This window comes from Canis lupus, chromosome 16 (assembly GCF_003254725.2).
Source record: "Canis lupus dingo isolate Sandy chromosome 16, ASM325472v2, whole genome shotgun sequence".
Taxonomy (NCBI): Eukaryota; Metazoa; Chordata; class Mammalia; order Carnivora; family Canidae; genus Canis; species Canis lupus.
In genome coordinates, this window is record NC_064258.1 from 45,163,342 (window position 1) to 45,451,699 (window position 288,358).

The following is a 288,358-nucleotide window of genomic DNA, read 5'->3' on the forward strand; positions in this document are numbered from 1 at the left end:
ACATCTGTAGTTTTTAATGTTTTCAGACTTCCTTCATATCTAGTTTTTTTCATTCCATAATTTTTTTTTATTTTTTAGAATTTAATTTCAGTATAGTTAAGACACTGTGTTTCAGGTGTATATTTTTTAGATCAGTTTAATGTTGAAGTTAAATTCTGTATATGGTGATTCACCACTTGCACACAGCACCCAGTGCTCATCACAAATCCCTTCCTTAATCCCAACCACCTAATTCCCCCATACCCCCATGGGATAACAATCAGTTTGTTTTCCATAGTTGAGAGTCTGATTTTTGGTTTCTCTCTCTCTCTCTCTCTCTCATTTTTGTTCATTTGTTTTGTCTCTTAATTCCCATATATGAATGAAATCACATAATATTTGTCTTTCTCTGACTTACTCTCTTAGCATTACATTCTCTAGCTCTATCCATGTTGTTGCAAATGGCAAGATTTTGTTTTTTTATGGCTGAATAATATTCCATTGTGTATATAATGTATACCAATGCCTTTTTATTCATTCATCTATCAATGGACACTTGGGCTGCTTCCATAATTTGACTATTGTAAATAACGCTGCTATAAATGCTGGGGTGCATATGTCCCTTCTAATTAGTGTTTTTATATCCTTTGGGTAAATACCCAGGAGTGCAATTCCTGTATTATAGGGCAGCTCTATTTTAAATTTTTTTTTTTTAATTTTTTGAGGAACCTCCATATTGTCTTCCACAGTGGCTGCCCCAGTTTCATTCCCACTGATAGGGCACAAGGGTACCTTCTCCTCCACATCTTCATCAGCAATTATTATTTCACCCCATAAAAGTTTAATATCAATGCGTTGGGCAAGGAAACTTATCTTCTTATAAATATGTAAAACCCAAACCTTAGTTATTTGTCACTTCCTTCAAAACAGAAAATAAAAATAAATGGTCACATCTAAAACACCTCTCTAGCGCAGAAGCCTAGAGAATCGGAGGTGAAGCAGAGAGAAATGACTGCGTTTCTGATCCCGTGCCACAGAAGAGAAGATGTGAAACCAAAGTCCTGGTAAAGCCTGAGGACAGTGCATAGGGCCTTTGAAAGACGAAGTGCGAACCTTTGGTGAACAAATAAAATCTCCATTTGGAAGAAGTACTAGTCAATGAGCACTAGTACCTTAAATTCAAATTTTCAAGCTCAACAAGATCTGGCAGGTAGTTATTATTTCCCCAGTTTTACATGTGAATAAACCAGAGGTCAGGGGACAGAGCGGTGTATGTAAAGTCACATGGCTGGTAGGTGCCACATACAAGATCTGAGCAGGGGCCAGACTGGTGGAAAAGTGAGACTTTTCCCACCAAACCATGTTGCTGAAGCTAACATTCGGCTTCCTTGGTGATTACACTGAGCTTCCTTTAGGTTGCAGACATTCCATTTCTATATTCATCATCCCATATTTTAAGATATTCAACAAGCTTAGTCAACTTGCACATGGATTGCATGGAAATGTTTCTTACAAAAGGCTGTTGTGAGTAAAAGGGCCTGCAGTGCTTATCTTGTTGTCTGTTGACAGACTATAAATAGATCCTCATTGAGTTGCAAATGTAATGCCATGTTCTAGAAACAATATGAAAATATGATAATTTGTTGGTTTTCCACATCGTTGCCTTTGTCCCCATTCCTAAAGTGTTCCTCCAGAAGAGCACCAGGTGAGGGCTCGGCTCATGAGAATGAGCCAAACACAGGAATATCTTCCATGACACACTAATTGGGTTGGATATGGCTTCTTAACATTCTTCTCCCAGTGGCTCCAAGTAGGAAGCAGGGCTGGGACAGGAAGGGCACCAGAGAGCCAATAGGTTCTTCAAATGAGGAAGCAGCAGCCTTCTTTTTCATGCAGTGAGCTCACAGAGCCTTAGTGACTGGATTAGAGAATTTAAACCTGAGCAATGCAGCCTTTTATTTCTTTAGAAACACTATGCCCATCTGTTGGCCTCATGCACAGGCAGCTGTACTAGGACCCGAGTATCAACATTCTTAATGTCAAGGGGTTGTAAAATTTTGCTTTTGTGACAAGAAGTCTTCAGGGCCATAATTAACAGAGTAGGGAATTTCAACCCAAATATTATAACTTCTTTAAAACTATGCCATCTGCTAGCCTTATGTCCTCAATTGAGCTTGAGTCCTTGAAAACAGCAGGAAAAAAATCACAAAACTTAATTTTTATTTCAGTAAGGTTTATTTAGGGTGGAAGGGAGCACGTGCAGGATGGTACGGAAGGAGAGGTGGGTATTGTTCACAACTTACAAAGGAAGTAAGCAGCACTCTTATAGTTGGATATGTATTCTCTTCTTAAATTTTTCTCAATAGGAGTAGGGTTAGAGGTTTTTTGAGAACACAGATTTACTGTGATACGATTACCAAAGTTTATGCTTTTGTTATTGCTGCTATTTCCTTCTTCCCTCTCTCCCCCTTCACCTCATTTCTTTCCAGCCTTCCCCAGGTTTGCAAAGCAACTGTGTTTCCTGTGTGTCATGTGGTAATGTGGGTAAGTCACACACCCATACTTCTTTTGGCCAAGGTAGGAGAAAGTTCCAAAAAAAGTCAAAAGTTTAGAATCTAGCTATGTTACATGGATATCCTTCCAGTCCTTTTTCCTGTATATCCAGCTTTTTTCTTTCTTCCAGAATTGAGATCATACCAGAAGCATTTATTAAGCACCTATGGCAGTAACTGAGGCTATAAAGATGCCTAAGACATAGTCTCAGCCCAAGTGATGAGCCATGTAATAGTTAAACAGATGATTCCAATCCAGGATGACAATGCTACCATTAAGGAGGGCTCGGAGTACCAAAAATGAAAGAACCACTGAGCCCAGGATAAGCAATTCGAGAAAGACTGCCCAGAAGAGGTGTCACCTGAACTAAAGGATTTGGAGTTGGTTTGGTGACAAAGGGTCAAGAGGGTATTTTCAGATCAAAGGAACAAGTAGAGCCTAGAAGTAACAGGGAATTGACAGCTGTTCAGAATTGCTAGAGCAGGAAATCTAAGACTGAGCAGAGGCCAGGTCTAGGAAACTCTGCTAAAGAGCTTAGATTTTTATCCTTTAGAAAACAGAAGCGTTTTAATATGGCATTAAGTTGCCATTTAGATAGATGACACCGGAAGCAGTGTGAAGTTTGAATTTGAGAGAGAACACACCAGAGTCTGGAAGACAAGAATTAATCCAAATGGACGGAAAACAACAAGAAGAGGATAAAATCCACACTGTTTGGTGGGTTTAGTGGATTTAGCGATTATTGTTTGCTACTAGGACTTGCAAGAGAAAGCATTGTCTTTCGATGATCACCATGAGTGAAGAGATAATGATCTAATTAATGTTGACAAAGCAGGACATGGAGTTTGTCTTGATACAGGGAGGTGAGGCAAAAGCTGAGTTCAGTTCTCAAGATTTTGTATTTAAGGTGTACTATGCACAAAGCCAGAAGAAATGCAGCGTAAGTTCTGAAAGAGCTTGAGGGATAGATGTGCTGGTGTAGACTCCATCTGTGTGTAAGGGAAAACCATGACAGTGGGGGAAACAATCCAGAGTGTGCAGAGTGAGAATAATTGCAGACAATCCTTGGCCTCATGCTCTAGAAGCCTCCACAGTGTCAAATATGTGGTCAACATGTTGAAGGAGCTCACTAAACACCTGTTTGGTCGTAAATCAAGATGTACCCGCACTCAAAGTACAAAAGACAACTTATGAGTCAACCTTTCCTCAAAGGTTATTCCCACCGTGTTGACTACTTGAATGAGTCACCGGTTTATTCATCCAATCTCTCTTAAGCACTCGCTACAAGGCAGGCAACAGTTCAAGACATTGTGGGTGATGGTGTGAATGTAACGGTTGTTAAAAATATTGAAATATCTCTGTACCAGATGGTATATAACAGTGGTTTCCAGCCAGGGTGCTTTTGCCTCCCCGGAGACATTTGACAATATCTGCAGATATTTCTGTTTGTCACAGCTGAGGGCCGAGTGACAATGGAACCTAGTGGCTAGAAACCAGAGATGCAATCAGACCTTCTGCATTGGATAGCACAGCTCCCAACAAAAGAATTATTCGTCCCAAAATGTCAAGAGTTCAGAACCCCTGGCGTGGAGTCACTGTTATGAGCCCTCGAGTGTTTTCCATTCCTCCTCTGCCTCTCACTAGCCTCACCCCTCCTCCTCCCTTCTCAGGATCCAGCGACTAAATGGTTCACACCTGTCCCTAAAGGGGCCTATGGGACTTTGTTCAGCTTTATGGCTTGGGTCTATTCTGATTGGCCAATGCCCCCACCTTATCAGTTGTTAAATATTTGGAATATTTTATAAATATTTATAAAATATGGTCTTTCTTGTCAATAAGTTTACCTAAATCATCTTAGTGATGATATTGACTGAAGTTACTTCCTTTAAGAAAGATCGAACTTTCCATTAAATAATATGTATCGCCAGAAAAATGAAGATTTGATGCACCCAGCAATTTGTGAGGATTTGGGAACACATTAATTAGCCATATGTGATGGTACAAGGCAAAAATAATAACACGATTATTGCTAACATAAAGGAAAATCTGGGATCCCTGGGTGGCGCAGCGGTTTAGCGCCTGCCTTTGGCCCAGGGCACGATCCTGGAGACCCGGGATCGAGTCCCGCGTTGGGCTCCCGGTGCATGGAGCCTGCTTCTCCCTCTGCCTGTGTCTCTGCCTCTCTCTCTCTCTCATGAATAAATAAATAAAATCTTAAAAAAAAAAAAAAAAAGGAAAATCTGGGAAAACTTTGAGAAGTTTTAGAGGACCTGGGCCTATGTGGTTTATTCCAAAGCATATTAAAGTATAAAGCTTTAAACAATGTTCAAAAATATATTTTTAACATAGCAGATGATAACAGGAAATAAATTTCCTTAAACAGTTGCTGAGGTGATAATTTTCTACCCTTAAACATTTATATAAATGGCATTAAATGTGAGGTACAAATACCATTTGGATAGGCAGTACATTTTTAAAGCTTTAATATAAACACTTTAAAAAATGAAATATCCCAAAGAAATTACATAGCAAAGGAAGTCTGTTTTGAATATGTTGTTTCTTTCAGAACATCTTCACATATTGACATGGTTAGTTACTAAAGATAAACATAAATTATTAATCAGCCACCTACAGTGTTGCTTTCTGTTCTGGGCTACTGGGAATTAAATAACTGAATTATGCTTATTAAAATGCACTGTAAATTAGAAAAACAGTTTTGTAAAGACTTATGATTTTCATGGTCATACAACTTAAAACAGAGTAGCATGCCTGTCAATTTAACAGCCCTCAAAGTTCCCCTCCATTTCACCAGAGCTTCCAGAGCTAAATAGGTGGCATTAGCATGAAAGAAGTTTCCCCCAAGGATATCAAGGATTTTTTTTTAGCCAACAATGTCAGTGTTGAAACCACACATCGCTCACATAATGTGTAAGCAAGTGCAGCCTTCACAGTATACTTCTATTCCTTTTGTTGCATTATTTTCAGCAGGAAGACGCTATCACACACACAAAAATGAGGTCTGACCATCTTCCACATAAGATTTTAGTTCATGCTTGCATGCAAGTGTCATTCAAGAATTGACACTCAAAATCAAATGAGATAACACAACCAAAGTGTTTTAACAAGCATAAAATAAGAAGATTTAAAAAGCATCTTCTCGTTGTGGCTCATCCACGTGGCATTTGATGCCAGCGAGGTGGTGTCTTCCTCAAGGCTAGAGACTCTATGTTTCTTTTTTATTCCATGCACACTTGGTGCTAGTTATATATGGTGGCAGTGGTGGTTGCTTGAAAGTCATCATCCCTGGTAATCAGGTCCTGCAAGCTGGTCACTTATAATTTTTTAAAAAAACAGGCACAGTTGATGCTCACCCATCATTGTTAACAGAAATAAAAAAAAAAAAAGCATAAAGTGAAAACCAAATATCTCTATTCTCATTGTCACTGAGGAAATCAGATCTTTAGAACAACACAGGTTTGGTTTGGCATAAGAAAAGCCACAAGCACCCAGATATGTATTGCCCTTATGATAATATCATGGTTTACTGCCATCTGAAATCCCACCCGCTAGAGTGGCCTTTGATTTGGCAGCTTTTTCCCTCAAGAGGCAAATCTTCCTGTTAGCATTAATTCGGTGTTTATTCACCAAGCACCTGTATTATGTGCAAGGTTCTGTTCTGGACCACAAGTGGTCTGGCCTTTCAAACTTTCTCACGGATGCCAGGGTGTTGGTCACTGGGACAAAAGGCATCGTGTGTGGTCTGAAGGACAATGGGCCTGGAAGTCAGGCAGGTACCACCAGACTCCATCCCAGGGCACTTAGATGAGAGCTGACCCCACTCCCATCCAGGCAGTCCTTGAACCACACTAAAGGTTCGGATTCACTTGGAACAAAGAGGTCCGGAGTAAATGCTTACTAAATACTTGTTAAGTGAATGAATTTCATCTTTTTAAATTTAGGAACTTTCCCTTATAAGATACCTTAGACCTGATGCATACTATGGATTCACTTAATTCCCTTGAAGTTTTATGAAATTTACTTTTATATACATTCACACACATACACACACAAATCTGGACGGAAATGAATCTATTTTATAGAAATGCTTTTATTGTATCTTACAAATGGTGGTTTGTATTGAGATGCAAAATTTTTAGAATGGTTAGAGAAATCTAAATTTTCTAATGTTTCAGAGCTTCAAAAGACTTTAAATGTCTAAATGCTTTGAGTCTCAACTACTAAAAATGAACAGTACCACAGACAAAAAGTCAATGAGTGGATATTGCTATGAGAATGAAAATTAAGAGCACCTCTAAATTTTCATTGCTCAGCATCTTTTGAGAATCTACTTCATCAGATTTTTATTCTCTTTAATTCTATTTCTACATCTATCAAGTGCAAAAAATATACCTATGGCATAAGTTTGTTGTTAGGAGTAAATGAAACAGTGCATGTGAAGGAATGGGTATATTTCTTTCATTTCTTTTCAGCTAGATTTCATTAGATTTTTTTTTTTTTTTTTTTTTTTTTTGCTTTTAGAGGAAGAAAATCTTTTAAAATGAAATGGTAAACTTTGATAACGATTTAGTGAAATTTCCTCTGTATAGATTAGTAGTGAGAAACTATTGTAAATATTCACATACTTTGACCCAACAATTCCAGGATAAAATTATTTCTTAAGGAAATATCTAGAAGTCTACATAAGAATGTTGAAATTAGTATTAGTTATGAAAACAAGCTGAACTAAACTAACTCTGAAATAATTAATAGCAAATCTCGTGTCATAAAACCCACCATAAAGTTCTACCCTCAAGCTAAGCCACTCAACAACAACAACAAAATGTATCTTATTCTGGATTGTAATGCAAGCCTCAACAGTGACTAATTTGATTTATTTTCCAGATTAGTTACCATAGATGCTTTTCCACAGGCTTTCTCATGGAAATAGAAGCTAAATATGAATAGAAGCTCATTAATCTTTTTCTTTTATCTGAGAAGGAGCTTTAATAGGACCACTAGCTATCACATCAAGCAGCCTGAGTTCTGATTGTCTTCCCATCACTCAAGATTGTATGTCCTTGAGAACAACCTCCTGACCAATTGTAGGAGAGCTGTCACAGGTAGTGGGTAAGCACCTGTGAACAGTGTGGGTGGGAGGGAGGCGGGGCCTTTTCAGCTTCTCTACACTTGCCTTCCAAGGTCCTCTCTACCTAAATGATTCCCAGAGCTGGCTGGTTCACCAGAACCAACTCGGGAGCTTGTATGTTTGTTTAAAGAGAATGTGTTCATGTATTTTAATTTTTTAGCCTTTTATTATAGACATTTTCAAACATGCACAAAAGGAGAGATAACAGCAGAATGAATGCCACATATCCTCATCTTGCATCAATAAGCCAGCCACATTTGTCCTTATTTTGTCATCTGTTTTTCCCCATTTTTTTGCTTTCTTCTGGATTTTTAAAAGCAAATTTCAGTCACCATATAATTTCACCCACAGAGACAGTTATGTATGTCTAACAGATAAGGACTTAAAAAAAAACATAATCACAGTGTCTGGCCACACTTGACAAATTAGCAGCAAATTCTTAATATCATCTAACACCCAGCTTGTATTTGATTTTCCCAGATTTTTAAAGATGTATTTTAAAGTTGCTTTGTTTGAAACAAAATCCAAATAAGATCCTAAAAATGTATTTGGCTGACATGTTTTCTAAGCCTCTTTAAATATGTACTGTCTCCCTGTGCCCACTCTCAGTTTTACTATGCCATTTGTTTGTTGAAAAAATGGGTTATTTTGTCTTTGAAGAGTTCCCTTATTCTGAATTTAGCAGATTGCATCCTCAAGGTATCAATTTATATGTTCCTCTTTCCCTCATGTTTCTTATAAACTGGTAAATCGAGATGCTTAATTAGATTCGGGCTCAATTTTTTGAGACACAAATACTGTAGAGGAGGTAGTTAACTTCGTGTCTGGTTGTCTGTTCCATTTTTAGTAATAAGATTGATCCATGGGTTCAGGTATTGTCAGGCTGCTCCATCCCTTATAAAGTTTTCCCCTTAAGTTTTTGCCTAATGGTTTTAAGGGCCTTTGTTTATTATTGTCTAGATCCATTAGTTTATTAAAGTCTGCAAAATGAACACTCTCAAATTCTATTATTCATTCTGCACTTTATTTATTTGTCTATTAGTCAATTACTCCACTCATTTATTTTCAGTTCTATTGAGATATAAGTGATACGCCACACTGAATAAATTTGAAGTGTACAGCATGATGACTTGACAGGCATATATTGCGAAACAACATGCATATATTGCAGTAAGTTTCATCCAAACTCATTACTTCATACATTTACAAATTTTTTTTCTTATGATGAGAACTTTTAGGATCCACCCTCTCAGCAGCTTTCAAACATACCATATTAGAAGCTTTGACTATAGTCATGCTGTACCTTATGTCCCCAGTACTTATTTTTCTTAAATATTTTATTTATTTATTCATAGAGACACAGAATGAGAGAGAGGCAGAGACACAGGCAGAGGGAGAAGCAGGCTCCATGCCGGGAGCCCAACGTGGGACTCGATCCTGGGTCTCCAGGATCACACCTCAGGCTGCAGGCGGCGCTAGACCGCTGCGCCACAGGGGCTGCCCATTTCTTTTTCTTTTAACTGAAGTTTTGCCTTTTGACCACCCCCACCCAGTTTTGCCCACCCCACCCCACCCCACCCCCCGCTGCCCCCAGATAACCACAGTTAGTTTTTTGGAGTATCACTGTTAACTTGTGAACTTTTATTTTATATATTTGATGTGTTGCAATCCATTGCACTTCTTTTTGCTGCGGAGATTATCATGTTTTTGGCCAACAGGCACTCTCAAATTGGCACTTGTGTCCTTTTGACAAGACCCAAGTTTGGCAGCTTCATTACTGCCTGACACAAGATGCCCCAGAATCATGTTCTCTACTGCCTGCACAGCAGACTTGGGTGAGCAGACTCAGCTTATGCGCCTCCCTGGATTTGCTTGGCTGTGGTTTTTGGCTGGGTGCTACTGAAGCCCCATCAAGAAGGCCAAGCTGGCACCAAAACACAGGGAGGCTCTGGTTAGGACAGCTCAGTAAGCTGCATCACCAGCTGCACGATGGTGGCCAGTCGCTACAGCGCACTCCCTAGTTGGGTTCATGGCAGCAGCTGCTCTCAGTCCTCTAAGTCACTCATGGCATGACCCCATAGCTCCTCATCTTATGCCTCAGCCCACATGCCTCTACCCTCCCACCTGGACTCTTTAGGTCATCGCTAAGATGCACCTGCTGGCCTCGAGGCTGCAGGCTACAGACAGTGGTGCCATAACCTGCACCTGCTCCTGAGTTGGCCCTGCGTCCTGTGGCTCTCTTCCCCAGACTGCTTCAAGGGCCTTGGTAAGAGAAACAGGAACTCAGGCGAACTCTGACCAATGCAAGAAGGGAGAAGGAAGGAGTTGGCAAATTCTTGGCCCTTCCTTCTCATTGACATTGTTCCAAGATGGAATAGTTCCATATGGCCTCTCAGAAGATATCTCTCATGACAAGGCAACCAGCTGTGTTTTCTAGTAGAACTGCAGCTAATTGGTGATACACTACCTTATATCTACTTTCTTCCTTTTTCTGCTGCTTTTCTGTTTTATTTTTATTCTTGCTTTCCTGGTTGCAACACTTACACACACACACACACACACACACACACACACATCAAGTAAGAGTTAGCATACCGGTTTGAATGATAAAAATATATTAACACTTTAAGAAATGCCAGCAAAACATTGCTAACGAAGAACACAGGTATCTCTAAAAGGAAGCCTGTAAAAGGTTATCATTACAACAATTTCAGTTTAAAAGATCCCAGTTGCCAAAATAACGTTCTCCCAGGCTTTGCATCTCTATATCTTACACCTTGAGTAAGAGTTATGGTGCATACTTTGGGTAGAAGGCATGTGTACACACCTAGGGAACACAAATACCATCAGGGCAGCTCTGAGGAAATCTTTTACATATGCACCAACTCGTAAATCCAGAGCTCAGTAGGGTAACTCTGTAACTGGGTTGCTCTCCTTCTAATAGACCCACATAAGTTTATAACACTTGTGCAAATCAATTTTTATATAATGTTATTACTTTTCTTAATACTTTGGTATTTCTTGGTTTGCTTAGTGTTTAGCACCTGCTTACAGCTTCATAGAAGAGATAAAATGGGCAATATCCAGCCATGAGGAGCAAATCCAGAAGAGAAGCTCTCAGTTAGTAGAGAACGAGGGGGTTGTGGTCTTTTGAAGGTAACAGTCATTGTAGGAAACTTAAAAAAAAAAAAAAAAAAAAAAAGGAAAGAAAGAAAAATAAAGATTCTCAGCCTTGTATTTGGGAAATTCAGATTTGATAGGATTCAAAATAGGGCCTGGAAAATTCTGCCTCCCAAAATCTCTCCAGATTATGCTGATGTGCTATAGGATTTGGAAGGCAATGCTCTATACCCTTGCCTTCCTCCTGAAGGGAATGGAAGGAGTGGGTGAAGAAATAATCATACCCACCTCAGTTGCTCTCTTGTCTTTATTTAAAACAAAACGAGAGGAAATTGGGCTTCAAGTGTAATCTCTCAAAGCCTATCCAAGCATTTTTTAATGAAGAAGCATTTCTAACCTGACTACAAATCAAATCAAATTTTCCAACCAAGTAAGTGAAACAGCATTCAAGAAAAAGGAAATAACTGGTCCTGCATGCTTATTGACACTACATGGCCTGATATCTGCCCATGTTTAACATAAAAGGCTAATCTGCAAAGAATTTGAGCTGCTTATTTCTATTGTTTTTCGGTTTTTTAATCTGAGAATCTCAAAACCGCAGCCTCACTCAGCTGTCACATGCAAAGAGCTTCTTGACCTAGGGAACTGTCAACAAAACAGCGCTAACGGAAGCTCTTTTCATTAAAAGATACTTTTTGTTGTGCTATGAACAACACTGACCGTAAAGGAAAGCAGGAAGAAGAGCACATCCACTAGCTTTGACATCTATTCCTCTTTTTTTAAAGAAACAAAACTCTATAGATACAGAAGAAGGTCTCTACTCTCCACCCTTCAATCTCATTCTTTTCACTCTTCTCTGAGAAGTAACCACTTTTCTGAATTTAGAATTTATTAGTCTAGCCACATTTTAATAGTTTCACTACATATATATATCCATAAGGAATACAGAATAATATTTGATATTTTTCTAAAATTTCTATAAATTGTGTGATGCTGTATGCAGCTTTTTGCAGTGAGGTATTTTTTTAACCTTGTTTTGAAGATTTATATATTCATATAAAAGGCAATGGTTCACTCGATTTAACTTCTATTCCACTCTCTGAACATTTTACAATTTCTTTATTCTTTTTAAAGAATATTCAGATCACTTCCAAATGTCACTATTAAAACAATGCCACAATGAAATGTTATGCATTGGTCAGCTTTTGCTAGGATAATAAACAACCCCCAAATGTCAGAGGCTTACAACACAAGCCACTTATTTTCCTATGGATGGGACAGCGGTTTGGCTACACCCCATTCTGACTGGGGCAGGAGAGTGCAGAGAAAAGGAAGAGAAAAAACATGGGTGGGGCTCACTCCTCTTTCTGAGCATGTGCACTCGTTCCTTGCGCTCCCAGCCATAGCAAGAGCATCCTCAGCACCCCCGGAAGCTTGTTGGAAATGCAGATTCTCAGGCCCCAACGTAGACCTACTGAATCAGAAGCTCTGAGGGTGCAGACCAGCAATTTGTGTTTCAACAGGCTCCTAGTGGCTCTGATGCCTGATAAAGTTTGAGAACCACCAGCACAGAAGAATGGATTCACAATAATTAACACCCTAGGCGAGTATCTTGAAGGTAGGTGAATGGATGGATATTTATTAAACAATGGGATTCTTTTTTTTTTTTACCTTATGGATTACAGTATAAAGTATTCACGTTGTATAAACTATGAAACATGAAGAGAAACCAAGAGATGCTCCACTATTTATCGACATATTTATAAATAATCTTGATTGATGTGGTAACTGAGGGTATTGCCGTTGATTTATAGGAAGATTCTACTTTGATTTATGCTTTTGTTTTATTACAACTGACCTTTGTGTGATCCCATTTTGTGAGGAAGTTCTTTGGATCAGAGTACTACAATATTGGTCTCTAAATGAATACTTCTACCAGAGTTCATTTTCTGGCTAATTTGCATCCAAATGGCCCTATCTAAAACACTGATAACAGGACTAAAGATAGTTTAAAGACCCAAATCTTTGGAAGAAAGCGTATTAGAGTTCAGCATGAAGAGTTGTATTATGCTAGGAGATAAAATTTCCTATATAACAATTTTCTAATCTATGCCTTTTAAAGATATAAAACAGACTTTTAGGTTATTGCTCAAATAAATAGAATTTGAATACATTTTACAGCAGTTAATAGATAACAAATATATTTTAAAAGGGAGAAAGTAAAAACCTGTATTTGAGGACATGCTACGTTTCAGACTTTTTCAGGTACTTACAAATGTTATTTCAATAATGTATTGGCTAAATATTATCATGTAAGTGTTCAGATAAGAAAACTAAGGCTCCAAGCCGTGAAGTAACTCATCCCATGTCACAAATGGCAGCCTAACCAAGGTCTGAACTGACTGCAAACCCAATGTTCTTTCCTCTGTATCACTTGTATACTTCAGCAAAACAATTTTTCTATGAAGTTTCAGTGAATAATTACTGGGTAGATGCATTGAAAAAGGAGTCTTTGCACATGGAAAGCGCAGCACAAATTTAGCCAACCAAAGGGTCAAATCGGATCCTAAAATAAAGTTAATTGGTAGGTAATTTCATAGAATGTGTAAAAACATTCAACACTTTTTAAAGTTGAATGAAAAACATTCAAATTAGGTCCCTACATTTGGATATGTAATCTTGTCCAAAAAGAATTAGTGCAGCATGCCAAGATAATGATCACAGAGGCACAATTTGTTATGAAAAAGCTGCTTAATGAAAAAAGCCAGGGATTTGTGGGCATTCCTCTGGATGCTATGTCTGCTTTGTTCTTTTCCAAGAAGTATCAGGATCGGAGTCACTGTGCCCTACATACTCAGCCTGTTCTGGGACAGCACAAGTAAAGGTGATGCTCAGCCATCTAAATGCTGCAATGTTAATAATAAGACTCTTAGTTGTGAAATGGAAGTTTGACAGAATAAAAGGTTAAAATAAAATGCAATACCAAATAGAAGTTGCCTCTATTGTGGAATTCAAAAACTAACTTTTTATTCATTTCAGAAGAACATTAAACTTAACAAAGAAAGAATTTAGGGAGTCCTGAAGATTTTCAGAAATGGGTTTACTTGAATTGGTGGACTACCAAGACTACAAAATCTGCCAAAAAGTTAGTGCTTTTAACAGAAGCACTTACTATATTTAAAACATGCCCTAAAATAAAAACTCTATTAAAAAAATTACTATTCAACAAGAAGTATCTGGACCTAAAGGTAGCCCAGAATACATTCCCATCGCTTAAACTGTCTACGATACATTCACATAGTCTAAAGGCAAATTACATATATTTTTACTTAAACAGGACAACTCAGAAGTAGAACATTTCTGGAGAAACGGGTATCTCTCTCTCCAGGCAAAATTTAGAAACCTATCTCTTCATCATCTCTTCATAGTGAAAATAAACAGATCACAGATGACAAATGTACAAGTTCAAAAAAGAAAAATAAAAAAACCAAACAGATGTAAGCCAGTTACTTTGGCTTCTGTAGTCAGAGTATTCAGTTCATTTCCAGAAACCTTCATTTCATATCCAAGCAATATGATATCAGGGAGTCAGTGCCAAATGAAGCACAATGTAAACGTATTTTATGGCTGGCTATTTAATCAAAATGCACTTTACCTAACAGAGTCATTAAGAGACATGATTAAGGATGTTTTAAAAATATATATATCAAGAAATGTTAAAAATGAAGAACTTTTATCAAACTAAAGATTGAACAATGAGGTTTTTGATAGGTTTTCTGCATAGGGGCTATGCCCTGTGCAGTAGACATTAAATATTAAACCCCTAAAAGATCTTACTTCCTACGAGCTGACCAGGTGGTAGTGGTCACAGTCTTGGAATATTATGCTACAAATGATTTATGAGGTCACAAAAAAACTGTAGTTTTTCATGGGATCATTTTTAGTTATTATCTAAGACATATAGGACATTGGAGAACCATTCCTTGAGCTCTTATAATATTCTCCCAAATACAATGATGTCATCCACTTACACTGTTGCCTTGTCACTTCTCAACAGTCTACTGAGATGAAGAAGGGGTAGCTGAGATCCCTTAAAGCACCTTCTCCAATGGTAGATCCTGCTGGAAGATAAAAAGTATTTTTCCCTTCACTCTCACAGTTTTAAGTTTGGTAATAACCAATCCACAAAATTAACATAGTGAACATCCAATAAGCTAGCAAGTTCTGCCTTGAGCTGGAGCTACTAGACCTTGGCCTGCCTCTGCCCTGTTATTGCAAGGAGAGTAATTATCACACACTGAAACTGTTTTGTTTTTTCCACTCACTATGAAATTTGGGGAGGGTATGAGCCTAGAATTAGATAATGATCGCATTAACAAACAAATCTCTTCAACAGGACCCTTCAGTTCATTAATCTCCAATAAAGTAATCTATTTAGGACATTGTCGAAATAGCCTTAAGTTACTTAATATGATGGCATAGTGATCCCCTGAGACTCACCCCACATTAAATTCATCAAAAGGGAATGTTTTTCTCCTGGTCTCTAAGCTTCCCTCCTAACCTCTTCTACCTCTGCAGTGTTGGAAAATTCCGTAAATGTCAGCCAGACTCAGACTGTGCTATTTCCTAACACCACAGCAGCAAATGGGACAAGAACTCAGAATACACGTTGCCTCTCTGGTCCCATCATCTCCCTGTCAACTTTTATTTGCAGTTAGGGCTGCTGAATAAAAGACGTGAGTTAGCAGGAACCCAGTATCTTTCACTTGCCCCACTACCTGCAGCCCTGTGCTCGGCTCTGTGCCCCGCAAGATTGGGCCTAGTGGATTATTTCAATAGCTTTCCTGGCTCTCTGGCTTCCCTGAGGTATTCAGATGGAAACTGAGGGAGGGAGGGAGGAAGGAGGGAGGGAGGCCAGTGAAATCAGGGTACTTACTCCCCTGATTCCCTCCTGTGTGGTTACCTTGGTCCTTCATTGGCAAGTCACTTCTTTTTCAAGGTAGCCACATCTGACTCTTCCTGGTTTCTAGGAACACCACCCCCTTCCCTCTTCCCTTCAGGCTGTATTATATTACAAAGTAATAGTAATCAAAACACTATGGTATTTGCATAAAAACAGACCAGTGGAACAGAATAGAAAGCCCAGAAATAAACCCAAGCATACAATAGCAACTCTTTTTTAAAAGATTTTATTTTTAAGTAATCTTCACAGCCAACATGAGGCTTGAACCCACAACCCTGAGACCAAGAATCACATGCTTCATCGACTGAGCCAGACAGGTGCCCCACTGTTAACTAATTTTTAACATGGACACCTGGAATATACAATGGGTCAAAAGAGAGTCTCTTCAGCATATGGCGCTGGGAAAACTAAATATTTACATGCAGAAGAATGAAATTGGATCGTATCTTATATTATACACAAAAACCTACTAAAAATGGGTCGAACACTTAAACATAAGATGTGGAACATGTAAAAGTCCTTGAAGAAAACATGGGAGAAAGCTTCTTGACGTTGGTCTTGGATATGACATAAAAAATACAAGCCACAAAAGCAAAAACAAACAAGGGTGACATCAAACTAAAAAGCTTTTGCACATCAAAGAAAACAAAATGAAAAGGCAACTTATGAAATGGGAGAAGATATCTGCCAGCCATCTATCTGATAAGGGGTTAGTATCCAAAATATATAAGGAACTCATACAACTGAATAGCAAGAATAATAATGATAATAAGATGGTTAAAAGATGGAGAGAAGACTTGAATAGACATTTTTTTTCCGAAGAAGACATCCAGATGGCCAACAGACACATGGAAAGATGCTCAACATCACTATCACCAGGGAAATGCAAATCAAAACCACAATGAGAGATGACTTCACACTTGTTAGGGTGGTTGTTATCAAAAAGACAAAAGATAAATGTGAGGATGTGGAGAAAAAGAGGAGCCCTTGGGCAACTGTTGATGGGAATGTAAATTGGTACAGCCACTATGGAAGACAGTATGGAGGTTTTCCTCCATAAAAATTAAAAATAGAACCACTATATGATTCAACAATCCCTCTTCTAGGCACATAGCCAAAGGAAATTAAATCAATATCCAAAGGGTTATTTGCAAGCCCATGTTTGCTGCAGCATTTGCAACAGCCAAGATATGGAACAACTTTAGTCTCCATTGATAGATACGTGGATTTTTTAAAAGGGTAGTTTATATATAAGGAATACTATTCAGTCTTTAAAAAGAAGGAGATCCTGCCCCATTTGCAACAACATGGATGAACCTGGAGGGTATTATTCTAAGTGAAAGAAAAATACGTAGGATCTCACTTATGTGTGGAATCTACAAAAAGTCAAAAATCACAGAAACAGAGTAGAATGATAGTTACCCAGGTGGGGAGATGAGGAAAATGGGGACATATTCTTCAAACGGTACAAAGTTTCAGCTCTGTGGGATGAATACATTCTAGAGATCTAATGTACACTATGATGACTACAGTTCATAGTAATGGATCATATAGCAGAGATTTGCTCAGAGGGTAGATCTCAAGAGGTGCTTTTAGTGCACACACACACAAAAGGTATTATGAGAGATGGGAATTTTTTTTTTAAGATTTTATTTACTTGAGAGAGATGGAAAATGAGAGAGGGAGATCAAGCACGAGGGTAGAGGAGGAGTGGTAGAAGCAGACTCTCCGCTGAGCTGGAGCTGGAGCGGGGTTCTGGGCTCTATCCCAGGACCCTGGGATCATGACCTGAGCTGAACCTGACTGAGCCACCCAGGTGCCCTGAGGAGATGGGTACGTTGATTAGTCTGACATTAGTAATCATTTAACTATGTGTACGTATATCAAAGCATCATGTTGTACACAATATACGGTTTTTATTTTAAGAATATAAGTTAAGCTACTATTAGCTCAGGATGCTGTACTATCCATTGTGATTCGAGTAGAGTAAGGGTTCTCATGCTTTAACACATATTGGAATCACCTGAAAGGTTTATTAAAGCAGATTGCTTGGCCCACTACCAGAATTTTGGATTCAGTAGGTCTTGGGTGCAGCCAAACTTTGCATTTCTAACAAGTTCCCAGGTAATGCTAGTGCTGCTGGTCAGAGACCACATTTTGAGAATCACTGCTCTATACTGACACCTTTGTTTACAAAGAATATAGGCAAATGGTGTATGGTAATAGCTGCCAGAAAACCACTCCCAGGATTGCCAACAGCTGGTTTGAGAGAGATAATTAATAGGCCTGCTTGTATTAGTTAGGGTCCCAACTGGAAACAGATGGTACACTTCAAATAGAATAATTCCCTATAGCCAATAAGTGAACGTGCGAAGCTTGTTAGGCCCTGGGGATTTTGTACCAAAGACCTAAGCACACAGGTAAAAAAACAAAAAACAAAAAACAAAACAAAAAAAAACAACTGAACTCTGCCCGTCTTCACACATACACTCATTTAAAACAGCTGACACAAGGTCAAGTTACGAGGTTACATCCATCTGTGCTGGAGCTAAAAGGCCCAGGTGGGTATCCTAGTTGTATACTCTGCAACTTTGGTTTTTTTCCTAAGAGTACCTGGTAGCTCTGGCCTCTTGATCCCACTAATTCATCTTTACTCAAAGCATGACTCTTAGGATTTTAAGTGTAGGAAAGCTTTTTGTGATGGGTCAGACTTTTATCTAGGCAGTCCTGTCTCCCTTCGTCTGAGCTATGGCCCATTTCCCTACTACCTACGATCATAGCCTATTCTCACTTCAACACATGTGCACAGGGTCATTTTATTTCTCTCCATTCTGAATTTGAGGTTACATCCATTCTTGCTACCCTTCATTTCTCCAAATACCTGTCGAAAGGTCTTCAACAGACACATGGATAGCTTTAGGTTACAGATGATCTCTATGTGATCCCAGTGATTACAGCATTTTCCTTTGCTTATTTCATTTGGGTATTACATATTTTTAATAGTAATGTATTTTTAAGAAGAGCTTACATAAAATATGTTTAAGTTAATAAGCACAGAACAAATATAATCATCTCGGATCCCGTTTCCCATCTCGGGACTAGAACATTCCTGTAGCAGAGTGTATCTCCTCAACACATCCACCAGCCTACTCTCAAGTAGCCATGATCCTTTTTTAAAAATGAATATGCTCTATCTTACGCATATTTTCCTAAGCAACATAATGTTTAGCTTTGCTGGATTTTGAACAAATGTTCTACAATTTCTATTTCTCACTCCAGACTCTACTTCTAAAAATCATTCATATTGTTATATGTAACAATAGCACATTCGTTTTCCCTGTGAAAATTTCGCAATGTGAAGATGCTGCAATTTATTTTTTCATTCTCTTGTTGTGTGTGCATTTCCAGTTTTTCGTCATTATGAACAAAACTGCCATAAACTTAGGGGGCTTCCAGCTGGCTCAGTTGGTGGAGTGTGTGACTCTTGATCTCAGGGTCGTGAGTTTGAACCCCATGAGAGAGGGGTAGAGATTACTTAAAAATGAAATCTTTTTTTTTTAATTATTTATTTATTTATGATAGTCACAGAGAGAGAGAGAGAGGCAGAGACACAGGCAGAGGGAGAAGCAGGCTCCATGCACCGGGAGCCCGACGTGGGATTCGATTCCGGGTCTCCCGGATCACGCCCTGGGCCAAAGGCAGGCGCCAAACCGCTGCGCCACCCAGGGATCCCAAAAAATGAAATCTTTAAAACAAAAAACTGCTGTAAATTTTCTTATAGATGTCTCTTGAGTATGTTTTAAAGTACCTCTTGGGTGTACTAAATCTGATGATAGAATGGCTGAGTTGTCAGGAAATGTGCCGATTCATCTTCACAAGGCAATACCCAATTGTTCTCCAACATACTTGCGCCAATTTACAATCCTACCAGTAATGTATGAGAGTTCCTGTTGAGCCATTATCTTTGTCACCTCTAATATGATCAGACATCTTAATTTTTGCCAATATGGTTTGTGTATAAGGGTATTACACTGAGAACTTTATCCTTCATTTCTCTAATAGCGAATGAAAGTTTCTCTTATGCACTGTATTAGTTTTATAGGGCTTCCTTTAACAAATTACCATTACTGGGTGACTTGACACAACAGAAGTGTATTCTCCTATGGTTCTGGAGGCCAGAAGTCCAAAATCAAGTTTGGGGTAGAGTTGTGCTTCTTCTGATGGCGGCCCCCAGGAAGAATCCTTCTTTGCATCTTCCAGTTTCTGGTGACAGCAGGCATTCCTTGGCTTGTGGCTGCATGGACTCAATCTCTGCCTTTGCCTTCCTGTGGTCTTTTAGTTGTGTCTCTCACCTGAATGTCTTATAAATCCATTTACCATCGGATATAGGCTTACCCAAATAATCAAGGATGATTGAAATGATCAAGATTCTTAAGTTAATTACCTCAAAGACCCTTTTTCCAAAAAGGTCACATTCACAGGTTTTTGGGATTAGGACATGGACAGATATTTTGAGAGCCACAATTTAATCCCCTACATGTACAATCACTATTCATTTTTTATTCCGAATTATAGGTTTGTGATTTTCCCCATTATTCTATTGAATCTTTCCTGTTTCTCATCGAATCTTTTTGTTTTCGATTTGTAGGACTTCTTTATATTAAAGATATTAGTTTTTTGGTCAATTATATTTATCAAATGAGCATCCCAACCCATGGATTGCATTTTCAGTTTTTAAAGTGATGCCTTTTGGGGGTGCCTGGGTGGGTGTAAGTATCTGACTTCAGCTCAGGTCATGATCTCTGGGTCCTGGGATGGAGCCCCATGTGGGGTTCCCCACTCAGTGGGGAGTCTGCTTGTCTCTCTGCCTTCCCTCTGCTCATGCCTGATTTCTTTCAAATAAATAAATAAAATATTTAAAAATAAGTAAAAAATATAATGATGTCTTTTGGGTACCTGGGTGGTACAGTCAGTTAAGCATCAGACACTTGGTTTTGGTTCAGGTGGTGATCTCAGGGTTGTGAGATCAAGCCCTGAGTTGGGCTCTGCATTCTGTGTGGAATCTGCTTGAGATTCTTTCTCCCTCTCCCCTTCCTGCTCGTGCTTTCTCTCTCTCAAATAAATAAATAAATCTAAATTAATTAGTTAATTCATATATAAAATGATGTCTTTTGATAAGAGGTCTTAAGTTTTATGAAATGAATTTCTCCATCTTTTCTTTCTTGGTCAGAACATAGTTGTGTCTTATCTAGGAAATTCTTCCATAGTCCCAAATAAATTATTTTTGTATACTTTCTTCTAAATATCTTAACAATTGGCCTTAAAGCCTTACATCTTTAATGCATCAAGGGAGAGCTTCTGTGCATAGTTTGAGATAAGAATCTAACTTTACTTTTCTCCATGGATGGGGATAACCATTCCCCTTTATTCTCTTTCAGTGTCAGGAGCAGCAGCAGGTAACTTACAATCATGTGACGGCAAGCCTGAGGATATAAGGCATGATCTGACATGACAAAGGGATTTTATGTTAAGGATACAGTCAACATTTAAGTGACATCAGCTTTATTACAGAGCACAATTCAACATGTCATTTAGAAAGAATAAGAAAATCCAGATGAACATCTCTGCTCTACTAACAGCGTGACATGCATGGCGTCCTACAAGCCTTAAATAACACAATCTTGTATACACTTAAGTCTATCTCTAGTTAGGTTTATTTTTTTTTTTTTTTTTTTTTTTTTTTAAATATTTTTTTAATTTTATTTATTTATGATAGTCACATAGAGAGAGAGAGAGAGAGAGAGGCAGAGACACAGGCAGAGGGAGAGGCAGGCTCCATGCACCAAGAGCCCGACGTGGGATTCGATCCCGGGTCTCCAGGATCGCGCCCTGGGCCAAAGGCAGGCGCCAAACCGCTGCGCCACCCAGGGATCCCTCTAGTTAGGTTTAACTATCATGGCAAATGGCTTATGATAGTTGTTTTGGCATTTGGAGTCTCCTATTTACCAAATAACATCACCAAGTAAGTTGGTGCCAAGAAACACTCAGGTCATTAACTCTTTCTCATCCACCTGATGGATGAATCAGCAGCACCTTGTGTAGTTAAGGTAATTGTGGGCACATTTGGTTCATTGCATGCCTGTTCAATCATGCGAATTAGCTGTGTGAGATGGTCCATTGAATCAATAATTTCATCTTTAACAAATTGCATACGTACACACAAAACCCACTTAGTCTTCGAGTTTCAAGTTGGTTGGTTCCAAGTTGTTTGGGATCATGGTTGTTGGAAAAAGACTCCAGTTCTTTACCATGGGGGTTTGGGGCTTGCCCCAGAGCAAATAATGAAAAAGAGAGAGAAAGGGAGCTCATTGTCTTTCATGATCTAATCTCAGAAGTGACATACCATCAATTAGGCTTATTCTAGTGTCACAGACCCTGGTAGGTGAGATATAGGAGGAGATTACACAAAGGTGTCAATGTCAGAAGTAGGGATCACTGGAACCCTTCTTAGAGTCCAGCAAATCACATTGCTATTCATGAAGCTCAGTAACCTGCCAGTAAGTGTCAGAGGCAAAATTCTCAGTTAAATCCTCTGACTCCTGACTCCTTTCTTCTACAGTTCTCTGCCTTCACCCATTTAGGCACTACTTCAGCCTCTTTAAACAGTTTGGCTTTTTTATAAACCAGTGACACAGACTAATAATGTTAACCTGCAAACATTACAGCTGAGATTCAAAAGGTCTTAGAGGCCTGATTAATAACAGTTGTTCCTCTCCTTTGCTTTTTCAGGAAAAACGATTACAGGAGAGTCAAAACAACAGAAGGGCCCACTACTGACAAAGACGCTCTCCTGGACCAAGCTCTAGACAGGCCTCTCTAAGACCTCCAGGCCTCGACCTTGGTGTCTGTTGTTGTCAGGCCTGCATCGCCCAGTTGTAGCAAGAATCCTGTTAAGTTGGCTTAGTTGGAATCCCCCACTTTCATTATCTGATCAAATGTAGGCATCCCCACCATCTTCTGGGTAATATGGGATCACATTGGCTGCCCACAGCAAGAATCCTGTCCGATCCAATTGGCCAGAATCCCCTCTCACTCTCCTTACCTTACAAAGATTGCTTTGTTCTTTGTCTACTCACATAGGAGAAGAGGCTTTTTTTTTTTTTTTTTTTACACATTGTTGCTTAGAAAAGGGGTAAAGGCAGACTATCTTCTTTCCTAAACATATAAAATAATCAAGCTGACTTAAAGATCACCGTATCTTCAACCATAGCATGTCTTAATTTAAAAACATTTTTTTTAAATGATTCTATTTCAGTAAAGGGCAAAGTGCGAAAGTGTGGACAGGGGATCCCTGGGTGGCTCAGTGGTTTAGCGCCTGCCTTTGGCCCAGGGCGCGATCCTGGAGTCCCAGGATCTAGTCCCCCGTCGGGCTCCCTGCATGGAGCTTGCTTATCCCTCCTCCTGTGTCTCTGCCCCCACTCCCGCCCCCCGTTGTCTATCATGAATAAATAAATAAATCTTAAAAAAAAAAGAAAAAGTGTGGACAAAGTGGGCCATGGCGAATACACACTGATTTCCCTTTTTGGCTTGGCGTGAGATATTGGCAATCGGAGGAACAAATAGATACAAATTCCAAATGTCATGGATTTACTGCCAGTGGACACTCCAGCTGACTGCTTTATCCTCTGATAATTATTTGAAATCCTAGTTTGGTTAACATTCACTGTAGATTCTAAGAAATTACCTCTAGGAGTTCATTACAAAGATACTGGGAAATGTGCTAAAAAGATTTTGGCACTTGAGAGGAAAGAATGGTAGGAATGAAGGAAAATCTTTTAGTTGAATAAACAAAATTTCATATCCTTATATTCATCTTCCTTATGGTAGAAAAACGGACCATGTGCAAGACTGAACCATTTTGTATCTAAAAACTTTTTTCTTACCATTAAGGAAAAAGCTCCAAGTGTTCTTCCATCTTATCATTGGAGTCAGGCTCAATTCTTACAGACTCGTGAGTTGAGGAGGTACATCCACTTATTTTGTCTTTCAAACAATCCCTCTTATATTTTAAAAAGGATTATCTAGCTGTGGGAGATGATGTCAGCTACAAGCACCCCAAAGCCTGACACAGTCCAGATTAAATAAGATGGAAACATGATCTCCCATTAAAGAAGTCTTGAGTTAAGATGGCCTTCAAAGAGGGTTAATTCAATGTCATTGAGAACCTTTATCTGTCTTCCCTGGTTTAGGTCTCATCCTCAGCAAGTAGGATAACTACAATAGTCCCAGGCATGACATCCTAATCCGACAATGTCCAAAGAGAGACATAAAGTCTCTTGTGGATGGATCTCTTTTAGGAGGGAGAACATTTTTTTTTTTTTCCCCAGAAGCCTCCCGTAAACTTTCTCTAATATCTCATTAGCTGCAATTGGTCCCTGATAAAGGCTACAGAAATACCTCTTGGGCTTAGATAGATCATCTTTTAAAGGAAGGGTTTTGGGGTACTATTACAATTCTCATTTCCCAAATGGGATCCTTTTAGTCTCATACTAGCTTTTATGACCAAAAAAATTCCAGCAGGAAAAGGGATGGGATCCTAATAGTCAGAAAGGATAGGCAGAGGGACTTTCTCATGTTATGGGAAAATAAAAAAGAAAGAAAGGAGAGAATTGGAGAGAGATGGAAATGCTAGTGGTTGCAGAGTAGGAAAAGTGAAGCATAAACTGGAATGCTGATCATGAAATCCTGTGAGAGAGTCCTTGTCAGAATTCATTGAGAACCATTGGTGTGTATTTTTCTGCTGTTCAGACTAAACAAGTTAAAAGCCAGACAATGATTTTGAATCAAAATGTGTTGAAGAGTAAGTATATCTACCTAGAAAAATAGGAGAGTCAAACCAATAATGGATGTATTACATATATATCACTCCTAAACACAATCAGTGATGCTCTCATTCTGTGATTAAAGGACCCACTTTTGGGATCCCTGGGTGGCGCAGCGGTTTGGCGCCTGCCTTTGGCCCAGGGCGCGATCCTGGAGACCCGGGATCGAATCCCACGTCAGGCTCCCGGTGCATGGAGCCTGCTTTTCCCTCTGCCTGTGTCTCTGCCTCTCTCTCTCTCTGACTGTCATAAATAAATAAAAATTTAAAAAAAAAAGGACCCACTTTTAAACAATTTTTTTCTCGATACTCAAGTGTAGCTGCTACAAAGGAGTATCTTCTCCAGCCATCATTTGATGGATTTTTGTTCTCTTCTTGGGTTGGTTCTTGAACCACAATAACCACCTTGATTCATAAAGCACTCACATGGGGTGCAGGGTATAGGAATTATTGTATTAAATTGATAGAGTGTTACCTAATCTACTTAAACATTATTTTCTCATCTGGAACAAGGTGGTAGGGTATTAATTGCTAATACTTTATAGAATTTTGTAAGAATTACATGAGATGATACATACAAAGAAGTTGGAGCAGAGTCTGGAGCATAATTGCCTTCAAATCGAGGTTACTTTTTACTATTGGTTCTACAAAGCCTCATAGCTGGGATGTTGCGGTAGGGTAAGAAATAGTGGGTAAATTTGAGGAGAATAATGGTATTGTAGTCATTATCAACATTGTTTATTGGTTATCTCCCACAACGGTCAAGGCAGACATTTTGGGGGGAGGGAGTTTCTTTGAGATGCACCTTTATAAAGGAAAGCGAGACTCCCAAATTCAGAAATAATCAAATACATTAGATTTTATGTGGCGAAGACTAGACTCAAACCAGATCCACTGTCCTTGAGTGCAATGTTCTTTCTACTACCTCTGTGGAGAAAGTGTTTTAACAGTTTCTGAATGATTCATTGCTTACTGTTCAAAAAGGTAGACTTGGGATCCTTCGGTCATTGAGCTGAGAAAACATCATAAGAATTATATTTATCCAGTGAGATCCCTTCCCAAACCACTTGAAGATGTTGATCTTATCTTTGTAGGGACAGAATGACCACAACCAGCCTATTCTATGTATTTATCCCTAAAATGAAGGTATACTTTTTTTTTTTTTAAATAGCCATCCACTAGGTGATTTATAATGCCTCCAAATATTTGCACAACTGGCCATGGCATATGGAATTTCGCCATTAGAATAAAATTTTACCATTACGTTTTAGCTTCAAGAAAGCCCTTGTTACAATACACATGGAAGGGACTAGGAATATTAACATATTCATACCCATAGTTAACTTCCACTGATTCTTATCAGATTTGAGTAGTTGTCTCTTCTAATGGCCCCCTAGGAGAGTACAGGGATCCCAGAGGAGACCTGTATTTGAATGCAAAGAGTAAAATGATTCCAAAGCAGGGGAAGGCAAAGAGGGCGGAAGAGGGTGTTACCTCCAGGAAGTGTAGGCAGAAAGGGAGTAAAGGCGGATGAGAAAGCAGTGACAAGGCCGGAGAGGGTGGGATGCCAGAAATCAGCCAGACTACTTAGAATCATTTAATCCTAGGACTAGGCCTAAAAGTGTCATAGAATTCTTTTCTGCTTCAAGTTTAGTGATTTTCCCTGGTTTTAGTATTCGGCAATGAAAGCAAACAACTAAAAGCAGCCCATGTTAGGCCATGTTAAAATTTCTTAGTCACCAACCACATCTGAACTCATTAAAATTTGAGTCTTTTACAATTTCTCATAGCGTTTTGTTGGTATTTGAGAAATACTTGCAGAATGAGTGAATGCTTCTGTGATTCTGGTTGGTTTTTGGTTTTCTGGTTTTACTTTGGGAGTAACTCAATATTGGGTGCATGAAAAACTATCTTTGAATGTAGCATTCCAAAAACAATAGCAAAGTCTACGATAATGCTGTCCAATAGAATTCTCTGTCATGACGAAAATATTCTTTCATTAGATCTAACTAATAGGTAGCGACTAGCCATACGTTGATACCATATTTTTGAAATGTAGCCAGTGAGAGCAAAATAACTGAATTTTAAATTAATTTAAACAGACACTGTGGCCAGTATCTACCTATGGTATTGGACCATGCAGGTCTGAGGTTGTTAAAAGTTTTCTGCCCCTCTCACTTTGTTTTTTTTTTTTTTTTAATTTTTATTTATTTATGATAGTCACAGAGAGAGAGAGAGAGAGAGAGAGAGAGAGAGGCAGAGACATAGGCAGAGGGAGAAGCAGGCTCCATGCACTGGGAGCCTGATGTGGGATTCGATCCCGGGTCTCCAGGATTGCGCCCTGGGCCAAAGGCAGGCGCCAAACCGCTGCGCCACCCAGGGATCCCTCTCACTTTGTTTTTAAAAATAGCTGTTTTGATTGATACCATCAATTCCAGACATGTTCGTGTGTGTGTGTTAATGGAAATACTTTGATTTCTCTATGATAACTCTGAAGACTCAGAGAGCAAAGCAAATTGACTTGCACTGCAGCATCTGGAAAAAATTTATGTGCCTCATTTACAAGAACTTGTAATATGTGGTCAATTTCTAATTTCAACTATTGACATAAGAGGAGTGAGCCTGTGTACTTGAAATAGTGAAGCAGGAGAAGTCTGTCCTCTGCACTGACAGGCTGGCCTCCCAAACCAGTCTTTCTTTTGATTGCTTCCTCCCTCCTCAGGAATCTGGCACCTTCCGGCTGCCCTCTGGTCTGCGAGGCCTCTAAGGTCCTTCCCCCAAATTCTGGTCTCCTAGCTTCTCACTGCCCTCTCTTCCCTTCTAAATCAAAACGTATCTCGAATTAGTAGTGATAACTCTTCCTAATTTTAGAGATGAGAAAGTTGACATACTGGAAAGAATGAAGAGGGTAAGAAAAAGGCTACTGATTTACTACTGTGTGCTTGCTAGCTGTGTAATACTGTTAAAGTGAACCAATGTGAGAGTCATCAGTATTTTTTTTTAAAGATTTATTTATTTATTTATTTATTTATTTATTTATTTATTTATTTATTCATGAGAGACACAGAGAGAGAGGCAGAGATGCTGCTTTAGATGCTGCTCCAAGTGCTGCCTGCATGAATGAATGTTACTTCCCTGGCAAATACAGGACATTCAATATATTTTTTTTGAATGAATAAATACAGGAATACATTTTTACCATGTGAAACACATACTCTTCCTTATCACAGAGGAGGAAACTGAGATTTGGAGAAGTTACACGACTTCCTCATACACAGTTCTCCAACACTTAATCTTCCTCCACTGGTAACTGTTTAACTCCTTGCCTTGTTTCCCGTGTCCTCAGGGTTTTGCTCTTTACCTTTCAAAGAGACGGATCAGCTAAACAGACCAGCAGATTTACATCCGTGGCTGCAAACGTATTGATAGACCCGGCTCCCCGCGTCCTCACCCTTTCCAGGGTTCTATGAATTTTAACGCCAACCTCTGTGGCCAGTGTCAATTCACAGCAATGGCTCCCTGGACATTTCACGCCGTTCAGGAGAGATTTTATTTTGCTACTTTAGCGGCATTAAGGAAAAAAAAAAAAAGAACAAGCAAAAAAACAAACCCAAACCCATTCCACCGTAGATCTTTTCCATGCGCCTGGACGCTTACAGAAAAGCGATGCGATCATTTATAAATGGAATTTCAGCAGTGCTTGCATTTATCCTAGTCTACATTACGACTGATTTGTGTATGGCCCCATCACTGTGGATGATTTGTAAGACACATTAAAAACTGGCTCCTCCTCCGTCTCCCGCCCACACCCCTCGGAACCTTACACGCTTCGTGTAAAAAAAAAAAAAAAAAAAAAACCCGTAGGCGCTCTTGGAAAGGACTTGAAAATTAAAACATGGCTCTGTGATTTTCAACACAAAGACCACAAACAGCGCCAGAGCCCAAGAACTATTTAAAAATACATCACATCCAGAAGTTGGAGGGCCCCAAAGTCGAAGTCGTCCAGGCCAAGTCTGCAGAGACCCTTCTAGCTTCCGCCCTGCACACACCCGGCCGGCGACACGTCGCGACGGAATTTCAGCTGCAGGAGGGGGAGAGCATCACCTGCAGTTGCACGCGCGGGGAGCGCCGCGGGGGGGCGGGGGGCTCGCCAAGCCGGACCCCGGGGCCGCTCCGGAGCCGCGGCGCCGGTGCAGGGGGACGCGCGCCTCGGGGCGGACGGCGGGCGCTGCGGCAGCGGAGGCCGCCCCAGCCTCCCGCTCGCTCGCCGCGCCGGTCGGGGAGGCGGACCCCGCAGGAGAATCCCGGCCGCGTCGCGGGGCGGGGGGCGAGGCGGGGCGCTGACGTCACCTCCCCTCCCCCAGCGCCTCCAAGAGGGAGGGAGCGGGGAAAGAGGCGGCGATCCGCCGCAGTTCCCGGCCGCAACTCCTAAACTCGGCGGCTCGCTGCCTGGGCAAGTCCCGACAAACTTGGCTTCTCCCCGGCCCTGGTCCGTGGCCCTCGCGCACTCCCCTGTCGCCCTCCTGCCTTGGGTGCCCAACTTTCCACCCGGGACGGGAGCCTCCGGAGATGTGGCCACCTGGGTCCGGGCCGCGCGGGCGCATCGCACGCCCGCTGGGGACGTGCTGAAGATCGGAGGGAGGCAAAGTTGGGACTTCAGGGACGGCTTTTAACGAATAACCCGAATTTGCGTGCGCATTACGGAGCTGCCGGGGGACTTTGGAGCCGGCGCCCACGGACCCGAGGGGCTGGACTGGTGAGTTCTTTTGTGTAGTGCAAGCCTTTTTGTATTGAAGTTTAAACGCAAATGAGATTACGTGGGGGGTCGTTGGTCCCGAGCTAGCTAGTGCAGGGAAGCGTGTGCATCCTACAGGCTCGCTCTTCTTGGCGAGCCGCACAGCGCTCCGGATGCACGCGGCTCGGGAATGGGAAGATCAGTGTGCGCAGGTTTTCGGAATTCATGAAATACATACATAGCACCGCTCAAAAGAACTTGAGAAGCTATGCTGTCTGTGCATTATTTCGAATGTAACTTATTATAGAAATGGTGCCCAGGGAGGGCGCACCTCGCGGCCGCGCGATCTGCAGGGGCGCAGCGCCCTCTAGTCCGGGCCCCCGGCGAGGCGCGCGGTCCCTGCCGGGCTCCGCGCGGACCGAGAACTTGGACCTGCCGGGCGCTCCCGGGACGTGGGCGTGAGCTCCCAGCCTCCGCTTAACCACCCGCTCCAGCCCATTCGCTGCCTTAATTTTCAAATACCGGCCTTCGGCGGCCTGGTTGGAGAAGCGGTGCTGGCAGAAAGCGTTTTTTTGTTTGCAGGCACCGTCCCCTAATCCCCCTAATTTGCAAAAACCTTTGGGGACAGGGCTAGGGAGGACCAACTGTGGCAAGGACAAACGTGGAGCCTGAGCTACGTTTCCCTTTCCTGTGAAGGTGACTCGATGGTAGCACCAGAGGCATCTCTATCTCGTTTCGTTAGGGCTCAGAAGAGCCGAAAAAACGTGGCAGCGCCGGAGTCGGAAACCTCCATCTCTGGCTCTCGGCTGTTCCTGTGGCGAAAAAGTGCAACTTCTTCCAGGCGATTAGGTTTCGCGGCGAGGCTGGAAAACCGGGATTCCCAGACAGCTGTTCTAGCTCGAGTAAGGGTTTTGGTTTATCAGTGAATGGGAATTGTCTTCGGGAATTCTTTTGCGCCCTTGAAGGCATCTTGTGATTTTTATGTTCCAGGATGATGATGTCTTTTTACTTTCTGCTCTCTTCTTTCCCCTCCCACCCTTCCCCCCCTCCCCCAGCAAACTGTCGGTGTTCTTGTGTGACTGTGATTTGCCGAGAGTTGGGATTCGGCAAGAGGCGCAAGCCGGGAGAGCTTGGAGATCAGGGCACCTATTTTGAGGTGCTGCATGTATAAAATTGACCTGTAACTCCGGGCGCACTTGGCGCATTCATGGCCACGGCCGAGTGTCTGGATGATGGTGTTTGCGGGGCGTGTGAGTTTATGCGTTTTCCAAATAATGCGCAGCGTAGCAATAGTGCTGCGAATCCGCACCATTCATTCTGCAGGCATTATTTTTCCTTCCCAGCCATGACCTGCTAGACACTTTTTTTTCCCCCCCAAGCACCTTCTTTAGGATGGTTTAAGAGGAGGCTGCGTTAACTTTGAACCAAGGAATTTCTCCCTCTAACCCTAGACTCCCCCTCGCCCGCATCTGCCTCGCAGTTCCCCCTGCAGCCCCCTCCCCCGGTGCCGGGGCAAATCAGACCCCTTTGTCCTCGCAGTGTTAAATGTTCGAGTCCCACAAACTTTCCGAGGTCGTGTCCGCCCTCCTCCCTGGGCTGTTTTCCAACCCCCGGAGCTCTCCGGGCTCCAGCCGAGCGTCAGCTGTGCGGGGCGGGCGCCTGGAGATTTGCGGGCGCGGAGGACCGGCTCCCACCCCCCGGGACCTGCGCGCTCGGGCCTGGGGTGCGGCGGGTGGGGGCGCGCTCCGCCGAGTGGGGCGCCCAGGCGCCCGGGGCTTCCCCTTCTCCCTTGGGGACCTCGTAGTTTCACGTGAGGTTGGGTTCACAGTTTGTGGGGTGGACTCGCCGGCTTGGGGCAGCGCACGAGGCGGCACAGCAGCCTTTTGTCCCGCAGACGTGGGAGTCTGGGCTGCTGGGGGGGGGCTCCCCGCCGGAAGAGGCTGGCGTTGGGGTGCGGTTACCGGGGTCGCGAGGTTACGGGGTTTCAGCAGCTCGGCACAAAGAGGTGGCGGAGGAGGCGCTTTCATTCTCCCTGGATCTGCGGGTGGAGGGAAGGAGGAAGTGGACCCGATCTGACCGCATTCCTTTGGAGACCTCTGGGAAGATTTTTATTCCACGGGGCAACCGCAGACCCAGAACGGAGGCTTTCAAATGCAGATTTAGGAATTCCCTGAAGGTTCTAGAGACTGTAAAGGGAACCCAGAAAAGCTCTATTAGCCAGAGCTGGCTTCTTCTTCTTTTTTTCCCTTAAGCTAAACTGTTTTCCCCTTTCCCAGCAGGAAGCCTCCCATGCGCATTCCCGTGCACTGTCGGGGTGCCGGCCGTAACCGAGGGCCGCGCTAGGGCCGACCCCTCGCGGCTCCCCGGAGCGGCGCAGGGTCACGCGCCGGGCCCCGGCGGGTGTCCTCGGGGCAGTCGGCGAGGGGCTCCGGGACCCGCGGGCGCGCGGTCCGGCCGCCGGGGAGAGTCGGCCCCGAGTTTCCGCGCCGCAGAAACGAGCGCCGGCGCTGGCGGGCGTGGCCGCGGGCGGAGGGATACCTGCCGGCGCCGAGTCGGGGGACGCGGGGGCGGCGAGCCGCGGGCCGAGCCGGGGCGCGCGGACAGCGACGAGGGCCGCCCGCGCCATGCGGCCCCGCCGGCCCGCCGAGGCCCCCGGGGGCCCCCGTCCCCGCCCGCGGGCGCGCTGAGGCGACGGGGCGCGCGTCCCCGGGAGCGCCGCGGCCACTTGGGGCCAACTTTGCCGTAAGTTTGATAGAATCGAAGTTGGGCTGGAGGGCGGGTGACCCGGGCGGGGGCGCGCAGCGAGGCTGTGCAACTCGCAGCTCCGGGGGCGGCCGGCCTGGGGCTCCCGCGCCGCGCTGCCGCGGGGGCCGGGGAAGGCGCTGCTGCACGCCGGCTCCGCTGCCCCCCGGGACGGAGCCGCGGCGCCTGCCCGCTCGGGAAGTTCGGGACGAGCTCGGCGCTCGGGCGGGAGGGGATGGTTTGCAGCGGGAGCCGAATGGGGATTACCGGGCCGAGGGCCGGGCTGCACCGGGCGCCCCGGGCTGGCCCCGGGCCGCTGCAGGGAGGCGAGCGGCGGCCGCAGGGCGCGGACTTCCGCGGCGCCCGGGAGCTCGGAAACTCCGCCGCCCTCCCCGGCGACGCCCGTGCGCGCCGAGGGCTTAACTGATCTCGCCCGGAGGCTCGTTCTTGCGGTTTACGGGAGATCCCGGCGTGGGTGACCCGAAAGCAGAGGCCGGTAGCGGGAGCTGCGGGAGCCTCGCGTGCAGCCCCGGGCCCTCCTCTCCTCCTAGATGTTCGCGCCCCGAGGGAGCGCGGCTCGGAGGCTGCGGTGCCCCCGGGTGAGCGCGGGCCGGGTCGGTGCGATTGATCAACGGCGGGGCCCGACCTCTGCGAAAGGCGCTGCTTACTACCACTTTTTTTTTTTTTTTTCCCCTAGAAGAGAAACTTGGAAGGTCTTTTTTTTTTTCCCCTAGAAGAGAAACTTGGAAGGTCTTTTTTTTTTTTTTAAGAGAGGGATTCTCATTCTTCATTGCTTTTTTTTTTTTTTTTTTTTGACTCAGAGTGCCTTCTTCCAGCAAGCTTTCTGTGGTCTCCGTGAGATTTTTTTTTTGTTGTTGTTGTTCCCACTGATATGAATTGCAGAGCTTTGAAAAACAAGGACGCAATTGTATGCATTAGGAAAGTAAACTCAAACATTTTTTATGAACTCAAGTTTTTTTTTTTTTTTTTTTTTCTTCTTTGCATGTGTTTGAACTACGGATTCATTAAGTGGCTTTTGTTGAACTGGTGCTTGGTAGATTTGATTTTACTTTTTTTTTTTCTCTTTATATTGGATATTTACAGTGACTGTTAAAATTGGAAAAAATTTGAAAGGCAAATGATCTTATCTTTTATAAAGGCAGCCTCTTAAGGCTCTGCGTTTTGGGACATAGATTTTAGGTATCCACACGAGTGAAAAGTAGGTTCTGGTACTATTTTTCCATATTATTCTGAAGCGTTGTGGTTGTTACCCAACATGTCCAGTTGTTACAGTTACTCATGAAAATGTTTCTGCAGTTGTGTACCTTAGTATTATCATATATATATTTGGCTTTATTTTTGAATTTTAAAGGGATATCTAGAACTATTCCTCTGTACTTAGTGCAGTAGTAGACTTTAAAATGGATTTTAAAATACTTGAAGCGTTACATAATTTAAAAAGAAAGCACTTGGTATAACTCTAGGTTAAGGCAAACATGGTATGTAACAAGTTCAGCATAAGATTTGATTTGAATAGAGTGTGCATTAGGGAACCCAGTTCTTGAAAAAGGAACATCTTAAGTGAGCCAAATTCTTTGTCACTCTGAAAGGAAGTGAGATTGTTAGGGGACTCAATAAAAGTGCTCAGGCCACCTGTATATTCCTTGTATCTTTTAATTAGTCACTAGAAGTTCCCCCAGTGGGTTATCATCATGCTAATACATCATTTAATCCATGTTGTGGACAAGTGCCAAAAGGCGGATCTGAAAATTATGTGTAAACTAATATGGTTTTTGGTCCCCAGCTCCCCTGCCTCTTTAGTGCATTTCTGTAGACTTAGCTCTTGAGCCACCTCTGAAGCAGTTATTTCTTTGAATGTTAGAGGTGAAAGGGATCTTACGGGTTATTTAATAACTTCCCTATCAAGTCTGCCACCACCTGTTTTCCACCGAAGTTTGGCTGATTTTACATAGACTCAGTAAACTGAATCAAATTAGTGCATTATTGTTGCATTAAATGTCTCAGTGGCCTAATTTGTGGCCTAAAGGACCTGAGTTAATAGCAGGAAGCCATAAGGCTAGGTGTCTGTTTAATCTTTATGAGTGGGAAATTGCAGTAGGTAAGCTTGCTTTTGACCAAATTATATAGATGATGAAGCCAAACTGTATTTTTTTGTCTCACTTAATTGGTCAATTTGCAAGTGTTAGTTTATCCTAAGGCACTGGAAAGGAGTTTTTGAAATGTTATTCTAGATGATTCACTCCTTCTAAGATGAGTGAGTTGCCATTTTGTCTTCTGATTCAAGTTGTATTCCATCCGATGAAGAATCTGTATATTTCACATTGTAAAGTTTTTTTTTTAAACTTTCTTTGAGTCCCAGATTTAAATAAAATTGCCAAAGTTCTTGCTCAATTGCCAAAGTTTATTATATGTGTGGAGATAAATCTATAGTTAAATGCCTTTCTACAAACTAGGAAAATCAGGCAGTATTTAATTCTTATCCTTCATAGACTGAGCATAGCGCTTCAAAATAAGCTCTGCATCACAGAAACTGATCTGGCATCTCTTATAGCCAATTTGGAAGCATTTTGAGGTGGGTGGTGACCTCTTTCTCAGCTGCTAAAAATCGGAGCCATCTCCAGGGCAGCCATCTGCACTGTCGTTACTGGCCTGGTGATTGCACCTGGATTTTCTGCTAATTTCAGGATGGACGTGTATTTCCCCATGTTATCCCTCCTTCCCTTCCCTCCCCTACTTGAGTCCTGCCTTCCAGTCTCCATGCACTCAGCAACCGTGGATCTCTTCTATGCCCAACGTTGGGCCAGACACAGGATAACAAGGTGAACAAATCACACTGCCTGCCGTCAAGGAGTTTACAGTCCAGTGGGGGAGGACAAGTAAGCAGTCGGTTGTATCCAGCATGGTAAGGGCAGGTTGGCTCACCCCAGCACCTTGGTGAGCTGGGCATGGGTGCCGAGATGGATATTAGGATAGGGTGATTTCTGAGGGAAGAGTGAATCAGAAGGGAATAATTCAAGGACAGGAAATGACGTGTGGAAAGCAGATCGGAGAAACTTTAGTTGTGACATGATTTGTGGCATGCCAAAGCATACCATGTCATCTTTAGGAAAAGCATTGATTGGTTTATTATAAATGCCTCCTTAAACCCGTTTTAACATGCCTTACAACTTTTGTGCAAGTAGAACATAGAAAATCTATGACTTGGGCTTACATTGTTTTATAGACAGGATAGTTTTTTTTTTTCCTTTTTTTATGGGGGTAGGCGCTAAGAAGGGAAGGAAAGAAGAGAGAGGTGAAAATAACTAAATGTGGGACACCTGGGTGTCTCAGGGTTGGTCAGAGTGTGATCCTGGGGTCCTGGGATCGAGTCCTGCATCGGACTCCCCACAGAGCCTGCTTCTCCCTTTGCCTATGTCTCTGCCTCTCTCTCTGTGTGTCTTATGAATAAATAAATAAGATCTTTAAAAAAAAATAAATGTGAGGAATGAAGGGCAGAAAAAAACATCATGTTCAGCTTTCCTTTTCTAAGAAGGCAGGGGATGGAAATCTTACGAGTTTGGAGCCGTTACCACTAGGCGGTGTCATCTGCTCTGGACAGCTTGGTTGTTCCCAGCCTGTGGGGAGGATGCCTTTTTGGTTTGAAAGAGAAAGTAAGTAAATTAGAGATTCAGTTAGTAAAGCAGGTAGAGGTAAAATTATAAGAGATCTTTACTATAAGGCCAAGAAGAATATACTTCATAAAATAAGCAGGCTAAGGGGAAACACTGAATATTTGCAAACTAGGGGCTGATATTGCAAAGAAGTTTTCATGAGATAGATTTGGTTGTGGCCCATAGGTTGAGTAGTAAAGGGGCCACAAAGCAGAAATACTGGAAAGCTAGGAAATCCTTTGAGCAAATATAAATAAGGACTAGATGGCAACAGCAGGAAGAGAAAGGGAACAATTTTTGAGAAGTCTCAATAACTTTAGATAACGGAGGTTTGGTAGTTAGAAATAAAAGATCATGTGTGTGAAAGAAGGAAGTGGTGGGGGCAGGGTGGGGAGCAGAGAAGTCTCTGGTGGGAGGAGGCTGTAAAGATTTTTTTAAAGATTTATTTGTTAGAAAGCACGAGCAGGGGGAGAGGGAGAGAGAGAGAAGTAGACTCTCCACTGAGCAGGGTGCCCACTTGGGACTCGATCCCAGAACTCTGGGATCATGACCTGAGCCAAAGCAGACGCTTAACCCATGGAGCCACCCAGGCACCCCTAAAGATTTTAGTACAGTCTCTAGTTTTCCAAATAAAGAAATGGATTCCAAAGGTTAGCTAACTTCCTTGAATCCGCACTGTCGGTTAGGGACAAAGCCAGGGCTAGATCACATTTTTATGTTTGCCAGCCCCGTCTTTCTTACTTGATTTCTTGGATTGCAAGCCTGAGTGATTTGTGATTTGGGAAGTGTCGAAACTCTTCTGGCATAGAAATGTACAATGGAAAAATAGGGTGGAATGGCTGGTGTTTTGCAACTGGGAGTGGGTGAGAGGCAGTGTCACATAGGTCCGATGGTATCTCAGGAAGAGTGTGCCCGCTCTTGAGGGGGAGGTTAAGGCTGGAATGTGGGATTCCAGAACGATCCTTTACAATCAGGGCATGAGGTCTGATTGAATGAGGTCTTTAAGGACAATACCTTAGACATGTGTTAAAAGAGATGGAAGAGGTTTGTAATGGCAAACGGTGAAGGTGAGAGTATAAAAGAGTGTTGGAAGAGAATCAGGGAAACTGAGCCCTTCATCTTCTACATGTGGTGGATTGCCACGTGTTAGGCAGTCTGTGACATGTAAAGGACACAGCGGTGTTGGGGCTGGTGGTGGCGTGAGCAGTGTGACATTGAGTCAGGGAGTGCTGAGGAAAGGGCATCTGATCTGACATTGGCTTGCGACACCGGGAGAAGCGGTTTGTGTTGCCAGGATGGGTGTGAGGCCCTGCAGAGCAGTCAAGGGTAGAGATGGCCTCTTTACAGGAGGCAGAAGTCAGGTAGCCCTGAGCAAGAATGTTTTCAGAATTTTCCCTGAACGAGAAAGAGAAACCTAAGGTGTGAGTTTGAAGGAAGTGAAGGTTGGAATGAAGTTTGTTCTTAAGTAGGGATGGGTGTGTGTAGACGCTGCAACAGGGGCCTGTTGTGATGGAGTCGTTGAGTGTGGTGTTCGGGAGGGAGTGATGATTTAGGGGAGAGCTTCAGAAGAGGCAGCGTCCTACGGCCCTGGAGGGCGTCTTTATTTGTAGCTGGTCGGGTCCCATCCCTTCTGCGAGGTGGGAAGAAGGGGGAACAGGGGAAGAGAGCATTTCAGGGAGAGGGAGAGGAGGGACTTTCTACGTGGTGCCTTTCCATTTTCTAACCTTACACGGAACATCCACATTCCTGATCCATCATGTAGTGAAATACCTGTACGTGTACCCAGAAATGACTGTAATCGTAATTTGGCCAGGAGTAACCCTTCCCTGATTTGGGAGTGGGGGGAAGTGGCCAGTGTTAATTACCGGCTGCCCCGTGAAGGTGACACTTAAAGGATTCCTCTTTGCAGAGAAAAATACATTAGGTGAGAGGATCTTAGAGGCGTAAACTGTGTTTATGGAGCTTCTCTGTGAGCAGTGTTTGCCCTGGAGCCTGGGTGAGGAGAAAGTGGTTGGAGGGTGAGTAACACATAGGGGTCATGTCTTGTCTGTAGAAGCAGGAGAGGAAAGGGAGTAGCTGGGCCTCCCTAGCGCAGCCAGAAGGGCCTACGCCGCCGCTTCCGTCCGTCTCGTCTTTGATGTCAAGTAGCACAGAACAGCCGGAGACCGTCCTCTTCACATATCTCGAGAGGTTTCGTGGGCTCAAAGCAGGTAAATTACACAGCAGATTTTCTATGGAGGCCACTTAAAAAGGAGGAGGTCTCTTTAACTTCCTTAAGGTCTTAAGTTCTGGAAAAAAAGTTATCCTGTGCTGAGGGGAGAGGCTTGGAGTTCTCGCTGTCAGTAGGTCGAAGACGGCTCTGAGTTAAATTGGAATCAGTTGTTGATCATTCGAAGGCAGTATTTAAATCAAGTCATTGCTTAGGGTAATCAGACTTATTGCAGCTCCAATCAGAACTAACAACATGCAGAATTACCAGAAGCAGTTAAATGATACATACGAAGCCTACGGCTGCTGTTCAGTTCTGGCTTCATAGCTGGGCCCCCCCCCACCCCTATTCTGACTGACAAACATCTTAACACGGCTTACAAAGATCTAATGTGCACCCAGAAAATAAAGATCCACCCATTAATTTCACGGGGTAACAATGAATGCTTCTAAAAGTACTCTTCATGGCTATTATAATTTATCAGGAAAATGATTTATTTTTCCTCTTGTAAATGTTAGGAAGCTGTGAATTGGTTATAGTTGAGAAACAGCCTTCCTTAGTACGATACAATCTCTTTTTTTGACTCTTATTAAATGATTTTAGAGACCATTAAATGTTTATTTAATATACAGTGTTTTTAAAAAAGATTTTATTTATTTATTCATGAGAGACAGAGGCAGAGACACAGGCAGAGGGAGAAGCAGGCTGCATGCAGGGAGCCCCATGTGGGACTTGATCGCAGGTGCCCAGGATCAGTCCCTGGGCCAAAGGCAGGCACCAAACCGCTGAGCCACCCAGGGAGGGATCCCCTAATATACAATATTTTTTAAAAAGTCACATTTCATATCGTTGTCTTTGACAACTCTGTGACGTTTTTCTTTGAAAACGTAATCTTCTGGGCAGTTTAGACATCTTCAAAATCAAAAGTACTTTTAAAATGTGACGCTGTTCAAACTGAACATTAAGCTCTGAGTTTCAGTAATAAGTGATGCTCTTACTGCTGCTGATACAGAATGGGAGTATGTGGGAGAGCACGCTGAGGGAGCACAGAGTTCTTCATGTGAATATTTTTGTGTATTTTTGTCATCACAGGTGGAATTGATACTGTTTCCCTATAGTCTGGAGGGCTAATGGTGTGTTAAGAATTGGGACCTCTAAATAATGAATGTACAACATTTAATAGATTTTATGCATGTGTAATGCTGCGTCCCACATAATCCTGTCTCAGAAGCCTATGAAACATTTCTCAATCTTCAGCTTTAGATCTAAGTATTTGAATTTTTCGCAGCACTGGGGCTGCGTCCTGTTTTGCAAAGAATTTGCAGTCACAGTAATTGACTTGGAATACTTGACGTGAAGGTCTCCCTAATGAAGAAATATGAGCATGTTAATATCCGATTTCTAGTGGAAAAATTATTTTTCTCTCATTTATGGATTTTCAGAAATCTGTGCTAAAGATATTTCAGCTTTGGACCTGAGGCCCTTTTCCATAAGGGCTGAACTAAGTAAACACTCCTGATTTTCACTTCGCAAAACGCGTCGAAGAAATCCTAACTTACTGTGAGTTCAAGTAGTATGATCACCTTCTAAATATCAAAGTGTAGCCTTCAGCTAAAATCATTTTAATTTTCATAAGCATGAACTCTAGGTAATGTACTTCTCAGATGAAATGGTATTAGTATCTTTTTTGAGTCTTTTTCTTCCCCCTTCAGCCTTAACTGTTTGTTCTGCATAGAGGAATAGCCACTGTTTCTTTGATGGTGGCATTTTATAGCAGAACCTGAGTTCACAGTTCCGGGTTATGTTACCAAAATGTTAACAATATCTCCTACTTAAAAGCGGACTTTTTTCCCCCCCTGATCAAAAGGATTTCCTTTAACAGTTGATTCTAATCACAGTGGCATTCCATCAGCCAGGTTTGCAGAGTCCATTCCAGGGTTCGAAGTGTTTCTGTGATGAGTGTGGTCCCACAGGGGGTAGTCCAGAGAGAATAGTGGGTTCTGCTGTGGCCCTGCCCAGTGGCTGAGATGCTGTGGGGAGAGAACAGTTACGGTGCTGCGGAGTGCTGGGCCTTTCCCTTGGGCAGGGCTTAGGGGTGTGTGTGTGGGGGGAGGTTGGGGCAGGGTGAAGGCCTCCGGGGCCAGCCAGCAGTGTGCGTAGCAGTGGTACCAGCCAGTATTTCAGGGTCATTTCCGTGTAATGATGTTAGGCTTCAGCTATTCAAAGATTGATGGACCGATTGTCTTTCCCACGCCACTGTTCAGAGCTTCTGTGTCAGTGACTGTGTCCTGTCTCTTGGGCTGGTTCTTAATCAACTCCTCTGTCCTCCAGTTCTTGGAGACCATCAGGGATCTGTGCTTAGTTTTCTTTTTGATCTGTGTTCTCTCCCTCGGTCTTACTCAGTTTTATGGCTTCAAATAAAATCTGTATTTATTATGGGCAAATCTCAAATTTGGGTCTGCACGCCGGACCTCACCCACACATCTCACTGCCCACTCGAAGTCATTGCTTGGGTAACAGTGGGCATTTCCACCTGACCTTTCCAAAACTGAACTCCTGCTCTTAATATCTAGATCCTGTTCCTCTCTGAGAGCCTGGCAGCTCCTTTCCCTTGCTCAGCACAGGGTCCTTGGAATCTTGATACCTGTTTTCCTTCTCTCTCTCTCTCTTTCTCTCTGTCTCTCTCTTCTCCCCTCACTCCCTCCCCTGCCCCCTCTGCCCCTTCAAGTCATCCACAAATCTTGGAATAGATCTAGAAATCAACTGCTGCTCTGTACCTCCAGCACTAGCCTTTCTGGGCTGAGCCACCGAGGCCTGTCACCTCAATTATTGCAATAATCTTCTAACTGGTTTATCACAGTGCATCAGTGCTCGTTCACTTCGTTCACTAGTAAGGCGTGTACCATAATCGAGCTATGAACAACAGGGGAAACTATCTCCATAACTTTTCTATAAATTGGAAATACTTCTAAAATTAAAAATTTATGGAAAAAATCCTCCCTGTATAGCTCTCCCCTTGCCCTCACTGTACCCCAGCCACAGTGGTCCCTGCTGTTTCTCTGTCTCTTGCTTCTCAGGGGGTTTTAATGGATAGAGAGCAGGATAATACTGAACATTCTAAAATCTAAAATGTGCCCTGGGCCTTTTGAATTTAGGGTTCTCTCTTTCCCTTCAGATTCCTGACCACAGTCCCTTGTCCTGCGTTATTTTTCTCCTCTCTGTCTCATCCTCAGCATGCGACATGCTTGTTTCTCACCAGGAAACGTGTGTTCCATGAGGATTTGTTGCCAGTTTGGCTCACTGTTGTATCCCCAGCATCTAGAACTATTTCTAGCACATAGCAGGTATTCATTAAATGCTCCTTGAATGAGTCAAATAATTGGTGAGGGGAGTGAATGATTGATACAGATAACATGCACCTTTGCTGAAAAAATTCAGATAGAACAGTGAAGATGTAGCATGAACATTCCCTCAGCTGCCTATTCTGCAGTAACCACTGTTGATCGTTTACTTTTTTATCCGTCTAGAGTTTTTGTGTTCATTTTTCAGCCCTTTCATGTACGTACCGTGCACACAATTCCATCTCCCCTCCCTTTTTACAAACATAAATGGGATCAGTTTCATTTTGCCAGTTAACCTATCTGGACATGTCTACATAGCAATGTACAGAGTGCTGTCTTGTTCTTTTTAGTGGCTGCATAATATTTTATATGTAGAATTAAGCCACAATATTTAAACTGCTTGCTGTAGAACCCTGCATAATACTCTGTTCTAAAGGTAGCACTAATAAGTCTAGTAAAACAAAAGACAATGCGTGTTTAACGTCAGCTTAAGTGTTCTTAAAAGCATTTTCTGTCCATATATACGTGTATTTTGTTCCTAGTTTATAAATGCCTCGGGATCAGGAAATAGTCATTAGTTCTTTGTACCTTACATGGTCTGTCTTGTCGCACATTCCCTATACCTGTAGGTTGAATTGAAGTTTTCCCTTGCTTTGACAAAATTATTTGATCATTACATAGTTAAAATTGCCCTATTAGAACTGTTGAACAACTGAAGAGATTGTTTGGGGAGAAAACTGGTTTCTTATTTTGTTTAAATGATAATTGTTCTCCTGGAGGTCAAAAGTCTTTGTAATTTCCTGACTTTATCTGTTGAGGACACGGCAAGATAGCTAACGAACAAGTTAAGGTGCCCAACTGGGGTATGATTTAGTATCTATTAGGCTTCTTATTGCTTCGTGTGTATCAGGGCTCCACCCCCCCCTTCATGAAATGACTAATGGGGCAAAGTTGGCAGTGGCGCAGTTAGGATACAGTAAATTAATGCTGGGGTGCTAATTTCAGCTGGCCTTGAAACCAGCCCTCCAGTGTCCTGGCTGCTTTCACCGTTGGGTGGGACTTATATTCTATGAATACTCATTTGGGAGTTACTTTGCCGAGGTGCAATGCTGTCCTCTACTGAGTGTACTGGGGATGTTTTGTGAGGCTCTGTTGATTTGTAGGGTGAATTTGTAGGTATTTAGAGGAACAGTTGATCTGAAAATAATTGTCCTGCTCACCCGGCAGGCCAGCCCAGTGGACCGCCTGCTTCCCACTTGAAAGGCAACCCTTTCTTAAATGCTCCCTTACCTTCTCTTGTACCCTCTGACCTTCCCACAGGGCCTACTGCCTTGTTGCGTTGATTGGCCCTCTCCATGTGTTAGCTTAGACACCTTAGCTGTGTATGTATGTGTGTGTCTTGTATTCAGTTGTGAACACTGGTTGTTGACAGCAGTGGGGGATAAAACATTGATGTGGTTGCTGAGATTTGCTTTGCTGACTTAGGAAAAGTTCTGCTTGACATTAAGCTGCTGTTTTTCCATTTGTAAATGGGCTCTTTTTGGACTCCTGTTGGTTTAGAAGTGACCTCAGGATCAAAGTGTTGTTAATTATTTTATAATTATTTTAATATCTTTAAGTAGTTACGTGGTGCTAAATGAGACCGTAAACCCTTACATTTTGTAGGGAGTGAACTTAATTACTCTTACAAAGAAATAATTTCAGGGCAGCCCGGGTAGCTCAGCAGTTTAGCGCTGCCTTCAGCCCACGGTGTGATCCTGGAGACCCAAGATCAAGTCCCGCATTGGGCTCCCTGCGTGGAGCCTGCTTTGCTTCTCCCTCTGCTTGTGTCTCTGCGCCTCTCTCTCTCTCTTTCTCTCATGAATAAATAAATAAAATCTTAAAAAAAAATATTTCAGGATGAATTTTGAAATGGGATTGCAGAATGTCATTGTGGGAGGTCAGATGAAATCACCTTTCAGAGTTTTTGTTATTCCAAATTAATTGTTCAAAGCTTCTTGGGCTTAGGATACTTTAGTGGCATTAAATTTGTGGGCTCTCCGGTATTTATTACATATAGGTAAACCTAAAACATGTTTGTTATCTCCCTTTGTTAACAATTGGTTATGTTTGCCTTGAAGATTTAAGTCTAAGAATACAACTTAGTTGTTAGAGTTGGCAGGCTTTGATCTGATGCTCCTTAAGATTCTTTGAGTCATCAAAGTATGAGAAAAGATTTTACCTAAACTTAGTAAATACAGAGGTGTTCGAGATATTGATACTTGGGAAACAGGAAAAAAAATCCTAAAAACTACTGCATTTATTTATATTCCATACAGACATACAATACTTTATTAAAACGTGAGGTCCCAAGCAAACTAACAAAACAGATTTTCAGTTTTGTTTTATTTCTTTGAGGTCATGATTCTTCTTTCTTTCTTTTGCTTTAGGCTCCTGAGAGTTAAGCAATGGGGAGATCCCTGGACTTGCTTTATCTTCTGCTCCTCCTCCTGCAGCATTTTGGAGATGGTGACGGAAGCCCATCACTTGCCCAGATCCCTCTCCAGTTTACACACTTCCAGTACAATGTCACCGTGCATGAAAACTCCGCAGCCAAAACCTATGTTGGGCATCCTGTGAAGATGGGTATTTACCTTACAGATCCATCGTGGGAGTTAAGGTACAAAATTGTTTCTGGAGACAATGAAAACCTTTTCAAAGCTGAAGAGTATGTTCTTGGAGACTTTTGCTTCTTAAGAATAAGGACCAAAGGAGGAAATACAGCTATTCTTAATAGAGAAGTGAAAGACCATTACACCTTGATAGTCAAAGCAGTTGAAAAAAATACTAATGCTGAAGCACGAGCCAAGGTCAGGGTGCAAGTGCTGGATACAAATGACTTGAGACCTCTCTTCTCACCCACCTCGTACAGTGTTTCCTTACCCGAAAACACAGCCATAAGGACCAGTATTGCAAGAGTCAGTGCCACAGATGCAGACATAGGAACCAATGGAGAGTTTTACTATAGTTTCAAAGACCGAACAGACATGTTTGCCATTCACCCAACCAGTGGCACAGTAGTTTTAACTGGTAGACTTGATTACGCAGAGACCAAGCTCTATGAAATGGAAATTCTGGCTGTGGACCGTGGGATGAAATTGTATGGTAGCAGTGGTATCAGCAGCATGGCCAAGCTGACCGTTCATGTGGAACAGGCCAATGGATGTGCTCCCGTGATAACAGCCGTGACGTTGTCACCATCAGAACTGGACAAGGACCCAACGTATGCAATCGTAACAGTGGATGACTGCGATCAGGGTCCCAATGGGGAAATAGCTTCCTTAACCATCGTGGCCGGTGACCTCCTTCAGCAGTTTAAAACGGTGAGGTCCTCTCCGGGGAGTAAAGAATATAAAGTCAAAGCAGTTGGCGGCGTTGATTGGGACAGTCATCCTTTCGGCTACAATCTGACACTGCAGGCTAAAGACAAAGGAACTCCTCCCCAGTTCTCTTCTGTCAAAGTAATTCATGTGGCTTCTCCACAGTTCAAAGCCGGCCCTGTCAAGTTTGAAAAGGATGTTTATAGAGTGGAAATCAGTGAATTTGCTCCTTCTCATACACCCGTGGTCATGGTGAAGGCCACACCCAGTTATTCTCATCTGAGGTATGTTTTTAAAAGTACACCTGGAAAAGCTAAATTCGGTTTAAATCACAACACCGGTCTCATTTCCATTTTAGAACCAGTTAAAAGACAGCAGGCGTCCCATTTTGAGTTGGAAGTGACAACCAGTGACAGAAGAGCCTCCACCAGAGTCTTGGTTAAAGTCTTAAGTGCAAATAGCAATCCCCCTGAATTTACCCAGACCGCTTACAAAGCCTCTTTTGATGAGAATGTGCCCATTGGTACGGCTGTCATGAGTGTGAGTGCCGTAGACCCCGATGAGGGGGAGAACGGGTATGTGACTTACAGTATTGCCAATTTAAATCACGTGCCATTCGTCATTGACCATTTCACCGGTGCTGTGAGTACTTCAGAAAACTTGGACTATGAGCTCATGCCTCGAGTTTATACTCTGAGGATCCGGGCATCCGACTGGGGCTTGCCGTACCGCCGGGAAGTCGAAGTCCTTGCCACAGTGACCCTCAATAACTTGAATGACAACACGCCCTTGTTTGAGAAAATCAACTGTGAGGGAACGATCCCCAGGGATCTAGGTGTGGGGGAGCAAATAACTACCGTTTCTGCCATCGATGCCGATGAACTTCAGTTGGTCCGATACCAGATTGAAGCTGGAAATGAACTGGATCTGTTTAGCTTAAACCCCAACTCTGGGGTGCTGTCCCTGAAGCAGTCACTCCTGGAAGGCTTGGGGACCAGGGTGTCCTTTCACAGCCTGAGGATCACAGCTACAGATGGAGAGAATTTTGCCACGCCGTTATACATCAACCTCACGGTGGCCGCCAGCCGCAAGCCAGTCCACTTGCAGTGTGAAGAGACTGGCGTTGCCAAAATGCTGGCGGAGAAGCTCCTGCAGGCCAATAAGTTACACAGTCAGGGAGAGGTCGAGGATGTTTTCTTTGATTCCCACTCTGTCAATGCGCACACCCCACAGTTCAGAAGTTCCCTTCCAACTGGCATCGAGGTAAAGGAAAACCATCCAGTGGGTTCCAACATAATTGTCCTGAATGCCACTGACCTTGACACTGGCTTCAATGGAAAACTGGTCTATGCTATTTCTGGAGGAAATGAGGATAGTTGCTTCATTATTGACATGGAAACCGGAATGCTAAAAATCTTATCGCCACTTGACCGTGAAACGACGGACAAGTACACCCTGAACATTACAGTGTCTGACCTTGGTATACCACAGAAGGCCGCTTGGCGTCTCATAGACATCAGAGTTCTGGATGCCAATGATAATCCCCCGGAGTTTTTACAGGAGAGCTATTTTGTGGAAGTGAGCGAAGACAAAGAGATTAATAGTGAAATCATCCAGGTTGAAGCCACAGATAAAGATTTAGGGCCAAATGGACATGTGACCTACTCTATTCTGACAGACACAGATAAATTTTCCATTGACAGCATGACCGGCGTTGTTAAAATCGTGTACCCTTTGGATCGAGAAGTACAGCAGGTGCATTACTTGAAGATTGAGGCCAGGGATCAAGCCAGAGAAGAGCCCCAGTTGCTTTCCACTGTGCTTTTGAAAGTATCATTGGAGGATGTTAATGACAACCCACCTAAATTCATTCCACCTAATTACCGTGTGAAAGTTCGGGAGGACCTTCCAGAAGGAACCATAATCATGTGGTTGGAGGCCTATGATCCTGACTTAGGTCAGTCCAGCCAAGTGAGATACAGTCTTCTGGACCACGGAGAAGGACACTTTGATGTGGATAAACTCAGTGGAGCCGTCAGAATTGTGCAGCATTTGGACTTTGAGAAGAAGCAAGTATATAATCTCACCGTGAGGGCCAAAGACAAAGGGAAGCCGGTTTCTCTGTCTTCCACTTGCTATGTGGAAGTTGAGGTCATTGACGTGAATGAGAACTTACACCCACCAGTGTTTTCCAGCTTCGTGGAAAAGGGTGTAGTGAAAGAAGATGTCCCAGTTGGTTCCTCGGTAATGACAGTATCTGCTCGTGATGAGGACACAGGAAGAGACGGGGAGATCCGCTATTCCATTAGAGATGGTTCCGGGGTTGGTGTTTTCAAAATAGATGAAGAAACCGGTAAATATATTCTTATTACTCTGGTTTTCCTAAAGTGAATGTCTGCCTGGCGCTAGCTGCTTTACTTACTGTTCCCTTTCGGCCTGTGTCCGGGCTCAACGTGGAAGTGCACAGGCATGCTTTTTCTGCTTTTCCAGGTGGCTCTGTGTGTTGTAAGCAGTGAGTTTGGAATCAGAGGAACTTGAATGACTTGAGATAAAATGGGTTAAAAAAAAAAAACAAAAACACACTGGAGGAAGTTGAAATCGTCACCAGTGATACTGATCTTTTAAGTTTGTGCTCTGTATTATCAGCAGCATCACTGTGGTTTTGCTGTAACTTTGAGAAAGCATTCCAGAGCTTTGCAAGCTAGTGTGTTTGCAAGACTTACAACAGCCCCTGCCACTACCTGGCGTGCCTTGCAGAGATTATTGAACACCTGCGAGATGATGCAGTGCACAGAGAGGACCCTCTGCTAAACCTTCCCGGGTGTGGGCTGCTTTCCGTGGGAGCCCCTCCAGGTTTTGTTGAGAGGCAGATGTAGGGTAGGGCAGTGTTGAAGGGACTTGGCCCTTTCGGTTGCTCGTGGGGTGATCTTGACAGGTTAATTCTCATATGGAAACCGACTTCCTGGGTCAGATGGGGACGCTCAGAATGGCTGCAGGATAAATGCGAGATAAAGTGAAATAACCTGACAGAGCTGCCCAACATGCGGTAGGGTCTGTTCACGTCTTGGAAGTGGTAGGAATGCTTTGTTAGGATTCTCTTCCACCTGGAATACGAGCCTCAAGCCAGAACACCCAAGACAGCCGGTTTATGCCAGAGTGTGTATTGTTTCGCACCTCCTGCACATCTCTAATTTAGCTGCTTTTCATGGATATTACAGTTCTGTGTCAGTCTCCTCCCCACAGACCGGGTGGCTTCAACCACAGACATTGCTCTTCTCACAGTTCTGGAGGCTGGAAGTGTTGGCATGGTTTTCTCTGAGCCTTTTCTCCTTGGTTTGTCTTCTCCCTGTGTCTTCACACCATCGTCCCTGTGTATGTGTGTGTCCTCATCTCTTCTCAAAAGGACAACAGTCCTGTTGGATTAGGGACCACCCTAATGAGCTCATTTTATTTCTCTCTTTTAAGTCCTTATCTCCAAGTCATGTTCTGAGATAGAGATGATTGGGACCTGAATGCATGAATTTTGGGGGATGCAGTTCAGCCCCAAACCACCTTTCAGGACAGGCTTTTAGCTCATGGGTTTACTGTCCTCAGTCCTAGCAAGAAGGTACCAGGCATGTAGAAGCTGCTCATTAAATGTTGGAGGATTGAGTAAATTAATGATTAATTTGGGTTTGAAAGTGCTGCCCTCTGAGAATGGTAGTGGAAAAGAAGGAAACTGTGGGTGGTAATCACAGTGCTAGATTAACTGCCATAGAGTTCAGTTTTTTAATCTCATTGGTATTTCCTTTATGACTATATCCATTCTAAAAAAGATGCTTTTCTTAATACGTTGAAACTTTTTAAGTTTATGTTCAGTAATCCCACAAATAAATTCTTTAGTTAATACCCACCCCACCAACCATGTGTATATCTAACATGCATAAAGTACAAGAAACATTATTATCCTAGAAATGAGTCATTTTAGAGGCTATAATATTTTTAATGTACTTTTGTTTATCCATGGGATTTTTTTTTCTAATGAGTTATATACTAGTAGCATGGTATATAGATGTATCAATGGATTATATACCTTTCACCTAAAATACCAGATTTTATTTTTCAATTCTTTTTTTTAAGTTTCTAGATACTTATTTGTCTTTATTTTTTAATTTCAGTATAATTAATGTATAAAATACCAGATTTCTTTTTTAAAAAAATTTATTTATTCATGAGAGACACAGAGAAGCAGAGACACAGGAAGGGGGAAGAAGCAGGCTCCGCACAGGGAGCCCCATGTGGGACTTGATCCCCAGACCTGGGATCATGCCCTGAGCCGGAGGCAGATGCTCAACTGCTGAGCCACCCAGGTATCCCAATACCAGATTTCTGTTTATTTTTTATTTTTTTACATTTTACTGCTATTTAAAATCTTTAATCAGATTTCATCAGATTATCAGCCATATGACATGTCACTATTAGCTTTCTATAAAATAACTTTGCTTTCTGCGTACATTGTCCGTGCCATAAAAAATAAAACCATATACTAGGTAGAGAACTTTATTAACCTTGTTCCAAACTTTATTCCCAGTCTTCTTCAGCTTAATTAGCTGCAAAGAATGAATTGTATCTGAGCAAAAACTGAAAACCATGTCCAAGGAGCTTGGGCTTAAAAATCTTAAGAGCTGTAAATTTTATCGGATCCCTGAACAACATTTTAAAAAGGAAGTGCTAGTATAATATAACAGTTGCCAGTAACTTCTTCAGGTTCTGTCTTCTTTAGAAGTTGACCCATTTTACTTCGCTTGTTCTGAATTCTTCAAGAGATCCAGAGCATCACCATCATCCTGGTCTCCGGTAGCAGGTAGTATTTGCTGTCCACAGGTTGTGTGGGCAGAGCTTCCGCCAGTTGTCCTGAACTGGTCGGACTGTGGGCATGCCAGTTGCTGGGCGGTGTCAGTATGGTCTGGAACGGTGGAAGTGTTCACAGCCAGGTATGCCTGTGCTTCAGCATTGCCAAAGCAGATCCCCCCCCGTTCCTTGGTTTGTGAACATAGTTCTTTAGTAGCAGAGATACTGTTTACCCCTCCAACTTCTTCAAGCAGAGCGGGAAGTTTTTTTTATCATCTGCTGTAGCTGTTTTATGAACCACCTCTGGGCGAGCATTTCCTTTCCCACCAGCATGCACCTGTGCTTGCAGTTTGGCGAATTTCTCCTGGCTCCACCATACCTTTCTTGCATCTCATTGGAGCAGGAATGGGACTGCATGGTGGGGACATGACTAGGGTTGGTGCTCAGGGTGGGTCTCTGGTGGACCACCTGTGATTAGGTGCACACCCCTGGGGATGCAGGTGGGTTTTATAGCCAGATATTTAAGTTATAGTTTACTGGCTCCTGTTGGTCACACTATTTTCTTATAGTCGCTCATCTGAAGAGTAGAATATATAAATATTTTGTCCTCCTCTCCAATATTAATTTGAATTTTCAGGTATAACATCAACGTAGAAGAATGCCCCAAATTTAAGAACTGCAGCTGAAATAATGCATATGTTTATGAATTTCCTAAGAATAATTATTCCTACTCCCCCCCTCCTTTTCTGAAGTAGCTCTTGAAAGCCTAGAAAGAATTGGTATAAGTTAAAGTTGAGACAAAAATAGGACCACAATCTTATTTTACATTACCTGATGACTTAATTATATGAGCAGTGCCTTTTGGGTTTTTCTTTCAAGTGGGAAAAGTATTTTTATTGTTGCTTTTTTTTTTTTTAAGATTTTATTTATTCATGAGACACACAGAGAAAGAGGCAGATAAATAGGCAGAGGGAGAAACAGGTGCCCTGCAGGGAACCTGTTGTGAGATTCTATCCCAGGACCCTGGGATCTCTCCCTGAGTCAAAGGCAGATGCTCAACCACTGAGCCACCCAGGTGTCCCTTTATTGTTGCTTTTTATGTACGTATGTATTATTTTTTAGAGTGTGTGTGCATGCACGTGAGCAGGGGAAGGGTAGAGGGTGAGGGAGAGAGAACGTCAAGCAGGCTCCATGCTCAACGTGGAGACTGATGCGGGGCTTGATCTCATCACCTCAGCTGAAGCCAAGAGTCAGCGCTTAACTGACCAAGCCACCCAGGCGTCCCGATTGTTGCTTTTCAAAGACTCACTTAGAAATAAGTATTTTTTTGTCTATAAATTTAAGAGACTGGGATATTCTTACTAGCAGAATAAAAGGGGAGGCAACTGACCAAACAAGGCCATGTTCTGAAATCTGTAGTAGTTTTCAGAGCTCAGTGGCAAGGCCAGAGTTTTCTCGTAGTAACTTAATGGGGAGTGTGGGGTGAAGTGAGACTGGGCTGCAGGGTTGTTAAGTGTGTAAGAAACTGGTGTGTGTCTTCCTAAATACTGACATTTGAAGGTGAAAAGTCGGAAATTTTCTTGATCATCTGTTGTAGTCTTTGGCTTGACAGAAAAAAATACTTAATATACCGTAGATTAATGGTTATGCGTTTTTTGGAATTGATACAATAGTGATACAATAGTATTTACACATTGTCCTATATACGGTATAAGATGTTTTTGGCAGTAGAATTATCATCTCTACTTATTTTAGAATTATCAGCCCTGGTTATTTTAGAGATTCTTGGCAAGACAGTTGGCATCACAGTGTAGAATTCCTTCAGGAAAAGTCAATATGTTTTGTGCAGTAGAAATACTAAAATTAGGTATGTTCTTTTTTGGGGCTTGTCTAACTAATTCCTAGTGGAGGTTGAAAATGTGGAGAGGTGCCTGTCAGATGAAGAAAAGTAGGGGGCTTCCAGGAACACAGGTGGGGACCTCCTAGGACCAGACACTAAAAGTCAGCGTGGGCTGGAGATGGCCTGGCTCGGGTCTGGTTTAACATCATCTTCCTGGAACTTCATATGCTGTTCATTGCCCATTTCTTTTGTGCTGTTACTTTGTCTTCTAGTGACAAGGGCTGGTGTAGGATCAAGAACCTGTCTGCCTAACTGTTCGTGTCTTGCTTTTGACTTAACTTTAAACTGTAGTGTTGGTTGAATAACAAGTTTTGGGGGTCTTTTATCTATTTCAGCATTGTCAAATATGTGTATCATTTGTGTTCTTTTGATAGAACAATATAATCAGGAATCTGAATTTAGTTCTTACTATTTTTATGGTCTATTTCTTTAAAAAAAGTCTACTTGTGAAACATCCCCTGAAAAGTAGTTTTTTAGTTTTTTTTTTTTTAAATAGAAATTCTATGAACTACCTAAAATATGCAGCCAAATGTACAGTCCTGTTAGCTCTGCATTTTGTACATATTTTGCTAATTGGCTTTGCAGGGAGGTAACATGGGATTGCAGCGTGGGGGTGATTGTCATTTGACTCCTCTGATAATCTCTTACTGTATCACATGCTTTTCCTGGAGAGGCCTCTGGGTGTTGGTGAACTGTTCTGACAAATCCATGCCCACGTGATTGCTTGTCCACTTCAGGTTTGGAGGTTCCGTGAAACAATTTGGGAAATAGGTCTTGTTAGGGAGCTGATCTCTAGGGCTCTGATTAAAATTACTACCCCCCTCCTTTTGTCTCCTGAAAAATCTACCAAGAACGTCATAAAGCAGATTTAACAGATATGTTAGTAGAGGATCTCTGAAGCGTGTGTAATGTCACATTTAGATTTTTCATTTGTCTGACTTTATACTTCTCAGCGTTTACCCTCATTCTCACTGCAAATAAGTGCCCAACCAGCTTTGTTATAATCTTCAATGTTGAGTAGAATAGAATCTGGAGTATCTCTCTCCCAGATTTATGGAATAAAGTCAGCTTCGTGTTCTTGGCTGATAGGTACACATGCAAGTTAATTATTACTTGGGCATCAGTAAAAAGGTGCAGCTTCTTGTTAGTTTTTAAACTAAGGAACTGCCTAGAAAAATGCTTAGCCGAAAGATCTTTTTTTTTTTTTTTTTTTTTTTAAACTGCTGATAGTTGAGGCCTTATTCCCCTGATGTATATGTGCTGGAGTGGGATGCCATTAAGTATGTTTTCCCTTCAGACTAGAGTACTTTGGTTCAGTTTTTGGCTGTTAGTATAATGCAACCCAGTAAGTGTTTCCCTCTTCCACATCTACTTATTTGGGGAGACCATGTTTTTCATTAAGATAAGAGCAAATTTCTAAACTTACTAATTCTATGTTGCCCTTAGAATCCCAGCTGTGGTTTCAGATTTAAAATTTACATTTCGGTGAAAAGACTTGCAAAGAATTAATATGGAAGTACAGCTGTTGCAACAAGATAAATCATCATTCGTGAAATATGGGACCTTTCTCTTAAGAGATCATGGTTGCATTCACATCATGAGGGAGTGGTATTGCACGGTTTCTGGATTACCCATTTGGAGACTAGCTCCCGGCTCACCTTCATTAGGGGGCACAGAATGAATGGATTTGTGTAGTGGGACTAGAAGGGAATTCCAGGCCAGGTTAGCCTTATTGTTGACCTCAGCAAAAGGGAAAATGTTTCTGGGGCCCCTTTCAGATTTGGTGGAAGTCTGAATATTTTGATTTTTATCTTAATTACTTAAGTTTAAAAAAAATCAAAAAACCAACTTTCTCCCAACTTAAAGTAGGATCTTATGCATACAACCAGGGACCTATGTTTTCTTCCTGGGGCCTGTTGTCCTGACAGGAAGTAGAATGCCAGGGACCGTAATGCCAGGGATCGTATATTCATGGCCTCTGTGTTAGAACCAAAAAGTCTGAGAGTGGCTGAAAGCTGGGCCATCCTGAGGAGTGTGGTCTGCTGTGCGGGGACCCATTACCTCTTCTGGAGCTTCTGGACCTGGGCCGAGGACTCCTGGCAGCAGGGGCTTGAACAGAGACTCAGGGAGTTCACAGATTTGTTGGTGAGAGGGCTTCTGTGTTGGCATCTCCTGCCTTGTGTGGCCGCAGCTGCTGTGGTGTTCTTACTCTCTGTTCTCTTCCTAGGAACATTGAGCAGAAAAGAAACCAATTTCTTAGCCACAGTGAGATAGAAAATCGGGGCTTGGCAGAAATTGTGTTCTGATAATGTGCCATTGCTGGGTTTAGGAGTAAAAATTTGCTCTTTTGTGCATGTGAGGATCCGAATCCAGGCAGGGAGGGCCTGGTAATTTCTGCTGGGGACAGGATCCTCCTCTGAAGCTGGAGGATGTCAAGGTGCAAATAGAGTCTAATGAGGAATCCTAAGGAAGTTCATTTTGTTTTAAGAGAAAACAGGATCTGCTTGTCTTTAGTTATTTGTATGGTATTTAACAAGTTAATGCTCTGAGTCCTGATTGAATACTTGTGGGGAGGAGTTGGGTTGTAAATCTCTAAAGGCTGACATACAGGTGGTATGATGCTGTGAAGCAGAATGCGGTGAAGCTTTGCAGTGCCTTTATGTCATCCTAAATGTTGGTGAGGGCCAGAATCTGGATGGGATGGAGTAGAAAAAACAACTTCGAATATGCTCCCTTTGACCGTGTGCTTTCAGTGATTATGATAATAATGGTGAAAGATGTCAGTAAAGTAAACGACAGACACTGTTACTACCAGGTGTTGTTTAAGCACCCTGTATATGTTAATTTATTCAATTGTCATGACTACAAGATAGATACAATTCCATGTTGCTGATGAGGGCAGTTCACAGAGAAGCTAAGTCACTTGCCTAAGACCTCTTGGATACCAGTTGGCAGAACCAGCAGGACTGTGCATGCCAAGGCTACATTTCACTGCCTCTCACTCTTTATAGAGTGTTCTAGAGATGCTCTAAGGGAGCCTATTTGAAAACAACTAGTTGAAGATTTATTGATTTATTTCTTTAAGAGAGTACAACACAAGTGGGAGAGGAAGGTAGAAGGACGGGGAGCTGGATGCAGGGCTTGATCCCTGGACCCCACGATCATGACCTGAGCTGAGGGCAGACACTTAACTGACTAAGCCATGCAGGCGCCCCTGAAAACTACGAGTGGGATCCTGAACTGGGTTGAGGTGAGCTGGGCTGGAGACCTGAATCCCAGATAGTATTGGATCTAACAGTCTTCTTCCATCATTTCCTCTCAAGGTGGCATGTTGGTCCTTAGCATGTTGACGTGAACAGAATTTTAGAAATACATAGGGTGACGTTTAAGCAATTTAAGATTATTCCAATGAAGTGATCGGTAGTGAGGGACTCATGCTGAGTACAGAGGGTCTCACTGTCTAGTGGAGATGGACGAGTGTCTTCCCTGTTTGCAGTTGTGAAGGTCTAATCTTCTTATAAATAGTGCTGCCGCTGTGAACAGTACAGGATGTTAATTGGAACCTTTTCTCATCAAAACCATGTTTTAGGTGGTTGTTTGGGTCCTGGCTAACCTTTAAAACCAATTTTAACCTGCTGAATAGCTGAAGTTAATGTACAGCTCCCCCCCCCCCCCCTTCCCACTGTATCACGTTCCCTGTAGTCCTTGTTCTCTGGCAGTGTCCTCCTACTGAGGTCTTGGCTTCAGCATCTGTCCTCACTGGCCATCTGGTTTGTGCCAGTGAACTTGTTCTTCTCAGCCCTCTTGGCAAGGAACCATTTTTATGTTCCAAGACTCCTTTAAGACTTGAGTGTCCATTACTTGATGAATAGCCTCTGTGGATAGAGATTTAATGCTCAGTTAATATCTGGCTTGGTATGCCCCTCCCCCCCAGCATATTGTCTGCATTGCCCAATAATGAAAATTGAGTAGATTCTAAACCTTTGGGTGTTTGTCTATTGTTGGAATTTTTTTTTTTTTTTGGCCATTTTTCCCCTTTAGTTTTGACTCTGGATTATTTTAATTCATAAGGCTGTATTTGTCAAGGTTTCATTATCTATTAGCTTGTATTTTGTACACTTTGCAGTTACCTTAATGGCACTTTAAAAAAAAAAAAAATCAAGCCATGTTGGTTAAAAATAGTGCATGCTGCCCAAGACATAATGCTTCGAAGCACAGTCTTTTATGTCTTTGTTACTAGGAATAAATGGGCTTGGAGAGCTTCCTTTTCGAGGGCACATGCTTGTACTTGTCGAATTGGCAGTTACCCGGTGTAACAGCAGTGACAGTCTAGGAAACTATTCACATATGCGCTTCCAGGGTCAGACTTAGCAGTGAAGTTGCCTTGCTAGTTAAACAGTGACATCTCCAGAATATCTGATAATGGTCTGGAACCTGTTGCATTGTTAGGCCTCCACGTGGCTGAGGGAGCTGACCTGTTGGAAGAGAGTCTTTTTTTTTAAGATTTTATTTATTTATTCATGAAAGACACAGAGAGGCAGAGACTTAGGCAGAGGGAGAAGCAGGCTCCCTGTAGGGAGCCCGAAGTGGGACTCAATCCCAAGACCCCAGGATCACACCCTAAGCCAGAGGCACTCAACCACTGAGGCATCCAGGTGGCCCAGAAGAGAGTTCAAGATTGACATGCCAAGAGAGGTACTAAATAATCTTTTTAGTTTCAGCCTAATTAATTTTTTCCTTTTTTGATAAAAGTTACCCAGCAATTTCTGTAGTTTCAAAAGATTTCTTTCTAGTTTGTGGTTATTTAACCATATTTTTACCACCAGTGAGCTTTTTTTTTTTTTTTTTCCCTTTATCACCATCCCTGTGTAACTACAGGTCATATTAATTGAATGCTTACTATGTACCAGCCCTATTTTAAGCTCTTTTCCTAAGTTGTCTCCCCAGATTGTCCCAATAATTCATGAGTAAAATTGGATGGTAATATGCTGTGTTCATGTAGGGCCTGTATTAAATTCTAAAGATATGACCAGTGATGGGGATTATGGTACATATTGACCTTGTGCCATTGAATTTTGAAATCGTGTGTGTGGGTGTTTAAGTGGTGTAATGGAGATTGATGTGGTTTGAAGTGTGGTGCTTTGAGGGTATTGTGGTCATACAGACATGATGCTTGAAGCAGAGGTGTTCCATCTCTCATCGCATCTTTATCAAAACCCTTTGGCGTCTCCCTTACATAAAGCCCTAGCTTTTTAGCACAGGGTGTTGTGGCCTTGGAGACTTTCCTCCCCCTCCCCCTTGTGTGTGTTCTCTCCTTCCTTCGCTCCCATTCATCCCCTGTGCTTTAGCCAAATGGAGCCAGGCCCTCCACCCTGCTCTGCCCCATTGTGTCCTATCTCCCAGCCTTTGGGTGACACATTGACCCCTTGATAGGCTCTTATTAACCCTAACTCTGCAGAGTAAATCTCTCCTGACGAGCCTTGTCCTCCTTATGGAGCTCATTCTTCTTTTCTCGTGTGTGCTTTCTTCTAGTATTAGTGTATCACTCTAATGAATGAATGTTTATTTGTCCTTTTTCCTCTAATTCATCTGCTTCTTGTGTGGGTAGATGCTAAGTCTTTAACCACCAGACTCCTATAAAAGGCCCTCGATGAATACTGGTTAGGTTGGCCTAACAAGCCATTATTGCCTCTCTTGAAACAGGTAGTCTTTGCTCTCGTGGCACTTTGCAAATGCTCTTCTGTCACAAGTCAGGTATTCTCTCTTTCTTGTCTGTCTTCTAGAACTAAAGGACAGAGTGCAGAGTAACTCCTCTAGCCTCTCCCTAGCACCGAGGCAGGCAGGGCAGTGCAGAGCACTTGTTTACTCAACAAACAAACTGATGGTACCGTATCAATAATGGTAGTCATAAGATGGAGAGAAACCTTTCCTCCACCACCTGTCTCTTTCTAGACTTCCAGACGATGGTTCTTAATAGTTCTAGTATTACAGAAACTTTGGAGAATCTGTTAAAAGCTGTATATTTTGTCTTCAGAGACTTGCAATTTGGTTGTAATAGCAGGTGGCTTGTGAAAAGCTAAACCTCCATGTCCTTGGATCTCTATTTTAGAGCTTCCAGGGCTGCCAGTCCTCAGGAGTTCTCATAAAGGAGGACCAGATAGCAAGGGGAAAGATGATACTGATGATGATGACGACGGTGACAGTGGTAGTGACATGCATTTGAAATATGCTCAATAGCCTGAGCCTATTTTTATATACACTTCATGCCACTTAGTCTAAAATGTGCTTATTACACGGTAGGTGTCATTTCTATTTTATAGGTGAGGTAGATCAACCTTTACAGTAGACACATGGCAACCACTTTTCTGTGTACTTGTGTGTGTGCTTAAAATGATTCAAGACAGTCTGTCATTCAAGGCTCTTTACAAGTGATACCGTAGCCTTTAGAATAGTTTTTTACAAGCCTGTATCATCAGATAGCCCTGTCTCATGTCAGTGTACAAGACAATTAAAATAATTACACTACACATAATACTCAGTATATCTTTTTTTTTTTAAAGATTTTATTTATTTATTCATGACAGATACAGAGAGAGAGGCAGAGACACAGGCAGAGGGAGAAGCAGGCTCCCTGCAAGGAGCCTGACATGGGACTCGATCCTGGGTCTCCAGGATCACATCCTGGGCTGAAGGTGGTGCTAAACCGCTGAGCCACCCAGACTGCCCAGTATATCTATTTTTAAGGTAAGCCGCCCTCTAGGCCAGGATCTGATCTCCTGTGTGGCCAGTTTACCATGGAGACCCTCTGTTGCTCAGCCAGTATGCCTTTATTTATTAAGATAAAATGACCTGTTAGACTTCTAATAATAAAGTTAACTTTCTTAACAGAGTGTCTTTTTACTTAAATGGACTTAAAAATCAGAGCATTTGGGATTTAATTGGCCTATTTTAGTTTTGTAAATAGTCCCTTATTCCATACAAAAGGAAAAATTTGAAAAATAATGGCTGTTGTTCATGGTGGCTCTTATAATAAAGAGTTTTCTCCTGCCATCGTAAAAGGAGCATTAAACAGCTTTACAAAAAACAAACAAAACAAAACAAAAAAACAGCTTTACAGTGACAGAACAAATATGTGTGTGACAAAATGTTCTCATCTGTGATTTATGGACATTGATACTCCTATCACTTCAAGTCAGTCTGTTTTTTGACCCCTGGAGATGACTTTTTGTAAACAGTAATTTTGGAATCTTTCATGAAGTAATGTTTTCTTTAACATAAGTTGAGGACATTCTGTTAGTTGAAAGCAGAAACACTTTTTTGGAAAATGACTGTAACGTTGGGTTAACTTGGGACGCCTGGGTGGCTCAGTGGTTGAGTGTCTGCCCTGCCCTCAGCCCAGGTCATGGTCCTGGGATCCTGGGATCCTGCTTCTCCCTCTGCTTATGTCTCTGCCTCTCTGTGTCTCTCATGAATAAAGAAATAAAATCTTAAAGTTGGGTTAGCTTTAAATTATTTTTAAAGCAATCCCACCATAAATTCTTAGGTAAAAGATTCTCTAAAATTCCTTTGCTTTTAGTTCATAATATTTTTATTTGCATCTTTACTTAAAGCTGCTTGACATCAGGCAGTCTCAGACATCTTTGTCTTCTGACAGTGCTTGGCACACAGCTGGTATTTAGTAAACACTTACTCCGTGATGTTCTTCTTTTGATAAACCCAGTAAATGTTTGTCACATAATGTTGTTCTTTTGATCTGTTGCTCAGCTGAAGGTGTTTACATTTTTAATGGAAGAAAGATGAATTTGCTATGTAAATTCTGAGTTAGTTTGTTGGCTGAAGCATCAGAATGGAAGTCAGTTACTTTTAAAGGGTTGATCTAAACCTTTTTTTTTTAACAGAAGTATTTTTTTCTTAATAGTGTGTTAGCCTCCTGTAGAAGATGAAAGCTGATTAGGAAAGCATGAATATGAATAATACCCATGTTTGGCTTTAATTAGCTCAGCGCTGTTGATTTTAGAAAGAAGTCAAACTAAGGATCATCACGTCTAGAGAATATAAAGTTTTATAATTTAAGGTTCATGATTTTTTAAATGGCATTTTACATATAGTATATGCCAAGAGTGATTTTTTAACATATTAAAAATCTGCTTTTGTCATTTTTCTTCTGCAATGTAAGCCTTATGTGCAGAGGTGGGGACTTTGCCTTGTTCAGTCCTGCATTGCTACTGCCTGGAACTGTACCTCGCACATGGAAGGCACCCATCAGGCACTTGATTTGAATATGAGTATGATTTGGAAGTGAGTTAGATTATTACAGAATATTAAAAGGAAACCCAGTTCCTTAGAAACTATTACTGGGAAAGACCTTTAAAATTTGTTCTCTATTCCCAATTAGAATTCCTTTCTGTATCCAGTGGAAGTGTCATACATGCAATAGGTCTGCTTGTCCTTTTAATGCAGATAAAACTGCCCCCTTTTTTTTTTTTTAAACTGCTCTTTCATTTAAAAGCCCTCTTTCCCCTTACCTCTGAAACAGCTAAAAACAGGAAAATTAGAACAACATCCTTAACAAAACTTCAATAGCAATGCAGTTTCCTTTGTTTATATTTTGTCCAACTTAACATGTCAGATTGAGTACCAAAGCCTAGAATTAGAAATCTTAGAAATCTTAAAATCTGTGACTTTGCAGGTGCATAATACAAGATGATGTGTTGCTGTTGTCTTGACCTGTAAAATGGCACTGTTGCCTCTAGCATTCTCTGGGTTGAAAAACACTTCTGTTTTAAGTATAAAAGATGAATATCCATTTACGTTGTACACTATGTGGCAAATTTGAACTTTTGAAAGACTTTCAGATTAGTAGCATCTATTTTTGTTAGTTATCATTATTGATGAATTTCCTAAAGTTTCAAAGAAGTAATTACTTCTAGAGATTCAGAGTCTTTGAAACTGTCCTTTTCCTGGATTAAATTGAACACATAGAGATGTAACCTTTTAAAAAGCTATTTGTGTGTATTGTAAATCTTTGGTTGTTTCTGTTGATGGGGTGCTATTTACTGATAAGCAAACCCTTCTTTTAAAGCCTTGTTGAATTAAGGGAAATCCAATGATGAGACTATTTGAAGGAGAATAAAATATATAAGAACTAAAAATATTTTTCTCACTTAAATGAGTGCATCTAAATAACATTTTTTAAAAAAAATCTCTCGCTTGTTCATGGTCTACTTTTGTTACCCTGGCGACTAATTCTGTGAACCTTTCATCCATGTCAATAGACAGCAATTGCTTATTCGGTTAATTCTGTTTTTCTAATTTATAAAGAACCCCTTAGGATGATTAAAGGAAGGTCTGAAAGCCTTTGTGAGAGTTTTCTCTGCATATTTTGGTAGAGTTCTGTTCGAGGAGGCCCATTTGGCACTTGAGAACAGGTGAAGAGTTACAGAAATGGGGAGACAAGAGCCAGGTTCAGTTAGATTTGACAAGGGAGATTAGAAGATGTGGATTAAGTGTAGACCGGTCCAAAGCTCAGTTGGAACTTTATTATTGTATGTGGGCTGATAATAAATATTGTAAAAAAAAAAAAAAGTAATAGAGAATTGTGTTATTTAGCCTTTTGTTGGGAAATAAACTGCCCTAAAATGTATTGGCTTCAAACAGCCACCATTTATTTAGGTTACAGTTCAGTAGTTGGCAATTTGGGCTGGACCTCTCTGGGTCTGTCCTTTGATCCCGCTACATCGGTTGCTGTTCAGCTTGGTGGCTTGGCTTCTGGGAGTTGACTGGATGTTGGCTGGGGCCAGGGCTCCTAGGGCCTGTGTCTGTCGTCAGTCCGCTGCTTAGCCTGGATTTCAAGAGCTGGAGGAGAGTAGCAGCTAGATCTCATGGCCTAGGCTCAGAATTCTTTTTTATTTTTATTTTTATTTTTTTATTTATGATAGTCACACACAGAGAGAGGCAGAGACACAGGCAGAGAGGGAGAAGCAGGCTCCATGCACTGGGAGCCCGATGTGGGATTCGATCCCGGGTCTCCAGGATCGCGCCCTGGGCCAAAGGCAGGCGCTAAACCGCTGCGCCACCCAGGGATCCCTAGGCTCAGAATTTATGCATACTCACTTCTCCCATTCTATCACCTGAGTCCAGTGATCCAGCAGGTAGGAAAATAGGCTGCACCTCTTGATGGGAGGAGTTGCAAAGTATTGGGCTCATTTTTTAGTCTGCTGCAGAGACACTGGTTTTTTTTTTTTCCCCTTTAATGAGGATATTCCTTTTGGATATTAAATGTGCAGAATTTAAAGCCTTTTGAAAATTGTGAAAATATCCATGGTGTTTTAAGAAATTTCTACCTTAGTTAGCTATATGCTTCAGATGTTTAATACTGTTAAAACATTTTGTGGTATTAAAGAGCTTCTTCAAGTTATTTTTAATAGGTTTCCACTTAAGCTGAACTTTAAGAGAAACCAGGAGTATTCCAAGAGGTTTAACGATACCAAAGCAGTAGTAGTCCTCTGTTCTTTCACTGTTTCAGTTTCTATAATAAAAACTTAAGTTTCTTGCCCCTGAGGGGATTTGAGAATCTCAGTTTTTGAACAGCATTTTAATGCAAGAGGAAGAGATGGGTTGAGGAGTAAAAGCAGCAGGGAGTTGTTCATAGAGGCCCTTTGCTTGCAGATGCTATTTTTGCTCATTAGCACCACCTTTCTTGCTAATTAATTTGTCACAAATTATTTTGTTCATTTATTGCTTTTTCTTAGAGGAAGAAAGACATGGGGGACATTGGATGAGAAGGAGGTGGAAGATTTAGGGGATGTGAAGGAAGAAACCGGAGTAGAGAGGGAAACACCGGAGTGTTGCTTTGGTATCTTTTAGCTTCTGACACATCCCTGATGTTTTTGCTGAGTTTCAGCTTAAATGGCAGTGTATTAAAAATAACTTAAAGATGTATCTTAGTGCTGCTTACTATTATTTAAATTTGGCTTGTATTAGAATTGTTAGGGAACTTTGCAACAGAATGAATAGGAAGAAAGGCTGCATGAGTTAAAACAGATCACAGAATTTGAAACAGAAACTCCTAATTGTACTAATTCACTAAGTATTCTGATGTTTCTTTTTGGGGGAATTAATGTCATTGAGCACATTGACCTGTATATGGAAAAGGAAACTTGTCACTGTCTTTTATAGGGTTCTGTTAGAGCCAATTAGGTTTTTTTTTTCCCCCTCAAAGACATTAGAAACACAAGCAAGTAAATATAATCTTTGGAGGTGAAAAAAAAAGGGGCCTCAGTAAAACATAAGTGTGTGCTCATTGTTCACTGCCTAAGAGAGTTCAGTGATCGTTAAATATCAAAATGATCAAGTTTCTGATAAAGCTCCTTTCGTGGGGTATGCCCAGGTGGCTCAATTGGTTAAGCATCCAACTCTTGGTTTCAGCTCAGGACATCATCTCAGGGTCATTAAGATAGAGCCCTGCATTGGGCTCCATGCTCAGTGTGGAGTCTGCTTGAAGATACCCTCTCTCCCTCTGCCACTCTCCCCCTGCACTCAGGCATATATAAGTGTGCTGGCATGCACGTGCTCTGAAGTAAGTAAATCTTTAAAAAAAAATTAAAATAAAACTCTCACATGAGGTGAAATTGAGGTTGTAGAACAGATATGTAGATTTCATGAGAAAGAAACCTAAGGTTAGAGGTGCTGACCTAAAATTTAATATTTTAAAAAATAGTGTATAAATTTTTCTTAATCCAGCAGACGAAAGGGTCATTTCAGCATGAAATCAGCATAGAAGAATATTAATAAGATCTTTTACATTCTGATATCCACATGACATCTTTAAATACATGTGTATTTTGTATTTAGGAACAAATCTCAATTTGCGTTAGGCCCATTTCCACCGTCCATTACCACTGCATCAGTTTAGAGATCTGTGTAGAGTTTAGCCACTTTAAAGCATATTTGTGGATCAAAGCAAGGCTGTTACCCAGGTGAGGTGGTGGCTCCAGGGCCTATCCCCCTGTGACTGGCTGGTGTGTCCTGGTGTGTCCTTGCCGACCGGGAGGTGGAAAGGGTTAAGTCATTCTGCATTCTGAGTTCCGTGCTGTGTGGGAGTCAGATACCCTCTTCTAATGGCATTCAGTGAGGATGTTAAAAACCCATTATGCTGGTGTTGCAGAAAATTTCTTTGTCAAAGATGCTGATGGCCTAGATCCTGGCATGGCTTTTAAAATATTACAGTAAAGCAATTCTTGTGATGTTAAACTAGTGTCAAAGCTAGATGGAAACTCATTTTGCAACCATTTGACTCGGGCTCTCTCTTGTTTTGTGTTAATGGATGTAGGAAAACAGCTTAACAGTTTCAAATTAGGATTTTGTTTTCAATTAAAAATTGTCCAGTGATAGCTTTTATAAAATTCTGAGTGACTCAAGTGCCTTTTTTTTTTTTTCAGGATAAACATCTGTTATTTAGTTTGCCCCACTCAAAATTGCTTTTTTGCAGGCATATTTGGGGTTGGGAGAAATTCTAATTTGATTTGACCTATGAGATGCAAATCTTTCTCTGCAAGTATGATGTCTTAAGACAAATTTACAGAATTAGTTTGGAAAATATTTGATTAGATGAGGTCTACCATTTCCAAGTGAAAGCCACCTTTAGTCACTAACAAACGAGTGCCTGTGGGTTTACAAAATTGTTAACTTGCATAAGTAATTCAAAACCCTTATTTTTTATTCTTTTCGGAATTATGGGCTCTATTAAGTCCCTCTTATGTAAACTTGTGTTGTTTCAGTGTTGTTTTAGGAATTAAAAAGTCACATTTTTAGATACTGGAATTTTCTGGGTAAATTTTGGGATGTGCACACCGAGATGACTTTTTTGGCCCTACTTAGACTAGTCCTGAGACTTTGTACGGGATTTAAGTGGACAAAGGCTGCTAGTTTACTCTGTGTTCCCATTACTGCTGCCCTGGGATATCCCAGATCTACCTGTTTCCATTTGGGCTTCAACAGTTTCACATCACAAATTGTGAATGAAGCTTAAGTAAATATGTTTATTTTGTGCTGGCTGCTGGCCAGGAATCTGCTGAAGTACTACCTACAGGTTTCTTTTTCTTTTCTTTTTTCTTTTCTTTTTTTTTCTTTTTTTTTTTTTAACCCCTGTTGGGTGAACCATCACTGTGACAGGTAAATAGCATTCCTCAGTAAAGCCTGAACTCTTCCCCCACTCCCTGTCCCTTTCTTCAGGACTATTGAATGTAGGGATTGTCCTGCTGGGGACCCATTGATTAGGTCACAGCCTGGCCTGCGGAAGACAGGGCTGCCCTGGGGCTGGCCCCCGGCAGGGGATTTGCTAAAGCCCGTGTGAAAGGGCCATGGGGTGGGGGGAGGTCTCAGCTCTTACCTTGTGAACAGGAATCAGTTCAGGCCGCAGAGCACGTATTAAGGACCTATTAACTTCCTCAGGCTTCTCCTTGAATTGAAAAGGACTTGGAAGCGAAGGAATAATAGAAGGAAATTGTTGCCAAAGCCGCTCACGGTGCATCCTGCCATATCTCGGTGGGTGCATCCCTTCAGCAGCAGATTTATTTCCTGCTGGGGAGTCTGTTAGCTTTAGAAGTCCTTTTAAAGGTCATGGAAGGGGAGTTTGAAAATGATTATATAATGTTGATTTTTCCTTTTTCTCCTCTGAAGAGTTGATTCTCTATTTGGGCAAAATTGGCAGAGACCTAACCCACATTTTAAAATGAGCTTTAATTTCAAATAAAACAATATATCACCATTGTAGAAGTCTGGGAAAATGGAGGCTTTTTAGAAAGAAGGAAAAAACATAAAATTCTACTGACTAGAACACTATTGAAGTTGTGTGTATGTACACACACACACACACATACATACCCTCTATAGTTCCAGGTATTGTATAAAAAAAAAAAAGATATATAGTGCATATATATTGTTGACTTCTTTGTAACCTATGCACAGCTTTCTATGAGTCTTAAGTATTCTTACAGAATGTGAATCTTGATTGTACGGAAATGCCATCAGGGGGATAAACTGTAATATGTATAATAACACCCAATTTTAGAACATTTAACATTTTTAATTGTTGATGTATTTCTATTTTGCCCTCACCTAAATTTCAGGAAGTAGAATTACTGGGTCAAAGAAACTAGACATTTAAAAAGCTTTCTGATACCAGACAAATTGCCACATGTTCATCCAGAAAGAAAAGTCTCATTAGCAGTTCGAGAGAATTCATCTCAGCATTCTTGCTGACACTGTTTGGATTTAAAAACTAACTGAAAAAGTGCCAGTATTATTGGTGGAAAAATCTTCATTTAGGGGACTATCATAATTTGAAATAGTGATTGTTAGTTTTGTGTCTGGCTTATATGTTTGAAAACTCTTACTCTTTTATAAACCAACTTTTTGAGACCATATTCTGATTTACTTAGCTTTTTTGGATTTCTGTCTCCAATGACCTCTTAAGGCTTATTTCTGTAACTTTTAAAAGAATGGGTGCTTCCTGTCTGCCAGATAAAGGTCCTGTGGGGGGACCTCTAAAAGTGGAAGCTTTTTATTTCCCTTAGTTAGCTACTGTTTATAAAAGCCTCTGTTTAGTATGAATTTCTAATTTTAGCTGCTGTGGGAGATTCCAAATAATAAATGGGGTTAAGAGGTACAAATGTCCAGTTAAAAAGTCATGGAGATGAAAAGCACAGAACAGGGAATATAGTCAGTAATATTGTTATCATGTTGGATGATGACAGTGACTGCACTTACTGTGGTGAGCACTGAGTAATATTTAGAATTGTCAAATACTGTTATAGATCTGAAACTAATATATAACATTGCATGTCAACTATACTTCAGTAATTAAAAAAAAAAAAGTGATTTTACTGTTACAACCGCGAATATAGTTTCTTCTCTCTATATTCCCTAAGTGGTCCTTATAAATTGATTCACTAACCTGAGTCCATAGCTAATATATACACAGCAGCATAGTGATTGAATTGAGACAAATTATCTTATTCATGGGATGATTTCAGAACAAATTATCAAAGATCTTTTATCAGGCAACAAGCAATTCTTGACAGCTATTAACTCAAGTGAAGTACCCAGGAAAGGGTATGACACAGATAAAACACAGGTTTTTATTCAAAACATAATTGGGTAAAGAGAACAGTTTTTTTAAAAAAAAAGTGATAAAGTTTTAGTTGATGATTTAGGCCCTGGATCTAAGAATTAAATATTAAAATTATATGCCCAGATATTATGAAGTTAATACATTGATTTAAATATACTGAGGTGATTTTATTGAGCCCTTGGGGGGGAAAAAAAAGAGTACTCATTCAGAAATTCAGTAATATTTTTTGTTTGCTTCATACTGCATACTTATAATTGCAGTGACTTATAAAACCTACTTTAAAGTCTAATTTACTAGTAAAGATGGGAGAAAGTAAGGAGGAAAAAAAAATCTCTACATGGTTTCTCCAGAATCTGGATGGAGAAGAAAATTCACAAATAATTATGGTACACAAACTTTCTGCCTTACTTGCCTTGGGGGACTCCTTCTAAAGGCTGCCGTACTGAATGTGGATGCATCTTTAATCATCTGGAAGTAAGAAATCCATTATTTTTCTAAACCAGACAGTGGTTGTCTGTTTTAATGGAACAGTTGGTTGATTACAGCTCTTCAGGGCTTTATTTTCCAATGCTTCCAATGCTTACTTCCTGTACATATTTGAATTCAAGCTTTAGGGATTGTTAAAAGTGAGTCAGAGAGTCAAAGAATTTAGAGTAGGGATTTGATTAATTTTAGTTTTTTGTAACATTACAATTAGACTGTTTATCTAGGGGAAGCAGATTTCCTTACAGCAGATTCCCCCAACCTGGTTGCCTAGAAATGAACCCGTCTACAAATCCATAAGGTGAACTTAGATGTGTTTATGGTGTGAGAACAGGGTCTGCCCTTGTGTTCTTTTTTTACTGGGGAGTGTGTGCTTCTTACCTAGGCTGGAGGGAATAAAGTAGTCTCTTGTAAAAGTTAACAAAAAAATCTTCACTGTTTTTTAAAGTAACCAAATGTAGGTTGGCTTTATGGAAATCAGAGATCTGTGTTAATTACAGAACTCCATATATAGAAAGCATTATTCAGGTTGAAAATTACTGGCTAAATGCTTCAAAAGTTGAAGAAAAGAACCTCTGAGATGTATTCAAAGGAAAAGGTAACTTTCGTTTTAAAAAAAAGTTGTTTTTGTTTTGTTTTGTTTTTGAACCCATAATCCTTACCTGAAGAGTCAGGAGAAGCCTAAAGCAACCTCAGGCAGGCCTAGGCCTCTGTTGGCTGGTTGTAAGCCTGTGATTTTAAGAACATCCTCATGAAGATTTTTCATTTAAAGTGAAATCTTTGGCCTGCATATATTTTATGTTTGTACTTTGAAAAATAGGGAAGTTTGGCTTTCCTATTAATTTTCTCATTATCGTGGTCATTTAATGCTCTCTGCAGTGCAACACACTATAAGCTATTTGAAATTTTATTTAGGGACACAGAAATGCTTCATTACAGCTTATTCATTCATGAAATATAAGGCTTGTTCTTGCTGTCCCTGTGAAAAGAGCTCCATGTGAATGCCTTTGCCTTTTTGGAATGCTTTGTTTCATCTAAGGGTAATGCCCTTGGAGTGCCCTTCTATAGTGAAAGAAAGGTGAGGTGAATCACAGGCCAGATAAGATGGGTCTGTGCTGCTTGGTTACTTCTCTGTCATTTTGGTTTTGAGACTTTGGCTTATGTACTTTATATTTTTTTCCCAAGGGATTAGGACACTGGTTCATTTTCTTCCTTTGAGATACAGTGTTTCATGCACAGAAGGGGCTTGCTTGCTGAATTCCTGAAATTCATGGCTTGATTTTGGACATAAAAGAAGTTGCCAAAAACAATAAGAGATTGACATATTCAATTAGTCCAAACCGAACACAGAATGGTAAATGAAAACAGCACCTCTTAGGTTTAATATGTTACAGTGTCCAGAGGTTACCCCTTTAATTTAGATTGGTTACATTTTAGTTCTGTTACCCTATTTAAATTATTTATCTGAAGATGTTTCAGTGTGCTGGGATTCAAACTGGTGGGATAAAGAGACAAGGGATTTTTTTTTCCCATCCCCTGTTAAACCCCAAATTAATGATTAACATATGGTCATCGACTTCTGAAAAGAATATTGATTGCTTTGGAAGGTATATGGTAATTATTTTACAGTTTCCTATAAAGAAGTTTCATAGTTATTTCATCCTGTTGAAAAGAGGCCAAGTGCCAGTTCTACTTCCTGTGCATTGGAATGTTCAGGTGTGGAAGGCAGGCACATTTCTCAGGAGGAAGCACAGTTAACAGTAGCTAGTGAGTCTTGTATGAGAGCCAACAGGAAATTTGCAAAAGCACTTTCTCCTTCCCCTCTCACAGCCCTGCCTGGCCTTTTTACAGACTCATTTCAGTGTCAAGCACAAAGCACCAATATGTACCATGTGGTGGAATCTGCATCCGGGGTGGGTATAGTATAATTGGGGAGGGGATTCGGTCCACATCATGGACTTAGAAAAAAATGGAATTAAAAACTTTTTTTTTTAAAAAAAAGGTTTTTTAAGAGAAGATGATATAGTTTATTATTGTCTAATATCTGTAGTTCATAATGACCAAATTGAGTGGGTAGATAGGGTTTCTATGGAATGAAGAATTTCTTACAGATTTAATATATTCTTTTTTTTTTTAGATTTTATTTATTAGAGTGCGTGCGAGAGAGCACAAGCAGGGTGGTGGGCAGAGGGAGAGGGAGAAGCAGGCTTGCCCACTGAGCAAGGAGCCCTATATGGGGCTCGTCTCAGGACCCTGAGATCATGACCTGAACCCCAGGCAGATGCTTAGCTGACTGAGCCACCCAAGCACCCCTAGAATAAATGCATTCTTAAATACAGATAAATATGATAAATTATAGCTTCTTTTCTTAAGTAGGTAAGCATATATCTATAGTTTACTAAACTATTAATTTGCTTATTCAATTATTTGTTTACGTGAATTACAGGATGCCTGTGTGTTAGCTCAGTGGAATTAATTAACTAGTCATCTTACTGTGCTATAACTCTTGAAAACAACAGGAAAGTACAGTTTTATTAAATTTTATATGTAATATTTTGTTAAAATTGCATTAAAATTTTTTCAGTGAAGATTTGGGGTGCTACTGTGGGAATTTAACCATTTTCAGAAGTACTGTCTGATTGCTATAAAAGGGTTAGTAATTCTAGAAGGTCAGCAGAGAGAATGAAACAGCAAGCCCTCATGATCTTGATGGATCTGTGATCTTAGGGAGAAGAACCAGTTTATTGGACTCTGCTAGAAGCCTGGCGGGAGGTTGTGGGGAAATGAGAATGTGGGGATGGAGAAGAGGATGGGAAGTCTTAGTGGCCCTGGAATCCATGTGTCAGGCAGACTCAAATCCTGCTTGGCTCTCCAAAGGATGGGGACTTTGGAGAAATCACCAGCAGCCTCTGAAATGGAAGCTTTGGGAGTATGTCATAGAAGTAAGATTTCAGACACTGGAAAAGGCCTGATAAAGCGTTCCTTCATTCATTCACTTGCTGATAGCTATTTATTTATTGGTGTTTATTTTATATTTTATTTTTGCTGATGACCATTTAGCGACCGCCTCCCACTTGCCAGCTCATGGGTGCTGGGGTTTCTGCAGTGTACATACACACACAGCCCTCTGGAGCCCATGGAGCTTTCTTCCTAGAGAGAGGAAACCAGTAATAAACCCAGGCTGAAGAAGACAGACACAAACACACACGCAGCTTAGAAGCACTGTGGAGAGAATTAAACAGGGCATTGTGATGATCCAGGGTTTTTTGTAGGCTCTCAATGAGACCTTCTTTAAAACTGAGTTGTCAGGGAAGCTCCTGGGGGGGCAGTGTGAGCTGAGACTCGAATGACCAGAGTTGGAGAGCCAGCCTGTTGAGGGCAATTTTTGCTCCTCGGGAAGAACAGCCCCTGAAATACAAACAGGCTTGTGTGGCCTGAAGTGGAGGTGAGGGAGGTGAGAACTGCAGGGACCAGGTGGTGTCAGGTGGTGGGGAGGCAGGTGCATGGTCTGTGCCCCCAGGTGAATGGCCGGTACCGGGCAGTTGTCCCAGGGAAGGGAGTGGCCCTGCCTTACCCGGGAGGGGACCAGCAGCTCGTCTTCCTCCAGTTTTGTGGTAGAGGCTCCTTCTTTCCCCCTACTGCTGACCGTCTTACTGAGCCACAACTCTATTGCTCATTTTGTTTCCCCATCCAGGCTTTATGCTTGGTTCTTGGGGACCCCAGTGAGAGCAGGTAATCGCTGGTACCAAGGAGAAAGGAAGGAAAATGCTCTTCTATTTTTCTTACCACTCCTGTCAACTCTGATGGTTTGCCAAACCAATTTTCCCCTTTGGTAATAGACTTTCTTATTCTCTGGGATAAAAACCCTTGGATGAGATTGCTGTTTTTAACTACTTATAAAGGAAATCATTAAAAGCCAGTTCTTTTCTGTCAGAAGCATTCTTTTTGTTTAAAAAAAAAAAGTCTTTATGTGTCTAGGTCATAAAACACCTTGAGTTAGAAACATTGACAGTCTTTAGCAGTTCAGAAGGTAAGTTACTGATAATTTGAGAAAAGTCTTGGGAGGCATATGATTCATACTCCTGTTACCTGGGTGGGGATCTTGGGTTTTCTTCCCAGGTCTTAGTTAAGGAGGTATCTGACATGCCTCACCTCCATGTGATCCTAATTGTTTTGTACATAGGGTGGCTAAGGGATAACTGACACGTAGGTATAAGGTTTATGCTTCAAATAAATTTTTTTAGAGATCATGGTACATTCTAGCAGCGTTTTTTGTTGAACTTAGTTCATTTTAACTCATGATCTGTAGCGACTACTGGAACCTTGCTGAAATTTGATCAAAATTTGATGAAAATAAGTGGGGATGGTATCTGGGGCAAAGATGGACATAATGTTCTTTCTTTGCTCCAGGAATTTCTAATTTGATTCTTCCTACTTTGGACTATCATGCCATATTTGAAATTGGGACTTCATAGTGTCTCACAAAAGTCACTGTACTTTATTGGGGTTTAGGGGAGAGTTAATAACATATTTCTTTTTTTTTTAAATAACAGATTTCAAAGGCCATTTGAGCAGCATTGATGCATGCTGTGCACACATAACATATTTTTTATACCATCAATGGAAATTATTTATGTGTCTATTGAAAATGTTGCCACGGTGGTCTGAATTACTTTTCCTCTGCAGTATTCAGTTCAGAACACTTTGGAGTGTTTTAGTCTCCTGGTGGCTAAGTGATTCTAATAGTTCTGTTTTAAACACTACTTCATAATGTAGTTTCTGTTAGTGAGTTAACTCCCTGGAGTAATAGCAGCATCCTTGTGAGAACAGAGGTTAGGAATTAAGGTGTTACACTTCTGGTAAGAGTCTTCCTAAATCTTGACTTCACTTTAGATTCTTGAGCATCACAATAGATTATTAGTAGTAATTATTTATTTTTTATACTGATCACTTAGTCCTTATGCTACATCTATTTTCCTCATTTTCTACATGAGGAAATTGAGGCATAACGGGTTTCTGAGTTCTTACACGTAATGGGTTTGGCAGCAGAGTGGATATTTAAAGTAGCTGAATATTGCTTCTAAATTACCCTTTTAAATTTGCAAAATAATTTGAGTTTTTAAAATTTAAATACTGCTTTGTAGTTAAAATAGCATTTAATACAGAACTTTTTTTTTTTTTTTGTATCAAAAGTGAGGAAAGATGTCTTTGGAATGGGTAGGAAAGGGAGGGGCGATTTGTATTTGCTTCAGCTGGTGTTCAGTTCATGTAAAACATACCTTCCTTTTGGCATGACTGAACTGCCTGTGGGTCTTAGGTTTTATTTTAAGAAAAATAAATAGGTGCCGTTTTCTGTGTTTAGGATCTGTTTTATAGAAGCCTAAACAAACCGTAGAAAAAAGGCAAACTTGCTCTTCTACGAGCCTTGTGCATTCTAGGACTCTGGAGACAACGGTCTCTTCTGGAAAGAGCTGTGTTTATACAGTGGCCAGTGCAGTACTTGAACGTAGCAGAGGGATCTCATTCCTTTCCTTCTTTAGCAAGGGACTGCTGGAAGGAGTTTGGCATGAGGCTGAGTCATTTCAGCTGACATTTTAATCACTGAATAGTGCCTTGTCTTCTTCATGCAAAGACATACTTTGCAATACAAATGTTTCGGGCAGTTGTTACTAGGCTTATGGAAACCTGTCAGTCACTCTTTACTTATAAAGGTTGCTTTTACATTGCTGAAATTTCTTCAGTTCTGTTGAATACGCTTTGGATTAATCCTTTATCCATGCAGGTTTAAAAACAATAGTTTTATGCAGTGCATGTGTATTTCTTGTAGAAAAATTAGAAAATACACAAAGAAAAAAATTTACTCATCCCTCTAGTGCACCATTTTGGTGTATATTCACCTCCTCTCCCTATCTTTGCTTACCAAATGGAATTGTTGCAGTCAGTTTTTTTCTCAATTACTTAATTACATGTTGCACCATCCAATTCAGGCAGGGACTCATAACCTGAGAAAAGATTTATTTTCCTTTTGTGTAAAAAATATTTATAAAATAAATAGAAAGTATTTAAAATACCTAGTTGTTAAATGATTGTGTTGCGCTTCTCAAATACTTGTGCTTTCTTCAGAGGAGAAGAAATTCACTGTTCTAGGGAATAAATTATTCTTTTACTTCACTATCTTTCCCACAAGACCTTATTATACTACTCTTGGTTTCTTTAGCACCTTTATGCCATGCTTAGCGAACAGTAGGAACTCTGTTTGTTGAATGAATTAAAGAAAGTGTAAATCAGTAATGCCAGTTTTGAGATTAATTTCTAGCAAGATCCAGGCCACTATAAGCAACATAAAATCCTTTTTAATGAAGAGGATATTATAGGATACAGTTAAAGAAAAAAACCCGTTACTTAAATATTGGGACTAGATTAAAAAGTCACTGAAGATTTATTTTTCCAAAGAGGGGTATTCCTTAAAATACCAGTTTTTATCTGATAGAAAACTTACATAGCTGGCTTAACATTTAGAGTTCTGGATCTACCACCCACCACTCAGTATTTTAAAGTTACTAACTGCATTCACAGCTCAATTTTGATATTTTCACAGTGATCTTCAGTATTACATCGTGCCTCATATACCACCTATTATGTTGTATGTAATATAAATTCAGTCTAAATTTTTACATAGCAAGATGATAGGAAAAATACAGTCGACCCCTGAACAATGTGGGGATTAGGAGTGCTTCTAGCTCCCTGGCAGTTGAAAATCTGCATATAACTTGACTCCCCTCAAACTTCACTACTAATGGCCTACTGTTGACCAGAAGCTTTGCTGATAAAATAGTCAATTTAACACATAACATACTTTGTGTGCTAACAGTATTATATATGGTTTTCTTATAGTATCTTAGAGAAAAGAAAATGTTAAGAAAATCATAAGGAAGGGAAAATAACGTTTATAGTGCTGTACTGCGTTTGTCGAAAAAGATCCATGTTTAAGTGGGGATCTATGCATGTCAAACCCATGTTGTTCAAAGGTCCAACTGTAAACTAACTCTAGAATACTGAATACACTGAATCTAGAACAGTGTTGGATTCTATTTCATGTCCTTTTTCCTTTTTTATCCTAAACTTAGATGGGATTCTTGAACTTTGTGTAGGGATCTGTTTGGGCCTCAGTTAGTGGGGTTTATACTTTAAGTCCTGTTCTTCCTTCTTCCATGGGCAAATGCTTCTGTTATGTGTTATTTTTTCTTTTCATTGATAGTGATGGATTAATGAACATCACCTACACAAGCTAAGAAGGAAAGAGCCAAGGTTTGAGAGCCACATCTCTCTGGTGAATCACAGCCCTGCTACCCCATAGGAGTAAGAAAAGCAGAGGGAAACACCCTGGTGCTTAGGAGTTTGGGCTCTGGTTTTGGATTCTTTCTTCTTTGCAACCAGTTGGGTAATTTAAGGCAATTTACTAATAAACTTTTGAGGCTGAAACAAGTTATACAATAAGTTCTATGATGGCTAACTGGTTAGGGAATTCACTAAATAATTCATTGATGAATGTATTCCTTTTATGATGGTGAATAAATGACTTTGGACAAGTGACTTTTCAGCTTGAAACCTCTGAAACCACAGAGCTTACAGAGCAATTGTGAGGATTAAATAATATGGCAAGGGCGCCCTGGGTGGCTCAGTTGGTTAAGTTTCCAGGTCATGATTTCAGGGTCCTGGGATCGAGCCCCAGATCAGGCTCCATGCCCAGTGTGGAGTCTGCTTGGCATTCTGCCTCTGCCCTCCCCCCCCCCCCACCCCCGGCTGTTGCACACACTCATTCTCTCTCTCTCTCAAAATCTTAAAGAAAATAACATGGCATATATAAGGCATTTGCTGAGCGTGCATCTAATAAACGTGGAAAAAATAACCAACATTGAACGTGTATAGCTTCTAACATATACAACAAACTCCTAGAAACCTTGGCATAGGTATGTGAAATCTATCCTTTGAACTTTAATGCCTCTAAAGACTGTCTTGTGTATGTAGTTTTATCCAATTAATATGTATTCAGATATTACTTTTGATATCCAAGGATGATCCTCTTTAAGAGAGCTTATCCATGAAAGCCCTCATTAACAATATTAATGATTCTGACATAGAAATCAGAACTTGGAATCATTTCTCAACAAAGCATGAAAACATGGTTTAGTAGAGCTTGCCATGGGAATGACTCTGCAAAGCTAAAGAAATCCCTGGACTTGAAACATGATGCTTAAAATCTGATTATGAACTTAATTAATATGTTTTAGTAAGTTTGCAAGTCAGAAAGCTTCCTCAGCTAATTTTAAAGTTATTGCAACAATTTTAATTGAAAGAGTTGATAGATCTACATTTTAATTAAGATGATTGAAATAGGCAGTTTAAATAATGAAAAAACAGATTGGTAGTTAGTGCATAAAAAGCTTTCCCTTTAATCATTAATTTATGACCTAACTCCGGGCGATATAATTACAGAATTTCCTAGACCTGAAACTTTGTAAGTCGTTTCCTATATAAATACTTGTGAATTTTAGTTCTTGAAGCTGTCTGACTGTCCATCGTTACACATTTATTTACATTAAATGAAACCGATAAATACTTGGAAAGAAAGTATATCTAAAAATATAAAGGGAAAATAAAATGCGGAGGTTATACTGGCAAAACTTTTAAAGGACTGCTGGTACTTAATGGTTTTTCTATCATGTGCATTTTAAATATGGCTTAAAATTCATTGTTATAGAAATTTAAACATTAAAAAAATTGGCTGGCCCCTGGGTTGACTCTTGCCTCTCCATCTTCTTGTTTATTTATAAGCCCCACCCCCTACCCCGCACATATAATAGTGTGTTGTGTGTTTATGTGGTTTTTTATTTTTAACAGAACTAAGCAGAACCAGGGTCATATTTGATATACTTTTTAAAAGGTTTGTTTCTCATCTGTTTTCTTAATTTATATATCAGTGGCATTTTTCTGTGTAATACGCATCTTTATTAAAAAGCTGTATCATATATACTGTTAGATGTTAAAATACTTTCCTTTTTCTCCTGAAATTTTGAATTGTCCTTCATGTCTTAATAGCACAGAACAACAAGGCTTCTAGCATCAGATCCTTCACCTAGATCCCTGAATGTTGTGAAGACAGCAAAACCAATTTTTTTTCCCCATCTGGTCATTACATTTTTTACATTCCATTGAAACCAGGACTTTTTCTCTGGAAACTGCAGGCTGTGTTCGGTTATTTTCATGCTTCTTTCTAATTAGAGGGCACAGCCAGAGACTGGGAGGTGCTGTGGCATGATAATCTGAAGCCAGTGTCTTTGGGATGGAATCCCAGGTCCACATGAACAAACTGTGACTTTGGGCAAGTTGTTGGTATTGTTTCCTCCTCTGTGAAATAGGGTTGAGCATATTATCTACTTCATAGAGTTGCTGTAAAGATTAAATGAATTAATATATGAGAAGTGTTTAAAATAGTTTCTAGCACATTATGAGTTCTGTATATGTGTTTGTGGTTATAATATTAGCAGCGTCATCATCATTAATGTTTCCCTTGCTGTGTTTCCAGTCATGAATGGCTTCTCATCAAATAATACAGCAAGCAAGTCATTGGTTTTGAAAGATCAAGTCACGGTAATAATCAGTACCATGTCTTTAGTTAAATTAGAGAGATGATTTTACAAAATGACTTAACTCAGTTTTTAGCTGTAAGAGGGCAGAGAGGTATCTTGAACTATGCAGTGTGTTAGTATAACTGTCTAGCATAGCAGCTTGCTTGGCCCATGAGGGGTGCTGTTTAGTTGGTTCATTTTACTTATTTTGACCTTTCTTTTTATCAGAAGCATGGGATATTTACTCTATTTGTATGATCTCAAGCACTTAAAAATTTCACTTATAGGGACGGGCGCCTGGCTAGTTGGGTTGGTGGAGCTTGCAACTCCTTCTTTTTTTTTTTTTTTTTTTTTTTTAGATTTTATTTATTTATTCATGAGAGACAGAGAGAGGCAGAGACACAGGCAGAGGGAGAAGCAGTCTCCATGCAGGGAGCCCCATATGGGACTTGATCCTGGGACTCCAGGATCATGTCCTGAACTGAAGGCAGGCGCTAAGCCCCTGAGCCACCCAGGGATCCCTGGAGCTTGCAACTCTTGATCTCTGGGTCGTGAGTTCAAGCCCCATGTTGGGTGTAGAGCTTACTTTAAAATAAGTGGATTTGCATATATGTGTATACACACACACATAAGTGTGTGTGTATATATATATAACATTTAGTACTTAATGAAAATGAGATAAAAAATTGGACATTTTATCCCTTAAAGAAGGAAACACATTAAATAGAGTCAGAAAAAGTGAGCCCCATCCCACACACAATTTCCCCTGTTAATGTCGTACATTAGTATGTCTTTTCATTGTAATTAATAAACCAATATTGATACATTCTTACTAACTACAGCCCAGAGTTCTTTCAAATTTCCTCAGCTTTTTCCCAGTGTCCTTTTCTGGTCCAGGATCCTGCCCAGGCTCCCCCATTACATTTAGTCCTCTTGTCCCCTCCTGCTCCTGTTGGCTATGGATGTTTCTTAGACTTAACTGGTTGGTTGGTGATGACCTCCTTTTTTCAACAACACATTCTTAACAAGCACCCACTATTTACCAGGCCCAAACAAAACAGGCAAAACATCCCTGCCCTCAAATGGTTTGCATTTTAAGAGGGAGCCTATAGTCTGCTTTTAAAATTTAATTTCAAAGCAGAATGTCTTATAGCAGATGAATATTTAATATGACATCTGTGGGATTTCTGGGTTTTCCATATTTAGGAAAAAATTATAACCATTTGTGGATTAATTGCAGACACATAGATATTGCATCTCCAGTGTGTAGAAAGTATCTGTTCTTTTAAAGTGAGTATTGTTGAGAAAAAAAATCTTAAAAAAAAATCGAGTATTGTTTTTATACTTGGGAAAACATTTATCTCCAGAAGAGTTATTCTGTGTATGATGGAGACTACAGAATTAAAGGAAGGAGTAGTCAGTTGCTTGTTGCCACAGGGAAAATATTATCCAAAATTGTACTTCATGTTTAAAACAAACATGATTTGTTTTTCTTGTGATTGACCAAAGAGGCTTTCATACAGTTGCTGCCTTCAGCTTGGTTCCAGAAAAATTAAAAACAAAATGCATGTGGCATGATCCAACAGAAAGGAGAGAAAGATTTGCAAATTTCTGTTGCCCGGCCGTTGCTGCTGATGCTAAGTATTTTTGAGCCGGAGTAGCTGAAGAATCTGAAATAGCAAGGTTTTGTTGAAACTTTTGGCATTGGGGCTTGATAAGGGGGCCAAGACCTGTTAAACAAAGAAAATTCCAGGAAGAAAGATGTTCTGTGGCCATGGAAATTTGAGTTAAAAACATTTTTGGCAGTATAGTGGCTACATATAATTTTACTTTTTGCCTTAAAAATCACTGTGTTGAAAGCATCCTGTTCCACCTGTGTCAGCTGGAGGACGTGCCGGCCTTTCCTATTCAAGGACAAATATTCGAGTTAACGCCATTAGCCATCAGTGGTGGGTAGCAGGAATGGGTTATTCTTGGAAACCTCTCTGTGCTTTTGAATCATTTACTTGAGGAACTAATACTATAGCCTGTAACCTTGGGATTATCAGGCTATGAAAAAGACAGCGTCGGTACCTAATTATTACATATGGACAGGCATGAATCTTCTAGAAAGACATTTTGCTGTGAGCTCTTTTCAACGACATGGGTCAAACTCTTTTAACAAAATTACATTGTATTTATTTCCCCTTTCAGTCTAGCTGTTCCACTGTATGCACTTCTAAAGTCAGTTTCCATAGTGACATCTGGTGGTGGCTCTGAAATCCTAGAGGGTATGTTTGGAATGATAAATATTTTTACTTTAAGAGCTCCAGATTTCCGGCTTCTTTCAAATTTCTCAGCTTATTAACAACTTTTCTTGAAAATGTCTTCATTGTATTCTTGAGATTGGAAAGCTAGTCATTTATTGCCTCTGTCATGTTTCATTAAAGCAAAGGAATGATTCCTTGTAACATTGCTGGGTGGTGCATATAACAGGCTTGTCTAAACTTGTCTCCATACTCACAGTATACATCCCAGAATCACGAAGCAGCACCCTGACCTCCCCTACTGTACCAGAACCTCGTGATTCGGAAGGTGCCCCCCTCCCGTCACCTTTCTCACTAGAACCTTGCTCTTGATCTTCTGGTTGGAGAGACCTGTGGAGGGTCTGGGCTCCCACTTCTCTTGCTCTTACAGCCCAGGCTTACAGATCGTCGAGTTGCATACTATCCCTGGTCTCTCAGAAAGTAAAAGCGAGGGGGTGGGGTGGGGGCTGGGTGGCTCAGTGGTTGAGCATTGGCCTTCAGCTCAGGGAGTGATCCTGGGGTCCTGGGATCGAGTCCTGTATCAGGCTCCCTGCAGGGAGCCTGCTTCTCCCTCTGCCTGTGTCTCTGCCTCTCTGTGTGTCTCTCATGAATAAATAAATAAAACCTTAAAAAAATAAGGAAACAAAAATAAGCAGAGATGGCAGAGAAAGAAGGGAAGACGTTGGAAGATGCAGGGCAGAGTTTGTGTGTAGATGGACACATGTGCCAAATATGGTATTAATGTGGCATGTGTTAATGAGAAGTATCTTCAAGACCGGAGTTTGAAAATTTATAGCTGTCGTTGGTGGTTCTGTAGTTGTTAGAGAATTGTTTCAGGAAAAGGGAATTTATAACGTCGTGCGGAAAAGGTGGTTGTTATTGGAAGCTGGGGTCAGGGGTAGAGACTGATAGGAGGGAGTTGAAGTTTTGAGAATAAAGTAGATTCACTTCCAGTGCTGGCTGGGAGCTTTGGTTGTCACTTTCTGGCATCAAAGATACTGACGAGGAGTCCTGGGCGTAGAATTTTGAAGATTTCTCTTATATTTTTAAAGATTTTATTTATTTATTCCTGAGAGACACAGGGAGAGAGGCAGAGACATAGGCAGAGGGAGAAGCAGAGAAGCAGATGGGACTTGATCCCATGACCCTGGGATCACACCCTGAGCCAGAGGCAGACGCTCAACCACTGAGCCACCCAGGTGCCCCAAGATTTGTCTCTTATGAATGATTGAAGGTACTGCTGAAGTTACAGAAGGAATCCGTCTGTCCATGTTGGTTGTGGCTACAGGGAGGGTTGGGGATACGGGTAGGAGTGTGGACACTGCTTGTCTTCCAGATGCTCAGTTCTGATGAGCCCCTGACTGAGGAGGTGCCTCATTCTAGATTCTAAACTCTGTACCTGCTTAGCTTCCTAAACTTGGCAGATCCTCCAGTTTTCTATAAAAACAAGGGAGTTGCACCGTTGGATTGCTGGTCTACCGTTGTTGAGGTTGCCAAGGCTAGATCTGCTACTCTTTCTTTGTCCCTGTATAGCCCAGACCGCTTCTGGCTCTTTCCTGGGTCAAGGTGGAGCTCAGTGTGGTGCTTCGTGCCTGGGAGTCTTCAGTAGATGCACCTCGTGACTGAGCAGGGAGATGAAAAAGCAGAACATAAAATAACTTTGCATACATGTGGTCTTTTCCCACTTTCTGCTCTTAAAAATAGTGCTTAGAAGTAGAATCAGCAGTTAGAATAAGACTTAGGCACTGTCCCCGAACCTCTGTGGCCAGAGTCCTTGAATCTTCCTTTCTTTTATTGTCCTTCAGGTGTTGGGGGGAGGGGGGGAACACCTTTACGTAAGCAATTGAAAACTTGTAGCTTCTCTTCATGGCATCAGCCCCTGGTGGTCCCCAGTATCTTTGGTGCCGTGGAACCTGTGACTGTGATGCTGGGCCTGGTCATGACAGTCTAACCTGTGGTGAAGACCCTGAGTCCTGGAATCAGACCGTCTGATTCAGATCCCACAACTGTTGATTGGAGCATGTTTCTTACGCCCTCTGGGGCTTGAGCCTCTTTCCTCATTTGTAAAGCTGGGGTGAACATCTTATAGTATGTGTGTGTCCTGTAAGTGATTTAATGCATGTAAAGTACCTAGGCAAGCCTTTTGTGTACTTTAAAAAATATTTATAAATAAAGTAGGCTGACTTGAATTATTGTGAATTTGAGCATTCTTGTTAGAAGACATAACTCAGTATGACCTCCTTTCCCTTTGGCATCAAAAATTCACTTTATTTTACAGTTATCTCTAAGCTATATTAAATAATTTTTTACAAGGATATAATTAAAATACATGTAAACATAAACATCTTAACAATTACTATGATATAAATATATATACTCCATGAATTCATGAAAGATGAACATCTGAGCATCTCACTTATGCATATTTAATATTTTAATTGCTAATTAATACCATCCTGGTTTTCTCCCATATTTGAGGAGAGCCACTTTGCTCTCTCTCTTTTTTTAAGATTTTATTTGAGAGAGAGAGTTTGTGGTTGAGCATGAATAGGAGGAGGGCAAAGGGAGAAGCAGACTCCCCGCTGACCAGGGAGCCCGATGAGGGACTTGATCCTAGGACCCCGGGTTCATGACCTCAGCCAAAGGCAGATACTTAACCGACTGTGCCACCTAGCCATCCCTGTCCTCTAACTTTTAATGTTAAGAAATATCTGGGAGTAACCTTGGATTTGGAAACAACTTCTCCTGATGGTGGCTACAAGGTCATGCAAAGAAGGATACGGTTGATCCTCTATTTGCCAGGTGATAGCGGGGAGAAGGGTGGCCCCCAGCAGAAGGCATCCCGTAATTGTATGCTACAGTCCGCGTACTTACAGAGTAGACTCGAAGTGAAACTTGATGGAAAAGAAATAGCTGCTTTTGCCTGTGATTTAAACCTTGTGTTTGTATTTTACATTATATACTTATATATACTTATATGCTGTATACTTACGTAATTTAGATACTTATATATAAACTGCAAATATTATAATTTTCTTTTTTTTTCCTTCCACCATGAAACTGGAGAAAGCTATTATATGTGAATGAAGATTTAATACAATCCTTCTGAATACTGACATGTAAAAAAAAAATAGGTTTGACTTGTCCTTTTAGAATTTTCACATTATATTTTGTTTACTACACTTATGTCGTACTACCTTGGACCAGTGGCATTTTGTTGGCACTGACGTCAAAGGTTCATGGTATTTGAACTCCAGCTCTGCCATTTATTATGACCCCAGGAAAGTTCCTCATCGCTCTTAATCTGAGGTCTTCATCTGCAATTTGAGGATGATAGATCCACATATGTAGTCAGGTTGGCTGTGACAACACAGTAGTGCGTGTGAGACGGTTATCATAGTGCCTGGCATACAGTAAACACTGAACAAATTTGTTTCTGTAATTATCATTGTTACTGAATGCCTACAGATCACACTTAGAGGGACACAATTTTTTTTTTTTAAAAAAGCAGATAGCAACATGAAGGGAGTATTAGAGCCAGAAAGAGGTAAATACAAACACCGACCATGTAGCTTTCTTCTTGAAATTTGCTAATTCTTCACCTGTCAGAGGAATCATGTTACATTTTAATGGCAGAGCACAAAGGAACATATGTACACTCATTTATTAATATGCAATCTGAGTAGAGAGAACATTCTGTTATTCCCTGACTTCCTTTGCAACCCTTGATGGGGGTGATGAAAAGGGAAACTGGAAAACATTACTTTTCCCTTGGTCACTAAGGACACTCTTCTTTCAGGCCAAAAACAGGTAGAGTTTTACTAATTTAGTGAACAGACTGGATACACGTAGACTATGTTTGGATTAGACAAAAAGGAAAACATGCTGGATTTTTCTGACAGTTACCTCTGCTGCATAGGGAGACCAGTTAGTTCCTTTTTATTTAAGAGTTGTGAGGCTTTGTTCATTATTCCTGGGAATATTATGGATCCATTTTGAGGGTTTGCTAAGAATTAATGAAACCGTTGTATGTAATTATGCTTTCTGAATAGTGGTCCTCATTTCATGATCATCTATTTCACATTTTAATATTTGGTTAAGTTTGGTATTTATACCTTGTAAACCTTTGGGGGGATGTTAGATACGATGATCTGACACTCGAAATAAGTGAGTTTTTGTGATACTGCTTCAATAAGCAAAGATGTACATTTATGCAGTGATCAAAACGTAAGAAAGCAGATTTATGTTTGGTTGAGATAAATAGAGTTTCATTTTCGGTGCAGATTAAATTGACATTTGTTTGGGCACTTGGGTGGCTCAGTTGGTTAATCATGTGCCTTTGGTTCAGGTCATGATCCCCGGGTTCTGGGATCCAGCCCTGCATCGGGCTCCCTGCTCAGTGAGGAGCCTGCTTCTCCCTCTCCTTCTGCCTGCTGTTCCCCCTGCTTGTGCTCTCTCTCTCTGACAAATAAATAAAATCTTAAAAAAAAATTATTCTTTTTCCTGTAGTAGTTTGCTGAATGGGAAACCAGTAATGCTTAGAGTTGTAGGATTTCCAAAGTCCAACCTGAACCCTATAGTGTTGAATCCTCAAAAGTAGCGTTCATTCAGAATGATTAATGCACAAGAAAAAAAAATGAAGTGCAGTATTTCAGGAACACCAAAGGACAGGATCACACCATTGAATAAACAGGTGGGATTTCCCTAAGAGTAATGGATATTTCCACTTTATCATTATCGTGAGAAGTGGTTAATCCTGGGATTGAGTAAGGTTTTGACTGGTTTCAGTGGCTGGGCCAGAACATTACAGACACTTTAACCCTCTTTGTAATCCTGTAACTCATCTTTTACTGGTTGACTTAGTAGGAAATGTGTTCTAGTTTGGGTCCCAATTGAGGAACTTTCTGTACCATCTTCAGCGTAAGGCATCTATTTACAAAAAATAAATAGATAAGTAAATATATAAACCTATTTAATTGAATAAGTAATTGAATAAGTAATTATTGGGCTCTGGGGAAGGTGCAGGCTCTGCCAGTTGGAATTCAAGAACGATGTGGCCTCTGCCCTTGTGGAGCTTATTCATGATTGTAGCAGAATTTATATTTTTAGCACACTGGTTGTCTTGCCATTTGCCTAAGGGGGCATTAAAAGAAACTAAAGGGTTTCATTCTATGGGCAAGAGACTTGAGCAGACCCTTATTCTGGATTTTGACACGCTGTACTCTGTGTATACCAAACTGTGATGCACCGAGGAGTGTCGCCTCTGTATCTAGACTCCAGCAGCAGTCACATGAATGCAGTGTGGGAAGCAGGGGCTGCTAGACTGGGGGCTCTGACCTGGACCATGGCTTGTTGATTTTGTCTCTTGGTCCCTGATTAACCTTTAGGAAAAATAGAGAATCTCACAGATTTCATCCTTGGAAACACAGAGCACTGGGCCATTAGCTGATCTCTTAGTGCCCATCTTCTTGGGTTATTTTGAGACTTAACTGGGATACTATTTGTAAAGGGTTCTGCACGGTGCCCGACACCTAACGCTAATAATAATAAACACTTGGACAGACCATACTACCCACCGGGTGCTAGTCTGATTGTTCATGTGTGTATTTGCTCATTTAATCAACCTGTGAACATACTGTTGTTTCCATCTTACAGAAAGAAACAGAGGCACAGAGAGGGTTAGCTAATGTGCCCGAGAGCGTGCAACTCTAAGTGACACACAAGCCTTTGAGAAAAAGAGTTGTTATTTAGGTTGACACTTGGTCAACGAGGCAGGTTGTTGTTGTTGTTGTTGTTGACAACACGCTGTCTTCTTTCTTTCCAGGTGTCATAGAGACTTCAGATCGGCTGGACCGGGAGTCCACCTCGCATTACTGGCTAACAGTCTATGCAGCAGATCGGGGTGTGGTGCCTCTCTCGTCATTTATAGAGATCTACATAGAGGTTGAGGATGTCAATGACAATGCACCGCAGACGTCAGAGCCTGTTTATTACCCAGAAATAATAGAAAATTCTCCCAAGGATGTATCAGTGGTCCAAATAGAGGCATTTGATCCAGATTCTAGCTCTAATGACAAACTGATGTACAAAATTACAAGTGGAAATCCACAAGGATTTTTTTCAATACATCCTAAAACAGGTATGTATCGATAGTATTGTGTGAAACCTTTATGCTTAACACTTCTTGATGCGGGGAAATTAAGAATTTTCTTAATTTTACCACTTCTCTTTATTTTGATAAATCATTTCCCCTTTGAGTTATTCCAAACAAGGCTTTATTTCCTGATGAGAACTTAATCCAAATGTTTTTCTTTACCCCCTTTGAACTTGTTTTTATAGAGCTTATTTTATGACTTTGCTCATTAGTGGAATTTCACTTTCAGGTGAAAAAACAAATACAGTGTTTCAGTAAAAGCTCCTAAATTAGTGATATATCTTAAACTCACTGCAGATTCTACTGCTGCTAAGTGTTCAGTCTTCTGAACTCTGCTTTTTATGAAGAATTATCAAAGGAATTTCACAATTCGCAGTATCTTTCTGTGTGGTTTTAGAATTTTTTCATAGAGTATTTCTGTGTCTCTGCAGGCAAGAGAGGATCAAGATTAAACAGTTTTCAGATTGGGAGCAGTTACGTTCTTGACCTGATATATCAAGTTTTCCCTCTGTTTTCCCAGGGTCTGACCCCCTGCTTGTAAGTGGGTAGCTCCTTGACGCCAAAATACTCTTCCAAAATCAGTATCAACTCTTAATCTTTGTTCTTTTACATTTGACAGCATCTCTGTTTTTATTAGTTCTTCTCTTTTGCCTTATTTCACACACACAAAAAAGAGCTTCCACTTGTGATTTCTTAATCACACTTAAGACAGAATCACCATATGACATTGTGAGGATTGTTTATTTGTCAGAAAGAAAACTTCTTATCGAATAGATCACTGGCCTTTGAAAGTAGGGATGGTTCAGTGATGTGGTACTTTTCAATAGAATCTGGTTAACGGAATGTTCTGAAGAGGGAGATGGACTAATGTATGTATATACCTCCATCATGTCTTTGCTAATTCTGTCTTTCCTTATTCTAGGGGAGTTGGCCTGTTAAGTTACTGGGTTGTCTATTCGATATATTATAATAATATGCAAAAATCAAAATTAAAGAGGCATTCTCCACTTCCTTACCAGTCTTCGCTGTCCACCTTTTTGTACTATTCTTATTTTGTGTTCTTTGTTGAATTTTAGTTTTGAGGTAGAAAGAAGATTGAGGTCAGTATCTGTACCAAAACCACTGTACAGAGATACCAGGTAGAGATCAGTGTATATGTTTTGTCTCTAAAAAGCATATTAAAATGTTGGTTGTTTTTAAACCTCTTGTCACTCATAGAGTCTGTCTTGATTGTTGAAAGTAAACTTAAGTACAAGATTAATCTTGAATGTATGAGATTATTTTTTTGTGAGTTAATTATGCCTTAGCTCTTTGGCTGAATTTTGATGTGTCTCTTTGATAAGCAAATAAGAGTGAGGTTTGATGATCATCAAGAATGATTGAGTTGGGGGTGCCTAGGTGACTTAGTCATTTAAGCATCAGACTCTTGATTTCAGCTCAGGTCATGATCTCAGGGTCCTGCGATTGAGCCCAATCAGGCTCTGCCCTGACAATGGAGCTTACTTAAGATTCTCTCTCTTATCTCTGCTCCGCACCACCCTCCCCCACCCGCATGCATGTGCACACTCTGTAAAAAAATTTTTAAAAATGATTTAAGAATGATTGAGCTGACAAAGTACAACATCCATTCATCATAAAAACCTTCTGCAAAGTAGCTCTAGAAGGAACATTCCCTCAACATAATGAAGGCCTTATATGAGGAACCCGTAGCTAATATCATCCTTAATGGTAAAAAACTGAGAGCTTTTCCCCTAAGGTTAGGAAGAAGACAAGGATGTCCATTCTCACCACTTTTATTCAACATAGTGCTGGAAGTCCCAGCCATAGCAATCAGACAACAAAAAGGAATAAAAGGTGTCCAGATTGGTAAGGAAAAAGTAAATCTCCCACTATTTGCTGACAACATGATAACTGTATATAGAAAACTAAAAACTCCACAAAAAGTGCTAGAACTGATAAATGAATTCAGTAAAGTCGCAGGATACAAAATCAGTGTGCAGAAATCCATTGCATTTCTATACACCAATAATGAAGCAGCAGAAAGAAAAATTGAGAAAACAATCCCATTTACAGTGACACTCAAAATAGTAAGATCCCTAGGATAAACCTAACCAAAGAGGTCAAAGACCTATACTCTGAAAACAGTAAGAAACTAATTAAAGAAATTGAAGAGGATACAAAGAAATGGAAAGATATTCTATGATCATGGATTGGGAGAACAAATATTGTTAAAATGTCTTTACTACCCAAAGCAGTCTGCACATTTAACACAATCCCTATCAGAATACCAACAGCATTTTTCACAGAGCTAAAATAAACAATCCTAAAATTTGTATAGAACCACAAAGGACCTCAAATAGCCAAAGCAATCTTGAAAAAGAAGGGCAAAGCTGCAGTCTTCAAAACAGTATGGTTCTGGCATAAAAATAGACACACAGATCAGTGGAACAGAATAGAAAACCTAGAAATAAACCCACAGCTGCATGATCAACTAATCTTTGACACTGCAAGCAGGAAAGAATATCTAATGGGAAAAGGACAGTTGCTTCAACAAATGAGATTGGGAAAACTGGACCAGCAGCATGCAAATGAACAGACCGCTTTCTCACACCATACACAAAACATAAACTCAAAATGTAATAACTTGAAACCATACAAATCCTAGAAGAGAACACAGGCAGTAACCTCTTTGACATTGGCCATAGCAACGTTTTTCTAGATATGTCGCCTGAGGCAAGGGAAACAAAAGTGAAACTAATCTGTTGGGACTACATGAAAATAAAAAGCTTCTGCACAGCAAAGGAAACAAAACTAAAAGGTAACCTACAGAATGGGGGGGAGATATTTGCAAATGACATACCTAATTATTGGCTAGTATCCAAAATATATAAAGAAGTGCTACAACTCAATACCTGCAAAACAGATAATCCAATTTAAAAATGAGCAGAAGACTTGAATGGGTATTTCTCCAAAGGAGACATCCAGATGGCCAACAGACACATGAAGAGATAGATGCTCAGTGTCACTCATCATGAGGGAAATGCAAATGAAAGGTAGAATGAGACCTCCCCTCATACCTGTCTGAGTGGCTAAAATAAACAACTTAAGACACAACAGGTGTTGGTGAGGATGTGGAGAAAAAGGAACCGTCCTGCACTGTTGATGGGAATGCAAGCTGGTGCAGCCACTGTGGAAAACTGTATGGAGGTCCTCAAAAAGTTAAAAATACAGCTACTCTATGATCCAGCAATGGCACTACTGAGTATTTATCCAAAAGATAGAAAAACACTAATTCAAAGGGATACGTACACCCTGATGTTTATAGCAGCATTATTTACAATAGTCAAACAGTGGAAGCCACCCAGTTGTTCATCGGTGGATAAATGAAGAAATGGTGTGTGTGTGTGTGTGTGTGTGTATGTATATGTATATATATGTGTGTGTGTGTATACATATGCACGTGTATACATATGCATACACACAATGGAGTATTAGCTATAAGAGAACAAAATCTTGGCATTTGCAACAACATAGATGGAGCTATAAAGTGTAATGATTAAGTCTGTCAGATAAAGACAAATACCATATGATCTCACTCATGTGAAGAATTTAAGGAGAAAAACAAATGAGCAAAGAAGAAAAAAGAGTGAGAGATAAAGCAAGAAACAGTTTCTCAACTCTAAAGAACAAACTGATGGTTACTAGAGGGGAGGAGGTGGGGGGATGAGGGAAAGAGGTGATGGGAATTAAAGAGTGCACTTATGAGGAAATGAAATGAAGACCAAAAAATAAAGTAAAAAAGAATAATTGAGCCATATATGAATTTAATTACAGAAGAGAGAGACAGGATCTGAGAGTTGTTTTGGAAGCATTGGGGTAGGCTGCAGGAGCCTGAGCCCATGAGAAAGGCCTGGAATGAAGAGATTATACTGAGTCATGAAGACTGGAATCAGCATCTGTAAATGATTCACAAGAGGCTTGTTGAAGCAGCACACTTGCATAGTGTTTTTACTGCACAAGCAGTAGCCAAGTTCAGCTTCATTTTTGTGAAATAAAATGAAAGAGAACTAAGCCAAAAAATTAGAAGGCACTATGAAACATAAAAGAAGAAAGATAAGAAGTCTATAAAAATTTCACAGGGTTTCGGAGTCAAATTGGGAGGCAATAGGAATCTAGAAGTTAGTCTTGAGGACGATAATTCAGAATATAGCTATCTCCAATTTTAAAATTGACGAATTAGACTTTAAAGTGTTTTCATTTTCCCTGTGTCTTCTCTCTTCTAGATTAGAGGGAGTCTTCTGTGAAGAGACAGGCAAACAAGCAAGCAGTAATTGTGCTTTTGAATATCTGAGGCAGTGCTCTAGGTCTGGGTATAATGTGTAATTAAAGACGCTTAAAGAACTGATGTCTGTTGTGAGCAGCCTTGAAACCTTGGTGATCTCTGGGGCCTCTGAAAGGACCAGAGCCCTGCTCTGCTGATGTGTGTCGAGGAAATGTGATTAATGTGGCATCGCATCTTCTGTTATAGCTTTCTATTCTGACAGTTCTTGGGAGGGGATGTCTGCTGAGACAACTTCTTGATCTTCAGGGATAATAAATCCCCTCCAGGGGGTCCACAGCCAGCTCCAGAAACCCCTGGGTGGGAAGCACATGCATCCTGCTGCTAAGGCCGCAGGAGCAAATTCATAAGGATTACAGGAAGCTTTTATTTTTTTTTTATGAGTTGAAGACAGGTAATAGTGGGGAATAACTATAGTTAGAACGCAAGAATGTTTTTGTTGTGAAGTATATTACAAACTATATGGGTAGTAAAGAAGTCTAATGATTTCACAAGTCGTGTAAAGTCTCTAAAGATCAAGAAATAACCGTATTTTAGCTTCTTCGTTATTAAAGATTAAACATAGCTATACAAGGCCTGTCTCCAGATGATTCTGTTCCCCCAACTCAGCAGAAACTTTGAGCATGATCCTCAGGGCCCCAACTGCAATGCTTCAAAGTATACATCTTGCTCAAAACGTTTAAAGCAGACCTATTTTTAATGGGTAGGTCGGTATTATGGGAGGGCAGATCGTGGAGGCCGATGAAAGAGTCTTGTAGAAGAAAGTTCCCGTGATTTACTGACCATAACACCACCTGGAGACCCTAAATCATGTTCCTTAATAATTAATGGCTGAGTGAGAAAATCAGTGGTCTGGAAATCAGGGGATTTGGGCAGGAGTGAGGCTTTCACCTCTGGGATCGTGGGGAAACCTGGCTTCCTGGTCCTTCCATCTTGTGATTAGTGACCAGCATTTTTGCACGCCTGTTGAGGGACGTCTACAGAGTGCAGACACTCAGAATCATTTATGGGAAAGATGCCACCTCCTCTTCCATTCACATCTGCTACATTTGCTCTATTAACTGCATTAATCAAGACTTTAGTAAATTGATCCAGGATAAACACATTTGATGGAATAAAATGCATCCACTTGCTTCTTGGTGGTAAAGATAAGTTCAGGACCCTGGTGATTTTTCACGATGTCCAGCAGACTAGAGAAAGCTTAAATTCATTGCCATTCAGTCATGTGTTTTTGCATCAAGCATTTACTGAGCCTCTCCTCTGTATATAGCATGTTAAGAGATGCTTTGAAAGTTCATAGTCTATGGACGTGAAATGGCAAACGGAAACTTCTGTGGGTACCGGGTAGTGTGGCCCTGGACTGGGATAAACAACTCTGGAGGAGGTGAGAAACAGATTGATGGGGTGGGTGTAGTTAGGAAGGTGAAGCCCCTTGCACAAGTTACTGGGCTGATTTTGAAGGTCGGGAAAGTGGACGGTTGGAGAAGAGGTAGGGGATGTTCGTCATGTTGGGGGACAGTTTGATGTGGTGATGAGCATTAGCAGCCAGGCAGGCGATCAAGTTAGAGGAGTATGGGGGAGAATGTGCTGGAAAAATCTTCAATACCGGAATAATGGTTGAAAGACAATATTTATGTTATTTTTATAAATAAGGACCTATTTTTAAGAATGTGCCTGTAATTCCTCAGAATGTTTTGTAGAAATCTAAAACAGGTGACCTCACTGAGTCATTCTGGAGAGGAGGGAAGAATGTCCACAGTCCACTTTTTTCTCCTTTTGTCTTATTAGGACAAAATAGTTTTTTGAAAAATAAAACCTAAAAATAAAACCAAAAAACCTTCCTAGGACTGCATTTGATAATCTGAATTTTGGGTTCTAAGCGGCAGGTTTGAACATTTTTGTGCTTGACCATGGTGCGGGGAACTGTTTTTCTTCATTTTGGATGTTCTTATGTTGTTTAATTGAGGGGGTGGGTTGGGGGCAGGGCTTTCCTTTTTCAGGGTATACAAGCAGAAGAGACTTGTTCTCTTTTCCTTTCCTGACACACTTCTGTTGACACCATGAATTTTTAACATGTTTTGTTGAATTACGTCCAATGTCAGGGTAAATTTCCTTTTTACACCCCCCCCAGAATACCCCCAAACCCCCTCTGCTCCCACCTGCCCCCACCTCCTCTTTGGCAGCATCGGTTCTCTGTATTTAAAAGTCCTTTTTTGTTTGTTAAATTTACTTCTTTTAACATAAATCCCGCTGTTGCTCAAGTGGGAGAGAGACAGGAGCACAGAATGTTAGATTGTCTGAGCCTTGACAGGCCCGGCTCCTGCAGACAAACGCTTTATAGCTTCGTTCTGTGGCATGTCAAGGACAGAGAAGGGGAGTCCTGAACAATAGGGACCAGTGTGCACCTCCCAGCTTTCATGATTCTACAAGTAGCCTCAGGAAACTGAAACCACCGTAGCAAAATGTCTTTTTATTCTGTATTAACAATTTAACTTTTGAGGCGTGATATGCTACATTCACAATCTGCAGATAATTTTGAAGTGTTGTTACTTTTATGTGCGGGTGTGCTTTAGAAAAGACCATAGTTTTATTCTCTTATCTATGTACTTGGCATTTTCGAGTTTTGTATGCAAAGCAAATATTGCTCTTTATTTTTAAAAAGTCATACTGAAGTATAACTGACACACATTTAAAGCCAACAGTTTGATAAGTTTTGACCTAGCAATACAGCTGGGAAACCATTCCCACACTCAAGCAGTGAACAGGTCGGTCTCTTGCAAAAGATTCCCATGCCTCTTGTTTCCCCGTCCCCCCCAGCTCTTGTCCACCTGCATCCTCATACAACCACTCATCTGCTTTAGGTCACTATGTGCATTTCCTAAAGTTTTATGGAAATAGACTCATGGAGTATATACTCTCTTTTCCTGGAAAAACTTCTTGTACTTAATGTATTTGCTTTGAGATTCCTGCATGTTTTAGTACCAAAAGGATCTTCCTTTTTATTGCGGAGTATCCTTTGCCTAGGTACACTGTAATTTATCCGGTCACCTGTTGTTGGGCATTTGTGTTCTGTGCTTTTTGGCTGTTACAAATTAAGCTCCTGTGAATATTGGGGAAGAAGTCTCTGTGTGGACATATACTCGCATTTCTCTTCACTTTTCACCTGGGAGGGGACAGTTGTCTGGAAACTGTCTTGAGGCTATAAGCTGGGACATTGTAGGTTCCCATCTCAGGGAGGACTGGCTGTCTTTGTTATCTCATGTCCCATAAACCCTTACTCACTTATTTTGTCTGTTTTGTTTTGTTTTGTTTTCTGGTGGAGGGTAAATCTGACCCCCTGGCTGGAAGTGGTGGAAATTTAGCTACTGCTTTTTAATTGCAAAAAAAAAAAAAAAAAAAAAAGCTTATTCAATTTAGAACTGCCATAAATATGTATATACTGTTAAAACTTCATGTAATTAGTAGGAGTCGTCTTAGCCATTTTTTGTTATGTTTTTAAGGAGTGAAAATTGAGTGTCTAGGTTTATCTTAAGCAGAAGCTCAGCAACATTCTGGGTTTGTTTGTGCTACACTTTCATCCCTAGATTTGTATCACAGTATTGTGCCTAATGCCCAGAATGGGGATTCTCAAGTTCTGGCTGGAACCATCCATCATCACTGTGTTCTAGTTAGGAAGACTGGAAAGCAGAGGTGTGTTTGTGCACAGATGCATGTGTGCCTGGGTCTGTAGAACATAAATTACATAAATTACATTACTTGTTATAAATGTTGCATTCAGAGTACAAAATTCAAAAGGTCCAAAAAGGTATCCAGTGGAAATTTTTGTTCCTTTTCAGTTCCATAGACACACTGTTTTCTTCCTTAATATATTAATTAGGTTTTATTTTCTCTCTCCTTGATGCTCTCGTGTCTAGGGCTCCCCTGACCTGGGCAGAGCCTGAAATCGCATAGAGATTGCATAGGATCCACATTTCATAGGCATACAAGCAAGTCCAGAACCCATAATTGGAATCACTTCCTTTATCCAGCTGTGTTCTCTATTTCAGTCCCTATCTGACCACCTGCCTTAATCTCCCAGATTCAGGTATCAGACGACCAGCACAGCCCTCTCTGCTCCAGAGCCCACTGAGATCATTCAAACCGGCCAGTCCTAAACCTGCTTCTTCTGCTTTGCTTGTGTATTTTGTGGAACCCACAACAAAGTCTCTTTCCCATGCTCTCTCCTCCTTCCTTCTACCCGCTGGCCGACCTGGCGTGTCCCTGAGTGCCCCTGTGTGGTATGGTGTGTCCCCTCTGGGGATTGTAAACAACTCTCTCTTGAGTGACAGTGGTCTCCTGACTTGTGGGCCTCACCATACTTGAATAATAAAACCTACATTTTGAAACACTTTGAGGCAGCTAGTGTTTGCAGTTTCTTTCCCTTCTATACAAACAAGAAGACATAACTGGTTTTTTTCCTCTTCTTTCTAGACAGGTACAGTCATAGGACATGAAGTGATACCCATCTTGGGTTTTTCTCTTAACGGTATAACGGTATTGGATGCTGCGCTTTAGGAAAATGACTTTATTTATCGATGGACTTTGCCACGTTATCATAGAAATATCTGTGCATATGCACGTCCATCTCACCACCCATTTTGCTGATCCACTGGTTTTATGCTGTCTAGTAAATATATTTTTATATCTTCTTATTTGTGGATGTATATCTTCCTGTCTGGGAACAAATACACTGAAAACAATTTTTATGGTTAAAAGTAAATGCATCAGAAACGTTTGGTAAGTCAAAGGAGAGGCATTCTTCTTGAATATATGTGAGCGTGTGATTTCTGTGTGTCTCTGCGTGTGCATGGTAAAAGGGCTTAGGCTCTTTGACAGCTGTTGGGTCCATTTCCATCCCCCTTGGAATCTTAAATGGTTTAAAAACGAGTTGGAGGCTTTCAGCTATTTTCTTAGCTTTTCCTTTATCAATTCTGTAGAGTTAAAATTTCACCTCTTTTGGAGGCTGATCTCTTCTCATTATTGGATCTGGAGCACATGGCACAGTTTGAATTGTGTAAGTCCTGCTGCTTCTCTCTCTTCAGGCTGATTTCCATCAGGCTCTCTCATGCCTGTTACCTTTGAGATTTGAGCTTGAAAAAGACCGCCAAAGAGAAGCCAGCAAACCGTGGCTTTCCTTCCTTTGCCGCCCTTCTGTGTTGTTCTCTGATCTTTCCTGGACCAGTCTTGCACCCTGCCGCTGTTCCTTGACCTCGCTCTTGGATCAGGCCGGAACAAAACTTTCATTAGGAGTCAGAGGGCTGCTGACAAGTGTAGCTTATTATGTATTAGGTGCATTGAGCTTTATCTCTGACAAGCAACCTCACATACTTCTTCTTTACAAGAAACCCTGGGAGACGGCTGGAGCTGCAAACAGTACCAAGAGTCTGCTGTCTTCCCCATTGGTGTTTTTCCCATTTTACAAATAATTACATGACTTCAGAGAGGTAAAGGTCACCTGGGGGTTGGCGCCAGAAAGACATAAATTCCCTAACTGCCACTTCTGGGAGCACAGCCCCTCCCACATTCGCCCGGTGTGCTTGTGGGTTTGGGATGTAAGTGTGGTTTGGGAACCAGTTTTTCTGTACCTTCTCTGTTCTTTGTGTCGAGGAATTCCTCTATGACATAATGGTTGCTTTTTAGGCTAATCTTATTTCTATAATATTTTTAGACCAAAGAGCATGAAGTTTCTAAATAACGCTAGATCTTTAAACTTAGTTTTATTAACCATGTACTGCAAGGAACATTAAGCTTTTTCTGTAAAGGGCGAGGTAGTAAATATTTTAGGCTTTGTGGGCCATCCTGTCTCTGTCACAGCCACTCAGCTTTGTCACTGAGTGGAAGTAGCCATAGACAAAATGAAAATGAATGGGCCCGGCTGTCTTCCAATAAAACTTTATTTATGGACATTGCAATTTGAGTTTCGTGTATTTTTCATGTGTCACAATATAGTCTTCTTTTGATTTATTTTTTTTTCCCCGGCCCTTTAAGGATGTAAAAGCCATTCTTAGTTCGCAAGCCATACAAAAACGGGTTGATGGTAGTTTTTTGGCTCCTGATATATTGGTCTATTTGTTAGTTGGACTAGTTAAATTGTTGATTTATTTCTCAGGGGTAGACTATTTGATAGTCATCAAGTAAAAACTGAACTGTTCCCATGGCTAAGCAGTATATACTAACAAAACAATCTGTGTTTGCTTCTCCAGATTATTAAAGTTATTCTTCAAAGAATAGTAGTTAGGATATTAGTTATCACGGTTAAAGTCTCAGATAAGATTTAGCACGTTGATGACAGACTATTAGCTCTCTTCTCCTTTGAGAAAAAACTATTTCTCATTAGAAAATAGAGTATTTCCAAGTTTTGAGATTTTCACACTTTTTTGTGTGTGCTGGGGTATCCTGTTAAAAAACTATTTCAGAGGTTGAAATCCCCACTCTCACAGTCGGCCGTAAGTATGCTTATCAGATCTTGACCACTTTCTCCAGTTTTGTTCCTATTCCCTTATTCTGAGTTAAGATAGTCATGGTTCCAAATACCTAATGACAGCTTCACATGCTTTGTAGAGGACAACTTTATACAGGGCCCCGATTTTCATTCATTTATGTACATGTAGGATAACGTATTTAATGTAGAATTATTTTAAGTTCAGTATGAGACATGTTTATTTGATTTCAGAAAGATGTGGTGATGTTTATAGAAGTTATATACATATATATGCGTGTGCGTGTGTGTGTGTGTAGTTTATGTGTAGTGATCCCTAAAGCATGGTAAAGACTTACAATTGTGTGACTTAGAGGTTTGCAGGGATGCTGGTACTCATCCGTGTTCTAGTCCAGTATCATACTGCCATATATATTTTTTTTTTCTCAAAGTAAATGGTGTTTTATTGTGGCTGGAACGGAGGCTGAACAAAGTGCAATAGGAAGTAGCTACAGCTGCAAACAACTTCCAAGGGTTTCCGGTAACATTTGATAGCCACAAAGGAAGGAAATAAAGGGCCAGTCACTTTACAATGGCAGGAATTCATTTAAGGAGAAAAAAAAGTTTTTACCTATTTGTAATCTTTTTCCATGCAGATACTTTAAGGAAAAGTCTAAAGATTTTTCTTACCTGTTCCTCCTGCTTATTTTTTATTTTATAGTGAAATAAAAAAAGAAAGAGTCTGAAAGAAGTGAAGTTTTTTTATTCAGTGCTTTTTTGCACATGTTGAAGAAGATACGCTTTTCCTCTTAAAATCTGTTAATCTTGAATCCTTCTGATAAGTTTTATAAAGGAGTATTCTGGGTTTGTTTTTTTCATACATTGCTGAATATTATTTCTTAAAATTATTTTTAGGACCAGCATTTTCAGGTTTTCCATTTACGTGCCTTTCTCAAAATTATTTTAAGGACCAGTATTTTCAGATTTTCCATTTAGGTGCCCTTTTTGTCAACATGATGTGGCCCTTATAAAATGGATTGGGTTTCTTTCCCTCCCCACCTCTGCTGTATCTGACATTTATAAGAATGTTGAAGGCAATTCCTGATAAAATGCATGTGGCTTTTGATCTTGTGTTTATCTTTGGTTTTAATACCATGAAGTTTCAACAAGAAACAGCTAGTAAAATGGAATTAAAGCCAGAAGAGAGAGGTCTTGGAGACTTCAGGGTATAAATTCCTACCCAGGCACTTACCCGTGTGACTTTAGATTTGGTCGTTGGATTCATTTTGTAAGTAAGGATTTTCTATGGGACTCTGAAACCTCGAACCGAGTGAGTCCCCAGCGCCTGTGCAGCCTTGACAGTCTATGAATAGAATCCCATTTTTGGCTCTAAGCCTAATCCTGCCGGCACCAGGACTGCAGTGACAAACAGTAGCCGCTCAGATGCCGCAGCTGCCGGCGGAGCTCCAGGCGGGCCGCAGTTACGTGCGGGCTTCGGCCCTGCACCACCTAAATAAAGACCGCGCGGTTCTGCGGAGCATCTCTGAGCTCATGGTCTGAAGCTCCGGGGGGTGGATGTTGAGTGATAACTACAGGAAAAATGCAAAGTCCTCTCTCGGCCTCTAAGGCAATCTGTATTTTTAGAATGGGGCTGAGCTAGCGATGCCCAGCCTCCCCGCCTGCCTGTCTCTCCAGGTCCGCCCTGCCTTGTCCGAGTGGGTGCTTGGGTGCCTGCCCGTGTGGGTGGGCATTCGGGCTCAGCTTAGGGCTTCCAGGGCCAGGCCCAACCCGTACCCATTTATTAAATCCAGCACAGACCCAGACGTGCTAGTGTGTGCTTGCTGCTCAAGACTCACTTTACATTTGACAAAGATTTTTAAAAAATGGTGGAATTCATAGGACTTTTCAATTGCACCTGTTGGAAGAGGAATCTTTTAAAGTTTGAACAGAGAAATGCTATTTTTATTTTATTTTATTTTATTTTATTTTATTTTATTTTATTTTATTTTATTTATTTTATTTATTTTATTTTATTTTATTATTTATTTATTTATTTTTTTTTTTTTTAAGCTTTTATTTATTCATGAGACAGAGAGAGAGGCAGAGACACAGGCAGAGGGAGAAGCAGGCCCCGTGCAGGGAGCCCGACGTGGGACTCGATCCCAGGTCTCCAGGATCAGGCCCTGGGCTGAAGGCAGCGCTAAACCGCTGAGCCACCCGGGCTGCCCGAGAAATGCTATCTTTGGTCCAGTTTCCCGTCCTACCGCCTGGGTACCTCTGTCTACCCACTGTGTGGTCCCCCGGGACTCGAGCTGGGATCTTTGTCACTTGGAGTTGTCGTCATCAGCCTTGTTCTGAGAACGTTTTCATTTTATTAAAGCTGGTTGGGAACCGATGTGTAAGGCCTTCTGTCCCATGGAAAACCATTTACTGAGCAGCAGTCACGTGCTGCATGGAACTCTCCAGTTTCTGTCTCCTGCTTTCCTGTCTCACTGTGCTTTCCTGGCTTTAATACTTCATTTAACAAAGTAGAATAAGTACTGATTATGTTTCCTCCCCTGTGTTCCATGCATTTGATTAGTCCTTGTGGTTCTTTGGTAGCTTAACAAACTTAAGCAGGCTGTATTTCAGTAGTGTACAGTGGAAGTTTAAAAAACAAAAATCATCATGAGCCCAGAATTTAAAATACATCCCCCATAAAGTTCTAAAATGCTTTTGTTTACCTTCTGACCTCTCCTATCTTCTCTATTTATTTTGTAGCATCTGTGTTAATTTTTCCTGGTAGAGGCATTTTACTGTTTTTTTTTTTTTATAGCCTATAATATATGTAAGAGGAATGAGAGGTCATTATGGCTAAACCAGAAAGGATCGTTGTGGCAAATGTAGGGCAAGCACAGGTAAATTCTTTCTGACAAAGAATATTTTACAGGGTAAATGGTTTTTGAAACATTTTTTCTTTATTATTCTCATGGTACCCCGAGGCCCATGGTGCTTGTTAAATGAACTCTTAAAAGAGCAGTGAGGAAGGAAGAAAATAGATGGGGGAAAAAGGCAGCAAGAAATTGTTTCAGTTTCTTCAGAATAAAAGGGTTTTTTTCTCTCTTGGTTTTTAGTTGAAATAACTTTCTAATTAGGGCTTTATATTTTATAGGCATTAAGCTAGTATTTATAATTATTGTTAATAGGGTTACTGAAAAATATTTAGGCTTTTCTTTTTTTTTAAGATTTTATTTATTTATTCATGAGAGACACAGAGAGAAAGACACAGGCAGAGGGAGAAGCAGGCTCCCCTATGGGGAACCTGAGGTGGGACTCCATCCTGGGACTCCGGGATCACGCCCTGAGCCAAGGGAGATACTCAACCACTGAGTCACCCAGGCATCCCCAGGGTGATTTTTTTTTTTTTTTTAATTTCACTCTTCCCATGGGGGAGGAAAGAATATGAAAAATACTAAAAAGATTCAACTGTGTACAATTTGTTGCATATTTTATATATTAATTTTTAAAAAGGAAGACTTAATTTACGTCTGGCTCTCAGACACAGTAGTTTAGGAGGCTCCCTCCAGAACTGAGAGTCAGCTTGCTCTTCCTTTTAAAATGTCCTTTGGCTCTAGCAAGCTTAGTTTTTACAGTAAGAGTACATTTTAGAACATATGATACACTCTTATAAAGTTTTTGTTAAAAAACGTAGTAGAGGGGTGCCTGGGTGATGCAGTCGCCTGAGCCTCCTACTCCTGATTTTAGCTCAGGTCATGATCTCAGGGCTGTGAGATTGAGACCCACATTGGCTCTGTGCTGGGTGTGGAGCCTGCTTAAGATTCTCTCTCCCTCTCTCTGCCCAGCCCCTTCCTCTATAAAAAGAAGTATTGGAAAAAAAAAATTGTAAAAGATATACTACTGTCATATTTCTAAGTTTTAATTTTTACATTTGGGGTTTGGACTTTTATGAAGGCGTATACACATATCACGTATCATATATAAATATATTACCTTTTTAGTTTTTGTAAAACTTGCTTGAGCCATGTGTTTAACAGCCTATTTACTGGGGTATTACAGTTTTATCGCAATTGTTCTTAGTGTTGCTGATTCTTGAAGCACTGACTGTCCTGGGAGCAGTCCTTGCTAAGATCTGGGAGCAGTCCTTGCTAAGATAGGGGTTGAGGGCAGCCCTAGTGGCTCAGTGGTTTAGCGCCACCTTCAACCCAGGGTGTGATCCTGGAGACCCGGGATCGAGTCCCACGTCGGGCTCCTGCATGGAGCCTGCTTCTCCCTCTGCCTGTGTCTCTGCCTCTCTCTCTCTGTGTCTCTCATGAATAAATAAATATTTAAAAAGAGATGGGAATTGAATGAAAGTAGAAAGGTAGAAATCAGACTTCCAGATCATGGTAGTAACAACTCCTAAGGAAATCACAGTGTCTTAAACTAAATACTTATTTTACCACCATATATACCACAGTTGAAGTTCCTGAACTTAGTAAAGAGCAGGCTATATTAAAGTGTTCCAGCAAAATCAGGGAAAACAGTTAAAAATAATACACCTAAATTGCATACCTACAGTCAAAAGGGCTAATCACAATAGTGCTGTGATTAATAAAGCTCTGTAAAAAGGGTACAGAGTCTTGAGGACGTTCACAAAGGAAGCCAGACTGGATGGCTAGAGGTAGTCTTAGAATAATGTAAGAAGCTCCTATGTGTTCACTGAATAATTTTGTGATGTGATCATTATACACACTAAATATGTAATTATGGTGTATGCAATTTAAGGTTATTTGTGTGAGCTAAGAGTTTGGGTTCTGGGGTCAGATGGACTTAGGGTCACATCTCTGCCCTGCCATTTACTAGCTTTGTGACTGTATACCTCAAAAGCCTCCAGTATCTTTTTTTTTTTTTAAAGATTTTATTTATTTATTCATGAGAATACACAGAGAGGAGAGAGAGAGAGGGAGAGAGGCAAAGACCCAGGCAGAGGGAGAAGCAGGCTCCATGCAGGGAGCCTGATGTGGGATTCGATCCCGGGTCTCCAGGATCATGCCCTGGGCTGTAGGTGGCGCTAAACTGCTGAGCCCAGGGCTGCCCAGCCTCCAGTATCTTAAGATCATCTATTATTGGCTCCCTTGTGGGGTTGCTGTGATTATTCATTGAGAATGACCGATATAGTGCCTAGCCCAGAGCCAGATGCTTGGAAGCACACCATTAGTGTTGCCTAAAAAGTGAGCTATGAGACCATAGTTTAATACTTGTCTGTACCTTTTAGGTCTAAGAGCTAGTTTCCTTAAATGAATTGCATGCCTTTGAGGACATGGGCCTTGTCCTAAGCTTTTCTTTGTGTGTCATGGAGTGTTCAGAGAAGTCCTGAAAAAATGGATTGAATAACTAAATACAGACTGAACAAGTGGGTGACTTTTGAGTTAGTAAACTTTATGACAGCATCAACAGTGCTTATGAACATACATGCCATTGGTTAATTTTTAGTTCTTAGAAATCAGAAGCTAAAAATAAAAGTTGGTATTGACCCCCCCCCCCCCCAAGTCTTTCAACACAGAGATTCTTGATTTTTAGGTGCTTAGGTGAAGCTGTCAACTACCACCAACCAACCAGGTTTCTTTGCCCCCAGCTGAGCCCAAGTGAGAAAGACTAGGAGAAGGGAAGGGATGTGCAGAGGGAAGCATTGTGCGGCAGCATCAGCATGTCAGAATCTTGGACATTGTTGCTTCTTCACTCTTTAAGACCGATATTTACAGAATTTAGAATTTGATACCAAATATATTTGCCGTGGAATCACTGCTTCAAATTCTAACTACAGAAAAAGATTGGGCGTATTGTCATTACCAGGTTTTGGTTTTGACAGGGATAATTTGAAAATTGGATCCTCCCTGAAAGAGTGGAAATGACTGGAGACTACTTAAATTATTTAAATTAACTTAAAAATTCAGTTTTGCGGTCCCATGAGCCATGCCTCCAGTGCTCAGCAGCCACATCTGCTGGGCGCTACCTCAGAGGACAGTGCAGATTGAAGAAGTTGCCCATCACAGAAAGTTCTGTTGGATGCTGCTTTTCTACAATATCTGTTACTGTAGCTCATGCATTATTCTAAAATGAGCAAAAGGGTACAAACGCCAAAGTAGTTGTAGTGACTAGAGGAGAATAATCAGAGAAATGGGAAATGTGAATTAGGTGAGTAGACTCCCCCCAACCTCCACCCCTTCCTCGATCTTTCCCCTTCCTCTCCTTCTTCTCAAGTAGAGTCATTGGAAAATGGTTGAGAGTAAATTTCCTGCCAAGCAAGGCGAATACATGGCCATATTGTTTTCTCTCCAAAACCAAGACTTTTTTTAAAAAATTATTTTATTTTATTTTTTTTAAGGTTTTATTTATTTATTTAGCAGGGGGAGAGAGAGAGAGAGAGAGGCAGAGACACAGGCAGAGGGAGAAGCAGGCTCCATGCAGGGAGCCCGACGTGGGACTCGATCCTGGGTCTCCAGAATCACACCCTGGGCTAAAGGTGGCAATAAACCACTCAGCCACCTGGGCTGCCCTTTTTTTAAAATTTAAATACAGTTTTGGTTCTTTGGAAACTCCTACTACTTATCATTAGTATTTGCTCTCTTGTTGTGTTGGACCTTAATCCCATTTGGAAATTTTTCCCACTCCTCCTTCCCTGGCTGTCATGTAGTTACGTCTGCAGCACTGATGTTTCAAACCATCTTTTATAGAACCAGATCTTTCACTTCCCCCTCTCGTTTCCCTCATCCTTACTGTGGACTTCAGGCTCTGGTGCTCTAGGTGTATTGAACTCCCAGCTCCGCACCTTGCCGAGTGATGTGGAGTAAGCAGTCTAATTTCTCTGAACCTGTAAAAATGTATATTTATTTATTATGATACCGATATCGCCACTTATATCCATCTGGATTAAATGGGATAATTTACTCAAAGCTCATAGCACAATACCTTGCCATGTAGGAAGTCAGATAACAATTAGAGATGAGATCATCTGATGCATTATTTAGCTCCTGCTGTGTAGTAAACTGTCCCAGAATTGAGTGGCTTAAAACAACCACCACCTATAGTTTAGTATAGGATTCTGCTGGGCAGTTCTGGTCTTGTCCAGGCCTGACCAATCTTTTCATGCAGTGTTCATTTGACTGGTTGGCTCTGAGGCTGGCTGGGCCTGGATGGCCTCGCTTGCATTTTGGTGCTGGGCTGGTTGTCTGCTGGGACTACTGTCTAGTAGTCTAGACGGCTAGACTACCTGTGTAGACTATGTGTGTCTCATCATCCAGCCAAGTTAAAGCTCTCCTCGATTAGAGAGCCCTCAGCAAGAGCTCTTGCCTCTCCCTGTGTTCTATATGAACTCTACACTCAAGTCTCACTTTCATATTATTTCCTGAATGTGGTCTTTGCCTTCACCTTTGTTCCTTGGCAACAAGACCTTCTTAGTGCATGCCACAGAGCAGTTGAACGAATACCTAAATATAGCTCCACCTTTGTGGATGGTCTCATGTTATCTTCACCTACTAATCCTTTCATGTTGACTTTGATGTGCTACCTGCTTTGTGACGTCCATTTGATCTCTTAAACTTTGGGAAGTTCGGAGGTGGTTTTTGGTATTGATTTATAAGAAACGTCAAAGAGTAAAATTTTGTATTGAAACAGTTAATTTAACTGTTCTTAAATGGTTCTCGTCTCTAAATGCTAATGTGTATTGAAAAGCTATGAAGAGGTTTTTTTTTTTTTAATGATCCTCAACCATAGGAAAGGTTGGTTTCTTAGTTTTACATATATTTATGGGGTAAATTGGTAGCTGCTAGTGGGTGAGAATATAGTATTTTTGCTAACTCAGTTCTTCTATATAATATTGGTCTACACAATGAGATGTTTTTCTAGGCCAAGGAAAGAAATTTTCTCTTTTCATTTCTATTTTTAATTTAATAGTGCTCCGCAGAAAAGATAAAGCACAGTTGCAAAAGGCAGCATTTGCATATATATTTTCTTGCTTTGTCCACTCATTTTACTTTCTAACTTGCTTTTTTTGACCTACTAAATGAATAATGATTATTGCTGGTGTGTGTGTGTGTGTGTGTGTGTGTGTGTGTGTGTTCTCCTAAACTTTATGTAAGTCGCAGTTCAGAGTTTATGGAGACTTGAAATACCAAAGTGCAGTAAGTTATGCAGTGCGGGGTGAAGGGGAGGAAAAGAAACCCCAAACAGTCTCATTAGGGCGTCGGGAAAACTGAACTCTAATCCTGACTCTGATAATGACTTACTGGTGGCCTTGAGACAATTTAACTTCCCTTTGGCTTAGGCAGCTGAGCTCAATAATCTTGAAGGTTTCTCTCTAGCTTTGAAATATCATGCTGTTTCTAAAATCGTGCTATTTCTATTAAGTATTTGTCTTCCTGGGATTTCATAATAATTAAAGATGAGCACAAATGTTTAAAATGAAAGAAAGGGATATACTTATTAGGGTATTTAATAGCAACAGGGTTAATAACATGTCCTGGGTATGTAGGAAAAGGATTCTTGGGATTCATCTTTTGATACAGGTGTTTGTCAAGTAGGATTGAGATGTACAGAATCACAGTGGAAATGAATATGAAATGCATGATGGATTCCATAGCTGAGGTGTTGTGGCTAGAGCTCTGCATATTTGGGTATAGCCTCCTGATGGGGTCAACTGTTTTCAGGTAGAGGGTACTTCCCAGTACTATCCATGGTTTCCCTCATATTGTCCTGCTTCCTTAGGAAATTTTGTTTTCTTGTCAGAGTTCATTTTCTATGCAAATTTTACAAACATGAATTTCCCCTTAGAGGGTGCAGCACCTCTTGCCACCCCCACCCCCCCCACCATGCATATATATGCACAACCTCCCCCTGGGGTTGGTATTAGGCAAAAGAAAGCAATGTAGTACTTTCTATAGGATTTCTTTTGGCCTCAGTGTTGTGAATCTAGAAAGAAAGGTCTTCTTGTTCATCTGAAATATCTTATTATGTGTTTATGAGAATTCTACATGTAATTTAAATCTCGATTACCACACAAGGTTGGCGGCCACTGTATTGGTGAGCCCGGGTCTAGATCTTCATCATCCCTCATGTGTGTACTTGCTCAAAACATCGCTCAATGTGAGCGTGTCTCCTCTTCATAAGAGAAGTACTTTTCTTGGTCTCCTTCCTGCCTCCCTGGCTCTCATTTTAGTTTCTCTTCTAAGCTTCCCTGACCTACTTGGAGGAGAGACTTTCTCCCTAAAATTCTCTGCCCTGGGCTTGTGGGACACAAGATTTTCTTTCAGCCAAATGCTCCCTAGGCTTCCTCATGGTTCTAAACATGGCTGTCACCTGCTTCCATAAAACATCGGCCCACCATTCTTTTTTTTTTTTTCCTCACATCCTCTTCTGCTTGTGGTATAACCCAAATCTGCCTGCCTCCAACTACCCGCCCCCCCTGCACTTGACATCTGTGCCTCTCCATGTCGGCTGGATGCCACCGTCACCTGGACCACCTGTCACAGCATAAATGCATGTTAAATCATTTTCTGTTAGCTCCTAGAAAAGCTATAAATATGTATCATTATTTCCAAGTGTAGTTTTGTGTGTGTGTCACTCAAATATTTTTAATGCTGCTCTTTTAATGGTTTTAAGGAATTCATGTGTTCACACATTTAGGTATTTTTTTTTTAGAGTAATAGAGATGTAGCCATATAACCAAGATCTACAAGGAAGGCAGGCTCTGTCCTCATGAGCTTTACAGGCTACAAAAGAAGACCTCAAGATGCGTGACTGTAGTGCCGTGGGGTGATGTTACGAGAGAGCAGATGTCAGAGCTCAGAACTCAGCAGCAGGACCCAGGCCACACCTGTCAGGGCAGGCCTCAGAAATGATATCTAAGCTGGGAGGTGAAGGAGTGGATATAGCAGTAACTGGCTAAAAAAAAAAATGTGTAAGAAAGGAACATTAGAATTCATTGCATTTGAATGAAATTAATGTTCCATTTGCATTAACAGGAGAATTAATTTGAAACATATGGAGAGTGCAAGTAACAAACCTACATGTTTGTTTTTTGTCTTTATGTTGAATTTGGAGCAGGGATGTGGGCACATCCTTTGTGAGCAGTCTGTGCTATAAGTAAACTGTAAAGTGGGGAATTTTATTTGCTAATGGATAGTTACTTGTTTGTTATAGAACTTATTTGCTAAAGGATAGTCAAGCAACAAATGATTAGGTTCTACAGAAGCAGGATGCTATTTTGCTGTGAAAGTGCCAAGCTGTTGCCCCTGTGATGTTGCCATTGATAACAGTTTTTTGATGGGCACCTTAGGACAATTAGATGGGACCTAATCACAGTGATTTCCTGTCATTCTTGAACTACTTAAAACCACAATCAGAAAGTGGTAAACTTTTGATAGGAAAAAAGAGGAATTAACTTTAAAAGGTTTTTGACTAATGAAAATCAAACCTGTGCCACATTAAAGCAGTGTTTTCACACCATTAAGCATTGTAAAGCATTTTCCTTCCATTGTAACGCATTCTCTTTTAATCTATAAGTATGGTTTGGGAAAAACCCCAGATTCTGGTCTACAATGTAGTCTTTTGTTTTGTTAACAAGAGCACCTTGCTTCCTTAAATTGGGGAAATATAATGTTGATTGAGATCCTTAGTAACTATTTAAGGAAAAAAAAATACTTCAGATTAAATGAAAACACAAATCTTTCATTTACAAATTTAAAGAAGCATTTCGAATAGCCTTTAATTGGTAGTTGTGTGAAATTAGGATAATAGGAGAAAATCAATTATAGCAATAAAGTCTGTTCTTAAATATCAATTATTTGAAGTATTTCCCTGTGTGAAAAAAATCCTCAAAAAGCTGGGCGGGAGAAAGGTGGTTCCTGGCAGGTGTCTTGCCACATTAGTTTTTACCTGAGCTTCAGATCTGGCATCAGACTCAGCACAGGCTGTAGAAGATATTTTAGTGATTGGGGGAATTTTGTGTTTTGTGAAGTACAGAATATATTTAATCAGTTTTAATGGTCCTCCGGGATTCAACACATGTTGATAGTTTAGCCGACTGTTATTAAAGTTCTAGAGATTGAAACTATGGATTTTCTAGTTTGATACAAAAATCAAATAAAGAATATGGGGTTTCTTTGAGGATCATTTTTGTTTTCTTTCACTGGAAATTAATTGGTACTTGAGCAGTGTGTCCTGGAAAATCACATTACTTTTATAACAGTTCTTCACTTATGAAGGTTAATGATTCAAATGTAATAAATCATAGTCAACATTAGATTTTCCAGTGGTCCTTTTTTAATATAGTTATAGAAGATTTTTCTGTTAATTCTTAATCATCACTGCAGTAGTTAGAGGAGTTTGAAAACCTGGATAACGTCATCTTACTTTTGAAGATCTCTTCTGACAAAATGTTTATTCAAACCGTTAAAAAAAGTCACTGATTTGAGTTTTGCCACTTTCTTCATCCTTCATCTGCTGTGTTTAAGAAGCATTAAAATGAGAAAGTATGTTGTGTGTAAATAAAATAATTGGACCTGGATTATCACTTTACCCCCCTTCAGAACCCAGAGATTTGCTCAGACTTTTACACTCAGTGTGGTTTCAATTACAAGATATTGTAAGGATTTATTTGTAAGGATTAATGAACTGTTACCATTTTCTAGGTCTTATCACAACGACGTCAAGGAAACTGGACCGAGAGCAGCAAGATGAACATATATTAGAAGTAAGCAATTTTTTGAACTATTTAAAAAATAATATAAATATAAGGAAAGAGCATTCTTGTTCACATTAACTAGTATTCATAACTCTTATGATTTAGTTATATTAGCTTCTGGTCATGATTAAAAACCAAAATAAAGGGAAAGAAAACGTCAGCAAGTGTAGGTCACATCCCCTTAAATCCCTTTCTATCCCCAGAACACAAGACCACTGTTTTAGTTATTTATTTAAAAGATTTTATTTATTTATTCATGAGAGACAGAGATAGAGAGAGGCAGAGGGAGAAGTAGGCTCTATGCAGGGAGCCTGATGTGGGACTCCATCCCCGGTCTTCAGGATCAGGCTCTGGGCTGAAGGCAGCACTAAACCACTGAGCCACCTGGGCTGCCCAAGACCATTGTTTTAAATTCTGTGTTAATTTTTTGTGCTCACATCCAGAGCAAACAAACTGAGAACAAAATTATTTGAATTTTCTTTTCATTTATATAAGGGAAACTTTGCTGTATGTCTTTCTTTTCCTGTTTTTTTTTTGTATTTATTTTTTAAATTTAAATTCAGTTAATTAAATGTAATGTATTATTAGTTAGTTTCATAGGTAGAGATCAGTGATTCAACTCTCCCATATGATACCCAGTGCTCTTTATATCATGCCCCCTCTCTTGTGTCATCGCCCAGTTATCCCATTCCTCCCCCGCTCCCCCCATACTGTATACTTTTTCCATTTTTTTCCTCAGTATTCTGTTTTTGGGGTATTTTTTATATAATAGATCTAGTTCAACTATAATTTCTAGTTTCCATCGTCATCGTTCTTAAATAATTACATTGTTTTTTGCATTTTAAACTGAATTGTAGAAAGTTTGTGCTTTTGAAACATTTTCGAAAATAGAAGATTAAAGACTGACATGCACTTTTCTTAGATGGTCTCTTCCCATAGGCTTCTCATTTTCACGGCTAATTTAAAATGCCTTTCTAGTCCCCGAAAGGAGAAACACAGTCTGTTGCTTCCTGGCATGCTGGTGGACCAGAGGCAGGGTGTGTGGGTGGGGATGGGAGTCACATGGAGGAGGAAGGTAGAGTGTTGTGTGGGGGTCAGGCCTGATGTGATTGCTGCGTGTGGGGCCTACAAGCCAGGAAGAGGCTGAGGAGAGGCAGCCTCATGGAGAGGGAAACTCAGTAGGGCATGCTTGTTGAGTTGTGACTCACCTGCATGAGTCTTCCATTCTACTCTGGGTACTTGAGAAAGTCCTAAACTGTGGTTTATTATTTTTATTAGCATTTAGTTCTTTCTTTGTGTGCCTTTGCTGTTCATAATGCTGCCTGCTTCATTTCATTTTCATCATTGGTCGCAGTTCTAACTTTGTCAATAAAATATTTACTTTTATAGCTCTGTAGTGTGTGCACATGAATATCATGTCTAGAAAAAGTGGTTTCACAGACACTGTTAGAACTAGTCATTGCCTTTTTTTTTTTTAAAGTTTTATTTTTTATTTTGAAAGAGAGCATGTACAAGCAGTGGGGGTGGGCAGAGGCAGAAGGGGAATCTCAAGCCGACTCCATGCTGAGCCCTGAGCCCAACATGAGGCTCAATCCCAGGACCCTGAGGTCATGACCTGAGCCAAAACCAGGAGGCTGACGCTTAACTGACTGAGCTACCCGGATGCCCTTATAGTTAATAGTTTCTTCATGTGTTACATCCGAGTGTTAGTCATAGGTCATAGAGTTCCCTTGAATTTTCTTTCTGATAGAGCAGAGTTTAGAATTTTGATCTGGTCACTACATTGTTCGACAGAAGGGAGAATACAGTTCCCAAAAAAGGGAAACGGGGGCATGCCCTCCGGAGCGGCAGGTCAGAGGCATTGGCATCTCCCTATGGCCCGCACCCTGGTTAGAGCTGCACAGGTGTCCAGTTGTGTGCCTCACTCCAGAGCCACCTTTTCACGGTCAACATCCAAGGCTGGTTGGGAGCAAGTAGAAGATACTCAGGACTTTGAAGATAATATTAAGATGTTAATGGGAAATATTACTTTGTAATAGTTTGTTTTCATACCTTGTATGTTTTTTGTAGTCCTTTGTGGTGGTGTAGTTGAGGGCCAATGCCGGCATTGATTTGTCTTTAAAGGAGAGTTCTTTTTTCCATTCCTGTGTTAAAAGCTGTGTTACTGGCTACTGGTTATTGAACCCATCCTTAAGAACGCTTTGGTGAGGATTACCACAAAATATAGTGCTTGCTTCTATTTCTCTTTAATTTCTCTCTTTTCCCTAAAGATCATAGGAAAAATGATCAAAAGGAAATGTTTTGAGAGAGTAAAATTAAACAGTAATTGTAGATTTTGTTTTATTTTGAGAGTGTGGGAAGGTGAATCATGTGCTTTAAGCAACTACTTAAATATTCTTGGCAGGTACCGTCGGGAATCTATTCACACTTCTATAAGCAACAGGATTTACACTCCCCAAACTTTAAAAAAAAAAATAGTTCCACAGAAAACTTCAGTATAATTTAATATTTTTGGTATTTCAGTCATTCATTTTGGAGGATGTGGTCAGAGAAAAATAGCTATTCCTCAGGTTGTGGTCTTGAATGTCCACACCAGAGTAAAAGTGGGCATTTGATTTGGGGGGAAACTCTGCATATGGAAGCATTTGCCACTACAGTCCTGAAGGCTTGGGTTTTTATTCCTAAATTCACTACATAAATAATTAGAATGACACTTACTTTACATTTCTTTTACTGAAAATCTTATTTAGTAAGTGGGTCTGAAATGAAAATTCTTATATTCGTATTAACCGTGGAGAACTTCTCTGTACAAGAAGAGAATCCAACAAAACAAAATGGTGACAGCTATTATTAAAAGGCATGCTACTTCACATATATTTTGAACTGATGATCTACCTGACGTTACTGTAGAGGCCTAAAAATGAAAGTTTTTAATGCAATATGTGGAGATTTGATTTGATTTTTTTTTTTTTTTTTTTTTAGTGTATAGAGTGTACAGTGTTCTTCAGAGGACTCTATTTAAAAGCCAGACCTTCATGCATCTCTTCTTGGCTTAAAAATAAGTTGTTTTTGATAGCTTGCCATCTTGGCGACATTCGTGTCGGAGCTGCAGTTGAGTAGGGAGAGGTGGCGTGGTGAGGGGAGAGCCAGGGCTCAGCGCTGCCTCTTTCTTGGCCCTCTCCTCGCTCCCCCCAGTCCCTGTCTAGAATGGGACATGGCATAGTCTCGCCTCCTCATAAGGCTGTTATCAGAAGGAGAGAGGAGATGGTATGCTGTGAGCCTTACAGGTCTGTGCAAATGTGGTGTATCATTAGTTAGGAGGAAGGTAGTCCCATTTTATTTTATTTATTTTATTTATTATTTTATTTATTTATTTATTTATTTCATTATTTTATTTTATTTTTTATAATTTATTTATATATATATTTATTTATTTAATTTTATGTTTTTTTATAACATCTGTTGATCTGTTACCTTTCAAAAACAGGTTACTGTGACAGACAACGGTAGCCCCCCCAAATCCACCATTGCAAGAGTAATCGTGAAAATCCTTGATGAAAATGACAACAAACCTCAGTTCCTACAAAAGTTCTACAAAATCAGGCTCCCAGAGCGGGAAAGACCAGAACGAGAAAGGAATGCCAAGCGCGAGCCCATCTATCGTGTTATAGCTACAGACAAAGATGACGGTCCCAACGCAGAGATCTCTTACAGCATTGAAGATGGAAACGAGCACGGCAAATTTTTTATTGAGCCGAAAACCGGAGTGGTTTCATCCAAGAAGTTTTCTGGAGCTGGAGAATATGATATTCTTTCAGTGAGTTAAGATCTAGTCTTTGAATTTCTTACATACTTGGACTATTAATCTGGTCTAGTATCCCTTCTCTTAAAACTTTCTCTTCAATAAGTGGCCTCATTGTTGACCTAACATTGGGACATGTGGCTTTGGTTTTCTCTTCTCAGCTGTCGCTCCGGTTACTACGTTTGTTGAGTGTGGCATGAAGAGGTTGCTCTTTTTAATCAAACCTTAAACATGGGGAAAATACAGATACAGATACTAAGTGCTTGAAATTGGCTCAGTTTAAGACCACACTGATCTGTGTTTCAGTCATAGGATGTAACTTCTAATTTGCTCCCTTCACCCCCTCTGCTTGTATTTTTTTTATAGATTAAGGCAGTTGATAATGGTCGCCCCCAAAAGTCATCAACCACTCGACTCCATATTGAGTGGATCTCCAAACCCAAGCCATCAGTGGAACCGATTTCATTTGAAGAACCATTTTTCACCTTTACTGTCATGGAAAGTGATCCAGTGGCTCACATGATTGGAGTGATAACTGTTGAGCCTCCTGGCACACCTCTTTGGTTTGACATCATTGGTAAGGATTCCTCAGTTTTCATTGTCCTTATATAGGTTACACTGAGGAAAACCTGTCTTTGGTTTTCTGATTTCTGTATATGTCTCAGGATTTAAATTTGGGAGTAAGACCTAGAACTGGAGAATTTGTCTTAAATTATCAGTATTTTGATTGCAAAATGTTTTATAATACCCAGCAGGTAATAAACTTGTTTAAAATAGATGCTGTGTATACACCATATCATTAATGTAAAAATAGGGTTTTCAAAAAGGCATCAAGAAGTTAGAAATCTGAATGTTTTGGTCCTAAAGCACAACTTCTTAATTTTCCTTCTTTATGTATAACATACGGCACATTGCTATTTTTACTGAATGTGGTTTGAATGCTTAAAATAACTGTGTGACTGTCACATGTCAGTATTTTATAGGGAATAATCTTACAGATTTTAATTGTGTAACTTAAAAATGACGGTGCCAACTGGCCTTTTTAGTTTTATTTACCACATTTTGGGAATGTGGGAAGCAGAGTCCCTGAGACTAGTTTACCCTATAATAAAGATGAAATGCCTAAATCACTTTTTCATTTTTTCTTTTCCATATAATTGAGTTTAGACACAGAATGTCTTACTTTAACACATTTAAAAAAGAAAATGCACTTTAGACTTTGACATCTTATTTTTTTAAAATCCTCTTCACATTATTTTAATCATAAGGCTATTGAAAAGCCTAAGTACGTATTGTGATTCATCCCCAGTCGGTCCTTCGTATCCCCTTCCCCTCTTGCACCCTTTGGCCACCCTCGCCCCACGTGCTGTGTCAGTGTTTGAAGGGGATTGGACGTGGGCTGCCAGGGTCCCGGGGTGCAAGTGGCCCGGGCTTTACCGCTTCCCATGCCAGACAGTGAGGCTCTTTCCCACTTTGGGTCATTGTACAAAATTGTCTGGGTCATCATCTATGATGAAACCATTACTTCCGTTGTAAAGAAAAAAAGGATGATTTGCACAATGAACTATACACTCCAAATAGTGTGTTTGCATTCTGATAACTGCTGTCACGTTTCCAGACGGGCCAGGCTGCTGTGGTGCAGCGTGTAACTCCATGTAACACTGCCTGCCTCGGGGACTGGTTTGATTGACCGCTCTTCCTTGTTCTCTGCTTGCTTTCCATGCTTGCTCGCTTCCTCTGTGGCTGTGCCAGGAGACACGCTTGCTAGAGAAGTGTTTTACATCTTTCAGATGACTTGTGACCCGAACTGTACAGCAGAAGGTATCTGCTGAGATCACATAATTTGCCTCAGATTATGAGATCTAAAATGAAAGCATCCGTTTTTAGAACATTTTTTTTTAATTGCCAGTGACTATCTTTCATTGTCCTTTGTTCTTGTGGTGTGCATGTGGTCACCCATCCCAGTTGCCAACTTGCTGCCTTCTAGTAAATTACGAGGTCGTCCTTAGTTTTAGGTGGAACTGAAGATTTTCTTTTCCATGTGTGATGTTCTGTGGCTTTTTGGCAAGATTTAGTAATAGAACATCATCATGACATTATGAGTTTACTTTCATTCCATTTCACTTCATTGGTAAAAGTATCTCAAGTTCAATGGATTTGAAGAGAGAGCTTTATCTAGAACATAATTGGGAATGCATTTGGGTAATGTTAGTAGTACTGAAACTTTTGCTTCATTAAGCTTTGTGTTTGGCCACAATGGGGAAAATTTCGTTTCATGTCTCTAAGAGCCAGGAGTAATTGATGTCAACTGTCACTATTTTAACTTTTGTTTTTAATAGTTAGTTTATTATAAGGGCAGCGTGCATCAGGTGTATGTATTTTGAGCAATTAAACATCTAAATGACTGACTTTGGTTTAGTAAAGGATGTTATATATAGTTACTAGGATATATAAATTAAAATGTTATTCAGAACCCCCGAAAAAGCGAATTGAAAGTAATTCATTGGCAATATTAGCAGTGTTTTTCTGTCTTCAGAGTTGCTTTCTTTCCTCTCAGTAGGACAGTTAGTAGGGTCCAAATGTGTATTTAGTAGGCGTTATCTTTGTAATGGGCCCATCTTTTCCTGTTTTTTTCAAAATGAAAGCTCCTTGGAATCACCTTGAGCAATGTATCAGAAGAGGTTTTTTTCCTCCCCTGTCATGAAGAATTAGAAAGCCACAAAGAAATGACAGATTTTCATACTTTTCTGTCTGCCCTAACTTCAACTAGGTGGCAACTATGACAGTGACTTTGATGTGGACAAGGGCACCGGGACCATCATTGTTGCCAAACCTCTTGATGCGGAACAGAAATCAAACTATAACCTCACAGTAGAAGCTACAGATGGAACCACCACTATCCTTACACAGGTAAGTGAATCACTAATGATGCATTTGTCAGAGAAGGACTGTTAGGATTTCAGGGTCCACAGGCGGTATGAACGGTTGAGTCTGCCCTCTGAGGCTCCCAGGAAGAGTTACTGTGTCGAGAGAGTTCACGCATAACACACACTGAGGATTTGTATTTCAGGAAGAAAATTAACTGCAAATCTGGATTTAGGTTTGGCCTGTAATTAACCAGTTTTGAAAGAAGGCTTAAAAAAAACCCACTTTCAATTTTTAAAATCAAAATTTTATACCAATTTCGAACAGTATTAATATAAATGGTATTACTATTGAGGATGAATTGTCCAAGTGATTTTCATTAAAGCTCATTAGAGGCTTAATTATCTTTTAAATCACTTTTTTGAGTTTTTTTTCCCCTTCTGGCTACCTTAAGGTTGCATAAAATGGCTGATAAAATTGTTCTCATAATTCCTTTAACATCTTTATTTGTTCCTATCTGGTGATTAAGAGATGGCCAGATTACTGGGATTTCAAATTTCAGTGTTAAAACCCTAAAAATTAAATCTAAATTCTCTTTGATTCTCTGTGTGGGCTGCTTGAGAATTTGTTGAACATTTGTTATATGCCGGGTATTGCTCTAGAAGCTGAATACCGGGAAACAAAATCCTACCCTCATAGAGCTTACCCCCTAGGGTGGTGGAGGCTAATATTTACCTGTAATCTACTGTGTCCTAAAAGACAAAAGGAAGAAAGTAAGTATTAGAAGATAAAATGCTTCTGAATTCCAGTTTTTTATCTTTAGATGATACTATTTTAAATCTCAAATGAAACAGATCATCTGTTAAATTATTTAGTTGCTTTGAAGAATAAAAGTCTGTGATATCTTTTTAATTAATAAATAAGTAGATGATTCAGAACCAGTTTTGAGAAGACCTTATTCCTTTCTCACACTTTTGATTCTTAGGGGATTTAAAATTGACATGTTACCATGCTTTGGGGTCATTTTGAGATTGTCACGTACAAGTTTTAGTACAGTATTAAATTTTCATTTTTGTTGGGAACTGTTCTCATTGTAGAAGCTAGACTTTAGAACATGAAAATGAGAATAAAAACATCAAGAGTTATAATACATTTAACAGGATAAAATTTGAAAGTTTTAAAGGTATAGCTGTATGTGGACCAGTTCAAGTAAATTACTAACCAGAAATATAGCAAAAGGGACTTAATAAGCAGTGGCCCTCTGTGCTGCGCATTCTCATTAATGAAGATGATATATTTACCCATAGCATTTATTGCTTATCACTAAATGAATCAGTAGCACTGTTTCCCTTGCCCAGTAATTGTAGTTTTAGCTAGTACAGTTAAAAGCTTAGTATGAAATGTGGTAGTCAAATGTGGTTGACTAAAATTTCCTGAAAAACCCAGGAAATCGACTACAGTCTTTCCAGGAACACAGAATATCTTAAGTTTTAGTGCTTCATTTATACTTCTGTAACTTATTTTGAGTCATTTTCAGAGGGTCTTGAAGATATTCTGATGAAATGCTGGCTGGGCGGGTCGAGCGAGGATCAGAGAGTGGTTACAAGGCCCAGACTGACCTATGGGACAAAGAGGACAGTCAGTAATTAGGTTTCGATTTCCTTGTGGGTCAGAGAATAGGGAGATAAGAATGTGGATGAGGACAGAGCAGCAAAATACCACCTGAAGAGCAACACAGAGCTAGGAATTGGGTGGATAAAGAACTGGAACACAGGGTAGATTCAGGTTTGTCGGTAAAACTCAGGAACCAGCAGGGCAGATTTTGCTGCGTGCAGGTCAGTAGCAGCCGAGGGCAGATCAAGAGGTTTGGGGGGGGGGGGCGCTGTGGGGTTAAGCCTTGGTGCATCATCAGCAGAGCTGTGCGATGGGGCAGGAGGGGGCATCCCAGCGTAATCCCTGGTGCTCTGCAGAAACAGCGCTGCTCCTTGCTTTCCTGGCCTGCCGTTTTCTGCTTAGGATGCTGACCAGTATTACTGTGAGTCACTTTGCTTTTTCTGGTATCTCGGTAACTTAGCAAATACAGTTAAGGCTTCTTCTTTCTTTGAAAACAGTTTGGCTTTCCTGTTTCCCTTTGGTTTCTCAAGGATCAGCATTACGTGCAGGTCGATTGGTTTGAACCTTGGCTCTGCCTCTTACCCTGTCTGTGGGCAAGTGGCTGTAACCCTCTGTGTACCCTTTTTCTCATCAGGAAATTGGTCATAGTGATTTTATCCTCAGAGGGCACTCTGCAGGATAAATGAGGTAGCACACGGGATGCTTGCATCGAAAGCCCATGGAGTCTGTTGTCCGTGCATGCTCACAGACCATTCACTCTTGCACATCAGCACTGGTTTGGACTCCTTGCTTGACACCTCAGTCCCCTCCCTGTCTCCATCCTCTGTCCCTGCAGTTCACCCCGCATTGCCCACTGCCAGAGTGGGCCTGCGTGGTTGGGAAGAGGCCGCAAAGGTGAACTTCCTCTGACAGGTAGTTCAGTGCATCCAGGATATAATAGTTCTTCAGCCTCTGCTTCGGAGTCAAGGTTCTGCGTACTAGATGCCACCTTCTCCTTACCCCCCACCCATCCCTTAGTTCCATGTCCTTCTCACCAGTCTCCAAGAGAGAGGGTGTTTGATGTGGCTTCTTGCCGTCATGTCTTTGACCAAGGTCCTCGCCCCTTCCCTGTATACATTGATCTGCCAACCTAAGACCTATGCAGGCAAAGCCTTATCTCTTCCTTAAAAGCTTTCAGAATGTTCCACACCATCTCTGGACTCGTAAAAACTTACTTGATAATTTACTTGATAATATGTGGAACCTCATTATGCTTCGTATGTGTAAGGCCTCGCCTGCCGAGGTTAAAAGCTTCCTGAGGGCAGGCAGGGGCTATAACACATTTGTTTGCACCCCAGTAATGTGTAGGTATGTGCTGAGTGTATAGGGGCCCTATGAATGTGTTTCACAAGAATTGCCATATCAAAATTGGTTGTTTTTACCCTGGTTGCTCCTATTTAGTCATGATTAATTGACTTTAGAGCAGGATTAAACTACTTCTGCCCAATACTCCCTCCATTAGAAAAGTAATATGTAAATTTATAGTGGAAATGAATATATAACGATTTAACTTAGAGAAATTATAAAACCATCTCTTCTGAATCATCATTGACCTTAAGAAATGGTCTGTAGTTTCAAATGTTTATGTGTGACTTTCCCATAAAAACTTTCTGTGGTTTAGGGAATGCATTTAGTATGTATATGAAGTTTAGTGTTACAAATCTATCACTGATGGTGTAGTGTTTGATGAGAACACTGGTATAGTCTTCATGGAAAGATCTGTAGTTCATATGCCAGCACCAGTGTGGTTAATAGCTTAACCTATGCATTCCTGGGACTTTGGCCTCCTGTACTGTTTGGACTGGTGAACCTTTTTATTCCACACATGCCAAAGAAGCTCAGATTTCTTGTTTATAACTATAAACCATCTTTATAATCGGTAGTGATTTCCACCATGCCTTATCCACACACATCTTTTCAATCTGAAAATTAATCCTTTTACTGTTGAAGTAAAACAAATACTTTTAATTCATCTTAAGACTGAGTTTTTTTTAAGAGACTGACTTTTTCTTCCCTCTTTATTTTATGTTGACATTTAAGAGAGCTTATCTTTTCAGTGTACTTAAATTACTTCTAGGAAATGAATGTGTTTACTATTTATATGTAGGTTTTATGATCACAAAACTATAATGAATGTGTTTACTATTTATATGTAGGCTTTATGATCACAAAAATGTAATAAAGATTTTAAAGCACATTTCTAATTTATCAGTAGGAATTTGGAGTCTCAAAGATTAGAACAAGAAATTGAAATACAGTATTTATCTACTATCATACTCACCTCGCTAGCTTTGGTCGTTGCAGATTCAGATCTGACATAGGAAATTATCTTCTGTAAATCCTGCTCAAGTAGTCTCTCTTATTACCCGAGTACTCTAGAATCTCTCTCCTGTGGAGCCCTTAGAGAAATTAAGTGTACAGTCAGAAGGAAGTGTGGGAAAGATGTCACATATCTCCAAAGTGAGTTTCAGGAATTTAGAAAGGTCTTCATTATCTTACTCTTGGTTAATAGATCAATGGAAAATTAAAAAAATATATTTTATTCTAGATTTTTGTTGCTTTTATTTCTCATTTTGTGTTTCATTGTGCTAAGAAATAATCAGTTTTCACTGTGCATCTCATTTTCCCCCTTGGTTCTGTAAATATTAAAATATCATAATTAAAGATATTACTGTAATGTGAGCCATTTTGTCATTCTAGGTATTCATCCAAGTAATAGATACAAATGACCATCGTCCTCAGTTTTCTGCATCAAAATATGAAGTTGTTATTCCTGAAGACACAATCCCAGAAACAGAAATTTTGCAAATCAGTGCTGTGGATAAGGATGAGAAAAACAAGTTAATCTATACTCTGCAGAGCAGCAGCGATCCACTGAGTCTCAAGAAATTTCGTCTTGATCCTGCCACAGGCTCTCTTTCTACTTCTGAAACACTTGATCATGAAGCCACCCACCAGCATGTTCTTACGGTCATGGTATGGTTCTCTACGCTTTTGGCTGCCATTTGGTTCCTAAGGGGTTCCATATGTTTGAGAGGATTTTTAACAAATTATAGGGAAATTCCAACAGTATTGATAACCTACTGATTCTTTCAGGTGCGGGATCAAGATGTCCCGGTAAAGCGCAACTTTGCCCGGATTGTTGTTAACGTCAGTGACACCAATGACCATGCCCCCTGGTTCCCGAGTTCCTCCTACGAAGGGCGGGTTTATGAATCAGCGGCAGTTGGCTCAGTGGTGTTGCAGGTTACAGCTCTGGACAAGGACAAGGGGAAGAATGCAGAAGTGCTGTATTCAATTGAATCAGGTATTTTTGGAGCCCTTCTCAGTAGGCTAACTTTAAAAAATACATTTTTCTAAAATTAGTTCTATGTGTAGAAACATTTCTTTGTGTCACTGTAAAAATTGCTTAATCTTTAGCTACCATTTTTTCATATTAGGAGAAGGCTCTTTTTAGCTTTTAACTCACTAGAAAGCAAAGAGAGTCCTAAGTTTCAATAAAAAGACATTATTAGCATTGTTCAAGACTCTGAGAAGTTCTTCAGTGCTGTATTTGGTCCAATTCAGTGTCTCCGCAGTGTTTTAACCATACAGAATTTTCCTTCATAGTATTTGTTAACTATGAACCACTCTTAGGAAACCACCGCCTTAATTATTTATCTTGTAGTCAGAGAGTATTTTCTCTTGGGCTCAATAGGAAGTTCCATGACAGAGTGCTGGGTGTCATGCCCTCTTCTGTCCCAGGGTTAGCTTTTCTGCCCCTTTCACCCCCATGCACCTTTAACAGTTGAGTTTCCATTTGTGGAGTTTGGTTGTTGCAGCAGGCCCCAGGGTTGCGATTTGGACTAGAAATGTTGGAAAGCTCAGGAGCCTGCTGGAGTTGGGCAAGGAGGGCCTTGGACATTCCTTCTAGGTATGATAGGGCAGGAGACCCAGAGTCTTGCTGGTGGTGACAAGGAGGGTCACCAAGAAAGAGTTGTAGCAAAGTGAAATGTTTTGTTCTCTGTTATCTTTTATGGTGCTGTTCGTAGTCTTACATTTGTTCATTCTGTGGACTGAGTAAGCATATTTTATGTGTCAAGTGCTATACTAGGAGCTTGTTATAAGTAGAGGCTGTCATTGGTCCATGAATGTATTTCATGCAAAAGGGGAGCCACTGATTGAAATGGGGATCTGCTTTAGAGCATAAGATTTGTTTAGTCATAATTCATTTTGTTTTGGGACCTTCTCTACTCATGCCAAATACAATGAGTAAGTGATGAAGTATCAAGAAGGCTGCTTCCATTTTTCCATGTCTCTCAAGGTAATTGTTAGTACAAAGAATATAGGCTCTCTCATTCTTTTGTCTTATAATGATTTTAGAATATCATCTACTTAACTTGATTTGTTAACTTCCTTCCTCTGCATATTTAAAAATTGTGCCTTTCCTAGGCAGTAGAATTGGTAGAGGTAAACATTAACTATAGGTCATATGATCAAAAGCTGAGCACATGGAGAGTTATTTTTTAAAAAAGCCACTTAATCGATGTGTATTATGTGATCAAACTATTTTTATTTCTTAATACGTTTGAAGCTTCATTTGTTTCCCTGAAAACAACCAAATTTCGTCCATTACCCACAAATAAGAAGATCTTACATACTATACTGCCTGTGGTTCAGGATTAAACTGTAGTAGAGTTAGCGCCTTGAACAAAGATGAAGGTTTTTCCACTGGTTCAGAAATTTAGCTGTTAAAAAAACAGTGCATTCCATTTGTGCATGCCTGAGCACTTCAGTAAAATAATTTTCTCATAGACAAACCGCCTGGGTTTGTGTAGGAGAAAATGTTAAACTTTTCCCTTAGCTTTCACATAATTTTCAACAACTGGGTGGTTAAAATATGATTGTTGGTGCCTGACTGAAGGCATGTGCATTCTTGAAATGCTTGTAATGACTGATGGGATTAGTAATTGGGTATTCCAAGAATGGCACTATATCTCCACTCAAAGAATAGATAATACCAAGGGCCTATTTCGATATAGAATTCGGACTTCTAAGAAGATAATCTTTATAGATTTGGTAATATAAAAAGTGTGCTGAAGAATTACTTTATGGGCAACAGCTACCATTAAAATGCAGGAGCGTGTGTCTGTGTATGTGTATGAATCTGTTGGAATAGTAGCAAATGTAAAATAGTCATACTTCCTTTCATTTAAGTTCCTTATATTCACCTGCTTCTCCTTTGTGTCAGATTACATTTAATAAAGTTTGGAAAACTAGTTATAAATTCAGGCTGTAACACTGCATGTTTAATTAGCAGCAATCTATTAAGCAAAAAAGGTTTGGTCTGATTGGGAGTCTCTAGGGGAAAAGAATTAATTAAAGGAGATTTTCCCTAACAATTGACTTCTGTATTTAGAGACAGTCAGGGCCATACTCTGGACTGATGGGGTTTTCTTTTCTTTTCTTTTCTTTTTTTTTTAAAGTTATTATAACTTCAAAACTGTAATAATGCCTCAAAATAGAAGACACTCCATACATATACTTACTGAGTAGAATTGATTTTCTTCCCCACACTTAGGTTAAATATAATTGCAATTGAAACCTTAGGTTTCCCACTTCAGGGAGCCAACTGTCAGGTGGTCAGCACTTTACTGAGCGGCCACAGCATGTGCACAGTGGGAAGAAATAGGTTTCTGCTCACAGCTTCCTGGCATGTCCTTTGGGGTATGTGTGTGTAATACAGTCATAGCTGATGAGCACAGATTCACATCTTTGGATAATTGCTTTCTTCAAATGGAACAATCTAAGGCTATTTAGAAACCACCAGTATCTCCAGCTAACGTGAATGACTAAACCCCCAACCTGGTACTCTACCGCTGCCCTGTTCATTCCCTCACAAATAGCGTATGTGTATTTCAGTAGTTGATGAATGGACCTGTTGCTACATCAGACAGGGGCATGTTGAAGCCCCTCAGCGGTTGAGCACACTCAGCCACTAGTGTGCTTCCACATAAACGTGTTGCTTTCCCATCCACCAAGCTCATGATTTCTGCCCCAGCATCTATGTAGGTAGGAGCCATGTGTTAATTGGTTGCCTGGGTTCCTGTTTAACCTTCTTGTTAAGATATTCCAGGTAAGAATGTTTTTGAATTTGACATCTGGCAAAAATTTATCAGAAATAACTATTAGTACATATTTTCTTTTGTTAACACTTTCAAAGGTAGAGCTTAATCGAACAAGTGGTTATCGGTAGTGATAGACATAAAATGCAGAAAAAGAAAGCCAAATAAAGATAGAAATATAGTGCCTTGTTATCTTTCCATACATGTGTACAAGTTGTGTCATTCAGCAAATATATACGGAGTGTCTCCTATGTGTCAGGCATTTTTCTAAGTACAGGTGATAAGGTGATGAATAAAACAAGCCATGCTTAAATGGGGCTTACGTTTTAGTGGGAGAACAGATAAGAACATTGCAATATGTACTGTGAAGGATAAAACAGAGTAAGGGAACAGAAATAGCCATTCTAATTGGGAAGATAAAGGAAGACCTCACCATCACTTTCTCTAAGCAAAGGAGCATTTGAGTAAAACATGAATGAATGAATGAATGAATGAATGGGCAATGAGAACAGCTGGGGAGAACTGTTCCAGAGAGGACCCAGCAAACACAGTCATCTTAAGATGAGAACATATCTGGTTGAGGAGTGAGGAGCCAGCATGGCTGGAGGGCAGGCAGTATGTTGTGTGGAAAGTAGCGGGTTCGAACCCCTCCAGCTTGCTTCAGTGCAGATAAAATCTATTCATTCCACTATGTAGGGCCTTGTGTTGTTTGAAGCTTAATTTCACTATAAAAATAAGAGAAAGGGGTATAGATGATTGAACGTACAATATGGTAGGTCGACTGCTTCATTAGTACAGACCTAGGAAAGCCCATGGGGTGGGGATGAAGAGCATTGTCCACAGGTTTTCATGGTCTCCCTATCGGTCAGGTGACCAGTCATGGTTTTGAAAAATGGGGTGATGCCCAGGTAGGAGAGAGGTCCTTGGAGTTCTGATGACTGGCTCAAGCACAATGAGAGGATCTGGGACTGTTGACTCATAAATGCAGACAAGCAGAAATTAGTGTCTGTGAGGCGTGGTAGAGGCAGTATTATGCTGTTTGTGTGCAAGGGTTCAGCTCAGAGCCCCAGGGCCTGGAGAAAGCCTGGGCCTCTGCCTTGTTGCAGATATGACGCAAGGCCGTGGGGCCTAGACACAGAGCCAGGCAGGCTTAATGAAAGCCAGACTGGATCTGGCCTCAGAAAAAAAAATTGTATCATGGATTGTTGGAAAATGTATTAAAAGAAGGAAATGAAGGCTATAGAAGAGGTGTTTACTAGTAATGGTGTAGAGAAAGGAGTGCTTGATCAATCTCCTGGTTTGCAAATCACAATAAGTCATTCTGGCCTATGACATGCCCCATGCAGTTGCAAGCCTACAGGAAAACAGAACTTGAAAAAGCAGTTAAGTGGCAAGTCAACTTTGTTTTGGGGAAATGTAATTGTTCATTTGGGGAAAATAAATTCAGTTCTGTGACTAGGATAGTGGATTCTGGACTATTGTGAAACAGGCGATGAAGTGTGGGTGGGTAGATGGATCGAACCTGAAGACCCTCCCAACACTGCCGCACGCCATCCGAAAAGATGGTAAACTCCTAAACCCGAGTGAACTGCTGATGTCTTTAGAAAGATTTCCATGATGATACAAAACCAGGACTATTTTGCATTTGAAGCTAAATACACCTATTCAGTATAGCTGGAAAGGTCCAGAGAGAACAAGTAAAACAGTCTATTCTAGAGTAGAGTTTCTCTGTCTCAGCACTGTTGACACTTTGAAGCAAAAAACCCTTTGTTGTGGGGTCTGTCCGGTACATTGTAGGGAGTTTAGCAGCAATTTCTGGTCTCTACCCAGCCGGGTGTTAGTAGCACACCTTACCTAGGTAGTGATAACCAAAAATGTGTCTAGACGTTGTTGCATGTTCATCTAGATAAGATCACCTCCAGTTGAGAACCACTGACATAGAGGGTAGATCGACCTAAAAAAGATTAAGAAGGAAATAGTACTGAAATCTTTGAAACCTACATAGGGTGGCAGATTGTACACAAGCTCATTCTTCATTCCCTGAATATTTGAAATAAGGGACAACACTCTTGAAGCTTGTTAAATTTTCTTAGTGAATTGACATCTTCCCTTTCATAATGAATAAGAACCATGAGAAATTGCAGGTGATAAAGGCTGAAACTAGAAGTATATTCCCAAGTTTTTGAGGGACTGTTGGAAAATTATTAATGGCCTTACAAAAGGATAACCTTGCTTTCCACATCACATCCTGGTTCAGCCAATAGTGAGTGAGTTCTGGCTTTTGGTGTAGAGTAATCTATCTTCCATTTCTTGCTTTTCATAATTTATGAACAAAACTCTGAAAAGTCTGCCACATTTAAGGAGGCTGTAAATGAAACAAGTTCCACTCAGATGTTGATAACCCCTGGATTTCTGTTTAATTATAGAATATCACTTCTAAAGATAGCTTTGTTTCTGCATCTCCAAGCTGTGACTTGTATTGGTCCTTGTATTTTCCTCTAACATGTTTTTATCTTCCCCCTCCTCCTAGGAAATATTGGAAATTCTTTCACAATCGATCCCATCCTGGGCTCTATAAAAACTGCCAGAGAATTAGATCGAAATAGCCAAGTGGAATATGACTTAATGGTAAAAGCTACCGACCAAGGCAATCCACCAATGAGTGAAATAGCATCTGTGCATGTCTCTGTTACGATCGCAGACAATGCCTCTCCTAAGTTTACATCAAAAGAATATTCTGTGGAAATCAGTGAAACTATCGGCGTTGGGAGTTTTGTTGGAATGGTGACAGCCCACAGTCAGTCATCAGTGGTGTATGAGATAAAAGATGGAAATGTAGCTGAAGTTTTTGATATCAATCCACATTCTGGAAGTATCATCACTCAGAAAGCCCTGGATTTTGAAACTTTGCCCGTTTACACATTGATTATCCAAGGAACTAACATGGCTGGTTTGTCTACCAACACAACTGTTCTAGTGCATCTGCAGGATGAAAATGACAATTTGCCAGTCTTTATGCAGTCAGAATATGTAGGACTCATTAGCGAATCAGCTTCAATCAACAGTGTGGTCCTAACAGACAAGAATGCCCCATTAGTGATTCGAGCAACTGATGCTGACAAAGAATCAAATGCTTTGCTTGTTTATCACATTGTAGAACCATCTATACACAAATATTTTGCTATTGATTCCAGCACCGGTGCTATTCATACAGTCCTCAGTTTGGACTATGAAGAAACAAGTACTTTTCACTTTACTGTACAAGTGCATGACATGGGGACACCACGTTTATTTGCTGAGTATGCTGCTAATGTGACTATCCGTGTAATTGACATCAATGATTGCCCTCCTGTGTTCTCCAAATCATTATATGAAGCATCTCTCTTGTTGCCAACATACAGAGGAGTGAAGGTCATCACAGTAAATGCTACAGATGCTGACTCGAGTGCCTTCTCACAGTTAATGTACTCTATCACCGAAGGCAACATCGGGGAGAAGTTTTTTATGGACTACCGGACCGGAACTATAACTGTACAGAACACAACTCAGTTAAGAAGCCGCTACGAGTTCACTGTGAGAGTGTCTGATGGCAGATTTGTAAGCTTCACCTCTGTGAAAATTAATGTGAAAGAAAGCAAAGAAAGTCAGCTGAAGTTTACCCAGGATGTCTACTCTGCAGTAGTGAAAGAGAATTCTACCGAAGCCAGAACATTAGCTGTCATTACTGCCATTGGGAACCCAATCAATGAGCCTTTGTTTTATCAGATCCTCAACCCAGATCGCAGATTTAAAATAAGCCGGACTTCAGGAGTTCTGTCAACCACTGGCATACCATTCGATCGTGAGCAGCAGGAGGCATTTGATGTAGTCGTAGAAGTGACCCAAGAGCAGAAGCCTTCGGTGGTGGCCCACGTGGTCGTCAAGGTCGTCGTAGAAGACCAAAACGACAACGCACCGGTGTTTGTCAACCTTCCTTACTATGCCGTTGTTAAAGTGGACACCGTGGTGGGCCACGTTATTCGCCACGTGACCGCCGTGGACCGAGACAGTGGCAGAAATGGAGAAGTACATTACTACCTTAAGGAACATCATGAACATTTTCAAATTGGATCCTCAGGTGAAATTTCATTGAAAAAGCAATTTGAACCTGACACCTTAAATAAAGAATATCTCATCACAGTGGTTGCAAAAGATGGAGGAAATCCAGCTTTTTCAGCTGAAGTTATAGTTCCCATCACTGTTATGAATAAAGCCATGCCTGTGTTTGAAAAACCTTTCTACAGTGCAGAGGTTCCAGAGAATATCCAGATGCACAGTCCGGTTGTCCATATACAGGCCAACAGCCCAGAAGGGTTGAAAGTGTTCTACAGCATCACAGATGGAGATCCCTTCAGCCAGTTTACTATTAACTTCAACACGGGAGTTATAAATGTCATAGCTCCTCTGGACTTTGAGTCCCACCCAGCATATAAACTAAGCATACGAGCAACCGACTCCCTGACTGGTGCTCATGCTGAAGTGTTTGTTGACATAATCGTGGAAGACATCAACGATAACCCTCCTGTCTTTGTTCAGCAGTCTTACGCCACGACCCTGTCTGAAGCATCTGTCATTGGCACGTCTGTCATTCAAGTTAGGGCAACAGATTCTGATTCAGAGCCCAATAGAGGAATTTCATACCATATGTTTGGGAATCATAGCAAGAGTCATGATCACTTTCACATAGACAGCAGCACTGGCCTCATTTCACTAGTCAGAGCTTTGGATTATGAGCAGTTCCAGCAGCACAAGATTTTTGTAAGGGCTGTGGATGGTGGCATGCCCCCTCTGAGCAGTGATGTGATCGTCACGGTGGATGTCACGGACCTCAACGATAACCCGCCCCTGTTTGACCAGCAGATTTATGAAGCCAAAATTAGTGAGCATGCCATCCATGGGCATTTCGTGACTTGTGTTAAAGCCTATGATGCAGACAGTTCCGACATAGACAAGTTGGACTATTCCATTCTGTCTGGCAATGATCATAAGAATTTTGTCATTGACAGTGAAACGGGGATTATCACACTTTCAAACCTGCGCCGGCACACCTTGAAGCCATTTTATAGTCTTAACGTTTCTGTGTCTGATGGAGTTTTTAGGAGTTCAGCTCAGGTTCACATAACTGTAATTGGAGGCAATCTGCACAGTCCTGTTTTTCTTCAGAGCGAATATGAAGTGGAATTAGCTGAAAATGCTCCCTTACACACCCTGGTGATTGAGGTTAAAGCAACTGATGGGGATTCTGGTATTTACGGTCACATTACTTACCATATTGTAAATGACTTTGCCAAAGACAGGTTTTACACCAATGAGAGAGGACAGATATTTACTTTGGAGAAACTTGATCGAGAAACCCCAGCAGAGAAAGTAATCTCGATTCGTTTAATGGCTAAGGATGCTGGAGGAAAAGTCGCCTTCTGCACCATTAATGTCATCCTCACAGATGACAATGACAATGCACCCCAGTTTCGAGCAACCAAGTATGAAGTGGACATCGGATCCAATGCTCCCAAAGGGACATCAGTCATTAAAGTCCTTGCAAGTGATGCTGATGAGGGGTCCAATGCTGATGTCACCTATGCCATCGAAGCAGATTCTGAAAGTGTCAAAGAGAATTTGGAAATTAACAAACTGTCTGGCATAATTACTACAAAAGAAAGCTTAATTGGCTTAGAAAATGAGTTCTTTACTTTCTTTGTGAGAGCTGTGGATAGCGGGTCTCCATCAAAAGAGTCTGTTGTGCCCGTCTATGTTAAAATACTTCCACCAGAAATACAACTTCCAAAATTTTCGGAACCATTTTATACCTATACAGTTTCAGAAGACATGCCCATCGGAACAGAGATCGATCTCATCCGAGCAGAACATAGCGGGACTGTTCTTTACAGCCTAATCAAAGGAAATACCCCTGAGAGTAATAGGGATGAGTTCTTTGTGATCGACAGACAGAGTGGCAGACTGAAACTGGAGAAGAGTCTTGATCATGAGACAACTAAGTGGTACCAGTTTTCCATACTTGCCAGGTGCACTCATGAGGACTATGAAGTGGTGGCCTCTGTGGACGTTAGTATCCAAGTGAAAGATGCAAATGATAACAGCCCCGTCTTAGAGTCTAACCCATATGAGGCATTTATTGTTGAAAACCTGCCAGCAGGGAGTAGGGTCATCCAGATCAGGGCCTCTGATCTAGATTCAGGAACCAATGGCCAAGTCATGTACAGTCTAGACCAGTCACAAAGTGTTGAAGTCATCGAATCTTTTGCCATTAACATGGAGACGGGCTGGATTTCAACCCTGAAGGAACTTGACCATGAAAAGCGAGACCGTTACCAGATCCAAGTGGTTGCATCAGATCATGGTGAAAAGGTTCAGCTATCCTCCACGGCCATTGTGGATGTTACTGTCACTGACGTCAATGACAGCCCCCCACGGTTCACGGCAGAGATTTATAAAGGGACTGTGAGTGAAGATGATCCACCAGGCGGTGTCATCGCCATCTTAAGCACCACGGATGCCGATTCTGAAGAAATTAACAGACAAGTTGCTTATTACATAACAGGTAAGACATTTAAATGAAATGGTTAAAATTAAAAAATAAATTGTACTAGAGGCATAATTTTTGAAATACATGTTTTAGGTACATTGGGAGTTAAGGGGATTATTTTAGTAAAATTATGTCTAACAGAAGTAGAAGTAACATCTATTAAGCTACATTTCAAGTTCTTTGAGGAAACCTAACAGTTGTTTCTCAGTTGACTGTTTTTTATGACTCCTTCTGCTGAACTTTATACTTTGCATATGATAAATATAAGTAACTATAGTTTCAATATAGGCTAATAATATAGGCTAAAGTATTGTTTAGTAGGCTTTACATTTTATTTAGCTTACTACTTTGTTTCAATATACATTTTAATGCCTTGATTTTGGGGTGAGGGTGGTAAGTGGGAAAGGCAATATACCAAATTTAAACGTAATAATTGTTTTAAAAACTCTTAATTCTTTTAAACCATAACATTATGTATATTTTGCGCAGCTTATTTCTGCAGTTACTTAGATCTTTCCTTGTTTCAACAAATTTGTCCTCTTCCTCCATTGATTTATTAATAGGAGGAGATCCTTTGGGCCAGTTTGCTATTGAAAATATACAGAATGAATGGAAGGTCTATGTGAAGAAACCTCTAGACAGGGAAAAAAGGGACAATTATCTTCTGACTATCACAGCAACTGATGGGACCTTCTCATCAAAAGCCATAGTTGAAGTGAAAGTTCTTGATGCAAATGACAACAGTCCAATTTGTGAAAAGGTAGGCTCTTCTGTCTTTATGTATTATGAATTTGAATTTCTTTCCTAACCCTTTCAGTAGGACTGTCATGTGATGCTAGGTATAATTCGGACACATTTCACATTTTAAACCTCTTATTGTTGAGGCAGAGGAGTGTTCAGTGGGTCAAGAGTTGGATTAGCTCTGGAACTATTTTGGGGAATGCTAAGTAGTTTAAAAATCTCATTCAAACATACTGTAAATGTTGGACAGGGTTCCAGTTGTGTTTAACTCTTAAAATGTTGCGTGAAGTTTTCATTCCCTTTATTGGGGGATGAGATTATTTGGAGGAAACACCCGATTAGTAGATCATATACAAAGCTCCTTTTTGCTTTAACAAGCTGGTTTTGGGGGCACTTGCCCTTCTACACGCCAGAGAAACTAAGAGGTTAATGAATGTGCTTCTGTAGCTGTGGATCCCACTTAACATGAGAAAAAATACCCGAAAGAGGAGCTCTTCCCATCCAAGGCTGCAAGGTGAGCACTGAAGCAGCTGTGCCCTGCAGCCAGTGGGTGAGGAGCAGTGCAGCCTTTGGGAGGTAGTGGTTAGATAAGCAGAGGAACTGGGACTTGATCCTACAGATAATAGGGACTCGATCCTAGAGATAATAGAGACTCAGAATCCTTTTGTATTTGAAAGGTGGAGATGACAGGAACAAAATGTTCCTTACAGAAGAGGAGTTTGGTGGTGTCGTGTGCATAAGAGCTAGCATGAGTGAGAGCAGGGGGTAGTAGGGCAGGCAGCGGCGGCAAAAGGAGTAGGGACAGAAGACAGAGCAGAGGACAAGCTGATCCCTTGGTGCTGCCTACATGTGACAGAATGGCACACGTGTCAGATCAGGATCGCCTCTGCTATTTCCTCCAGGAGTGAGGGAGAAAGACCAAAGATACAAGCCTGGGGTGGAGTTGGTTTGAGAGGAGGCATGTTGTGTTCCTCTCAGACTCCTTAATTATAAGGTAATGGGACATTCCAGGTTTTGTAGACTTGTAGAGACGGCAGGGATGCAGGTGGAGATTAGGGACAGATCCATAAACTGGCAGTTTGCATGGATCCCTGACAGTGGAGTCTGCGTGAGAGGCTAATAACAAAAAAGGGACAAAGAGTACATAGGGGTATTTCCTTTCCTCCATGAGGGGTGGGGGTAGTTTTAGGAGGCGGGACAGCAAGTACAGGTGTGGCTGCTAAGCGGATGATGGAGATGTGAAACAGAACTTGGAGGCTCAAGATGGGCTTTGGAGGCAGTGGGCTCGGGATCCTGATGTAGATGGAAGCCTGACTTCGGGGAGGGTGTGTGTTCATAAGTATATAGCTTTGGCCCGTGAAGGAAGAGGAGATTCCAAGGAAAGAAGGGTGGAAGATGAGGGGAGGGCTGGGGAGAGTGAGGCACTAAATGGCCTTAAAAAAGGGGGGGAGGATGGGGGCAGAGTCGCAGCTGTGGAGGGGACAGAGCCGTGCTCCGGGGATATAGCACAATCAGGAGGGAAGGGGGAGCTCCAGAGGGATGAGGTGTTCACTCCAACCCACATGGAGACTTTTTTGGCAGTAGTATTTCGTGGGTGGGTGGTGGTGGGGAGAGGGAGGAGGATGCTGGCTGTGTGTGTCTTAGAGAAAATAAATGTGTGTGTGTGTGTTTAACACTTGGCATATTACTTGGATATAATGCCTTGTCATCTTTGGGAATAATAAAAGTAGAACATTAGATCATTTGAAATCATCGGTATTGCAAAATATCCCGTTTCATGAGCCATAAAATGTAGTTTACCTCAAATTTGAGCTCGTGTTAAAAAGTCAACAAAATCTTAACCTGTTTGTCTTATGTTTTGGTTTATGGCATGAATTTCTAATTAGTTGGAACTGGAAATAGCCATTTATCATGTTTGAGTTCGGTCAGATGGGGAGGGAAGGGTAGCAGAAGAGCCCTGGTCCCAGCATCACTTGCCCCCACCCCGGGGGGCCTTGGGGATTCTTTGATTTCTCCCGTGACCTGAAGATCTCTCAACTGCAATTATCTGGTCATGTGTTAGGAAAGATCGCAAATAATAAATTTCCTGTATCGAAATGAAGTAGACATGATGTAACAGGCATTTACTCCCTAATTTTTGGTTAACTATGGAATACTACTTACAAGAATTTAAGGTAAACATGAAACCAACTCAGATACTCAAGTATTCAGAATTCTGTAGTTAAATGTCAAGTTAGACTGTTCCAGGGATACAGAGGAGTTGTTACTGTTTCATGACTCCTTTTTGTTTTAAATGTGTTTAAGAAAAACTGTTTTCTTATAAAATCATATTTCTTATTAAATCTATTTCATTTCTTATATTTTTGTTTTAAATGTGTTTAACATAAGAGAAACAGCTCCGTGGATTTTGAATTTTGTCATTTCCCATGTTTTCTGTGACAGAAGTTAAATGATTTTTTTTTCCTCTTATTCCCTTGGCAGTCATTTTAACCCTTAATGTCTTATGTTTACAATATTGCTTAAAATCTTTGTAGACTTTATACTCAGACACGATTCCAGAAGATGCCTTTCCTGGGAAGCTGATCATGCAGGTGTCCGCTACAGATGCAGACATCCGCTCCAACGCAGAAATTACTTACACATTGTTTGGTCCAGGTGCAGAAAAATTCAAACTAAATCCAGACACAGGTAAAAATGGGACTTGGGGCAAAATTAACTGTTTCAACAAAGTCATCTCATATATGTGGGTGGTTTTAGGTCACGTGTGAAATTTGAAATTACATTTTGTTCCTGTAAAATTTACTCTGATATTACAAAATTGCCATCTTTTAGAAATCACAGCAGCTTTGTGTGTAAAATGTGGGGTGAGACAAAAAAAAAAATTAACAGTATCACCCACTTGAACCAAGGATTTAAAATTTAGATTAATATCTTCTTTTTTAAAAAGTAATTCAGAAATTTAAGAATATCTCAAACTTTCTGCTTCATCCATTTTGTATATAGTTTGTTTTCTTGAATTCATGGGCATGCATTAATAATTTAGCATACTCTAAAATGATTAATGGTATTCTATTAATGGTATTCTATTTGTATTTAAATCTTTAAGATTGCTTTCCCTCTTATAATTTGGTGTCTTATTAAAGTTGGGAGTCCAAGTAACAGTTTTTTCGCAGCTCCACCCCCAGAACTAATTGTGAACATATGAGGCTATGAGTCAATTTAAAAATGTTTTAAATTTGGCAAGTTAGGTAGCGCTTTTTGGGAGAGTGTGTGTGTTTCTTTGACATTATATATAACCTGAGAGGTCCTAGCCTCAAAGTCTTTATGATGTTGAAGAGTCAGCACCCAGCAGGGTCTGGAAACCTGGATCTCTCTGGGTTCCTGCAGCTGTTGACTCCTGTCACTGATAAAACGGTGCCTTCAAAACTCTGTCACTGTAAGAGGAAAGGAGAAGACACAGGAGGTGCATTTGCAGTTCACATCTTAAATTTCAGGTAAATTCATTTATTTTTGGTTTGTTCTTAGGTGAACTGAAAACATTAGCCCCTCTTGATCGTGAGGAGCAAGAAGTGTATAACCTTCTTGTCAAGGCCACAGATGGAGGGGGCAGATTCTGTGAAGCAAATATCGTGCTCACGGTAGAAGACGTGAACGATAATGCCCCTGAATTCTCCGCTGACCCATACACCATCACCGTGTTCGAGAACACAGAGCCCGGGACGCCGCTGACCAGAGTGCAGGCCACAGATGCTGACGCAGGGTGTCTAGGTGATGCTCTTGCCTTTAAGCCATGCTCTAAGATCATAGGGACATCTGGGCCAAAACACATCCCAAGTTCAGTCTCTTTAGCTCATCTTATGTTAGGCATATCGAATAACTTGTATTATTCAATTCCTCAGCATTAAAAGCAGAATGAACTCTTTAGAATCATGAATTCATTAAAAAAGTCTACATTTTTAATGAATATCTGAAGTTTCAAAATTGTGCCCGATGTACTTACAATTGTAAGACATCTGTGGTATCCCTAAAATTATGGTTAGTGACTCTATTAACTGATCTTCATATCCATTTGAATTAATTAAGTGAAGTGTTATTTTGTGAATCAACGATTTAGTGATGTAGAAATTTTAATGTGGAAATAGAACAGAAGTGATGTTACATTATTAGAGTTTTACAGACCTTTCGCAATTTTTATGGAGAGTATAATGCTCTAGGATACATGTTTCCAACATTTCTGTAGCAGAGAATAAAAATAATTTCTTAAGTCCTACTAGTACTGAAGAATTAGAGCACTAACAAAAATGTTACTTCTCAGATCTTTGACACTGATGCTAAATAATAGACTTTATTGTAAAAGAGCTGCTGGGTATTATAGCAGACATTCCTGTAGAACACAGTCTTAAAAAGCCAGATAATGATGAAGTTATATTTAAATTAGTCAATTGTTAATGGAAACGTTTGCTTTTTAAAGATCATAGTCCTAAGAATGTCTAGGAACATGTGTTAGCATTTTCCCTTTTAAAACACACTATGTGTTTTTTTTTTTTTTAATTGTTTAAATTCCTTGAAATCAAACAATCTGATGTGATGTCTGTCATGTGTTACCAGGACTGAATCGGAAGATCTCCTACTCACTGATTAACTCTGCTGATGGGCAGTTCTCCATTAATGAACTATCTGGAATCATTCAATTAGAAAAGCCCTTGGATAGAGAACTGCAGGCAGTGTACACCCTTACTTTGAAAGCTGTAGATCAAGGTCTCCCAAGGAGGTTGACAGCAACTGGCACTCTTGTTGTGTCAGTTTTGGATATCAACGACAACCCACCCGTGTTTGAATACCATGAATATGGTGCCACCGTGTCTGAGGACATTCTCATCGGAACAGAAGTTCTTCAAGTGTACGCAGCCAGTCGGGATATTGAAGCAAATGCAGAAATCACCTACTCAATAATAAGTGGAAATGAACATGGAAAATTCAGCATAGATTCTAAAACAGGTAACCTACCCTGTAAATGAGAGGAAGCCCTTTATTCTGCTCCAAAGGCTGGATGGCTCAGCACTCTATGTGATACAAAGCGGCAGATCATAAATCAGCAGATACCCTAAAAAGATAAAACTCAGGTTTTCTTTGTGTTGATGGTTTAAGTGGGATTCAAAGTGGTTTAGAACTTTTAAGTGGAAAATTGAAGTATCGCACACAAGTAATTCAGTCAAGATGTCAGATGTAGTAAATTAGTAAAGATAAAGAGTAGAAGATTGTAGAGGATCTTGTGTAGTGGCCCCTTGTTCTCTCCCATATTGAAGCCATGTGAAGGTAGCTTCTTAAGCCAAACCGTAGTTTCGACCTCTTTGATCTTAGTTGCTATAGGAGGCATCTGATAACTCATTAAAATTGACGTCTTCATTATGCTCGTTAGATAGAATAGCCGAAGTACTTTTAACCACACTGAATGACTATCGACAAGGTCAAGAGTCCTAGGAGCTATTGACTCCTGCTGCGTAAACACTTTCACTGTCTTGTTGACCTGTGGTCTAAAAGAGCTAGAAGTCTTCAAACGTTGTAAAAAGTCACTTCATTCAAACCGTATTTGTGTGTGACCATTCCAGATGAAGAGTAGGTGTGTGATGATACTACTTTAAAATGTACTTTTAATGCATAAATAATCAAAGAATTATTATTTTTTAGGGCTCCTTTGTAGGATGAGCTATAAGGAAGGATGCTTAGGAAATTATTAAATCAAAAAAGGATTCTGACCAAAAAAAAAAAAAGAAAAGGATTGTTTTTCGTGCTTTTTTTAATTTATTTTTTGTTTTATTTTTTTAATTTTTATTTATTTATGATAGTCACACAGAGAGAGAGAGAGGCAGAGACATAGGCAGAGGGAGAAGCAGGCTCCCTATAGGGAGCCTGTTGCAGGATTCGATCCCAGGACCTGGGGTCATGACCTGAGTCGAAGGCAGATGCTCAACCACTGAGACACCCAGGCGTCCCAGGGATTCTGTTTTTAATGACAAGATGTAAGTAGTTACTCTGGAGATAGAAAAAAAGAGATGTACATTTCTATAAAAGGAAAACAGAAAAGGAAAAGAAAGGCCAAAGAATAGAATTCTTATGTTTTCCTTTTTAGGTTAATAGAGTGACATCTGTAGTAAACTGTGGTTTAAAAGGGAGAAGAAATAAAATCATTTTTATGGTGGGATGTGAGATGTAGCGTTGACTGGGAGAGCCATTTAAATATCACAGAGACATGAATAAGACCCAGGGATTCGCAACTTCCTGATTTGTAATTGCTGAATTAAGAAGTTAGAAAACATACATAGAGGATAAGTAAACTTCTGAAGCAGAAATGGTTTGTTTAGCAGTGTGTTTCCAGCACAGTGGGAGGAAGTGGTGGCATTTGAAAGTCCCGGACATCATTTGGCTTTTCTCTTACAGGGGCCATATTTATCATTGAGACTCTGGATTATGAAAGCTCTCATGAATATTACCTGACTGTAGAAGCCACTGACGGAGGTACGCCTTCCCTGAGTGATGTGGCAACTGTGAACATCAACGTCACCGATATCAATGACAACTCCCCCGTGTTCAGCCAAGACACCTACACGGCAGTGATCAGCGAGGATGCCCTTCTCGAGCAGTCGGTCATCACGGTGTGTATTTTCTCCCCTGCCGTGTTCTTCTTTTGGGACTTTGCAAGAAATTTCAGGAGGATCGATCCAGTTTTTGTTGTGGCCTTACTAGAAAATAATTGGAAGTTGTGAAATGTCATCTGTTCTCCCAGTCGATGAGTGACTCTGTGGTAAATGATTGCCTTGTAATAGCTAGCTGTTGATAGCAGAGATTGGCTTAGACGCCAGTCCCTTCCTTAGCTGTCTCCTGAGGAGCAGTGTGATGTTTCCTAGGTCATGGCTGATGATACTGATGGGCCCTCCAACAGCCGCATCCGCTATTCGATCATAGATGGCAACCAGGGAAGTCCATTTACGATTGACCCTGCCAAGGGAGAAGTAAAAGTGACCAAGCTTCTAGACCGGGAAACGGTACGTGCAAAAGTGTGGCTTAAATTGTTTACTGATTACCAAACCAGGATAGAGATGTTCCTTGCGTGCCCCCCTCTGTGACACGATGGGAAGTAGGAGAAGGGTAGGAACCAGCCTTGTTCGGGCCCTGACAAACAAGGCACAGTTGGAAAGCATTTCCAGTATGAAAATCTCAGGAATGTCAGACGTGTTTCAGACTGGTAGGAGTTTGGAGTAAAAGTTTATATTAGGGAGAAACTTGTGTTGGCTCCAGTGTTGGGGGAGCTTCATGGAGTCAGTTGCTGGGTTTTCAGTAATGTCAGAGACTCAGAAAACTGTAGTCGCTGAGAGAAGGCGAGTCCCTGTGAGGAACTGCGTGGAGAAAGGAGGACACGCTGTACATTTAGGTGATCCCTTTAGGCTGCACTGGAGTAGAGGAGTCCTACCAAGAAAGGGGGGCTGGGGGCAGATCAGAGGCTCGGACTGGACGCTGCAGGCAGCGGGGCGGTACCGAGTATTTGCGGGCCTGGCTGTCACCGTCCGAGGGTGGGTCCCCATGCGAGGAGGGCAGACCTGCGCCAGGCCCGGACTGGGGGCTGCAGGGACCTGGCCTGAAGGGAGGAGGCCGTAGTGCCCGTGGGCTGTGGCTGGGCACCCCCGATCCAGGGGGCCGGCCGCGTGAGGCTGGGAGCTGGCCCTGGGAGAGGCCCGGCCTCTGCTCTTCCGTGGGGCGGTTGGTGGCAGACAGTGGCACGTGTAAGGAAAAGCTTTCAGCCAGTATTTGGAGATTTTACTCCAGAAACCTAAAAGCTGGAACTACAGATAATGGCACAGGCCTCTGGAGAGGATTCTGGAGGCAGTGGGGCAGTGAGGTAAATGTGAGCAACTGAGGGAAGCCGGGCTGCACCTCTGCACCTCTGCCCACGCACAGGGAGCTGCCTGGAGAGGTCCCAAGTCTGGAAGTGAATTGAAAGGACATTGGTGATGATAGAGTGTCGTTCCAGAACAGTTACAGGTAAAGCTAAGACCAGAGGAATTGGGGAGACGGTGATGAGCTCAAGTCTCAGTTCCTTCATTCCTGTTGTGACCTGTTACTTTTGAGCAGGGACTTTGCAGGAGGCTTAGGGAGCCACCGCTGTTAGGCTAGCAGTTGCTGCACTGCTGGCCGAAGAGCACGTAGTGTTGGTGACTGACGTGTTTGTCCGTGCCTTCAGCGCGCGGACGTCTAGCGCGATGGTGTGTCGTGCATCCCAGGCATTGCCCTTGCCTGTTGGAGCGTCTTGCAGGGCTTACTCTGCAGAACATACTCTGGGATTGAGCCGGCTTTCTGGCTTCTTCCAACTCTCCTGCTGGAGGAGGGAGCTTAACAGGGGAAGCTTAACTACCCTAGGACAGAATGCGCCTCACTCGATGCCACGGCCTTTGTATAGGGGGTCACGAAGAACCGTCCCGAGGGGTTTAGACAGTTGGCTACTTTGAGTGATGGGGGAGGCTGATCCGGAGTGTCTGGTGTTGAAGATGAGTAAGCCCTCGGGGGTGGAAAGCATCTTCCCTCAGCTTTTGGCTCACAGTCCTCTTTGGGTCTTAGAGAAACTTGCCAACCCTGTTACTGCAAAAGCAACAGCCTTTGAGCTCTGCCAACACTTTTCTCATTATATTATCTCTTTTATAACTTCCGTTTATCGGTTTTAAAGTTAGAAAGCTTTAATGGAATGAGTATGTTTCAAGAGGCATCAGGGAATCTAACCACCATCGCTAACTTTTCCTGTTGAGCGAATACGTCCCATTCTGTAGGTACTTGCAGTGTGCTTGTTGGTAGGTTGGGGAGTTGCCCACGTGCGAGGTAGAGCAAGTGAGGACAGGTACTCAGATCTGCCCTTCCGGGCCTGTTCTTGGGCCTTGTGAGGTGGACATGTGTTCTCTCTGTCTTGTGTCCGAAAAGATTTCAGGTTACACACTCACAGTTCAGGCGTCTGATAACGGCAGTCCGCCCAGGGTCAACACAACCACCGTGAACATCGACGTGTCGGACGTCAACGACAATGCTCCCGTCTTCTCCAAGGGAAACTACAGTGTGATTATCCAGGTAATCTTGGGGTGCTGACGGTGTTCCTCCAACACATCCCCTTTGAAACGAGTTCTTCTGTTGGCCTCAGTTCATTTGAAATACTTATCTTTTCCAAAGATTACTTTTTAGGAAAATGAGAAGAGTAAATAAAATTAGTCCATCAATACTAAGAGCTGAGCATTTTCAAGATAACAGCCAAGCTTTTCTCTTTTTGTGCTTTGGTTTTTAAGATTCTCACTAGCTTGATCCTTAATCTTATTTCCTGCTGTCCTGTATTTGAGAGGCATCAGAGTATCTAATTCACCTCCTCCCTCGTCTCCCCTGCTCCTACTCCATCTTTCTTGCGCTTCTGCTCCCCATGCATCCTTTCTTATATGTTGCTTCCCCTCTGGTCTCCGAACCCCTACCTTTCCCTCCACCCCTTTCTCTTCTCCATTTCCCTTCACCTCTTTCTCTTTGCCGCCACCAACACCACCACCATCACCAGCAGCTCCTCTTCTCTCTCTTCCTGCTAAATGGAACAGCAACTAGGCCTTGTTTTCAGTATACTTCATGTTCTAGAATACTTGCCTGTGTCTGCTACCATATAGCATTAGTTTTGTTGAAGATCGTGGGTTTTTTGTTTTGTTTTTTTTGACCCTCCAGGAAAATAAGCCTGTGGGCTTCAGTGTACTGCAGCTGATCGTGACTGACAAGGACTCCTCCCATAATGGCCCACCTTTCTTTTTCACCATTGTGAGTGGGAATGACGATGGAGCATTTGAAGTTAACCAGCAGGGGGTCCTCCTGACATCAGGGATCATAAAGAGGAAAATGAAAGATCGTTACCTACTGCATGTTAAGGTACGGAAGTCCTTGTGATGTTATTGCGGATTCCTGGAGGAGCATCCTTTGGCCGCTGTCTTCTTGTATATGAATAGCTTACTTTCATGAGAAAACCAAATGAATAGAACTGTCTTGTTTGTTTGTTTGCCATACCTTTTTTTATCCCAGGGCACTCTGAGGGGTCTGATTTATTCATTGGGTTACTTGATCATACACATTGGTGGAGCTGACCTTCCTTATGAATTAGCAAAAGGGCCACGAGGAAGTATTTATCCTTTTCCTTGCTAGGAAATAAGAAATGGAGAAATAAGTACTAATTGGTCATTTTTTAAAGTGTGAATAATGTAAATATATTTTTATTAAGAAGTTGTAAACAGGGATGCCCGGTGGCTCAGTGGTTGAGTGTCCACCTTCGGCTCCAGTCGTGATCCCAGGCTCCTGGGATCGAGTCCCATATTATTGGGCTCCCCACAGGGAGCCTGTTTCTCCCTCTACCTGTGTCTCTGCCTCTCTATGTCTCTCATGAACAAAGAAACAAAATAAAATAAATCTTTTAAAAATAAGGAAGTTGTAAACAATGACATAGACAAAGCTTGTTTTGTTTCATTTCCTCCTAGGTGGCGGATAATGGAAAGCCTCAGTTGTCATCTCTGACCTATATTGACATTAAGGTCATTGAGGAGAGCATCTACCCACCCGCAATCTTACCACTAGAAATTTTCATTACTGCTTTTGGAGAGGAATACTCAGGGGGTGTCATTGGGAAGATTCATGCAACAGACCAAGACGTGTATGACACTTTAAGCTACAGTCTCGATCCCCAGATGGACAAGCTCTTCTCTGTTTCCAGCACAGGGGGCAAGCTGATAGCACACAAAAAACTAGATATAGGGCAGTACCTTCTCAACGTCAGCGTCACCGATGGGAAGTTTACAACGGTGGCGGACATCACAGTGCACATCCGACAGATAACACAGGAGATGCTGAACCACACCATTGCCATCCGCTTTGCCAATCTCACTCCGGAGGAGTTTGTTGGCGACTACTGGCGCAACTTCCAGCGAGCCTTACGGAACATCTTGGGTGCAAGGAGGAACGACATTCAGATTGTTAGTTTGCAGCCCTCTGAACCTCATCCACATCTGGATGTCTTACTCTTTGTAGAGAAATCAGGTGGTGCCCACGTTTCAACAAAGCAGCTCCTGCACAAGATTAATTCTTCCGTGACCGACATTGAGGAAATCATTGGTGTTAGGATCTTGGATGTATTCCAGAAGCTGTGTGCAGGACTGGATTGCCCATGGAAATTCTGTGACGAGAAGGTAACCGTGGATGAAAACGTTATGTCCACGCATAGCACGGCCAGACTGAGTTTCGTGACTCCGCGCCACCACAGAACAGCTGTGTGTCTCTGCACAGGTAACACACCTGAGTATCCGATAGTAGGTGGCACAGATCATTTCATGGACAGCCTCTAAAGGCTACACAGGAACGAAATAATGATCATTTTCTTGAAATTTCTGTTAATTAGTTTCCGCCCCCTTCTCTTTTTTTTTTTTTTTTTAAACAGAGGGAAGATGCCCCCTTGTCCATCACGGATGTGAAGACAGTCCATGCCCAGAGGGATCTGAGTGCATCACTGAACCCGGAGAGGACAGATACACCTGCGTCTGCCCGGGGGGCCGGTTCGGTCAGTGCCCAGGTAAGAGTTCAGTAAGGAAGCGTGCTTCTATTTCTAAAAGTCGCTTTCAGTGTTTCTTGCCATCGTTTTCTTTATTGGGGTTGACAGGTACTGTAAAGTGTATTCCTTACAGGTCAAGCATACAAATGATTGAGGAGCCGTAGTAACTTTTCCTTCCTCTTACATGTAATAACACCCCCGAGTTACCAGGGAGGCTCTTCTTCTCTGATCGTGCTCATAGCAACATGTGGTCCCGTATGTACACATTTGGTGTGCTTTTTTTCTCACATTCTTCAAAAAGTTACCACATCTCACATAGTCTGCTTGCTTTTACTGTGGCTTACTGTATGTTGTGGGCCTCTTCCCACATCCACGCACGGAAGCCTCATGCTTTTGAGTGTGGCTGTACCTTAGTTTATTTGACATGTTCCTTGCTTATAGAGCTTGAGCTTGTAAAGATGCTTGCTTGTGTTAAAAATGAATCCTTGTCTACAGTTAATCACGGTGAGGCGCTCGGGAATGGACAGAGTTGTTGAATTGTAGTGTGGTACTCCTGAAACTCATACAACATTGTTAGTTATACTTCAATTTTTTATTTTTTATTTTTTTTAAAGATTCTATTTTATTTTTTCATGAGAGACAGAGAGGCAGAGACACAGGCAGAGGGAGAAGCAGGCTCTGTGCAGGGAGCCCGATGCGGGACTCGATCCCGGGTCTCCAGGATCATGCTCTGGGCTGAAGGCAGTGCTAAACTGCTGAGCCACTGGGGCTGCCCTCAATTTTTTTTTAAAGTACTTTTTATACATAATAGTCTTATTGGTGCCTTTATAGTATAATTTATTTCTAAACTAGGATTTATAGCATCAGATTAACTACATTTTTAAATACACCATTATGTTAGTTTCCCCACAAAGTTACACCAGTTCCCTTCTTGTGGTCGTGTGTGGTTGTCTCACTCCCCATTCTCTTGCCAATGTACGGCTTTCAATTAAAAAACAAATTCCCCCATCCAGCAGGCATGAAATGCTATCTAGTTACTTTAGTTTGCATTTCACCAGCTTCTTGTGAAAGTCTTATTTATTCCTGCTAGCATTCCCTCTCTTGGATTGGCCTGTTTGTATCTTTGCTTGCTTGTCGGGGTTATTTGTCTGTTTCTTGTCTTCAGTATGTAGAACATTCCGTGTGTTCTGTGAGCGTGAACATTATCTCCATCCCACTGTCTGTGTAGTACTGATGTTTTGATTAGTTTACAGTATCTCGTCATTTTGAAATTTAATTTTTGTCAGTTCTGTATAACTTTACATACCATTTCCACCTCTGGAGAGTGGTACTATTTTCAACATTTTTGGAGACTGGGGATTATATCTTCCTTGAAAGGTTTCCCCAAACCACCTGAAACTGTGTAAATATTTTTCTCAATTGTCTTCTCATTTTGTATTGAACATTTTTATATTTAGGTATTTTGTTGTTTTAGAATTCATTTCTCTTTGATATAGGAGTCTAATTTTCTTCCAAAAGGAAATCCAGTTATGCTATCCTTTTTATTGAAGCAAATAGACATTTTCCATTGAATTGGATTTCATATGTTGTAACCTTAAATAAAAATGTGCGTCAGTGTTGGGGGAAAATCTCACTTTTACAGATATACTTCAACTTGGTTCTGATTTATGTTTTCTTCTTTGTGATTCACAGGGAGTTCATCTGTAACATTTACCGGAAACAGCTTTGTGAAATACCGTCTAATGGAAAATGAAAACAAATTGGAGATGAAACTGACCATGAGGCTCAGAACCTACTCGGCGCATGCAGTTGTGATGTACGCACGTGGGACCGACTACAGCATCTTGGAGGTATATTTTTGTACTTGAAGACTTTTAAAACACAAAATACCATTTTATATTCACATTGTCCATTTTTGAAAAAAAAATTAAGGGAAATGGTTTTATTCCACATTTTAAATAGCTCCTTGGTACCTCTCTAAGTTTAAGACTTTTGGGTTAAAGAGCTCTTTTTTCTCTGCAGTAGCATAGAAATTGACTTCTGTTCCTCATGTTTTTAGGTCATGTGACATTAACATTCAAACTAAAAATTGGTATTCCAGCTTATTAATTAATGTTATAGGGAGTTTATAGAAAGCATTCACAAGTGCTTGTAAGTGGTAATGATCTTTTTTTTTTTTTTTTTTCAATTCATGATTCACTTTTGATTGTACCTGATGATATATTTTTGGTGGTTTTTCAGTTAACAGTTAATGGTTGGTGAATCCCATGATGCTTTTTGGATGTGCATCTGGCACTTTTGTCAGGCTGTGTGCAGTGATCAGATGAGCATGCGTGCTGTGGTGCCTAAACGCACGGCCTCTCCTTCAGCCGCTATAAACCTACCTCTCCTTTAGATGTGTGATCAGAGTTCAGAACAGAAGGTTCTGAGAGAGTAATGTGAATGGTAATTGTTGTTATCACAGATTCATAACGGAAGGCTACAGTACAAATTTGACTGTGGAAGCGGCCCCGGAATTGTGTCCGTTCAGAGCATTCAGGTCAATGATGGGCTGTGGCATGCAGTGTCTCTGGAAGTGAACGGAAACTACGCTAGGCTGGTTCTGGACCAGGTCCACACTGCATCAGGCACAGCCCCTGGGACTCTGAAAACCCTAAACCTGGACAACCATGTGTTTTTCGGTGGTCATATCCGTCAGCAAGGCACAAGGCATGGAAGAAGCGCCCAAGTCGGTAACGGTTTCAGGGGCTGTATGGACTCCATTTATTTGAATGGGCAGGAGCTCCCCTTAAATAACAAACCAAGAAGCTATGCTCACGTTGAAGAATGGGTGGACGTCTCTCCTGGGTGCTTGCTAACAGCTACGGAAGACTGCTCCAGCAGCCCTTGCCAGAACGGAGGCATCTGCCATCCATCACCTACAGGAGGTAGGCTTCGTGTTAGTCATCTTCAAAGCGTTTTGTGGCTAGACACGTGAAGTTCTTCAGGTCTTTTCGTTTTCTCCTTCGCAGCCAGATGGTGTCAGATACTTTGGTCAGTATTGGAATTGAGGGGTCCCAGGGCAGGGCTTGACTCAGGATGCTTCCCCGCAGCCAGGCTGGAGGGGGCAGGTTTTCACCTGCCGAGCTTCTGTAGACACACGGCAGGTGCTTTGAGAGGATTTATGTCCAGACACTTGTCATTCCGCACCGGGAACCATGGGCAATCCACAGGCAACTCTGCTTCTTGGTCCTTAATCATTTTTGCACATCCTTCCAACCACGTAGACGTTGGCCCAGTGGGACTCAGAATTGTACATTTAGTCCTTCTTGGTGCCTGCTTTGATCTGCTGGCTCACACCTAGGGGCTGCTGGTCTTGCTATAAATGCCATATGGTTTTCCAGAATGCCTTGAACCCTCCTGAGGTGTCTCCAGTCCTATCCTTGAAGCCTTAGCATAGGAGAGTTCTCGTTTTTTGTAACCTGGCCCCGTTTGTTCCCATACCAGTAATAGGTGTTAGGAAAGGACAGTCATGCTACCTGATAAATAGAGCAAAATGAGAATAGCACATCAGAGGGATTTCAAAGGATTCGGCTTTTTCTTATCTTTCTTTGGGAAGTATTTGTGATATTGCATGCAAAGAACAGGACAGGTTATCCCCACAGTAATACTCTGCATGGAAGTTGTACTGTGCTCATATCACATGTCCAAGGTGGGCCAGCGAGGATGCTGTCCTCCTTGACTCCCTCAGGGATGAGGCTAAAGGAAGCTACCATGAGGAGGACGGGGATGTGACAGCCACATACTGGCTTGTCGAGTTTCTAGCTCACAGGGTCATGTCGTTGGCCAAAGAAAGAAACTTGGACAGCCGTGCCCAACTTCAGAGAGAGCGTGGAAGCGCAGTCCTGCCGTTTTCCCCAAAGACAGACACTGGGAAAAGGTCTACCCCGTGCTCTGTCCCATGTCACAGTCTTTGCAAGAGTCTGACATTCTTTATGCTCCTTTGGACAAATATGATAATCCCTTTTCCTTGATGGTTGCTCGTGGTCTTCCGAGGGCTTTTTACATTATGATTTCAGCCTTCAAAAGTGTGTGAGCTGCAAATAAATTAGGCTGTTCAGTAGTAAGTGTTGTCAGTCTGCAAGGTCACTCAAATAAAGGACTGTTTTTCCCTGCTCTCTCAGCTTGGCCCAGTAACCTCACATAAATTATGACTAACTAAAGCTAATTAGGAGTTCTTTCTGCAGCTCGTTGTGTTTTGGTTATACCAACAGTGGGAGTTCTATCTTATTGATTCAGACAATATTTTATCCAGAGGGAATAGGAATCTTACTAACTTTTATGGGTCTCAGAGAATTAAGACCTCTCTCTCTCTCTCTCTCTCTCTCTCTCTCATTTTATTTGAGACTGAGCACAAGCTGGGGGGTCAGGGGAGAAGCAGATTCCCTGCTGAGCAGGGAACCCAATGTGGGGCTTGATCCCAGGACCCTGGCATCACGATCTGAGCCTAAGGCAGATGCTTAACCAACTGAGCCACCCAGGCACCCCCTAAGGCTTCTTTTAAAAGTAAAAACCAATATACTAAGATACATTTCTTGCATTATTGAATGATTGGACTTTTTTATTCCCTTTTGCTCATGCAGGTTATTACTGCAAATGCAGTGCCTTGTTCATAGGGACATACTGTGAGCTGAGTGTCAACCCCTGCTCCTCCAACCCATGCCTTTATGGTGGCACCTGCATCGTGGACAACGGAGACTTTGTGTGCCAATGCCGAGGATTATATACCGGTCAGAGGTGGGTGTGGTTCTCTTAATTGTCAAAATGACAGAATGAAAGTTCTGAAAGTGCCTACTGTTTTTACATATATAGGATTACATCTACTTGTTCTCTGTCGTGCGGTATTTATTTGCATTCAAAGTGTGAGGCTAATGCATATTTCCTTCTCCTCCTCCAGGTGCCAGCTGAGCCCATACTGCAAAGATGAGCCCTGTAAAAATGGTGGAACGTGTTTTGATAGTTTGGATGGTGCTGTCTGTCAGTGTGATTCGGGTTTCAGGGGAGAAAGGTAAGTGGCTTCATCCAAAATTTGTATTTGCACCTCGCTTTCGTGTCCCATCAATTCACAGATGCAACCGAACTTTATTAATTTGGGTGACATGGCTTTAGAATTTCATGTTCCCCACCCTTAGGTCCTTGTAGAATTTATCCTTTCACTCTTTAAAGTACTGAGCAGTAAATACAATATAGGGCTTGAAAATACCTATCTCTAATTCAGAGATGAAACTTATAAACAGGCAGTACATGTTTATTAAGGCAGACGCACATGGAGTTGTCACCTGTCTTTTGAGGCAGGATGACAATGACCTCTCCATAATACGCTGTAACGAACATTTACATAGCCATTTAGCAACCCTTTTCAACTCTTGGCCTCTTTTATAATCCCTGGCATAATGCTAAGAGGTGATGGTTGTTTTCTAGGGGAGGAAAATGAGGCACAGAGGTGCTTGCTGGCCCACTGAGAGAGGCAGGGTTTTTTTTAGCTCCCAGATGGCTTTTCACTAGTTCAGTTTAAAAAAGTTACTCCGTGCATGTTATTTGTAAGTGCCTCGTGCCTCACTGAAGCGTTCACTGTCAGTCTTGCGTGAAGGCTCTGAGTGTGAGCTGCGTGCAGGTATCTGCATGGCTTTTGCTTCAGCGGTGGTCAGAGTCTTCAATTTTGCCATCAGTCATGTGGTCTTAGTTCATAAGCTGACTTTCCTAATTCCAGTCAGTTAATACTAAATATATTTGACAGAGGGGTCTTAGACTTCCAGTGGCAGTTGGTATGGGGGAAGGTCAGTAGATACGTTTTATTAAAGGAGGGAGGCTCTGGAAAGCGTCGGGCACCCATATGGAAAGGCAGAGGGGATGGGGTGGCCTGCAAATGTTTGACAGGTGAGGAGGGGCTGTGGGAGGCTTTTAGCAGGAAAAACGTTTTAAAATGGAACAGTTTTCTAGCCTTTCACATGTTTTTACAGAAGTGTCCTATTTCCAAACAGGAACATTTTCTTAGAAATTGAAGCTAGCCTATCAGAAGTGTTTCCACCATACTGTGTATCAAAATGCAGGTTCTTGGGGCGCCTGGGTGGCTCAGTCGGTTAAACATCTGCCTTTGGCTCAGGTCATGATCTCGGGGTCCTGGGATTGAGCCCCACCTCCGGCTCCCTGTGCAGCCGGGAGTCTGCTTTTCCTTCTCCTCCCCACTTGTGCTCTGTCTTGCATTCTGCCTCTCCCTCTCTCTCAAATAAATAAAGTCTTTAAAAAATGCACATTCTAAACAAAGAGAATCAGAAACAAACTGCATACTTAGCCTGTGAATTTGGTTTGCTCATCTGTGACATCCCAGAAAAGTTCAGTATGGCTTGCCATAATGTTTATCTCCCAGATGTACCAAGTTTAGACTCATGTGATTAATGTACTCCACGAAAGGTGGTTCCCCCCCCCCCACTTGTTGTAATTATTATCGTCTTTGGTAATGGGTTTCCAGTGGTCCCATGTGTTGTTTGGGGTTCGTCCTTGGGCGCTGACCTATGGGGACCCGCATGGCCAGCGCCTGTCCTCATTCTTGGCAGGTGTCAGAGTGACGTCGACGAGTGTGCCGCCAGCCCCTGCCGCAACGGGGCGCTGTGTGAGAACACGCACGGCTCCTACCACTGCAACTGCAGCCAGGACTACAGGGGCCGACACTGTGAGGACGCCGCGCCCAATCAGTACGTGTCGACCCCGTGGAACATCGGGCTGGGCGAAGGCATAGGCATTCTCGTCTTCATCGTGGGGATATTTTTGCTGGTGATGGTGTTTGTCCTCTGCCGCAAGATGAGGAGTCGGAAGAAGCAGCAGCAGGCTACACCTGAGGACAAGCACTTGGGCCCCGCCACCGCCTTCCTGCAGAGACCGTATTTCGATTCAAAGCTCAACAAGAACATTTACTCCGACATCCCCCCCCAGGTGCCCGTCCGTCCCATCTCCTACACTCCAAGCATTCCAAGCGACTCCAGGAACAACCTGGACCGCAATTCCTTCGAAGGATCTGCCATCCCAGAGCACCCGGAATTCAGCACCTTCAACCCCGAGTCTGGGCACGGACACCGCAAGGCCGTGGCCGTCTGCAGCGTGGCCCCGAACCTGCCTCCCCCGCCCCCTTCCAACTCCCCTTCGGACAGCGACTCCATCCAGAAGCCCAGCTGGGACTTCGACTATGACAGTAAGACCGGCTCTTTGCCTCTGAGTAAAATGTCACCGAGCCCAACGGTGCCCTTATACGTTCTGCTTGAGCTTCCAATGGTCCCAATGCAGTGCTGGGACTCTGCCAGGGTTGAATAGGCTCCAGTGGTCCCAGTCCAGTGCTGGGACTCTGGCAGGGGTCAGTAGGCTCCAAGCCCAGGGCCCTTTGGTGTGATGTGAAAAACCTGCCCTGGCTGAGTGCTGTGGCTGTGATGTAACACTAAGCAGGGGATGGGTCTCTCCTGAATATTAATATGAACAGGACTACACTCCTTTCATTGTTGTAGTGGATATGGCTTCTCAGCTAGGAGTTTGGGGGCTTTTTATGCCAAAGAAATTAGGATTTTTTTAAAAGAATATGGGCAGAAGTCATATTTTTAGTAGTGGCCCAACATGTCTTTTGATGCTTTAAAAATGGCTATAGGTAGTTCTTAGGAACTTCTAATTCCCCATACTAATGATCTCCACAAGTGGGTTTATTGACAACGTCTGTACTGTGAATCCCTGAGAGTAGTTGCTGTTTGTAGGTTTCTATTTTGTTTTTCAGATGCTTCTCCTTTTATCTTTCCATTGTTCTCTAGTAAACGAGTCTCAGGCAGTTTTGGTGCTGCTTTTGGTGCTAGCAGTGAACAAAACCAGAGGCCCTGCCCTCATGCTGCTGACCGTTGTCATCTCTTCCTTTTAGCTAAAGTAGTGGATCTCGATCCCTGTCTCTCCAAGAAGCCTCTGGAGGAAAAGCCTTCCCATCCTTACAGCGCCCGGGAAAGCCTGTCGGAGGTGCAGTCCCTCAGCTCCTTCCAGTCGGAGTCGTGCGATGACAATGGTGAGTAAGCGCTGCGCTGCTGGCGTGGTGCCGTGTGCGGAACGCGGTAGATGTGCCAGACTGTGTTTACGTCCCACTGGGGACCACCAGTCCACAGCATCTTGTACAACTTGCATGAACATCTGCTTGGGAAAATACTTAAGTGTTCTTATGGGATAGGTATTTGAACTGCAGCAACTTGTCAGAAATAGGGAAGAAAATCTATCTTTTCTGATTATTCTTTCCACAACAGTAAATGTTCTGGAGGTTTTATGGGGTTAAAAAAAATGCCTGCAGTATCTTTCTTGAGCCCAGTCATCCCCCACCCCCAACCCCATCCTCATGCACCCCGGGAGGCGATGCGCTGGTCGGAAATGTTCAGCTCTGGTAGCACCTTCACTATGACAAGGTTTTATTTGTCTCTTCCCCTGACTCCCCTGCGGCCCCAGCTCCCATTTGGATCAGAGCGTACTGACTGAGAGCACAGTTTAAGAGCCTGCTAGTAAGTTGGATTATATTTCTAATGAAGAAAGTTGGACAATGGGATCTTTGATGCCAGTTATGTTTCTCTGATTTCCCTAGGTAATGTGCGTTCACGCGCAGCTTCGCCATGTTAGCACATACCAGTAGAGAAAACTGTCAACATTCAATAACAAAATAGTTTTTAGTGGAAATTTTTGAAGGTCAGAATTAGTAAGTTTGACTAATTTTTTTTTTGCATAAAAATGTATTGTGTTTAAACATTTCAAATATTTGGTTGAAAGAAATAACCCACCATTACTTATTTCTAAACCCAGAGTAATGTATAGTTCATAAGATATTGCAGTGTTTTTCCAGACTAAAGATGGCCATGAGTTTACTCCCTTCACTTCTGATTTCAAGCATGTTAGGTGTCAGAACAGGACATTACTTAGTGACGGAGTATATGAGCATAGCTCTAGCTTATTAAACCAACAGAATTGAATTCTTTCATTAAGTTTAATTTAAAACATTAATGTCAGTTTTCTAAATGCTCTTCCTAGATACATTCGAGAGTCCCGTCAGTGTTTTCCTAATTCCTTTCCCTGAAACACCATTCTTCTTACTACTCCTAAATACCATTAAACTGTGGTCACATTAATTATGAAAGTTAATTGCTAGAAAATACAGTGTGAGAAAGAAAACCTATCCAGTAGTGTTTGTATTGACTGTATTAAGATTCTGGACAAGAATTTTAGTTTTCTGAGGCTTCTGTAACAGAAGACCACAAATGTGGTGGCTTAAAACAAGATAAATTTATCATCCTGCAGTTCTATAGTTTGGAAGCCCAACACGGGTCAGTAGGCTCCCGTGAAGGTGTTAGCAGGGCTACTACTGCCTTTCTGGCAGCTGTAGAGGAGCATCTGCTCCCTTACCTTTCCCAGCATCTAGAGGCCGTCCTCTGGCAAAGACAGCATTGCCTCTCCTGGCCATTCTTCTGTAGTCCTACGGCATGTGTAGCTCCCCACACACACCTAGGAGGGATCTCTGCCCTCTCCAGGACCTGTGTGAATACATTGAGTTCATACGGACCATTCAGGAAAATCTCCCCACCTCAGGATCTTTCATCACATCAGCAGAATAAGCCCCTTTGCCAGGGATGGGGTAACATATTCACAGGCTCCCAGGATTAGATGTGGACATCTCAGAGGGCCGCAGTGCTGTCTACCACACGCACACGTGTTTATCTTGGCGTCGAGGCTTTAAAACAATCTGGTACACAAATAAAAGGGAGTTTACCTAGGAAACAGCCAGGCAGACAGTCTGCATTTCTCTGCTGGTATGTTAGGTCTCCAGCTGTTAGCCCGTCTGCAAAATAGATAAGAAATTTGGAGTGGGAGTACACAGAACAGAATTAAAGCCAGTTTTTGTATTTATATTACATATTTTATCTTATTATGTAACGCTCCATTTTTCTTGGAACGTGCAAATTCATTAAATAAACCCAGAAAATTGGCTTAGCAAGTACTTTACTGTTTAAATGTGAAGTCTTTTGCCCATGAGATGTTAAAATAAGGATTGTTTTGTCATGACTAGATCCGTAAGTGAGAAAACTTAGAGCTAAAAAATTTCTTAAAGTAACCACATTATACTGTAATTTATTCCTTTGATTAATAACTATATATATATATATCTTGATTAGAAAATGTCTAAGATCTGTAACAGCAAGAGTATAGGGGTCATGCATAATCATATAAAGAATCCTATTGAATGCACTGTTTTCTAACTGAAGATTTTCCTAATTTACTCCTTTTGTACCTTTTTACAAGCTTCCATAGTGACTGTAATACACCTTGTCAACGCTGTCGTTGACACGGTGAATGAAGAAGGTATAGTCACAATACGTGTGCTGTGTGTTTGTGTTTATCGTGACTGCCGCTAGAATAGTGTGCTTCTGCCTGTTCGGTGTCTAAAAAAATGATCTGTGGTTTTGAGGGGGTTGAGTACTTTTGTGCAGGTGTGTATGTATATTCATAATCCAGATACATTGCAGAAATATTCTTACGTATGCTACGTCTTTGTTAAGTGAACAACAGTACGTAGCGAATGTAAGTAGATCTGAGGTGACCCATGGGGTCTTGACAACTTGCCTTTACATGGCACAGTGTTAAGAAGGTTAGAAGTCATCCTAGCTAAAAAAAAAAAATTTTTTTAACTCTCTGCATAGGAATAACACTCACATACAGTTTTTATAATTACCTAAAACCGACTCTTCCCTTCTGGATTTTCCCTGTGATCAAGGATAATGATAGAACATGGTAGAAAGTAATTACTTTCATTATATGGTTTAGTGAAAATTAATACGAAGCTTTATCTCTCTGTTCAAAATTGTATGAAAGGGCATTGATCAACACCTAAAGTTATAGTTACTTTAAATTAAATCAGCCCTTTATTAATGTCTTGAAGTTTTGAGTAATTACATGTAAATCGCACAGCCTAGTAGCTTTTAAACCGTAAATCACCTCGCCAGGAGGGCTTGTTTAAAAGCCTGATTTACCTTCCTGACAAGTTACTGGTGTCAGGCTCATACCTTGAGAACTGCAGGTATACACCCTCAGGATTACAGAAAGCGTAAGGGATCCTCTCTTTGGGAGGACATGTATGTTTTCAGGATTAAGTTGAGTTGGTTTCGGGACAGGATGGGCCAGGCAGTGGTACCAGGGAGTCACACGCCCACCTTCTTAGGAACAGGTACTGCGTCTTGGTGAATCAGAAAGTAATCTCTACTCTGTCTAGTGGATTTTAGTTGTATCTTAAATTAGGGATGAGATTTTAAAAAGCAGAACATAAAACCGTTATTTCCTGGAATCTCCTTCATTGAAAAATAATAGAAATTGAATTTAAAGTTGAAAATACTGGCTTGAATTTTAAGACTCGAGTTCACATAGAGTAACAAAGGTTGTCAGTCCTCTCTTGAAAAAGAAACTACATTTTCAGTAGACTTTAAAAACATTTCAATAGGTAGACATTGACTAAATACCGGCTTACTCATTTTTTAGAGCCACTGAGGTCATTACAGTTTTAGCTTCAAATTCCTAAAAGAGAACCATCAGTCAGATCCTCTCTTTTCCAAATTTCTTCACTACGTGGGTTTTCGAAAACATTGTAGAATGCGTGGAAGGCATTGGTTTTGTTCCGAAAAGCACTTAAGTGACCATATTTGGACCACGATTACTACTTTCCAGGAATAAGAATCATGACAAGAGCTAAGAGTTTGGGCTTGACCTACATTATCTGATTTAATCCTCCTAATAAAGGGATTTCAAAATAATAAATAAATAAATAAATAAATAAATGAATGAATGAATGAATGAATGAATGAATGGATTTCCACTCCCCTTTCAGAGATAAGAACCTGCAGCTTAGCCAGGGTAAGCAGCCTGCCCGGGGGCCGCGTGGCCCTGCCTCACATGGCATTTCCATCTCCCTGTGGCGGCCCTGGTGCTGGAGTTCTGTGTAGGAAGTGGAACTTCTGAAGGAGCGAGTGGCCTTGCAGATCTGGGGTGGGGACGGGAATAAGCGCAGCCCATGTTCCTTCCAGAGAGAGGGGAGCCATGGGAACATCAAGTCCCATTCAGAGCAGGCAAAATTTGGGGAGGGTTTCTTCTAGGCATTCACGAGTCCCTGAGTTGGTGACTTTGTGTGAATGTAACGTACATCCGAGGGCTGAAATGTGCTAAAGTATGAGTCTCCTGTAGCGTTAGATGTATTTGGATCGTGTCATAATATTGCTCATTATCAACGAAGATGCCCTGTAAGTCCCTTATCAATTTACATTTGATTAGAGCCTATAGACTTTAATGACTCCTAACCAGATGATGTGCTTTCAGGTTCAGATGGCCAGGAACAAAAGAAAAGAAAGTAAACTCATGTTTGAGTTTCCTGGCAAAGTTCATCATCCCTCTTTCTCCTTCTCCTCCCACGTCCCATTTCATTTGTGCTACGTGCATTTCTCAGCCATTTGGAACTTCCGTAGGTGATGGTTTAGACGCAGGCCCATGGCCGATGGGGCTGGATAAACAGTTCGCGTTGTGTTATGCAATGATCTTGATTGCCTTTTCAGCCATCTTTCTGGTTTAATTGTAAATGTTTTCTTTTCTTTCTACTCTGCCACCAAAAGAGTCTTTGGCTGCTCCTGACCTCAGCAAATCAAGAGGTGACTTATGCATGCCAGTTGTTCATTGATACTCACTAAAAAAAAAAAAAAAGTTGGTAAAGATTTGACCCCAGGGCTGACTTGCTTCACTTGTGTGCTCTGTGGATGCCGCAGTAACTAAGTGCAGAGCTGTGTGTGCGCTGCCTTCTAAACACATGTCGCCCCACCTGTCTGTCGTAATCCCGGGGTGGGGGCGGAGGGAAAGGAGGAGCCATCCCCATAGTGGGAGGGTTTTTTGTTTTTTTTTTAAATATAGTTGGAAGTTATCCTTTGTCCTCGTAAAAGTAACAAAAACTGATTGTTGTAATCTATCAAAAATTGTGTTCTGTTTTTCAGTGTTTGATTGCATTTTGCTTGGTTTGGAGGCATGCTTTGTTACCTACCAATATTAATGCCATTCGTAGCTTTTTAAATACAGTTTTTAGTATAAACATGACTATAAGGGAATTTTTTAAAATGTCAGCATGTGCAAGATTACTTTTATTATTTTAAATAGTTGCATTAAGTGTCTTTTTAACGGACCAGACTCCTTCGTTGTGTCCTGAGCCCGAACCAGCAGCCTTCTTATAGAGCAGGGGGTTCTGAATGGCAGAGAGAAGCTGGAAGGCTGATTGGAATCGCTTGTAGGCAAGTGCATGTCATTGAGATGCTAGCACACTGCTTCTCCTCAGACTTGTCTCCTTAAATGTTAGGTAGTTACGTGGAACTGTAAGTCCACATTTTGAAATAGAGCCTAGTTCAAAGAGCTTGTCAAAACGTGGCTAGTGGGGAGGCCCTCAGGGCGATGGCCAGAGGCCTCCATGTGAATGAACCCGTGGATGCCTGTGCACTTCTGTGTGTTACTTTGAGCTCTTCTGCCTCTTTCGGGAAGAAAGACAATGAAATCTGTTCTCTTTTCTACCAAGGGTATCACTGGGATACGTCGGATTGGATGCCAAGTGTTCCTCTGCCAGATATCCAAGAATTCCCCAATTACGAGGTTATTGATGAACAGACCCCCCTGTACTCAGCAGATCCAAATGCCATCGATACAGACTATTACCCTGGAGGTTACGACATCGAGAGTGACTTTCCACCACCACCGGAAGACTTCCCCGTGCCTGACGAACTACCCCCCTTACCCCCAGAATTCAGCGAACAGTTCGAGTCCATACACCCTCCTAGAGACATGCCCGCCGCAGGTAGTCTGGGTTCTTCATCGAGAAACCGGCAGAGGTTCAACTTGAATCAGTATCTACCCAATTTCTATCCCGTCGATATGTCTGAACCTCAAAAAACAGGCAGTGGTGAGAACAGTACGTGTAGAGAACCCTATGCCCCCTACCCTCCAGGGTATCCGAGAAACTTTGAAGCCCCTACTGTAGAAAACATGCCCATGTCTGTGTACGCCTCCACGGCTTCCTGCTCGGATGTGTCGGCGTGCTGTGAAGTGGAGTCTGAGGTCATGATGAGTGACTACGAGAGTGGAGATGATGGTCACTTTGAAGAGGTGACGGTCCCTCCACTAGAGGCGCAGCAACACACGCAGGTCTGATGCTCAGACTCCCCCCAAAGTGCCTGGACCTTATCGAACCTGGAGATTATTATAGAAATGATCTTCGCATCGTTCTCTGCAGCAGTGCTTATGCGCTTTTTTTGGTGAGCTAAAACAGGCATGGCTGCACTGAATCACGCACCTCTTGACGAGTTAGCCATTTCCAGTGTCTGAACCTACTGTAATTGGATGATATTTACTTTGGCTGTGCCACTTCGGAACATCTTTTTGCATTGACATTTGTCTGTTCAAGTAATGAAACGAAAATCAGTCTGTCATCTTGTTAGCATGATTCATGTATTTATATAGATTTGATTATTTTAATTTTCCCTTTTTTTTTTTTGTAAATTCTATGTACAGATTTGATTTTTTTTTCCATAGTTTTAACTAGATTTTCAAGATATTTTGTGCATTTGTTTTGGACCGAATTTTGGTGGTGTTAGTGTCATTACCTAGCACCCTGATATTTTAATATAACCAGGGTTTCATTATATGTCCTCTTCCCTTGAAGTGTGACATTTCATTAAGACATTTCAATATAGTCCTTCGTTTCTAGCTGTACATAGGGTGAGGAAAGATCTTCCACATGGACATGTCTTAAATAAGTGGGTGTATTTTAGAATTATAAGCATTTTTCATTACTGGAAAGTGTAACGGGGACCTTCTGCATACCTGTTTAGAACCAAAACCATCATGACACAGTTTTTATAGTGTCTGTATATTTGTGATGCAATGGTCTTGTAAAGGTTTTTACTGAAAAACTACCATTAGCCAGTCTTTCTTACTGACAATAAATTATTAATAAAATACTTTAGCTTTACTGCCTGTTTTTCCTCTGTATTTAGACTCTTCAGGATTCAGTTCTGGATGGATGTAGAGACATTCAGCTTTTTGTGGCCTTCAATGTGAAAGGTCCAGTGGCCACACCAGGCGGTACTTACAGATGTCGCCACTAGGTGGCAGTACGTGGCTACCTGACCCTGCTCAGAACGACAGGTATAAATCTAACCCCGCGCTCTTTTATGTTTTCCAACTAAAAGTCCAAGAAAGTTTTCCTTTCTACATTTTTTCACTATTGATTGGCTATCATTTAAAGGTTTCAGTGGTCTTCACATATGACTTCTATCGAAAACAAAGTATATAGCATTTCATCTTCTGTAATCAAAGAACACAATCCTGCTTGTGTATGATTTAATGGGACATCGAGAAGCTATTTTCCTTGTGTACTTAAACCACAAAATCCATCCATCCGACAGATAATTATTATCTATTATGTGCCAGCCACTGTGAGATGTGGGACAAAGAATCAAGCGTTCTTAGAACTGCAGAAAGATACTGTTTTCTTTGTTTTAGCAAATGATCCTATATACAGAGTTTAACCATCAGAGCTTAAAGACGTATAATGAAAAAAGAGCAAGCTCATGCTCTCTGCTATAACCACTTACAACTCTAAGCTGCTTTTCTGTTTCCCGTTCCTATCTTTAGGTCTATATATTTTTCCTGGGGTCACTCACCTTTTTTTTTTTTTTAAGACTTGCATATTGATTCAGTGTGATGTTTGAGGAAGGCCATGGACGCTAACCCACCTCAATATGGTTACACCGTAACTTTTCTCCTTGTTTTGCTGGTATAAATACTGCTGCACTAAGTGTAGTACATGATGTTTGTTTCCATTTACTTTGCTACGCCCCCTTTTTCTGAAGCAGTTGTTTAATTTTTCCTTTCCTTTTTTTTTTTAAATTTTTATTTATTTATGATAGTCACAGAGAGAGAGAGGCAGAGACACAGGCAGAGGGAGAAGCAGGCTCCATGCACCGGGAGCCCGATGTGGGATTCGATCTCGGGTCTCCAGGATCACGCCCTGGGCCAAAGGCAGGCGCCAAACCGCTGCGCCACCCAGGGATCCCTCCTTTCCTTTTTAAAATCTGTGACTGTTTCATTAATTTATCCAAGACCTATTTTTTGGTCATCTAGCATATGTTACTCTTCACAAAAAAGACAAAAAACCCCTACCTTGTCCACTCCCTGTCACGGCACATGCAGAAAATGATATTTTTATGGCACAGTGGTGAGAAGGGGGGATGCTACTGGAAACCAGAGGTGCCAGCTGCAGGGGGCAATGCCCAGGCTCCTCCCCACCCAGCGGGCTGCGGGGTTGGCGTCTCGGTGCGAGGAAGCTTTGGTAGAGAAAACTGTAGGAAATCTGGCTTTCTCTTCTCTTCCTTGAGTTGGTTTCTGTGAAAAATAAAGTATAGTCAAGACTGGATCATCTTCATAAAATTAACTTGAATTTCTGTTCAATTCCCAGTGGCTTCATAGAAACAGAACAGTTAGGTTATGATCTGTAAGACCCAAAAAACGACCCCCAACGCCCACCCACCACCTCGGGTCTTTCCGGTTACAGGTTCCCCTCTGCACTCTCCACCTTCACCCAGCCCACTGACTCAGCTCAGTAACTTTCTGAAGGTCAACGTGGGCTGTTCTTTCCCTTTTGCAGACTGGCGTTCCGTGTACTTTCTGATCGCTCTTCATCAAAGGCATTAGGTTCAATTTCAATTAGTGCACCAGCTGAGAGCGAGTTGTTTGTCAGAATTTAATTTCCTCACTAGCAGTTTACTGCCTCTGCTGCAAACAGAATGAGCCCCTTGCAAAGAATGACAAGTATTTTTTTTCCCCCAAGAAAACCTCTGCTTGTGTGAACACTTGGGGAGTGAATGCACTTGTCACCGTGCTGTTAGCCGGTGTGGCCTTGGAAGAGGCTACGTTTTCAAGTGACGCTAGACAGAAAACGAGCATTTGAACGCCAATGTCACTGGGCCCAAAAGGTCTTACAAAGAGCTATGAGGGCTGCGGGGTCTCTGTAAGAGCGAGGAAGATAAGAGCTTAGTGACTCTAAACCAGAGCCGCTTAATGCAGTTGTCTCAAGGGCCAAACAGATCCTCATAATGTCTAATGACGATTGCTTCCATTCATTGTAATGTTTGTAGCTACTACTTAAAATTTTTTTAAAGAGAAGGGAGAAGGGAAGAATGTAGGAAGAGGACTGAGTCATCCACCCAGATGCTGGGTCAATCTCATGCCTGTCAAAGACCTCGAAGCATGGCCCCACTGTCTTGCCAAATACGGAATATTAGCCCATCTGAAAATGAGGGTTGCAAACATTTTTCAGTGATGCTCTTGTGATTTGTGTTCTTAAATTCTTACCTAAATGAATCCTTTTCTCATCTTTCAAAGGTAAGTATACTTTAAATAGATGCTTTAAGATAGGGTGGAACAAAATTTTACTTACCTTATTAAAAACACATTTCTTTAAACCAAATGTTTCAAATGCACAAAGGTTGAACCCAACTAATAAAGCTCTTCCTGGATTGAGATCGTTTTTATGAATTACCTCAGATACTGAGTTTTTACCTCTAATGGGGAATTTCACAAAATTTAAAAATACCCCCAGGTCATTGAAAACCGTGGTCTGACAATTTCTGTGCCATGGTTTTGAGTCACATTGTGGGTCTGGAGGTAACCTCACAACGAATGACCAAGCGAAGTTTGTTCTTTACCAGGTTAACAGCAGCAACACACTCCGGTGTCTGCACCTTGCTTTATTCCAAGAGCTTTGCCTACATAACCCTTAAAACCACCCTGTGGGCGAGTCTCTCCTACCGTCGTTTGCATTTTATGTAAGAGAAACACATTTGTCTGTGATGGTAAGACTGGCAAGTGGTAAAGCCCCATTCGACCTTGGGGGGGGGGGGTCCCTGACGCCAGAGCCCACCCTCCTCACCGAGACCTGGGGCCTCAGAGGCAGATGATGCCCTGTTTCCCCCGGGCGAGGCATTCCAGGACCTGATCAGACTGCAGCCCCCATCCCTCTTCGGGCGCTCTGCCACCTAAGGCTTCGGTTGAACTCTCTTTGCAGGAGGCTCCTTTTTAAAACCATGGATCCTCAGGGTACACCCGCAAACATCCATGCCTTCAGCATCAGTGGCAGGTAGAGACTGCTGGCTTCTGAGCCACAGGGCTCAGTTCAAGATTGCACCCTGCCACTTCTTAGCTGTGGGATGTTCACCAACCACTTCTATTTAGGTTCCTCACTGACAAGGACGTGTAGCTAATAATTACAGGGGTTTACATGGGATCAAACCAACAATCTGAATGAGTGGTTCTTAGGAGAGCTCATTACATCCCAAACCTTCTGCAATTAGTAACCCTTTGAATCCATCCAGTGACCCTCCTTATCATCCCCACTTTCCAGATCAGGAAACCCAGGCACAGGATAACCACCTGCAGGTCACTCCACAGGTCAGTGTTGAGACAAATTCGAAGCCCTGACTCTGGTCTCAAAGCTGCTTCCCCCTGTCCTTTCTGAAATGCCTCTGAAAGGAACCAAACTCTGAAGGCAGAGTCCACACCAGCAATTCTGGCACAAGGTAGAGGGTCACCAAATGCTTTAACTGCTGTTACTCTTTCTCCCCTCCCTGCCACCCCAGTCTTCAAAGAAGCCTTTTAACAGTTTATTTTTAGAATGTGTCCTGTGAAAGTTTTTTTGTTTTGTTTTGTTTTGTTTTTTTGTTGTTTGTTTGTTTGTTTGTTTTTTCCAGAGGAGGGAGGGAGAGCCAGGGAGAGAAGACAGAGAATCTTAAGCAGGTTCCATGCCCAGTGCAGAGCCCGACTGGGGCTCCATCTGGCGGTCCTGAGATCATGACTTGAGCCAAGATCAAGATGCTTGAACGACAGCCACTCAGGCGCCCCTGAAAGTTGCATTTCCTTAGTGCTTTTATAGAACATGCCACAATTCAAGGAAGTTTCCCAATCTAGAAATCTGTTAGATTATTTGACGAATTGCCTCTAATCCAGGCCAAAGCTCTTTGGCCATTTGCATCTTGGCTGTGTTCCACTAAATCACTGCATTCCACTTTGGAGACTGGGAGATGTGGGTGCAAGTGAAGTCTCAAGGTGCCCCTTTTGCCGTTCATTTATCCAGAAGTTGTTTCTGAGTTTCTGCTCCAGTCAATGAAAGCCAGAAGCATCATGTTTGCCATTTGGTGAATGAACGAGATCAAGTCTCCATTCTGAGGAATGGGATGAGTGTTTAGGGTCAAGTTTACAGGTTACCACCTGTGTCTTATTTTTCTACCTGCTTCATTTAACAAAATAAAAATATACTCTCCATTCACCTGGGATTCAAATAGTAATACTCCTGAGGGTCAGGTACCCCTTCTCACACTCTGCCTTTAGTCTCCATCCATTCATCCATCCATCCATCCATCCATCCATCCATCCATCCGTTCACTAATTCACTCATTTGCTCGTTCAATTTACTTTCTGGGTTCCATTTAAAAATACTTGTCTAGTCTCCCCTTTGCTGTACCCTGCACACATAAAAGTGAACAAAACTCGCTCACGGGTAGTCATTGTGGCCTTTGAGAAAAAAATTTCAGTGTGGTCAAGGGGTGTGTGCTATGCAGCAATATATTGAATAAGAACTGAACTCCCACCTCCTGAAATACTCTAGAATACGTCAAATGCTGAAAGAACAATCACACGTTTGGAGTTAACAGTAAATCAAAATCAGAAACTCTTCCTAGCGACTTGAGAGTGTTCTGCGTGTCGACTCGAAGCGGAGGCAGCGTGATCTGACTGTCGTGTTTATCTGTAGCACCTCAGCGGTGACAGTATGGGGGGGTGGGGACGAGTTGGGGATGACGTGTCGTAATTTGCAGTTGAGGACGGCGTAACACAGCTTCTCCCCTGTGGGCCTCACGAAAGGAACTGAGCGCAGGGCCTCCCGCTGCGGCCTCGGTGACATGCAGCAGGGCGCGTGCACCCAGCCACGGAGGTGGAGAGGGGACCTCGGCCACGTCACTGTGAGATCATTTGTCACCCACGGGGGCATTTGCACCTGCTGAGCGCCCCTCTTAACGAGGGACCTTCCCCAGCACTTGGCCATTTCAGATGCTTTTTTTTTTTTTTTCTTTTTTTGGTGCACGGTAGTCCTTTCTGGGTTACTCATGCTCTCACTCGCTGCAGTTTCTCACCAGTGCTCAGTCCATATTTGCCCTGAAATCGCTGGGGCGGGGGTGGGGGTGGGGGTGCAGGCCCAGGTCCTGATCCAAGCCCCCTGGAGAACCAGGAGTCCCGCTCAGACCTAATGACAGACGCCCCTGGAGGGGTGGATGAGGAGGGGAACTCCTGGCTCCTGGCTGGTGCCACGCCAAGGGAGGGCCAAGGCCATCACGTCCTTGACGAGCTTCCAGAGATCGCTATTTTCTTTTTAAGATTTTATTTACTTATTCATGAGAGACAGAGAGAGAGAAAGAGGCGAGACACAGGCAGAGGGAGGAGCAGGCTCCCCGGGACTCGATCCTGGGACCCCGGGATCATGACTTGAGCTGCAGGCAGATGCTCAGAGATCTCTTTAAACAGGAAGAGTCTCCATGACCATCTGCCATGGGGAATGCTGCTTGTGCGTTTTGCTCCTTCACACCCATTTTATCACCTTGTATTTGAGTACAGCAGGCAATATTCAAAGCTCTATCTTTGATTATCGCACCTGCCCCCTAGATGGCAGGGGGAAAAAATAGCTGTTTTAAGGCATTTCATGCTTATGTTAATTTTCCCGAGGGGTGGCAAGTAAATTTTGAAGAAATGAATGAGGCAATTGCTCTCCTTGCCTTGGGCAAGAGAGGCCTCTCCAGCCTCTCTGCGCAGACACAGGAGCTCCCTGTCTTTCCCAGGTAACATTACTCCCTTCCCTGCACATTTGACAATGAGATTTTTTGCCTATCTTTCTGCCTATCTCAATTTTTTTTTTTTTTTGCCTATCTCAATCCTTTCATATGCCTCCAATTAGGGGGAAAGTTTCCTTAACTTCTTTTTAGTTTTATGCTGCTTTTCACTTCATCCCTGCTACTAGAAATTTTATAACACACACTGTAGAACTTGATGATGAATCAACTGGCATTTTTCTACCTTCCTTGCTTCCTAAAGACCCAAGAAACACAGAGAATGGTGCCTTAGACTATCGGTACCCCTGGGGTCCACGCGGGAGGCCACTGAGTTGGGAGAGAAGTCTTAAGACTTTCTGGCCAAACCAGCCCCTCGCCAATTCCAAGTCCAGCCAACCTGTTCTCATACAAGCACCTACCTTTCCTTTAACTTTCCTGATTCCAGCTGAAATCATGGGGTACATTTATTTTATAACCACTTGCCATGTAGTTGCATGTAGTTACTACTTTTGTCATGTATTGTTACACGTATCCCCAAGAAATACTTCAACTATTCCAAATATTCCTTGAGCTATTTATTCATTTTCTTTTACAAGCAATATTTCACTTGTATTAGTATGAAATAAGCCTTGCGATTAATAATGGCAAAAAAAATGTTCTTTAATGGTATATTTAGTTCTTGAAACTAGGATGCACGCATTTAGTGAACACACATATATTCTAAAGAAAATTGGAATTTTTGTGTTTCACATCTTCCAGAGTTCCTTCCTAACTGTAGTATTCTTCTTATAGCAGGCCAGCAAATAAAATCCATATTAACTAAACTATTATAATGCAACATAAAAATTCCTTGAAAAAATATACTTTCTCTTTGTTATTAACTGGAGAGATACAGAGAAAATGTAAGTTGAGGGTGACAAATGCATTAAAAATCCATTAGTCTGACAAATAGCAATGTCTTTTCTGATAAATTAGAAGTTTCCAAATATGATGAAAGACATAATTTCATGGAAATTACATCATCTTAAAGCCAGCAGGCAATGGATTCATTTATTCTCTCATTTTATTCAACAAATAATTGTTGGTGTATACTGAAACTCAGATACTGTGCTCAGTCCTGGGGATGCAACTGAGCACAAGCCATCGCCTCAGCTTCCCAGTCTTGTGGTGGGATTCCAGCAAGAAAACAGGTATAGTGTGGCTTGTGGTATTAGCATAAAGGGCTACAGTGAACCTCAGGAACACAAAGGAGGAAAGCATAACCAAGATGCGGGGCCAGACCTCAGGGGGAGAGCAGAGTGGTTCCCAAGGAGGGTGTGGAAGGAGCGTTCCATGTAGAAGGAACATGAGGGAAACAGGGAGGAAGTGAGTAATACAATGTTTGAGGAATGAGAGAAAAGGTCACAGTTCAGAGGGTAGACCAGGTGCCCTGGCTGAGGGAAAGGATAGTTAGGAAGGTCAAGGCTGGAAAGGCCAAATTAGGGAAGCCTTGGAAAATCTGGCTTGACTCCAAGGAGCAATGGGCATTGTTTTAGGGTGGCCGCTCTAGTCTGAGTTAGACCTTGTCTTTAGGGCTACTTTGAGTACACTCCTTATGTGTGTGGTTTTGGACATAACTCACTTTCTGACAGGGGCAGTCAGAGTTTGGGGATCCCCCTAGCTCTTTCCTTTTGGAGATTTCCTATTCTTTGCCTATTCATGGTTTCCCAGCTTCCCTTTCCTCATCCCCACCCAGAGAGACTGTGGGGTTCCCTATATGTACCCTCTATTGTGGGGGAGAGAGAGAGAGAGAAAGAGAGAGAGAGCCAACTATGCCCCTGTATTCACCTATTACATTAATATATCAAAACCCCAATTATAAGAGGTTGAGGTTTCAAATGTAACAATACTGGAACAACACTGGAAGAAACAACAAACAATACTGGAAGAAACATATGTCCACACACATTTGAACATGTGTCCAATTATTTTCTATTAGTGGAATTACTGGGTCAAAGGTACGCAGTTAAGATTTATACATAGTACACAGGAATGCTTTTTCTCACATTTTAATATTTTTTTGATCACACTTGGAACTACCATTCTTCTGAATGTTTTCAAAAGCGATAGCTGGAATGATAACTTCCCATACATTTGATTATTGCTTTCTCAAGGAGAGGTTGCACATATATTTTATGTATTAATATATTTTAAAATATATTTTATATATTTTAGAGTTTTTAATTCTCTAATTATGTCCTTGAAATATTTTTATTTATTTGAAAAAAAATCCTATATATAATTAAGGTCATTGATACTTTGTATGATAGGCTCCAAATCATTTCCCTGGTCTATCTGGCTTTTACTTATTTATGGCATTGTTCAAAACAGAAGAACTTTTAACCTTTGTGTGGTTAAGTCTATCCTGACTGAGAAACAGTACCGCTCAGTAACAAGGGTGGATGATCTTAGCTGTGGGCCTTCGGTGTACCACACGACCTTTCAGAACCACGGGGTTCTCATCCCAGAAGATACTCCTAGCAATGCCCAAACTTTTAGGACCGCTAGCAGATTGTATAGGCTAATGCATGGAGAATACTTCCCCTAGAGCTGGGACAGGCTAAGTGTGCAGCAGATGGTAGCTACTACTGTTCTTTCTATGGTTATGAGAATTTTCTGGAATACCTTCTTTCCCAGATCAGAGTTCTCTCCACCCCAAGGTTACATAAGTACTTAACTATATTGTCTTTTATTTTTTTAATCTATATTTTCTTTAAATGAATCTTTTTTTTTTTTTTTTACTATTCCAACTCTCCCCCACTGATGTGAAACATGAGCCTTATCAAACCTATACCTTATATTATCTTCAATTGTTGATGACTTTCACATGCTTTTGGTTATTGAAACTTTTATTTATTTTTATTATTTTTATTTTTTTTTGGTTATTGGAACTTTTAATGGACATTTTAATGTTGGCCTCTCAAGCCCTCTCCCCCTCATTTATTCAAATCCTTTTTGCTACACTTTCTTTCAAGAAGTTTCATGATTTTTAAAATCTCTATTGGTGTTTTTGTTGGGCTGGTAGAAAGTATTTGGGAAATTAATTTTTAAGCTTGCAATCCAGGAACATGCTGTGTCTCTCCCTTTGTGTTTTCTTTCATGATCCTCAGCAAGGTTTCGAGTTTTTCAAAAAATATTTACACATTGCCCTGCACAATGCTGATGAAACCAGTTCCCAGTAATTTTATACTGGTTGTGATTATATATATATAGCAGATCTTCTCATTATGTGCTTTCATTTTTTTCTTGGAGTTTAAGAAAGTACATATATACTCCTACCACCTGCAAATATTGATTTTTCACACTTTTTAAAAATCTCACTTTATTATCAGAAGCATCCAGCACAATGCTAAATAGGTGTGATATAAGCAGACATTCCTTCTTCTACCCAACCTTGAGGAAGGTAACTTTTGTATTTCTTTTAAGTCTAAGATAGACATTAGTTTGAAATATTCTTTATGGTATTCACTCTTTTCTTATTTAAGTTATAGAAAGTTTTAAAAATTGGGAACGGATACAGAATTTTTAACTATCATTTTAGCATGAATTAAGAAGATCATGTGATTTATGTCCTTTGATCTATTGATATGGTAACGTATATTAATTTATTTTAATGCTCTACAAATCCTCTTTTCTGGAATTAACTCCATTTGGTCATAATCAACTATTTTTGTAAATACTTCTTTCTGGCATATAAGAACCTTAGAAGTCGCCACTCCATTCTAACTGCAGGTACAAATCCTAAACAAGATGAAAAATCAGCAATGCTTCCTAGAGCCATAAGAGAAGTGAGGGCACAAGGCAAACCACTGCCCCCACAACTGGAGAGAGGGACAGGTGGATACAGAGAATCACAGCTCAGCAGAGTAGGAACCCACAAGGTGAGACAGGAAAATCTGAACTGTAATTAATTTGCCTGAGGTTCTGTGTAGACACGTCTGAGAGTTAAAAACTCCAGAAGGGCTCAGTTGCAGAGGGCCTCCACACCTCTGTGAGTTTACCCTTTCAGGCCTTCACAGAAAAGATCACAAAAAAATGCTCTACTGCTCCCAGCAGGGTGAGGAGAAAACACATTTTGAAATATGCCAAAGTATTCTGATCTTTTTAACAAGGCCAACCCTCGGGAGAAACTGGTTAACCAGAATCTACACTGCTAGGGTTTTATCGAAGCCTAACCTACATACCTGGGGTGGGGGAGAGAAATACCCAACTCCTAGCAGCTCTCAACTTCCACGTGGGGGAAAGGAAATATAAATATTCAATCCCTTCCAGCCATCCTGTCCCACAAAAGGTGGGGGTAGGGGGGAGTGACAAGAGAAGTTCATGGTTCAAGGGTACAGGCTCACTAACAGCCCTCATCAGAGGCTTACAGGACACTTGTCCTCCTTGCATGCCTCACCACTACATCACTAAGTGCCTATTTACCACAGTTCCTTTTCTCTATTGGATAAAATAGGTCATGTCTACCTTTGAACAAAACATTACAAGGCAAACTAAAAGACAAATCTAGTTTGAAGAGAAGCAGCACCAGAAACAGAGTGATAGTAGGAATGTTGGAATTATCAGATCAGACTTTTTTTTAAAAAACAGGATTAATATGCTAAAGGCTTTAATGGAAAAGTAGGCAGCATGTAAGAACACATGGATAAAGTAGGAAGAGAGGTGGAAATTCTAAGAAGAGAAATGATAGAGATCAAAACCACTGTAAAGAGAAATGGAGAATGTCTTGGTAGACTCATTAGTAGACTGGACATGGCTGGGGAAAGAATCTCTGCATTTGCGGATACAAGAGAAAATTCTAAAATGGAAAAGGAAAGAGAAAAAAATCCTGAAAAAACCCAGAATGTCCAACAATTGTAAGATACCTACAAAAAGCATAAGATATATGTAATGAGACTATCAGAAGGAAAAGAAAGAAACGGAAACAATATTTGAAATGATAATGACTGAGAATTTCCCTAAAATTAATGTCTAACACCAGACTACCGATCCAGGAAACTTGGAGAACAGGAAGTAGGATAAATGCAAGCCCCTCCCCCCACCAACCCGACTCGCCACCCCCAGCAACAAACAAGCAAAAACAATAACTCTCCTGCCCCTCAATATCTAGGTATATTCAAACTGCAGAAAATTAAAGATCAAAAAAAGGGGAAAATGCCTTGCCTCTGGCAGAACAAATATAACAATTATACCTGCAAACAGAGAGTAAAGGGAAATACTAAAAATGTTGAGAGAAAAAACCAACCTAGAATTCTGTACCAAGATATTATTCTCCAAGCAAAGGCAAACAAAGACTTTCTCAAAGATTGAGGGAACTTATTGCCAGTAGGCCTGCCTTACAAGAAAAGTTAGAAGACCTTCTTTAGAGAGAAGGAAAATATAGGTCAGAAACTGGGATCTGCATAAAGAAAGGAAAAGTATCCAAGAATGAAGAAAGGTAAAATAACAACTTCTTTTTCTTATTCTTAATTGATTGAACTGATTAGGGTTTGCTCAAAATTTTAAGAGCAACAATGTATTTGATTATGTATGCTTATGTACTCATATATACTTATAAATGCTTCTAGCTAAGTGAAATGAATGACAGTAATGATACAAAGGATGGGAGAGAGAAATTAGAAATATTTTGTGATTATAAGGTACCTATGCTACCCACGAAGAGGTATTGTCTTATCTAAAAGTGGACTTGGATTAGTTATAAATGTACATTGCAAACTCTAGGATAACCACTAATTTTCTAAAAAAATAGAGTAATTGATATGCTAAGAAAGGAGATAATGAAATCATATCAAATGTTCAGCTAAAGCAAAAGACAGAGTAAATGACAAAGTACAAATGCAAAAAATAGAAAAACTATGAGTATAGTAGATATTAATCCAATGGTATCGATAATCACCTTGAACATATATAGTCTAAGTATACCACTTAAAAGACAGAGGTTGTCAGAAAGGATCAAAAAACAAGACCCAACAATATGTTGTCTACCAAAAAAAGCCCACATTAAATAGAAGGACATATGTAGATCAAAATTAAGGGGCTAAAGAAAGATATATTACGCTAACACTAATCAAAAGGAAACAGGAACAGCTATAGTAATTTTAAGCAGAGCTGACTTCAGAGTTTTGAGGGATGAGGGGCATTATATAATGATAAAGAAGAAATAACAATCCTTCACATGTATGCAACCTAACAACAGAGCCTCAAAATACATTAGGCACAAACTGATAAAACTGGAGAAATAGATGAATCTACTATAATGGTTGGAGACTTCAACATTTTTCTATCAGAAATGGACAGATCCAGAATGCAAAGAATCAGTAAGGACATTCTTGAACTCAAGAACCCAATCAATCAACTAGCCATAGTTGACATCCGCAGACTACAAAATCCAACAAGAGCTCATTCCACATTTTTCTCAAGTTCAAGGGGAATATTGACCAAGTTAGATCACATTCTGGGTTATAAAACACATCTTAACAAATTTAAAAGACTAGGAACCATACATTATCTGCTCTCAGACCACACTGAAATTAAACCAGACATTAATACCAGAAAGATAGACAGAAAATCCCCAAATTCTTGGAGGTTAAACAGTACATTTTTAAATAACACATTGGTCAAAGAAGAAAACTTTAGAGCAATTAAAAAATAATTTTAAATGAAAATATCAAAACTTGTGGAATATATTGAAAGGAGTACTTAGAGAGAAATTTATAGCATATATGTGGGATAAATCCCATGTAGATCAGCCTGGTTCAATGTTTGAAAGTCAGTTAATGTAATCTGCCACAACAATAAGCTAAAAAGGAAAAATCACATGATCATAGAAATCGATGCAGAAAAAGAATTTGACAAAATCCAATACTCATTAATGATAAAAAAAAAAAACCTCTTAGTAAACTGTGAATAGAGGGAACTTTCTCTACCTGACAAAGGACATTTACAAAAAAGCTACAGCTAACATCATTCTTTAATAGTAAGAAGCCAGAAGTTTTTCCACTATGATCAGGAACAAAGCAAAGATGTGACCTCTTACCCCTACTTTTCAACATCATACTGGAAACGATAGCTAATTCAGTAAGACAAGAAAAGGAAATAAGAGGTATACGGATTGGGCAGGAAGACATAAAACTGTCTTTTTCACAGATGACATGATTGTCTATGTAGAAAACCCCAAAGAAGACACACGAAAACATGCCTGGAACTAATAAGCAGTTATAACAAGCTTGCACAGTACCAGGCGAACATACGAAGGTTGATTGCTTTTCTATATACCAGTAATGAAGAAGCAAAATTTGAAATAAAAAATATATTACCATTTCCACATTAGTGCCCCTAAAAATGAAATACTTAGGTATACATCTAAAAAATATATATCTAGATGAGAAAAATTACAAAATTCTGATGAAAGATAGCCAAGGAGAACTTAAAAAATGCAGACATAACCTGTGTTCATACATCAGAAAATTCAATATTGTCAGGATGTCAGTTTCCCACCTGTATCTATAGATTCAATGCAATGTGAATTAAAATCCCAGCAAATTCTTTTGTGTCCGTAGACACACGGATTCTAACATTTATGTGGAGAGGCAAAAGATAGAATAACCAGCTGAGTATTAATGGAGACGAACAAAGTCAGAGGAATGGCACTACCTGACTTCAAGACTTACCGCAGAGCTACAGTAATCAAGAGAGTGTGGTATTTGTGAAAGAATAGACAAATACACTGATGGATTAGAACAGAGATCCAGAAACAGACCCACCAATACAGTCAACTGATATCTGAAAAGGACCAAAAGGTGATACAGTGAAACAAAGATAGACTTTTCAACAAATGGTGCTGAAACAACTTGGACATCTACGTGCAAATACACTGACTTTGTGCCTTTTGCAAAATTAACTCAAATGGATCATAGACCTGAATGTAAAATGTAAAACTTTACAACTTCTAGAAGATAACATGGGACGACACTTAAATGACCTTGGGTGTGGAGATGAATTTTGGATACAATACCAAAGACTTAATCCATGAAGGCAATAATTGATAAGCTACACTTTATTAAAATTAAAAACCTCTGCTCTGTGAACAACTACATGAAGAGAATGAGGAGATAAGCCACAAACCGGAAGAAAATATTTACAAAAGACACATCTGATAAAGGGCTGTTGTCTAAAATACATAAAGAACCCTTAAAACTAAACAGCGAGAAAACAAATAATGTGATTTTAAAAATGGGCCAAAAACCTGAATAGACACTTCACCGAAGAAGACACACAGATAAGAAGTCAGCACATGGAAAGATTTTCAACATCATATATCATTAGGAAAACTGCAAATTAAAACAACGAGATACCACTACACACCTGTTAGGATGGTTCAAATCTGGAACACTGATGATACCAAATGCTGATGGGGATGTGGATTCATCACTGGGGGGATGCAAAATAGTACAGCCACTTTGGGAGACAGGTTCTAAACACACTCCTACCATATGCTCCAGCAATAGTGCTCCTTGGTATTTACTCAAAGGAGCTAAAAACTTATATCCATACAAAAACCTGCGCAAGGATGTTTATCACAGCTTTCTTCATCATTGCCAAAACTTGGAAGCCACAAAGATGCCCTTCTTCAGCTGAATGGGTAAGTACACTGGGGTCCATCCAGACAATGGAATATTACTCAGCATTAAAAAGAATGAGCTATTAAGCCACGAAAAGGCATTAAGGAAACTCAAAGATAGGCTACTAAGTGAAAGAAGCCAATCTGACAAGGCCACATACAGTGTGATACCAACCATAGGATGTTCAGGAAAAGCCAAAAACTATGGAGACGCTTAAAAGGTCAGTGGTTCTGAGGGATAGGAGAGAGAGGGGAAAACAGGCAGAGCACAGAGGATTCTTAGGCAGTGAACATAGTATAATGGTGGAGACAGGTCATCATTAGACAATTGACCAGACACGCAGAATGTAGAACACCAAGAACGAGCCCTACTGTAAACTATGACTTGGGACAGCAGTGGTGAATCAGGGTGGGTTCACAGATCATCCTAAATGTACCACCGCAGTGTGGGATGTAGTTAGTGGGCACGACTGTGCATGTGTGGGGATGGGGATATATGGGAAATCTCTGTACTTTCAGTTTTGCTGTAAGCCTAAAACTTTTCTAAGAAATAATATTTAGTAATTTAAAAAAATCCTCTTATTCAACTCATTTAATGTGTCTATTAATTTCTAAATTCCTTCCTCAACGCTCTCCTCTTTTGTGAACTCCGCATTTCACTTCTGCATCTCCCCTAGGCATGCACAGCCCATGCTGCCATTTGGAGGGGAAGGACTATGAGCATAGAGCCCAGTATGTAAGACACTTCATGACCAAGTACAGTAATGAGCACAAGGGAATTGATCTCAAAGAGAAAATGGAAGCTGGGGTACCCTGGGATAGGCGTGGATTTATTTATTTCCGTAATAAGTACTAATCTCTGGCTGCTTTATTGAAAAGTTCCAGGCTGCTGTTGTCTTGTCACACTTCAAATTTTTTTGGAATCATTTCCAAGACCTGGTGGCCAGTAGTTGCATATTGAGGTCGCAGAATTCCTGGACACCTTCAATGGCCAAGTGAAGATGTTTTTAAAGGTTACAGGGTGAGTATGCGCCAAACATAAACTTGGGGGTCCACAGGGAGAGAGAGCGCGTGGGGTGCCTAGAGGTGTCTAGGATCTGTCCTACTCCGGAAAGAAATCTGCCAGAGAATATCTGCCTCTGTGGGTTGTTGAAGCAAGACTGCGGCTCCTATAGAACTAGTCGATCCACTGACATTTGAAATCGAGATGAAAAGTTGATATAGTTGCTTTGGATCGGCCTTCCAGGTGCAATCTTCCGTCATCTCAAGCTGACATTTCAAGCGTCCTCATTCTCCTTCTGACTACCTGGGGCAGCAGCCAGAGGCATGCACAGGGGTTGGGGACAAGAACTTGGAATTCTTGTAAAAAGATTTTATTTAAGTCATTCATGAGAGACGCAGGCAGAGGGAGAAGCGGGCTCCGAGGTGGGACTGGATCCCAGGACGCCGGGATCACGACCAGGGCCACAGGCAGACGCTCAACTAGTGAGCCACCCGGGTGCCCCAGGAACTTGGAATTTATAAATTGGATAACTTCTTTCTATTTTTAATTGAAAGGTAGTTGACATACACGGATGTGAAGGGCAGCGTCCAAGAAATATCAAGATAAAAGGAGCTCTAGGGGGGAAGATCATGGAAATCCTGGCTGGCCCCTGCAGTCCGTGGGGTGGGGGCGGGCGCGGGGGGAGCTGGGGAGCACGGCTTCTGTCCCCCGATGGTGCGGATGGTGCCACACCCCCGGCCACAGTGCCTTGGCTCCCTCCGCCTGGGGCTGCCCGCGCTCCCGGCCGCGCGGTGCGAGCGGCCCCCGCACGGGGGCGCTGTGGGCACGGGCTGCGGGCACGGCCCCGGGGGCCCCGGAGGCGGCAGGTGTCCGCAGGCGGGCCGGGGCTGCAGGTGCGCGGTCCCGCCGGGGCTACAGGTGTGGGGTCCCCGCCGGGGCTGCAGGTGCAGGGGTCCTGCCGGGGCTACAGGTGCGGGGTACCCGCCGGGGCTGCAGGTGCGCGGTCCCCTCCAGGTGTCCGCGCGCAGGCGGGCCGGGGCTGCAGGTGCAGGGGTCCCGCCGGGGCTACAGGTGCGGGGTACCCGCCGGGGCTGCAGGTGCGCGGTCCCCGCCAGGTGTCCGCGGGCGGGCCGGGGCTGCAGGTGCGGGGTCCCCGCCGGGGCTGCAGGTGCGCGGTCCCCGCCAGGTGTCCGCGGGCGGGCCGGGGCTGCAGGTGCGGGGTCCCCGCCGGGGCTGGAGGTGCGCGGTCCCCGCCAGGTGTCCGCGGGCGGGCCGGGGTTGCAGGGGCAGGGTCCCCGCCAGGGCTACAGGTGCAGGGTCCCCGCCGGGGCTGCAGGTGCCGGGTCCCCGCCGGGGCTGCAGGTGCGGGGTCCCCGCCGGGGCTACAGGTGCGGGGTCCCCTCCAGGGCTACAGGTGCGGGGTCCCCGCCGGGGCTACAGGTGCGGGGTCCCCGCCGGGGCTGCAGGTGCGGGGTCCCCGCCAGGGGCTGCAGGTGCGGGGTCCCCGCCGGGGCTGGAGGTGCGCGGTCCCCGCCAGGTGTCCGCGGGCGGGCCGGGGCTGCAGGTGCAGGGTCCCCGCCGGGGCTACAGGTGCAGGGTCCCCGCCGGGGCTGCAGGTGCCGGTCTCCGCCGGGGCTACAGGTGCGGGGTCCCCGCCGGGGCTGCAGGTGCGGGGTCCCCGCCGGGGCGGCGCGGGAGGAGCGCTCGCCAGCGGGCGGGTGCGGGGGCGCGGGCAGGCCCCGCGGAGCCCTGCGCGGGGGCGGAGGAGGGGGCGCGGCGCTGCGGGCCGAGGGCGCGATGGCGGGGCCGTGGGGCGCGGCGGGCGGGCCCCCCAAGGGCAACGGCAGCGGCAGCGCCCTGCTCAACGCCTCGCAGCGGGCGGCGGGCGGCGGGGAGGGCGCCGCGGGGCCGCGCCCCCCGTGGGTGGCCTGCACGCTCGCCGTGGTCCTCATCTTCACCATCGTGGTGGACGTCCTGGGCAGCCTCCTGGTCATCCTGTCCGTGTATCGGAACAAGAAGCTGAGGAACGCAGGTAGGGGCTCCGGGGCCGGGCAGCCCCCCACGGTCACCCGGCGGCCGCCCCCGCCCCCGCCCCGCCCCCGGCCACCGGCCAGAACGCGGCCGGCTCCCCCGCTGTCAGCTTTTGCTAAAGTGAATTCTTTATTTAAAAAACCTGAGGACTTCGAGAGCTTTTTCCCAACAGAGAGAGACAGAAGCTTTTCCTTTAACTTGCTGTCCGTGGAGGGTTCCCCCCTTTCTCTTCTTCCTCCCCACCCCCAGCCCCCCACCATGAAACGGGGGGTCTCAAGTCCCTTAAGGGACCGAACACTTTGCCAGAGTCAGTTTCTCATTTTAGGGGAAAAACCCCACTGTACAGTGATCAGCTTCTGAGGTTTATTGGATTGAGAGACCTCAGATACAGGTGGCAGAAAGTTCCTCAGAAAGGCCTTCCAGATTGGGGCGCCTGGAGGGCTCAGCGGTTGAGCATCTGCCTTTGGCTCAGGTCCTGGGATCGAGTCCCACGTCGGGCTCCCTGCATGGAGCCTGCTTCTCCCTCTGCCTGTGTCTCTGCCTCTCTCTCTCTCTCTCTCTCATGAATAAATAAATAAAATCTGAAAAAAAAGTCCTTCCAAATCAGATTAATGAATTTATCAATGGCTTTCCTTTAGTTTTGTTGTCAGGAAAGTTTTCAGTTTTCAGAGTGCTTAAAAAGACTCCCAGGGCTCCCACACATGATTGTTATTCCTTCAAGCTAAATAGGTTTCCATTTTAAAAATAGAAATGTTTCAGTAAAGAGTATATTTACATATAATATACTACTAGAGGGGATTTTGTGTTCCAGTTAAACTTGCTTTATCCTCCAGGCAATGAGTTGAAATTGGTTTATCTTTGGTGGGAGACCAGGGATGATTTTCCATAGGACATGGGATGTTCAGATCCTCAAGAGATGATTAGGTGCCGAGTTCTTTATTTAGAAGCTGACATTTTGGAGGTGGGGGCAGAGAGAAGGAACCTTGCACTTGTACCTCTGTCAAAAGTAGTATTTTTGTTCTGATAAAATAGTTGATCAATGCTGTGATTTCCTTTAGCTCTCTCCTGGGAGGGCCCTCCTTTTCACTATAATACTTGGAATAGGGAGTCGTTTAAGAATTAACTTGATTGGGATCCCTGGGTGGCGCAGTGGTTTGGCGCCTGCCTTTGGCCCAGGGCGCGATCCTGGAGACCTGGGATCGAATCCCACATCAGGCTCCCGGTGCATGGAGCCTGCTTCTCCCTCTGCCTGTGTCTCTGCCTCTCTCTCTCTCTCTCTGTGACTATCATAAATAAATAAAATTTAAAAAAAAAAGAATTAACTTGATTATTGCCTGATAACACGAACTGAATAACCTTATTTCACATGCGATTGGCTTAAGCTAGAGAAGTTCTGCCTTCAAGAGGCTCTTTGAAGAAACATAGGCAGGAAGCTCCTTGACACAGTCTGCGTGATGAGCTTTTGAATCTGACACCAAAAGCTACAAAAGCAAAAATAAAGAAGTGGGACTAAATCAAACTAAGAAGTTTCTGCACAGGAAAGGAAACCATCAATAAAATGAAAAGGCAACCTGCTGGATGGGAGGATATGTTTGCAAATCATATTTGATAAGGAGCTAATATTTAAAATAGACGCAGAACTTATACACCTCAGTTGCAAAAAATTTTTTTTATTTAAAAATGGGCAGGAGATCAGAATAGACTGTTTTTTGAAAGAGAGAGAGAGAGAGAGAGCGTGCACTCGAAAGAGGGGAGAGGTGGTGGGAGAGGGAGAGAGAATCCTCAAACAGAGTGCAGAGGACTCGGGACTCAATCCCTGAGATCAGGACCCAAGTCTAAATCAAAAGTTGCTCAGTCAACCAACTGAGCCACCCAGGCGCCCTTGAATAGAATTTTTTTTTTTTTTTTAAAGAAGACATCCAGGTGGCCAATGGGTGCATGACAACATGCTCAACATCTCTCATCATCAGGAAAATGCAAATCAAAACTATGAGATTCCACGTCACACCCATCAGATTGTTATTATCAAGAAGAAGTCACGGTGTTGGTGAGGATGTGGAGGAAAGGGAACTCTATGCACTGTGTGAATTGTTGGAATGCAAACTGGTGCAGCCACTGTGGAACAATATGGAGGTTCCTCAAAAAATTAAAGATAGGACTACCATATGATCCAGCAATTCCACTTCGAGGTATTTATTCAAAAAAACCAAAAAGATACCTGCACCCCCATGTTCATTGTAGCATTACTTACAATGCCCAAGATACAGAGACAGCCTAATGTCCATCGACAGGTGAATGAAGGAAAAACATATATATACATACACACACACACACAAAGTGCAATATATGTATATATACACATATATACATACAGAATGTAAAATATATACACACATACATATATATGCACATACATAAAGAAGTTGCATATGTATATAACATTCATGTATATAATATATATATATATATGAATGAAATCTTGCCATTTGTGACAACATGGATAGACCTCGAGGGCATTAAACTTAAGTGAAATAAATCAGAGAAAGACCAATACTATATAATCTCTCTTAATGTGGGATCTAACAACAACAAAAAAAAACCCCTGCAAAAACCCAAGCTCATAGATACACATTGATGGTTGCCAGGGCCTGGGGGTAGGGGTGGGAGGATGAAAGAAACGAGTGAGTTGTTTTGCTTTTGGTTTAGTTTAAGTAAATTGGGTGAAAAAAAGAAAAAGAGGGTATGAGAAAACACAGAGCTGTGAGCATGGTTTAAGAATTATCTGTCTTGGGGCGCCTGGCTGGCTCAGTTGGAGCATGTGACTCTTGATCTTGGGGTTGTAGGTTTGAGCCCCATGCTGAGTGTAGAGACTACTTAAAAATAAAATCTTAAAAGAAAAAACAAAAGAATTATCTTTTTCATCCCCAGGAGCAAAGCTGTGGGGGAAGCCTGCTTTCTCATTATGGCTGATTTCTTGCCAGTCCCTTCTATCTCTGGGGTCTGGGAGTGCTGGCTCTGCTTATGACAGGTTAATCTGCTTTGCAATCTCTTTGTTGCGTTACTGATTATTTTAATTCCTTGGACCAGGGTTTGATAATAGGACTTTTGCTGTGACCTGTCCAATGCATTTCTTTGTTCCCCCGTACAAACAAAGAGGCTTCTTCCCTTCTAGCAATAAAAGCAGTTTCCTGTGGGCCAGATACAGTTCTGAAGGCTGTTAACTGAATTTTTGGGGAAGCCCAGCGGTGGGACGCCACTGCTAGCCACTTCGCAAAGGAGGGACTGAGGACACTGATTGGTCGTGCATACTCTAAGAGGTAGAGCAGGGAATAAAATTCACAGAGTTTGCCCCTAGAGCTCATTCTGCTTTGTTAGTAGCAGCAGCTCCAGCACTTGGGAAGTTTGGATCTTGCAGGAACTTCCATTTAAAAAAAATATCCACATGCCTGAAATAATTCTACTTCTGTTTTATGAAAAATAATTGTAAGAAGTGCACCTTCCAAACTACTTTGTATTCCGTTCATGTGCTAAGCATTTTTTTAGTAGGGAAATCTGTAAAATACATTTCTGTAGCTAACGGGGAGACCTGTAGTGAGCTTTAATTTGTGAAGCTTTTGAACTTTCATATTTGTGGAATTGGGCTTTTTATTCAGATGTACCACTGTTGCGATTCAAACCATTTGAGGCTCCCTAGGATAGGTGGTAATTTGAAACGGATAGAAGTAGCTTATTCCAAGGAGTTTTGGGGATGCTTATCAAAAGTTCTTATGATTGGTCACTTACTTTTTCCCTTCCAATTAAATTATCGTGCTGGCATTAGGGATAAAAGATGCAAAGACGAGAATAGAAGAAATGACATAAGGAAATAAGAATGCTAAGGCATCTAAGCTTTGAACTTTCTTTTGGAAATCTAGTATAATGGCAGGATTATTTATCCCCCTGCCCTGCCTCAAGAGAGCATATTGACATTTGACTTCCCAGAGAAAAAATTCAAAATGGTTAACACCCGTGTCTCAGGGACACTGGTCAATCAGAGCAGACACAGGCGTCAAACGCCCATCAGGCTCTTAGGTGCTGGCCGAATGTCTGCTCTCTCCCGTCCACATTTTGATTCTAGAATTGATACTACTGTATTTGCTCCTTCTGAGTAAATTTCATTGTATAATAACGGGAAGATTCCTGCACTGGAACACTGCGATTAATATCTTTGCTCTCTGCTCTGTGATCTGAGAAGTCGGTTATCCAAGTCTCTATTTTCCACATTTGTCAAATACAGAAATTACCTATTTTCTTAGCCTCACACATGTGGGAAAGGATACCTTGCATATGGAAAATAGTGCATGCTTTGAAAAGGACAAAGTAGGTGATGTTATGCACTTTATCTAGGTATACCTAACAAAAGTGTGTTAAAAACAACTTCAATTTTTTAAAAAACAGATTTATTTATTTAGAGAGAGAACCAGAGTGTATGGGAGGAGGGGCAGAGGGAGAGGGAGAGAGAATCTCAAGCAGACTCCCCACTGAGCACAGAGCCTGAAGCAGAGCCTGACATGGAGCTCCATCCCAGGACCCTGAAATTATGACCTGACCCAAACTCAAGAGTCAGATGCTTAACTGACTGAGCCACCCAGGCGCTCCAAAACAACTTCTTTTGTTTTTGAAATCTGTTAAAAACCATTGAACTGTAGACTTATAATTTGTGTGTTTTTCTCTTTGCACATTATGCTTAAGTAAAGGTTTCACTAAAAAAAATAAATAAGCAAGAGTCCAATAATATCTTGCCTATTCAAAATTCACTTATCTGGCCATCTAACCTATCTAGAATACAGCCAATAAATGGAAATAAGCAAAAATAATAACAGGCTTTCTCCTATAGCTGATTTGTTTTTAGAGAACTGTACAACAGTGAGGCTAGTGTCCAGGTTTTAAGCCATAAACTAGGGGGATGACTGACACATTTAGAGGAACAGCACATGTGGCCAACAGCATTGGTTGAAATAGATTCATTAAAAGTAGGTCTGAGAAATTAAACAAATACAACCTTTGGGGGGCAAGTTGTTAAGAAGTAAATAGCTCTGCTCACCATTAATTGCTCCTGAAAATAGCATAGCCCAATGATGTATTTCTTAATTATGATCCTGAGCATTCAAGGAAAGGTCCAACCCCATATGGTGTGTTCTGTTTCTGAAGATAGGGCCACCATAATATTTTAGAGAGATACTTAGCTGAAGTACTTTATTATTATTTTTAAATCTGGTACATGGGGGGATTCCTGGGTGGCTCAGTGGTTTAGCACCTGCCTTTGGCCCAGGGCGTAGTCCTGGAGACCTGGGATTGAGTCCCACATCAGGCTCCCTGCATGGAGCCTGTTTCTCCCTCTGCCTCTCTCTCTCTCTCTCTCTCTCTCTCTCTCTGTCTCTCTATCTCTCTATCCCTCATGAATAAATAAATAAAGTCTTTTAAAAAAAATCTGGTACATGGTGGGTTAAACTCTCAGTATTGTAAGAAATAAAATGACATAAAAAGTTCCCCAGAATGACTGTAAGACTGGAGCATCCACGCTGTGTTACGTGCTTGAGTGTAACTCTTGTTCCATGCCAGAGTGCTTGCACTTGTTTCTCTCAGGCCTACACAGTGTTATCTCTATTCATCCTGCATTTCTACTCAGAGAAGCTGCAATGAGTATGGAGGGAACATGGACTTAGGGCTTCAGAGATCTGAGTTTAGACCTGGGATGGCCTAGGGCTGTTTTTAAGCTGCTTAGTCTCAGACATGCGTGCCAGCTTAAAAAAGACTGTTTTTAAATCGAGGCATAACACACACAGTAGAGTGTACAAAACATAAATACACAGGCTAATGTATTTTTCCTTATGTATACACGCATGAACATCACTTTTGAGAAATGAATTGACGGTGTTGATAGATGGAAGCATTATTATTCTCAACTTGAACTAGAATTTATGCCAAATCTAAGTACTGGAACCACCAATGTCAATTTTTCTCTTTTACTATCGGCAAGCAGATGGTTGTCTGTATTGGGTTTGGCTCTTTCTTTTTTTGTAGCCATTGCTCAGATAACGAAGGCTGAGGCTCACTGCCTTCTCATGACCTGTGGCCATGCTCACATCAGGTCACTAGTACTCCAGGCTAGGTCCCATTGAATGTGTCCATAGCTACCTTGACTGAGCCCTTGGCCATTCTGTTCACTGTATCCCGGCCTTCAGCTTCTCTTTGCTCTCTTTCCTTCTGTCCCTTTGCCTTCTCTTTTTTCTTCCCTTCTGTTTCTTACTTCCCGCTCTTCAGTGGCTTTTAATCACCATCATTAGTTTTGATCTCTTAGTAGAGGTCACATGTGTATCTGGTTCCTAATTGTATCTGCTGTGCGTCAGCAAAACAGATAGTCTTGAACTTATAAACATATTATATTTCAGAAATTCACTGATAAATGTCTTAAAAGAATATATGATATGATATTTTGGCTTCTGTGCTGGCCCACAAAATCATTCAAACCACAATATACTGAAGTAATTCTCAGAATTGCTGGGTCATCTGACATTGATGAGTTCCCAAGAGGAAGCTGCCTTGTTCTAAGTTCTGACCGCCTTGGGATCCTGTGAGAATGGGGAGGAGTGGTGTGGAAGGGAGAGATGGAAGCTTCCTTTCCTAACTTAGAAATGTCAGGACAGAGGTCAGGGGCAAGGCATGATGAAAGAGGTGGATTTAGCAACAGAGATGGGGGGAAACAAGTATAAGTGTACCCATGTGCTCACAGTCGAGTGCTCTTGTGTTAGGGACAAACATTATCAGGTCCTACAGGAAAGTGTGGGAGGAGCTTGGGAAGAGAATGGATCCAGAAACTGGACTCCAGGTCTTCCTTACTGAATGGATTTATAATTGTAGATAAGTCGTCATCTCCCTGGACTGTTTTTGCATCAGTAAAATGATGGGGCTGAACAATATCTATGAGTCCTTTTTGATTCTGGTATCCTTTTGTTCACACAATTATTAAACTCACAATGAAGCTGGAGATTGGCTTGCAATGAAACCGACTAGCAATAAGAACTATGGGTACATTAACACAGACACAGCCAGTGATGACAGACATCACAGACCTAGGAAACGGTGTCCTCATTAAAGTGTGCCTCCCTTGTCCTAAACCAGCTGGGTCACTTGTCTCATATCTTCTGGATAAAAAGACCATCTGTTTTCCCTGTTTTATTTCCCAAGAAATGTACACAAATTTTAGAAATTTCCCATCTTGTTCTTCCTTCTTGGAAGAGAATGAAGTAACCAACTACTCAGAAACAACGGGTTGGTCCTCTGTGACTTAGGCAGGTTCTTGTGTGTTTGGGTAGGAAGAGCTTGGGGACACACTTATGATGAGCTGACTGTGGTGTGTGTGACTGAACAGTCCTCCTGCAGTCAGATAGGCACTTCTAGGCCAGCAGTGACCCCTTCGAAATGTAACCACTCAGGAGAAGAGCATAAATTGGCAGCCAGCCTGGCTATTCAGTTTGTGGCAACACACATCTAAAGAACAGGGGGTTCACATGAGTGAGCACATCACTCTCACTTAGGTGTTCAAAAGTGGATGGAAGATAAATCCTTCATCACATTATGAAACAAAGAATCAGACAATGTCTCTTGCAAAATCAATTTAGGATGTCTCTATTGTCCTAAAGGTGACTAGTTACATGATATACTGGTGATTTAAACACCAGTGCTCTGTGGGATTGTTAAAGCCAAAAACATAAAACAAAATAAAATATCTGTGTATGAACCAATTGCCCAAATCCCAAAAGAAAAAGAAAACACATTTTGGACAATACTATTGAGTCATTTTATCCTTTCAGAAATCTTTCTTCATAAAGATTCAGTTTGGATCCTAGAGTCTCTTCTTACTGTAAGTGATGCTTTCCTGTGATTCACTTAATATCCATGGACACCAGATATAAGGGAAACAATTGTAACAAAAGTCTAGCTTCTGAGACATGGGCAATTAGAACAGATAGACAGTATTCATCAACAATCTGCTCTGGTGTCTTAATTGAAAATCTTAACTTTTTGTGATAAAACTTTAGTCTTTTTAAAGTAGTTCTGGTCCTTAACTGATTTTGTAAAACTTGCTGGTCATCTTTTGGTGAATATTTCCACTTAAATTATGAGTATTTTATAGCACCCTTTTCAAGCTAACTCCAGTTATGAAAGCAATATAGTTTTTCAGTCCTACAATTTTATTTTTAAAATTTATTTATTTGCATTTGGAACATTTTTCCAAGCTTGAGAAAATTAAAGTAGGAAGTTGGTGAAATCATAGTTTGTGGTTTACTTTTCAGACAGCTATTTTGATCTGATTTCTGTAGATGAAGTAGAAAAATAACTTCTTGTTAAGAATGTATAGCACTTTGTGTTTATGCACATAGAGTAAGTCTCAGTTTTCAAAGTACTTACCCACATTTTGTTTTATTTGTCCTTATAAAATCTCCTTGGGTAGATAAAAAAAAAAACTAAAGCCCCCAAATTCACAGATAAATGATCACTATTTCTTATTCCAGCACACAACCCAGTGTGACAGTGGAAGGAGCACAGGGATTAAAATCAGAAGACCCAGGCTGAGTCTTGTATATCTGCAATACCTTTATTTGTACTAAGTGTTGGATCTAGTTACTCAGTCTCTCTGAGTCTTGGTTTTGCCATCTGTCCAGCGGGGTTCTTTCCTCACAGTGTTGCTAGGAGGATGGATTTAGATTCTGTTCATCCATCTACCTGTCCTTCTACCAATCACTTTGAAGTTGTAAAATACTACAGAAATGGTATTATTATGTTATTATTAGTATATGCTCTATAATTAGTACTTTTAATGTTATCTTTATTTTTTTAAATACCCATTTTTTAAATTTATTTTTTAAGCAAGTGGACGATTTGAACAAGAAGTGAAATCAGTCAGAAATGAAACATTTGGGATCTAATTCTCTTTTGCAGTATTATGGAAATTACACAAATTCTCTTGTCACTATTTTTCCTTTCATAATAGACATTTTCTCCTCACAGCAAGTAGGATTCAGATTCTGCTGTTTCAATATCTAGCCTTTAAGTGGCTGATTATCTAAATATCCAAGCTGTTCTCTAATTTAAAATGAATTAGCTGTGGAAGCTACAATAAATTTCTTAGACAAGTATGTTACTGTTCAAAAATTATGACCTACCTGGATGTACAGACTTAGAAAATGATTTCAAGCTAATAAAGTCAATGTATAATGTAATCCTCAATCTGATAGAGCTCTTGTTGGTACTGTTGATGTTTTCCTCTTATTACTCTTCATGAGATTTGCAATTATTGATTCAAGGGAATTTTTTATTTTTAGACATTTTATTGATTTTTCCCCTTGCATTCTTAGCCACTGTTTAGTTTCATGACTTTTTTTTTCTGGTCTGTGTAATATATTATTAGAGAACTCTAAATTTTATCCAAATTTGCCAAAGTAATCCTCAGATTTAGCCTGGAAACCTTAGGATAGTGGATTAGGACTCCTATACTTCATTAATTTGGGCGTCTATATGATTACATTTGGATCTGATCTTTGGTTCCTCCAGCTATTTATAAGTATCAATTTCTAGCATTAGCTTAATCACAGGTAAGATGGAGCTTATTTTTGCTAGCTTTCACAATCATTTTTCTCTTGGCAATCCTGAAAGTTAACCAAAGATAAAATGTCCTAAATTAAACCTCCTGCATTTAGTTCTTACTAACATTTATGGCTCTGTTTTTAAAAATATCTGCTTTTAAAAATATCTGAAAATATCTGAATTGAAAATAATTCCATTTAAAATTGCACCAAAAAGAATAAAGACTTAGGAATAAACTTAACCAAGGAAATGAATGCTACAATTTGTATGGAACCACAACAGGTCATGAAAAGCCAAAGCAACCTTGAGAAAGAGAACAAAGCTGGAGTTATCACAATCCTAGATTTCAAGATATAACATATAGCGGTGATAATCAAAACAGTATGGTACTAACACATAGGTAAATATGTGGCAAGGTAAAGGTAAATAGATAAATAGACACATAGGTAAATGGAACAGAATAGAGACCTCAGAAATAATCCCACACTTATATGATCAGTTAATTTATGGCAAAGGAGGCAAGAATATACAGTGGAGAAAAAAACAGTCTCTTCAACAAATGGTGCTGTGAAAACTTGGAAGCTACATGCAAAAGAATGAAACTGGACCACTTTCTTACACCATACACAAAAATAAACTCAAAATGGACTAAAGACCTAATGTGAGACCTGAAACCATAAAAATCCGAGAAGAGAACACAGGCAGTCATTTCTCTGATGTTGACCATTGTAACATTTTCTAGGAATGTCTCCTCAGGCAAAGGAAAGAAAAGCAAAAATGAACTATTGGGACCACATCAAAATAAAAAGTTTTTGCACAGAGAAGGAAGCCATCAACAAAGCTTGAAGTCAACCTACCAAATGGGAGAAGTCATTTGCAGATGATACATCTGAAAAGGAGTTAATATCCAAAACAATTTAAACAACTCAACACCAAAAAAAATCTGAATAAAAAATGGACAGAAGATCTGAACAGACATTTTTCCAAAGGAGCCATCCAGATAGCCAATAGACACATGAGAAGATGCTCAACATCACTAATCATCAGGGAAACGAAGATCAAAACCACAATGAGATAGCACCTTATACCTGTTAAAATGGCTATTATTAAAAAGAAGAAATAACAAGTGTTACTGAGGATGTGGAGAAAAGGGAATCCTTGTTGCACTGTTGGTGGGAACGTAAATTGGTGCAGCCACTATGGAAAACAGTATGGAGGTTCCTTAAAATATTGAAAACAGAATTATCATACAATCTAGCAATTCCATTTCTGGAATATTTATCCAAAGGAAAAACACCAGCCTGAAAAGATATATGCCCTATATCCATTGCAGCATTATTTATAACAGCTTAGATAGGGAAACAATGTCAGTGTCCACTATATATATGCACACACACAAACACACACAGAGTGCAATATTAATCACAAAAGAGAATGAGATCTTGCCATTTGCAACAACATGAGTGGATCGAGGGAATATTACACTTAAGTGAAATAAGTTAAAGACAAATACGATATGATTTCACTTAATGTGGAATCTAAAAAAACCAAAACCAAAACCAAATAAAAACAAAACAGAAAAAGACCCATATATATAGAGAACTGGTGGTTGTCAGTGAGAAGGGAGGTGGGCCAAAAGGGTAGGGGGAGTGGGAGGCACAGTGGTCCAGTTTGGAATGAATACATCACGGGAATGAGAGGTACAGCACGGAGAGTGTAGTCAATGGTATTGTAATAGTGTGTGGGGACCGATGGGAGCTACACTTGTGAGCACAGCACCACATACACAGCTGTTGAGTCACTATGTTATAAAGCAGAAACTAATGTAACATTCTGTGTCAACTATACTTCCATTGAAAAATATACCTGTTTTAAGAAATATCTGCTTTGGAAGTCATTTTAAATTTCTGTAGAGTCTCTGGACCTTGTTCTGCTCATTCTTTATTAGTATCCTTGAGAAATGATAATTGGAATATTTGAGGTGAATACTAACGTCTTTATAAGGTGGTTTGAATTTCCTTCCTTTTCCTAAGGAGTTTTAAGTTGCCTGGCTGACAGAAATGCCCTATTTTCTAAAAAGGAAATACACACACTGTCAGGATTTTCTATGCTACCAGAGGCAATGAACTGCTTTTATTATTTTTTAAAGATTTATGTATTTATCGACAGAGAGAGAGAGAGAGAGAGAGTGCAAACAAGCAGGCAGGGGAAGGGGGAGGGGGAGACGAAGAAAGAATCTCAAGCAGACTCCTCACTGAGTGTGGAGCCCAACACAGGGCTCTATCCCAGGAACCTGAGATCATGACCTGAGCTGAAATCAAGAGTCAGATGCTCTATTGATGGAGTCACTCAGGTACCCCAATTAATTGCTTTTAGAGAAGTAATTGTTCATGCTCAGAACTCTGCATGGTATCACCAGAATCATGCCCTCTCTGAAAGAGGCTAAAGATGCTTCCTCAATCAGCATCCTAAGTTTCTCACCTTTCTCACATGGCTGGCTTGGCTAACCAAATTGACCTAGTATGTGATGACGCTATGTGACATCTCAAGAAATTTCAGTGAAATTCAGTGATGCTGCAATTGGGGAATAAAATGCTGGATTTTCTGGCTGAGATGCTCTAAGATTTATTCTTCTACAGAGCCATCCACTTTTGGCAATGACACTGAAGGCTTTAGTCTTAGAAAAAGGGAAAAGTAAAAGAAAAACAAATCTTGGTGCTGAATATTATTCAGGCTACTTAGGTTGGATTTGAGTGGTGGAGCATCTGGCTTGAAAGGATGCTTACCCGCTCTGATATTGGAGTGCTTTTGGAGCTTACTGGATTGAATATTCATTTAAATAAATATTTATTGCATACCTACAGTATGAGACAGAATAGAAATTGTCAGCAAATTCTTGCTGGTTTGTCAAAATCCAAGACAGCGTGTGAAACTTGTGTGCAACATGGGTCTTCCTTTCAAAGAGATTACTTTCAATCAAGGCACTTAAAATTCTTTTATTTTCAAATAAAAATAAGATGGGACATACAAAGAAACATGTTTATAAGTGCAAAAAATTTTCAAGAGAAATCTAAAGGTGGTTGGTAGATGGGAGCTGAAGTCTGAAGTACTCATGCTTTAAAAGATACTTCCTAACTGACAGATGGTAACTAAGCTCATCATGGAGAGCTTTTTGTGATATACATGAATGCTGAGCCATACGCTCTGCACCTGAAACTAATAAAATATTGTATGTCCACTATACTTCAATTAAAAATTTAAAATAATTTTAAAAAATTTAAAATAATAAAAGGGAGGCTGGGTGACTCAGTTGGTCATGTGTCTGCCTTCAGCTCAGGTCATGATCCCAGGGTCCTGGGATGGAGCCCCTGCATTGGAGTTCCTGCTCCATGGGAAGCCTACTTCTCCCTCTCCTCTTTCCCTCCCCACTGCTTATATGCTCTCTTGTGTGCACTCTCTCTTAAATAAATAAATAAATAAATAAATAAATAAATAAATAAATAAAATCAGATCTTTAAAAAGAATACTTAAAAAGTTATTTGTAGTGTAGCTAAAACTTGAATTAAAACTACACAAATAAAAGATGTTAGTATTAACATCAGGATGAAAGAATAGGTAATAAATAGGGAAATATTTAGAGAGAGCTACTTAACACATGGGGTATAATCAAGGAAAGAACTTCAAAATAATTATTAATAATGGAGACAAAGCATAGCTATTTTCAAATAATCCATTGGCTCCCTATCTTTTGAAGAAGGTAATACAGCCTGGAAAAATACCTGTCGGAGAAGGTTTGAGAACCAGTCTACTAACTTAAATTTTAAAACATTTAAAAATTTTCATTTTTACTTTTAAAAAAAATAGTTATTTATTTCAGAGAGAGGAAAGAACAAGCATGAGCAGGGGGAGGGGCAGAGGGACAAGCAGACTCCCCACCTAGCAGAGAGCTTGACCCGGGGCTCCATCCCAGGACCCTGAGATCATGACCTGAGCCCAAGGCAGATGCTTAACCGACTGAGCCACCCAGGTGCCCCGTTCCACATTAGTTTTTTGAAAAGTCTGTTTATAAAACAGGTATATTACATATATACAGTTGTTCTACACACATATATAGTTGTTTTATACACAACACTTTATATATGAAACATTCCTTATCTGTGGAAAAATTAGTTCTATTATAGATTCAATTTGGGGGGATGATGTGTTCCCTTTGAAGAATGTAGGCTCTGGAACCAAATGATCAGGTATGAAATTCTGGCTCTGCCATCCAATGGATGTGACCTTGGGCAAATTACTTGTTTAATTTCCTCACTTTCAAATTTAGGACAATACTAACGCTGTGAGGATTATGGGATTGCTAAACTTAAAGTTTCATTGTGCTTTAAATATAACACTCTGGGAAACACAATAAATTCTTTGTTATTCAGTACTTGGGTAGAATTAAGATCGGTGAATATATTTTTATTTCTAAGGTAGAGTACAAGTTTAACCTTTAGTATTTACATTCTAAATTCCAAAAAATAGAGTCAAATTTTGAATCGCTAAAATGAACTTTATGAGAATCTTAATTTATACTTTTGTAGTGTTGACTTTTATTTCATTTCTTCTCCCATTTAACTTTAGTGTATAAATAGGACAATACTATGATTATACCTCTTTAAATAATGACAGTAATTGTGTTTCAGAATTTAGCGATTTAGAGCTCTTGTCTGATAAAATAGAAATATCATTGGGCGCCATTAATTTGCTTATATAAGCTGAGATTTCAACAAGTTCTCCAAGATTAAGGAAAGTGTATAAGGAAATAAAGACTACTATCTCAAAATAGAGTTAACATAGTTTTTCTTTAAAGATTTTATTTATTTGAGAGAAAGCAAGCAAGAGAGTAAGCATGAGTGGGGTAGGAGGGGCAGAGGAAGAGGGAGCAGCAGATTCTCTCATATATATACATGTTATATAATATGTAATATATATATAATCTATAAAATTTAGATGTAATATATACAATGTATAATAATATAAGATGCTATATTATTACATTATATATTATATTATATAATCATATAAAGTATATAATAAAATATATTACTGTTACATTAGTATAATTAATAGAATTCCATATATATTTATTATAATGTATACATGATATATTACATATATATATAGAATATACATTTATATACACACACGCACACTGCTTCTTTATCCATTCATCAATTGATGGACACTTAGGCTCTTTCATATCTTGGTTATTGTAAATAATGCTGCTATAAACATAAGGGTGTGTGTATTCCTTTGAATTAGTGTCTTTGTTTTGGGAGTAATTCCCAGTAGTGCAATTGCTGGATCGTAGGGTAATTCTACTTTTAATTTTTTGAGGAAACTCCACCTGGTTTTCCATAGTGGCTGCACGGGTTTGCATTCCCACCAATAGCGCCTGAGGGTTCCTTTTTCTCCACATCCTCACCAACACCCTACAGGGTAGGGCACGTGCACAGCTCTAACAAAATTTGCTGGAGCCCTCTGCAGAAGCTACGGGTATGAGCAGCCCTCCTCCTGCAGGTGGCTCAGTGCTCGTGTGGTGGTGGGGCAGGGGAATGCTCTGAAACCAGTAGGAACAGATCTGTCTCCCATTTGCCACCATGTTGCACCTACAGCTGTGGCTATGTTGCCTCTCCGTGCAGGTGGCTGTCTCTTGAAGGGTGGCCACCTGCTTCTGCATTTTGGACCTTCCTAGCCTTTCAGATGCAGCAGCTTCTCCATATTTAGTTGAGGAGTGTGTTTGGCCCGGCATCAGGTCGCTCTCTGCTTTACTGACTTGGCTGTGGAGGGTATCTAGTCGTAAATGTGGGATGGGGTGAGCCAGGGTCCTCCTACCCTACCACCTTCCCACGCTCCCTGTAGACATGGGTAGTTTGTGTTTAGCTTATAGATGAAAGGCTGAATCACTCCGGCTGTAAAGTGGATATTTACATATTACAAACGTCTCCCTAAACCCCCTTCTGAAAGAATAACCGGATCTAGAAAATGAGGAGAATTCCTGGCAGGATTTTACACTTTTAAAAATTGATGGAAAACTGGACTAGGGCAAGAGGGTTATGTGTGTTACTTATGATATACGGACGTTTTCTTAGCCTCTCTCACTGCACCTATGCGACAGTTACAGGACAGTCAAGACAACCCATCAATCAATTGTGTTTACAGTATTAGGGAGTCACCACCAAGCTAAGGAATAGGACACCTTAGGGAAGACACCGTGAGACACAGAGATGGAAGAGCCAGAGGGGCGAGCGGGGTCAAGGAGGCAAGAGAGCAAGGTTCTTAGATGTGATCAGGGACCATAGTACCTTCCACTAGCCACATGGGGCGTTCGGGTATGGACAGGTGCTGCGTGAACAGGGAATTCTATTTCAGGTCTTTAAGGGGGATGAAGGCTGAGAGAAGGCTCAGAAAGAATGCTCCTGATGCCTGGAGAGGAGTTTCAGCAATGTGGTGTGGGTAGAACCAGATATTATAGGAAGGGGAATTTAAAAAGTGGGAAGGAAACAGAGGGACAACCTTGTCTGTTATGCTTGAAGGGAGAGGAAAGGGCTGATAGCCAGAAGGACAGGACAAAAGGAGGGGATTCACCAAGGGAGAGCTCTGCAAGGTGACAGGGACTAGGGGAGGAGCCCTTGCCCAGAGAGATGCTGCCTCTGCAGGGGCTATCTGACCAGGGGAGAAGCCTCCTGTGAAGCACGAAATGTGGTTTCCATCATGGCAGAAGAGAAGGAATGGGTATTTATCCAAAGCCAAACGTGTTCTCTGCACTGTCTCAAATCCTCACCGTGGTCATTAGTACCTTGACTTAGTACCAATTAAGAGACTGAGGCTCTGGGAAGCTATGACTTACCCCAGGTCCTGTAGCAAGTGTCATGGCCAGGATCTGAATGCAATTGTGTTTGTTTCTAAACTTTCGGTCTGCATCACCTCTAGTAACCTGAAAAGACAAGTTTCTCAAATATAGTCCTTTGAAATCAAAGAATGTAAAACATTGCCTGTGAGCTTTGATGTGTAGATTCTTCTTAAAGCCAGACTTAGATCTGAGTCTATGGATTTGCCATGTCAAATGAATGAAAAATGTTTTCGAGAGTAGCCAATGTGTATTTTCTCCTGTTTAAACTGATCTTTACCTCTTGGATGTTAGGTACAGTGAGGGATTTATTTATTTATTTATTTATTTATTTATTTATTTATTTATTTATTTATATTATTAGAGAGAGCATGCAAACACGTGTTAGTGGTGGTGGGCGGTACAGGTAGAGGGAGAGATAGACTCTTAAGCAAGTTCCACGGTGAGCGCAGAGCCCTCATGAGCCTGAGATCAATGACCTGAGCCAAAGTCAAGAGGCAGATGCTTACCCGACTGAGGCACCCATGTGCCATGGTTTTATTAAATTATGAACAATAATTCAATGGGTCTAGAGACTTGCTTTCCAAATTCAAGTCCTTAAATGAAAGAAGGAATGAACCTGTTGAAAAAACCCACATCCTGGTGAATAAGAGCAAAAAAGCAACTGATTTCTACTTTTGTATGAGTGCAGTTTAGGGACTTAAGGGTACATTAGTTCATCCAGCAAACCATTCCTGAGCACCTACTATATGCAGGCACTGTGCTGTCAAGGTCCTGGACCTCAAGAGGTCTTAGAGGGAGACAGACTTCTATGCACATGGGTGGAGTCACATGCTGATTTGATGTTGGAAGCACGCATATGCATAGCAAGGATGAAAAGCAAAACCGAAAAGCATTTAAGTCTGGAACTTCTACCTAATATGGATGGTTTGTTTGTTTCTGTGAAATAGCATAGTAAGTAGTTCCTCTTTTTTTTTCTAATACGTGGGTGACTTCTTTAGAAAACCACCTAACCTCATCACAGAGCCGAAGGTCCACCTTAGGTTGTGCAGAAATAGAACCTGAAAGGGAGTTGGCAGGTTCGCTACTCATGCTTTATTGAGGGAGTGCTCTCAGGAGGAACCTGCCATGGGTGAGGGAAGCTGCCTGGGGCAGGGAAAGAGTCAAGCAAGGATGGGGCCTCGGGGGAAGCCTAGACTTGGCCCAGTCCAACAAGTGGAGGCCCCTGGGTGTAAATCCCACTGCAAAGTTGCAACCATTAAAGGTGAAGGGACTGGCCTTCTGTATTCCATTGTTCATTAGTCATTTACTGTCTACTCAACTGAGGGCAATTCTCTGGAGAAGGAGGCAGCTGCAAGTAATTGGGAGCACCCAACACTCCTCAAAATTCCAGGAATAAGTGTACCAGCCTGGCAGAGGGCACTTGGAAAAGGTATTGGTAGCATCTACTCCAAGGCCTATGACACACACAGGATGTGAGGAACCATCCAGAGACCAGCTTGCCGTAAGAATCGGCCTCTCAGCCGGAGTTTTGAGGGGAGTCCCCACAAGGAAATAGTTTCTCTGGTGAAATCATTGCATAGATTTGAGTGTTAACCAAATCAGGAACAAGATAGCTAGGGCCATAGAAGCCTGTGGATGAAGACAAACTCAAGGCCCAAACTTTGTACAATGTTCGATGGGGAGACAGATTTCTTGCCTCTCAAGGTGACTCAAGCCTTCCTTCCTAAAGCTCCAGCATGTTGGCATTCCTGCCCAAATTGTGATGCTTCATTTTCCACTGGCTTTAATACCAGGGTATGGCAGTACTGAGGAGTTCCAGGGGAAGGAGCTCCCGCATTACGGACACACACACATCCTTGCTCCAACTGTGTAGTAACAACCCATTTTCCCTTGATAATCAGGATCAATCACCCCACTTGGGACAGAGACCCCATTCTTAGTCTATTGATTTTCTGGAATGAGGAGTGCAAAGTAGCCAGATGACAGTCTCAACTTCCAGTTTAAGGAAACCACTATTCTGTCTCTCGGTGGAATAGTTCTCTCTTGGGAACCAAGACTTTAGAACAACAGAAACTAAAGTTGTGGGGACAGGAAGAAAATGTTTTGCTAGGGTGTCACTAGAATAATTATGAGACAGAAAATGACCATTACCACCCTTGATTTTCTGATCTATGAATTCAGTCACTGATTTAGAACACACACTATACCTGGGGGACATTACCTTAGGCCCATTCAGCTGCTCCTGAAACTAAACCTTCATAAGCCATTCTACCACAATGTCTTGTTTCATTTGCTGTAAATTGAGTTCCTCAGTCAGAAGCAATGCTTTTATCATAAAGACAAAGGCATCTTGCAGCTCTATGGATGTCAGATTGGTGAATAATTAAGGTCCGGAAAGGCAAATCCATATCCAGAATATGCTTCTATTCCACTGAGAACAAAGAACTCTCCCTTTGATGATGGAAGTGGTCCAATGTAATCATCTGACCACCACTGTCTGGCTGATATTCCTGGGGACTGGTGCCATATCAGTGTCGGTCTTTGTCGTTGACAGGTTGGGCATTCAGTAGGACAGCAGTGGCTAAAAGCAGATCATTTTCATGAGTTCTATGTTGCCGGGCCCATTAGCAACTTCTATTTCTGGTGCATGATAACGTTGTGAGCTTACTGGTCAGGGACAGTGGTGGCTGAAGAAACATTAATGTCCACAGGTTATGTCATCAAGATCCTCTCCTGAAAAAACAAACCAAACCAAAACAAGAACAGGTCTTCTTCTGCTGAGGTTGCTTGAGCCAGATTTTGTCTATGCCACTTCTATTCAATGCTGTGAGTGCCAACTTTATGATTTAGTGGGTCAGACAATACACTGTCCATAAGGGATCTTTCCAATCACACCGTCACCTAATAGTCCGTGGTCAAGTTTTCAGAAGCTGCTAAGCCTGAAAGTAGCAAGTTAAAAACTGTTTCTCGAAAAACTAGAATTCTAGTCTGCAAAGGTATGTAGCAATCCTCAGGGTCTGTAGTTACAAGTCACTCATATGTGTGCTTCTTACTAAAGGAGCCTTATGTGCTCCACATCTACCACAAACAATCCTAACACCATGGATTCAGATGAGTCAAATGGCAAAACAGCTTCAGAGTCTTTTCTTATTCTGGCCTCCACTCAAAACTGCCTGCTTTTTGGGTTAGTTGGCAAATGGAATGGGGTAGCATGTCAAAATTAGGTGTGTGTCTGTGTGGTAGGAGGGTGATGGTAGGAGGGTGGTAGGAGGGTGATGCGCCAATTTATTCTTCACCTTGGAAGGCGAATACAGGTGATAATTTTTTAAAAATATTTTTATTTATTTATTCATAGAGATACACACAGAGAGAGACAGAGACATAGGCAGAAGGAGAAGCAGGCTCCATGCAGGGAGCCAGATGTGGGACTCGATCCCCGAACTGGGATCACACCCTGAGGTAAAGGCAAACAGATGTTCAACCGCTGAGCCACCCAGGTGTCCCGAGTACAGGTGATAACTTGAGTAACTTTTTTTTGCCACTGCATGCCATGAACTACCAATGTCCCCTTTACTACTGGACATAAGATTTTTAGTATCTTTAAATCTAATGTTATTAGAGAAGCAATTCCAGGAAACCCAGAACCATTACAGAGAAACCCTCCTTAAGGTTCCTAGTCTACTTCTAGTACCAAATTCTGTATCAGTCAGGGTTCAATCAGTCTGAGAACAAAATCAGTTGAGCAATTACGAGAGGTGATTAAACAATCCAGTTGAAACTGTTGCTTCTGTGTCTGGTGCTAGGACCTTGTATCAGCCAGGGGTCTTCAGAGAAACAGGAGGAATAGAATATATTTATATTCTAGTAATATATTAGTATATATCCTATTTAGGGAATGGCATGTTCCATATGTAGCAGTATGTGTATGTGTGTGTGTATATATATAAATTGAATATATATAGAGAGAATAATAGAATATATTCTGTTAGTATGTTAGTATATATTCTGTTCAGAGAGTAGTATATTCTATTAGTATATTAATATATCTATTTTTTTTATTAAAGATTTATTTATTTATTTATTTATTCAGAGAGAGCGAGAGAGAGGCAGAGACACAGACAGAGGGAGAAGCAGGCTCCATGCAGGGAGCCTGACATGGGACTCGATCCCGGGTCTCCAGGATCACAGCCCGGGCCAAATGGGTAATATATCTATATTAATTAATATAAATATATTAATTAATATAGATATATTATATCTATTATATTAATATATTATCTATTATCTATCTATCTATCTATCAATCACTTACTACATTTATTATGAAGAATTGAGTCACTTGGCTATGGATGCTGAGAAGTTCCTCCATCTACCATGTGCATTTTAGAGAGCCAGGAAGGCTGGTGCAGTTCTGGTCTGAGTCCAAAGACCTGAGGACCAGGAGCACCTATGTGTCAGTCCCAGTCCACGTAGTGAGGCAGAGAGAGTGAGTTCCCCTTTCCTTCAACTTTTTTGTCTTATTCTAGCCTTTAATGGATTAGATAATGCCCACCCACACTGAGGAAGACATGGATTTTATCTAGCCTAATCAAATGCTAATTTCCTCTGGAAACACACTCACAGACACACCTAGAAATAATGTTTAACCAGCTCTCTGAGCATCCCATGACCTGGTCATGTTGACACACAAAACTAACCATCACAAGCCTAAAGTCCACAGAGAAGGCAGCTGAGAATAAAAGATAGATGCCAAGAGGGAAAGCAAGGAGAGCCTTGGAGGAAGGGATGGGACCCAGGAGGATGAACTGAAGTCCTGTCAGTCTCTCACTTTCCCCAAGGCAGGGGGGAGCTCAGAGAAGGAGAAGGAGCTGCACGCTGTACCCCCACCATCACTGCGGCCAGCAGATAGGAATCAAAGAGCCAGAGAGAGTCACTGCGGTACTTTCAGAGCGCAGAGCACACTTTCACCTCTTATATCTCATGCAGCTTGACCTCTGGTCGGGGAACATGACCCTGGAGCCCTGCATTCCAATGCCCTTTCAGCTTTGTCCATACAGTGTAATACCACTCTACATTTTGCTTAAAGATATAAGTATTCCAGGTCTTAATGGAGGGGGAGAAAGAGGTCTCAGATGGGCACTGTCCTCATGGAGTTAAGAGCTTGAGGTGAGAAAAGATGGTGAGAAGAGAAATACTTGTAAACAGAGAAGCAATGGCACCTTGCTTTGGCCAGTGGCAGAGGGAAGTCCCAGGACTAGTTCTGAATGAAGCAGTTGAGACAAGACAGCTTTTCATCTGTCTAGTAACCGCTTTTATTCATACCCGTGCTATATTTCACTTACAATTTAAGGTTTTGTTCACCAAAATGAATGTTTGCTCAGCATCTTATAGTTTGCCTGTGTCTTTACTCAGTGTGAGACGCTCAGCTGTATCTTCTTGTTACCAGTGTGGCTTTGTTACCAGTATATCTCCAACTGCTTTTCCCTTCCCCTCATTCTGGTTCTAAGATGCTTTTTTAGAATTATGCCTGAAGAGGCTCTAAGCCAGGGCCTGCCTGGCCAGAGGTCCCAATATCCAACCCTTACTTATTTCTGGCCACAGGAACTTTCTTAGGGAAATGCACTGAGAGACATTAACAAATAAACAGCGTTGTTGCAGTCTTGCATTAATTGTATGACTTCATCCAACTTAACCCCATATTTCTGTTTTCATCATCTCTAAAAAGTAGGAATTATCCTGTGTGATCACTAATATTCCTCTCAATCTTAACATCCTATGCATCAATAATTCCTCTGCAGTAAGGACGGGAAGTAAATCCAACAGAAAAGGAATTGCTAGCCATTTACTGAAATTATTTTAAATTTCAGAATGTATTGCTGTGCTGTTTGAATGGAGTGTTGGATGTCCGTAAAAATGCATAGATTGCTATCTGGAGGTACATAGAGCTGAGATGGGAGAGATGATCTTATAATATATATATAATCATGATAATTTAATCCATTCCTCCTCTTCCGCACCACATATACACTCTACATACACCTAGCAAATGTGATAAACCTTCCAGCTGAGCTACCTGATAGCCACACTTGCATAGGGTCTATAGCTTAACATTTTTTTCTTGAAACACTTGTAAAAGGGGATTAGTTCAAGGAAAACTAAACTAATGATTTAATTAATATAATGACTTGAACAAAAAAAAAGCAGCATAATTGCCATAAACTAAATGGAGTAGAGAATTAAATCTATGAAAGAAATCTATGACAGTGTTTATTATCTTATTTTTAAGCTCTTTAAAAATAAATCTATTTATGTCAGGTTGTCATCATGATGTTCTGGGTAAAAATGGACTGCTTCGATGACAATCTGTAGCTGAATTTCATATATTATACACATTTTTAAAGTATTATACATTTTGAGTTAAAAATTCATTAAAACAAGCCCACTTTGGAATTTAAATATTTCATTGGTGATTGAAATTGTTCTGTGGGGAAAAATAAATTTGTTTTTATTGCTTTAATTTGGCCTTGTGTAACCAGTTTTCAAATAAATTGTTTTTACAACAATTTATCTGAAATTCCTACCTAAATGACAAAACCTTGCCTTTTTTTAGCCACAGCTTCTATTTTATTTCACTTCTTTGCAATTTTTGGAGGGCTGTAGAATAAAATTAATCAGATAGGGACCTCAAGTACAAAGGTTGTTTTATTGCAGATTTTGGGAGGTGACAATTTAACAACTGCCATCAAACATTTGAGCAAAAGTCACAACTGGGTACTACTATACAAGATCTGATTACAAAGAGGACATATTCTTAGGGTATTATAGTATAGAAATATAGGAAAATTAAGTTTATAAATAAATACAATAAAAGATGAAATATATGGTCACTCTGTCTGGAATATTCCTAACCACTTCTTTCCAGCTCATTCCATTCCTTGCTGCCTCTTTTTCTGCACATACTCTTATTATTCTTCCTTCTCTCTCTTTTAATTTTGTTTTTCTAAGCTTGAGAATCATAGGATCCCTGGTCTGTTCATTCCTATTTATCCAGCTTATTTGATACACTTAATAAGGTTTTGTTGAATGAAATTTATTACAGTTGAATCTAACTGAAGTGGAATAAAGTGATTTAGAAGCCCATGAAAGAGGAAGGTCGTCCATGTTGTTGGGCAAATAAGAAAGGCTTGGGGCATTTCCATTTAAGATGGATTTGGGAAAGTGGGTAGCATTTTAAAAATTAGAGAGAGGAGCCATTCAAGGCAGAAGGAATAGTAAGAAACAAAGGCAAATGAGCTACAAAAAGTAAAGAACATGGTTGCAGAGTATCTTACAAAATTCAACTAGAGTTTTTGTTTTTATACTTTCAAATATGTTATTATATTAACATAGAAAATATTTAGGGTTTAATTTTTATACCTTAAGTTCTTTATGAAATCTAGAAGTATTTCTACCTTTTCCTTTGGATTGAGATGAGAATACCAACAACATTAATTGACCACTTATCATGTGATAGATACTGCTCAGCACTTGACATGGATTCCCTCAATCTGTCCTCATCAAAGCCTTATGAAGAGGCTACTATCATTATCCCCATCTTGTAGAAGAGGAAATTGACACTTGGTGAGATTATATAACTTGTCCCAGTTAGACAACTAGGAAGGGGTGAAGTCAATATTTTAACTCAGAAAGTTGATGAAAGAACCTTTTTTCTTTTAACTCTTGTACTATGGTTCAAGGATTCACTGCTCTCCAAGGACAGCAACCAAAATTGTTTGAAAAACAAGAGTTGTGAACATGGAATATGCCTTGTTTTAGGCATATTGTAGGATTTTGTGAACAGTGGAATTGATTTGATGAGGTCAACAGTGGACTTGCTTCCTGATAAAAATGGCTTCCATTTCAGTTATAATATGGCAGTAGCTTCGATGCCAGGTTAACTAAGTTGCAGAAATAGCTCTTAAAAAAACAAAACAGCGGGATGAGCACTAGGTGTTATTCTGTATGTTGGCAAATTGAACACCAATAAAAAAAATTTATTATTAAAAAAATAAAAATAAAAAAACAAAACAAAACAAAACAAAAACAAAACAAAAAAAACAAAACTGAAAGAAAACCAAAGAAATCCCTATAAAACTGGTGATAACCTGTGCTTTCTAAACCTTTCTCCTTTAGGAAATATATTTGTGGTGAGCCTTGCAGTTGCAGACCTGGTGGTGGCTGTTTATCCATATCCCCTGGTGCTGACATCTATATTTAACAATGGATGGAATCTGGGCTATCTGCACTGCCAAATCAGTGGCTTCGTGATGGGCCTGAGTGTCATCGGCTCCATATTCAATATCACTGGAATTGCCATTAACCGCTATTGCTACATCTGCCACAGTCTCAAGTATGACAAGCTGTACAGTAACAAGAATTCCCTCTGCTACGTGTTCCTGATATGGATGCTGACGCTGGTGGCAGTCATGCCCAACTTGCGCACTGGAACCCTGCAATATGACCCAAGGATCTACTCCTGCACATTCGCACAGTCTATCAGTTCAGCATACACGATAGCTGTAGTGGTTTTCCATTTCATAGTTCCTATGACCATAGTCATCTTCTGTTACCTGAGAATATGGATCCTGGTTCTTCAGGTCAGACGGAGGGTGAAACCTGACAGTAAACCCAAAATGAAACCACAGGACTTCAGGAATTTTGTCACCATGTTTGTGGTTTTTGTACTTTTTGCCATTTGCTGGGCTCCTCTAAATTTTATTGGTCTCGCTGTGGCTTCAAACCCTGACAGCATGGGACCCAGGATCCCAGAGTGGCTATTTGTGGCCAGTTACTATATGGCATATTTCAACAGCTGTCTCAATGCAATTATATATGGACTACTGAATCAAAATTTCAGAAAGGAATACAGAAGGATTATAGTCTCACTGTGTACAGCCAGAATGTTCTTTGTGGATAGTTCTAATGATGTAGCACATAGGGTTAACTGCAAACCCTCTCCATTAATGACCAACAATAACCTAATAAAAGTGGACTCTGTTTAAAATATAAAGCACTTCTGGCAAGATATATGCACCGCTCAAGATTTTACTCACTTTCATGTTTGCTTCCTTCTTGACAGATGCCTAGACACACAAAGTAGTGGAGAAAACTTGCACTTCTAAGAGGTTGCCTCTAGTTTATTGAACTGCTATGCTATCAGCCTTTTGAATAAGTCTCTAATTCTGCTTATGAAGAGAAATACAGAACATAAAGAGTTACACGTTAATTTGAAAATAAGGTTCAGGGATAGGGGTGTGGGGCAGTAATTTTAAATAAAAATGCTAAATGTATTTGAGTGGAGAAAGAGTATGCAAACTTTTCTTTTGTTGCAAATGAATGTCACAAAGTAATTGCTTTTTTCCTCCACTTTTTGAAGATTTCTTGTCAGAAAACAAATGTGTCATAGTTGTAAACAAGCAAATGGAACAAAAAGAGAAAAGTGGAATGACTGATTCATTAAATAGGAAAAGGCTGAAAGTGAATCAGGGAATACCTCGACGTAACAGCAACAACCACAACAAAGTTTTCCCTTGGCAGTAGGTAGCATTGGGTAACTACAGTCATGATCATGAATATGGTCTCTATTAAAAGGTGTACATTCAACTAGATAAAGAGCTAGCTACATGAAGGAACTCTTTTTCAGATGTCAATAGCCATAGTATTTGAAAACAAGAACAAAATATAAAACTCTATTTGACTTTATTAGACATTTGCTTTATTATTTTGTCATGGAAGATCATTATTCATGTTACTTACAAGCTGTTTTGAACTGATCTCTGTTGATTATGAAGTCATCTAATCAATTTAATTAAAATTGACAAGGAATCAAAGAGCTGTATACAGTGCTGAATTTGTCTTATATTAATCATCTATTTGGGCAAGTAAATATCTAAACTAGAAGGTTCTTATTTTATTTTTTTAAATTTTATTTATTTATTCATGAGAGACACACAGAGAGAGGTAGAGACATAGGGAGAGGGAGAACCAGGTTCCCTGTGGGGAGCCCAATGCAGGACTCAATCTCAGGACTCCGGGATCATGGCACGGATCAAAGGCAGATAGGTAAAACAAAACAAAACAAAACAAAACAAAACAAAAAACAAAGGCAGGTAGGTGCTCAACCATTGAGCCACTCAGGTGCCCTGATAGTTCTTTTATAGATATTTCAAAGAAATATTCTTTAATAATTCATTTCAGCATTTGATTGCCCTAATAATCCGAAAAGTCTAGGAAAAAATGCACAGGTAACTATGGTTTCATAAACTATGGCTCTAGTTTATCCCAAAAAGCTATTTAGGACAACACTGTCAGGTTTGTTACCTGAAGGCGGCTTCACAGGAAATTAGAGCCATGGCTTCTTGTGTTTTAAAGTTTTTCAACAAAACTATTACATAGTAGAAAGAGTTAGTGATTTGCCAACTGTATACATAAAACAAAAAATGATCTGGATATATTTGCTAAATACCTCTATAGCTAGATAATCAGAATCTCCTTGGAAATGCTATCAATTGTTATAAAATATTCCTGTGATAACTGTTTCCATCAAGCATATTTAGGAAACACTAAATTATGGTTCGTGGTGAGGAGTGTAGGGGTGTGTATTTGTGTGTGTAAGTTATCTCTAAAACTTTACCCATTAAATCATTTATGTGTAACGTTCTAGTCAGAACCAACACTAAATAGTAAGGACAATTTTTAAACTTGTGTTCCAAATTTCAGATAACTGAACCTTAAAAATATTAACCATGGTACTTAAACTCTTTTTAAAATATAGGACACTTTTATTTTGTCCCTGGGGATAAACTACTATGTAGCCTATTAACTGTATATTCCTTTGCTCCTTATAGAATTTTGCTTCTTAGTTTATACAATAGCAAAAATACTAAATAGAAACTGTGCCCTTTAAAAATTGTCTGCATAGTAGAGTATCTCACCTTAAAATCAGATATGTAACTTAACATCTTAAAATGTTTTTCTTTGCTACATCAGAAGACTAACTAGTTAAAATATTGACAATGAAAATGCAACTCATAAAGACCAGAGTCAAAGTTTCATATTTCCTCTAATGGAATCTCACTGTAGAAACTTTATAAACATTTAAAATATTATCACTGGCTTTCTCACTATAATATCAATAAGTAGGATGTCCTTAGCTAACTGTTTTTTGCCTCTGAAAAATTCAAATATGTGATCAGTTGTGCCTGGTTTTCCAGTGTACAAACAATTTTGTAGACTGAAATATTAACTCTTTTTAGGCTACAAGATAACTATTTATCAAATGGACTGTTGTTTAGTACAAATTGGTATGTGAATAGCATGGCCAAAGATGTGCTGCATTATTCAAGGAAGCTAACTCATGAAGTTTGCTGTGTTGTGTTAATCAGCTATAAACCTCTATTAAATTAAACCTCTTTAATCTATCAGAGTTATTATCAATGTAATAATTTTATAGTCTTCCTTCTATTTGGAGTACCAGTGGTGATGTGAGTGAGGGTTAGAAATGAAAAGAAATAAAATTTTGAGTGGCACATTTACAAATTTTATGCATATTTTTACTTGCTTATAGCTTGCGTTTCACTGCATAGTCTGGAGGCTGTGTGAGGCTGAAAATAGTACCAATATTAATATTAGGGGGAGATGCCTTTTTTCCAAAGCACTGTGGAATCTGAAACTCTGGATAGGCCAAATCTACACAAAACTGTTTGATTTGTAACAAGGATAGCAAAACATCTCATTGTCTTTTCTAAGATCAATTGCTAGAATTATGTGCAGTTATTAGCATTATGCAATTCAAGTTCCTATTTTAATATCCAATTGAAATGGATAGACCAAAGATTTTGAACATTCTGATTTAAGTAAATCATTGGAATATTACGACTGGAAGGACTGCCTCAATTCTATTCTTTTATGAAAAATTTAAATCATGTAGGATTCTTCTTCTTCTTTTTTTTTTTTTTTTTGCTACCAGAGAATGTCACTTCTAAACATATTCTATTTTTTATACCTGTTGGAAGAGATTAATTTGGGACATATTGCCTATATGTTATTATGTAAGCTACATAATCACATAAAACATGATTTTATTTGTTTAAGACTAATAACTACTACAGATTGAGGGGAGGGAGGAATAATTTCAGTTTGTCTACTCTACTGTATATTTCATTACCAAATATTTATGTTTGAATCATTTCCATGTATAAATACGACTTTTTTCCTGACAAGACAGAAGAAACTACCAGATTTTAAATATTCTGGCAAGTAATATGAGAGGTTAACCAATTTTACATATTAAATTCATAATTGCTCCTTGAGTAAACACATTTGGCCCGAATGTTATGTAATGAATAATAATTTTGACCATTTTTTGGACTGTCTCTGATGCATCATCAAATATTTCACTGTGAGTAAGCAAACACATTTGGCATAAAACAGGTACATTTCAAGTCAGTTTAAATTACAAAATTATTATATTTGAGAAATGCCTGAGCATAAGCAGTCTTTTCTTTTTAAAAATAATTTTTAAAATTTATTTTTCCCACTTTTTACTTTTCCCTACTTTTGTGCTTGAAAAAAGGAATCTCCACTAAAAAAAAATTTATCTTGTACAGTACAAAAAGTGCTATGTTCTCCACAATGGTAACACAAGCTTTCCTATATTGATCACAACTTTTGTAAATATCCTAAAACTGTGTTGTGAAAATTTAGAGAAGAAAAGAAAGTGGTTTTCATCATATTCAATATTTATGTTGCTGATAAGTGAGTACTTATTTTAGCAGAGGTCTTTGAAACACCAAAGACTGAATGTAAAGTAGATTTGTAAGATATAGGGAAAGGCCCAAATGGTGAGATACTTAATCAAAATCTTAGTGTACATATTATGTAACAGTAACAAACAGAGTAAAAATCCAGTAACAAACTAAATGGGTACCAGGGGATTGTCTGGTATTTATAAAATTTAGAGGAGTGTGATCTTAGCTGTGCCAAAGTCTTGAAATGTTGGGACATATAATTATTTTAGAATCATAAGCCTTAATCATATTTTGTAATATTTACCATCTCTAGAACAGAAACATTTTAAATTAATAAAAGCAATTACTTATCAATATTTTTTTCCATTAAAGAGCCTACCATGGGAGAACAATTTTGTGTATGGGTGCCTGTGTGTACTTATACATATTGTGTATTTTCGCCAATAAGCTGCTTTTTGTGTCATCTTTAATGTTGATGGTCTTCAAGACCATGAATAGCATCCACAGCTTTAAAGAATCAAAGGCTGTTTAGATGTTGTGCTACATTGTAAGTAATAATGGTCTGACCCTAGGAAACAGTTTATTACAAGGACACATTTCTGTGTTTTGATGACAAAAAGTCTATGATTAATATGCCCATTTCAAAACCAAGTGATTACTGTTGCTTTTAGATATTAGATACTGATCCTCTCTTTTCTTGTGGTAATCAGGTCTCTAATTTCTGATAGAACTGTGACTTCCCAGTGAGTGATGCAAATATATCTGATTTATTAACATAGAGTAAAAAGTAGTTTTGTTTGGAATGGAAAAATGAATTGTACTTTCTATTCCCATAATGATTTCAACAAATCTCTAAGAACTCTTAAGTATTAGTGCCTAGAAGCTATGATATCTTCGCTGACTCTGTGACTATTGAGCTAGAGAATAAGTGTTTAGATAATTCAAAATAGTTAAATATGAGGGAAACAACCACAGCATGCCCAGCTGCACACCCTGGCTGCATTGACATGCAGGCACCAGCCACCACAGCACTTCACGGAATCCAGCATAGGACTAGTGGCCTAGCAGTATTTTGCTAACACCAACTTCCCTGCTCCGAAGTTCCCCAGTGGCATGCCCCCCGCCCAAGAGCTAGCCTGCTTGGGTCCCACTAACAGAGAGCAAGCACAGCCCATAACAGCCAGAGAGTCAGTGCAGATGACTTCAAGGAAAGGAAAAGTGACTCAGATACAACAGTAGTGCATAAAGAACACATAAAATATGCTCCTGAAGGGCCAGAGTCTGGTGAACAGAGGCACTGCACTACAGCGCACTTCAGGACCTCTTCTTCGTAAAGTCACTACTTGCAAGAGCAGAAGACACAGCTGACTTTCTTAACACAAAAAACAGACACAGAGGGGCAGACAAAATGAGAAGATAGAGAAGTTTATCCCAAATGCATGAACAGGACAAGGCCATGCCAGATATCTAAACAAAACAGATATAAGTACATGCTTGATAAATAAAGATGTCAAAGCAATGAGCATAAGAATATTCACTGGACTTGAGGAAAGAGTGGACTACATGAGTGAGACCTTTAAAACAGAGATAAGGAATAACATAGTAGAGATGAAGGATACAATAAATGAAATGAGAAACACACGATAGAATGGACAGCAGGATGCAAGAAGCAGAGGAATGAATTAGCGACTTAGAAGACAAAATAGTGAAAAGTAACAAGCTGAACAAAAGAGAAATAAGAATTATGCAAAATGAGGGCTTAAGGAAGTCAATAATTCTATCAAATGTAGTAACTTTCATTGTAAGGAGTCAGAAGAAGAAGAAGGAAGAAGAAGGAAGAAGAAGGAAGGAAGGAAGGAAGGAAGGAAGGAAGGAAGGAAGGAAGGAAGGAAGGAAGGAAGGAAGGAAGGAGAAAGAAAGAAAGAAAGAAAGAAGAAAGAAAGAAAGAAAGAAAGAAAGAAAGAAAGAAAGAAAGAAAGAAAGAAAATGGGACAGAAAATTTATTTGAAGAATTAATAGCTGAAAATTTATCTAATCTGGGGAAGGAAACAGACATCCAGATCTAGGAGGCACAGAGAACTCCCACCAAAATCAACAAAAGCAGACAGACACCAAAATGTACTGCAATTATATTTATAAATACAGTGATAAAAAATTTTAAAGTAGCAAAGAAGTTGAGTCAATAAAAAAAAAAAAAAAAAAAACTCCCAGCAAACTAAAGTCCAGGACCAGATAACTTCACAGAGGAATTATACCAAACATTTAAAGAAGAGTTAATATCTACTACAGAACTAATACCTTAAATTATTCCAAAAAATAAAAAAGGAAGGAAAACTTCCAAAGTCATTGTTTGAGGCCAGCATTATCTTGATACCAAAATCAGACAAAAACTCCACTAAAAAAAAAAAAAAAAACCAAAAACCAAAAACAAACAAACAAACAAAAACTACTGGCCAATATTTCTGATGAACACAGATGCAAAAATCCTCAGTAAAATACTAGCAAACTGAATTCAATACTTTTTTAAAAAAAATCGTTCACCATGATCAAGTGGAATTTCTTCCTGGGTTGTAAGTTGGTTCAATATTCTCAAATCAAACAACATGATACATCACATCAACAGGAAAAAGGATAAGGATCATATGAGCATTTTCATAGACGCAGAAAAGGCATTTGACAAAGTACAACATCCACTTATGATAAAAACCATTTACAAAGTAGTTTTAAAGGGAATATACCTTAACATAATAAAGTCCATCTACGAGAAACCCATCACTATCATCATCCTTAATGGAGAAAACGTAAGAGCTTTTCCCCTAAGGTCCTCTTATCTGACTCTCATCACTTTTATTCAACACAGTACTGGAAGTCCCAGCCACAGCAATCAGACAACATAAAGAAAAAAAAAATCAAAATTGGTAAGGAAGAAGTAAATCTTTCACTATTTCCAGATGACATGGTACTATATATAGAAAACCCTAAAGTCTCCACCAAGAAGCTGCTGGAACTGATAAACTAATTCAAGTAAAGTGTCGGTATACAAAAATCAACCAGAAACTGGTTACATTTCTATACATTAATAATGAAGCAGCAGAGAGAGAAATTAAGAAAATCCCATTTATGGTTGCACCCAAAATAATAAGATACCTGGGAATAAACCTAACTAAAGAGGTTAAAGACTTGTACCCTGAAAACTATAGAATGCTAATGAAAGACATTAAAGATGACACTAAGAAATGGAAAGACATTCCATACTCATGAATGGGAAGAACAAATGTTGTTAAAGTGTCTATACTAACCAGAGCAATCTGCACATTTAATGCAATCCCTATAAAAGTACCAGCATTTTTCACAGAGCTAGAAGAAACAATCCTAAAATTTGTATGGAACCACAAAGGACTCCGAATAGCCAAAGCAATCTTGAAAAAGAGAAGTAAAGCTTGAGGCATCAAAACAGTATGGTAGTGGAACAAAAATAGACACATAGATCAATAGAACAGCAGAGAAAACTCAGAAATAAGCCAACAATTGTATGGTTAAGTAATTTTCAACAAAATAGGAAGGAATATCCAATGCAAAAACGACAGTCTCTTCAACAAATGGTGTTGGGAAAACTGGACAGCTACATGCAAAAGAATGGACCATTTTCTTATTCTATACACAAAAATAAATTCAAAATGGATTAAAGACCTAGATGTGAGACCTCAAGCCATAAAAATCCTAGAAGAGAACAGAGGCAGCAAATCTTTTCTAGATTTGTGTCCTGAAGCAAGGGAAGCAAAAGCAAAAATAAACCATTGCAACTACGTCAAAATAAAAAGCTTCTGTACAGCTAAGGAAGCAAACAGTAAAACTAAAAGGCAACATATGGAATGGGAGAAGACATTTGCCAATGACATACCTGATAGAGGATTAGTATCCAAAATATATAAAGAACTTAAAAAACTCAACACTCAAAAACCAAATATCCAATCTAAAAATCAGCAGAAGACATGAACAGACATTTCTCCAAAGAAGACATCCAGATGACCAACAGGCACGTGAAAAGATGCTCATCATCACTTGCCATCAGGAAAATGCAAATCAAAACCACAGATACAAATTCACACCTGTCAGAATGGCTAAAGTCAACAACACAAGAAACAACAGGTGTTGGCAAGGATGTGGAGAGAAAAGAACCCTCTTGAACTATGGGTGGGAATGCAAAGTAGTGCAGCCACCATGGAAAACTCAAAAAGTTAAAAAGTAGAACTACCTTATGATCCAGCAATTGCACTACTGGGTATTTTCTCAAAGAATATCAGAACACTAATTCAAAGGGATACGTGCACCCCTATGATTATAGCAGCATTTACAATAGCCAAGATATGGAAGCAGCCCTAGTGTCCATCAACTGAAGAATGGATAAAGAGTGGTATATGTATGTATGTATGTATATTCCATTACATGTGTAATATTCCATTATATATGTATATACATACATATACATTATACATATATACACGTGTGTATGTATGTGTATATGCGTATATATGTGAACATATATATTATGTATGTATATATGCACAATGGAATATTAGTCAGCCATACAAAGGAATGAAATCTTGCCATTTGCAATGAAATGGACGGAGCTAGAGAGTATAACACCAAGCAAAATAAGTCAGAGAAAGACAAATACCATATGATTTTACTTACATGTGGAATTTAAGAAACAAAGCAAACAAGCAAAAGAAAAATAAAACAGTGAGGAAGACAAACCAAGAAGCAGACTTTTAATTATAAAGAACAGATGGTTACCAGAGGGTGTAGGGTAGGGGGGGATGGGTGAAATAAGTGAAGGGGATTAAGGAATATAGCTGTTGTGATGAGCACAGGGCAGTGTGTGGAAGTGAATTACTGTATTGTACACCTGAAACTAACAACACTATATGTTATGTAACTGGAATTAAAATCGAACTTAAAAAAAGATAAAAAATAATCTTTTTTAAAGCTAAGCATAAGACATTAATCTGAGTCCTGACATTGTTTTATGCTTTTAACTGTTTTCTTGCAGCTTGGATAAATTTGAATTAAAACCTGTGGAGCCTACTTTTTCAAAAGGCAGTTTGTTTTTGCATTTTTTGAAAAAATTAGCCCATGATATCATATAGTTGCATTTTTTTTTTACTTTGTTTACGCATGTCTATACCTTGTTACTGCTGAAGTTGAACTTTAATGGGATCTTTGCTTGTATGTATCTGTTCTAATAATTGTGCTCTATGTGAGTATGTGTATATGTACATATGTAAAGATGACTATGATTTCTTGTCGTTATCTTTAAGATGGTTAGTTCGTTTTCCTGTTATTTGGCGATAAGTAAATAGTGTTTAAGGATGGGGAGTGGTTTGATAATTAAGTTATACACCTGTTTATGCACAATAGGCTTTTTTTTCTGCTTTGAGCATTTTTCTCAGCAGAAATTAGTACGTGTTCAAGTATCATATATTTATATATTCTTATCCATCATGGAGGGGATTAATTTAATTGAACATTGTTTGGTCTAGCTTGGAAGATGCAACCAACAAATTCTATCCTATTCCAAATGTGTTGCACTATTTAGCAAATGCATTTCTGTAAAAAGCTTTTTTTAAAAAAATGGAAAAGCTTTTTTTTTTCCTTGAGTTGTTTATTTTATAAAGGGATAATTATAAAGGGATTATCCCTTGTATAAAGGGATAATCAGAACACGGGAGTATATCACATTTATTTTTTTGTTAAACAGTGATTAATTGTGTTAACTGTGTCTTCAGTTGATGGACACTGATTTCTTAATCAGTATGCGCACATGGGCTGAGTTCCTTTCTTTTTCCAACCTTTGTTGAAGGCAAGATAGCTCATATTCTTGACCATTTAATATGATCATTGAAGGAAGCTTAGAGGCCATGTTTCAGTAAATCTCTTCATTTTGTAGACAATAATCATGAAATTCATTAAAAATTAATTGTCTTGCCCATGATCTACAAAGAGTTCGAGTTGACACTGAGCCATGAGCTCCTGGATTCACTGAATATTTAGGAATTATTGGGCACCTATTATGTTCTAGAAACTGTGCTAGGTACTAGGGAAAAAGTGATGAATATTACAGTATTTGCTCTCCTAAGGTCTCACCATGTCATAGGAAGGTCATGGTAACATATAATTAGTAAGTAGTACAGCAGCTAACATCATAAAAAGACAACTAGGTGATAGTACACAACACTGTTTGTGAAGTAGTCTTGTCTTCCAAAAACTCAAAACTCAATCTGATGTAACTAGAAATTATCAGGAAATATAAAGAACAGGTGCACATATTAACATCACGGGAAGCAACCAGCAAACTTCAAACTATACTAAAATCTACAGAAGAAAAAAATACCTTTTCTAACAAATAATTGAAAGAAAAAAAGATATAGGGGGAACCTAAATATTAAAAGAAACTTAAGAGACATATCAACCACTTGTAATATTTGTTTGAAATGACCTATAATTTAAAAATTATATATTACAAAATTAAAAGGCAAACACTAAATACTGACAATATTAAAGTGTCGTTATTAGTTTTTAAAGGATGTGATATTGGTGTTTTAAGTTAAAACAAAAAGCAATGTCTTTCAGAGATACATAATAAATTATTTGCACACAGAGTGAATTATCCATAATTTATTTTAGAGTAATCAGAATGCAGAGGTGAGAAGGTGAGTGGGCTCACAGAAGAAACGCAATTTACCTCGAGTTGTTTATTTATAAAGGGATAATCAGAACACGGGAGTATATCACATTTATTTCTTTCTTAAACAGTGATTAATTGTGTTAACTGTGTCTCAAAACCCCACTGTTCTTGAAAAGTCATTAAATTGATAAAATATATTTCCACTATTTTTGATGGGGAAATTAATGTCTTTCATTTCAACCCAAGATACCAAGATAGTTCAAGGATTCATATTAATTAAGAGTATTAAATGAATCTAGATCCAAGTACAATTATTCATTTGTTCACCAGTCTTGGAAGTGTTTCAGATTTATTAGTGCAATATTTGTTATTACTTTTGCTACTAGTAGCTGCACTTCTTGGTTTGTTAGTTTCTGTGAAAAGATCTTTATTTTTTTAAGGACCATCATAATTTTAAAAATGGTTCAATTTATTTCCCATTTTTAAAAGTTTTTTTTCCTTGTTAGATTTATATATGTACTTATCAGTTCCCATAAGCTAATCTTAATAGGAACTCTTAAATTTAATAGACTTTATACTCTTTTTACCCTCTCCAGAAGTAGATAAAAAATACACAAATGAGTTTTATCAGAAAATGCTTCAGGTTCACATAACATTCTAGTTTCATTGAACTTACAGGTAAGCGTAAGCTAGGGACCTTGGAGGTGGCTCCTCTCTGCAGAATGTAAATCATCTTCCCAGGGGCTGAGCCCTGCACAGAGCTCTCAGTTTGGGTACAAAAATCCATCCTCAAATACAGAACTGGCAGCTGCTTCAAGTAGGGGTCAAAAGTGCATACAGATATACCTGTGAGTAAAACCCCTGCATAGAAAATGAACCTAGAATGAACCTCTAAAAATTGATAGTTGCTCATGCTAAGCAATTTTTGCAGGTGCTGTGTGATTCTTCAGATATAAGATGTACAGACGGCTGTTTTCTTTTGTGAGTTTCTTTCTTGTCTGCTAACTGAAACGGCCACATCAAAAGTTGGCTTTGGAGGCATAAATTTTTTGGATCTTTAGAGTTTTTGCAACTGCTTCCTTCAGTGCATTTGAAGGAGTCACTGATGGAAGGGAATGCAATCTATAATATGGAGAAAGACAACTAAAAGTTAAATGCCAATTAAAAGCCAACTGTCAAAGCCAGAGGATTCCTTGGCAGTATATTAAGACTCTCACCTCTTTTAGCTGGAAGACAGAAAAACACTTAGGATCAGGTTTAGGAATTAATTTTGCAAGTAGTAGAGCTTTAGAGGAGGTGGGATTCTCAGCCCCCATAACTTGTTATGCCAAGGCTGGGACTAAGATTTAGAAGGGGTGGGACACAAACTATGATGGGGAAATCTAGGTCAGTCCATTCAAATATCTGGAATCTCCAGCATATCAGTCACTGATTGCTATGTGACAAATTCCTCCAAAATGTACAGGCATAAGGCAACACACTTGTTAGCTCAGTTTCTGTGGGTCAGTAGTTCTGGTCTTCAGCTGGGCTGGTCAAAGCATGGTCTGGGTTAGGGTCTCTCTCATGACTACAATTAGGTGTCCCCTGAGGATGTGATCATCTCAGGGACTGACTGGAGAAAACATTCACTTCTGAGCTTGAACAGTTGGTAAGATTTCTGTGATCTGTTTGAACTGATGGCCTCAGTCCCTCATTAGCTCTTGTCTGGAGGCTGCCTTTAGTTCCTTGTCATGTGTGCCTTTTTCATAGAGAAGCTCACAAGAGAACAAGCAAGTGAACAGCACCAGGAGGGAGAAGGGACACTGGAAAAGGTCATGGTCTTTTATGATCTCATTTCCAAAGTGACATCCCAACACTCTGGCTGCACGCTGTTTATTAGAGGCAAGTCACTAGGTCCTGCCAACATTTGACATAGGTGATTACAAAAGGGCATGAATACCAGGGGGTAGGGATACTGGAAGCCATTTTTGAAGCTGCTTATTACACCCAGATCCCCTAAATCCACTAGAAATGATCACTCTTCATGTTCAAGTCTACGTTCCTCCCTTGCCTGAAGGTGATGCAGGAGCTTCTGCTTCACAAGACAACAATGCCCTACTGAGGATCTGCCCTCATCTTCTCTCCTGGCCACATGACTTACAATTAAAGTTAAAACATACCAAAAGTAGGCTAGGAAAATTCTAGGAATAATAAAAGAGAAAAGAGACTATATCCCCCCCAAAAAAAAACTGTAGGGCAGTTTGCTGAAATATGGGCAAAAACCAGGGAGTACACGTGGATCTTGAGGTTGCTGTTTCAGGGGACCTGAAATGTTAAGTTGTAGAAACGATTTCTTATCAACATGAAAACATCCTCTTCTTTTCCTGGGTGAACATTTAATACTTTGGCAAAGACCAAGGAGATGATGCTAACTGGTTGGTAGTGTGGCTCTTGGAAGCTTGAAGAAAGTGATAGCTCATACTAAGCATGAGATGGAATGTGCAAATATTCTCTGCAAATGCTGTGAGAAGGTATGAGAGGATTCAGAGAATGGGTACAGAGTGGCCATATTGTTGGGCAGAAAGCCACCAGATGATCATGCCCCATGAGACTGCCTGAAGCAAACTTCCTTTTTTTTTTTAATTTTTTTTATTTTTTAATTTATTTTATTTTTTATTGGTGTTCAATTTACTAACATACAGAATAACCCCCAGTGTGAAGCAAACTTCCTATACCAAAGCTGTAAGTAGAAAGTCACCGGTGAGAAGGGCATCACTGAGAAGCTCAGCGTAGGCATCCAGATCTGTAGACTCAGCAGATGGTAGGAAAGGCCAATATAGACCTAGACTCTCTGATAGCAATGGGATTATCGGGATGTCAACGGTGCCCAGGTGGCAGCGCTTAATCCTCAGGAGCAAGGTGGGCACAATCATTGTAATACATGGCAGGTTGGAAGGGCAGCCTTCTATCTGACCCCCAGAGGGCAGGTCATGATTAATAAGAACACAGCACCAGCCAGCAAACGTATTGACCAATCTATGCATCAAAACAATTAAAGATGGATGATCAGGAGCTGCCTCAATGAAAAGCCACGGTCCCCTGTTCAGTTTCTACACTAGAATCCACAGATTCTGAACCCATTGACTAAAGGAGAGGCTGGATTCTCAGAAAGAGCAAACCGGAAACACCTCAGCAGGTACATATAGTAACGACTCCACCTCTCTTTTTCCAAAGAGTCAGGCAGTCGCTTACTTCATCAGTGGTGCACTGGGGAAAAGGAAATATCCGGATATTCGGAAAACTGGATACAGGGTTCTGGCTGACATTTATGTGCCATCAGAGTGTCACGAGTGCTCCCTCTAATAGTGAAGGTATGAGGGGAGGGAATGGACCAAGGTATATGTTCTGCAAACACACCTAGAATGGAAATACTCTGTAATTGACAGAACCCCAACACTGGTCCCTTGGCCAATGGGAAGAGCTATTATAATGGGAAAAGGCAAATGGAAGAATCTGAAACCATCCCTGGCCCTCTTCCCCTCAGCCAAATTATTAACTCAAAACTATACTTGATTTACAATGTGGTTACATTCCAATGAACCCATCATTAGTTGAAAATACAGCAAGTCAAAAATGCATTTACTACACCCAACTTCCTGAACATCATAGTTGAGCCTCGCCAACTTCGATGTGCTCAGAACACTTACATTAGCCTGAAGTCAGGCAAAATCACCTCACACAGAGTCTATTTATAATAAAGTGTTGAATAGCTCACGTAATTTATTGAAAACTTTACTGCAAGTGAAAAACAGAATGGTCGTAGGAGTACAGAATGGTTTTATGTGTATTGGTTGTTGACTCTCATGATGGGGTGGCTGTCTGGGAGCTGTAATTTACTGCTGCTGCTCAGCATCACGAGCAAGGATCACACTGCAAACCAAGAGCCTGGGTAAAGATCACAAGATTGAAGTATGGTTTCCACTGAATGCTTTCACAGCACCATAAAGTCAAAACATCTTAAGTCGAAATGTCTTAAGTCAGGAACTGTCTGTATCACATCCTGGAGGAAATAGAAATTAGTGCCAACCTTAAAAACCTAAAGGATTCAGGAATGCACACCATATTGCAATCGGGGATATGTTAAAATCACCAGCCAGACCCTGAAAGAAGCCAGCCGAGTCCAAGGGGATGACAATGGGCTACTACAAACTGCAGTTGTCGCCCACTGCAACAGCTGTGTTAGGGTTGGAACAGAGTGACATGGCTCAGCGACCTAGTCAGCAACCACTAATCCGATCAATGCAGTCTTTCCCATTTCTATCGTAAAAAAGGATCAGAAACAGTTTGCATGAACTTGGCACATTTATGGTCTTGCACTAGGGCTTATCTCCCATTGCCTCCTACTCCCATAGTGTAGTCTAGATGGACTGGGATCACTGGGACATCCTACAGAGCATCACATCAATCTACTGACGCATTATGTTAATTGGACCAAATAAGCAAAAAGTGGCAAGCACACTGGATGACTGGACAATATACATGCACCCCAGAAAGACCCAAAAGTGAGGATTTTAGTGGTCCAGGGGTCTGAGACACCCCCTCAATAATACAAGACACATTTACACTTTGCAGCTCTCACCACTAAGAAGGAAACATGACTGCAGTTTCTGGAGGCAGCTTACTTTACCCCACACACTAGTTGGTAAACAAGCAAGGCTGCCAGCGTTGTGTGGTTTCCAGAGCAAAGAACAGCTGTCTAGCAGGTCCAGGCTCCGGTACAATTGATTCTGCTGTGAGGGGCCATACAATTTGGCAGGTGCTACAGCAACAGAAGTGCTGCTGGTGTGAGAAAAACAGCTGTGTGTGTGTGTAGTTGATGGCAGCCCCAATAGGATGATTACGGTTTAGACCTCTAGGGTCTGGAGCACACTCACACTCTCTGCTGTGCAGCACTGTATACTTTTTTGCAAAAGAGCTCCTGGCGGGTTGCTAGTCCTCAGTAACGATGGAGCACTGCCCGTGGAACAAGTGACAACACACCCACAACTGCTCGTCAGGAGCTGAGACTCACGGAGCCCTAAGGTCAGGTGGGCCTAGCAGCATTCCATCATGAGCTGACGCTTCTCAGCTGATTCTCTCTTTGGGCCCATGCTGTAGAGGAAGGAGGGGTGCCTCACCCATAATTGAGCTTTCTTCCTGAAGGACAATCTGTGTTCCATGACTGCCAGAGTACAGAGGCCTGGGACACCCAGGCCAACTTGAGACAATTGTAAAGGCCTGTCCTAGATCCAGAACTCCCTGTAGGGTTTCCTGAGGCCTTTGTTGTGATATCTTTACAATTTAATTGAGGGCACAATCATGCTTCTTTCATGTACCCATAGGTGTTGATTCTAACCATAGTCCTTTAAGATCTCCTGCACACCACACCCCAGGCAACCCAGTCTCCCACATGTATAATCCCCCAGTGTAGCATGGAGGCACCCTTTGCTGTTCTACTCATTGGCGCGGGAATCTTTGCAGTCTTAGAATCCATGTACTCTATTTTTTTTTTTTTTAAGGATTTCCTTCAATGAGAGTGCCCCGAAAGACATGATTGCTTCAGTCTTATTTCATATAATTCATTTGATTATTCATCCAGAATAACTTAGAGACAACAGAATTATTCAAAAGATTGTGCATATAATATGTACCTACATATACTTTTCATTAATTCTACTCTCACTGACAGTTTTACTTGGAAATTTAAGTTTTTCCTAGAGTGGGAATGTAAAGTGGTACAGCCAGTATGGAAAACAGGACGGTGGTTTCTCAGAAAATTAAAAATAGAGTTACTCTATGATCTAGCAATCCCACTTCGGGGTGAGTATCCTAAATAATTAAATGCTCATGTTTATAACAGCATTATTCACAACAGCCAAAAAGTGGAAGCAGCCAAGTATCCACTGGCAGATGGATGGATAAACACAATGTGGGGGTGCCTGGGTGGCTCAGCCGGTTAAGTGTCTGCCCTCTGCTCAGGTCATGATCCCAGGGTCCCAGGATTGAGCCCCGTGTCAGGCTCCCTGCTCAGCGGGAAGCCTACTCCTTCCTCCCACTTGTGCTCTCTCTCAAACAAATCTTAAAAAAAAAAAAAAAAAAACCCACAATGTGGTTTATACATAGAATGGAATATTATTCAGCCTTTAAAAAAGGAAATTCTTGACTCTGCTACCACATGGATGAATCTTGAGGACATTAAGCCAGTGACATGAGCCAGACATAAAAATAAAAGTATTGTATGATTCCAGTTTTATGACTTTCTAGAGCAGTCAAGTTCATAAAAATAGAAAGCAGAAGGATGGTTGGCAGGGGGTGAGGGGGGAAGGTTAGGGAGTTGCTTATTGGATGCAGAGTTTCAGGTTTACAAGACAGATCTAGGGATTTGTCTTGGCAAACAATGTGAATGTACTTAACACTGAACTTCTAAATGGTGAAGATGGTAAATTTTGTTATGTATATTTCTCTACAATAAAAGATAAAACATTAAAATTTGGAAAAAATTTTCCTGAGGAAAAATTCCTTCCTAGATATGCTGATAATTAGCAGACAAATCATAGAAGAAGAAATGGTATAGATCCCCATATTCTTGATTTTTAAAAATATGCTGATTAAATTAATGGCTACTTTCAAGCAGTGAATTTTTTGATTACTCGCTGTGAAACTTTTTTGGTGCTTGAAGGACATTCCTCCTGGAGGTTAGAGGTCACTATGCCGCGTAAGACACAAGAATAAATCCCCTTGTTTTAATAGTGTTACTTTGGCCTTACAACTTTGAAAAATGACTTACTTGGAAACATAACCGGATCGAAGCACCCTGACCCATTTCTAACAAAACTGTTCATAGATTCTACTGATTCCTATGAATGTGTGCAGAGAGGGGTAACTCCAATAAACAAACTAGTGCTCTTGGAAATGGAGCTAGGTCAATATTTGAAAAGAATGATTTCCAAATTTGTTTAAACCAGGCTAAGTACTTGAGCTTAAGGAGGTAAAATACCTGAGTCATAATCCTAATTATACAGCTTCTCATCATGCCCATCCCATCTCCTGATTGGTCCCCTTCCTGTCAGCTCTTTCCAATAAACATTGTTGAAGCTGGAAGAAAATAAAGGGCTAAGATAATCACAGGAGAGTCATCAATCTTCAAAAGGTCACCAGATCACTCCTGTGGGGAGTATCAGCTTAGACATTATTCCTGGGGAAATCTTCCTTGATTTCCACAGCAGCCTGTACACTTCGGATTGCTAACCAAATTGCAATGCCAGTAACACCGATTTCTCATTCTGTCTTCTTTCTAAACTCCTGTAAATTCCAGGAAGGAAGAGAGAATATCTTATCTGCTTCTATATCTCCAGCCTCTAGGTTGACTATAAATGATTCATGTTTCTGCTGGTTTTGCCAAATCTGTGGTTCAAAACCACCAATTATTATGATTATTTTATGATTATTAGGCTTATTTTAAAAGTCAGCTTAAAAACATTAAGTGATATGAAAAGTCCGGGTACATACATCTCTGACAATATTCAGAAAGGCACCATTACTTGCAAAAGTGAAGAAGTTTCCAAAGCAGAAGTTTTTTTTTTTTTTCCTAAACCATATCACACATTTTTGCACTTCCTAATTTAAAAGTGAAGGTGCTCTTCAACATATTGATAATTCTTAGGAAGGAAAAATTTCTTGTCTTGCATTCTTACTACCCTATTATTCATCTGGGTTTTTTTCTGTCAATATGAGCACACATGGTTTTTAAATTCTTGTATTATCTGAAAAGGCTGGGTTGAGATAATGAATCTTCATAGAAAAGAGTCCCCCTGGAGCACAGCAGCCCATTAGAATTTCTTACTTTGCCACTTTAGCAACCACTGACAATATTCGCAATGCTCTTTTACGACCTTATAATTTCCATGGACAATTTTGGAGTAGGGTGGATGTTTCTAATGATATGATTATCACTAGAAGCCCATGTTTGCTCAAAGTGGGAGGAGACTCTAACAGAAGGTGTTTCTCAAGACCTTCTGAAGAGCCCTTTTTGGTCTGTGTGCCATTAGAGTACTTACATATTGAGTTCTTAGATTCTCACCTTTGAAGGGAGAGATGCCTTTAATGAGATTATTCTTTGCCTTATTCCATTTTTTCTCTCATTTGCAGTGAGATTATTGGAAAGAGCACTGGATCCGGAGTCAGAGGAACTGGGATACCATTTCGTGTAAACTTAAGCTAGAGTTGTGTCATCAGCAAAATGTCAAGAGCAATGGCTGCCTTGTCTGTGTAAGGATTGCTCAATATTAAATCAGGTAATTATGAAAAAACATTTTTGAAACTAAAAAGGATTCAAATGTGAAGGAACATTGTTTTGAACATTTAAATCATATTTTCTTTCTTCTGGACTAAAACTAAGTTTTTTTTTTTCTGGTAGGAAATGTTGGGTCATTTTAATTAAATAGGCCATTATTTACTTAGCATTGCTTGGCCCTCCCAAGGTCCCGGTTCTGAGGCTATTTTCTTTTCTGTATATTGTAAAAATTTGAGTATAGTTGATACACAATGTTACTTTAGTTTCAGGTGTACAATATAGTGATTCAACAACTCCATGTGCTATATGCTCTCCACAAGTGTAGCTACCATCTCTCACTATACGATGCTACTACAACATCAACTGTATTCTCTATGCCCTTATATTCCTGTGACTTATTCCTTCTGTAAGTGGAAGCCTGAATCTGCTACTCTCTGTCATCCATTTTGCACATCTCACCCACCCCACCCCAGCAACCATCAGTGTGTTCTCTGTATTTATAAGGTTGATTCTGTTTTTTTGTTAATTCATTTGTTTTGTTTTCTAGATTCCACATATAAGTGAAATCATACCATTTGTCTTTCTCTATCTGATTGATTTCACTTAGCATAATGCCCTCTAGATCCACCCAAATTGTCACAAGTGGCAAGAACTCCTATTTTTTATGGCTGTGTAATATCCATTCATGAATATTACACACACAAACACTCCACAAATGAAACTCCTTTAAAAATATAAAGATAAATAGCCCTATAGCTTTGACACAGTGACTCTGTTCTACCCTAAAAATATCCAGAGAGGAGTCTCTTAGCAGAATATATAGAAGAAGTGCCAAAATACAGCCTAGGCCTGAGATTAAAAACCAAGAGCAATGCCTTAAAAAGATTTCTGGCAATTCCTGGACACTGAAGCAAACTGACATGCTCCTGTTCCTGTCTCCCATCCCTCACATGTCCCCCATGTCCTAGAAGGCTTCCTAGGCTTCATAAGAAGACAATCATGAAGACAAGAAAGAAAGGGAGCAGGATTGGAAACAAAGATGGTGAATGAGGAAATTAGAACTTAGAGAGTGGGTATCCAACCTCATTAATGGTCTTAAGAACTGATTCTGGGGAAGAAAGGGGGTAGGTCTTCCCTTGAGCATGGAACCAGGAGCAATTGATGCCTGAAGCCTTAGGACTTGGGTGTACATAGATTATCATCCAAGTGAAAGGTCCTTGACAAAATAACTGATTAATCAAAATAATCAATATGACTTGGTGAGTACCAGGCATTTTAAATAAGCACCTTATAAATAAAGTGGTGCCTCTGGTTCACCTACTGTCACTTAATTCCCACAGCAAATCTATGAGGCAGGTATGGCTATTTTTACACTCATTTTATATGTAAACATTGAGAGTCAAAGAGTTTAAGTAATTTTACCAGAGGCACACAACTAGTAAGTGATGGGGGCAGGGATGGAAACCCTGAGTCCCTGCCCTTATTCTATGACTCTGCAGAAAAATTGGAGTATCCACAGGAAGGCATTCTGCTATGTACTTTGAGAGAATGACCTGTAGGTGACAAGGTGGCATATCAAGGTGCTGAGCTTTTCTTGGACTGTTAATCAAATATTTAGTAGCATTAGTAGCGAATCTAATATGAAGTTGAAAGAAGTATGTTTTATTGGATAGAGTGGAACCTCAGTCTAAGATTATCTAGAAATATGTCCAAGTAACAAAAAGGAAAGTGTGCAGCCCGGGTGGCTCAGTGGTTTAGCGCCGCCTTCAGCCCAGGGCCTGATCCTGGAGACCTGGGATCGAGTCTCATGTTGGGCTCCCTGCGTAGAGCCTGCTTCTCCCCTCTGCCTGTGTCTCTGCCTCTCTCTCTCTCTCTCTCTCTCTCTCTCATGAATAAATAGATAAATAATATTAATTTAAAAAATGAAATGAAAAGGAAAGAGTTCTTGGATGCTTGGGTGGCCAAGTGGTTGGGCGCCTGCCTTTGGCTCAGGTTGTGATCCCAGGATCTATGATCAAGTCCTGCATCAGGCTCTCTGCAGGAAGCCTGCTTCTCCCTCTGCCTGTGTCTCTGCCTCTCTCTCTCACTCGCTGTGTCTCTAATGAATAAATAAATAAATCTTAAAAAAAAACAAAAATAAAAATAAAAGGAAAGAGTTCTACATTTTAAATAATTCAGCAACTGATCAAGGAGATTGATTGAGTTGCTCTGCCCCAAATTATAGGCTATTGTTAGTATAATCAATTATTTTTACTGACCCATTGACCCCTCTTAGTGTCCCATCATTCCATTGTGCTCATTTTATCATGAGTAAGACTGTTCTTGCCCTTGGAATTTCATAATCTGCTAGGGGCTGCAGATTTTAAGTAAGCTACAATTCATACAGAAGTGCACCAGAGATTGGATAACTGAAGGATGAATAGGAATTTGTCAGATGTAAAAATGGGGCTAAGATAGTGGTAAGAAGACCTACTGCCAAATTGTCTCAGCCCTTGACCTATCTAAGTGGCCCTTATCATCCTAAAAACCCTACTATATAAGCAACAGAATACTGTTAAGGTTTTACTTAAAGTCTCCTGGACTCAGTCTCCAACAGAAGTAAAGAAGTAAAGAAGTAAACAACAAGAAAAATAAACATTTAAAGCTTTATCTTAAAAAAGACCTCCTCTAGATCTTAGAATTCCATTTTATGAGATCAACTTGGCTGTCTTTGGTAGCTTCTTTAGATACTTTTGGGAACATGATAGGATAAAATTAATGTGGAACATAATTACTTGTGAGTCTTATTTTACTACCAAATAACATACCCATTTGAAACATATTCACCATTACTGTATGAGTGCACTGTCCCCCTTCATTCCTGCATCCTCCAGATAAAGCTCTGGCCACCCCCACCCCTCACCATTCTATGATTTCTTACCTACAGAGTTAGTGATGTCCTAAAGGGGGCAACATTAATATAGAAGAAGAGAGTATCACAGGAGCTGACAAGGGTTTGAAGGAGTTTGGAACTTGCAGAAACACCAATCATTCTTTCCAACAACACTGATGTCCATTTCTTACTGCAAAGTGCTGTCAAGGGTAAAAAGAAACAAATGTTCGATCTTAGTTCTTGAAGCTTTGCATCTTCTTAAGGATCATACAGAAAATAAACATTTGGGAACCATGTGGAACAGCAAGATGAAATATCAAGGTGTAGTGTTATGAAAGAAGACTGTTATGGGCTGGATTGTGTCTCCTCTAATTCATTATGTTGAAGCCCTAACCCCCAGTATCTCAGAATGCATCTATATTTGGAGATAGTGGTAAAAGAAGAGGTAATTAAGATAAAATTAAGGTAAAAGAGGGTTGTTAGGGTGTGCTCCAACACAACATGATTAGGTATCTCTAAGAAAAGGAGATTAAAACATAGACAAACACAGTGGGAAGACCATATGAAGATACACTGAGAAGCTGGCCATCTGCAAGACAAGGAGAGAGGCTTCAGAATGAAATCAACCCTGTCAACACTTAACTCTTGGACTTCTGGCTTTCAGATCTGGGAAAAAATAAATAAAATTCTGTTTAAGTCACTTAGCCTGTGGTATTTATTAGGGCAGCCCTAGCAACTCATACAAGTGCAAAACGAGTGCTCTTGTCAAGAAGTGTTCCTTATTTGTAGAAAAGGGATAATTATAAGCCTGAGTGGTCTGGAAAAGCTCATATAGGAGGTTGGCCTTGAACTCGTCCTTGAAGAACAAACTGGACTGGGAGAGACCTCAGAAGGAAGAGAGAGAGAGAAAAAAAAAAAAAAAACAGAAGGAAAAGAGTCTGATGAGACCCAGTGGTATGCTAATGGGTGAGTGGGTCAGCAAAAAGCCTGGAATAGGTCATATGGGGAGTTAGGAGAAAAATTAGGTGGGTGGATTAAAGGTTAATAGAAGTCTGCATATATTTCTCAAAAGGAAATGTTAAAAATATATCAGCTCATAGCCGTATATGCTTTTTTCTTCCTTTCTATGAAAATCAACTTAAGCCATTCTCTAGGAGAACATAATACAGCAATGTCAGCCTGGCTTTCTCTGATATATATCAAACAGGACATTTGCTCATAATAATCAATATGGTTTACTTCCCAGGTGCTTTCAAAATCAGCATTTTATCATAATACCCAGCTGCAGCTATTTCTACAGCTCAAATTTCAAGAGTCAGTCTTCTGGGCTCTTTTTGAAATAAAGTAAATTGATCATAAATAATCTAACTGAAAAGAGAAAATCAGATACTTTAAAAGAAAAGAAAGCAAGCTTCTTAAATGGTCTTTTTTTTTTTTTTTTTCTTGTTAAACTCTAAACATGCAGCCCAGGAGACAGGTAAAGTATTTTAAGTAAATAATGTTGAAGTTATTAGCACGCCAGTATCTGGGCTCCTCCTGCCATACCTTGGAGTTACCCCATTTCTTTTCTTCCCTACAATTTGTGCATTTTTATTTTACTCCTTCCCTGAGCATGACATGTTCCTTACATGAATTAGGAAGAAGGCAAAAAGAAAAACATCTACAATCTTATAATTTAGATTGTGAGACTAGCTACAAAAATTATGACTACCACACTTGTGGTGGCTTTAAAAATATCATCTCACACCCATAATAATCTTCAGAAATTGGTAATGTTTTTCCCCCTTACATGTACACTTAACCCGGTTTTCAGGGATGGTGTTTCTCCTTAAGATCCAAATGACAATAAACACAGTGGTGATTTTATAGGCAGTCCAACAAGCCATTTCACTGCCAGCCAGGGCAACTTTTACGTGTAATTCCTGTGACTTTTGAAAAAGCGTGCATGTGGTATGGAAACCCAGCCTTCTGATTATCTTTCCTCTTGACACATTACTTCAAAACGCAGGTCAGGAGTTCTGCTGGTCCCCATAGATCTTATTTGTCAGCTGCCATGGCTTGTGCCACGGCTTCTGGCCTCCTGACTATGTTCCCTGTCGACACTATTGCTTCAAAATGCAGGTCAGGAATTCTGCTAGTCCCCACAGATCTTATTTGTCACCTCTCAACAGGGTGAGCATGATTCTGTTTCTACCCTCTATACTCCTTTCTATCTGATTTGAATTAATTCAATTTTCATTGCTTCTCCTGTTGTTACTGTTGTTTTATGATGCTGTTTTATTTATCAAGTAGTTATCCTCATATTTTCTAACATATATTTTATGTTATTTTCCTATTGGCATCTGAAATTAGTGTCAAAAAATCAAGGAAAACTCTAACATGTTTACATTAGAATCATCTGGAATTTTAGTTGCAGGTTATTGATTTTAACATTGTGTATCATCAATTACTTAGACATTACTCTCTGTTTACTGTTCTTTTTAACTCACCTTCCCCCCCTTAAATGTCTTCTTTTTCCTAAATTTAATCTGTTTATTTTGCTATGAGTGATTTTTTGAAATGATGTTTTAGAAAATATTTAATTTGTGGTAAACTTTCCAAATTCTTGCATATCCCCAAATGTCTTCATTTATTCTCTCAGTTGATGGATTATGTGTCAGACTGTTTGTGGTTACAAATAACCGCAGTAAGATTTCTAGTCCTACATGTTTTTTCAGATTTTTTCCATTCCCATCAAGAGGCAGAACCTACTACACAACCTAAAAAGCTTCTATACAGTAAAGGAAACAACCTCCACTCGCTCCCCACCAAAAACCCCCAAAAGGCAATCCATTTAAGGAAGAAAATATTTGATATATCAATGGTATATCTGATTAGGGGGTTAATATCCAAAATATATGAAGAACTCATACAACTCAACACCAAAAAAAAATCTGATTTAAAAATGGTTAGAGGACCCGAATAGACATTTTTTCAAAAGAGATATACAGCTGGTCAACGGAGATGAAAAGATGCTCAACCCTCATCATCAGGGAAATGCAAATCAAAACCTCAGTGAGCTATCACCTCACACCAATTAGAATAGCTAGTATCAAAAAGACAAGAAGTAACAATTGTTGGTGAGGATATGGTAAAAGGGAACCTTCATGTGCTGCTGGTAGGAATGGAAATTGGTGCAGCCTATGGAAAACGATATGGAGGTTCTTCAAAAAATTAAAAATAGAAATACCATACAACCCAGTCATTCCCCAACTGACTATTTATCCAAAGAAAATGAAAAGACTAATTCAAAAAGATATAGGTTTATGTTTATTGCAGTATTCACAATAGCCAAGAAATGGAAATAGCCCAAGTGACCATCAATAGATGAATGGATAAAGATGTGGTATATATACATATATAACGGAGTATTAACCATAAAAAGAATGAGAGCTTACCATTTGCAACAAAATGAATGGACCTAGAGGGCATTATGCTCACTGCAATAAGCCAGACAGAGAAAGCCAAATTCCATATGATTTCACTTGTATGTAGAATCTAAAAAACAAAACCAAAAAGACTCATAAATACTGAGAAAAAGGAACTGGTGATTACTAGGGGTAAGGGGGTAAGGGGGGGAATTAGGTGAAGAGAACTTAAAAAAAGAGACCATCTATTTTCCCTCCTCTGACCAAGATTTTCTGACTGTTTTGACAAATTGTGGCAAAAGTAGTGATACCATCTCTCTCTTTCATACACTCTCTCAACTTGATCCTGAGAACCCAACCACCATGTTGGAGGAAGTCCAAACTAGTCTGTGGGGAGAGGCCATTGGGAGAGGCTCAAGTAGAGAGGAAGTGAGGCCCCCAGCCTATAGCCAGCATCAATCTCCAGACATGTGAGTAAACGAGCCTTCAAAAGTTTCCAGCCCCCAGCCTGTGTGTCTTCTAGCTGATGCCACAGTGTGGAACAAAGACTAGCCATTCTAGCTCTGACTTCTCCAAATATCTGGCCCAAATTCCTTTTGTTGTATTTTATCATTTGAGTTTTGGTGTAATTTGTTACAAGGCCATAGTAACTGGAATGCGTTTTTTAGCCAGCAGAGAAAAAGAGAAAATACAAGTTCTTTTATATCTTTTTACAAGGGCATGAATCCCATTCATGAACACTCTAGCTCATAACCTAATCAGTTCCCAGAGGCCCCATCTCTTAATACCATCACCTTGGGGATTTGGATTTCAGTGCATGAATATCTGGGGGACACAAATACTGTCAATAGCAGAGCTCATAAAGAAATCTTCTAAAGTGATAGAAGTTTGACTCTTTCAGGATATCTGGGTAGCTCAGTCATTTAAGCATCTGCCTTTGGTTCAGGTCATGATCTCTGGGTCCTGAGATCAAGCCCCATGGTCAGGCTCTCTGCTCAGCCCAGAGTCTGTTTCTCCCTCTCCCTGACTCCCACCAGCTTGTGCTTGAACTCTTTCTCTCTCATAAATATTTAAATAAAAAAAAAGTCTGACTTCTATTAATTCCATTTTCCAGAAACATGGACCAATTGCTACATATATTTTAGTTTCAGAAAACATGAACATTTCAGCTTTTCAAAGTGGCCTATTTCTTATGGAGTGAACCTTGATATGATGTACTAAATTCTGGCTTTGATTCTTCTCAATTCAGTTTCATCTTTTTCCTGATTATTGTTGACATGTTACACAGTAGACATTAGGATGCCTGTTTTGTGTTGTGATTTTCAACCTTTCCTCCCTGATTTTCTTTGCATTTTAGTTAGAAGTTAAAGAAAAAATGATTTGAGAATGCTAGCTGGATGCCATTTTGAACCAGAATTTCAATTATATTAAGAAAGCAGCTGATTCCAGTAATAGATTTTAATCTGTGATGGTTTTATTGGAATTATTTAAAGAGATGAGAAGACATGTGGATAAAATGTGAAAATAGTGATTTTTATCATATTTGGATGCTAAATCTGTAGAGGCACACAGATGGATATTCTAATTTCCTGATAAGAATTTCCAGAGTAGAAAAGCCCAGGGTGATGGATAAGAAAATGTTGAAAGACTGAGTTATTGATTTTGGAGAACATACCTGATTAGAATGGTAATAAAGTTCCTCAGAAAAAAACTGAAGTCTAGGTGGTCAAGGTTTATGTGATGTGGCTTCAGGTGCTAATGAATAAGATGTTATGAAAAGCAGATTTCAGCCTTGACACCTAATTGCACTTTTTCAAAAAGGTAAAAAATGTGTGTTGTGATGGTTAATTTCATGTGTCAACCTCATTAGATCATGGTACCCAGATATGTAGTCACCCATCTATTATTCTAGCTGTTTGTGTGAAAGTATTTTTAAAATGGGATTAGCATTTAAATCAGTAGACTGAATAGAGCTGATTAGCCTTCATAATGTGGGCAAGCCTTATCTGATCTGTTGAAGGCCTTAAGAAAAAATGGACTGCCCCCAACAAGAGAGAGTTCTACCAGAAGACTGCCTTTGGACTGGAGCTGCAGCATCAACTCTTTCCTGAGTCTGTAGGTTATTGGCCCATCCTTTGATTTTGGACTTGCCAGCCTCCTTGATTGCATGAGCCAATTCTTTAAAGTTGATCATTCTCATTCTCTCTCTCTCTCTCTCTCTCATTAGTCAGGATTCTCCAGTGTTTCTCTGAAGGGCTTTGACTTATACAGTAGGTGTGCAAAGGGATATACTGATTTTAAGGAACTGGTTCATGTCATTATGGAAACTGGCAAGCTCCTAATCTGTAGGTGGGCAGGCAGGCTGGAAACCAGGGAAGAGCTGATTTGCATTTCAAGTACAAAAGCTTTCTGATTTGCACTTCAAGTACAAAAGCAGGCTCCCTGCTAAGCAGTTTTTAATTCCTCAATGAGTAAATTTGCAGAACTCCTTCTTCTTCAGGAAACATCAGTCTTTGTTCTTAAGGCCCTCAACTGATTAGGCGAGGCCCATCTACGTTATGGAGGGTAATCTGCTTTATTCAAAGTCTATTGATTTGAATGTTAAACTTATGCAAACCCCATGTTTTCACAGAAACATCCAGGCCAAATATCTGGGCACCTGGGCCCACTCAAGTTGATACACAGTCATCACATACACCCTATTGGTCCTCTTTCTCTGTAGACCCTTGTCTAATACACTAACTGATAGCTTTGTTCCTGGAAATCTTCATGAGAGGTTGAATAATAAAATCATCCATCAAGAGGTGGTTTGCAGGTTTATAAATTTAGAGTAGACATAATTAATATAAAACTATGGGAGCAGAAGATTAAGTGTATTCTCTTTTTCTTTTTATATTTAAAGACACCGGGCATGCAAACTCCAATTCTGTCTGCAGCATTACTCATATTCACATCATGGACTATTTAACATGTGCTATGCCCTGGGATTACAGTAGAAAACAATGCAAACCCTTCCTTCATGGACCTTATATTCTTATTTCTGTTGTGGCTTTACTCATTGAGACAGATATCTGTTCTTTCTTTCAAATGTGATATGATTTATAATGTTATTTCAACCTCTTTAAAAAATGTCCTTCTTTCAAAGAATTTTTGCTCCTCAGCATAGGAAATAAGCTGTTAGTTAACTAGCCGACCATCTATTAGAGTGGATTGCTTTATCTGTTTTTGGAAAATCTGTGGGTTGTAGTCAGGTGATAGAATTCTTCTTTTGCTTCCTAAGGACTGCAAGATTTCTAGATATTTACCTTGAATAAGTCATATTAATTTTTCTAAACATAGTTAAGTGATATGTCCTTCAAAATGTTTTCAACAGCAAGTATATGGCTCTTATGGGAAGAGAGATTGCTCATGGGAATAGATTTGCCAAAGAGGTTTCTTTGCTCTCAGTACTTAAGGGTGTAAAAATTCATTTCTCTATTAAATGAGAACTCTCTTCCTTTCCTTGTTTGATGCTTCTTATTCTTTGTCTTTTCCTCCTTAGATGAATTCTGAGATAAACTACATTTCTAAATATGTGAAAATGAATAAGGTGGTGCCCTGTATTAGAGATGAAAGTCTCTTACTTTAAATCAAAAGCTAGAAATGACTAAGCTTTGTGAGGAAGGTGTGTCAAAGACCAGACAGGCCAAAAGCTAGGCTTCTTGTGCTAAACAGCCAATCTTTTATTTTTGTTATATATTCTCTCTACTGTTTAATTGTATTTTAGAATGCAAACATACAGCATACATAAAATATAACATTAAATATAACTAAACATACAATTATTTGCTCCTTTGAATAGAAGCAACCAGGAAAAGAATAGCTGACTTAAATAATAAGAGTATTTTTAAGGTGTTATTTATTTATTTGACAGAGTAAGCACAAGCAGGGGGAGCAGCAGAAGGAGAGGGAGAAGCAGGCTCCCTGCTAAGCAGGTTTTAATTCCTCAACTCTGGTTCTTTTTTTTTTTTTTTTTTTAAGATTTTATTTATTTATGAGAGAGAGAGAGAAAGAGAGAGACAGGCAAAGGGAGAAGCAGGCTCCATGCAGGGAGCCCGACATGGGACTCCATCCCGGGTCTCCAGGATCCAGCCCTGGGCTGAAGGTGGCACTAAACCGCTGAGCCACCAGGGCTGTCCTCAACTCTGGTTCTTTTTTAAATTTACCAACTCTCTGTTGAAATTCTCAATGAGTCCATCTACTCTTTTCTCAGCCCAGTGAATACCTTTATGATCATTACTTTGAATTCTGTATCAGAAACTCAACAAGGAAACAGTGGTTTTAGATCACACATTAGACCAGATGGACTTAGTATATATTCAGAATATTCCATTTAAACAGAGCAGAATTCACATTCTTTCCAAGTGGACATGGAACATTCTCCAGGATGGAACTCTATTAGGCCACAAAACAAATCTCAATAAATTTAGGAAGACTGAAATTATATCAAACTAACATCTTTTCCAACAACAATTGTATAAAACTAGAAATCAACTATAAGAAAAAAATTGGAAAAAAAAAGACAAACTATAGGGGCTAAATAACATGCTACTAAATAATCAATGTACCAACAAAAAAATCAAAGAGGAAATAAAAAAATACATAGAGGCAAATGTAATGAAAACACATTGGTCCAAAATTTTTGGGACAGAGCAAAAGCAGTTCTAAGAGGGAAGTTTGTAGGGATACAGGCATACACCAAAAAACCCCCCAAAATCTCAATTAAACCACCCAGTCATGCCCCTTATAGGACCTAGAAAGAAGAACAAAGTGCAAAACTAGTAGAAAGAAGAAAATGACAAAGATTAGAGTGGATATACATAAAATAGACTAAACAAAACAAAACAAGAGGCTAGATCAATGGAACCAGGAGCTGATTCTTTGAAAAGGTAAACAAACTTGATAAATATTTAGCCAGCCTCATCAAGAGAAACAAGAGAGAGGACTCAAAATAAAAAATGAAGAAGGAGAATGAACAATCAACACCACAGAAATACAAGGGATTATAAGAGAATACTATGAAAAATAAAAGCCAAAAAAAACTGGAAAACTTAGAAGAAATGGATAAATTCCTAGAAACATACACACTTCCAAAATAGAATGAGGAAGAAATAGAAAACGGAGCAAATGAATTAATACTAATGAAATTAAATTGGCAATTTAAAAACTCCAAAACAATGAAATTCCAGGACCAGATGGCTTCTCCAAATGACCAGATGAATTCTATCAAACATTTAAAGAAGAGTTAATACCTATTCTCAAACTATCGCAAAAAATAGACGAGGAAGGAAAACTTCCAAATTCATTTTACGAGGTCAGTATTACCCTGATACGAAAACCAGATAAAGACTACAAAACAAAAGCCAAAAAACAAACAAAAACTATCCCACAAAACTGCAGGCCAACATCTCTGATGATTATAAATTTAACAATTGTCCACAAAATATTAGAAACTGAATTCAATACATTGAAAATATCATTCACCACAATCAAGTGGGATTTATTCCAGGGATGCAAGGAAAATTTAATATTTGCAAATCAACTAACATGATATATCACATTAACAAGAGGAAGGATAAAAAGAATATGATCATCTCGATAGATATACAAAAAACATTTCACAAAATTTAACATTTGTTCATGATAAGATCTCTCAACAAAGTAGATTTGGAGGGAATATACATTAACTGAACTAAGGTCATATATGAAAAACACACAGCCTAACAAGATACTTTTCCTCTAAGATCAGAAATACGCTTTTTCTCTAAGATAAGGGTGTTCTCTCTCACCACGTTCATTCTACTTGGCAATGCAAATCCTAGCTGGAGCATTCAGAGAAAAAAAAAAAAAAAGAAAAGAAAGAAAGAAAGATAAAAAGAAAGAAAAAGAAAATGCAGTCAAATTGGTAAGAAGTAAAAACTTCCACCATTGCAGATGATAGGATACTATATATAGAAAATCCTAAAAGGGGATCCCTGGGTGGCGCAGCGGTTTAGCGCCTGTCTTTGGCCCAGGGCGGGATCCTGGAGACCCGGGATCGAATCCCACATCGGGCTCCCGGTGCATGGAGCCTGCTCCTCCCTCTGCCTGTGTCTCTGCCTCTCTCTCTCTGTGTGTGACTATCATAAATAAATAAAAAAAAATTAAAAAAAAAAAAAAAAAAGAAAATCCTAAAGGCTCCACCAAAAAACTATTAAACTAATAAATGAATTCAGTAAAGTTGTAAGATACAAAATTAATCTGTAAGAAATCTGTTGCATTTCTATACCCTATTAGTGAAGTAGCAGAAAGTATTAAGAAAATAATTTCATTTACAATTACACCAAAAAGAATAAAATGCCTAGGAACAAATTTCACCAAGAAGGTGAAAGGCCTATACTCTGGAAATAGGACATTGATGAGACAAATCGATGACAACACAAACAAATGGAAAAATATACCATGCTCATGGATTGGAAGATTAGTATCATCAAAATGTCTGTACAGGTCAAAGATATTCACAGATTTAATACAATCCTTATCGAAGTATCAACAGCATTGTTTCATAGGAACAAATAATCCTAAAATTTGTATGGAACCACAAAGACCTTGAATGACCAAAGTAGTCTTGAGAAAGAACAACAAAGTTGGAAGTAACACAATCTCACATTTGAAGATTACTACAAAGCTGTATTAATCAAAACAGTATGTTACTGGCACAAAAATAGACCTATGAATCAGCCAAACAAGATAATGAGTCCAGAAATAAGTCCATACTTATATGGTTGATTAATCTACAACAAAGTAAGCAAGAATATGTAATTGGGAAGAAACAGTCTCTTCAACAAGTGGTGTTGGGAAAACAAGACAGCTACATGTAAAAGAATAAAACTGGACCTCTTACCCCAATCACAAAATAAACTCAGAATGAGTTAAAGAGCTAAATGTGAGACCTGAAATCATAAAACTCCTAAAAGAAAACATGAGCAGTAATCTCTTAAACATTGGCCTTAGCAACATATTTGTGGATATGTCTCCTCAATCAAGAGAAACAACAACAAAAATAAACTATTGGGACTATACCAAAATAACAAAAGGCAACGTATGGAATAGGAGAAGATATTTGCAAGTGATATAACCAGTAAAGGGTTAAATATCCAAAATATAAAAAGAACTTTTACAGCTCAACACCAAAGAAACATCTGGTTTAAAATGAGCAGGGGACCTGGATAGACATTTTTCCAAGGAAGACACACAAATGGACAATACATGTATGAAAAGATGCTCAGCATTCCTCATCATCAGGGAAATGCAAATCAAAACCACAATGAAATATCACCTCACACCTGTCAGAATGGCTAATGTAAAGGAGACAAGAAATAACAAGTGATGGCGGAGATGTGGAGAAAGGGAAACCTTCATGCCCTCTTGGTAGGAGTGTAATTTTGGTGGAACCATTGTGGAAAACAGTATAGAAGTTTCTCAAGCAATTAAAATTAAAATACCACATGAACTAGTAACTTCACGACTGGGCACTTAGCCCCCTTAAAACAACAACAATAGCACTAATTTGAAAAGATATATACACACGTAATCTTTATTGAAGCATTATTTACAATAGCTAAGGTATGGAAGCAACCTAAGTGTCCATCAATAGATTAATGGATTAAAAAATTATATATATATATATATATATATATATATATAATTGTGTATTTTGTATATAAATTTGTATATAAAATTATATATATATAATTGTATATATATATACACACACACACATACATACAATGGAATATTATTTATCCATAAATAGAATAAGATCTTGTCTTTGCAATAACATGGATAGATCTAAAGGGCATTATACTAGGTAAAGTAAGTCAGAGAAAGACAAAAACCCTATGATTTCAATTGTAGGTGGAATCTAAACAACAAAACAAAGAACAAATAAACAGACTTAAATATAGAGACCAAATTGGTAGTTGCCAATTGGCAGAAGAGGGGAGGTAGGTGAGATGGATGGGTGAAATAGAAAAAAGTGATTAAGAAGTTAAAAACTCTAGTTATAAAATGAATGTTAAAGACATTTAAAAGTACAGTATAGGAAATAGAGTTAATAGCATTATAATAATGTTATAGGATAGATGGTGACTGTACTTACCACGGTGACAGTGAATAATTACAGAATTGTGGAACTGAGATGTTGTACACTTATAACTAATATAACATACTATGTGAACTAAACTTCAATAATAATAAACGTTTCACAGCTTTAATGTAAGTTTTGCATATATTTTGTCAGATTTACCTTCAAACATTACACTTATTTTTGTTACAGATGGTATTTTTTTTTTAAATTTGAATTTTCAAAACGAACTAGGGGTGGTGGAAGGGGAGAAGGGCGGGGGGTGGGAGTGAATGGGTGACGGGCACTGGGGGTTATTCTGTATGTTAGTAAATTGAACACCAATAAAAAATAAATTAAAAAAAATTTGAATTTTCAGTTATTGACTGTCAGACATTTGATTTATATTGACCTTGATTATGCAAACTTACTAAACTCCCTTATTTCAATAGCATTTTAAAAAATTATTTGTAATATTAATGTAAACAATCCTAATAAGTAAAGGTTTGGTTTTTTTTTTTTTTTTTTTTAAATCTGTGCATTTTTTCTTTCTTTCTCTCTCTTCCCCTTTTTGCTTTTAGGACTTCAAATGTGGTGGGATATAGAAGTGAGAGAGTTGGTCTTCCCATCCTGTTCCTGTTCCCGGAGGCCAAGCATTCAGAGAGAAAGCTGAAAGCTCTTCACGAATGACTTTTTATCAGGTCGAGAGAGAGCTCCCTTCCATTCTTTTTTTTTTTTTTTTTTTTCAACTTTATTTTTTTTTTTTTATTGGTGTTCAATTTACTAACATACAGAATAACCCCCAGTGCCCGTCACCCATTCACTCCCACCCCCGCCCTCCTCCCCTTCTACCACCCCTAGTTCGTTTCCCAGAGTTAGCAGTCTTTACGTTCTGTCTCCCTTTCTGATATTTCCCACACATTTCTTCTCCCTTCCCTTATTTTCCCTTTCACTATTATTTATATTCCCCAAATGAATGAGAACATATAATGTTTGTCCTTCTCCGACTGACTTACTTCATTCTAATTTACTGATCGTTTTCGTTACAGTCGAATATGAATTGTGTCAAATGATTTCTGTGCATCTATTTAGATCGTGTGATTTATCTTTTCCTAGTATGAGATGCCAAACTACCTTGATCACTTAAAGGTTGAACCAATCTTCCATTCCTAGAATAAACCACGGTTGGCAGTGAAATGTTACCTTTGATTTGTACGGGTATGTCTGTCCATAGCAGTGCTTTGTCTTTTTTTTTTTTTTTTTAAATCTTTTCTTTAATCTTATTTGTGCTGAAAATACAAAGCAACTTTCAGAAGTGAGTTGCCCGAATCACCACCCACTGGGGCCGGGAAGGCTCTGGGGACCCTGTGCACAGGCCGCCTGTGAATCCCGCAGACACTCTTTTTGTTCTGGACACCATGCTCGTGTTCAATCAATTTTCGACCCCATGCTCTCTCTGTTCTCCCAATCCGGCTTAAGAGAACTCTCCCGCAGGGAGCCAGTGGTGAAAACAGAACCTCTCTTTAGTCTGGGCTATAGGAGGTTTGTTTATGGTTCTGGTTTTGGCAGAAATTAACGCTTTGTGGCTCCTTTTCTCTCTTTGTAGTTGGACCCCCCCCTGCACCCCAACTTGCTAAGAGGCCTGGAGCACTTTCCTTATATTCTTTATTTCATTTGAAAAGGGAAGCAGGGCAAAATTAATATATCCCTGTACTCTTTTGTTCTATTTTAGAATAGGAAACTGGTGGGAAATCAAAGAAATTCTGATTTCTTGCTTTTACTTAAAAAAGTGTGTGAACCTTTGCTTTCCTCACCTCCCATACCCCCTCCCTGGACGGCTCTCCTGGCTGTTGCCACTTTGCCTCTAGGTCCCAGGCTGCCTCAGGGAACCAAGCCCTCCCTTGATTTTTTTTTTAAGACTTTATTCATTCATGACACACACACACACACACACACAGAGAGAGAGAGAGAGAGAGAGAGAGAGAGAGAGAGGCAGAGACACAGGCAGAGGGAGAAGCAGGCTCCATGCAGGGAGCCCGACGTGGGACTCGATCCCGGGACCCCAGGATCAGGCCCTGGGCTGAAGGCAGGTGCTCAACCACCGAGCCACCGAGGCTTCCTTTTTACCAGATTGGCAGAAACCCCCATTGCGTGACAGGGGCTGGGGTCCTGCTGCCCCACTGGGGGGTGCGGTGGACAAAAGGGCCCCGTGAGTGTGACCACCAGTCTGCAAGGCTGAGTGGCTCCCAATGTCACTGTGTCCCTGGCTCGCTGCTTCCTGGTGACTGGCTCTCCATGGCACTGATCACGGCACTGGCAGTGTGGCCCCAGGGCCCAGAAGGCCCCCCTGACAGCCTCCATCAATCTCTTTCCCTTTCCTCAAGACTTTCTGCTCAAGAAAGGTGTCACAGTTCTGTCACTCTTTCCTTTCGTCCCGCTCTGACAATGCCGTAGTTCCGACAGGGGGGGACACTGATGATTTAACTGCAAAGGTCAGTCACTTCCTCAGATGGATCCTGGGGGGGGGCGGGCACGGAGGCTTCTCACTGGCAGGGGAGCCATGAAACCAGCCTGGGAAGTAGGGCCAAGGCTCCTGCTGGGCCTGGCTCAGCCCCCAGGGCCTGGAGACACAGCTGTGCAGGAGGAAGCCCACGGCTACCCTCGTCTCCCCCTCCATCTCTCTCCTCCCTGCTCTCACAGTCACCTCCTGAGTCTCCCTGGAAACCTTCTTGCTGGCTGGATGCCTTTGCCAGTCGGCTGGGAAGACTCATGGTGTTAGTAAAGCCACTGTGGAGAGATGCAAGAGTGCTAACAGGGGTAATTATAATGTCCTATGACAGAGGGTGGCGCTCAGCTTTCCACAAAGGATAGAAGGAATGGGGACAGGAGCCTATTCTTGTCAGATTCTCTGGGCCCTTCTGTGACTCGATGGAGGGATATTGGCTCAATGTCAGCTAGTGAGGGGAGAGCCACTCGGGCGCTTGTGGGGTGCTGACTCTGTCTTTGCTCTGCTCCCTCATCCTGTTGCCTTTCTTTGCTGCTCCTAATGAAGGAACCGGCTTGTGTGGACCTGCAGGGGAAGTAGCCACTCAGCCCTTGAACCGAACCCGAAGGGTGACCACCATCACCGCTCTGCATCCTTGGTGTTGTTTTGAAAATCTTTCAGCCCCTCATGGAAACAAATTTCTAGGCTCAAGATGCAGCTGCTCCTGCCCGGGTGCCGTGTTCATGAACTGAACTTTGGTGTCTCTGTAAATACTCTGCTTCACCAGAAACACCACTTCACCAGTATATCTGGCCAGCCAATTCCTAAACTCCAAGCCAATACTGGGATCTAAGCTTACTTCCTTGTTCCTTGATGTTTTTAAAGGTCAGATATGCAACCCCAGCCAATCATGCCGTTTCTTCATTGCCATTTCTAAAGCTCTACAAAAGCTGCTCTTGGCCAAAATCCCTCAGAGTGCTCTCCTGCCTGTGAGGCACCGTACTCCCCCATCCATGGACTGTGTTCCCTTGGAATAGAAGACATCATAACTCGGGAGCCTGGGTGGCTCAGCTGGTTAAGTGTCCAACTCTTGATTTCAGTTGGGGTTGTGACCTCAGGGTTATGAGATTGAGCCCCAAGTGTGGCTCTATGCTCAGTGAGGAGTCTGCTTATCCTTCTCCTTCTGCTCCTGCTCTCTCCGCTCTCTCTTTCTTTCAAATAAATACATAAATAAAATCTTTAACAAAAGATATTAAAAGTCATTACTAACTGTGTTTTCTCATTTGACACCCTAAAGCTGAGGACTCACCTGCAATGGTGCTTCCCAACCATCTCTGACATCTCTACTCACTCTTAGACTACATGTGGCTATTATGTGGCTTTTACTGGTGCATTGGGGTCTGTTGGGTTCCAGGAACTCTGAAGTGATGCAGGCTTATAAGGCAACCCTACCCTACCCAACCCTACCTTACCCTACCCTTCCCTTCCCTTCCCTTCCCTTCTCCCTTTCTTTCTTTCTTTCTTTCTTTCTTTCTTTCTTTCTTTCTTTCTTTCTTTCTTTCTTTCTTTCTTTCTTTCTTTCTTCTTTCTTCTTTCCTCCTTCCTTCCTTCCTTCCTTCCTTCCTTCCTTCCTTCCTTCCCTAAGTCTTTTTTTTAATCAAGAGAATAATATCTATGAAAAAAGGTAGCAGAATGAAAATTTAAGTATAATTCATTTATTTTTGAGCTAGCACCAATTAACTACCAAACCTCTTTAATAAGAGTCTGGATTAGAATACCCAGCATGAGGCAAAAATCATCTTGAGAAAGAGCAAATCTAGAGGCATCACACTTCCTGATTTCAAGCCATATTACAGAGCTACAGTAAACAAAACGATATGTTATCAGCTTTATAAAAACAGACACAGAGATCAGTGGAACCTAAAAATAAACCAAAACTTATATGATCAACTATTTTATGACCAAAATGTCAAGAATCTACAATGGATGAGCAGTTTCTTCAACAAATGGTGCTGGGAAAACTAGACAGCCACATGCAAAAGAATGAAACTGGACCATTTGCTTACACCATACATAAGAACAAACTCAAAATGGATTAGAATACCCTGCATGGGCCTGGAGGCTGAAATAGTACCTCCTATTCCTGAGATCACCAGAAAAAGGAGAGAGAGGAACTAGAAATGAGAATAAACACAAAGCAGGTCTGTCCTCCCAGTTCAGGCATAGAAACTGTGGAAACAAGGAGTTACAGATATGGATAGAGTCCTGCTCCCAGGGAGCCAGTCAGGCTTTGCTTTAGCTTAGTGTAAGGTGGGAAGGAAAAGAGAGAGCTGTCTAGGAGTAGAAAAAACAGAGGAGTTGGAATTTCTGTCTCTCAAACCCAGTAATCAAGAGACTTTCTGGGTCGCTTTTCTTTCTTTCCCTCTCTCTTTCATTCTTTCTTTCCCTCTTGCTCTCATTCTCTCTCCCCTTCCCCCTCCTTTACACTGATACTCTTCCTTTGGCTCAATTTTCTCAGGTAGACCTGAGACCTCATTTACCTCCAGTAGTAAAATATCAATTTGTTCTAACTCTTTCCCTCTCTCCACTCCAAATCTTGGGGGACCCTCCAAATTGTAAATGGTACTCTAATGCTACAGACAAAATGCCCACCATTGCTTAATAAGCCAGCCCATTTTTAGGACTCAAGCAGGATATCAGAATTCCATCAGCCAAGAGAGAATTATAATTCAATTAACTAGAAGATAAAGGTTCTGCTGTAAACAAAGAATATTCAGTTCTGTTTGGTTTTAAAGTGTTCTTTAGGTCTGGCACAGACTCCTGGTAAATAATGATGTTAGTTGGTTTTGGAGTGAATAAAGACAACGTTGCTTCTGGTAGCCTCTGTGCAGGGCTGTGTTCATACTAGCATTCGACCACCATTTGAGTTTCAGAAAATCACTGTAAGTCATTTTCAGAAAATCTGTAAAATCCAAAATACATTTCAAAAGGTAGGGTTAAAAATAAATAAATAAATAAATAAATAAATAAATAAATAAATAAATAAATAAAAATTTATTTTTCTAAGATTGTATTTATTTATTTGAGACAGAGAAAATAAGTGAGAGGGAGGAGCAGAGGCAAAGGGAGAAGTAGACTCCTCCACAAACAGGGAATCTGACGAGGGCCTTGATCCCAGAATCCTGAGGTCATGACCTGAGACAAAGACAGCTACTTAACCGACTGAGCCATCCAAATGCCCCAATAATAAACTATTTTAAATGGATTTCACATTCTATATGTAAATATGAACGTATTTATTTCTTGAAAGTCTTATTTTAGAGAGAGAGAGCCAGCAGGGAGGACTGGCCAGGGGAGAAGGAGAGAATTTTGAGCAGACTCGCTGCTGGGTGTGGAGCCTGACATGAGTCTTGATCTCACAACCGTGAGATCGACCTGAGCCAAAACCAAGAGTCAGCTTACCTGACTAAGCCACCCAGGTGCCCAGAAATATGAATTAAATTAATATGAATTTAATTTTAGATTGATTTAAAGTCTATTTCACTGTTATCATTCTTTCTGTGTTCAGATTAAACATGCATAATAACTTCATTACTATATAAACATCTTATTGTGTTTTTGAAAGACCCAAAGACAAAATTTGTCTCCTTTTAGCTATCAATTGGCTTTTGTTAACATTCACACTTAATTGTCCAGTATATTAATGTGGCAAATTAATGTTAGGGACATTAACATTCCCTTATTTGGGAATTTGCCATCGTTTCATCATAGCCAGATAAAACTCATCTTAAATGCATGGGAAGTTCTTGAAGTTTTCTTGTTTTAAAAGGAAAATGATAGATACATTCCATTTTTTATAAGTGTTTTATCTATTTAGTGCATGTATTTAAGAGAACGGTGAATGTATTCAGATAGTGCTTCAGGAACTGTTTGCACACGCCTTAGTTTTGACATAAAATCACACCGCTAATGTGTACCCTTTTCATTGTGGGGAAAACACTCTGAATATGAAGTCCATGTTACACTAGAGCTGAGCAATAGCTGCCAGAGCAGGGAGGTAGTTCCAAGCATGGAAGGGTTAGATATCAGCTTTTAATTGGTGATTAGGGGACGCCTGGGTGGCTCAGTGGTTGAGCATCACCCTTTGGCTCAAGTCTTGATCCCAGGCTCCTGGGATCCAGGATCTTATTGGGCTTCCCACGGGGAGCCTGCTTCTCCCTCTGCCTACATCTCTCTCTCTCTCTCTCTCTCTCTCTCTCTCTCTCTCTGTGTGTGTGTGTCTCTCATAAATAAATAAATTTTAAAAAATCTTGATTAGTGATTAGATACACTTTGCTTTAGGGACAGAAATTTTACCACCATTCTTTTTTTTTTTTTTTTTTAATTTTTATTTATTTATGATAGTCACACAGAGAGAGAGAGAGAGAGAGAGAGAGAGAGAGAGGCAGAGGGAGAAGCAGGCTCCATGCACCGGGAGCCCGATGTGGGATTCGATCCCGGGTCTCCAGGATCGCGCCCTGGGCCAAAGGCAGGCGCCAAACCACTGCGCCACCCAGGGATCCCTTACCACCATTCTTATTGTTTGCCCTCAAAATGCACTTAGACAATTACCTCCAATATATTTAATAAGGTGAGTTGGGGCCATTTAATATTTAAATATATTTCATGAAGAAGTATTTTCAGGTAATGCTACAGGTTTTAGGAAAAAAAGTATGACTAAATATAAAGTGCACACTTGAAATAAATATCTGCCTGTATATTTTATGATTAAAAAATATCTGAGCTGAAAAGGTTTACACAATTATCTTCCTTCACTCTGCACATTTAAGCCGAAACACAAAAATTGGTCTAGCAGCATATTGCAAATGTAGGAAAGGTATAGCCCATACTGGTATGCGAATAGCAACATGCACTTATAACAGATTCCCTGCTATGGTCTTGTTTGATCATTACATGTATGGAACACACTAGAATAGAAAAGAGAAAATCCGCCTTTGAGACCATTACATAAACTTTACTTGTAAGAAACTAAGCTTGACTTTCTGAAACATTTTATATGACCACCTAACAGGCTGGGAAGGAAATACTGTATTCATTCAAAGGATAAAAACATAGTTGCAGTGAAAATTAGCCTTGGTCTAGAAACCAGGAGATTTGTATTCTTTATCCCGTCCTGCTATTAGTCAGCCATGTAACTGCTGTAAATTTGCTTCATCTCTGCAATCTCAGATTCTTAATTTATAAAATTACAGGATTTAAATTTCTGTTTAATTCTATCATGCTGATTTTTTTGTGTGTGTGATTTGAACTGTTAAAGGTGAATTTTTACTCCCTCTGGTGGTGGATAAGAGTATAACAATAAAAAAACACCATAAGAAAATGCTTTTATTAGCCTCTTGGGTTAGAAAAGAATGCATTTAAACTTCAATTATGTTCGATTTCTAAATTTCTTTAAATGTTCATCAGATGCATAGATTCTAAAAATGACTGCATTTTTAATATGTGACTTCAATTATTTAATTCACTATAACTAAAACTTTAGTTAGTTTTAGTTACAGTAGAGGTTTTAAAAAGCTATTCAACATGAAATTTTCAAACCATATGGAAGAAAGAATATTCTTATAAACCTCCACATACTCATCACTCAGCCTCAACAATTACCGCCCTGCAATCATTCTTTCATCTATTTCCTCCTTACTCCTCTTCCACCCCTGAATTATTAAAGAGCAGATTCTAGATATTTTATTATTTATTAACAAATATGCCCGTATATATTCCTAAAACATAAGGATTCTTTAATATAAATGCAATATTATTAATATACCTAAAATCAACAATGTTAATACAATCAGATATCTGGTTAGGGCTCATATCTTTCCAGTGCTTAGCAGTGTTTGCTTTATAGCTGTTTTTTTTTTTTTTTTTGCATCAGGGTCTAAATAAGATCCACATATCACATGTGCATGATATATCAAGTCCCTTTAATCTGTAACAGTTTTAAAAAAGCTGTAATAAAATGAACTGCCAAAAAAAAAAAAAAGCTATGATCTGTAATAGTTCTCCTCTCTTTTTTCTAACTGTTTGTTGAAGAAACCCAGTCAATTATCCTATAACATTCCTCAATTCTAGATTTTGTTTATTATATCCCTCTGTGGTCACCTTCCTCTACTACCAGTAATTACATCTAGGACCTTGATCAGATTCAGATTCTATTCTACACTTTCTTTACATTTTTCCCTTTACTATCTTTTCTTTCTTTCTGCAACTATACCTCCTAGTTGTGCTGTCTTTGTGGGATGTTCAGAGTGTTCAACGGCTCTGGTTTCATTCACTGTCTAACATATGGTCAAGTTGTTCCTCACTCAACTGAACTCTACAATATGTAGTAAAAGAATTCATTTACAGTTTTCACAGTATTATATTTAAGGTACTCAGTCATTCAAGAAGAATCTCTAAAATTTCTTTTATCAGAATTCTGTTTTTTTCCCCCATAAATTATAATTCAGTCAGTATAGCCAAACATCATGTAATTTTGACGGGTTACAGTGGAATCATCTGTTAGAAACATCTGTTTATTAATATTTTCTTTTGCCTAGAAAAATATCTGTGTCTTTTTCTCAAATATCTTTTCTCTACCGAGTTCTCATTTTTCCCAGTGGTTAGTCATAATCTTGTATTATTATGTTAGTTCATGGTGCATAGAAAAGTTATTTATTCAATGTATTGTCTCTAGACCTTCTGAGACCAATAATGTTTGCTGTTAAATAAAGTTGGCCTTGAAAAGGTGAAATTATAGGAACAAGTTATTTTATCTGTTCTCCTAACTTTCATATTGATATATACTCAACATTTATACATATGATGGCCTTGAGGAAAAGAACACATACCATAGTTAAATGAGCATCTGGAGACCATTAAGGAGAAGAGAGTGATGGGGAAGGACAAGACACATGAGCTCATGAGAATAACACCTGGTGTTAGCACAGTGGTGTTTTTCCAGTTCCTAATCAATTAATGAGGACCTATTACATGTTTTACATGGAAAATGAAATTGCAAGGAGAATATGGATGCATATGCTAAGGGCAATTACAAAATCATTTTCAAGTGTATCACCTTAGTCTCATTTATTTGAAAGATGCTTGAGTTTAGTAATGCATTGCTCTTCATTAATTTTTATATTTAGTAGCTTACATGGACTCAGATACACAACAGGTTCTTCAGAAAGCCAGATATTTGGGTGCAGGAAGTTTACTAGGGAGTACTTTTGAGATTAATACCTTTAGGAGACAGAAGACAGCCCAACTGCACCTGTCAGCCTCCCCAGCAGCTGTGGGAACTGATGCTCTGTGTGAATGGTGAAGTGGGGAGACTTTGCCACAGTTTGTTACTTTTTAAAGGAAATAGGTTGAGCTTTACTAGTTCAAAATATAGTGATATAATAAGAAATATATATTTGATCTTCATCCCTAGGTCTTAGCACAAAGCCCCTAAAAGTCTTGGAATTTCCTGAGTGGTAGGGGTAAGGGCAGAAACTCTTGCCATTCATAACAAGACCCTTTCAATGAGATCCTGAGTTTATACTACTAAGATGACCTTAATGAGCCCATAGATAGCTTTATGATGGGGATGGTTGCCAGAGGAGCCAACGATGTGATTAAGGGTTAGAAATTATAGCCCCAAACTTCAACCCATGGCCAATGACTTAATCATTGAGATGAAATTTCAGTTGTAATAAAACTTCCATAAAAAACGTTCAACTGTGGGTCTTCAGGTAAGAGAACTCATGGAGGTGCTGGGAGGGTACCATATCCGGAGGAGGCACAGAAACTCGGTACACATATACCCTGCCTGCCCCCAATATCTTGCCCTATGTATCTTTTTCATTTGGCTATTCCTGAGAAGTTGTTTTATAATAAACTTGTAATAATGAGTAAAATGCTTTCTTGAGTCCTGTTAGCTATTCTAGCAAATTATTGAAACTGAAAATGGGCATGTGGGAACCCTGATTTTATAGTTGGCTTGTTGAGAAATATGGGAGACTCATGACTTGCAATGGGCATATGAAATGGGGGTAGTCTTATGGGTTTGAGCCCAGTTTACTGTGGGGTCTGTCCTAACTCCAGGTACAAAGTGTCAAAATTGAATTGAATCATTAGATTCCTAGTTGATGTCCAGAGAATTGGAGAATCTGCAAGTAAAAAACAGATCCTAGTAGGTTTCTTTTATGTATTCCTAACCAGAATTATTTTTTAAAGCCCATCTTGTATAGTTGGTAAATTATATTTACCCTAGCATCCTTTAGCCAGAAATGTATTGATGTATTTGAGGAAAATAATTTAAGAATAACAGTAGATACTAAAGTACTTTTCTGATTATGTTTTACTTAATCTAAAATTGCAGTGAGTACATCCATTCCAGACCTAGCTTGTGAATCAGAAACAACTCTTCTGATATGAACCAGAAGAAAAGGGTGAGACACAAAAAAGAAGCAAAGTGGGAGAGGAAGGACCCAAGATGGCAACATAGACTCTGAACTCACCTATTAAATAGACACACCAAATTGATACTTGGTTTTGGAGTGATTCCTCCTAAAAAAGAACTGAGGGCTGACTGAACAGCTTCTGCACAAGAAAGGATAGAGAGAAAATGGCAAGAGAGAGACATGGTAATGAAGGGAACCTCCACTCCCAATATTATGAAATGCAGTGGGGAGGGATAGTAATGAACCATCGCGAATAGATTCACCTCTGCAGGGGCACAGAAAAAAAAATCCATGGTTTCAAGGACAATGAGAATATAAAAGATCCAGCTCTAGAACTCCACCAAACAGCAGGGGAGATGCTAGAATTCTCTCTGCATCAGAGGGACTGGCAAGCACTATGACTTTCTTTCCCCTTCCCTGTGATAGTGCAGGGGAGCAGGGTCCAGGTGGCCTAGCTAGCCTACTGTCTTGGTGAACCTTAGATCCCTTCCCCATACCAACCCCAGACATCTTACAAAGGTGGCCCCAGTACATGCACACTGAGTAGCCTTTGTCAGCACTCACTACAATTCCAGCCATCTTGCTAAAGGGATACAGTCAAAAGTATCCCAGAAAACTCCAGGCCTACACCATTTAGTTCCAGATGACTTGCCAGGGACCTCTAAGCCTGCACCTCCCTTAGCAACAAATGCCTTTCCAGAGCACCCCGTGCATGGAGTGCTCCCAGAAACCTCTGGCTGGTACCCACTTCACCTTCAGCTGTCCTGCCATGACACTTTCAGCAACAGAAAACCTCAGGACCTGCCAGCTTGTACCACTTCAGCTTTAGTTGATCTGCCAGGGTGCCTGCTGTGTGAGAGCCCTGGGAACACCCTGGCCCATGCCCATTTCAACTCTGACCATCCAACCAGGGTACTCAGGGTGGCCTCAGCATGAAGTACCCTGCCAGCCCATGCCAGACACAGCCCCAGCCAGTCAACCAAAATCATCAGGCACACACAGTCCACACAGAGAATGACCATCCTCAACACCATTCCTTCAAGTTTAGGAGAAATAACTAATCTGAAGCAAATACAGAAAGTTAAGTGAAATGAGGAGACAAAGACAAATGAAAGAACAAGACAAAATAAAAAGCTCAGAAAAATAACTAAATGGAATGGAGATAAGAAATATTCGAAACGAAGAGTTCAGAGTAATGGTCATAAAGATGCTTACAAGGCTGGAGAGAAGAGTAGATAGATGTATTGAATGAAAATTTCAACAAAGAAATAGGAAATATAAGAAAGAAGATCGAGAGGAGCAAGATGGCGGAGGAGTAGGGTCCCCACATCACCTGTCTCCACCAAACTACCTAGAAAACCTTCAAATTATCCTGAAAATCTATGAATTCGGCCTGAGATTTAAAGAGAGACCAGCTGGAATGCGACAGTGAGAGGAGTTCGCGCATCTATCAAGGTAGGAAGACGGGGAAAAAGAAATAAAGGAACAAAGGCCTCCAAGGGGGAGGGGCCCCGCGAGGAGCCGGGCTGAGGCCGGGGCGAGTGTCCCCAGGACAGGAGAGCCCCGTCCCGGAGACGCAGGAGCTGCACCGACCTTCCCGGGCGGAAAGGGGCTCGCGGGGAGGTGGAGCAGGACCAGGAGGGCGGGGATGCCCTCGGGCTCCCGGGGACAGTAACAGAGCAACTGCGCGCCCAGGAGAGTGCGCCGAGCTCCCTAAGGGCTGCAGCGCGCACGGCGGGACCCGGCGGGACCCGGAGCAGCTGAAGGGGCTCGGGCGGCGGCTCCGCGGAGGGGGCTGCGCGGCCCCGGGAGCAGCTCGGAGGGGCTCGGGCGGCGGCTCCGCGGAGGGGGCTGCGCGGCCCCGGGAGCAGCTCGGAGGGGCTCGGGCGGCGGCTCCGCGGAGGGGGCTGCGCGGCCCGGGAGCGCGAATCCACCAGCGCAGGCCCCGGAGCACAGGGCGCCGGGACACAGCCCAGGATCCGCCTCCCCCGGGACAGGCAGAGGCCGGGAGGGCCCAGGACACCAAGGACGCTCCTGCCCCAGCTGAGCAGATCAGCGGCCCCGCCCCGGAGCCTCCAGGCCCTGCAGACGGAGTTCCTGCCGGAGCTGAATCCAGGTTTCCAGAGCGGCCCCGCCACTGGGGCTGTTCCTCCTGCGGCCTCACGGGGTAAACAACCCCCACCGAGCCCTGCACCAGGCAGGGGCACAGCAGCTCCCCCAAGTGCTAACACCTGAAAATCAGCACAACAGGCCCCTCCCCCAGAACACCAGCTAGACGGACAACTTCCAGGAGAAGCCAAGGGACTTAAAGTACACAGAATCAGAAGATACTCCCCGGTGGTTCTTTTTTGTTTGTTTGTTTTTGTTTTTGTTTTTGTTTTTGTTTGTTTTGCTTTTTGATTTGTTTCCTTCCCCCACCCCCTTTTTTTCTCCTTTCTTTTTCTTTCTCTTTTTCTTTTTTTTTTTTTTCGTTTTTTTTTCTTTTTCTTCCCTTTTTTTTTTCTCTTTCTCTTTTCTTTCCTTCTTTCTCTCCTCTCTTTTTCTCTTTTTTCCCAATACAACTTGCTTTTGGCCACTCTGCACTGAGCAAAATGACTAGAAGGAAAACCTCACCTCAAAAGAAAGAATCAGAAACAGTCCTCTCTCCCACAGAGTTACAAAATCTGGATTACAATTCAATGTCAGAAAGCCAATTCAGAAGCACTATTATACACCTACTGGTGGCTCTAGAAAAAAGTATAAAGGACTCAAGAGACTTCATGACTGCAGAATTTAGAGCTAATCAGGCAGAAATTAAAAATCAATTGAATGAGATGCAATCCAAACTAGAAGTCCTAACGACGAGGGTGAACGAGGTGGAAGAACGAGTGAGTGACCTAGAAGACAAGTTGATAGCAAAGAGGGAAACTGAGGAAAAAAGAGACAAACAATTAAAAGACCATGAAGATAAATTAAGGGAAATAAACGACAGCCTGAGGAAGAAAAACCTACGTTTAATTGGGGTTCCCGAGGGCGCCGAAAGGGACAGAGGGCCAGAATATGTATTTGAACAAATTCTAGCTGAAAACTTTCCTAATCTGGGAAGGGAAACAGGCATTCAGATCCAGGAAATAGAGAGATCCCCCCCTAAAATCAATAAAAAATCCGTTCAACACCTCGACATTTAATTGTGAAGCTTGCAAATTCCAAAGATAAAGAGAAGATCCTTAAAGCAGCAAGAGACAAGAAATCCCTGACTTTTATGGGGAGGAGTATTAGGGTAACAGCAGACCTCTCCACAGAGACCTGGCAGGCCAGAAAGGGCTGGCAGGATATATTTAGGGTCCTAAATGAGAAGAACATGCAACCAAGAATACTTTATCCAGCAAGGCTCTCATTCAAAATGGAAGGAGAGATAAAGAGCTTCCAAGACAGGCAGCAACTAAAAGAATATGTGACCTCCAAACCAGCTCTGCAAGAAATTTTAAGGGGGCCTCTTAAAATTCCCCTTTAAGAAGAAGTTCAGTGGAACAGTCCACAAAAACAAAGACTGAATAGATATCATGATGACACTAAACTCATATCTCTCAATAGTAACTCTGAATGTGAACGGGCTTAATGACCCCATCAAAAGGCGCAGGGTTTCAGACTGGATAAAAAAGCAGGACCCATCTATTTGCTGTCTACAAGAGACTCATTTTAGACAGAAGGACACCTACAGCCTGAAAATAAAAGGTTGGAGAACCATTTACCATTCGAATGGTCCTCAAAAGAAAGCAGGGGTAGCCATCCTTATATCAGATAAACTAAAATTTACCCCAAAGACTGTAGTGAGAGATGAAGAGGGACACTATATCATACTTAAAGGATCTATTCAACAAGAGGACTTAACAATCCTCAATATATATGCTCCGAATGTGGGAGCTGCCAAATATATAAATCAATTATTAACCAAAGTGAAGAAATACTTAGATAATAATACACTTATACTTGGTGACTTCAATCTAGCTCTTTCTATACTCGATAGGTCTTCTAAGCACAACATCTCCAAAGAAACGAGAGCTTTAAATGATACACTGGACCAGATGGATTTCACAGATATCTACAGAACTTTACATCCAAACTCAACTGAATACACATTCTTCTCAAGCGCACATGGAACTTTCTCCAGAATAGACCACATATTGGGTCACAAATCGGGTCTGAACCGATACCAAAAGATTGGGATTGTCCCCTGCATATTCTCGGACCATAATGCCTTGAAATTAGAACTAAATCACAACAAGAAGTTTGGAAGGACCTCAAACACATGGAGGTTAAGGACCATCCTGCTAAAAGATAAAAGGGTCAACCAGGAAATTAAGGAAGAATTAAAAAGATTCATGGAAACTAATGAGAATGAAGATACAACCGTTCAAAATCTTTGGGATGCAGCAAAAGCAGTCCTAAGGGGGAAATACATCGCAATACAAGCATCCATTCAAAAACTGGAAAGAACTCAAATACAAAAGCTAACCTTACACATAAAGGAGCTAGAGAAAAAACAGCAAATAGATCCTACACCCAAGAGAAGAAGGGAGCTAATAAAGATTCGAGCAGAACTCAACGAAATCGAGACCAGAAGAACTGTGGAACAGATCAACAGAACCAGGAGTTGGTTCTTTGAAAGAATTAATAAGATAGATAAACCATTAGCCAGCCTTATTAAAAAGAAGAGAGAGAAGACTCAAATTAATAAAATCATGAATGAGAAAGGAGAGATCACTACCAACACCAAGGAAATACAAACGATTTTAAAAACATATTATGAACAGCTATACGCCAATAAATTAGGCAATCTAGAAGAAATGGACGCATTCCTGGAAAGCCACAAACTACCAAAACTGGAACAGGAAGAAATAGAAAACCTGAACAGGCCAATAACCAGGGAGGAAATTGAAGCAGTCATCAAAAACCTCCCAAGACACAAGAGTCCAGGGCCAGATGGCTTCCCAGGAGAATTTTATCAAACGTTTAAAGAAGAAATCATACCTATTCTCCTAAAGCTGTTTGGAAAGATAGAAAGAGATGGAGTACTTCCAAATTCGTTCTATGAAGCCAGCATCACCTTAATTCCAAAGCCAGACAAAGACCCCGCCAAAAAGGAGAATTACAGACCAATATCCCTGATGAACATGGATGCAAAAATTCTCAACAAGATACTGGCCAATAGGATCCAACAGTACATTAAGAAAATTATTCACCATGACCAAGTAGGATTTATCCCTGGGACACAAGGCTGGTTCAACACCCGTAAAACAATCAATGTGATTCATCATATCAGCAAGAGAAAAACCAAGAACCATATGATCCTCTCATTGGATGCAGAGAAAGCATTTGACAAAATACAGCATCCATTCCTGATCAAAACTCTTCAGAGTGTAGGGATAGAGGGAACATTCCTCGACATCTTAAAAGCCATCTATGAAAAGCCCACAGCAAATATCATTCTCAATGGGGAAGCACTGGGAGCCTTTCCCCTAAGATCAGGAACAAGACAGGGATGTCCACTCTCACCACTGCTATTCAACATAGTACTGGAAGTCCTAGCCTCAGCAATCAGACAACAAAAAGACATTAAAGGCATTCAAATTGGCAAAGAAGAAGTCAAACTCTCCCTCTTCGCCGATAACATGATACTCTACATAGAAAACCCAAAAGTCTCCACCCCAAGATTGCTAGAACTCATACAGCAATTCGGTAGCGTGGCAGGATACAAAATCAATGCCCAGAAGTCAGTGGCATTTCTATACACTAACAATGAGACTGAAGAAAGAGAAATTAAGGAGTCAATCCCATTTACAATTGCACCCAAAAGCATAAGATACCTAGGAATAAACCTCACCAAAGATGTAAAGGATCTATACCTTAAAAACTATAGAACACTTCTGAAAGAAATTGAGGAAGACACAAAGAGATGGAAAAATATTCCATGCTCATGGATTGGCAGAATTAATATTGTGAAAATGTCAATGTTACCCAGGGCAATATACACGTTTAATGCAATCCCTATCAAAATACCATGGACTTTCTTCAGAGAGTTAGAACAAATTATTTTAAGATTTGTGTGGAATCAGAAAAGACCCTGAATAGCCAGGGGAATTTTAAAAAAGAAAACCCTATCTGGGGGCATCACAATGCCAGATTTCAGGTTGTACTACAAAGCTGTGGTCATCAAGACAGTGTGGTACTGGCACAAAAACAGACACATAGATCAGTGGAACAGAATAGAGAATCCAGAAGTGGACCCTGAACTTTATGGGCAACTAATATTCGATAAAGGAGGAAAGACTATCCATTGGAAGAAAGACAGTCTCTTCAATAAATGGTGCTGGGAAAATTGGACATCCACATGCAGAAGAATGAAACTAGACCACTCTCTTTCACCATACACAAAGATAAACTCAAAATGGATGAAAGATCTAAATGTGAGACAAGATTCCATCAAAATCCTAGAGAAGAACACAGGCAACACCCTTTTTGAACTCGGCCATAGTAACTTCTTGCAAGATACATCCACGAAGACAAAAGAAACAAAAGCAAAAATGAACTATTGGGACTTCATCAAGATAAGAAGCTTTTGCACAGCAAAGGATACAGTCAACAAAACTCAAAGACAACCTACAGAATGGGAGAAGATATTTGCAAATGACATATCAGATAAAGGGCTAGTTTCCAAGATCTATAAAGAACTTATTAAACTCAACACCAAAGAAACAAACAATCCAATCATGAAATGGGCAAAAGACATGAACAGAAATCTCACAGAGGAAGACATAGACATGGCCAACATGCATATGAGAAAATGCTCTGCATCACTTGCCATCAGGGAAATACAAATCAAAACTACAATGAGATACCACCTCACACCAGTGAGAATGGGGAAAATTAACAAGGCAGGAAACAACAAATGTTGGAGAGGATGCGGAGAAAAGGGAACCCTCTTACACTATTGGTGGGAATGTGAACTGGTGCAGCCACTCTGGAAAACTGTGTGGAGGTTCCTCAAACAGTTAAAAATATACCTGCCCTACGACCCAGCAATTGCACTGTTGGGGATTTACCCCAAAGATACAAATGCAATGAAATGCCGGGACACCTGCACCCCGATGTTTCTAGCAGCAATGGCCACGATAGCCAAACTGTGGAAGGAGCCTCGGTGTCCAACGAAAGATGAATGGATAAAGAAGATGTGGTTTATGTATACAATGGAATATTACTCAGCTATTAGAAATGACAAATACCCACCATTTGCTTCAACGTGGATGGAACTGGAGGGTATTATGCTGAGTGAAGTAAGTCAGTCGGAGAAGGACAAACATTATATGTTCTCATTCATTTGGGGAATATAAATAATAGTGAAAGGGAAAATAAGGGAAGGGAGAAGAAATGTGTGGGAAATATCAGAAACGGAGACAGAACGTAGAGACTGCTAACTCTGGGAAACGAACTAGGGGTGGTAGAAGGGGAGGAGGGCGGGGGGTGGGAGTGAATGGGTGACGGGCACTGGGTGTTATTCTGTATGTTAGTAAATTGAACACCAATAAAAAAATAAATAAAAATAAAAATAAAAAAAAAAAGAAAAAAAAAGAAAGAAGATCGATCAGGCTTGAAGAATACTGTAACTAAAATGGAAAATACTCTAGAAGGAATCAACAACCGATCAGAGGATACAAAAGAACAGGTCGGTGATCTGAAAGACAGGGTAGTGAAAAGCAACCAAACTGAACAGCAAAAAGCAAAAAATAATTTTAAAAAATGAGGATAGGATAAGGGATCTCTTGGACAACACCAACTGCACAGACATTTGCATTACAAGGATTCCTTCAGGAGAAGAAAGAAAGGGACAGAAAATTTATTTGAAGAAACAATAGTTGAAAACTTCAATAATCTGGAGGAAGGAAAGAGACACCCAGTTTCAGGAAACCCATGGAGTTCCAAGCAAGATAAACTCAAGGAAGTCTACATGATGACACATAATGATTAAAAAAAATGAATTAAGGGCACTCACGAAATAAAAATATGCAAAATATGAGAATATACACACAAAACTTAGATCTCATGATTGCAGGGTCCTGGAATCAAGCCCCACTTGGGCTCCCTACTCGGTGGGGAGTCTACTTCTGCTTCTCCCTCTGCCCTACTCCCGCTTGTGCTCTCTGCACCCTGCTTCCACTTGCGCTCTCTCCCAAATAAATAAAATCTTTATTTTAGAAAAAGAAGTCAAGGAGAAGAAATCTTATAAAAGATATATATATAAAAGATTATAAAGGACTACTATGAAAAAAATATGCTGACGCCTGGGTGCCTTAGCAGTTGGGCATCTGCCTTCAGCTCAGGGTATGATCCCAGGGTCCTGGGATTGAGTCCCACATTGGGCTCCCCACAGGGAGCCTGCTTCTCCCTCTGCCTGTGTCTCTGCCTCTCTCTGTGATCTCTCGTGAATAAATAAATAAAACTTTAAAAAAAATTAAAAACAAAACAAAATCTGCTAACAAATTGGACAACCTGGAAGAAATAAATTCTCAGAAATATACAATCTTGCAAAACTGAGCCAAGAAAAAATAAAAAAAAAAAATGAATAGATTGATTACTAGTAACAAAATGGAATTGATAATCAAAAAGCTCAGCGGTTTAGCGCCGCCTGCAGCCCAGGGCGTGATCCTGGAGACGCTGAATCGACTCCGGCGTCAGGCTCCCTGCATGAAGTCCGCTTCTCCCTCTGCCTGTGCCTCTGCTTCTCTCTCTCTCTCTGCATCTCTATGAAAAAATAAATAAAATCTTTAAAAAAAAAAAAAAAAAAAGCTCCCAACAAACACAAATCTGGGACCAGACAGTGTCACAGATGAATTCTACCAAACATTTAAAGAAGAGTTAATACTTATTCTTCTTGAACTATTCCAAAAAATACAGGACAAAGGAAGCCTTTCAGATATATTCTATGAAGCCAGCATTACCCTGTTACCAAAACCAGATAAAGACACTACAAAAAAAAAGAACTACAGGCCAATAATTCTGATGATGATAGATGCAAAAATCCTTAATAAAATGTTAGCAAACCACATTTTACAATACAATAAAAGGATCATCCACTATGATCAAGTGGAACTTATTCCTGGGATGCACGGAGGGTTCAATCTTTGCAAGTCTATTACCATGATACACCCCATTTACAAAATGAAGTTTAAAGATTATGTGATTATCTCAATAGATGCAGAAAAAGCATTTGACAAAATTCAAATTTCAAATTTGACAAATTCAGTTCATTGTAAAAACTCTCAACAAAGTGGGTTTAAAGGGAACATACCTCAATGTCATAAAAGCCATATATGGAAAAACCCATAATAGCTAACATTATACTCAGTGGTGCAAAACAGAGCTTTTCCCTGAATATCAGGAATAAGACAAGGATGTCCACTCTCACTATTTTTATTTAACATAATACATGTCTCAGCCAGGGCAATCAGACAAGAAAAAGGAATAAAAGGAATAAAAACTGATAAGGAAAAATAAAACCTTTGCTATGTAAAGATGACATGATACTATATATAGAAAACCTTTTTAAAGACCCTCCAAAAACTATTGAAAGTAATAAGCAAATTCAGTAAAGTTTCAGAATACAAAATTAATATAGAGAAATCTGTTGTATTCATATACTCTAATAATGAAGTAATAGAAAGGGAAATGAAAAATAATTTCTAGGGCAGCCCCGGTGGCGCAGGGGTTTAGTGCCGCCTGCAGCCTGGGGTGTGATCCTGGAGACCCGGCATCGAGTCCCACATCGGGCTTCCTGCATGGGGCCTGCTTCTCCCTCTGCCTGTGTCTCTGCCTCTCTCTCGCTCTCTCTGAATGAATAAATAAATAAATCTTTAAAAAAAAAAAAGAAGGAAAAAAATTTCTATGCAACTGCTCCAAAAAGAATAAAACATCTAGGGATGAACTTATTCAAGGAGGTGAAAGACCTGCACTTTGAAAACTAAAAACCACTGATGAAAGAAATTGGAGATAATATAAACAAATGGAAAAATATACTGTGACCATGGATTGGAAGAATTAGTATTGTTTAAAGTACCATACTACCCAAAGCAATCCACAAGTTCAATGCAATCTCTATCAAAATACCAATAGTATTTTTTTACAGAATGAGAACAAATAATCCTAAAATTTGTAAGTCTACTTGCAGATGATATATCCAATAAGGAGTTAATATTCAAAATATAAAAGGAGCTCATACAACTTAACACCAGAAAACAAACAATTAAAAAATGAGCACAGTACCTGAATAGACATTTATCCAAAGAAGACATACAGATGGCCAATAGGCACATGAAAAGATGCTCAACATCACGAATTAACAGGAAAATGCAAATCAAAACCGCAATGAGATTTCATCTCACACCAGTAAGAACGGCGAGTATCAGAAAGACAATAACAAGTGTTGGTAAGTACATGAAGAAAAGGGAACCCTTGTGCACTGTTAATGGGAATGTTAATTGGCACAGCCACTATAGAAAACAGTATGGAGTCTGCTCAAAAAAAAAAAAAAAAAAAGAAAGAAAGAAAAATAGAAATGCCCTATGATCCAGCAATTCCACTACTGGGTATGTACTCAAAGGAACTGAAAATACTAATTTGGAAAGATATGTACACCCCTATTTTTATTGCAGAATTATTTACAATAGCCAAGATATGGAAGCAACCTAAGTGTCCATCAGCAGATGAATGGATAATGAATGCGAGGTATACATATGGAACAGAATATTACTTCCCCATCAAGAAGAATGAGATTGTTCCATTTGTGGCAACATGGATGGGCCTAGAGGATCTTATACTAAGTGAAGTAAGTCAGAGAAAGACAAATGCCATTATGATTTCACTTATATTTAGAATCTAAAAAATAAAACAAACAAAACCAATCCATAGATACAGAGAACAAAGTGGTGGGGGGGTAGGTAGAAGGATGGTTGAAAAGGGGTGAAGAGGAGTGAGAGGTACAGGCTTCTAGCTATGGAATGAGTAAGTCATGGGCAGGAGAGGTACAGCATAGGAAATATGGTCAACGGTATTGTAATAGTGTTGCATGTGACAGATGGGAGCTACACTTGTGGGAAACAGAGTATATAGAGTTGCTGAACCATACTTCAGTTAAAAAAATAGTAAAAGAAAAAAAGCAAAATGTCGTTTGGTCCTGTTAAAGAACAAAATTCAACTAAGTGAATTTCAAAGATCTTATTGGCTTTTTTGACCTATTCATGTATCAAGCAGCATGTAATCTAGAAGATAGGAAGGATCTCTGAGGAGCTGTAGAAAATGGAAGACTTTTACAGGCAAAAGGGAGTAGAAGGAAGTTATACTAGCACAAAGCAGATTGGCTGTGGCAAAGTCACTTTCCTTTAAGGGATGGCAGGGGTCTCTCGGGCAGATGACCTCACTAGTGCTAACCAGGCTATTCCTGAGAGATTGATTCAAGATTCCATTTCTGGAAGAACAGAGCTGTAATTAAGTCTCAGTTTGGTGATATGGAGCTTAGCACAACTGACTCCATTTTGGGCCTACTAGCTTGTTTTTAATAGTCCCCAAGTGGTCTCCACACTGTTTGGGAGAGAGCAGTGTGTTAGAGACAGACTGGGTGGCATGAATATGGCCACTCAAATGGTTGGAGTCTGAGGCAGTAGCAATGCTATCATGCCTTGTATAGAACAACCTGTCCTCAGAATTGCCTGATCTAATATCTCCAATTGTAGTTTCTCTAGGTTTTTTTTTCCTCCAACAAAATACCACAACCAATGAGTTGTTTTCTTATTCTTATTTGTGATTGTTGAACTCTGATTCTATAAAAGCTTTTTAAATATTTGTAGGACATTGGTAGTCACTATGTTAAGGCAAATTAAAAAACAGTAACTGTTCTCTCATTTAAATTCAGTTTTTTAATAATGCTTTTTGTTTTCAGGTCACTAAAATTGTATTTAGAGTTATCAGCATGTGTATTTTGAGCAGCACATAGTCTGTCACCCTATCCCTCATTTTTGCATGTCCTATTTAGACTTAAAGTGGGGCACATAAAATGCATAGAAATAAATTGATTTAATTTATAAAACTACTTCAAACTACTAATTCAACTATAGAAAATGTGGCTGTCATGGAGTTTACTTGTTGACAACATAGGAAAGACTTCTATAGATAGATCCTAATGAAAATAAAACCTAAAGCATTGAAACGGAATTAGATTTTTTTTTTACCTATTTATTTTATTTTATTTTTTAAATTTATTTTTTATTGGTGTTCAATTTACTAACATACAGAATAACCCCCTGTACCCGTCACCCATTCACTCCCACCCCCCGCCCTTCTCCCCTTCCACCACCCCTAGTTCGTTTCCCAGAGTTAGATTTTAAGTGTTCTATTTACATTTTTGTTTATCAGCCCTGACTCTATCATTAAAGAGACACAATTGAACCAATTAGCATATTTCAATGGTTCATTTCCCCATGAAACAAAAAGAGAATTTTTCAAAGTTATTTTGGCTCTTTGTGCCACTCTTCTTCCTACCTCCTACTCATAAAAACTTTGGCATGTTGAAAATCTTCATTAAATATTTCTGAAGGAATGACTTTTAAGTGATAGTCTACCAGACTTAAAGGCAGTAAAGAATAAATTCTATCATGTATATTTTCTTTGCTGGCAAGCAGAAAAAAGGAAAGTCTAGTCAAGGAGAATTATTTTCACTCAAGCTTATAAATAAAATCCGAGTTAGATTTAGTGGTACTGGCAATAGATAAGGAGCATTAATTAAGGTAATTGATTTTTACCAAATGAATGAATGTTCTGAATTAGACATAAATGAGCCTACGGTACTAGACAATGCTGCCTGGTAACATTTGAAATTCCATAACTTGATTGTTGTTTCTTCCATATTTAGAGGAGAGTTTTACCATGAAAGAAATCCCAGAAGAGGATAGCACATGAATATAAATGCACAATAGGAAACTAATGACTGATCCAAAGAGGTAGAAGCAAAATCAGATCCTGATGGTCAAGATATCTCCCAAAGGGATATGGGACCCTGAAAGGGAGGATGGAAATCTCCAAGACAAACTTCCCTTTACAATTTTTACTTTCCTAAGTTTAATATTAAGGAGGATACAGATTATATCTAAGCAGACCAAGAATTATACAGATAACTGAGGCAAAAATAACCAGTTGTTGGTCATATGGAGCTATTTTTGATATCTCCCCTGCTGTGATTTGCCTTTTGGAAAGACAACTCTTTTGTTCGGTGTCAGGGAAAAACTTTATTAAAATATTAATTTGTCAGGGACACTCAGGTGAATGTCATGCCAGACAATAACATATCTGTATTCAAATCATCAGACAGCCTTTTCTGACATCTTCATAGAAAAATGATGAGTCCGTGCTACTTGTCAAGAGAAAGATATCATTACTTCTCTACCACTTTCTATAGCTCTGAGACCCCTTGAAGTTTTTATTTGCTTCAGGCTCTAGCCAGTCATATTTTCAGAGAAATTTTTCTCATTATGTTAGCTGCTTCTGACATTCTCATATCCTACCACTCAAGGGAGAAACTGGTTTGGTGTTTCATACATTTGCAAAAATTGATAGAATGATTTTAGCCACATGCAGATGCTGTCAGTCATACAAATCTCCAAATGATCACACTCCAGATAAAGTCTCGTGGTAGTCACCTTTTCAGAAAACATGAAATTCCGTCCCTGAGTGTTTTCTGATTCATTTTTTCTGTAATGGTATGTGACCCATCTCCTTACTATTAACTGTATCCATTTCTGACTGATACCCAAGTCTGATTACCAAAGGGACTGTCTTCCTTTTAAATACGAATCATCTCATTGGACTCTTAACTCTGGGTTCAGGGATTCTGTTTTTCTCATTTGCATCACTGTGAATAGATATATATATGCAGATCCGTGGTGTGCAGCACTCTATAGGTGGACAGTACATGTTTGCTGAATGGATGCAGAATGTTTTTCAAAGTCCTAAACTCGTTAGAACAAAGTTTTTATTAACTTTTGTATCTAAATGTATTAAAAACACCCCTGTTTTTCACTTCCCAAGAAGTCCTTACCATAATATAGTAGTATATTTAAGACCATACATGAAAATATACTTTATCAATACCTTAATTTTTCTTTTTTTTTTAAAGATTTATTTATTTATTCATGAGAGACACAAACTAATAGAGGCAGAGACACAGGCAGAGGGAAAAGCAAGCTCCTTGCAGGGAGCCTGATGCGGGACTTGATCCCAGATCCCAGGATCATGACCTGAGCTGAGAGCAGACACCCAACAGCTGAGCCACCCAGGCACCCCTACCTTAATTTTTCTAAAAATGAATCACAACCAATATCTCTTGAAGGAACTATAAGAATAGTAAAAAACACCAGATAAAAGTTTTTGAATAGAGATCAAAAACATTTGGGCTGTTATTCTCCTTTTTTGTGGGATCTTTATGTGGTTTTGAATCAAGGTAATGCTGGTCTTATAGAATGAGTTTGGAAATTTTCCTTCCATTTCTATTTTTCAAAACAATTTAAGAAGAATAGGTATCAACCCTTCTTTAAATGTCTTATAGAATTCCCCTGGGAAGCTATCTGGTTCTGGACACTTTTGGGGGGAGATTTTTATTACTGATACAATTTCTGGTTATGAATCTGTTCAAATTATCTATTTCCGTTACAGGTTAATAACCCTGATAAACATGGATGCAAAAATTCCCGATAAGATACTGGCAAATCAAGCCTAGCAGTATATTAAAAGAATTATTCACCACAATCAAGTGGGATTTAACTCTACGCTGCAGGGGTGGTTCAATAGTCTCAAATCAAACAACATGATATGTCCCATTAATAAAAGAAAGGATAAGAACCATGTGACCCTCTCAATAGAAGCACAAAAAGCATTTGAGAAAATATAGCATCCATTCTTGATTAAAAAGCTCAACAAAATAGGGATAGATGGAACATTCCTCAACATCATAAAGGCCACATATAAAAGACCCACAACTGAAAATTAACAAGGCAGGAAACAACAAATGTTGGAGAGGATGCGGAGAAAAGGGAACCCTCATTCACTGTTGGTGGGAATGTGAACTGGTGCAGCCACTCTAGAAAACTGTGTGGAGGTTCCTCAAACAGTTAAAAATATACCTGCCCTATGACCCAGCAATTGCACTGTTGGGGATTTACCCCAAAGATACAAATGCAATGAAACGCCGGGACACCTGCACCCCGATGTTTCTAGCAGCAATGGCCACGATAGCCAAACTGTGGAAGGAGCCTCGGTGTCCAACGAAAGATGAATGGATAAAGAAGATGTGGTTTATGTATACAATGGAATATTACTCAGCTATTAGAAATGACAAATACCCACCATTTGCTTCAACGTGGATGGAGCTGGAGGGTATTATGCTGAGTGAAGTAAGTCAGTCGGAGAAGGACAAACATTATATGGTCTCATTCATTTGGGGAATATAAATAATAGTGAAAGGGAATATAAGGGAAGGGAGAAGAGATGTGTGGGAAATATCGGAAAGGGAGACAGAACGTAGAGACTGCTAACTCTGGGAAACGAACTAGGGGTGGTGGAGGGGGAGGAGGGCGGGGGGTGGGAGTGAATGGGTGACGGGCACTGGGGGTTATTCTGTATGTTAGTAAATTGAACACCAATAAAAAATAAATTAAAAAAAATAAATAAAAGACCCACAACTGACATCATCCTCAATGAGAAAAGCTGGGAGCTTTTCCTCTACATTCAGGAACAAGACACTCACCATTACTAATTTACATAGTATTGAATGTCTTATCCTCAGAAGTCAGACAACAAAAAGAAATAAAATACATCAACATTAGCAAGGAAGAAGTCAAATTTACTATTTTCAGACAATATGATACTCTCTGTAGAAAACCTAAAAGACCACCAAAATTTGCTAGAACTAATACATAAATTCAGCAAAGTCACCAGATGTAAAATCAATGTACAGAAACCTGTTGCATTTATATATATCAATAATGAATTAGCAGAAAAAGAAATCAAGGAATCAATCCCATTTACAACTTCATCAAAAACAATAAGATACCTAGGAATAAATCTAACAGTGAAAAATCTGTACTCTGAAAGCCATAGAACACTGATGAAAGAAATGGAAGTGGACACCAGGAAATGGGAAAACATTCATGCTCATGGATTGGAAAATCATTGTTAAAATGTCTGTACCACCCAAAGCAATCTACACATTCAATGCAATTTCTGTCAAAACCTCAACCAACATTTTTCACAGAACTAGAACAAACAATTGTAAAATTTGTATGGAACCACAGAAGACCCTAATAGCTAAAGCAATCCTGAAAAAGAGCAAGGCTGAAGGCATTGTGATTCTGGCCTTTGGACTATATTACAAATTATAGTCATCAAGACAGTATGGTACTGGCACAAAAACAGACACACAGATCAATGGAACAGTATAGAAAACTCAGAAATGGACCCATAGCTGTATGGTCAACTAATCTTCAATAAAGCAGGAAAGAATATCCAGTGGAAACAAAACAGTCTCTTCAACAAATGTTTTGGGAAAACTGGACAGCAACATGCAGAAGAATGAGAGTGGACCATTTTCTTACACCATACACAAAAATAAATTCAAAATGGATGAAAGACCTAAACGTGAGGTAAGAAACCATCAAAATCCTAGAAGAGGACACAGGCAGCAACCTCTTTGACCTCAGTTGCAGCAACTTCTTACTAGATGCATTGCAAGAGGCAAGGCATACAAGGAAAAATGAACCATTGGGACTTCATCAAGGTAAAAAGCTTCTGCACAGCTTCCTTAAAAAGTAAGCTGCAGAATGGGAGAAGGTATTTGCAAATGTCAGATCTAATAAAGGGTTAGTATCCAAAATATATAAGAAGTTATCAAGCTCAACACTGAAAAAACAAATAGTCCAGTTAACAAATGGACAGGGGACATGAATAGAGTTTTTTTTTTTTCAAAGAAGACATCTAGATGGCTAAAAAACACATGAAAAGATGTTCATCACCATTCATCATCAAGGAAATACAAATCAAACTCACCATGAGTTACCATCTCATACCTCTCAGACTGGCTAAAATTAACAACACAAGCAACAACAAGTGTTGGCAAGGATGTAGAGAAAGAGGAACGCTCTTGCACTGTTGATGGAGCCACTCTGGAAAACAGTAGGGAGTTTCCTCAAAAAGTTAAAAATAGAGCTACCCTCTGACCCAGAATTTGCACCCAAAGGACAAAAATACAGATTTGAAGGGGACATGTACCCAGATGTTTGTAGCAGCATTATCAACAATAGCCAAACTGTGGCAAGAGCCCAAATGTCCAATGTCCATCGACTGATGAATGGATAAAGATGTGGTATGTATGGATAGATAGATAGATAGATAGATAGATAGATAGATAGATAGATAGATAGATACACACGCACAATTAGCCACCAAAAAGAATGAAACTTTGCCATTTGCAATGATGTGGGTGGAGCTAAAGTGTATTACCCTAAGCAAAATAAATCAATCAGAGAAAGACAAATACCATACAGTTTCACTCATATGTGAAATTTAAGAAACAAAACAGATGAACCTATGGAAAGGAAAAGAAAAAGAGAAGGAAACCAAAAGAGATTCTTAACTATAGAGAACTGACGGTGATGGAAGGAGGTGGGTGGGGGATGAGCTAGATAGGTGAAGGGTGTTAAGGAGGGCACTTATTACGATAAGCACTGGGTATTACATATAAGTGATGAATCACTAAATTCTACTACTGAAACCAACATTACACTATATCTTAACTAACTAGAATTTAAATAAAAATTTGAAACAAAACAAAACAAAACAAAAAAGAAGCTTATAAAAGACAGTAGTATACATGACCAGAAGGGTTAAAACTTTCTAATTGAGGGGTGCCTGGGTGGCTCAAAAGGTTAAGCCTCTGACTATTCATTTTGGCTCGGGTCATGATCTCAGGGTCCTGGGACTGAGCCCTGAAACTGGCTTCCTGTTCTGGGATGAGTCTGTCTCCCTCATCCTCTGCCCTCCCACCCTCACATTCTCTCTCTTGAATAAATAAATAAATCTTAAAAAAATCTTTCTAATTAGGGATCAAAATTGGCTTTGAGTGTCTTGACAATCAAAGTAGCCATCCAGTAATCTATCAAAAAGCTGGTCCTTTATAATTCAGCAAATTGGGGGATAGCTGAAGATAGACACATTCTTTTTATTATACACCAACCACACCCTGAAACCAAATTCTCATAAAACAAATGACTGGAATCAGATTTACTTTATGGAAGAATTTCTTTTGTTGCACAGTAAAGGATACAGAGTATTGAAGGGTTTCAGGACAGCCCTCCCATTCCCATGACCCCTCCCTAGTCCCTGGAATATGCCATTTTGGCATGTGGATTATTTTGAGGTACTTGAGATCCTCTGGACTCAAGAGAAAATTTTGTCCCTCCCTTAACCACACAGAAGAATCAAATTGGGGATCTTTCCCAGAATAAAGCTTATTAATGGAGATAAATTTTAACTGAGTGACCCATCTCTATGGGAGGATAAACATCTAATTACCAAACATCTGCTCCTCTTAATATCCTGTGAAATGCATTCCTTTCCTCTGAAATCCCAGACCCCTACTCCCTCCCTCCTTAATTCAGAAGAACATATATACCTCATTTTGCCTATCTTTCAATTTTTCATGTCTATGTGGATTTACCATACGTTCACCTATTATGTTTGATTTTCTCCTGTTAATGTCTCTCATGTCAATTTGATTCTTAGTCCAGCTAGACAAAACTTTGAGGGTACAGGAATTCTTGCTCCCGGACAGTATTTAGTGTATAATTTGTGTGTAATTTGCTTTCATGTAAATAGCTGCTTGGAATGTTTAAATATGCTTGAAAATAAGTTGTTCTTGGATGTACCATCAATTTACTTGACATTTCTTTATCAAAAGAATTCAGAGAGAACACACCAGCTTTGGTTTGAACCTAAATGATAATCAATTACAGAGTAATGATATTCAAAGTTATTAAATTGTAAATGGCATCTCAGTGTTTTGAATATGACTGATAATCTGGGACCAATTTGGATTTATTTTTCTAAAATATATAAAATGGTCTATTAAGTTCCCCTGTGGTTTTATTTGCAAATGTCAAATGAGTTTATCCAATTTTCTTCTTCACCAAGTTTACTTTTTTTTCTTCCTTATTAACCTAATCGTTTCAGTGTTCTACAAGTATTGTTGGATTAATTGCATTGCTTACATAACCATCCAGAATATGAATTTAAAGAGTTCATTGAAAGACAGAGAATCACATGTGCTTTATTATGAGCACTTAGATGTATCTAGGGGTAATTGGGACTAGATAAACACATCAGAGAAAATTATGTATCAGTCATTCTATTAGACTCAAGGCCATTGTCATCTAAGAAATTGTCTGAAATTGAAGTAGGAGATTCTAACAGGTTGTTTGATTGATTTATGTGTTTGTTGGTCAAGCAATTAAAAAGACTCCAGAAAAACATCTTCCTCTGAAATGGAGAAAAGAATAATAAAATAGGATGGCACTTAAGTTCAATTATCCAATTTTACCTTTTGCATAATAATATCTAATTCAGTAAGTCTCAGAGTTTAATGTACATAAAAATCAAGCAGGAAGCTCATGTAATGAAGATGACAAGATCCTGTTTTCAGAGATCTTGACTGGTAGTATGGGTAGGATTCAAGAATCTACATTTTTAAATATTTTACTTATTTATTTGAGAGAGAGAGCACACATAAGGTGGTGGTGGCAGGAGGAGGAGGAGCAGAGAAAGAGGGACAAGCGACTCGGCTGGGCAGAAGCCCAATGCTGGGCTCGATTATAGGACCCTGAGGTCACAACCTGAGCCAAAATCAAGAGTTGGAAGCTTAACCAACTGTTATGCCCAGGTGCCCCTCTGCATTTTTAAAAAGTACCCCAATTCTCATGCAAGCAGCTGTTGGATGGCACTTTGAGAAGCGTAGACTATTACATAATAATCACCCGTTATTACCTTGTCCCATTCTTTCAGAAAATAATACTATGTAACGCTGATGTCTGATGATATTAAGAAATGACTGAGCTAATTTTGTGAGAAAATATTGGCAAAATTTTAGTCTTGCATACATACTTTCATTTAATAATTCTACTAAAATCATGATGGAAGTATCCTTCTTCCATATTTGTATACACTTATGAGGGTTCTGTATTTCTTATCATCTTTATAATGGCATATTTGGTTTCTCAACTGGATTTCATGCAAACATATAAACCTATAAATATAACATTATTTATTGTTAAGATTGTTTTTTATTGTTTTTCAAGTAGGCCTTTAAGGCATTCACAATATTCAGCAATGGATACTGAAAAAGATAACTAGTAGACCACTGAGAAAATTAAAATTGTTCAAGGAAAGGTGATTGGCATGCCAAATAAGTATTTTTGGCTTTTAGTTTTCTTCAATTGAGATATTAGCTAAGTTAAGCTCTATGAAAGAGCTTAATTATAAAATAATTTCTAAAGGAAAATTCTGAAATTGGAAACTAGGTCATGTAGCAGTTTAACTAAGATATGTTCTGTGGTGGTAAGATTATGAGTGAGGGTGAGAAGGGGGAGGGTACAGTGCAATGGTAATTCTCTCTAAGGAAACAGGGAGTAGAAGGGAGGAGGAGATGTCACTAGAGTGGGGTTTCCTAAGTGATAATGATTCTCCACTGGGTGGAGAATAGTCTTTGGCTACAAGACACTGGCAAGCTGTCTCAAGCCTTTTCTCTGTGTTGTCTTACAAGCAAAGATAAGCTCGAAGCTGTGGAAAGTAACTTTGGAGGGAGGGAGAAAGGAACAGAAGCTGGAGGGAGGCAACAAGGGAGGGCGAGAAGAGGAGATAGGGATAGAAAGAGAGATAGGCATGAAACAGAGAGGCAGAGGACAGTATACACAATTTAAAAAAGAAACCAAGCAGTTTATGACGAGAAGTAGTAGCTCAGTAGAAAAGTCACAAGAAGTTGTTGTTTGGTTTATGGTGGCTTGTACATAACAAATTAACAAGTCAGGAAACAACAAATGTTGATGAGGACATAGAAAAAGGGGAATCCTCTTACTTACACTGTGGGAATCCAAGCTGATACAGCCACTCTGGAAACAGCATGGAGGTTCCTCAACAAGTTAAAAATAGTGTTACCCTACAATCCAGCAATTGCACTACTAGATATTCACTATAGATACAAATGCAATGATCTGAAGAGGCACATGCTCCTCAATGTTTATAGCAGCAATGTCCACAATAGCCAAACGATGGAAAGAGCTGAGATGCTCATCAGTAGATAAATAGATAAAGATGTGATATATATATATATATATCTTGAATGCTTACTATTTACATTGATGAATATGGAACTGGAGGGTATTATGCTGAGCTAACTAACTCAGAGAAAGCTAATTATCATATGGTTTCACTCATATGTGGAATATAAGAAAATGCAGAGGATCACAGGGGAAGGGAGGGAAAATGGAATGGGAGGAAATCAGAGGGAGACAAAGCATGAGAGACTCTTAACTATAGGAAACAAACTGAGGGTTGCTGGAGGGGAAGTCAGTAGGAGGACGGGGTAGCTGGGTGATGGGCATTAAGGAGGATACGTGATGTGATGAGCACTGGGTGTTATATGCAACTGATGAATTATTGGGCTCTACATCTGAAACTAATGATGTACTATATGTTGGCTAATTGAATTTAAATTAAAAAAGCCAAGAAATACTAGTGGAATCAGAGATCACAATTAAGCAATCATATGAAGGATTTTTCTCAAAAAAAGCACTAAGCTAAAGAAAACAGTCTGCTCAGCTGGGGTCTTGGCAAGTTTACATTCTCTTAGAAAAGTTTATAATATTCTATTTTTTTAAAGAAGTTAATTTTTTGAGGAAAATTCATCATCGTCTCAGAACAATCAAGTGTCAATCAAACAAATTCTAAAATACAGAATGGTAGCATAAGATAAATGCTCTAGGCTCTAGCTGGATTTCTTATTCTTAATTTCTGTTAAAATATCTATTAAAAGAGATGTATGGGAAAATATATACATTAACAGAAAAAACTCTGGAGATCTAATGACTGCAATGGCAATTCAGTGAGGATGGATTAAAAGACTCAATTGCTGCCTTCATTCAACCAACTGAGCAAAACCAGCAAGCACAGAGTGAGAGAATGGGGGCAGGGATGGTGGAGCCTTGTGCCTTTAACAGCTCCCAGGCAAGGACAAAGATTCCATAGTTAGCCAAGCAATTGTTAAATGCAAGTCATCCTAAGAATTAATATTGTGGAAATGTTCATAGTATCCAAAGCAATCTACAGATTCAATGCAATCCCTACAAAAGTACCGACCGTATTTTTCACAGACCTAGAACAAATAATTCTAAAATTTGTATGGAACCACAAAAGGCCCCAAATAGCCAAAACAATCTCAAGGAAGAACAAAGCTGGAGGTTTATCACAATCCCAGACTTCGAGATATATACAATGCTACAGTAATCAAAATGGTGTTGTACAGGCACAAAAATAGACACATAGATTAATGGAGTAGAATAAAAAACCCAGAAATAACCCCACAGTTATATGGTCAATTAATCTATGACATAGGAGGCAAGAATATGCAATGGCAAAAAACAGTCTCCTTAATGAATGGTGCTGGAAAAACTGGACAGCTAGATACAAGAGAATAAAACTGGACCACTTTCTAACACCATACACAAAAATAAACTCAAAATGGATTAAAAACCTAAATGTGAGATCTGAAACCATAAAACTGAAAAACTCCTGGAAGAAAACACAGGCAGTAATATCTTGGACATAAGCCCTAGCAACATTTTTCTAGATTGTTTCCCTTGCCTGAGAAAATCTAACAAATAAATAAATAACTAAACTATCGAGACAACACCAAAATAAAAAGTTTCTGCATGGCAAAGGAAACTATCAACAAAAAGAAAAGGCAATCTACTGAAAGGAAGAGATCTTTGCAGATCTTATGATCTAGGTGACATGACTTTAGAAAGTTAATATTGTAATTACATAAGGGCTAAATTTTAAGATGTTGTTGATAAAAGAATCAGAAAGCTTGGTAAGCTGGTAGACCTGATCCTGAAGCGAACCACCAATCCACCTTGAGTACAAGTGACTGCAGGAGAGGAAATTTTCTTTCACTACTTTTGCATCCTCCCTTTTCTTAGGAGAGTGCATTGCATATACAAGTGTGTTGCACATATATGTTATCATTATCATTGTTGAATTTATAATTACTGAGACTGCAATTATTCTGGCAACAAAGGTTGTAACTATTTGGAAAAAAGCTTTCCATAAATACTGCCTGGCACTTGTCGGAAGTATATAATTTATACAAAAAAGAAGGTGAGTCTCTATCTGGTAAGAATAACCAATTTCTTAACCAAGGAAAAAAAAGGTTGTTTTGGTGAATGTGTTTTGGTAATGTACTATATTTTTAAAGAAAAAAAATTATAGATACCAAAACCAAATTTTGTTTCATTTCTTAATAACCACATGGAAAACCAAGAGAACAACTGGAAATCTTTAGAATTCTTGAATGCTAAATGTCTTGTGCTACTAGAATGTAAGTACTGTGAAAGCAAGGACCTTGTCCATCTTATTCTCCACTTTATCCCTGACCCCTCTAAAAGATGTAGCACAGAAATAGGATCCAATAAATAAAGTTGAATGAATTAATTAGAGTGAATTAAAGTTAACAGGCTCAGTCAGAAATGCTAAATTAGAAATATTTTGAAAAGTTTGCTTAAAAAATTACCTTTTTTATGTATGCTAAAGGGTCATAGATTTATTATCTTCCTAAACAGTAACTAGAGGCCTGATCTTAAAAACAGATCACTTATTTTCTTAATAATTGTCATTATAAACTGTTTTATCTAAGTTTGGTTGTCTATAATTGTTGGATTCTTTTAGTAAACATTGACAACCTCCTGTATTTAAAGACAGATGAGTAATTACTCTTTATAAACTTGCTACCATGTAGTATGTTATAATGAGAATAAATGTAATATAGAATTCCACCACTCATATATTTATTAGTCAATAGGCACAAAATAGTTGTACAATCTATTTTATATGCTTCAGTGCAGTTCCTCTTCCATGAAAGGATCACTTGAGGCAAATATGACAATATTATAGAAGCAATATACAGCTAGTCTTTTATTTTGATCAAGTACCAAAAAATTCTTGGCAATCTCCTAGATATAGGACTGGCTCAAGAATTCTAACCATACAGAGCCATTATGAGAACTTAAGGCACTAAATTCACTAGATCCTTATATAACTTAGATATTGCTATAAAAGCTTGTACAGAAATTTTTTAAAAAGATTTTATTTATTTATTCATGAGAGACACAGAGAGAAAGAGAGAGACACACACAGGCAGAGGGAGAAGCAGGCTCCATGCAGGGAGCCTGACGTGGGACTCAATCCTGGGTGTTCAGGATCAGGCCCTGGGCTGAAGGCAGTGCTAAACCACTGAGCCAGCTGGGCTGCCCTTCTACAGAGATTTGACCCAGTTCACATATTTGATTTTTTTGTTTGTGAAATAATGTTCATCTAGTAAAATACATTGCTTTATTTGAGAGACAGAGAGACAAGAACAGATGAAGCAACTTTAGCCACTGTCTATGTAATATTGTTTTTCACATGTTAACCATGTGAAAACTTGGGGAAAAAATCCCAACCAAGTGGTTGGTTAGCATGTAAAAAACCTAGGGAATATTGTTACTAGAAGTCCATGTTGAAGAAGTTGTCCATGAACTTGGGAAAAGAAAAGAGATTATAATTTAAATAATAGATGGTATTAAAGGGTGATGGAAGATTAGAAATGCAAAGACCTGAGCATGTTTCTGTGTGTAAAGGATTTTATGATAAAAAAAAGGAAGAAGAATTAATGAAGTAAACACACATAGGAGAATATGATCATGGGATAAAGATAACAAAAAGAGGGATTAGGTTTGGAAATAAAGACAGGGACAATGAGGGAGGGCCTATGCTTGTTGAGCAATGCGTTTCAGTGCTCAACAAGGATTTGCTTAGTGAGCATACAAAGAACTTTCGATAAGGAGGGCCCAATGAGAATCAGAGTGAAAATCCACAGTATCAAAAATTCTACTACAATTTTTAATTCACTAGACAATACATTAGTGATTCAACAATCTGACTTCTCTTTTCTCTAAATCTTTTCATCTTTAATTTCTCCTCTATCCAATCTGGGTGGACTTTAGGGACAACCACCTCAATGAACCTCTTAAAATATCTTCAGCTCCCTTTTGTCTTTCTTCCCCATGTGTCATAAAAAACTTCTACCCCAGATCAATTTAATCTTCAACTACTCCACTCCACTCCTTCCAAAGTATTAAGAACTACTGGTAAAAATCATAATCACAATATAATGCTGATTGCAGTCACTACAAATTAACTTATAGTCCTCAACCTTAAATAAATAAATATGGTAGAACATTGCATTTCTTTTTCTCCAAAGCCATTATATTAAGCCTTTTATACTATTTTCAAACCTCCTATACCACACACAGTCTCAGTAGACATCACATCCAAATCCACAAAGAAAAAGGAGGTCAACAGATAGATGCACCTTTGACTCTCTCCTTTTACATTTTAAAGTTGGAGGGAAGTGGCAATGATGAGGATGAGAAGACACATGTCCACCTCCAGGCAGTCTGACTTTAGGCTCAAAGCTATACGTCACTTCCAGGGCTTCTCAGAGTGGGTGCCACTGGATGGGACAATTCTTTAGGAGCGTCACTTAAGATATATTCAAACTCTTAGTTTGTATTTACCACTAGTTATTTTTATAGCTTTTTTTAAAACCTTATCATATATTATTTCACTAGGCTTGTTCACTAGTCCCTAAAAGTTTAGTTTTTTATTCTGTTTTTGTTTCTCCTTATATATCTTTTATCTTTATAATGCTTTTACGTTTTGCTTCCCTTTGTTACTGGAGTCCTGCCACTTCATTTAGTCCTCTTGTCTTTTAGTATCTTTTTAAGCCTTTGTAACTTAGTGGATCCAGAGGCAGAAAGAGAGAAGCAGCAAGAGGGAGAGAAATGTCTCTGAAAGAATAAAAAGCTGTTTGAATTCTTCTTCTGTTTTCTTGGTTAATTCCTTTTGTGTGGTATTTTCTTCATTTGCTTTTGGCTTTATTCTTCTCCTTTTTTTAACCTTTGTGATAGATCCCAGGTTGGTTAATTTTTTAAATTATTCATTATTCATGTATTGGGTAAATTATTTATTAAACCAAAAGTGGGAAACCACAGGCAGGAACAGAGGGAAGGCAGTGAGGAGGGAGTAACACCAAACAGGTTTGCTTGGATTACTTATGGTCAAAACACTTCACCAAGTCTGTCACTTTCTTTTTACTGATGCTAAATAAAAACTAAAGTGGAGACCACAATTTGAATGTGCCCCAAGCCCAAACATTCGTAGTTACATAACCATCCTACTGATTTCTCTGAAATGCTGACTCTGACCTTAAACAAAGCTTAAATCTTCTTCATGTCAATGTGACCTTACAGCTTCCTAGCTAATCAGCTGCAAACCAGTAAGCTCATGCAGGAGAGGAGAGGAAAGTGAGTTTCCAGTAACAAATTACTAAAAAAAAAAAAAAAAATGTACTTCCTCATTCTTGCTTTATAAACTGAGCTCTGAATACTAACAACTTTATACTAAAACTTTAGGTTTTGAAGTCCCCCTGTTTACCAACAGTTTCTCACTCAATAAAATATATCTAGTAAAGCTTTCTGAATTCCCTTTTGCCATTGGTAGCATTGGAAATATCTCCTCTTCCTTTTCAACATTCAGTAGGTATAAGTGGCCTGATTTAGCCTCCAGTGACCACTGTTTCCCTCCTTATTTTACTCTTTTGCCCCCTTGATAATCATGTTCACAGTGGGCTTTAGAAAAATCTGTTCTTTAATGAGCTTTGAAGAATATAGAATATTCTATAATATGTTCTATATATATTCTATAGGACATAGAATATCAGCAACCCCTTTCATTTCAGATTTCTGAGCATTTAGTGGTATTATCCTTCAAAATATAGGGTTGAGGATTGTCATCAGTCTCCTTATTTCATTGATAATTTTTTTCATTATTGTTTGGAGAAAGAGTTTTTCAAAAAGGAGGAGAAAAAGACCCTATGTCTATGCTATCTTTACCTAGAAGTTCTTTGAAATAGTTTGGCATTAGAAATTGTCCTTATATTAAAAAAAAAGTTCAAAACCATATTACCCTGGAAAATCAAATTCAACTTCACTAGCTCCTCTCACACTGTTAACGGTAAATGTGTTACAGTAAACCTCCACCGAATGGAATGGCCCATAAATGCTTATGAAATGAAAGGGAAGCAGCAATATTCTATACTCCATATTTCAACCCTTCCACAAAGCTTATTTTAAGTCTTGCCTCTACTACCACTTTCTGACTGGTTTAAGTTTTCTCATTTACTAAATGGGAATCATGAAGCCTACCAAGTACTCTTGTTGCAAGGAATAAATAACATTAGTAAGTTTTTATACTATAATGCATTTTCCTAGTTAACTATCATAAAGATCATGGAAAGCCCACTTCCAAACCAGGAATTTGGGAAGAGACAGAGTGCCTGCTATATACTTTATTATTGTTTTTCTCATTAATTTCAACTTTTTTTTTAAAAAGTAATTTCACCTACTTTGTAACCTTTGTAGCTTTAGTATCCCTATCTGTAAAATAACTATTTTTACTTATTTCTAGAGTTCCAATTTGTTTTTTATTCCACAAATGGTTTCTTACAATTTGAGTTTTTTTTTTTTTTAACTCTGCTGTTTCCTTAGTTTGGCCTTTTGTTCATTCAATACTTCTTTTCCCTCTACCGCTTAAATGGTTGGCCTGAATCAATCCAAAAGATTTCCACTGACAATAGCTGGGTAGATTTCTGTGTAACAAAAATATTACATACTATTCGCTAGGGTTTCTGTTTAATGGATTGTATTCAGCCAGTTGTGTTAACATTTCAGCCTTATTTTCTCTCTACAAAAAGGGCACAATGTCAAAATCTCTAAACTTTCTTTTTAGGACTAAGGCAAAGCAGTAAAGATTTAAAATTATACTGAATCTACCTACAAACACTTGGAAAGCTTCCTATCAAAGAAAATGTGTCAAGTTTGTGCATTACAGTAGAAAATATAACATTTATGGATACAGAGGTCTTCCAGTTCTTTAGCTTGATACATCCAGCCAGTCTTCAGAACTGGGTTCCATATATTTTTTTCCACCCTGTGTCATTCTATTTTCCCAGAGGAAGATTCTATTGTATTCAGACTCTCCTAGATTCAAATATCTGAAGAGAGAGACTATTTGGCATCTAATACATAATTTTTGAATAAATGAATGAATTGTTGAATATATATATATATGTATATCAGAATTTAATAGCTTTTACATCTGTTTAGAATTAATATATAGCAATGAGGGGTGTTAAAAAGCCAAATAACATATATCTTATCAGGATCCGAACAATTTTGTTAACACTAATGACAGTATGCTTTTCTAAGTACAGCTTCTTAAATAGTCAATTTCTAAAAGACTCTACCTAGAAATTATATAATGGGTTATCTGTCCTATGTCTCCTCTCCTTCAACTGAGACCTTTTGTCCCAGTACAGTGTATGTACTGGATTTTCTGTGAAAGGATACACTTAGAACCAATAAATGTTAAAATATGAAGGGGTTTTCAAAGTGTTACTAAGCTTTACTAATTTTAAAATAAGAAAACAAAAGCCTAGGGAGGTAAGGTACTTTTCTCTAATTACATAGATGTAATTGGTTAAATTGGGCTTTTTGATGCTGAAGCTAGTTATCTGTAGAATACTTTCTGGACCAACTTGGGTGATTTTATGTAGTCTATTTTAATTCTCTCTAGCCAAAGTACTTATTTGTTTCTCATTAAGCACATTTTTACAGCAGACATTTATAAAAATAAAAAAAAAGACACTGTTGAAAACACTGGGCGTTCAAACAAAAGCTAGATATAATGTCAACTGGGCAAATCATCTCTGAATCAGACCTTGAGTCTCATTGCTCTTCTATGATCACCCCACAGTAATCCCAGTCATGATCAACAGAATCAAAAGTGCCCTGACTGTTTTTTCTAATGAGACTTATATTTTCATTAGCAAATTTTCTTTCAAAGACCCAATCTTGACAGCAAAGGACTAAATATCGTCGTCTTAATTATAGTATCTGACTTGAGGAGAAAGTTTAATAATAGAAATAATCACATTAGGCAGATCATATTGACTAGTACAAAGTTATCACTGATCAATCGAACATACCAAATATGAATAAATTGCAAAGTGTTCACTTGATGTTTGCTTCTCTTTACCGCTGGGAAGAACACATAAAAATATTAATTATGGGTAAAAATTTCATAAAAGGGATAACACCTGATTTACCCACACAAATAAGGTGTCCAGCTGTACTATGGCCCCAGTGACTTAGCCTGAAACTCAGATTCCTCCTCCAAACTCAGGATATGTATGTAGAAACCTTCAGTTTCCTTCCAACTCTAAATTTTAAAATTTTTATTTTTCTATTAAAAAATGCTCATGGGATGCCTGGGTGGCTCAGCGGTTGAGCGTCTACCTTTTGCCCAGGGCATGATCCTGGAGTCCCAGAATCGAGTCCCCACACCGAGCTCCCTGTGCGGGGCCCGCTTCTCTCTCTGCCTGTGTCTTTCTGTCTTTTGTGAATAAATAAATAAAAATCTTAAAAAAAAATGCTCATGTTACCAGAAGTTTGTTCTGGGAGAAATAATGTTAAACTGGCTTTCTGGGCATGAATAAAATACCTGGTTTCTAGTGTTTGCTGATTACTGTTATGAATACTTCCAATATGACCAATTTCAAGCTACCAATGTGAAATCTATAGATGTAGAGTTGCAAAGAGATAGACAACAATCCATTCTTCTGTAGTACAAGCCAATTCCAGCACATTGGCTCATTAAGTGGCTGAAAATCAATAATTTTTTAAGAAAACATATTGACACATTTTTAGGTGTTTCTTATTTCATGTGTGTCCTGTAGGAATATGCACTTAAGTTCTTTCACTAGGCATGTGTTATTAACATCATTGATTTTCTTAAAAATTAAACATCTCGACAACAAATAGTTGCTGAGCACCTAATTTTACCAGGCAGTGTTCAAAGGAAAACAATTTATCAGTGAACAAAACAGACAAGAATCCCTGCCCTAATGGAAAGCGAGGTGTATCTCAAAAATCATTTACAGATGCTGTAGCAAAACAGAAGTCATTGTATCCGTTAGAAATCTTTTAGTTGCAAAACATAAACCAAAATAAAATTCATCCCTGTTGTAAGAGAATCTACTGGTTCATATACAAGCAGAATCTAGAACTATACCTGAGGTGAGTCTTCATCCAATGGCTCAAATCAGTCACCAAGGACCCAGTTGTGTTTGTCTCACTAGTCTGCTTTTTCTGCTTTACACAGGACCCTTTGCAAACCAATGATGTCCCTTTCTGGTAGCAAAATAGTTACTGTGTTTCAGATCTCCAACCTCACATCCAACAGAAGAAAGAAGGTGCCTTTCAGAAGCTCCTGCAAACCAGAGAAAGAGCCTTTATTTTAGCAAAAGCCTCAGAACACACCACCTTACTTTTTATTAGATAAATTGCTTATCTCTAAGAAAATCTTTTTTTGGTTAAGGGAGTAAGATTTGTTGATTGACTAAAGCCCATGATAGTCCATTCTTAGAGTTAGACTGTCTAATGAGTCAAAGATTCCAAAAGCTTTTTAAGGACTTTATATATATAAAGTTTTTTTTTCAAATTAAAAATATCTCAAAAGATTTTGTATCCTTAAAAACATACTGTCATTTCCAAGTAGGAAACAATTTTTTGCTTTTAAAAATAGGCTTGGAGTGCCTGGGTGGCTCCATCAATTAAGCAACCAACTCTTGATTTTGGCTGAGGTCATGATCTCAGGGTTTTGAGATGGAGCCCCACGTGAGGCTCTGTGGTCTTCTTGAGATTTTCTCTTTCTCTCCCTCTCCCTTTACTCCTCCCCCTGCTTGTGGGTGTATGCTCTCTCTGTCTGCCACTACAAATAAATAAAATATATTTTTTAAAGGCTTAAAAAAAGTCTTCTGTCCACTCAAATATCATGGAACAACTAGAGGAGGGAGTTCTTCAAAAAGAAAATCTATTTGGAAAACACACACACACACACACACACACACACACACACAAGATGCTAGGCAGTAAAAATAACAAGTGTACCGTTGACTGGTACTTTCAGAGCACCTAAAGTGTGAATTATCACACTGTCAGAAAAATGAGTAGAGCCAGTATGGTTTCTATCTCTCTGGCCACTTAAAAAAAAGTGCCTACTGCCTCTGTGCTTATGGCCTAATAGGGATCTCAGACTTGGTCAAAATAGTGAATACTTCAAAAAGTACTAACTGAAGGTTGGGACATTTGTAATTAATTATAATTAACACAGCTGTCCCAGTTAGTTCAATAGAAAAAACAGAGAGGATAAATTTAAACAAGGATCAAAGAGTCTCCTTTTCATGTTTTATTCTTTTTTAACAAGTCATAGAAATTTCTTGGTGATATCAAGTTTTTTACTCTGTATCAATAAGGGTAACTGAAAGAGTTCCAACCTATTTTAGAGCAAATCAGAATTTACCTGACACTAATCACACTATATAGGTGCTTGTGGGGATTTCTGGAGAAATACATAGACTGAAAGCTGAAACTTATGATGTTTGCGGGAAAATAGTTGTATTTAAGTAACTGCCATGGATTATGAGAAATATAATCATGTATCTCTTTTCAAATAGTAATAACTGGTTTAGAAGCTTTAGTTTTTTTCTCCAAAACTATCCACACACAACTTTTTTACATATGTATCTTCCATTTTCAAATGAATATCTGCAAAATGCATTTAGCCCGAGGTTCAAAAAAAATTGAAGCATTATTAAAATGTATTACATTTCTCTTCTTCAGATGTTCATGAAAGAGACTGACAAAAGTCTTAAGTTTTTAGATATAATTATCTTTATGTCAACCAAGTGCATATCTTTTTCGACTACGATTGTCTCCTTTTTACCATGATTAAGTTGCAACCTGGCTAGTGATGTCAGTAGTTTCATTTAGATGTGCCTTCATATTATCAATCTAAATCCCACCGGAGTCTAGCTGTAACTTAATCCCATTCCTCCTTGTTACATCCTCCAGGGAACGTAAGGACAGCAATTAACCTAAGGATTTCAATTAAAAATGACATGCATTTTTTTTTTTTGTACAAGGAAATGCCACCCACTGGCCTTGTTGGGGTAGTCTTAGCTTGCTCTGTATACATCTGAGTCACAGCTGATGGAAGCAGAGGTATTTCAGTTATTTACTTCTGCATAACAAACTATCTTAAAATTTAGTGGCATAAAACAGTAACCATTTTATTAAATATTGTAACTGTGGGTCAGGAATTGAGACAGTGCTCACCTGGGTGATTCTCCTGCACATAGCATTGGCTAGGGACACATGGCTGGTACTTTGGTGGGGACACTGGAAGGCTGAACTCAGCAGGGCCCTTCCCTCTTTCAATGTAATCTCAGAGCCTTTGTGCATGTCTGTCAAGCCGGGTGGTTAACACAGCAGCTCGTATCCAGGAGAGACTATTGTTCTACCAGAGGCCCAAGTAGAGCTATAAGGCTTCTTCTGACCTGTGGAAGTTCTTCTTCCAGGTAACATCTACTATATTCTATCAAGTAGATCACTACAGCAAGGCCAGTTTTCAGGGGAGGTAACTTAGATTCATCTTTCAGTGGTAAGTAAAAAAGAATTTCCAACCCTCTGTATTTTGCCACAGGCAGCAGATCTATAGGTTTGCTAGGGATGCAAAGCCTGGTTGAACAGGTAAACTAGGCAAATCACATTCCACTTTCAGTAACCTGAAGTCGAGAAATTGGTAAGATGGACCAGTTAGCTATGATAAAGTGGGGCACAAATACCAGTAGAGGCCACTGTAAAGCCAGCTGAGAAAGGGGAGGGTAGTCATATATATACACCTTGCAAAGGATTACATGGCTCCTGAGAGAGAGGGAGATGGAAAGAACAGCTCTCTGAGTTCTAATGGGCTTTCATGCCATGATGTCATGATAAAACTTGCTATTCTTGAGGTTATTTACATGAGACATTATTTCTTGAAACCAAAAATTTGTTGAGTCAGCTATTCCCCATCTGTACACAATGTTTTTACTGCATTTTGACATTAAAAACAAAATACTATATATTACTGCATCTTTTTTGCAATAGCATTTCCTTGTCAAAGTATTTCTCAGGTGGAACAGTATTACATGAAGTCTTTAGTACTAAAGTACGACATGAACATGCTGAAAAATCACATACTGAGTCTATACGATGCCAAAATATATGGGTAGATGTTGAAAACTCAGCTGATTTTGAAGGATTTTTCTATCCAATACCAATCACTTAGTTATCTGAACTGAAATTATTGACTGATTATCTACCTGTTTTATCCTTCTATCCTACCGATGAGGCTGAGACCTAGAAGGCAAAAAAATGGAAATGGGTGGCAGGAGAATAAAGCAGGATACTTAAACCTCTTGTTCATGGAAAATGCGGCCATGACTTGATGAGGCCAGCTGGGCTATGTTTCAATTATATAATAGTTATAAAAATGTTAGAAACTGATTCTTGAAGACCTAAACTATAAAGCAACACTCCTTATATCATATAATCTAAAATTATACTTTTCTTTCCTTAAAAGTATGCTGCTATTTAGATTTTTTTAAGAGGGTAAAACTTTAGTGAATTATATCATCAGTGGGAAAAATTCAAATATTGTCTAAAAGGGAATCAGGTCTATTTCTAAAAAATTATCTTAGTCTATAGCTAAAAATTCATAAACATTTCAAAATTAAATATTCAAAAATTTCCTTCTGCCATGTAAAATTCTGCAGAATAATTCTGATTTTAAAGTTACTAGACTGGTTGAATTGGAGTCTTTAAAATTGGATTTTTTTTTCTCATGAGAAACACAACAGTTTATACTCCACATGTAGTCAGGCTATTGAAGTAAAACTTCAGTGGATTTCACAGAATCTGAGATAAACAGAAGCTGACTATTCTGGTCAGAACCAAAGTTGGTTTAAGTGATAGAAGTAAAATAAACATAACAGTCTCCAAACTTAACCATCTATTGAGTGAGAAGAGATGACTTTTTGTTTGTTTGTTTGTTAAAGAAATTTATAGGAAGCTCGACCACCATAGCTGAGAGTAATATGTTCCTTTTTTAGGAGTTTCATATAGGCACATATTGGCTACCTCTGGAGATATTTAAATAGTGCTGAAGAAATGATCTAAGCAAACATTTTGCTTCAATGCTGAAAAGTCCCATTTTTGTTACAAGGAAAGATGAAGAAAAAGTCCTGAATTTTTATTTTGTTGCTTCTTTTTGTCATGTCAGAACCGTCTCTCTCTTTCCAGCTAGTGTTGGTGTTCTAATCTCAACCATTTAATGTGTTTCTAATTTGAAATTTTTCAGTCTGAAAAGAAAGCATACAACAGGTTTAAAAAGCACATTGTTCTGTCACCCATTTGCAGGGATTTTTTAATGGGATCAACAGAATACATCACAAGTAAACACCTAAATCACAGGGCAAGAGGTCAGAACAAACTTCAAATGGCTCAGATATCATCTCTTACTTTGAAGGACATTATGTTCAGGTAAATAGCAATGTATCTGAAGCCGTTTCTGGAAGAGGAATCATCATAGCTTTTATGAAGCTTTAATTTTCTTTCTTGTTTATTAGATGCCATTTCAACTTCACAGTGAAACAAATGCTTATCTTTCCTATGCAACAGCAAAACTGAAGGTGAAATTAGGCCCTTTTTTTTTTTTTTTTTTTTTTTTTAATTCGCCATGTGCTTTAGTTTGTCACTCTCTGGGTATTCTTTTTAATGTGTATGTGTTGAGAGTGTGGCCATGTTGTGCTTAGTGAAGATCCTTTTCTGCAAGTGGAAAGGTGTTTTAAGCAGAGGCAGGCAGCCAAAATGGCAGGCTGGCCCTCAAAAGGCCCTGTGGCAAAAGCAGATTGGAGAGATTTGTGGAGATGGGGAGGGGAGGGCCCCCGAAACACTACTTAATAGGTAATAGATCCTAGAGGGGGTATCAAATGAAATTGAAAATTTCTATGGATTTTGCTGTTTCTGCAAATAGTATTTTAGCTTTTGGGGGGGCAAGGATATAGTCATTTTCCTTCCTATGATTTAACATTTAATTAAACTGAATGTTACCCTAATATTTGCACCATCCTAGAAACACTGCAACTTGTTGTGAGAACCAGATTTTCAAAAATTGTCCTCTAGAAAGAGAATGCATTAACCAAAAGCTGATTGTCACAGAAAATATGATTTCTGACAAATACAAATTCAAACATTTCTAAGTAGATTTTTGGTGTAAGTAGTGCTGCATAAATCATCATCTTTCCTCTTCTCTTCCTGGAAATCATAAAGTAAAAACCTCCATTTTGAGCAAAACTAGATGAAAGTAATCCCTACAGTCTAAAATGAATGTACACAATGTCAATAAAAAAGCTGATATATGGCAGAAGGAGGCAGGCAACCTTGAAGAGGAAAATCATGAGGAATTACAGGTACCAAGTGGGCAGATCTCAGGAAAGGGCAGAAAGTATACTTTCTGTCAATGGTTCCCTCAACTAAAACATACAGTATGTTCCTTGTTTGTAACAATTTGTGGAAAAATCAGAGTTGGAAGCAGGAGGCTTCTTGAACTTGGTTTGCTTCAAAGAAGTGGAGGAAATGAGCTACAAAAGAAGAAATGTTAACTAGTGTCCAGACACAGTTGCAGAGGCTATTTTTCTCCATGGCAGCAGAGAAGGACAAACTTTTATATTAAAAATGTAGAAGGTTCCTCTGACTGTTCCCTTACGTGGAAAATTTCCACAAACTATAACTAATTTAATGATGGGGGAAACACAGAAAACAACAACCACAACCAGGAACTAGGAAATCACTGGTACAAAATACTGTAAGAAAAAATTTGAAGAAAAACAGTAAAACTTACAGAGGAATAACAGTGATCAGAAAAAATGGTACAGACAAAAAGAATGACTGAATATTTTCTCTGAATATTCATTATTCTTTGAATATTCAATTTTTCCTGAATAAAATAAAAGTAAGATTTTCAAATCTTAATGTATAAGCCCTAGGTTGGGGGATCACAATTCAGAAACCTGATAACTTGAAGAACTAATGATGAAATAACAGTAAATAAAATATAAGCTTGAAGAACTCACATTTTAAAAATAGAAAAAATGAAATTGGAAGGAGCTCTAGAAAGAATAGAAATCAAAGACAGTACACTAATGGATAAAGATGACAGATGACAAGAGGAAATGAAATGAGGATAAGGAAGGAATTTAAAGGACTGGGAAGAAAAGTTACACAAAACAGATAAAAGAATTCTAATAGAGAAAGGGAATCCTGAAGAAAACAAAATTGAATAAAATAATTAAACATTAAGAAAATGTTCTGAAATTAAAAGCAACCATGAAATAAGAATGGCTGTATTAAAAAGCATACTATGTGTTAGGCAAAATCAAACTGGAATGGCCAACACCGAAGTGTATTCTAGGAAAATTACTGTACTTTAAAGATAAAGAATTGGCAGACAGTAAAGCTAAAAAAAAAAAAAAAAAAAAAAAGTTCTATATAAAGAGGGTAAAAGACTGGTCCTCTGCTTTCCCAGGCAAAATTCCACGAAAGACAGCAAAGCAACACCCACAAGATATTGAAAAGAAGAAAGCATAAGGCAAACTGTTATTTGTGCAAAAATGTTAGCAAAATATCCCTAAACGTGCAGTAATGTAGGAAATACTGTCCTTACATATTCTTCTTTCAGAAACTATGGGAGAGTGAATCTCAGTGCATCAAGAGATGAGAAAGAAAAATATACCAAAAAGATTCGAAATCGTCACTAAATGTATATATTGGTGAAAGTAAGGCAAACAATGTGGCTATAACAAAAAATAATATGCTGTGTTTGGGGCACATTTAAAATAAAGTAATTTGGGGGGCACTTGATGGCTCAGTGGTTGAGCGACTGCCTTTGACTCAGGTCATGACTCTGGGAACCTGGGATCAAGTCCCGCATCTGGCTCCCCAAAGGGAGTCTGCTTCTCCCTCTGCCTATGTCTCTGCCTCTCTCTGTGTGTCTCTCATGAATAAATAAATAAAAGTTTAAAACAAAAGTAATTCTGAAATGGTGGAAATGAAGGAACACCTAAGATGTGTGATGTGGTGCAAAAAGAAGCCAGAGAACACAATCTTCACATCATGCTGTGGAGGATTCACACCAAAATCATTATCATGTTTTATTGAATCTAAAATGGCATTGGTTTTATGATTCACTATCATTTTATATTTCAATTAAAAAGAATATATCTTGCCAATTAAATTGTGATTCAATACTTTCTTGTCAACTAAGATTTTTATTCTGTACTTACTGAAATAGGTAGATTTATCTTTAAAAAAAGATTTTTTAAAAAATCATATATCACTATTGGGCATTTGAAATGGCATTAGAAGAGAAATACATCAATGAAATATATAGTTTATTATTTCCAGAAATTCTTGACATTCAGAGACCATTAATTTGAATCCATCACCAACTGAAATTCATTAATGTCCATAACGTTCTGCCTGGTATCAGTTTCTGTGCATTGGTGATGCAGTATTCCCTAAGAGCTCTCCATTCCAGAATTTTCTTCAAAGCCATTGACTCTTGTGTAAATCATAAAATAGTTGGCACACACGAATCAGGTAATTTGAGGAGGGCTTAATAAAGAAACCATTTACATAGGTATGGGCGGGGGATGTAGTTCAGTATCCCAGGGGGAAGGAAGCCTTATAATTCCTAGGCCATATAGGGCAAGAAGAAAGAGTGGTACTGCCCATTGTAGAATCCAACTGTTAAGAGCCGTAGCCTCTAGTTAGAGCCACAGCTATGGCCTGTGGAATAAGCCTATTGGCTTAGAATATTCCAGCCTCCTTCCTTCATCTCCTCCTGAGGTTCCCTATTGGTTGAACACAACTGGATACCATAATGTCAATGAGCCCTTTAATTCAATCCTTCCAGGATCCTTCAGATTGGAAATAATGGATATTGAAACAAACCACCTACTAAACTGTAGCCATCTGCTTTCCTTGTATATTTTAAACACCTCTCTGTCAGAGAGTCCCATTGTGCAGTAATTTATTTGCCTATTTGACTGTCTTTTCTTGAGGCCTATGGGCAGGGACTGTGTCTAGCTTGATTTTGCATTCCCAGAGTGCAGTTATAGGGACATAAAGCTTTGGGTGTTCTGCTGGCAGATTTGATTCACTAAGTCTGGAAGAAAACCCAAATACCTGGAGTCCTTACAGTCACAGACAGTGATGCCAGGGTACTGTAAAATTTTGAGAACCACTGAAATAATATATTTACAGGTGATTGTAATACAATTATTGTTAGGTTACTTGGGTTGTCCTAAGTTATAACCTATTACACTAAGGATCCTGAAAGAATGCTTGAGGAAAGCCAGAGGAGATTTACTTCTTCCTCAATTTTTTGGTGTCCATGGGGATAGATTTCCCCTAATGAATCTGGTTCTCATACTTTTCGGAAGATGGCAGAAAATAAGGATCCTGAACTTACCTCGGTCCACAGAAACACTGAGATTATAGCTACATTGGTGCAACCAACTCTGAAAAACACCCCAAATACTAGTGGAACACACTTTCCATAGTTAGTCATGGAGAGGAGGCCACATTAAAAGGATAGGGAGGGTGGAGAATTAGAAAGCGGGGGTCAGGAAACAAACCCCTTCCAAGACTAAGCACAAATGAGAGGAGCACCACAATCATAGAAAAGCGAGATCATACCCCACATCAGGCCCCCCAGACATGGAGGACCTGCACTGGGAAGACAAGTCTCCAAACATATGGCTTTGAAAACCAGTGGAGCTTAACTTCATGAGTTTTTACAATCAATGGGACTTAATTCTAGGTACTTTAATAATCAGTGGGCTTAGCTCCAGGAGAGTAGGAGGGTAATGGAAAATAGTCCTCGCCCTTAAAGAACCAGCATAACAAATACCCTGGCCAAAATACAGCATAGAAGCAATAGTTTGAGAAGCACCTGGGGTATATGTGAAGGAGATTTATTTACTAATCTCAGGGTGTATACTAGAGGGGCAGGGATTTTTAAGAGATTTCTCCAAGGACAAAGGACCTACCCCATCCCCTACCTAGATAGCTGGATACTTGCAGACCCAGCACAAATAGTCTCCCCCTACCTTGCTAACATGGTGCACTCTGCTCCTGTGCTCTCCTAGGGATCAACTCCATCTAAGTCACCCCATTCTCCAGGAGACCTTCCAAAAGCAGCTTCTGCTCTGACACACTTTACAGGCAGCTTCAGCAGGGCAGTGCCATTCCAGAAGACTTTTGCCCTGCAGAGAGGGTAAGATAATCACATACACTAGTGCACCTCCTGTCTCAGCAGCCAAACCTTATAGCCACTAGCACAGAGAGTGCTCTGCCAATTAGTAGGGCTATAGTCCCAGCAGACAGACGGGTGGCAGGTATCAGGTCTGACTCCTGGCCCTGTCCATCAACAAAAGCCTGTAAAGGGACAATGTGCAGGGAGAAATCCCTGTAGTTCAGTGTGATGGCAGCCCTGACATATGGGCTGAGGGCAGGCATCTGATCTGACTTCTGACACTACCCAGCTTTAAGCCTGCAGGGTCCTCAGTCTGGTCCCTTGACAGCACAGAAACCAAACCCTGCCCAGTGTACCCACAACAAGCAAAGTGGGCCATTGCAGCTAATTGGACTGAAGGCAAACACAACTTAGCCACAACAGTAGGGCACACACAACTCACATAGGTAACACACTGAAATGTCCAGTTCTGGAGAACAAGAGGCATTGCACTACAAAACACCACAGGATTTCTTCTTCATAAGGCACTACTTTCAAAATCAGGAGATACAGCTGACCTTTCTAATATACAGAAACATAGTGTTAGACAAAATGAGGAGATAGAAATATGTCCCAAATCAAAGAACCGGACAATACCACAACAAAAAAGCTAAATGAAAGGGAGATAAACAATATTGCTGATAAAAAATTAAAAGTAATGGTAATAAAGATACTCACTGGACTAGAAAAAAGAGTTGAGAATCTTAGTGAGAATTTCAACAATTAGCATCCATCAATAGATGAATGGATAAAGAAGATGTGATATATACCCACAATGGAATATCATTCATCTACAAAAAGGAATGAAATCTTGGTATTTGCAACAACACAGATGGATCTACAGTATGATGCTAGGGAAAGAAGTAAGTCAGAGAAAGACAAATACCATATGATTTCACTCATATGTGGAAGAAATAGAATGAATGAATAAACAGAGAAAATATAGAGACCAACCAACCAATCACCTCTTACGTACAGAGAATTGATGATTATCAGAGGTGGGGTTGTGGGGGTAGGTATGAGTGATTATAAAGGGGATTAAAAATACACTAATCTGGGGGATCCCCGGGTGGTTCTGCAGCTTAACGCCTGCCTTTGGCCTAGGGTTTGATCCTGGAGTCCTGGGATCAAGTCCCACGTTGGGCTCCCTGCATGGAGCCTGCTTCTCCTCTGTCTGTGTCTCTGCCTCTCTCTCTCTCTCTCTGTCTCTCATGAATAAATAAGTAAAAATCTTAAAAAAAAAGAATACATTAATCTTGATGAGCACTGAGTAATGTATAGAATTACCGAATCATTATATTGTACACCTGACACTATTATAACACTGTGTGTTAAATATACTCCAATTTTAAAAAAGAAAAAAAAATAATCCTCTTCTCTCACTGGCACCACTCTTATTGTTCCCAGGTTTGGAGGAATAAATTAATGCATGATTTGGAAGTAAAACTCCCCTTCTTTCCTGCAAAGGGCACCCCACTTTCCTGGTTTGCTCTCCTGTCTTCTTCTCTGAGGGTTGTAAGTTCTGCTTCTCCAGCATTGACAATGAATGTGGGCAGGCCTGTCTAACCTCGGTCTTTACCTTAGTTCAGGCTGCTAGAGCAAAATACCACAGACTAAGTGGCTTCTTAACAACAGAAATTTATATCTCACACTTCTGGAGGCTGGAAGTCGCCGATCAGGGTGTCCTTATGCTCAGGGTCTGTGTCTGGTAAGAGCTTGCTTCCCAGTTCATAAAAGTCTGCCTTCTTGCTGTAACCCCACCTGGTGAAGAATCTCTTTTCTGAGGTCCCTAATCCCATCTCCAGGGCTCCACCCTCATGATCTAAGCACCCAAAGACCCTACCTCTAGTACCATCACATTGGGGGTTAAGGTTTCAACAAATGAATTTGGAGGAGACACAACACTTTCACTGGGTCAGGTGTAGAAAGTTATGGTGACTCCCAGAATCAAGCCATATTCTCAAAAGCTCTATCAGTGACAAAAGTTGACTTTATCTCCATCTGTTAGATTCCCTGATCTATCTTTCAACTGGCTCAGAGCATAGGATGGAAGTACACTCTCTTTTTTCCTGTCCACCCCCCTCCCCTTCACTGTCCTTTCTTCTCCCCTTCATCCCTTTCCTCGGTTAGTCCCAGCTTTCAGCCCATGGCACATCATCATCACTGGATCATACAAGGACTCTAATTTTGCTTCTCATTTACTGACCACCTCGAAAAACAACCAAATTCTCATTACCTTATACAGACCCAGAACAATCTGTTCCTTTCCTTTTTTAAAGTTGGAATTTTCAATTCAGAGCACACTGGAGTGTCTCTTAAGATCTCCAGATAATTAAGAGTTGCTATGAGCTGTAGCAAACAACAAATTTAATTAAGGTCACTTTTAAACATTGTAAATGAAATTACTTTTATTTTGGTTCATTCCTGACTGCTGAGGCCTATACCAGCCATTCACCTCATGTAAAATGTGTATTTATAATAACATATTATTTTGGCCCTTGGTGTTGATGCCAGGTAACTTTAATTTTGTAACTATAGTATGATAAAGTTATTCTTCTTTCAAAGATGTGAATTTTATGTAATTGTTGAGCAGTGTGAGCCACCCCTGAAACACTCAGGAAATTTCCTGTCTTACCAAGATCTAGTCAAGTCATGTTCAGTGGCACTGGTCCCATAATGCTCCACCATGGTCACCTTCCACTGGGCAGCCTCAAGAGTGGTAAGTTTGTCTTTCTTAGTATATCTAGCATGAAGCTGGATATTGTATATCAGGTTCACAGAAAGTCTGTACTGTGCCTGCATTGAAAATTGCTTATTTGCCCTCCCTCTATACAGTATCCATGAGGGAAAACCCAACTAAACAAACAGAATATCTGGGAATTAAAGGAGTGGCATAGAAGAAAATGAACCCATGGCTTTTCCCACTTGTGTGTCTTTCTGGATGGGTGTGGAGGTATAGCTTCTTCTTGACCATACCTTCTCTGTGTGGAATCCTGGGCTAAACTTAGCATTCAGAATAAGGGGACAGGTGGACTGGGAGGGATAATGCTGGATTCTTTTTTTTTTTTTTTTTTTTTTTTTTTTTTTTTTTTTCATTTTTATTTTTATTTTTATTTTTATTTTATTTTTTTTCCTTTTTTCTTTTTTTATTTTTATTTTTTTTTAATTGGTGTTCAATTTACTAACATACAGAATAACACCCAGTGCCCGTCACCCATTCACTCCCACCCCCCGCCCTCCTCCCCTTCTACCACCCCTAGTTCGTTTCCCAGAGTTATACAGACCGCAAACTGCCATGGTCCAGAATGTAGCAGGGGCCCTGTTTTTTATAGTTTGGCTCTTCTCTATTTACCTTCAGACCAACAGCCTGCTGTTAACTATTCCACAGACCCCAAAGTTACTTTATTCAACTTGTGGATAATTCTAAATTGGTTTATTTACTTCAAAGCTTAACTCATTGGAAGACTAGATGATCCTGATTTAGTGCTTTCTTATTGAATGGTATTTCAGTTCACATCTCTTAAGGAAGGTAAACATCTCTAATATATAACATGCTTTTTTTCCCTTTTGATCCCAAAGGCAGAAAATCATAACAATATTATATAGAAAATACCCCACCTGCTCTCCTGAACAAATTATAACATGGTTACTTCATTTGGAAAAATTTGAAACCTATTGCTATCTCTGGGGAGCATCGTGCAGAGTTTCCATTCTGAGTTTAGCTCCAAGCGAAGTTAGTTGGATGTCTGACTTCTTTCCCTCAATCACCCCAGTTGTCCACAAAGAGAGACTTTTAGGACACTCTCTTCTGTCTGTTCAAGTATACCCAATTGTGTCAGACAAAGCAGCTTCTTAGAGTCTCAGATAGCAGGTGCTTCAAAAGCTGAAAGGTCCCATTCCACACCTCAACTATCTTTTTATCAGTCCCTGACAAGTACAAAAATCATCTACTAGTTCTGCTAGATATATATCAACTCTAAAGTCTATCTGTAGAAACTCATGTTGCTCCAATCTGAAGACAGCATGCTAGCTCAAAAGCAAAGCACCCCATATTAAACCATTGAAAAAAATAAACATGTTTAAATAAATTGATTAATGTAAATGTGGTCACAGTAATTTTTTCCAACATATACTTCATTTAAATATGAATATTTGAAAGTGCTGAAAGACTATTATTGTCCAAACACCCAGGTATTATTCAAATATTTCATGTCAGAAAAAATTATTTTTCTGAAATACCTGTATTAAAATGATTATGCAACCAATTGAAAAGGCTATCTCATATGAACTTATATTTCTACATTTTCACAATATTTAATACTTTAAATGTTTCTAATGTTTATCTTGTTTTCAAGACTCTTACCTATGTAACTAAGCTGCCATGTTTATGATGTCTACTAAAAGAAGGAAACGGGGGAAATTTTGGAAGAAATCTATACTGTAACAAATCTTTTTTTGGGTTCTTTTGTGGTTCAGCTGTTTATTCTTTCTGCTTTTCATTTTTTTTAATACTCTTTGTCTACATGTGGGCATCTGAATAGAGAAACATCCAGATAATTCAAACTCCTCATAACAAAAACAAAATAAGGGACACCTGCATGGCTCAATCAGTTAAGTGTCTGCCTTTAGCTCTGGTCATGATCTTTGGATCCTGGGAATGAGCCCTGCATGAGGCTCCCTGTTCAGTGGAGAGAACTCCCTCTGCCCCTTCCTCTGTTCCTGTGCTCATGCTCTCTCTCTCCTTCCCTCTTAAATAAATAAATAAAACCTTAAGAAAAAAATAAGACAAAATAAAATCTTTAGTTTAGATCATATAGAAATTCTGCATTTTTATATATATAGAATCCTAGCTACAATTCAGGACAATAAAAGAAAACTAAATCTGTTTTCTGGAATATTTAACTAAATGACATGAGCAAATAGATTTTTATTTTATTTTATTTTATTTATTTATTTATTCATGAGAGACACAGAGAGAAGGAGAGGCAGAGAGACACAGGCAGAGGGAGAAGCAGGCTCCTCGCAGGAAGCCCGATGTGGGACTCGATCCCGGGTCTCCAGGATCAGGCCCTGGGCTGAAGGCGGCGCTAAACCGCTGAGCCACCCGGGCTGCCCATATGATATAATAATAATCTCCTCTTAAGGAGATTGTATTTTTTAGCAACGTGAGCTGTTTAGACATGTGCAGTGTTGCATCATTACATAATTGTCATAGGGACAAACTTTTTTATAGATAATATCTTGGAAGTGCTGTAAGAAGTTTGATTCAGGGAAA

General features: G+C 40.0%; 1 protein-coding gene across 7 annotated transcripts; it reads left to right on the plus strand.

Moving 5' to 3' along the window:
* Positions 1-29,005: 29,005 nt before the first annotated feature.
* FAT1 (FAT atypical cadherin 1) lies at positions 29,006-156,037 on the plus strand. Of its 7 annotated transcripts, XR_004805594.2 has the most exons (30): positions 29,006-29,398; positions 43,770-47,052; positions 84,784-85,098; positions 107,576-107,637; positions 111,116-111,445; positions 111,797-112,007; positions 114,201-114,340; positions 118,649-118,924; positions 119,045-119,255; positions 124,583-128,650; positions 129,199-129,395; positions 131,911-132,064; positions 132,902-133,144; positions 133,985-134,374; positions 135,815-136,029; positions 136,282-136,419; positions 138,341-138,484; positions 139,112-139,309; positions 139,909-140,710; positions 140,862-140,993; positions 142,665-142,822; positions 143,437-143,899; positions 145,595-145,748; positions 145,909-146,019; positions 147,566-148,197; positions 148,903-149,040; positions 149,469-149,521; positions 151,308-151,367; positions 153,659-153,694; positions 154,600-154,700. XR_004805594.2 is itself a non-coding variant. In XM_035699706.2 (28 exons), the coding sequence occupies exons 2-28, from the start codon at positions 43,788-43,790 to the stop codon at positions 155,226-155,228; spliced, it is 13,812 nt and encodes a 4,603-aa protein (XP_035555599.2). In that variant the 5' UTR covers positions 29,006-29,398; positions 43,770-43,787; the 3' UTR covers positions 155,229-156,037. The 7 variants fall into 7 exon arrangements, 6 of the variants coding, with proteins under 6 accessions (XP_035555599.2, XP_048951172.1, XP_025327513.3 ...); XM_035699706.2 differs by lacking the exons at positions 149,469-149,521; positions 151,308-151,367 and having other exon boundaries at positions 154,600-156,037; XM_049095215.1 differs by lacking the exons at positions 151,308-151,367; positions 154,600-154,700.
* The last annotated feature ends 132,321 nt before the right edge of the window (positions 156,038-288,358 follow it).

Excerpts from the sequence above, each read along its gene's own strand:
- FAT1 (XM_035699706.2), top strand. The coding sequence starts at position 43,788 with ATGGGGAGATCCCTGGACTTGCTTTATCTTCTGCTCCTCCTCCTGCAG. Across the intron at positions 136,030-136,281 it reads TCGAGCAGTCGGTCATCACG|GTCATGGCTGATGATACTGA; the intron begins GTGTGTATTTTC and ends GATGTTTCCTAG. Across the intron at positions 139,310-139,908 it reads GTTACCTACTGCATGTTAAG|GTGGCGGATAATGGAAAGCC; the intron begins GTACGGAAGTCC and ends ATTTCCTCCTAG.